The sequence below is a fragment of the Acromyrmex echinatior genome, unplaced genomic scaffold (genome assembly GCF_024713525.1).
Source record: "Acromyrmex echinatior isolate Ae372 unplaced genomic scaffold, ASM2471352v2 Scaffold20, whole genome shotgun sequence".
Classification (NCBI taxonomy): Eukaryota; Metazoa; Arthropoda; class Insecta; order Hymenoptera; family Formicidae; genus Acromyrmex; species Acromyrmex echinatior.
This window is the reverse complement of record NW_028259054.1, coordinates 1,394,021-1,614,885: the sequence shown is the minus strand read 5'-3', so window position 1 is coordinate 1,614,885 and position 220,865 is coordinate 1,394,021. Positions and strand designations below refer to the sequence as shown.

Below are 220,865 nucleotides of genomic sequence, written 5' to 3'. Positions count from 1 at the left end.
GTTTATGATATCTATGACGCTCTTGAGATACACGTCCACGCGTGAGCGGTTCGGCCGTCGAGCAGTTGTAAAGGAAAAGTAGGCAGCATTTTAGAAATCGGTTCGAAATGCGCAACTATTTCGAGCACATTGAAATACACGTATATAATGTCTGAAATTTTATAAAAAGTATATTTGGAATAATATGTTTATTAATAACGTTATTTATTAAATAAAAATTATGAAAAAAGGAAAAAGCAGAATCGAACATAAGATCTCCAATATTCTGATCTTGCACTCAACGCCCGAGACCACGCTGAGTTCTTGCAGATCATCTCGACGAACGCGATACATATAGTGCACGGAAAGTCGTAAACTATTGTATATCTCATCAATGTTTACGTTTTGAAATCATTTTTGCATTTGCATTTTTGCTACGTTAATGAGAAAGATATATGATTAATATAATTTAATAAAAAGAAAATGAAAGAATTTTAATTCACAAACACGGTTGCCAGCTCCCCGGATTTATTTTTGCCAGGCTTCGATTGCTTGGACTAATATTTAATACTCCAGACGACAAAAATTGGAGATTTTCACATCTGCTGGAATATTGAATATTAGTCCAAGAAACCAAAGTCTGTTAAAAAAAAAACGGAGAACTGGCAACCGTGTTCATGATTTAAAATTCTTTCAATTTCTGTTATTAATTTTGATAGAGCGAGACAGAGAAAAAACAAACGGATAGAAGCTCCGATTGTAATCGGTGAGTCTCCGCGCGGACACGCCGAACTGGGCTCGCTAGCAAAACAATGAGTCTGTCTCTGTCCTTCTCTCTGTGGTCGCTTTCTAGCGACCGAAAATATTTTCTCGACGATCTCGGCCGCTTGGCGTGTATCATAAGGAGGAAAGAGACAATACATAATTTTTATTAAATTATATTAATCCTTTGCCCTACGATTTAAGTTACGATGGCGCGTGCCATAATTAACAGCCTGGGACATATTGTTTATGTTTGATCCGACAGACATACCACGGCTCTCATCAATGATACTTATGTTTGGCCCGATTTCTTTACCACGAGTCTCACACGATATTAGTGAAAGAGTTAATCATATACCTTTCTCATTAATATATAATAGAAAAATGATTTCAAAACGTGATAGTTAACGAGATATAGTTTACGATTTTCCGTATATTTTATGTACCACGTTCATAGAGGCGGTCTGCAAAAACTCAACGTGGTCTCGGGCGTTAGGTGCGAGATCAGAATGTTGAGGATCCTATGTTCAATCCTGCTTTTTCCTTTTTTTCTTAATTTTTTTTTAAAACAAATAACGTTATTAATGAACATATTACTCCAAATATATTTTTATAAAATTATAGAAATTATATGTGTACTTCAGTGTGCTCAGTTACATTTCGAGCCAATTTCTGAAGTGCTACCTATTTTTCCTTTACAACCGCTCAACAGTCGACGGCTGAACCGCTGGATCGCGCGCGAACGTGCATCTCAGGAGCGTCACAGTATAAGAAACATGCTGCTATCATACCTTCCAACATGAAAATTATCATGACAACATTTTAGCATGAAAATTATCATAAAAATATTTTCCTTCTTACATAATTGTTATTTTCTTAATAATAGTGATTGAACATCATATTAATAAGTATATACATTTTACTAAATATTATGTACTTTTAAAATATTTACTTTAATATTTTTATACATTACATTGATACATTCGGTTTTCTTTCAAAGAGCTACTGACCACGCTTATGTGCCACAAAATGTATTAGGTGTTGGAATTAATTCGTAGCGTTTTACAAGTGATGGGAAGTACTTTCATTAATGTATTTTTTAATGCTCATGTGAAATAAATAACATTCTTTCATTAAAACGCTACGAATTAATTCCAACACCTAATAATATCTTTTAATATAGAATACTGATAATATCAATTTAAGACTAATAAGAGTCGATACAGAACGAGATGCGTAATTTTAAACTGGAATGATTCAACTTCAATAACTCCGTGATGTCTTCTTTATTCAACATGTGAATAAAGAAGGCATCACAGAAGACTAATGAAAGTAAAGGATTGATAATTTGCTAGAAGATACGGAGCATATTTCTTAGTGCAACGCTCCTGAGATACACATCCGCGCGCGATCCGGTGCAGCTCAGCCGTCGAGCATTGAGCGGCGGTGGCGAGAGGAAAGAAGGCGATGCTTCAAAAGTCGACTCAAAATTTAACATGTATTCCAATAACTATAGGAAAAATACCGAATCATTTAATAGATAAATAAAAATTATTTGTATATTGTAAAGGCACATATAAAGGCTTTTTGATTTGTTAATTATAAAATTATATTGACATCATCCTTATAATTATATTAATCATCCTTATAATTATATTAATCGCACTTTTGCGATTTGATTGATTATCAGAATTTTCATTCAAATGATAATTATAAAAAAAACATTTCACAGAAAGTTCTGATCGACGTAACATTATTACAGAAACATGATTTCTTTGGATTTTTTTCTAAAGGTAAATTAAAACTTTAAGAAATATACATATAATTTCAATAATTAAATAAAAATATATTTAGCCTATATAATATATGTTTGTTAACAATGTCACTTATTTAAAAAAAAAAATTATGAAAAAAGAAAAAAGGAATTGATCATGAGATCTCTAACATTCAGATCTCGCATCTTACGCGTGAGACCACGCCGAGATCTTGCAAATCATTTCTATGAACGTGGTATATAACGCTCATGGAAAATCATAGAAATATCAATATCTCGTAAATTATCGTGTTTTGAAATTATTTTTGCTATTATACATAAATTGGAGGGATATAGGATTAGCATAATTTATTAAAACTTATATTATATGTTATCTATAATGTTCCTTTTCCTCTTAATTATATACATTGAGCGGCCGAAATTTTCCATAAAGCATTTTCGGTCGTTAGAAACAAGCAACCATATAGAGAGAGAGAGAGAGAGAGAGAGAGAGAGAGAGAGAGAGAGAGAGAGAGAGAGAGAGAGAGACTCTGAATGATAGACTCTTTGTTTCGTTCGATAAGCCCAACTCGGCGTGCGGAGTCTCACCGATTACAATCGAGTTTCTATCCTTTTTTGTTTTTGCTCTGTCTCACTCTGTCGTACTTCTGTTTCAATAATTCGTTCTGCAATTCAAGAATATGATTTCTATCGATTCTGGCATCATCGTCGATGCAGCAAGGACGTATGATTCCTTTTCTAAACAACAATCCTGATATATATTTCTATGTATATAAAAATATATTATTATTATAGCGTTTCCAACCGATAATATATTGTTGGTTTATACAATGATTCAATCCATTTCTGTAACTGAAGCGGTACTTTGTATCGCTTATCGTTGCACGCGATAAGAGGAATGGCGCTTGTTACTAAGTCGACATTTCGACATCCGAATCGCATCAAAAATATGCTATATACAATAATTTCAGACCTTGCACGTTTAAAATAAATAGCTGGCGATTTACAGAAAACCTCAAAGAATAATACTGTGCTTGTAGAAATGAGTTATGAGCTTTAATATAAGAGCAATGAGTATTCAAAAATTCCATTTATATGCTACGTCTGCTACGAGATTGCCGCTTGTCGTTCCGACATCCGAGCAAAAGCTCAACCTCGGATGGAAGCTCAATCGAAACACATATCGCATTCCGAACCTTGATATATGCATGTGTAAATAATTCAGTAAATAAAGTTTAGACATGTGTTATATATATGTATACACACACACACACACGCGCGCGCGCGCGCGCCTGGATTTGTGGAAGAACAAAAATTGGCTTTTGCACCATGATAACGCCCCTGCTCACACATCGTTGCTTGTGCGCAAATTTTTGGCCAAAAATAACACACTAATGATGCCGCAGCCACCGTATTCCCCAGATCTGGCCCCTTGTGATTTTTTCTTGTTCCCGAAACTGAAGAAGCCCATGAAAGGACAATGCTACGCTACGATTGAAGAGATAAAGACGGCATCGAAGGAGGAGCTGAACAAGATCACAAAAAATGATTTTTTGAAGTGCTTCGAGAATTGGAAAAAACGTTGGCACAAGTGTATAATATCTGATGGGGATTACTTTGAAGGGGGGGAAAATAGATATTCATGAATAAATAAATAATTTTTGAAAAAACACAAAATTCGCGATAGTTTTTGAAGACCTATATGCATCAATAATTTACTAAATAAAATGTATGTAAAAGACAGAACAGTGTAATTAAAATAATTATCTTCATTTGTATTCATATGTAAATAATATGATATGTTTCTTGTTTAGGAAGAAATTATTTCAAAATTGAAATAACTAATATCATATTTATTTTATTATTTTTCCTCTCAAAAGAAAAAACTTTGACCAGGGCACGTTTATTGATATGGGCCTGAGTAAGTCGATAATTCAGATCATTTCTATGGTTCAGCGACGCACTTTTCATGACAGCGCCGCTGTCGGAATATCGCGGAACTAAAATACTGCTCAGTTTCATGGCTTCACGTCAATTTCACTCGTAATATACAAACGAAATTTTCGGATGCACCTTTCTCTTAAACTAAAACTCCTACGCGTTTCTAAAAGCATGGGATTGTTCGTTTAGGTTTTCCGCAATTCGCCAGCTACTTTTCATGAACGTGCAAGATCTGAAACTCTTATATACAACACATATTGTGATGTGTTGACTACAGAAACGGATAACAAAACTGTAAGTCTTTAATTTTCTTTCGTTTTTCGTATTCAAATGTAGCTGGCGATTTGCGTTGTTGTCGATACTTTATTTGAGAAAGATTTTTCAGTCCATAAACACAGTTATGAGAAAGGTGTTTTTAAAATTTAATGATAAAACAGGACACTCCAGCATCCCCTTAAAGTATTCTGGAACTACTGATCCTCTAGGCACTTTAATCCTTCCGTTGGAGGTTCTTTGGACTGAGGTCGGGGTTGGTGATGTCCAGGGAAGCTATGGAATTGACGGAAGGCATCCTGGGACTGTTGATCCTCTTGGCCTTGATTCCTCTACTAGGAATTTATTGGTGCTGAGGTCAACGTCGGTTCCTCCTAAGGAAGCTATACTGATACAACATAGCCATGAGTCGATGCCAGAAAGACCAAATGGCTCTTATGTGGCGAACATGGAATTGATGGAATTTGATAGGGCATTCTAGGATTGCTGACTCTCTTAGCACCTCCGCTGGGGCTTCTTTAGTGCTGGGGTTGGGGTCGGCTTTTTCTAAGAAGGCACACTAATACAGCATAGCCACAAGTCGGCGTCAGAATGGCCGATTGGCCAAATGGCCAAATGACTCTTATATGACGATCACAATTATTGTAGAATAGCCGGGCGTTTCAGCTCTGCTGTCACTACCCCCTTCCTTTTCTTCGGAGAGGAGGGCGGTAGCTGAAAGATCCCTCTGGGATCGATGTGGCTCGAATTAATTTCGAGCCTCGGCGGAATCAGGGTGCCTAACGCACGGATGATTTATTTTTCAGTTTACATCAAATACCGATGGATAAATGCTTAATGATAAGTGTTTCCAAATAATGGCGCTCAAAGATCAAAGTGTAGGAAGTCGTGTTTAGGGTCTACATGGCTGCAGAATGTAAATTGAACAGTCTCGAACGACGTTTCCAGGGGACCTGTCGCCCCTCTGGAGTAGTCAGACTTAATGGTTTATAGGTGGGTACGCCATTCGACTTTTTCTTTTTGCCAAGAAAAGTTATAATCATATGGAAGTAAAAAATAAGTAAGGCGAAATGTAAGTCAAAGCTGGGGAAATAGTTAAGATTAGCAAGGGTCGAAGTGTCAGGATAGTCCTGTGACGCTCGAAAAGAATTAATAAAGACAGTTAGCAAACTTCGCGCTCTTAAAATAACCCTGGGACAATATAATAATCTGGTGAAGCAATATGCACATCAACGAAAAGGGCAAGTGGCAAGAACAAACAAAAAGTACCATTGTGAAATCAGCATAGACAAAGATGTGATACGCAAAGATGCAAGACGTAAAGACAAGACACTCAAGTGACATCATCCTCCAGGTCCAAGTCAGTAAGAGTTAGGATACTGCAACTGAATACGGGGCGGTCAGCTGTGGTAACAAGTGAGGTGCGTCAGCTCGTTGTCGAAAAGCGACTTGACGTCCTGTTATTACAGGAACCATATGTCAGGAAGCAAGGTGAGAGTCACACCTTTTAAGGACTAAGAACGGGGATAAAAGTTGCTGCAGTGCGCTCGAAACGCCCATGGGTGTTGATAGCGGCAACCCCCGATTGCAGATGATATTTGTCTCGCAACTTAGCACGATCCACTGTGTGTGTGCGGAAGTACAGGCTCCTGGCCTATCAATATACATCGTGTCATGTTACTTTCAGTATAGCGACGAAATTGAGGCCCCCTCAGGCATCTCGAGAAGGTGTTCCATTCCCTGAGGTAAAAGAATCATAGTGGCGATAGATGCCAACATGCAATTGTCGCTCTGGCACTCCCATGAGATAAGAGAGGAAGGAAGTTCAAAATCTTCATTCGCGCGTTTGGCTTTAAGGTAATAAACGAAATCCATCAAGGGTCTTTCGAACCGAGAAGGGAATTATCTTTCATAGATGTGATCTTGGTATTCCCTTAAATAAGCCAACTCATCGGCATATGAGGCGAGAATGGATTGATGACCACAGTCCCATGAAGATCGGGCTGAGGATGTCAAGGACGGCGAATGATCGCACAACTGCAAACAATAGGTTTGACATACGACGGGCCGACTGAGAGCGATTTAGTGAGATCCTAAAAGATCTATCCGGATCGAAACTTGGAACCCTCGGAATCTGCGGAAGAAATAGAAAGAATAGTCGGAGAGTTACAGGATTTTGAAGGCTTGCGAAAAATCGATGCCGAGAAAAAGAGTTTTCAGAAAGTTAAATTCGTGGTGGACGGAAGAATTGGCAAAGCTGAAAAAAGAAGTGACCCGAAAGAGGAAAATGATTCAAGGATTAAGAGGATCAAGAAATCAAATGACTGAATCTGAAATTGGAACAATTAGTACCTTAAAACAAGAATACCGAAAATCCCTTCCTCCAGTATAACAGGACGATAAGAAGGATGAAGTATAAAAGCTGGCAAAAGTTTGTCACAGAATGCGGCAATGAAAAGCCATGGGATTTTATATATACAAACAGCAAGCGAATAAGCTGAGAATAGAAAAAGTCATAAGCACACTTAGAAGAGGTGAGCAAAAGACAAAGACTGTAGAGGAAACGGCACAAGAAGTCTAGTTTCGCCTTGTTCTTGTGGATGTTCGTGGCTCATTTGGTATATGTGTATTCAATAAGCATTATATTCTTCTAAGTGTGCTTATGACCAAGAATAGTGCTAGATACGGTAGATGATTTTTCACGGGGAAGAAATTCCATGCTATAGCGACCAAAACATTCAAGAACGATAAAGCTCCAGGCATTGATTTGAAGTCAAAGTATTAAAAATGTCGGTAAGAGAAATCTCTGAATAATTCCTAAGAGTATTTAATGGATGCCTTCAGTGGGGCGTCCTACGGTTTGAAAAAAGAGTTCATTACGAGTTCTTCTGAAGGGCGAAGACAATAATGAGAAGAATCCCAAAATCCTACAGGCCAATGTCTCCTCCCTGTAATAGGGAAACTCTTCAAGAAACTTCTCAAAATGCATTTAACAGACACGGCATTGACGACGGGAAGGATCTCCGATCGGCAGTTCGGATTTAAGTCGGCGGAGGAGTCGTGATCGAGCTGCGGCGAGCGGTCTCTGCCTTCAAAGGGAGGTACACTGTGGCATTGCTCTTTGACATCTTCGATACTTTTGACAATGTCTAGTGGCCCTTAGTCTTGCGAGGCTTGAAGTCGAGAGAATGTTCTAAGAATGTCTTCGAAGTTCTTCGAAGTTATTTCGAAAAAAAAGGCGAATAAGTATCTCGATAGGCGATACAAAAGTATCAAAGTGAGCAACAAGAGGATGTCCGCAGGGTTCGGTGCTTGGGCCGACTTGATTCTATGATAGAGGTTAAAAATCACTTTAGCATACGATTTTATTATATTGATAAGCCGTAACTTCCGAAGGGAAATAGAAGCTGAAAGCCAAATACTAGTAGACCGGATTGTTGAATAGTGTAAATCGACCAAACTTCAAATTTTCGAGCGAAAAACTGAGGTAATCTTGCTCAGAAGTGAGAAGTTAAAAAGAGCCCAAGTCGATAGATAGGGAGGAACACGCCAAGATAGAAGGCCAAAGAATAAAAAAAAAGAGTAGACTTTAAAAGTAGACTACTTATTGTTAAATTAGGTGAGTCAAAAATCAAATTCAAAGATTCGGTTAGGTATCTTGGTGTTCACTTGGATAGAGGTATGCGAGTCGAATCACATTGCAAGTACTTAAAGAATACAGTAGGGTCACTCTTCAATAAACTTGGCAAGCTGGCAAGATCCCAATGGGATCTTAAATGTAGAACGCTTTCTACAATCTATAAGGAAGTGTTCATCCAGTGATTGCATATGCGGTTGCAGGGTAGGCCGACCTGTATATTAAGAAGGATAGGAAAGTTTTTAGGGCTGTGCAGCGCGAAGTGCTCATAGCATATACAAGTGCATACTGCGTAGCGTCATGGGAGTCACTCTGCGTGGTAGCAGGATAAATTCTCTCAACCTACTCCTAGATGAGCGTAGAGCGTAGATATGAGGTAAGAAAAGGCAGGAATGCAGAGATAAATGGAACCATAATCGGAAAAGACGTAAAGAAAGGTTATACAATAATAAGGCGAGATATAATAAAGACGTAGTAAACTAGATGAGAAACCTCGACAAAGGGTCAACGTTCACCTTCTTCAGTAGCATATCAGAAAGGCTTCAGGCTGAATGGATTCAGCCCAACTACTGGTCTATGCAGACTCTAACTAGGTATGGGACTTTCCCTGCGAACTCTCAATAGTTAGAGCTTCTGAAAATAGTTCAGTAATGTGGAGCTAATAGACACGTTCTGGCACCTCTCTTAACTGTTCAAATTCTATCGCGTATTTTATTTCTGTAGACGATTAAAGCGAACAAACCTTTGTATTTTTTGCAAAATGTGAAAAAAAATGAGTTTCGTGCAGTGAAAATATCTCATAGGAAACGTCCGAAAGGAAGCAAAATCGAGTTTGGATAATTTCATAGCCATCTGCACCAGCGTTTTGCGACTATATACAAGTGGTGAATTAATTTTAAACGTGGTCGTACATTCACATGCGATGCACCTCGTTCGGGACGTCCAATTGAGGCTGCTACGCCAGAAATCATCGATAAAGTCCACGATATTGTTTTGACTGATCAACGAGTGAAAGTGCGCGAACTTGTTGAGGCCGCAGGCATATCACATTGCACAGAGATTTTAATTTTGCACGAACAATTGAGTATGAAAAAGCTATATCGACAAGATGAGTGCTGCGTTTGCTCTGTGAACGAACGCGACCGGGTGACGATTTCAAAACAATGTTTGGAGATGTTTCAATGTAATCCAGATGAATTTCTGCGTTATTAATGTGAACGAAACATGGATTCATTACTTCACATCCGAGATGAAGAAACAGTCAAAACAATGGACTTCATCAAGTGAACCAGCTCCGAAGAAGGCGAAGACCGTGAAGTCGGCCGGAAAAGTGATAGCCACAGTTTTTTGGGATGCACACGGTATAATTCATATCGATTATCTTCCGTCGAAGCAAACGATCAATGGCGATTACTGGCAGGCTTATTGGACCGTTTCAACATTTTAAAGAAAAAACGTCTCCATTTGGCGAAGAAGAAAGTGCTCTTCCATTAAGACAATGCACGGGTTCACATGTGCCCGGCACCGATGGCCAAATTCAACGAATTCCGCTACGAATTGTTTCCCCATCCAGCATATTTGCCAGATTTAGCCCTCTGCGACTATTTCCTGTTTCCAAATCTGAAGAAATGGTTCGGAAGAAAGAGATTCACTACCAGAGAGCAACTCATCGCCGAAACAGAGGCTTATTTTGAAAGGTTGGACAAATCATATTATTTGAACAAGTTGGAGAATCGTTCGATCAAGAGTATCGAACTGAAAGGAAACTATGTTGAGAAACAAAAATGAATCGATCAAAAAAAAATGTGTTAACTATGTTTTTCTAAAAACTTATTGACTTGCCTTCGTATATGCTATGGACTGTAATGACGGAATTTTCCCAATTTATGGTCTTTTTAGTCTTATTTTGTTGGCGCTCATGATAAAAGAAAAAAACGATATGATAATTTAAAAGTATCCGTTATGTTCAGTTTTTATTTTCCTAACAGTAACAGTAGTATTATACAATATTACTCTTGAATCTGAGGTTTTACGTAAGAAAAAATTTACACGTCTTTCAAGAGCATAATAAATTTTGAATCGTCTTCAGTTATGTATACTTTAGTAAAATTTTATGATAACGTACAATATATGTGCAATTCTAACAATATTGTAGTTAAAAAAGAAATAACAAAAAAATAAAATATAGTGATAGACGTATGTATCCAAAAATTATAGTAAAATTCAGTAAGTAAAATATTTTGTATTTTCGATTATTATTTAACATATATTAAGAAATTACATTATTATTATAGTAACACAATACATAACTTATATGAACTGTTGTATACAACGAAAACAGGAATGTCTTAACATCTGAAGTTGGATGCATGTCAGAGAAGGCATAGGCATGAGAAGAAATAAGATTTTCTGATATATGTGTAACTTTGGGTGTTAAGACATTTGTGTTCATATGTCTCTGTTCATATGTTACACAAATACGTATTATAAATAAGTTTACAATTCATATATTCATTTCATTGTATTTACATTATGTATATATCTAATGTTTTTCCTTTGATTGTAAGCTTCATTGGCGTTGTAAGAGGTTATCTACGATGAACAATAGCAGAGGTTGTAAGGATATAAGATACATCAAAAGTAAACTGATTTTCTAATATAATAGGATAAAGGAAAGTAAGTCCATAAACAATAAGAGAGTAAAACGTAGGAAATGGATTTCATCCATTCACTTACTGATTTATTTTACGCCCTATTACACAGAAAAATCAGTTTGCTCCTGATGTGTTTGCTCTTGATAGACTTAAGGCCGCAGCACAGACTCATGCTTAATGCATAACACAGAGAATCAACCAATCAAAGTTCTTCTTTTCTATTAACTGGAAGGAAAGGAAGGATTCAGATTGCTTGATTCTTTTATGCATTATGCATTATGCAAAAGCTTGTGACGAAATTCATAAGTTGTAGACATAATAACGCACGAACTATGGCATATGACGTGTAATTTATGTACATTACTATATCTTCTGATAGCGTGCTACCACGTGCTTTACATCATACGCCAAAGCTTGTGCGTTGCATGTCTACAACCTAAATCTGTCGTAAAGTGTTACGGCAATTCTTACGACCTATTGTAAGCATCATTGTCTATTATAGATTCTATTATAGATATAGGGTCATTTGCGATCCTATTGTAAAACAGGCTTTAAGCCTATTCTACAATAACCGTAAGTGCAATTATAAGTGATTGTAGTTGTGAGAATTGACTAATCACAGTTAAATATTCTTCTCACATTCGACTTGATTGGTCAATTCCTACAACTACAACTACTTACAACTATGCTTACGACTATTTTAGAATAGGCTTTAGGCCTGTTCAGTAGAGTGATAATTCGTAAGCTGTAAGAAATTAATCAATCATAATCAATTTTTGTCATATTCAATTGTGATTGGTCAATTTCTTACGATTTACGAATTGCGACTCTATTGTATAAAGCTTGTCGTACAATAGACTCGTAAGTCGTAAAAATTGGCCAATCATTATAGTTGAATATGAAAAGAATAATCGATTATGATTAGCTAACTTCTTAAGCCGGTTCTATATTAGCCAATATGAAGTGTTGATTTCAAAATCAAGCTTCAGATTGTTGCAAACTTACAATCGGCTTGCAATTAATGAAGAACCGGATTTATGACTTTCGACTTGCAACTCTATTGTAGAATAAGCATAATGTTTATTCTACAATAGATTTGTAAGTCATAAGAAATTGGCCAATCATAATAGAATATAAAATAATCGATTATGATTAGCTTTTTAGGGCTTACGACTTGCGACTCTATTGTAGAACAAGCCTAAGGAGTGTTACGTCATATATTGGTGCCATAAGCTGTAAGCCATAAAAATTGATCACAGTCGAATGTGAAAATACTCGACAATGTCCATTCTTACGCCCTCTAGCTCATGACACCGACGTATGATGTATTGTATAACAGGCATAAGGGGGCCCATACACACCTTCCGTAACCATAAAGGGCAGAATAGAAGGAAAACAGGGAACAGAGAATAAAAATTTCAACCTATCAGAAACTGTGTATACTAGAATGTATGGTTTCTGATTGGTTCAAATTGTTATTCTCTGTTCCCTGTCCTTTTTATTCTATGCTGCTCCTTACTGTAAGACGAAAGAATAAGCTAATTAGAATTAAGAGAATTCGAAAGAATTCTCGCCTATGACTGGTTAAACTCTTACGTCTTGGTACTATTAAATCCATTTACATTAGGACCACCGCACACAAAATTCCGTAACATAACGTAAGACGTGAATTGCAGATGAGCCAATCAGAAGATTGTTTTAAATTAATAATCTAACGTAAATGGAAACAACAGTAAACTTTCCTAACCTCCACATATGGCGAGTTTCAATTGGGTTGATGATGCGAGATTATGGATAAGTTTTTGTTAGTTCTATTTCCGTGAGATATGTAATCTAAAGTAATACATGCTTGGCTCATCAGCTAAGTTCACGGTTATGTTACGGGATTGTTTGCGGCGGGACCCAAAGCCTTTCTATCATGAACGTAACATAAGACCGTAGCCGTATCTGTAAGAATTGACTAATACACAGTCAAGTATTCCCTTTCTCCAAGAAATCGCTTATGATCGCTCGGTAGACGTAGCTAAGGCATTATAGGCTTCTTCTTCTTCTTCTTCTTCTTCTTCTGTATTTAATTGGCCCGGGTCTTCGTAAACGAGGTAAACGTGGCCAGACGTATCCAAACGTTCTCAGTTGGATAAAGTCGAAAAATAGTGATGCAATGCTCGCGAAAATGGCGTAGGATACTGGGCGTGTACGACGTCATCATGCCGCAAGAACGCGCGACAAGACGAACGAACAGATTGTGCAATTCGCGAGACAATCGAAAAAGGGAATACTTATGCACAGTCAAAGTCGGCAACATCGCAATATAAGTAGGAACAATAAGTCCACTTTGTGTCGGCATCTTTGATTTGACAAGGATTTCACAACTGTCCGGAACTGATTTGATTCTCCATGATGTCTCCAATATATTGTTAAACATGAAAATCTAAAAGCACGTAATTTTTTATACGTGCCCTAACTCATGTTTAAGGAATAAAACACCCCTTAAAGAAAAACGGTATTTTTCATTCGAAACGAACATCGTTCGAAATTTTTTTCTATCTTTTATATTTTCGATGATATTCGCCTCGAAAAATATCGTTTTTCTTCAAGGGATGTTTTACCCCTTAAACATGAGTTAGGGCACGTATCTAAAAGATACGTGTCTCTTAGATTTTCACGGAGAATCAAATCGGTTTCGAACAGTTGTGAAACTTTCCTTGTGAGTGCTAATTGATCGCCATATTGGCTGTGCGCACGGACTATAGTTTGAACATTATAAACGTTACCCCATGTTCATAACATATATAAATGCGCATTTTTATCTGAAATTCTATAGTAAACATAATATAATTTATAAATTAAAGAGATAAGGCTGCAATATTGTTGGCTGTGCGATTCGGTCATGCGCAAGGAACAACCATTAGCATCATTTTTGTCGGAGTGGACCTACTGTTCCTACTTATACTGTGTACACACTCTCAAAAATATACGATTAAGTAGTACTTAAACCGAAACACCGCGATTGAGTGATTCTCCAGAATTCTCCATTACCTCGAATCTACAATAGAGTTTTAAGCTTCAGTCGTAAGAAATTAACTAATTACAATCGAATTCGAGGAGAATAATCGACTATGTCCATTTCTTATAGCTTAAGGCTTAAAACTCTATCTGGAGTTAATAATATATGGTCTTCTACAATAAATCATAAGTCATAAATCAGAAGTCAGAAGCTAGAAATGTACCAATCACAGTCGTCAATTTTTAGTTTCCGACTTCTTATTTATGACTCAGGTATGGTTTATTGTAGAAGACCTATAACTCGCAAACATAATATTGGGTCATCTAAAAAGTATCCGCGGTTTTTTGTCACTAGATGTGTGTTGATGGTCATATATCTAGTGACAAAGTACCGCGGATACTTTTTAGATGACCCAATAGGTGTAATAAATCTTAAGCCTTAAGAAATTGATCAATCACAGTCGAATGTGAGAAGAAAAATCGATTATAATTGGCCAATTTCTTAAGGCTTAAGGCTTACTATTCTATTGTGTTTGCGGGCTTAGACGCAAAGATCGATCGCAAGCTTATTGCGATAGTCAATCTGAAGCATTGATTTCAAAATGCAAGCTTCAGATTGGATCGCAACAAACTTGCGATCTAAGAGTCTGAGCACAAGAATTGTCATAACACTTAGACTTAAATTGTAGACGTAAGTAACGCACAAGCTTATGATACAACTTATTGCCGTGTTTCTAAGAAGCAATAAATCGTACGTCATACGCCAAATTGTGCGTTACTTATGTTTACAATTCAAATTTAAGTAAATATTACGACAATTCTTGTGCTCAGATCCTAATGTAGAATGGGCTTTAGAGAAGGTGTGTGCGGGCTCCCTATGGCTTGTTTAGAGTATATCTACACAAATTTGCATAAATGCACAAACGTATGCATAAAGAAAATTATCTAATCGCGTTTCTCTTATAAAGACGTAAGATGTGATTAGATAACTTTCTTTACGCATATGTTTATGCGGTTACGCAAGTTTATGTGGATATACTATTACGCTCCAATTTATATTTTCATCAGGGGTGCACTCCATTATTGTAGCGAAAAATACCAAAAACACATGCGTATGTGATTATAGAGCAGGAAAATGTGACCGCAGTACATGCTTGCAATATTTCACAGCTGTGACAGATTTCCTAACCTCAATAGTCCTCAAATTTAACGCTTATCTCGGTTCTCAGAGCATTATTACGCATATTTTTACCAGAAATTTTTCATTTTATTTAAAAACGCGTCGAATGAGCCTAATTTTATTAATTTTTGAGATATTAAAGCTGTTCGAGAGCGAGTCAGAGCGAGAGCGCTGACGTGAAATTTTTAAAGTGATGCGGCGTTTGTCTAACAATATTCCTTGCGAATCACATTCGGCGGTTTTCTAGCGGAGGAGCGTCTCCTTGGCGGTGCACTAATAGCGATGCGTTAACTTAGAACGGCGAAAAACTAAGAGCGGCGGAAAACTAAGAAAGTCGGTGAACTAATAGTTGCGGAGAACTAAGAGTTGCGGAGAACTAAGAGTTGCGGAGAACTAAGAGTTGCGGAGAACTAAGAGTTTCGAAAAACTAAGAGAGCTATTGCTAATCGGTTTTGCCTTTTATGCTCTTTTGAGAACAAAGGTTTCCTTTTGCATTCGCTTATGAGATTTTTACACATTGAGATGATCCTTTGTGTCGTGTGGCGATTGGCCATTTCGCGCGCAACGGCCAAACGGCACGATATTGTCATGCGCGCCCATTAAATCTGGATTCTTGATTGGAATGAACGCATATTACGTGTTTTGCGTCACGCGATCGCGCGTGCGCGACGACCGATCCGAATTGGTTAACCGTTATAGCGGTTGAAGTTTGCGTACGTGCGACGTGCGGTTTGGCTTGTTGTTTTTTGACTTTATCGACGAGGTGATAGCCGAGTTTATGTTTTGGAAACTTCTAAGGACGCTTGAGATCCTTTTAGAAGCTTTCGATCCGTACGTCGCACGAACGCCAAATGAACGCCATATGGAAATTATGTACATGTTGGCCGTATCTCGAACATTCCGCCCGCCTTGTCACGCAGTGACGAAATTGATGATCACGCTTGGCAAGTGTGTCGCTAGTTCTGTGGTTGCTTGGGGGATCACGACGTTTCAGATGGCGCAGGCTGATGATGTGTGTGCGTTCCGTGCACGGTAACGGGAGCCTATACGTGCACCTGATCGGGTGCGCTCTGAGTTTAAATTAACAAAGGTATTTAGGAGATGCAATGACGCAGACGCGTCATGTAATTTAGCTACGCTATTGATCAAAGTTGATTAGCTGTCAATCGCGATTGCGAGACGAAGGTTGTGCAATGGTTGCGAAAATAGAACGTAGTCAGCATATTTTCGAAACAAAACGGCGAAAATGTAACAGAATGGTACATTGGATAGTACATTGCATCGACCGGTAAACATGCTATTTTTGAAAAGGAGAATAGGAAGATCCGCATCCTTGAAGAGTACGAAAAGTAAACAAAGTAAACGCGAGCGTTACAATGATTGCAGGCGCTTTAACCGACGCGAGTACATTGACGAAGATCGCGCGGTTCTTCACAATGTGCGGTATACTATTCTTGCGAATCCGCGTGTAGAGTTGGCGAGGCAGCAGGTCCAGGCAGCATCACTAATTTGACGATGGGTCGGATGAGCTCGGAAGATGCTGTGCGGACTGTTACCACTCGGGTCACCCCGTCCTCTCCTGGGTGCAGCTTGGTGATGCGAGCAAGAGGCCATTTACTCGGTGATGTCTCCGATGTAACAAGGCATAATGAGCCGATCTGAGGCGCGGTGCTGACCTTGCACTACTTCGGGCGGGAGGTTAAGGAATGCAAGTACTCTCGCGACCACCTTTCCCAAAAGTGGTTGCATTGCCTGCAGGTGCCGCCAACGAGAGAGTGAGCTCGTTGCCTTCTCTGCGAGCGACCGCTCTGGGATGGCTAGCAGCGGAGCTCCGATGAGTGTCCTGGCGTGAGCGCTGAGAGGTCGTCGGGATCGTCGGACAACGCTAGCAATGGCCGAGAGTTCAGGCAAGCTTCTACTTGAGCAAGAAGAGTACTCATCTCCTCAAAGGTGAGCGTAGTGTCGCCGATCACTCATCGAAGATGGTACTTTGTTGACTTCACCGCTGCCTCCCAGAGGCCACCGAAGTGAGGTGCGGAAGGTGGATTGAAGTGCCACCGGATTCCCTCTGGCCGCAGCATCCGCGATGTGGCTGCCGTTGGTGGAAGATTTGCGAACAAGCTCCCGTATCTGTCGGTCGGCGCCCACGAAGTTCGTGCCACAGTCGGAATAGATGTCCGAGCAGATTCCTTTCCTTGATGTGAACCGACGAAGCGCGGCCAGGAAAGCGTCCGTCGTGTAGTCGGACACGACCTCCAAATGCGTTGCCTTGGTACAGAGACACACGAAAATGGCGACAAAGGCTTTGTGGGACCGGTGCCCCCGTCCTCGGCTCGTGCGGATGAAGATCGGTCCGGCGTAGTCGACACCGGTTCTGAGGAATGGACGTGCAGGAGTTACGCGACCTTGAGGGAGGTTGTCCATCGGCGGCTGTGGCGTGACCCCTCTCCTAGTGCAAGTGACGCACCGATGCAACCAGTGTTTCGTTGTGGCTCGTCCTCGAGGGATCCAGTACCGCAGTCGCAGCAGTCCTAGAGTCAATTGCACCCCTCCATGGAGTGCTCGGCGGTGACACGAAATTATTAAGAGGCGTGCGAGGTGTGAGTGCGGCGGGATGATTGTTGGATGCCGCTCGTCCGGAGAGAGAATCGCGTGCTTTAGGCGACCACCGACTCTCAGCACTCCCTGCTTGTCGATGAACGGACTCAAGGTCCGCAACTGGCTTCGAGGTGGCATCGGGCGTTGATCCTCTACGGCAGCGACCTCGCGTAGATAATGCAGCGCCTGAACTTCTCGGATCCATCGTCCGAGTGCCGCGTCGATTTCGTCGGGTGTCAAGGTCGACCTCAGACTCTTCTTTGTTGCTGGCGGTCTCCTTTGATGCCGCCAACGCAAGCACCACGCAGTGACTCTCAGGAACCGGTGAAATGAAGAGAATCTGAGAAGGAGCTCCGGCTCCGTGACCACCCTTGACGTGATGATGTGAGCGTGGGTGCGTTGCTCTAGTACTTCCTCCGATGGAGTTTCAGGCCGAGCGTTAAGTCGAATCGTCCGTGAGCAGCCAAGGGGGGCCTGATCACCAGAGCGGGTGATCTAAGAGCTCTCCTGGTGTTATTCCCCGAGAAGCGCAGTCGGCAGGGTTGTCCTTCCCAGGAACATGACGCCATCGCCTTCTGGAAGCGCTTCTTGGATCATGGACACGTGGTTGGCCACGTACGTCTTCCATCGGGAGGCGTGACCCTGGATCCAGTAGAGTGTGACCTTCGAATCGGACCAAAGAGTGACTGGAGCTGTGGACAGGCTTAAAACGGTACGTGTGTGCGCGACCAATTTTGTGAGCAAGGTGGCGGCGCACAGCTCCAGTCGCGGTAAGGACACCGGCTTGATCGGAGCGACCTTACTCTTTGCTGCCAGCAAGAGAACTCTGACCTCGTTAGTGCTGATGACACGAAGGTACACCACGGCCGCGTACCCTCATTCGGATACGTCGGCGAATCCGTGCAGTTCGATCTGTGCGTTCTTGGCGCCTGTGTTCAATCAGCGGTTGATTCTGAGCTGGTCCAGCTTTGGGAATTCCCTCAAGAAACGGCTCCACTGGTAGGCGTCTGCTTGCGGGAGCGAGGCGTCCCAGTCCAGCTTCTGCAACCATGTTGATTGCAGCAAGATTTTTGCGCGAATTACCACTGGTGTCAACCACCCGAGCGGGTCGAACAAGAGAACTTTCCTCTTGGTGAAATTCTCAATGGTGCAGCCTTGAATTGAGAATGCGAAGGTATCGTCCACCGGGTGCCACTGCAAGCCCAGTGTTGCATGACCTCGTGTTCCCACGACCGCGAATCCGCGAGACAATGATCCGACGGAATGCCGACGAGGATTTCCGGATGATTGGCTGCCCATTTTCTCAGCGGAAATCCGCCCGCCATGCACAGCTGACGGAGCTCGGATTGCTTCGCGATCGCTTCTTCTCTCGTGTGTGCTCCGGTCACGATGTCGTCGACGTAGCAGTCGTGTCTCAATGCGGCGGAACCTCGCGGAAATCTTGCGTTTTCGTCATCGGCGAGCTGGCGAAGAGTACGGATAGAGAAACGGCGCGCACGACAGACCATCATGTCACCGTGTTCAATCGGTACTCGCGAACCGGATCGTTAAGTGAGTGACGCCATAGAATACGTTGATAGTCTCTATCTTCAGGTTCTACAAGGATTTGGCGGTACATTTTCTCGATGTCCGTCACGATCGCGTATCGGTGTCATCTCCATCGGGTTAGCACATCGGCGAGCGATGGCAACAAGTTCGCGCCGATCAATAGCTGAGAGTTTAGTGACTTACCGGATCTTGTACTCTGAGATCCGTTGAACACCACTCTGAGTTTGGTCGATGAACTCGATTCTCGGAGCACTCCATGGTGAGGCAGGTAACATCTTGCCTGAGCTTCCGATGACCTTGGTACTTCCTCCATGTGATGCAACTCCTCGTATTCCTTCAAAAAGGCGCGGTACAGACTTCCGAATCGAGCATTGCGGTCGCATCATCGCTCCATGGCGGTGAGCTGTCGCTCGGCTGATTGGCGGGTGTCGCCGAGCGCTGCCGGCGGCGTGGCAAATAGCAGTCGCACAATGTACCTCCCTGCGGCGGTGCGGCTGTGCGTCTGAGCAAAGAACTCCTCGCATCGTTGCTCGTCTGGCGTGATGGACACTAAGGCGGAAGGTTCTTTCTCTTGCTCCCAAAAAAGTTGCACGAGCGCGTTCAGCTCGTGGTCGGCGGTGCACTGGAAAGAGCGATGTGGAGTCGCTGGGAGATTCTCGCCGCAGCCTCCCGAGAGAATCCATCCGAGTAGAGTATGCTGAGCGACGGGAGTGTGCGGATCGCCTTTTCGCAGGCCCTCTTGCAGGATGATGGAGCACACTTCAGCGCCGAGCAGCATCTCGATGGGATCGGCGGCCGAGAATTGCGGATCGGCTAGCTGGAGACCTTCGATGTGAGGCCATGTAGTCCTGTATGTCGTTGCTGCTCCTTGACATAACGAGAGACGTGGCAGGATGAAAGCGACAGCGGTGACTCGAGCTCCATTGATTCTGGAGGTGAGATTGAGAGACACCTTCCCGCGACAGGAACCCGAGGATGAGCCGCCGATGCCGAAGATTGAGATTGCCGCGCGAGATCGCGGCAGGGACTAGCGCCTCGGAGATCAAGGACACTTCCGATCCTTGATCGATCAGGACTCTAACCGGGTGTGGATTCCCGTGACGATCGTCGACGGTGATTCTCGCGGTAGCAAGCAGGATGGCTTTGCACTCGTTGTCTTGGCGCACAGCGGTCAACACACTGGCGTCGGCGGGTTTCACAGCGACGTACGCTTCGTGCAAGAGTGTGTGATGTCTCGCCTTGCACGAAAAGCACATCTTCGTTGACTGGCATTTCGCGACAGGGTGCGAACCGAGGCAATTGTAGCACAGTCGATGTGTCTCGGCGACGGACTTTCGCTCGAGCGCGCATTTCGACTTAAATTGCTCGCACACCATTACGTTATGCCTCCTTTGCACAGGACGCAAGCGGGAGCGTCGGCCACTCGTTTGACGACGTGCGACTTCGCGGTTCGCAGTGGATCTCCAAGGACCTTAGAAACCCTTGGTTTGGCGGCCTTGAGAGTCAGCGTTCTCCTTGTGATGAAGTCCAGCAGCGTGTCGTGGTTTGGCAAGTCCGTGGAATCGCTCGTATGCGATTCCCACTCGAGACGCGTTTTCGAGTCGAAAAGCTCAATGACTAGGTGATTCAAAAGGTCGAATCCATGTGAGCCAATTGGTCTCCCAATACTTTCTTGACCGTTCACGACACTGATCGCGGCGTTGTAGATGCGGTTAAGTTCCTCGGCGATATCGCTTTTCATTTTTTGCACTGAGGTGAACATGCAAAAATTGGAGCGCCACAACTCCCGTTTATTCTCATAATGCTTGCAGAGCAGCGCCCACGCGCGCGAATAGTTGTCTCCGGTTACGGCCAGCGGGCGTATAAACGCCTCCGCGGGTCCTTCCAAGCAATGCTTTAAATGGTAAAATCTCTCTACATTTGAGATAGACGGATTGTTGCCAACGATAGACAAGAATACATCCCGAAACGATGGCCAGTCTTCAAACGCGCCCGAAAACGATCGGATTTTTAAGCGCGGCAGCGCCGACTTGGTAGAACAATCGGTTTCCGATTCACTTGGAGGAGCTGTACTTGATTTCTCAGCTTTGAGCTTTGTCCGGTAATCGTTCAGCAGGCTGCGCTGCTGCACGTACGTGATTTCGGCGGAATCGGCAAATTGAAACGTGTTGTACTCACTCTGATCGAAGGCTTCCTTGTAATGTGCTCGAATAAGCTCGTGTTGCTTTTCAAATTTCCACAGCTGGTCGAGAAGCGCCGAGCGGGTTTCGACAGCGTGGAGGGTGATGTTGGCCATCCCCATTTTCTTCAAATTGGTCACTGACTTGGCCATGCGACCATGGATGTCACTCTGGACGGTCAGCAAGGCGATTATTTCGTCACTCATGATTTCACTTGCGAATTCTTCTCTCTCTGATTTTCTGGATAATACGCGCACTGAACGCGATAATATTCCCGAACGAACAATAAATTCGGCGAAGGCGAATCCGGCTCGAAGGACCAACAATGTTTGAGAGCGAGTCAGAGCGAGAGCGCTGACGTGAAATTTTTAAAGTGATGCGGCGTTTGTCTAACAACATTCCTTGCGAATCACATTCGGCGGTTTTCTAGCGGCGGAGCGTCTCCTTGGCGGTGCATTAATAGCGATGCGTTAACTTAGAACGGCGAAAAACTAATAGCGGTGCAAAACTAAGAAAGTCGGTGAACTAATAGTTGCGGAGAACTAAGAGTTGCGGAGAACTAAGAGTTGCGGAGAACTAAGAGTTGCGGAGAACTAAGAGTTGCGGAGAACTAAGAGTTGCGGAGAACTAAGAGTTTCGAAAAACTAAGAGTTGCGGAGAACTAAGAATTTCGAAAAACTAAGAGAGCTATTGCTAATCGGTTTTGCCTTTTATACTCTTTTGAGAACAAAGGCTTCCTTTTGCATTCGCCTATGAGATTTTTACACATTGAAAATTTTGAGATGATCCTTTGTGTCGTGTGGCGATTGGCGATTTGGCGCGCAACGGCCAAGCGGCACGCTATTGTCATGCGCGCCCATTAAATCTGGATTCTTGATTGGAATGAACGCATATTACGCGTTTTGCGTCACGCGATCGCGCGTGCGCGACGACCGATCCGAATTGGTTAGCCGTTGAAGTTTGCGTACGTGCGATGTGTGGTTTGGCTTGTTGTTTTTTGACTTTATCGACGAGGTGATAGCCGAGTTTATGGTTTGGAAACTTCTAAGGACGCTTGAGATCCTTCTAGAAGCTTTCGATCCGTATGTCGCACGAACGCCAAATATGGAAATTATGTACATGTTGGCCGTATCTCGAACAAAAGCAAAACTGTAACAATTATCAAAAATGATAATTGTAGAAAGATAAATTGTTATTTTACGACAATATATAAGATATTATAACATCATTAACATTAATTTCATAACTACAGATGTTATTAAACCCGAGGGCTGTCGCACACAAATTCAAATAACAATAACCAGACGTAAACTTAAACCAATGAACTAATTATTATAGAATATTGCTTATTTAAATCTATGTGATCTAACGGAAATAGACATAGCAGTAAACTTATCCATAAGGCGAGTTTTAACCAGTTAAAATTCGCCTTATTGCGAGGTTATGGATAAATTTATTAACTGTTATTTCCATTTTCGTTACGTAACCTAAAGCAATATCCTGATTGCTCATCGCTTTAAGTTCACGTCTTACGGTCACTATTATGGAATTTTATGTTCGGTATCCCTTAACACTCATTTTTAGTGTCAAAACAAATTACGAGAGAAAAACTGACGAATATCAAGCGTCAAGTTTAATTATGTGACCTACTTTGGTGTTAAAAATCATCTATCGTCACCATGAAAATGGACTTTAAGGAGGTAAAATTACTAGGTAACATTACGGATTCATAAATTTTTCAAATTGGATATAGATTGTACATATTTTTTATACAATTCAAATATACGCAAAAAAAGATTCCTTACTGTCCAACAAGAAAATTAGAAATTAACAAAAAGAAGAATATAAAACCATAGCATAAGATATTCTTTGTGATATTTAACATATAATTATGTTAATGAATAATTTAGACGTTTCGGCCACAATTTGGTAATTTTACTGAAGATAGCTAAAATCCTCATTAGATATAAAATTATTTTGACAACTGTCAAAACACACAATGTCGTCAAAATGGTTAATTCATCGCTTAGAATTAGTTCGACGACGGTCGAATAGTTCATTGAACTATTCGATAGATTATTAAAATTTTGACGACGGTCGTCATCGAAGTAGTCGATTCATTTTAAAAATTGTCGTCATACTAGTCGATTGACATATATTGTATATATATATATATATATATATATATATATATATAATAATAATAATATATAATAATAATAATTAATAAATATTCTTTTAGTATAACTAGATCAAAATGCCTGCACTATAGCTTTATATAAATATATAAAGCTATATCAATCGTTTTCAGAGATCAGAAAATAAAGATAGCCTTAACCGCGATTGCTTTTGATTGCTATACCAGAAGCACGCCAAAAATCGCCTTATGATATCACTGTGTGGACATTTTGTGACATCGTTGATGTGAGACTCACATATGAATCACAGAGACACATCTTCATATTGGTCGCACTCGTGCAACCTCACGCGTGCGAGCAATATGAGTCTCATATGAGGACGCATCTGTGTGAATTCACACCGTGCGAATAATCCGCACGACGATATCATTGCACTATGATATCATTGTACGGACATTTTATTATCTGTGATTAGAATTATCTAATTTTTACTGTATATAAATCGTTTGTATTTATCATAACTTGATTAATAGGAAATATCTAAGGCGTGAAATAAATCTTGTGCTGGAAATTAACTACAAAAGTTAAGATTACCCGGATTACACGGAAAATGACTTATAAGGAAAATTGATCTAAGTTTAGGTCGAAATGCCCAGCAAAATTACGCTGAAAGTTAATGATTGGTTGGACCTTATTGAAAATCGCCTATGCTGCACAATCACATCAGTTATTTTCTCGACATTGATTATGAAGAAATAAAAAATCGCTTGTTCAAGCAAAACGCGTTTTTCTTTCTGTGTTGGATGTTGTCATCTCTAAAAGGTTAAAATTTTTAAAAGAGTGATTTTAAAAGCGTCTTTGACTGTACATAATTATAAGCTAGGCCAAGTTAACTTCATGAATGAGAACAGAGCAATTAAAAGTAGAAGAAGTTCATCACATTTTTTGAGAAAATCAAGATGTCGAGAATGAAATATAAACCATATCGTTTAACGACAAGTTATTATATACCGGAATTTTAAGAAAAATTTTGAAAAAGAGTGTAAATACAAAGCTCATACTACTCGAGATGTTGCCAGTACAAGTGCTACAGAACAAATAAACCACAAAATGTGAACGTCCACATAAATAATGCGCATAAATTTATATATTAACTTGTGAAAAATTTGAAATTCTGAATCTCATTCTTGAACAAGATGAGTTTGATAAAAGCGAAGAAAAAAATATTAAAAGACAAACTAATATTGTTAACCGAACTTCATCATTGGGCGATCTCACATTGGCTTCAGTTACTGATTTATTAAGATATTAAGAAGTCATATTATATGTTGGAACTGCTAAAAGGTAGAACACTTTTAAAAACTCTTAATGTAACAGAAATTACAGAGATGAGTAGAGGCAAATTTTGGTACAATAGAATTAGAAGCAATTTACTATCAGTATTTTCAAACCGTGATATTATACCAAGAACAATTAAATTACTTTTTAATATCGATGTTACCGTTCAACAGTATCAATTTTGGTCTATTTCATTTATCGTTGAAGATATGCATGAGCAACCAATGATTGCAGCGATCTATTATGGCGAAAACAAATCTCCACTTCAATTATACTTGAAACAATTTGTACATGAATTGAACGAAATTCTTGAAGATGGATTATTCATAAATGGACAGAAAGTACAATAACTGTCAACATAAAATGTTTTTTTTTATTTGTGATACACAAGCTAGAAGTTATTATATTAAAGGTATTATAAGTAATATTTGATGTGTGATATATTGATGCGTTTCATAAACTGAAATGTTTAATTTATTTGATGTGGCAATATAGGAACTCCTTGTAACGCTGAATATGAAAGTTGTATTAAATGTACAATTGTCAGTAAATGGGATAAAAAGGGAAGACACATAAACTATCCAAGATTTGATTGCCCTCAAAGAACTGATGAAAACTTTTTTGCAACAAAACGGACGAAGATCATCATAAAGAAAACACGTCTTTGACAGATTTGCCAATTGATATGGTGGAAGACTTTGTAGTCGCAGATTCCCTTCATCTATTCGATGTAGATATATATTAAATTGTTAACAGTCATACTTCTGTTTTATGTTTCATAACATAAATAAATAATTTTGTACAGGTATCATGCGTAGATATTTATATGGTTGGCGCAAAGGAAGTTATAGTTTTCGTACGAAGTTGTCGAATATTCAAGCTGATGAAATGTTACAGATGTTAAAATCTTGTAACGAAACCAATGGATTTCCAACAATGTATACGTAGTCTGAAACATTTTAAATTTTGGAAAGGTTCGGAATACCGAATTTTTTTGTTATACCTTGGTCCCGTAATCTTAAAAGATTTTTTGTCATCAGAAGTTTATGAGCATTTTCTACATCTTAGTACCGCAATTATAATACTTTCATGTAAATATTATTTACTTTCATGCGAAATATACAGGGTGTAGAAAAAGTTTCAGACCCCTCAAATATTTTGAAAAGTAATCATTTTTGAGAAAAATGTTTTATACAAAAGTTGTAGGGTTGAAAATTGATCTATTAACTGACCTTATCAATTTAATCTTAGATGGCGCTAACAAAGTCAAGTCAAGGTCAAATCGATTTTTTTAAACGAAACACCCTATTTTTGATTTTAGAATCTAATAGCTGAGGTTAAGAGCTTTCGAAAACACTATAATAAAGCATCTTTTTAATCAGTACTTTTCAAGTTATAAGAGTTGAAAATTGAAATGAACGGAACCGCCGGCATTTGCATTATCTAAGGTATTACGTAAAGATTGCCCGACTAGATTTATGAGTTATGTATGTGTCCGCGAATGTCTGTATCTCTATCTCCTCCTCCCTTCCACTCTTTCTTTCTCTGAAAAGTTCTGTGACATGTGCATAAGTGCTCCTACGATCATCTCATCCTCGCATCATTAAAAGGTAAATATACGGTCCTACTCAGAAAGCATTATAAAATATTTTAAATAAATACTTTATAAACAAAGATAATTACTTTATAAACAAAGATAACTATGTAGCAATCTCAGAACAGAGTATCACGAAAAAGTATACCTTCTCAATCGCTGGTCACAGAAACTTGACAGGAAAGATCTCTTATGTAATCTTCAGCTTTGTTGAAAGGGTGGCAAGGAGGGAGAGGGGATGGAAAAGAATAGGAGGGAAAGGGGGGAGGGAAGAGAAGGAAAGGGTAGGAGAGAGGATTAATTTATTTTCATCCCATTATTGTACACTAGATACTAAACTAACATTGTAGTGATTATTTCAATATCACAGTACAAGTATTTTATACATATGAGTAGAATAAAAGTAGGGATTCTAATTCGCTATGTGTTAGTGCGTATACGTATACGTGTATATGTGTGTGTGTAAGGGAGTCAGGGAGGAGGAAATGCCTCACAGATGTTGGGAAGGGGGAACTGCATCACCAGGATTCATAGTAGAGGAGGAAGGGTTTTCCTTTTCTCTGTCCAATCCGTTGCAGCCCTATATTTATCATAGTATTCGCGCTCTCTCTTCTTCCCGTATGTATTTTCTCTTACGTTCTCTTTTCTTCTTTCAATCGCACGCAATTTTATTAAATAGATATGGTACCTATTTTATATTTCTTTAATGATATGACTTAGCAATTAACTTTAATAATATTTTATATAATCATATAGACGAGCAATTGAGCACGCTATCTCTTACTATCTATACTTGTTACCTTTTCTCTCTCTTCCTCCCGTTGCGTTGTCTATCCAACTCTCACGTTTTGTCTCTTTTCTTGCACGCAAAGATTTAAGATTTTTATTCTACCGAATTAATGAGTGCAAATCGAACATTCAATGAGAGCGCGATGACACCGTTAGACGTTATGTTAACGTCGCGTGGTGTAACATGAAACAACAAGGAATGAGCGAAAGATGAACGAAAGAAAAGATAATAGGAAGGTAGTCGAATAATTCCATATCCCGGATATACAGTTCAAATATACATATATTTCAGCACAGTTTTTTACAAAACAGAATGAAAAATATTTATTAACTTATTTATTTCTATACATTGTGACGTGACGTTTTCCGTCCGTCACAAGGGTCGCATGGCCTGACCAAACAGTGCAGTATAGCGTCCTGAGTCCTCTTACATTTTGAGGGCGGACGCACTTGCGTTTTTCCCGCGACGTCGTTTGCGTACCTTACGTGTTCCGCGCTGTCGTTTTCGTTTTCCCGTTTCTGTGTGTTCCCGTACTGAGGATTACAGAGGCGACTGCCGCGACCTTGGCAGAGTGACGCCACCTCACCGAAGAGAACAGGAGGAAGAACGACCAGGATTGAGAGTCAAGAGACGACCGCTGATGACAGACCCCGGGTTGCACGTAGGTGATATCCTTCCTTCATTGTTATCCTTAATTCGTCCTTTTGATTATCGCAAAGCATTTTTTATCGCACCCTCTTCCAGGCGCAAAGCGGATTGAGAGTCGGTACGGCATGACGGGGAAGGCTGTCTACGCCCCAAGGACGGCGAGAACCCCGGATAGGCGCCTCGAGGCCACGAGGCGGCCTGAAAAAGACTCTCGCGATCTCTCGAATTTCGCGCGCCAGGACATGCGACGGGCATGACGCGGTTCCCGCGATTAGCGGAGCCGCAGGGCCACGCGCCAATCAGGCGCGATAAGGCCCCCTCGCGGGGATAACGAGCCCTGCGTGCACCCGGGAGGATTAGCGCCCGGTACTTGAGCTGTGGTCAGCTTGGCGAAAGCACGCGAGAGGACACAGGACGTCAGCGAATCTTTCAAGGAAACTTCGACTAGGACGAGCACCTGCGAGGGAGTTACGGTGAGACAAGCATCACCCCTGTAAAGTCGCCGGTTTCCGCGTCCGGGAGGCGTAGCTTATCGGATTTCTATCGGGCGTATAATAGTGAGTGCACGTGGCATTACCGTGCACCAGAGTTTCGCGGAATTCGAGTACGCGTGTCGCCTCCCGGAACGGCCCTTGTCATCGGGATAACTCTAAGGCGTCCGCCAAGGCCACAGCCTCGTCATTCGTTTCTTTTTATCGCGGATCATATGTTGCGTCGAAGTTCCGTGCTGTAGTATTGTTGCGTATCGTGTCGGCTTGAGCGTCTGTAGCGTAAGATTTGCATTTATTTGGTCTTCTGTGTCATAGCCATTAAAGTCAATTTATAATAGCAATTGATAAGTGTGCGTATTCTGTCGTATCGAGACTGCGTAGTGTTGAGTTTGCACGTATTCGAGCCTTCTCTGCATCTCAACTGAGCGGCGCGAGGTCCCGCGAGCGCACATGAGGTCACGCTGTGTCCACGCTACAATTGTTGCCGAATTCCTTAGCATTTGCGAGACGATGAAGTATGGTTCGTATAATTCGCGAGAGTATTCCCATGTGGCGTGAGCTCGTGTCGCGGGAATTTAACGAAGTTGATACGCCTAGCGTAAAACCTCGGGGACTATGTACATCAGTTATTGAGCTCAAGTAGAATTTATCGTCTCGATTGTATCGCCAGATGTAAATGTGAGTCGAAGACTCACTTAATATATTTGTTACTTTTGTTATTGTTAATTCGTATGTACTTTATTCTCGTCCCTATTCGCTTCTCCAAACGATCTGCTATCCTCGACCGCGAACCCCCTCTGCCATTTCCGAGGCTGAGCTACCGGTTGAGAGCTCGTTGACATTCGCAGCTCATTAAAGATGGCATAAAGAAAATCGCGTAATTTCTAGAAAGAGTGGCACGCTCGCTCGTGCCTGGCGTCCAACTATTGTTCTGTGATTATGTGCTGCCCTGAAGAGCAGCCGTGTGAAGACGCATTTCTGTCACGTTTCGTTTAACGCCACCCGTCCATCATCCGATCGCCTAACCTAAAACCTTAGCTCTTATTTTTGTCCAAATAATCTCAATTAATTATGCAACTCCTCATGAACTTGCCGCATTTGCAATGATTATTTAACTAACGTTTCAAGCGGTTCATTGGTTTCATAAACGTCTTCGAATGAGGAAACATGCGAATGATGCAAACATGCGTTCGTACGATAATTCGTATGGTTCAGGCGATGCATAAATGGAATTCAACGCATAATGTTCGATTCTTTTGTATATTACTTTTTAGATGACGAAGTTAATTGAAGCCATGAAGTATCCATCCAGAGATCATCATCATCATTATCATTTTTATCATCATGAACATCTTTATTATCTTCAGGTTTTCTTTTCTAATATTTTTATCCTTTACAAGTTGACTTCTTTCTTAATTGGTTGAGATTCATCATTAGCGGTGTTCTCAATCTGTTTTAGAGGTTCGACGATAGGCTTAAAGTGTTTCTCCAATGCTATATCTTCCTCTATTTTGCCGGTTTTTAAAGCGCGATACTTTTTACAAATCAAGTCGCAATTTGTTTCATTGTCCTCTCGAGATCCTTGAACTCTTTGTTGTTATCCATGTGGCATTCGAAAGGAAATGTTATATAGTTGATGTATTGACGACTAACCACGGTAAGATATCGCATACTCATTAAATCCTTTTCTGTATCGTTCTTTCGTAAGCGCACTGTCTTCATCTATGACTACGAATTCATACTTTTGTTGTCAATAGCAACGACACAGTTCACAGAAATTCTCGTAAGACATTCAGTGTTTACATTGTATACATGTTTCAGATTGGTACCGTCCTGTTTGAACAAGATCAACAAATTTGCATTATCGCGTATAAGTGCTTTGGTATCTTTGCGTACGTCTGACACAGATAGAAGCAGTCGATGTCCGCGTGTCGACCTATCACAAAGTACTCTTTGATCGCGTCTTGCTTGTCGCATACCACATCATCGAAGACAAAAATGTAATTTAGAAATGCCTCGTTCGATAGTACTACATCGTTATTATTGGAGAATGTAAAATAACCAATTTCTTCAATCAATGCTAATAAATTCTCCAAGTATCGGTATTTTGATTGTTGCGACGACTTCGAGTATACGTACACATTCTCGAAACATATGTGAATTTTCCAGCAAACTTATCAACACGTTTGTTTTCGCAGTTCGATGGACCGTAGATGATTCCGTGTATAAAAATCGGCAGCATGTTTCCATATTTGCATATTTCTTTTTCAGTTTATATTTATTGTCGACTTTGATCGTCATTAGTCAGTTTGATCGTCTGCGATCGTGCGTGTCGCACGAACTTCATATCTTCTCCCTTCACGACACTGTTAATATTGAAAAAAAAAACGACAGCGAATGTACTTATAGTAGCGCGCAAAGCGAAACCGCTCAATATTCAAAATGCTTCTTATCTTATCAGACAACTGTGATGTACATAATTTAACCGCCAAAGAGTTGGAATATATACCGAAAATTATTTTGCTATGAGAATTTAAGAATTACATAGATCAATTGTGGGACTGATTACCTGAGCATATAAAGGCTGATTCAGAGGTTCAGCACATTGTCGGTGCTTGAAATTATAATTTGCCCTGTCACCGATCGCATATTGGTCCATCGTCGTTTATAAGAAATTGTAGCAAATGTCAATAACAACAACAACCAAAGGCTGCGATTTTTTAAATCACGCGATAAACACACTTCCGATTGAGTTGCATATCCCCGGATATCAATTTTGTGATCCAGGTACGCATTTAGAAAAGTGATTGGCTAGAGGCAATCGAGGCATTAATCCGTTAGTCGCGAACACGACATAGCTTATTCGCAGAGTAAAGATCTCACGAAACAACACGTAGCTGACAAAATACTCGCTGAGGAGGCGCGGAAACGGATTACCGCAAAAGATTTTTGGAGAGAAAGCTGCTGCCACAGCTGTTTGAGCGGCTATGAAAGCCAAAACGAAAATTGGTATGGACATGAAAACGAAGAAGAAAAAACGAATATTATCGGTAGCAAAACGCGGTAGTATCTTATCTGTTCCGCTATTGGGAGTCTTCGGTTCGTTGGTCAGCGGCGGAGTCGCAAAAGTTATAAACGATAATAAAGCGCAACGTCAGTTGGAAGAACTGAAACGTCATAACCGCGTCATGGAAGATCATAGAGTTTATCTCACTCCATACAAGCGTGGACGAGGAGTCACAACGGAAAAAATAAAAAAGATTTAAAAAAACCCTAAACAGTTGCCAAAATTGTCGAAGTGTAACTATCAACGTACAACTGCAACAACTGGCAAAACGTATGCTTATTCCATATTTTAGATGTATTTTTATGCTTACCAACAGGGGGAGTGTATCAAAACGAGAGCAATATCGTAAATTTGGATAATGCTGATGAACTAGGTACACATTGGATGGTGTACGAGAAACGGGGACGGGGAGGGGGGGAGACCATGCTGTTTTCTTTGATAGTTTTGGCAAGCTTCAACCACCGAAGAAATTGGTGCAATATTTGGACGTAACACAAATCGAGTATAATCACACGCCTTGTCAACATTACGATCAAAGCAACTGTGTCTACAGTTTTTACAGACGGTTGACGATCAATTTAAGAATTGACATTGATTCTTTCAACTCAGTATTTATTTAAACATGTCACTGACATTTACGCTCACCGATAAGAGTAGCGCTCTCGTGGTCTGCTACTTTTTTTGTAGATTTGAGCGATGGCAATTATGAACTCGATATGACGGGCTTTGAAACCTACCATACGATATCTAATGTACATTCATTGAATAATAAGTTTTACTTTGACAAAGATGACAAAGAAATTGTCATTCCGGATCGTACGAAATACGTGACATAAACAAGTATCTAAGACAGTGCAATTCTACTAATTTTATTCTAATAATGTTGCGAGAAAGAAAACGCTTCGCAAAGAGGATGAACCCATTGACTATTCATGCCAATAACAATATAATGAAGAATGAGATCAAATGCGCTTATCAAGTAAATTTCATCAAACCTCACAATATTGGATTGTTGTTGGGATTTTCATCAAATCGAAATCTGGAGTCGCAACAGTAGCACGAATCAGATGTATCGATAAATATCATCAACGTAAATATCATTCGCATTGAATGGAACGTGACCACTGGCGCATACAGCAATGATAAGTCCGTTCACACGATACATGAATTTTCACCGAGCATATCACCAGGATATAAGATATCGGAAAAACGGACGCAGGTCATTTACTTTCCGATCATCGTACGGAGCATTACGGATTTGACGATGTTGTGGATCAAGACGAACGATTGCTCGATTTTCGCGGAGAAGAAAGCACTGTTAGATTGCATGTTTGGAGGCGACAGTGGTAAAGAAATACGATAACGTGAGATTTGCTTGTTCTGAACGAGCAGGCGATACAGACAGGGGACATAATTTTTGCCAGAGGGACGACAGCGATCAAAAATATTCGAGCGTCCAGTAGAAAGAAACTCACTGCATTGAACGTTAAATTTTTACAATTTTTCATTGGGTTTTGTTGTACGAAATATCTGAAATGGCTAATATCTTGAACATTGGAGTCGAACTAATCTTTGACGATCGCATCGTCAAGTTCGAGTTTCACACAATCCATACGTCAACACAATATTTGGACATAGCGATGCGTTAAGGATACTCATACAACAGGATTTATATACGTTACCGTGTGAAAGCATTCTCAACGTCGAAGGTAGATTGACTTCAAAGGAAAAAAATGTATAAAAGCAATCAAATCTTGGATGTAATTGTGTGGCGTTCATGTTCGATATGAACTCAATGATATAAAGATTGATCGCAGCAGAAACGTTGGAATAACTAGCCTTATGAAGGATTATACAACGTTTTCTAATGAAATCGCATATAATTTGCACAATGCTGAATTTATCGATTCTAATGATACCGCGAAAAGCTTAATGACAGACGAAGGATACTTTAATTTTTGTGTACCGTTCCACATTAACAACATTAATAGCGCCATATTGTTGGGCTTTTGCAAAGATTACAAACGTGTGGTAATTAACGCTCGTCACGAATTAATTTTGATATGAGCGCGCAACGGTAACAATTACATAGTGAGAAATCTAGCGATAGAGCCGACACTTGAATTATTCAAAGTACAGTGCCTCACATTGCATTGAACGAAGTTAATAAATCCATGCTGCGTGCTTTAGAAAGCGGATGATATCTGAGTATGAATTTTCGTGGGATTTGTATGAATATCCCCTATTGCTAAATACAACGAAGCATTCCTGGGCCATCAAGACTGCGACTCAGCTGGAAAAACCACAATACGTTATCTTTGGTCTACAGACTGATAAAAAAAATATTATAACAGCACGTAAAACTTGCTTCGACACCTGTAAATTAACCAATGTGAAACTTTATCTAAACTCTGAATTTTATCCGTATGATGATCTGAATCTAGACTTTGACAAACGCAGAGCCGCTATGTTGTATGATATGTATTTACGTTTCCGTACGTCTTACTACCCCTCGTAAAAGAAATGAACCATCATTCCGCCTCCTTGAAAATTCCTTTTTGAAAGGTTATACTCTAGTAACCATTGACTGTCATTGTTAGTCGGCCCCGACCCGCAATCGGAAGCGAACGTGCCACCTCACCCATTAAGGTATATGCCACAAACTACCATCCACCAGCTAGCGAAGCTGCCCTGAAAAAGGCGATGGAAAAACCCAGCAGCGCCTGCAGGGCATTTCTGCAGGAATGAGCAGTTTCGCCGCGAAACGTCTCGAGGCCTGGGGCCTCACGCCCACGGGGAACCATGGGGAGGCCCACTCATTTGCTTTTTGACCTTAGACGCATGCTCTGACTCTGTAAGAATGTTACTGTTAGTGGTGCGTTTGTCCTCGGTTGAATGTTAAATGAAAACCAAACAACCATACACAATTACGCATATCATGTTATTCCCACAACAAGCACACGCTTCCGATAAAGATGCAAAAACGCCGGATTGGTTGGTGTGGGGAAAGTAATCATTGACTGCTAACGACAAAACGAGTCTGTCAAGAGTGACACCGTAGATGTACGATTAGAATTTGAATTCAAAGAGAATGTACCTGCGAATTGCCTATTGCCTTATCATATACGACGCGTGATCGAATATAGCCCAATGTCAAATGTAGTACGCAAGATTACGTAAATTATTGTTACGTCCAAACCCTTGAAAATTTGGTCAAGGAGACAATGAGGGAGAATGGAGAGGGTATGAAGGACGGTTAGACTCAATCTCACAGGTATACGCGCGGAGGCGAACATCTGTGAGTCATACGCGCCTTTTTACTCCCGGAATGTGGGTCAACGTCCGAAGGAACGCTATGACATCTATTCCTCTGGACAGTGCGAACGTCGATCCTACTATTTGGGTCAAGGAATTTAATCCCTTTGACCCGGGACTGGACCTCGTGCGATCTCAGGTATTCGAGGGAAGTGAATGCGAGAGGTGATTTTAATAAATGACAGGGAAATATCTTATGTTACTTTATGTTTATTAACAATAAAAAGAAAATAGAAAAATGTTACATATAATAAACTTCTTCGATCCTTTTTTCATTATATAAAAATATAATTAACACCTTAAGGGTGTGTGTGTGTTGATGTATGCGTGTGTGTGTGTATAGGGGAGAAAGGGTTAGCGAGTATGGGCGGCGAGGAAAGTGTTGCAGGAGTACATCGGGATGAGGTGCTTATAAAGAACGGTGTAAGGTGTGAGATTTCCGGGGATATACACGGTGACTAGTCTGTCCCCTTCGTAGGAGGGGGACGTAAAAAATCGGAACATCCGATCCCAATCGATCGGCTCGGGATTCAGTTGAAATGAGAGGCGCGGGAGTTGATCCAAAGGAGGAAGAGGGAGTGGGAATCCTTCTTCGTGAGAAGGAGGGGGAGGGAATCGTTCCTCGAGAGGAGGAGGGGAATAACCGAGGATTTCTCGGATGGCGGGGTCGACAGGAGGAGAGGTGAGATCTAAGGGTTGTGTCTGTAATGTTGGTAAGAGATCTCGCTAAATTGCTCGTCAGTCGGTTGAGGCGGCGCGATTGTGAGTGGGACGGTTCTACCTACTCCTCCGGACATAGGGAGTTCTTCCGCGAATTTTTCGAATGGTACATATTACAAACCTACGAAGGGTTAAAATGACGTGCATGTATGTTCTTGAAAACGGACGCAAATGTATATAGGTACAGATATATGTGTTCCCATGCGGGAGGATCGACTGGAAGGAGTAGCGACTTACTGTTAGTTGCCCAAGATATCGGGTAGATTCCGGTTGATGACTTGTGGAAGGAAATCCGTCGTCTACGGAGAGCGTCAGAAAGGCAGTCGCAGTGGCATACGCTTAATGATTCCAGTGCCGATTTGCTCACAACTTCGCACTCGTATTGAACTGGCGTGATTAGCGCGGGTTTTAGTCATTTCCGCACTGCCCGCGACAATAGGTCAACTTGTGGACTGCACGTAAACTGACGCGAACCGAGTTAGTTTGATCTTTTTATTGACACTCTGCGCTTCCGCGGGAAACCTCTATTTATACCCCGAAAAAAAGGGCGTTGTGCCCTTTGTCTAGGATGTAAAAGTTAGTTGTAATGTCACGCGAGATTTACGATTTTTTTAAGTGCGATGTGGCGCCTGTTTTCTAAGATGAAATTGTTAGTCAGTCTCGGATGACAAAGCCTAGATTTTTACTATTGCGTGACTTCGGTGCATTTATAATGTCTTTTGCAATCTTGTCTCTTTTCGGACCTACATTAAGGTTGTTATTCTTTCCGTTAATTGGCATTTACGAATTTTCGCGGAGCCTGTCCGGTCCCTCTTTTCAATTCTGTCAGACCGTTATCAGAAGGCTTCGCTCGGGTCTCGCAGACGCCAACCATAGTCGCGACGTGGAGCCGAAGAAGAAACATCGTGGCGTCTGTGGGACATAACATTATCATCATCAAAAAAAGTACTCTCCCCTTCTTTTTAATATGAGATAAAATCCAAGATCCTTTGTAGTCAAGCACAGTCTCAAAAAGTCGTTCACCATGACTATTCCAAGTAGATCTGCAAGGATTTATCGTTGGAAAGAAATTTGTCATGAAGGAAGTGGCGCTGTTGAAAAAAAAGCTACTCTCTCACATTATATTTTACGTGTCCCATGTCATAGAACTTCTTGACAAAGTCAAGTCAGAAAAGTATTGCGCTTCCTGGCTGAGTGCTTATCATCATGGATTGCAATGGCAAGACGAGATGATCCCATACAGAATGGCAAAACGCCTGATTACAATGGCTGTAATTGGTACGGAAGAGAATGACGACAATAAGACTTTTATATACGTGAAAAACGTGAATGGCTGGCTGGTACACTCGATAGCGACGACTCGATAATTCGTCGAGAGACTCTGGATGCCGATTACGAAGATATAGATTCTTTACATAATCTAGATGTTACCAATACTGTACGATATAGAAAACATGTTAAGAATTGTGCGTTACAGAATGGATTTAAAATATACAACTAATTGTCGCAACGCTAGAAAAAAATACATCAAGTTTAAAAAATAAGGTATGAGATTTTTTTTAATGCATTTTAATTTCTTTCCCCTATAATTAAGAATCTATCAATAATGATAGTTGTTCAGTAGTATGTATATACAATAGTTTAATAAGTTCGATAGTTACTCAATAACAGTTTTAATAATGATTCGACAATTAGGAACGCTTGGCCACTTGTATTACTAAACATATTATCAGTTGCTCAATTAAAATTATTGCAGAGTATTAAAAAATCGTAAATACCATATCTATATAATAAAATCATGTGCAGAAGAAGAAAAGAAAAGAGAGCGCAGTGGAAGGAAGAGAAAACGCAAATAATATATAGGTATAGGATAATAAATAAGTATGGGACTGCAACAGGTGGAAGAGAGAGAACTGCATCTTACAATGAATAGGAGAGGGAGTGGACAATAATTTAAAGAGAGAACGCAATGGGTGAAAGAGAGAAGGAACAAATCCCCTCTTGCCCTCTAAACACGGACCTCGATGACTCGCTTCCCTCTCCCTCGAACCCAGCATCTATGACTTCGCTCTCCCCATCCGCGCGACACTAGAGCCATCTGCTGGTTGCTGTATCCGGGTTAGAATCGGTGCTTATATCCTTCTGTCATGTAATGCAGCATTTTCAATATATGCAACTCGTATTATAACAAGTTATACAATCAGAAAAAGTTTAATTTTTTGAATAGTTTATATTAGAAAAGAGCAATTGAAGATCAAATAAACAAAATGACACAATCATTACCGGATTTGTATTTTATAACTTGTAACACCAATGCAATTTGTCTGTATTTGCATTAAGAGCGACTCGATTAAGGTCCAGACGTTTGTGATAAATTGCACAGTTAATATTAGTATGTCAGTTATTTAACTTTGAACTGTAATGTTAAAAAATACATCAACGGTTACGTCGGTCTGACAGACCACTGTCATATTTTTGCTAATTTGTAAGTCCTTATAATGAAGAATGTACACTATGTGTAGTACGTACGTACGTACATACACACATACACATACACATTCATTTGTATATATATTCATACGTATACATATATACATACGTTCATACATATGTTTATATGTACATACGTACATACATGCATTCATGTTCATTCGTACATACGTTCATACATATAATACATATGTACATACATGCATATATATGTTCATTCATATATACATATCTGACCTATGATACATATCTGAACCGTTCGACGATTGCCTGTTCAAAGAAAAAGAAAAGCTCAGAAATACGAAAAGATCTCGATTTAACAAATTGAGATTGAGGTTTCTGAGAACCCAGTGTGTATAGTTAGGATTCAAAGTGGTTCGATAATGGTTCGATGTTTGACATTGATTCGAAAGATGTTTTTGACAATAATTCGATAGGTGTTCGATGATGGCTTGATATATGTTTGATAATTATCATAGATGTTTTGTGATTGTAATTCACTAATACTATCAACATGTGGGTATACTACATAATAGTAAAACATTTTTCTGTTGATGATTTAAGTTTAACAGATAAAAATGCATAAGTTCTTCTCGGTGAGACGTCGATGATTTAAGTTTAACAGATAAAAATGCATAAGTTCTTCTCGGTGAGACGTCGATGTATGGCAGTTGTGACGAAGGTCACGTTAGATATGATTTTGTATAAGTGTAATATAAAAATTTTTTTCTACGGAAATTCGACATGTCACAACATGTTTTGCGGTTAGATTACTCTATTGAATATGTAGAAATACAATTTTGCAGTTTCGCATAAGTCAAGAGTGCCGACTTCAGCAATATTTATCACCAATGATTATATAGTATGTAAGTTGTGCGGGACTGCACCGCGCGTAAAGATTAAAGTGAGAGGACGGCATACGGCTGATATAACGCACGAAAGTGAAAAGAATTTCGTTTCTTTGTAATTTGACTAAAGATTTACTTTAATTTTTACAACTAATTCAGTACAAATAAATGATTATCGCAAAATATTTGTTACAATCATCTTTTCCGAATTATCTTACTCAGTAGTAATAGAAAATCGTGGCGATTTTCTCGGCGGTTCTCGAAGGAATCTTCTTTACAGCGGTTTTACTTGGCGGTTTTTCACGGCAGTTTTCTACACAATATAATAGCGAGACTCTGAACACTAAGAGAGAGAGAGAGAGAGAGAGAGAGAGAGAGAGAGAGAGAGAGAGAGAGAGAGAGAAAAAGCGGCTACGATCGGCGGATATATTGCCTTCGTGGCCTGGGATTTCCTCTTGATAATGTCCAATAGAATTTTGCCACAATTGTCATTTTTGCGTGGCATTTGTTGTATATAAGATTGATTGGCGCCTCGGATTCTTTTCTAACGACTTTCGACGTAACAGTCATGCGCGATAGCAAATCCGCTCGTGGGATTGGTGGCCGCGCGTGACGTGTTTGTTGGAGCGCTGCGCTCACGCGCGTGATTGAATTGTTCTCGAACCTTCGATGGTTCGTTGCCGTTGTCTGTGTGTGTGTATAACGAATTAATTTGAAATGAAAAAAACGACAAATTGGTAGCTTTAGCGAGAATTAAGATCGTGCTAGAGATGAATTTACAGACTCATTTTATGCACACGTCCAACAACAATTAATATTAATTAAACGAAAGAATTATTACTTTTTTTTATGAATTAACGATCTCAAACAAAGTGAACATCCGTTTGATCAACAACTAGTGAACGAATTGTTTCTCAAGAGAACGTGTATGAACACATAATTATAATACATAATTTTATAATACTATTGTAGTTCCATCTATGATTGCGTTCAAGATTGAAAAGGACTTTATTGCGTAATTTACAGAATTGTACGTATATATATATATATATATATATATATATATATATATATATATAAATTCACACCGAAATATTTAACCAATAAGATCAGTTTTGATCGAATATAGGATTTCTTTTACTTAATTGATGGAATTAAAATTTATTTATCTAATTAGAGAAATTTTTGTGCGGTTTATAACGTATATATTACTCATATATATAAATGTGTGTGTGTGTGTGTATGTGTGTGTGTGTGTGTTATTTATAAACATATATATAACACGCGCGCGCGCACGTATATATTATGTGTACAAATAAGTTTCCGCCGTTTGACAAAAGACGGCGCCACTAGCAAGCTATGTGTGGCTATTGGATCACGTGCTACGCAATATGGCGCCGGTGATTGCCAACCACGGCGAAGGACGTATGGCGGGAAAACGTTAGGTTGAGAATGAGCGCTACGCACTGCTTCTGATTTTATGAGGCGTTTTAATACACACTTAATGTCTAATTAACTAAATACTAAATACAAATGTTGATTAGAAAGTAGAGACGTGATTGCGCGTGTAAAACGGCTCGGATACCGGCATCGTGTCGCGGAGTTACAATACTAGAACTATGAAAATACACTCTAAGAATTTATCTGACGACGCTAACAATTATCACAGACATGAACAGTGATCGGTATCGGTCTCGCGGAATACACAAAGTAATTCGGAACCTCAACTTCTGAGTTCTAACTTACTGACTATCGCAGAGACTTACACGAGGTCTGCACGCGGCACGCCATGACACCAGGGAGCGAATGGGAAAAGTAACGGAAAGAACGACCGTATCAGCGCCGCGACGGACGCATGCAGCGCCGCCACTGATGCTCGCAGCGCCGCAGCTAATGTTCGCAGCGCCGCAACTAACGCTCGCAACGCCGAGACTAACGCTCGCAACGCCACAGTACTCCCCTTCTAGTGTAAACGTTACAGAAAGAAATACTGGTTAAGATATCGCTAGAATGAGAATAACAAACATAAGAATAGATGAAACAAACAAAACTTGTACATATTGGTTTGCTTAGCGTACTATTGCGCGAATTACATCTTAAATCTAACAGTCTTTCGCTTTGCTGCTGGACTAGGATAAGTTTTTGGTTCACCTTGCACTGGAATGTCAGTTGAAGATACGGTGGACGGAATAGTTTCCGAGTCTTGGATTAGTACGTACGCGGACTTAAGTCTGTCGACCGTGACGTTGATGGATTTGCCGTCGATTTCAATGGCGAAGACTTGGTCCGAGATGCGCTCTAGTACTTTATGCGGTCCGGTATATGGTTGATCCAGAAGACGTCTGTTGCCTTCAACTTTGCAGAAAACGTGCGAGCAATTATATAATTCTTTGTGAAAAAATAACTTAGGTCTAATGTGATGAGAAGTTGGTCTAGGCCGCAACTTTTGCATAATTACGCGGAAATCTTCGACGAAAATTCGTGGGTCGCTCGGCATTTCTTCAGAGGAGAAAAATTCGCCTGGTACCTTGAGCGTGCCGTACACTAATTCCGCTACCGAAACGCCTAGATCTTCTTTGAGACAAGTTCTCAATCCTAGTAATACTATTGGCAGTGTGTCAGTCCATTGAGTTTCGCTGTGACACATTAATGCTGTTTTTAGGGAGCGATGCCATCGTTCGATGATGCCATTAGACTCCGGGTGGTATGCAGTTGTCTGACAACGTTTAGAGCCAATGAGTTTAGTTAATGTGTCGAACAGCTGCGCTTCAAATTGCGAGCCCTGATCGGTCGTGATCAAGCGTGGAGCTCCGAATCTGGCTACCCAGTGAGTGAAAAACATCTTCGCTACCGTGTTTGCTGTACAATCCTGTAATAGAATAGTTTCCGGCCAACGAGTAAATCGGTCAATCATTGTTAATAAATACTTGAAACTTTTGGATGGAGGTAGAGGACCGACGATGTCGATATATACATGCTCGAAACGAGTATCTGGTATTGGTATTTTGGTGGGTGTGGTGTAGTTATGACGATGAATTTTGGATTGTTGGCATGCTAGACAAGTGCGGGCCCACTCTTTAATGTCTTTAGACATGGAAGGCCATACAAATTTTTGTGCAATTTGCCGGTGAGTTGTTCTGCCGCTTGGATGCGACATTTGATGCACCATGTCGAAAACTCGCCTTCGTAGTGGTCCGGGAATGTAAGGTCTGATCTTTTGTTCTGAAGTGTCGCAGTAAATGCTGGATGCTGTTTCCGATAAGGTAAACTTTTTGAGCTTCAAAGACGTTGATGTGGATTGCTTCAATTGCTGCAATTCATCATCCGAGGCTTGAGCTTCTGCAATCTCCTGCATATCGAGACTAGTTGGCATCACGATAGTGTCGGCGCGAGATAATGCATCTGCTACGATGTTATCGGCGCCTGAAACGTAACGTACATCAGTTGTGAATTCTGAAATGAAGAGTAGATGACGAGTTTGTCTTGGCGACATTTGATCTAACTTCTTCTTGAATGCGTAAATGAGAGGTTTATGATCCGTGATAACGTGAAAATTTCGTCCCTCTAACATATATCGAAAATGTTTGATAGCCGCATAGATAGCTAATAGTTCTCTATCGTATGCACTATACTTAGTTTGTGTAGGCGTGAGTTTCCTTGAAAAGAAGCTGAGTGGTTGGAGAAATCCGTTGCTGTGCTGTTGCAATACCGCGCCGATTGCTTTGTCTGAGGCGTCTGTTTGCAACGAGAGTGTTGCATTGCTGTCTGGAAATGCGAGCGAGATGTTCCTTTACTCGTCGAAAGGATTGCTTGAGCTCAGGAGTCCACTCGATTTTCGCATTGTTGTTGCGTTTACGCCCAGAAATTATTTTTAGCAATGGTGCCTGTATACTTGCGATATCCTTAAAAATCGGTTGTAAAAATTGAGCATTTCCAGAAATCGTCGAAGTCCTTTTTCAGTGGCTGGTTCCTGGAAATCAACAATTGCTTGAACCTTTTCGGGCAAGGGCTTGATGCCTTCGGCGCTGATCACATGTCCAAGGAAGTTGACCTCTTCTGCCTGAACACGCATTTATTCGGATTGATCGCTATTCCATGCTGTTGCAGTCTACCGAACAGAATCCTTAGGTGCTCTTTGTGCTGAGTTTCGTTCTGCGAAGCGATTAGAATGTCGTCAATATAAGTAAAACAAAAATTGAGTCCTATGGTTACCCGATCCATGAATCGTTGAAAAGTTTGAGCTGCGTTACGAAGTCCGAAGGTCATGTACGGAAATTCGAAAAGCCTGAATGGTGTGATGATGGCAGTTTTCGGAATATCTGATTCGCGAACTGAAATCTGCTAATATGCGCGTACTAGATCGATCGTGGAAAATACTGTTTTACCATGAAGAAAGTGTGTGCTGTCTTGAAGAAACGGAATTGAGTAACGGTTCGGGACGGTTACCTCGTTGAGCTTGCGGTAATCCCCGCACGGACGCCAGTCGCTATTCTTCTTCTTGACCAGGTGCAGTGGGCTGGCCCAAGGGCTCTTGAAAGGCCTGCATAAACCCTGTTGCATCATATATTCGAACTCTTGCTTGGCTGCCTTAAATTTCTTCGGGCAGAGTCGTCTGGCTTTGCTTGACACCGGAGGACCTTTTGTTTCGATGACGTGTTCTACCGCATTTGCGGCTGGCTTGTGCGTAACCGATGTTCGAGTTATCTCTGGAAATTCCCTTAGTATTTCTTTGAAAGGGCAGTCGTCGGCGAAGGCTGTCAGCTTTGGTACTATCTTATAAACGAGCTGTGCGTTTACTTTGAAAAGCGTATCGCCATCGATATGCCTCTTATGCCGGATGTCAGACAGCAAATTGTAGCGCGCCAGGAAGTCCGAGCCGATTATACAGGTGTCCACTTCGGCGATGATGAAGGGCCACTGGAACACTCGGCGGAATCCCAGATCGAGCCGTAGTAGCTTCTGCCCGTACGTCGGGATGATCGTACCGTTCGCAGCATAGAGTACCTGCTTATCTAAGTGCGCAAAGTCGCGCCTTGAGGCGGGTACGGTCGAGACGTCAGCGCCCGTGTCCACCAGGAAATTGGTGCCGATGACGCGGTCTCGCACCATTAAACGGCGATTCACCGCCGCCGAACTTCCTGCCGTCGGGGATAGTTCGGCTGCTAGTTTTCCTTCTCTTTTGACGCCGTCGGCTTCCAGCTGCACGGTTGCGTACATTTGAACGCTCTGCCGCCGAAGCGTTGGTGATACCAGCACGGCTTGCTCGTGGGTTGAGACTTGGAGCGGCTTCTACGACGAGAATTATGCGAGGGCCGCGACCTGTCGCGCGATAAATGAGCTACTAGTTTAATTACTTGTTCAGTAAGCGCGGATATTTGCGAATCTCTGGTGTTAGTGTTCGTCGGCGCAACCGTTGCGACGGCTATGGCGCTGGGGCTAAGCACGTCCGTAATGCGGTCCGTAATTGCGCTAGTTCCTCCAGCTCGTGCTTGCTGGACGCTAATATCGCCTGTACCTGTTGCGGCAAGCGCTGCAGCCACAACGATTTCAGTACCTCTTCCGATGCGCCATTTTGCGCGAGATCCCGCATGCGGCGGAGCAATTGAGACGGGCGACGGTCGACCTCGTTTAACAGTTTGCGCAATTTTTTATCGGCGCTGTCCGCGAAGCTTCTCAATAACCTGTCTTTTAACACGGCGTATCTGTCCATCGCGGGCGGATTAAGTATAATATCACTAGCTTCGGTCAAGGAATCGTCATCGAGACATTGTATTACGTAATTATACCGCGTGTCGTCTACCGTTATGCCTGCGGTGAGGAATTGAGCTTCCATTTGCACGAACCAAAGATCTGGTTTTTTTTTCCAGAACGGTATGGACCTAATGCCGACTCGCGAAAGCGCGGGTATCTCGATAATACGCGATGGTACGCCGCCGTCCGGATTGCACGCCGGGGAATCGCTAGAGCCACCAGGCATGTCGGCGGTTTATTTAGATGCGCGCGTAAGGTCGAACACACGAGGTCACACACGCGCAAACAAAAACAAAAACGCCGCGCGATCACGTCGGGGTCACCAGTTTGTGGCTATTGGATCACGTGCTACGCAATATGGCGCCAGTGGTTGCCAACCACGGCGAAGGACGTATGGCGGGAAAACGTTAGGTTGAGAATGAGCGCTACGCACTGCTTCTGATTTTATGCCATGAGGCGTTTTAATACACACTTAATGCCTAATTAACTAAATACTAAATACAAATGTGATTAGAAAGTAGAGACGTGATTGCGCGTGTAAGACGGCTCGGATACCGGCATCGTGTCGCGGAGTTAATACTAGAACTATGAAAATACACTCTAAGAATTTATCTGACGACGCTAACAATTATCACAGACATGAATAGTGATCGGTATCGGTCTTGCGGAATACACAAAGTAATTCGGAACCTCAACTTCCGAGTTCTAACTTACTGACTATCGCAGAGACTTACACGAGGTCTGCACGCGGCACGCCATGACACCAGGGAGCGAATGGGAAGAGTAACGGAAAGAATGACCGTATCAGCGCCGCGACGGACGCATGCAGCGCCGCCACTGACGCTCGCAGCGCCGCAGCTAACGTTCGCAGCGCCGCAACTAACGCTCGCAGCGCCGCGACTAACGCTCGCAACGCCACATATGGTTAAAATTGTCTGATGTAAAACATTATATCGTAAGGTTGGACATCTGTCAACAACATAATCTTGAAATACTAGCGATTTTGTATCAACATCATATTTTTTTTTGTGCGAAAATGCCGAGTTTTGAGCCGAATAAGCGTCATTTGCGGGAACTTTTGATTTACTTCTTTAATTTGAAGAAATCTGCAGCTGAGGCTCATCGATTGCTTGTAGAAATATATGGTGAGGTTGCCTTAAGTGAGAGAAGTTGTCGTGAATGGTTTCAAAAATTTAAAAACTTGGTGAATTTGACGTCGAAGACAAAGAATGTAACGGAAGTGTACGAAGACGCGGAATTGGAAGCATTATTGAAGATTCGTGCCAAACGCAAAAAGAACTTGCACTTACATTTTGATTTACATCAATAAAACATTATGTATCGTTCTATCACAATAAATGCTTAATTTTTGATAAAAAACGGCGGAAATATTATTTGTACACTTAATATACAAGGTGCGTCCCAAAATTTTCCAAACTTTTTCAATAGGGATAGGTCGGGTGGCGCCATCCGTGTGTTCGATTGCGCGTTTGAAAGGTACATCCCTAGCTGACTTCCAGTAAAAATTTCATGACATTTGGTTCAGTGGAAACGAAGTTATGGCGTCTCAAGTGTCAGTATGTTGTATACATCGGTACGAGAATGAACTTCGAACAAAGAGCCAATATTAAGTTTTGTTTTAAACTTGGTAAAACATTTACCGAAACCCATAATTTGATGAAACAAGTTTATGGTGATAATTGTGTAGCCCGTGCCAGTGTTTATGAGTGGTATACGCGATTCAAGAACGGTCGTGAGGACATAAATGACGACGCACATACAGGTCGCCCAAAATCGACAATTAACGAAAATTCCATCGAAGTTTTTATGATTCCAAGGGTATTGTGCACAAAGAATTCGTTCCAGCAGGCCAAACAGTTAATGCTGTATTCTATGTAAGCGTTTTGAAGCGTTTGGTGCACCGCATTCGTCGTATTCGGCCAGAATATCGCGAAGGAGGAAGTTGGCGCTTGTTACATGATAATGCGCCATCTCACCGTTCGACACTTGTCACTGATTTTTTGACTAAAAATCACATTTTAACAATCAACCATTCCCCGTATTCGCCTGATATGGCACCTTGTGACTTCTACCTATTCGGCAAAATGCATTTGTCCATGAAAGGAAAGCGGTATGTGGACGTAGAAGACATCCAAAGGGCTTGTACCACTATTCTGAAGGACGTGCCTTTGAACGACATAAAACACTCATTTGAAATGCTTTTAGATCGTGCCAAACGTTGTATTGAGTCCGACGGGGACTACTTTGAATAAACAATTTGAATTTGAAAAAAAAAGTAAACCGTTGTTGTTTTATTTCAAAAGTTGGGAAAATTTTGGGACGCACCTTGTATATATATGTTATTTCTTGTTGAAGCTTTACTTATTAGCATTTTACATCAGAAACAAACATCTTTTATAAATAAAATTAACATTTCCTGTAATTAAATTAAGTAATTAATATTATAAGATAAATGTATAAGAAAAAAGGACTAAATTAATAATGTATAATTATATAAAATAAATTTAATTATAATTAATGTCACGAATTTACCATTGTGTCTGTAGAAAGTTTGTTATTGATCGCAATGAGACAGAACTATATTTTGCAGCAATTTAATTTTAATTCTATTGTAACAATAAATGATTGTTGTTATTAAACAATGATTTATATTATAACAATGAACGTAGACCGTGCAAGAGCGTTCAAAGAAATAATGTATTTATTTTTTAACTATTTAGGTTAACCAACAGTGTTGGTCTCTTATATCTTTAAAAAGAATTCATAATGTTTTTAACATTAAAATTACGAGTAATGAATTCTTCAAGATAATTTAGCTTCAGTAGCGAACGTTTGCACGGAAACATTGAAATATATTATTCGTTTTAGCATTTTATACTTATTCATGCATTTAGAATTACATTTTTTTTTATTACGATTTGAAGATGCATCATATCTGTAATATATTTGATGTGAAATTTATTAATTTTAAAATATAAACGTAACAAATTCTTCGGATTGAGTGAAAGAAACTCAGATCGCGATGAGAGATGTTATGATATAACCGTTTTTACATTCAATAATAAAAAATTACATCATAGCTTACGTATTTCTAAAGCATTAATTTAAAGAATCTTTAATGTAACAATATTGTAAGTAAATCTTCATTTTTTATCTATTTACATTCAGTAAACGTGACAATATTCAATAATAAAGGGATATGTGTGTCACCTCTGGAATCGATTTAAGATATCTTTGAAATATCATTAAATACAATGATATAAGGAAAATACGCTTTTTTAATACATATCTAATTTGATTGTTTGTACAAGGATTTATCATTGGAAGGAAATTTATCGTGAAGGAAATCGGTATTGAAAATTGGAGTCATTTTCTTATATTAGGTGTAGTAAAAAGAAATCCATTATTTTTCCAATAGATGGCTTTAGTAATCTGTATCTCGTCTACACGTGATACAGATTACTAAAGCCATCTCTATTGGAAAAATAATAGATTTCTTTTTACTATACATAATAACATTTTTACATATTCCATGCCATGGAATTTCTTGATAAAATCCGAAAAGGACTGCACTTCCTGGTTAAGTGATTATCATCATGGATTGTAATGGGAAGACTGGATGATCCCGTACAGCATGATGAACTGACGTCTGATTACAATGGCTGTAATTGGCGGAAGAGAATGACGACAATAAGATTCTTATATACGTGAAAAATGTAAATGGCTAGCTAGTATACTCGATAGCGACGACTCGACAATTAAGACTCTGGATGCTGATTACGAAGATATAGATATCTATATATAATCTAGAGAGATGTTACCAATACTGTACGATGTAGAAAACAGAATTGTGCATTTTAAGAATTGTGCATTACAGAATGGATTTAAAATATACAATTAATTGTCGCAACGCCAGAAAAAAATACATCAAGTTTAAAAAATAAGGTATGAGATTTTTTTAAATGCATTTTAATTTCTTTCCCCTTTCTTTGTAATTTGTAAAGAATCTATCAATAATGACCATTCAGTATTATTACGATATACTTAGTTCAATAAAGTGTTTGATATGTATTCAATAATAATAATGTGAGTGACTCATTTTCATAAGTGACTCATTTTCTTCATGTCAGGTAACTTGGAATTTCTTAAAAAGAAATGCATTCTTCGTTAACCTTTTTTAATAATGAAAGAAACGATAGACAAACAGAAAACAATATACTTATCATGATAGTCTAGATTTTTTTATTGCAAGCGTATATCCCTACTCTATATCCCCTAAATTCTAGACAGCAATAATTTTTTTTCGTTATCTCAGTAGACTCGAAGATTTCAGTCAAATCGTTTATAGTCTCTTTTAAATCAAACTCTATCAGTCGGTTAGACTATTGGTCTTGTGTACGATGAAGAATATACATAATTTCCCGAACGCTGTGAGTACATTACATGCGAAAGCTTTGATTCTTTTCAATAGAATCGGAGCATTATCAGTTACTGTGCAACGAATAAATCAGACGTTTACTAATACCATCCGGAACGCACTTGATTCATTGCAGATTAAAGTTCGCGTTGCTCAGGAACATCAGTTGTTAGGAACAATGTAAGTACAGGGTTGGCCATATTCGACGGAAAGATGTTTTTTTTTTCAATCATGGGAAACGTCGTTACTCGATCTAACATCTCTGTCAAAAGTTACAGTGTTGCCAGATCTTTCCGTCGAATATGGCCAACCCTGTACATATGTTAATGATCATAGACATTGACGTGGAGCATTGTGACTTCGCGTTAGGCTCGATATGATAGTCGGGGTGTAAGTATCAACGTGTATGAAGTTTCGTGCACTCATTTGCAGCGGTGCTCTGAGCGTGATCAAGTTCTTATTATTTTGCATGTGATAAATGCTCTATGTGCACATGAAATCTATTTTAATTTATGCTATGTATATCTTGCTATTGTATGTTCAGAGATTGTGCAGATGCTGCGATTATGCAAACAATCGATAGATGTCAATCGATAGAAGAATGTGAGAAGTATTTGAAGAGTCTGATGAACAATGCTATGGCAAATGTCGTATATTGAGCGAAAATAAGAAGGAAAATGACGATAATGGTGTAGAGAGATTTGGGATCTCGTGAAAGAATCATAAATTTATAATTGTATCATATATGTATAGAAATAAATAAGTTAATAAATATTTTTCATTCTGTTTTGTAAAAAACTGTGCTGAAATATATGTATATTTGAACTGTATATCCGGGATATGGAATTATTCGATTACCTTCCTATTATCTTTTCTTTCGTTCATCTTTCGCTCATTCCTTGGTGGTTTCATGTTACACGCGACGTTAGCATAACGTTTAACGGTGTCATCGCGCTCTCATTGAATGTTCGATTTGCACTCATTAATTCGGTAAAATAAAAATCTTAAATCTTTGCGTGCAAGAAAAGAGACAAAACGTGAGAATTGGATAGACAACGCAACGGGAGGAAGAGAGAGAAAAGGTAACAAGTATAGATAGTAAGAAATAGCGCGTTCGGTTGCTCGTCTATATTATTATATAAAATATTATTAAAATTAGTTGCTAAGTCATATCATTAAAGAAATATAAAATAGGTACCATATCTATTTAATAAAATCGTGTGCGATTGAAAGAAGAAAAGAGAACGTAAGAGAGAATACAACGGGAAGAGAGAGCGAATATTATGATAAGTATAGGGCAACTGGTGGGACAGAGAGAACTACATCCTACAACGGGAGAGAGAAGGAAAATCCTTCCCCCTTATGGTCTCCGGCGACGCGCTTTCCCCTTCCCAACGTCTGTGAGGCTTTTCCCTCTCCCTGACTTCCTCACACACACACACACACACACACACACACACACACACACACACACACACACACACACACACACACGCACACACACACACACACACACACACACACACACACACACACACACACACACACATGTACATCGTACACGTATACGCACTACATAGTGAGTTAGAATCCCTACTTTTATCCTCATATATGTATATTGATGTATATTGATGACACAGTAATGAATATTAAAATTATGATTGCATACTAAATTATATTATTGTTTGTTATTTCTTCTCCTTCTATATGAACGTTATTTTGTAATGGTAATTCTGCATTATCTGGGTCGATAGAATTTGGTACTTTATCAGATTCCTATTATAATATTAGGTGTACAAAAAAGTTCTGAGCTTTTTTTTGTAAAATTCAATCAAAACATCGTATGTAATCGTACGGAAATGGCTTGCTGCGTAACGCCAAGCTGTTCTGCAAGCTCCTTTTCAGTTTGCGCAGAGTTTATATCCAGCAGTGCTTGCAATTCGTCCGTTTCAATCTTTTCAGGGCGTCCAGCACGCGATTCATCTTTAAGACTGAAATCTCCTTTGCGAAACTTTTGATACCGTCTTTTACATGTAGCATGACTTACAGCGTTCTCTCCATATGCAGCACAAATCATTGCAGTGGCTTCAGTAGCATTTTTCTTCAGATGAAACGCGAAGTGGATGGAAAATCGAATATGCTCTTTTGTTATTGCCATCGTGAACACTACTGATTTTTGAGATTATGTGCATCAAACGCCAAATCGTATGACATTTTAGAAGGCCAAATGTTAACGCTTTAAAACCGCAAAAGGGCGGGAAGATATATAAAATTTAAATTGTTATTTCGGTTGTATCAAATCTAAAGCTCAGAACTTTTTTGTACATCTAATATTTATCGGCAAGTGGTTTTTTTCGTCTTTTTTAATGCTTCATTTATATGTTTTGCATGCTTTAAAATATGCATTTTGAACAAATTATCATTTTTAGTAGCATTCCAACATGTGTCTGCCAGTACAATACTATTTCTGTATAAAAATTAAGGATTCCGCAGCAAGAATAAAATGCTTTTTTCTTTTTTACTCCCGTGATTCTAGAGATTCCTGTTCTTGAAAAATTGGTCAATACCTCTTTCGTGAACAAAATAACTAACAAATTTCTGGCAACAGTTTTCCCTTCTTCGTTCCCTTCCCAGTGCCTCCAATTGTTTTAAAAGTATTGATAATACTTAACTAAATAAATTGTGTATATAAATTAATCATGAATATAAATTAAAACTTAATTTAATAATATGATTAGAAACAAAACCATTTATGTTAAATAACATTATTTAAAATACAAAGCGCTACTACAGTCTGAGTGTTGAGATGTTGAACTAATATATATTTATATAAATGAATTAATTTCAAAAATGATAATTACGTGCCGATATGGTTGTCGGACTTTCAATGCAATCAATCTGAAATATTAATAATTCCCCCAAATTTTCCAAATTAATCTTAAAAAACTGTAATAAACTTATTGCGAAAAATATTGCCTCAGTCAGAAGTCGAACCCGGATCTCTTACATTCCGTGCGAGCGTCCTGAGCCTTTAGACCACCGAGACCTTAGCAATATTCTTCGCAATAACCGATATGTATAGAGAATTACGCATTTTTTTCAGCGCGCGTGTATAAACAATAAGATTAGAAACAAGACCGTTTGTGTTAAATAACTTTACTTAAAATACGAAGCGCTACTACGGTCTGAGTGTATGTCCAACAACCATATCGGCACGTAATTATCATTTCTATGAAATTAATTCATTTATATGAATATATATTAGTTCAACATCTCAATACTGATAATATTTTTAAAATACTATAATAAAATATCATATTAATGACTATAATAAATAAAATTTAATATTAAGATAAATTAATATTTAATTGATACTTACTAGTATTCAGCAACACTTCCTCTTGATATTTTGAGATTGATACATTAGTATTGGATATATTACCGTCTAACTCTTGAACCAAGATTCTATTTTCATTTCGAAACGTTAGACTTATCTGTTTTCATCCGGTACTCGTTGATGGAACTTCATTTATGTTTATTTCGTGTTAATGATTATTTGTTGATTATTTAATTAAATAATGAATCAATATTTGTATCGGTTGTGTTAACCATTATTTTATTTCCATTGTCATTAATAGTCAAGTTGCTGGTTAATTAACAAGTTACAAAAGTCACAAATATAATAGATTATTTTTATAACACAACTTTTGTAATTACACGCGACATTCAACAAAAACGAATTTGTACAAGACTGATGGTAATTATTTAGAATACGCTTGTCACCGATTTTGTTGAAATTAGGCTTATTCGATGCGTTTTTAATAAAACGAAAGAATCTGTAAGAAAAAACGTTAGGACGGCTCCGCGAACCGAGATATTAAGCATTACAGTTGACGGCTATAGAGGTTAGAAAATTCGTCATATCGACGAGATGCAACAACATATACGAACATTTTAGTCACATGCGCATGCACTGTAACGCAACACTCCGCCAAATTTTTTGTGTTTGTATAGCAGAGAATTGTATACAAATTTGTAAAACAGAGAATTTATTTGTACAAGAGAATTGTTTGTCAAGCAGAGAATGTAATTGTGAATGAGTAATTGTGAATTATGATATTAAAGATAATTACTTTTTTACATGGATTGAAGTTTAGATCTAACATTTCTTTAAAATAGACATTATAACTGTATACATACAGCTAATGTTTGTATACTGCATGTTGTCACTGCATCTTATCGATATGACAGATTTTCCAACCTCTATAGTTGTCAACTTTAACGCTTAATATCTTGGTTGGCGGGGCCATTCTAACATTTTTTCTTACAAATTCTTTCATTTTGTGCAAAAACGTGTCGAATAAGTCTAATTTTATCAAAAACCGAGGGGACGAATTATTCTAAATAATTATCAGACTGATAATGGTGTTAAACATACGTTTCTTCAGATTCAGTGCAAGAAGCGTTTAAATACTCCTCTTCCCGCAGTTCGGCTTCTTCTTTTCCAACAATAAAATCTTTTTTTTTTACTTTGCATTTTTCTTCCACTCAGGTTCGGGAACACTCGAGGAATCATCTCTCAAAGTTAGACTGTTCTTAGATGGCCAAAATACAAATCCATCTTTCACTCACTGATGGAGGACGTACGCATATTCCATTTTTGTTGCAGTGCCTCTTTTCCTTATTATAAGAACAATTTTAAAATGATTTCCTATTTTATTATTCGCTGTTGTACAATAATTTCTCTCTGGTTTATAACAGGTTTATCTCTGGTAATAGGAACACAATCAATGTACGTTTATGTTGTGATATCGCAGATATTTTTCGATATATATCGATCCAGCGATCTCGACTTTGAAGTCAATCTAACTTAGAAATAGGAAAATTGAACTTATTATTAGTCAAAAAACTTATTATTAGTCAAAATGCCTTATTGATCGATAAGACGCCCTCAAAGTCAATGATTTGAAAATAAAAATGCCTTGATTAAGGAAATTTGGCCTTCACAATAAGGAAATTCGACCTACAAGTCGAAATTTAGAGAAAAATGTTAAGTCAGCCATCATTACGAGAACTATTCCGCCATAATATATTAAAACGCTTTCCAAAATTATTGTAAAATAAATTATACTGTATCTCTCAGAATGATTAAAAATTGAAAAACAATATCTATTTCATTACTTTTAACATAGATGCAAGATAAAAATATTTTTGTTGTATTAAAATATATTATTGTTAAATAATTAACCATTAATTAATAATTGTTTAAATTATTTATTTTTGAAGGCGTGTTAGTTTTGGTGAAGTAAAATATAAATGTATACAGAAATTTTCTTTCACACTTATATTTCTGTCATCACGCGATATTCAATTTCATTTCCGACGTGGAGATGGGACTTCGTTAATATTTTATTTAACTTCTATGGCTTGGAACCTTATCAAGCATGTTATGGCTGTAGCATGGTTACCCATCTAGGTAAAATTGATATGAATGTGTAACGCTGCCACCTCTAGATATCTCGACAAGCTGAATTGTCAAAAGGAAAAAGGTCACAAGTTAGTTAGAATTAGGTAGGCAAGATATTACCGGTATTTGACCTTCTGCTGTTTATTTGACCAAATCCGACTACGAATTACAGAGCGAAATGTCTTCCATTATTTAATTTCGACCATAAAATTATTTTAACTTTATTTCCTACTTACCTTCTTTCGACGTCGATTCGACGTAAATTGGGCATGGTAGAACAGATTTATCCTATCAGAAGGTCGAATAGATGTAATTTCGCCCTATTTTGCTGCTTGGGCTGGACCAATGTTGATACTAATTTCTAGAAATTTGTATCCTGTACGTGACAATGCGTATTTCCTGCTTAGCTGTATACGAACTGTACGATGCATGGGCACGCCATAAAAAGATATAAAAGAAACATTAAATAATTAATTAAATAATTAATTTGAAAAAGTATAAAAATGGGGAATTCTCAAACTTACTTGGCACATCTTTTCGTAAATGATAGAATTTCATCATAATTCTGAAGTGGAACGTAATAATTTTTTTTTTCGTGAGTTGCTTCTTACAGCGGAGTACATTGTTGCTGTTGATGTTGTTGTTGGACTTTTCGTACAAGCGACTAAAACTGAACGTGTAAAGACTGCGTACAACTCTAACCACAAACAAATTGCGAGGGAGAGGATAGTTTTTGCAGGAAAGTAGAATAGATAGGCGGGTTCTAAATAACTATGTTAGTGCGTATATGCAGTGTATGTGTGCGTGCATACATGTGTGCGTGCGGGCATGCAGGCGTGCGTGCGTGCATGCGTGCGTGCGTGCAGGGGGTGTCATACAGGGTCCGAGGAAGGGGAGCGCGTCACCGGGACTTGAGGTAGAGGGTTTTGTTCTTTCTCTCCCACCCGTTGCGCTCTCTCCCCATTTTCTTTTCGCACGCGATTTAATTAAATGGATGTGATATTTAATGGTATGGTTTAATAACTAATTATGATAATATTTTTTATGAATGTAATATAACATAGTAGCTAATTATGATAATATTTTTATTAATGTAATACAAATGGCTAAGCGCATTTTCTTATCGATTAATTCAATACTTATTAAATCGTACTACTATAATACTACTACTCAACAGCTAATATTAATTAATTGTTAACTACAAGGAAAGGAAAGGGGAAAGGAATTTAAAACATATTTTTAAAAAATCTCATATTTTATTTTAAATTTGATATATTTCTTTTTGGCTTTGCGACCATCAATTGTATATCTTAAATACATTATATGACGCACAATTCTTAACATGTTTTACACATCGCATAGTATTAGTAACATCTAGATTATTCAAAGAATCTATATCTTCGTAATCAGCATCCAGGGTCTCAATGGTCAAATTGTCGCTATCGAGTCTATCCAGTAACCATTCACGTTTTTCACTCCTTTAATACTATACTAGTATACTAGAGCCTTATTTTCATCATCTTCTTTCGCACCAATTACAGCCGTTTCACCAGCGTTTCACCATGCTGTACGAGATCATCCCGTCTTCCCATCCAATCCATGGTGATAAGCATTCAGTCAGGAAGCGTAATACTTATCGGATTTTGTCAAAAAATTCCATGACATAGGACATGTAAAAATGTAGTGAGAGAGAATGGTTTCTTTTTTCAGCACCAATATTTCCTTCACTATAAATTCTTTCCTACGATATCCTTCTTCCACCATTTCTTTCATGATAAATTTCTTTCCTTGCAGATCCACACACGTTGATACGATCATGACAAACGATTTTTTGAGACTGCGATCGATTTTGATAAATCGTATATTTTATAGCGTGTCGGACAACTTAGGTGATTTTGCGAACAACGTTGGTTAACGGATTATACTGAATCACGTGATCGTGTATGATGAGGCTGTAGTATTTACAAGCATATTCTCCTTGTAGTCAAATTCTATGTGTACATCTACGGTGGCGCTCGTGATGGATTCATTTTGTCGCGAGCAGTCAATGATCGCAAAAGGTCCTTTCTCGACAAACAAGAGCACGTTGAGTAGCATTTCAAAGCAGTCGATTCCGTAATATGCTTTACGAAAACGCCCGTACATATCAAACAGGATAGCGTATTTCTTTTTATTAAAATCCAAATTCAAATCATCGTATAGATAAAAATCTGAATTTAAATAGAGTTTCATAAATTACAAGCATCGAACACGCTTGCATCTTGAAATATGTTGTTCTTTCGACTGTCTGCAGAGTAAAGATAACGTATCGCGGCTTCTCGAGATGAGTAACCGTCTATGAATATTTTATAACAGAGGATATTTGTATAAATCCCACGAGCGAAAATTCATGCTCAGATAACGACCACTTTCCAATGCTCGTAGCATCGACTTATTTATCTCGCTCAATAACACGTGCGGCATTTGTCACTGCACTTCGAATAATTTAAGCGTCGGATCTGTCGTCAGATCTCCAATCAGACACTTATCAGACATCGTTGCGCGATCTTATCAATATCAACTCGTGGCATTGACGACCACGCGTAATCCTCGCAAAAGCTCAACAATATATTGAGCGGTACGCAAAAATGAAAGTGTCTTTCCTCTATTTCGGCTCTAGTGTTTCATCCATCGTTCAGCGCTATTAAAGATTTGTTGATACGTCAGCGACATGTAGTTCTTGATGGTACTGGTAACTCCAACGTTTCTGTTGCGATCAATCTCCACACTTTTGAGCTCGTATTGAATTTCATCAAACGCGACGCAATTATTTGCCGCGGTAGCATCTTGGACCTCTCAGTTCCTCGTCAGTTTTCCTTCATATAGAAAGCTTTCGCACGGCAACATGTATAAATCTTGTTGCTGTATGTATTCTTATCTCGTCGCTGTACTCAAATGTTGTGTTGGCAAACGGATTGTACGTTTGAGTATCAAACTTTACGATCCGATTGTCGAAGATCATTCTTGATGTTAGGATATCAGTCATCTCGAAAATTGTGTACCGTGAACCCCAAAGATTTAAAAAATTTAACGTTCGGATTAAGCTTCTTCTTCCTGATGCAGCTGGATGAGTGACTGTTGTCGAACGATGACGTTACCGATCTTGTAAAGAATGCGTTATCTCTCTGCGCTCCGTTCAATATGAGCATCTCACGCTTGCGCTGTCATCGCACGTGTAATCTGACAGTGATCTCTTCTCCTCAAAAATCGAGCAATCGTCCGTTTTGATTCTCAACGTTAGATCCGTAATGCTAATGCGATGATCGGCAAGTAAATGATGTGCGCTTTCCGATATCTTATATCCCGGCTCGGCGAAAATTCGTGTATTGCGTATAAATTTGCCGTTGTTGTACGCGCCCGCGGTCACGTTACACTCTGTGCGGATAATGTTTACGTTGATTATGTTGATCGACACGTCCGATTCGTATTACCTTATTAGCGTAGTATACGCTTTAACGAGAATCCTAGCAGCGATACGTCGCTGTTGAACTTGTCAAAGTTAATTCTGTAGGCGCATCTAATCTCGCATCTCATCGTGTTATAATTTGCGCGGAGCGTCGTGTATTCTCCACCCTCGCCATCGGTGTTATTGTTGCTATTGTCATTATGCACTACGTCAAATATGTCGCGATACGGACGTTTCCGTAAAATCGCACGTTTCAAAAATTCGTTTATGTCTTACATTTCATACGAGCCTTTGGAAATTGTAATTTCTGCGTCGTCTTTGCCGAAATAAAATTTATTGTTCGATTCGTTCATGTTCAATATCATGTCGCAAAGATCATCAGACCGAGCTCGTAGTCATCAAACAACTCTATAGCAGGAAAGTAATTTACCGTGAGGACACTTATGCTAAGTGACACAGGCATAAATCTACTGGACGCGGCGTGCCGAGAACACAACATTGCGTATTCTCTACTAATTGCACTCGGCTAATCGCTTCGTGTGCCTGGATCACAAAACTGGTAGCCCGGGATATGTATACTCGAAAGGAAACGCCTTTATCACTCGATTCAGATCGCCGCGCTACGCCGACATTCATTACAGTCCTTTATCTTCGATGCCGGACTATCGATGTGCGTCCGCTGCTACGACTGATTGTAATCTGCTCGTCGCAGCGACGATAGGTTCAAACCTCTGGATCCGTTTTCACGTGTTCTGGAAGCTTGTCCCACACACGGTCGATATAGTCACCGTACACGCGTAAGAATATGACCTTCGGTATATACTGCAATTGCTCAGCGCTCAAGTCCTGAATGTCGAAAAGATGATACAGCGCGAGATACGTTTTGTTATTGCGCGACTCGCAGATTCGCACGCCTTTAAATAGGCGGTTGAGGACGCACAACCCATAGCGTGAGCATGAAATTCGTATGGCAACCGCAGACGATACACGTCACGAATTGCGACGCAAAATCGTGAATGATGGGAGGCGGCGAGGAGAAGCGCAAACACGGCGAAATGTTGCCGAGTACTATATGTGCGATTATTTGCGGTCTATCGAATGTGGTAAAACCAACGTTCTCATAAGCTTGCTCGAGAGTCCGAATGACGTATGTTTCGAGAACGTGTACGTCTATTCGAAATCGCTGCAACAGCCAAAGTATCAATATCTTGAAATAGATATTATAAAATAGAATTTATTTACGTCTATCGACGAAATCGGCTACTTTACGTTCTCCAACAACAGCGACGTCGTTCCACCAAGCGAGGCGTACCGAAATTCTATTTTTATCTATGATGACATGGCATGTGACAAGCAGGATGCAGTGAGAAAATACTTCTCGATGAGTCGCCACGCGAACGTCGACTGTTTCTATCTCTGTCAGATGTATGCGAGGATATCTAAACATCTGATACGCGACAACGCGAACTTTTTGATTCTGTTCAAACAGGACCAACTTGAAACAGGTTTACAACGATCACGTGAATACCGATACGTCGTGCGATGAATTTTGCGTGTTGTGTCGCGACTGATTTGGTGCGTGATACAACAAAAATATGAATTCGTAGTTATAGGCAAAGATAGTTCGCTCATAAATAGATGAAAAGGATTTAACGAATTCGCAATGACCATAACGTGGTCAGTCGTTGTTGATACTTCGCTAGAGATGAACATGGCTGATGTATGCGAGCGTGAAAAAATCGCGATCGAGAAGACGAGCAAGTCGTTCCATAAAAAACATCGCGCTCTGAAGATCGATAGAATCGAGAAAGACATGGCGTTGGATAGATATTTTGAGCCTATTATCAAACCACTGTGATAGATCGTTCACAACCGGCGTATGCGTGATAAAGAGAGAGTTACGCTACAATGACGCATTGTCTGTCACTAAGCGCGAGAAGAAGGAGGAGGAGCAGGAAGAAGAAGAGAAGAATAAGAAAGATATCGTAACATTCGAACCCTCCGCGACTCTGCGTAAATTTGATGATCTGTCGCACGATCGTATACAGCCGATAACTTCCACACCGCGTACGAAGATCATACACCCGATAGAGTCGTTCAAGAACGTTTTCGAACTGACGGACGACTCGCTTCGAGCGATAAAGGTTCAAAATTGCTTGCAAACGTCGGAAGGCTGAGAGGCGTTGCGAGCCGGCTTGGATCCGCTGAGTCAAAAGTCGAGGCTATCCTGCGGGGAAAAGAGAGCGGTATAGATGACATGTATAGCGTTTATTTACACAAGGATGGACTGATGTTTGACAGTAAATCTTTCAACGTGGATGAGACGGACAATATAATTATCGATGGCGTACGATACGTTGATACACGTGGTCTTTACGAGTTGATTTTCAAGAGAATTTCCGACGATCTCCTCTATACACGGAAGACGATGTGCTCAAGAATATGCTGCTGGCGATTAACGCGCACAAGCATCATTTGCAGATCGAGTATTGAGCAAAAGGGACGATACACGTACAAACACGTAATCGCGCCGTAGATGTCGATCACGCTTAAGAAACAGAAGAAATTTGGAAAGGATTACTTCACACAATGAATGATGGGATTCTCTCAACAACTGAACGACAGCGCGATTGATTACGTGCACTAGGACGATCCCAACGAGCTAGTGGATCGTTTATAATTGCTCGACGATTGCTTCGTATCGAGCGGGCAATAACGCTCAACGACAACGAGATGCTGTCGATCATCGAGGAACTTCGCAAAGCCGGTCTCATTATAAATTTAAAAAATTTTCTTTGTTTCCTGTGTTGTACGTATCATGCGCCGAATCATGAAAAAGAAATCCGATGAAAAGAGAGAAAAATTAGTTACGTCGGCTCATTGAGCAATTGTGGCGAGAAGAAATTTTCAGCGAAGACGTGTAGCCCGGGGATATGATAATCTGTTGCAGTCTGATGACATCGTCGAGATGCATCTATACTCGCGTTTCAATAGAGTCTGTCATTATATACTTACGTCATCGATGTATTGAGGTAGTACGCGTGGGCCATACCGCTCAGGAGCGCAATCTGTCTTTGGAGTGTTCTATGAACATGAGTTACATCACGCGGCTTATCCGGACATGTATCTCGTGGAAAAAGTATTACTTTACTCTCCAAGAGAGGAAACGAGGTATATGTAAAAAGTTTAGGATTCGATGCGTCGCACAATTCTTGGATACATAAGGATAATATAGTTTAATTCATACAAAACTGTATTTAAAATAAATACATAAAAAATGTATTTATTTTAAATATAAAAATATATATAAAAAGTATAATCAATACATAAGATATATTGTATAAATACATATGATGTATAAAATATTTATTATTTATACCTATCTTTTTCAACTTAATATATAAAAAAATCTTTATATTTAATTATTTATAAATGTAATACAATATTTAATTAGGATTATACTTTCCGATAATATAATACATTTTAATAATACAGTTACATTACACGATCTTTTTTACAAAGGTATTCGATAATGTCCCTATACTAATGTTTTGATTGAATTCAGTATGACGTATCGTTTATCGTCGTACGGATTCAGAGCGATTTTTGTCTCAGATAAGAAAATCAGATCAAGAGGCTTTATGAGTTTTATGAGACGTGTGAGAGGGAAGAGTGACAACAGTGATAAAATTGACTTTGCAAAATTCAAAAGCTACAAGATAAATATGGCTTGTGTGATTATCTAATATCAGAAGTACCGGGTTATCATGAGTTGGTTTCACGTGGTTCTTAAAATGCTGCAACCAGTTTATATAGAGATGCTCATTGGTCCATCTATTTTTAGAACAATCATAAATTGCTCTTTTGAGTCCGTTTCTTTGAAACTAGGGAATCATGCGAGCTCTTGGATAAAGTAATATGGGTGGAATATAATATCCTGCAGCATTCACACAAAAAACTACAGTAATTGTTCGTCCTCTTTCTCCTGAAGCTCTTACTGCTTCGACTTTTTTAGTGCCCTTTTTTAGGCGATACCAGTTTCGTCCATGTTGTAAATTTAATTCGGTTTAAATTTAAATGTTTGAAAGACATTATTCAAGTTATTAAAGAACCGTATAACAGAATCTTTATTGAATGCAGTAATTCTATTAAGGTGCCCTCTGATTGTCTTAAATGCGTAGGTGTCGCTTGAGAAAAAGATAAAGCATTTCTTTCTCAACTAATTTTAACGTTGTATTAACAATATGGCTAATTTTATTAGCTTCTGCAAATTCGTAAGCAACTTTGCGAAGCTCAAGCGTGATTCCGTAATATAGCTTTGCGAGATTAATTATGTGATCTGCCAATTGTGCTTCTTCTTCAATCGTAAAAAGTAGGCTTACGTCTCAATGGTACATGTTTCAGTAAATTGGATTTCATTCGTTTTCGAAGCATAAACTCAAGGATACCATATTTACGGTCTAGCGTCTCTCTGATTTTGAGTTTATGACCGTGTGTTATTGATCTTATCGCTTCTTTTAATTGCTTCAGTCTAATTATTTTTATTCGTCTTTCTCTATTTACGAGGCATCTAAAATAATGCAAAGAAGAAACAAAAAAATTAGTATAATGAAATTATTTAACTTAATAAGTTAAAAGTTAAACGATTCCTTTAATTAATACACAATTATTTTTAGTTGTGTATAAAAAAAATTAGTGCTAGTCATAAGTTGCTTTCCGTTTACCTACACCGATTCTCAGATAATTCTCACTTGTGACGTCATAACTCAGTTGAATGTACATTTCTTTTGTTTTCTGACAAGTGAGATTTAACTTTTTACCTATAATCTGTACAAGATCGAAACTGTGTGCTTTAATGATTCTTGTAAAATCACTTCAAAGTGATGTTATGAACCTGTGTTGACATGTGATGAACTTTTTACAAAAGTAAGCAAGTAGTGACTCATAATCTGAGTGTAAAATAATCAGTTCAAACTCAGTTTCACTTGTGTACTGGAAAGCAATTATATAGTCTATGGAAGATGAGTAATTGTGCTCATTTCAAAACGCCTGCGCACAATTATCCATCTTCCATAGACTACAGTTGCCTGCCGCATCTGACTCGATATGAAATATGATTATTTCAACACTTCTTAATCAACTTAATAAAAAAACAGCTCGAAAGACACACATAATAATATACTTTAATAACGTATGTAACTTTAAACCAATAAATTAAAAATATGGACTTACCACCTTATTTTCTGAATGCTGAAATAACAAGAAAAAGTATGTTTTCATTTTTTTGTCTTTCACTGTTTATCAACTTACGTCATATCTTTTGTGGTTATAACCATGGTGGAAATAAGATATGCTATTGCGCAGATATTCTTGTATATTTTTGCTGGCCAATGAAAGAGCGACACTGAACTGAGCCATCTTGGGCAATTCAAATGCATATAATAAGGAAAGATTCATGCAAAGAAAGTGGAATGATAATTACAGTGAATAAATGTTACAAAAAAAGATATATTTTTTTAATTTCAGCAAGAACAGAGAATAACATAAAATAATTAATCAATAATAAAAACATTTAATGTAATAATAAATAATAAAAGAAATAATAAAAAGAAATTTACATTTAAAATATAGTAACTTTATGATTTGTAAATTTCGAAATTTTTTTATTGCGCTTTATTCTTTGGTTTTTTCTGCAGAAATTTGTTTATTGATGATTCTAAGTAGTTACGTATGTAAGTACATGTACGTACTAAACATAACAATACCTCTCGCGGAATCTGTATATTTTGTATTTTTTCCTGAGTCTTATTGACTACTGTTTTGAACATCCATGGATCTATTCGAATAAAAGTTCCATGAAATAACTAAAATTCGATATTCATCGCTTTCGCTACTTCCATATAAATGGGAAGAAGGACTAATTAATCGTCCTCTAGAAATGTAGTTAATCCAGTCATTTTTTGGATTAAGTAACATTTCAGTAGGCGTTCCTAAATTTTTATATTTATGCATAAATCTATATGCTACGTAACCGGCAATGTATTTCAGCCCTTCTTCTTCTATGACATCCACTGTATCAACTTAATGCAATAATGCCTGTTCTTGTAAGGAAGGAATATAATTCAAAGTATAGGTGGCTGTAGAAGAAAAATGAAACAGTATATATTAAAATAAAATATCTCAAGAATTTTTTTAGCGTCTTTTTCTTAGATTTTTGTATTTTTTTACATTTTTTATTCATACATTTTTAAAAATAATTTACATTTTTAATGCTAATAATAATAGTAATAACTATACCAAAATGTTTCATATACAATTATATATAATTATATAAAAATATGTATACATAAATTTGATATATTTTATATCAAATTATGTTATATATAGTTATATATAAAATATATCAATATATTAGGTGTTGGAATTAATTCGTAGCGTTTTACAAGTGATGGGAAGTACTTTCATTAATGTATTTTTTAATGCTCATGTGAAATAAATAACATTCTTTCATTAAAAAACGCTACGAATTAATTCCAACACCTAATATATATATAATAACATTTTTTTCCGAATATATGTATGTAATAAAAGCATGATCATTATTAAGAGAAAGAAACAACTTTATCAATATCTACATCTATTTCATGATTATCAAGTAACTTGTTTTGAAAATCATTAATATTGAGAATTTCACATTGAGAATTTCACTGCTTCTTGTGCAGTTTATCTTTCAAAGTCAGTCAGTTTAAAGGCTTTCGTTTCCAGACGTAAGGTTTTTGTTTTCAGAAGTAAGGCTGCATTTCTGTGTTGTAATTTCTGCATTTCCTGAGAGATATCTGCCTCAGCATAAAAGAAGAAATATATTATTAGGTGTACAAATAAGTTTCCGCCGTTTGACAAAAGACGGCACCACTAGCAAGCTATGGTTAAAATTGTCTGATGTAAAACATTATATCGTAAGGTTGGACATTTGTCAACAACATAATCTTGAAATACTAGCGATTTTGTATCAGCATCCTATATTTTTTTTGTGTGAAAATGCCGAGTTTTAAGCCGAATAAGCGTCATTTGCGGGAACTTTTGATTTACTTCTTTAATTTGAAGAAATCTGCAGCTGAGGCTCATCGATTGCTTGTAGAAGCATATGGTGAGGCTACCTTAAGTGAGAGAAGTTGTCGTGAATGGTTTCAAAAATTTAAGAACGGTGACGTCGAAGATAAAGAACGTAGCGAAAGACCGAAAGTGTACGAAGACGCGGAATTGGAAGCATTATTGAATGAAGATTCGTGCCAAACGCAAAAAGAACTTGCACTTACATTAGGAGCGATTCAACAAGCAATTTCACATCGTTTGAAATCATTGGGAATGATTCAAAAGCAAAGGAATTGGGTTCCATATGAACTGAAGTCGAGAAACGTTGAACGCCGATTTTCCATATGTGAAATGCTGCTCGTCAGGCATAAAGGGTTTTTTACATCGTATAGTCACTGGTGATGAAAAATGGATCCACTACGATAACCCAAAGAAGAGGAAATCATGGGGATCACCTGGCCATACTTCAACATCGACAGCTAAGCCGAATATTCATGGAAAAAAACTCATGTTGTGTATTTGGTGGGATCAGCTTGGTGTTGTGTATTATGAGTTGCTCAAACCGAACGAAACCGTTACTGAGGCTTTCTACCGAACACAATTAATGAGATTGAGCTGAGCACTCAAGGAAAAACGCGTCCACTACTACTCCAGGCATGACGAAATTATTCTCCTGCATGATAATGCTCGACATGTTACGGCACCGGTCAAAACCTACATGGAAACACTCAATTGTTCTACTCCACCCGCCGTATTCACCAGACATTGCCCTTCTGATTACCATCTATTTCGATCGATGGCGCATGGCCTGTCTGAGCAGCACTTCACATCATATGAAGATATCAAAAATTGGATCGATAATTGGGTAGCCTCAAAAGATGAAGCGTTCTTCCAACACGGTATCCGTATGCTACCAGAAAGATGGGAAAAAGTAGTGGCTGATGGACAATATTTTCAATAAAACATTATGTATCATTCTTTCACAATAAATGCTTAATTTTTGATTAAAAACAGCGGAAACTTATTTGTACACCTAATATTATAAAAAAGAAAAAGTTGAAGTTAATAAAAAATTGAAGTATTAATTATATTTGTTGTAAAAGCAAATTAAACAAATATATACATTTAGGCAAACTTTTTTTTAAACATTTATGTAAATAATAAGTAATTAAGAAACAGATGAAATACAATGACAGAACGTAGCAAAGTTAGGAATCATTGCAGTATTCAGTGCAGTTTGATCGCACAGCTCGATGTAGAGGTCGACACAATACATATCTGGATTAAACGAGCAATGATTGTGCAATAGGTTGTGCAACATCTGCTTCTGAAAATATATTTAATACATAAAAGAAAACAAAGTACAAGACAAGTATTGTTGGTATATATTATAAAAATTATCACTTGAAATGTTTAATGTTATAATAATTACTTTAAATGTTAAAAATGGACTATACCCCAATCTGCCAGTGGAACTGCATCACGTCTGAGTCTCGTACATTCCCAGATTTTCCAATTAAATCTTTTAATTGGAAAATATCCCACGATTGATCTTCAAATTGTACATGATGAAAATGTTCCGAACAGACACGAGCTAAACAAATCAATAATATACTTAATAAATCAATTTCAATTACATTTTATTAATTACAATATCGTGTGTGAACTATAATACAAATAATCTTACCAATGAATATACGTACCGATTTTAAGGTTAACATTTTCTTTGCACACAAGTTTCCATCTTTCGATTATTTCTGTTTTCTTTGGAAATATTAAAAAAACTAATTTTTTGTAACATTACAATCCGAAGCGCCACTACGGTCTAAGTATTAAGATGTTGAACTAATATATATATTATTCAAACGAATGAATTAATTTCAGAAATAATAATTACGTGTCGATATGGTTGTCGACATTAACGCAATTAATCTGAAATGTAATAATCCCCCCAAAATTCCCCAAATTAATCTTAAAAAACTGTAATAAACTTATTGCGAAAAAATATTGCCTCGGCCGGGAGTCGAACCCGGATCTCTTGCATTCCGTGCGAGAATGGGAGAATTCTCATCAGCTGTAATTGCAAGATGGCAGTTCTCACTGCGCAGAACGTGACGATTCTATTCTTCGAGTTAGGTTGGCCCTCGCCATTGATAATGGCGGCAACTAAAGCTGGATCGAAGATCAGAAACCTGAAACAGTCAAAAGGAACGCCCTCTGGAGGAAGGTGAGGGGATTAGACCCCCCGAATTTGCGAACAAAATACATGAAAATCACACTTTCAGATTCAGCGACTTCAGGTAGGCGTTGATCAGTCGACACAAGGGGGGAAGATCTTTCAATATATAATGGATAGGTGAGAATGGGAAGTACTTTTTGAGATAGGCTCGGAGTCTAACGGATCTACTTATGCATTCAACGCAGTAAAAAATAATATGATTAATGTCTTACCTATAATACCCGCAAAAACTGCGGGCGAATCTGTTATGCCCTTCCGATGCAAGCTATATGCAAGGTTATAATTAGATTAGAGCGTATAGAAATAACAACAATTTCTTCCCTTTTAAGCGATTTATTGAAAAACCATGGTTTAAACGAGTTGTTTCTGTAAAAGGAATCATATAGTTACCCCTCATAGAAGGAAAAGTGGTCAAGGTAAGCTTGGAGTTTAGTCTTCAACGAGTCGTTAGATAAGATCAGGAGATCTTGATAAGGCACTCTGAATTTGGGTCGACCATGAAGGGCAGCCTCTCTTGCCAAGCTATTGACTCCCTCATTGCCAGGAATACCCTTGTGTTCCGGGATCTATCAAGGTTGATAGTGAAATTGTGACGAGTGTGAGTCTGCATAGATCCTTGATCTCATAAATTAGGTTAGTTAGAGTTCTTGATGCGATGAGATGGCTCGTAGCACACTGAACGAATCCAAAAATATAGTGGTGGTGTCGCAACATCGATCTTCAATGAGGAGGATAGCTTGAAGTATCGCTCAAGCCTCCGCTGAAAAGACAGACGTTTCCGGGGGAGTTCGTCCTTAATATAGTAGTTAAGTTCCTTAGAATAGACGCTGGCGTCAACCGAAGCTCCATTTTCAGATTTAGAACCATCAGTGAATACCAGATCTTTTGAGATGTATGTGGAGGAAAGTTCCCGAAAGTGAGTCTGACATCTTGTTATTAAAGTATTTAGATAGAGATGTCATAGAGTCATCAAGTTGTACATAGGTAAAACTTTCTAGGCTAAAATTAAAAGCCAGAAGGCGATTTGAGCTTCGAATAATTTTGAGAACAAACTTTTGAGTGATGTAGTGTTTAAGAATAGGAATAGCGCCGAGGGTTTGTTGTCTTTTAGCCGATGTATACGTAACTTGTTCGATGTATTCGAAACTCTCAAAGATGGGGAAGCACCTCTCCTAGCCATAGCTCTGTAGATGTATTTGGACGACATGTATCCAACTCTTAGATCGAGTGGGTTCCTTTGCTTCAGCCATGAGGACGTTAATTGGCGTCGATCTCCTGTATCCTAAGGCAATGCGAATGTTCCTATTGATCAGCCGTCCTATTATAGCTTGAAATTCATTTTGATCACCTTTGAGTTTAAAAATTTGGTAACCGTATTCAATGGCTGATCTAAAAATTGCTCTGTATAGACAAAGAAGGAGTCTGGGGTGCGAGCCCTATTTCGTTCCGGCAAGAATGACAAAGATGTTGGTAAGGTTGCGTCCCTTTTCTACCAAAAATTTTAAATGTTCCTTACCTTTAAGTTTAGAATCTAGGGTAATTCCTAGAAAGGTAACAGAAGTTGTCCGGGGTATCTCTGAGTTATAGATCGATAGAGAGGGATGGTACGAACGTCGCAGACGCACGAGATACGAAGAATCGGATCTCTTCCTGGAGAATAGTACTCAGCGCGATTTCGAGGAGATCAAGTCCCCTGCTTCTTAAATATTCGTGAAGGTTATTCAGAGAGCGCTGAATCGAGAGCGTTTTCAACGTCACAATTTGTGCTGAAAATTACGATGTCATCTGCATATTGGAGAAGTAGCGTATCTTCGCGTAAATAATCATTAATGTTCGCACAATATACAATAGGTTAAACAGGAGGAGGCTAAGCATGGAGCCTTGTGGAGTGCTCTTGGAGGAAAGTCAGGGACCTCTCAATTCCTCATCACAGACGAACAAGATTTTCCTTTCAGCCACGAAGTTGTGCACAAATTTCCTAATTTTAGCTGGGATGCTAAAGAGCTGGAAAAAATCCTCCACAGGATTGAAGAAATTACGTTGTCAAAGGCTCCTTCAATATTTACGAAAGCGCAGACTATAAGTGCATTGTCGACGAATCCGCCTTGTATATAATTCGTGAGAATCACCAAGTTGTCCGTGCAGGAGCTCATAGGACGGAAATTGATTAGTTGGAAGCAAAGATCTGGATCAACATACCATTTCAATCTCCAATAGATAATCTTCTCCAAGACTTTGTATAGGCAGGATAACTCCCTTTCCGTTGGATTCGCGAATAAGCACAACTAGAGATTGCGACCAGTCCTCCGGGAAGATTCCTGATTCAAATATTCCGTTGTGAATATCCAAAAGTTATTTCAAATATTCCTGAGAAAGATTCCTGATAATAACGTAGTCGATTTGATCGAGCCCTGGGGCGGAGGTTTTTTTTATTGAGTTGATAGCAAGCGTTAATTCTTTCATTGTAATAGGTTTCTCTAAATTGAAGGCGATGCTTTGGTTGCAGTTAAGGTTTCTCACCTTTATTTCTGGAATTGACAAGAAATCAGGCGTGCGATAGGAGGAAGGACACAATTTGCTAATCGCCACATTTTGTGCATAACTCAGCACATGTGCATAACGCACATTCTCAGTAGATTGGGGAGACAAGGTTAATCGGCCTGTTTTTAAAGGCTTCGACAAGATTTCATAAATGAGTAGAAGGAGTCTTGCCACTGAAACTCTGACAGAATTTCCGTCACTTGCATTTTTTAGTCCTTCTCAAGATTCTTCTGCGCTCTGAGACTTCGCGTTTGTAAGCATCAAAGTTTTCTGAACTGGAAACGCGATATTACTTCCTATTAGGCTCCCTGCGTTTGTCTACTGCTTGTTGGCATTTTTGAGTTCACCACGGCGGAGGCACGTACTTATCCTTAGCAAGCTTGGAGGCCGGAAATTTTAAACCTGGTAGAAATAAAGAGTAAACAGCTTCTATAATATAAGTGATGAACCTTCCATACCTAAGTAGCACATCGCCTCTGTCGTGTAGAATAGTGTGCAGTGGCTTGTTCATGAGCTTATTGTAAAGTATGTTTTTTTGCTGAGCATCTAGTTTAATTTTGTAGCGGAACAGCATTCTGGGCTGAACTTTAGAATTTAGTCGTATTGTAATTAGGTAATGATCGCTAAGAGTGTCTGAACTAGTGATGCAGTTCAAAAGAGTGAATGCGTTAGGTGTTGCAATGACTAAATCCATGATCGAAGTGTTATCACTAAGAGGAATTAGAAGAGTAGGATTTCTATCATTACAGATAAGAAGATTGTGTTGGTCTAAAGCCTGAAAGAGACTTATGCCTACGACGTCCGTTGAGGAGCATCCCCATTCTGCGTTATGAGAGTTAAAATCGCAACCATGATAATAGCATTGGTAAGACTAGAAATATAACCAAAAAATTGTTGAAAGAATGTAGAAGGCGTATTCCTGCTAGAATGTCTATACAAGTTGATAATAGTAAATGGAGTATCATCGATATATATTCTTATCTCTATCAGTTCAACCGTGGAATGACTGAGAAAGGAAAGATCTAGAGAGTCATATTTTAGTATCTTCTTGATAGCTATGACGATGCCACTTTGTCCAGGAATGCTGATATCTTTTCTGACAAAATTATACATTTTAAAACATAAGGGCGTATTGCGATCTTGGATTCTTGGATGCACCAGATGTCGAAGATATTATCCGGAGAGTGAAATTCAGGAAGCTCCCTTATTACGAAGCCCCCTGCAGTTCCAAGAAACTATAGTGGAATCGCGATAATATTTTGTGAAGGAAGTCTTAATGGGTGCATTATTGTGTATTATTATGTAAGGGGGTATTATTATATTAATGTTTTATTGATGGTACCAGTTAGAACTTGGATAGTAAGTTTGTGGGCCTCCAAATGAGGAGTTTGAATAATTATGTGATGTATATGTGTGCTCTTGTCTTAGCATGTGGTTATCCCAGGAAGGTCTAACATTATTCTGCATAAAGTTAGTAAATTATCTAACGAAGTTGAAAGTATTAATTGGATGTTATCCATTACAGGATCAGGCTCACTTTCTCTGTTGTATTGCTCACTATTATAATAGTGATCGTTAGATGAGTTATTATTATTAAGTGCGACCCTATTATCTGAGAAAGATGGCAAACGTCCGTAGGGACGGACAAGATCTGATATCTATCATCCGGCCTGGCGACAGGGAGGTGTGTTGCTCTTGTTTCTGTGTTGGCTCATAGCAGGACTTGCATGACCAAAGCTTGAGCGCATGTGAGAGGTTGTCGATCTTTTACCTTGAGAGTCCATATTATCAGAGGAACCTCCAGAGACGAGGTCTGAATATCTTTGATAGAAGCGAAGCTGATCTAGACATTCGAATAGGTAGTTATTGAAGTTGGCATTACTCTCAGGGCTGCAAGTGTTGCTCTTACGAGGCAATAGCGGGAAATTGCGGAAATTATTGTTAAATGGGAAGTTATTTGAAAAGGAAGGAAATGCGGAAGAGTGTGCTTGATTATCCCCATAAAGTCTCCTTTTAGCCTCAATCATTGAAATGTTATCAGTGGCTGCGAGTGCTTGAATTTCTTTTTGTTTGATAAAATGTGGACAGGCAGGTGAAGTGGAGGAATGATCCCCAGCACAGTTAATGCACAGCGGGGATAAATCTTTGCGTTCACAAACTTTGTTTTTACCATGCGGATCCTTTCCACACAGCCTGCATCGGGAACAATGCAAAATTTGCTAATGTGTCTGATTCTAAAACATGAGAAACAAATTTTAACTCATAAATGAAGATATCACATGCACGTCAAAGTATAAAGTAACGTCTTGGTAATACTTGCCCAGAGAATTTAAGGTTAATGATCGTAGAGAGTGTGTATTCAACTACGCCATTTTTGACAGTGCGCCTATTCAATCATTTAAACTCAATAATTTTACTGGTGGAGCGTAAATCCGTCTTTAGTTCCGCATCCGATACCGAAGTGGGGACGTCTTTAATAATACCATATCGGAAGACTTTATGCGACGGAATATATGCCGTGTATCCGAGTTTAGCTACAGGGTGGGCCATCTATTGGTACGTTTTTGAATTTCGTCGTATGGCAACACCGAACGAGCTACAGACCCGAAATTTTGACAGTTTATTAGTCATACCGTCCGCGGCACGAAACAACATGTTTTCTCTTGAAGAGCGTTTTGAAATTTTAAAAACTTATTTTCAAAGTCAGTGCTGTGTCGCCGAAACTGTACGAATTTTGAAAAGAAATATGGGTCGTGATAGAGCACCCACCGAAGGAGCTATACGCAAATTGGTGAGGAAAGTTCGTGAGAAAGGGATGTTAGTGGATGACATTATATTACGACTGTTTTGAGTGAAATTGGCGCCGAGGTAGTCCAAAATGTCATTAATAATTGGGGTGACCGAATGGCATACTGTAAGGCCAGTAGAGGGAGCCATATGAACGAAATCGTTTTTCATTCTTGACGCGGATACTTTTAGCTTCACAACAAAAAAAAAATTAATAAAAAATATCAATGTATGCTCATTTGATCGCATTTTTAAAAACGTACCAATAGATGGCCCACCCTGTAGTTCAAGATGACTCACGAGGGAATTGGCGGATATCGCATTTCTATAGTTATCTTACCTTTACCAATTTTTCTCATACTGTTTATTAATGATTCTAGACACATGCTTTTTCAAGATAACCTCGTATGCCGGTTCAATAATATGGTCCTCTCCTACCTGCATGTGTAAACACAACAAAGGACGCAGAATCTAACGATCCGTATCTGTTGTTGAACGACTTAGAGGAAGCTGCATTTTTAACTTGCGAGCTGTGGCCATTTTTAGAAGATGATGCAATATTATCTCGAACGGCCCTCAAACTTTTTTGTTGTGGTGTGGATGAATCTTCCATGGAAGTGCTAGTGCGCTTTTTGGAGCCACGATCAAGAACTACGTCCATAGACATGGGCGATTCGCACGAATTCACGGAGACAACATTTTTGGGGCCACCCGTAGTCATGCTACTTACGAATGATTCGAAGTGGTCCATAGAAACAGTTTTAGTATCCGAGAGAGTTGAAAGGAAGGGAAGGGATCTGAGAGTCCTGTGAGCCGCTCCTCTCCCCCCCACGTCCGCGGGGCCGTTCATCGCCCTTAATCTACGTTAATCGTTACAAGTCACGCGCTTGAGATCGGGAATTACAGGGCAAGGATTATAAAGGAAGGACAGATACTCGGATAATCCGACCAAGGAGGAAGGCAATGTATGTCATACAAAGGATGGATGATGTAACAACATGACAATGAGAACACCCGACGTGGGAAACAATCACACGCGTCGCGATCTCAAACCGGACTCCAGAACGTGACGAAAATGCGTCCTAGGAACGAACATACATTGTTATTTTCATTATGGTTATAACTTAAGAAGATGACCTCCTACATAAAAATTTCACTACGGTGATGTCTCCATTTATTAGAAAAGTATCAAACCCTCTAGCATGAGCACAATTACCCGCTGCACATAGTTCCCCCACTTTCCCCTATTCGTGGTAAAATTCATACAAACAGACCTTCGATATATCGAGTATACACATTCCTACGTAGATCAGTTTGTTGAACTTTAATTCAAGTTTACGAATTTCTATTGCTATCAAATTTCTATTGCTATCAAATTTTCAGAAAATACATTTCTGCTGTGAAAATTCGGCTTCGCGATTATTGCTTCTGCGCCATATCATTCCATTGCCTTAATAATTTTACGTCGATGTGATTACGCACGTTATCCATGGTTTTGTCGAATACTGCATTATTCATTAATTTAAATAAATTTTTCTCAAAATCATTCTTCGCAAGCATTCTAAATTTTGTATTAAGTTCAATGTAATCGCGAAGCCATGTGATTGTGCGAATTGCAATACGCGATGAATCTTTGTTACATGAAGATCGTGACGCATGCACTGCTGTAAGTTGCGATAATGTATAACGTAATGTTTTTTGTCATACACAGTCGCTAAAAGTTTATTCTGTTGCTTGCTAGGTGGTTTATCATATGTTGGACAGAATGGCAGGTCAACGTGCTCATCGATGTGCAGACGCTCCGGATATTTTAAGTCGACCTCAAGAACATAACTTGTGAGTGAATACTGAGCAATTGCTAACGTCAAAGTCCGAGATGTTTTCAACTCATCAAAATTTAGCGTATGGTAACGATTGACACATCGCCCATCCGTATTAACATCGAAGTACATCAAGTATGTAGAAGGTTGCGACAGCTCGACTGTATATATTTGTTATTGGTTCGCGCGTACCTGCTAGAATATTGACTAAGACCGCCGCGTATAGCGCGCTCGATAAACATCCTTATCGATGTCAGTGAGCAGTTCGAAATTTATGCGTGTATGTTTCAGCATAGCGTCCCATAAAACCTGGTAAAGTATAATAATACGCAGAAATCGAGATCATAACTTTCAATACATTTATCGCGAAAATTTTTATATGTCGGCTAACAACAACACGTCCGTTTTTAAATATAGATCGCTGTATTCACCCAAGGTTTGAACAGAGAATTGTTACCAAATGTTCACAGCATACGCATAATCACTTTCGGATACCGTCACTGGATACTGTCACCGGTTAAGGAACTGTAGAATGATTCGCGCGGTGGTAAATGCGTATCCTGCAGCTTGTCAGCGCAATCAATGTATGGAAAAATCCCTTTTCATGTCAGTAACTCGAAGTTTTCTTCGGATTTTGAAATTTGCGTTGTAAAATTCGAAGTTTATTTTTATGCTATTATAATTTGTCAAGACTAGTACTTAAAAATTTATAAGAATCGATGAATCGTAATTTTATTTCGCGAATCTGATCTTTCAGTGGTATCTTTAACATTTTTTGTAAATGATATATATTTTTCTTTTAGTATTAGTAATAATTCTATACTGCCTTCATATGCTGTAGCTATTTCTTTGATAATAAAATGTGAATCATAAATTGTGGAAAACTATGGGAATAAAATATGAATTTTTATAATTTAAATTGCAATTTTTTGAATGTGCGAGACCTCTGTAATGACCGGTTAAATGACAATGATTGCTTACTCGATTATCGTCTAGCGCAAAAGACTTTTCGGACACATGACAATGCGTCGCGCTGCGTATTGTCTCTCACTCTTCGCTCGACAAAATTTCCATGGGAAACATTAGCTGCTAAAATTTTTTTTTACAATGTGCTAACTTCAGTTTTTCGACGAACCATAAAACGCGATCCGAATCGCGACAAAATTTTCAATATTTTGATGGTGAAGTCGTACGAATAGCGCACGTAGTATCCTATGCTAAATACTTGATGATGATGTTGATATGTGCGCGTAGGTGCTTTATGATCGCTATCAGTTTTTTTGAGAATGCATTCTAGATCAGCGTAAACGACAAATGAAATTCGTTCCTTCTTATTATATTTGTAAAAACTCAAGCACTCAAGATTTGTCGTCACTCGGTAGTCGGATAGCGCAATCGTTTATCCGTCGGCAATCTATGTGTGACTGCAATCTCTCGTTGGAATGAAAATAATGTAAACATTGCTACAAATAAAAATAAATAATGTTAATTTTTTTTTAAAGAAGAATTTACTTTTGTTAATCATATACTTACTGATTGCAAATGTACTTTTGACCATGATGTTTACTCAATTGCGAGCTCATGAGCCGCAGACAGATTCTTAATCCGTACGAAATGGCTAACATTAATTTAATTTTAATTTAATTTAGTTTATTGCAAAGCTATATGAAAAAGACATTTTATCAGAATAATAAACATAAAGTATGATATAATAGATCATAAATTAACATAAACATAAGTAAATAGACAATAGTAACTTGAAAATGGTTAGGTCAGTAGAATTGCTGTTACAAAGCCTACCAGTAACAAAACCAGAATAAGACAACAATGCAATAAGAGGTAAACTAATAGCTGAAATCATACACACACGCATAAAATTCACACACGCACATACACCCGCAAAGACATCAATTACATCAGTCTCGTTTAAATACTGTGAGTGATGCAATGAAACGCGAGGCAGCGGAACGAAAGGAGAATAGAGAAGGAGAGGTTTTTATTGAATCAGGAAGGGAATTAAAATATTTGACAGAGGTATAGGAGAAAGCGGCACGGAACTTAATGGACCGATATAGGGAAGGATAAGTAATCTTGGTCTGGTGGCAAGAGGATTAACAGAGGAATGATGCTCAGAGTTCAACTGAAAGAGATGTCGCAGATATAGAGAAGTATTGAAGTGAAGGAAAGAAAATATAAGACAGCACAGGTGGAGAATAAAACATTGCTTAAGCCAGCCGGATCTCTGGCAATATGGAGATATATGGTCATATTTGCAAACACAATAGGAGAAGCGGAGACAAGAATTTTGGATACACTGTACACGATTTAGCAGATGTTGGTTAAAAGCAGGAACGTAGATTACGACATCAGCGTAATCAAATAGAAAAATAACAAATAATTGAGAAGTGAAGAGTTTTTGAGAGCAGGAAAGGAAATGGTGAAGGGGATATTATTGTCTCGCGGATCTTGCAAATATAGTAAATCGAATCGTGTTTCTCCTTTCTATCGTCAGCAAGTCGTATCGAGAGAACGTTTAGCATTTTCTGTCCCTCAATACCGTATACATTAATGGACATATCATTGAAACATTAGAATTTCGTTATGTCTTTTAACATTATAGGGAATTTTATATTTTGGAAATTCAGCACCATCATATAGTGTGGGTAGGAAGATTCGCGTTTCTTTCGGCTGAGTACAGAGCGGCGATCACTGACTGAACATGTATCATCCATTGACGTTAATTACCGCTCTCTTTTTGTCTCATTGTCTCTCACGGCACTTCGAAGCGACATTTCACGCGCATTAAATTACACTTATTGATGTTTATTATAAGATTCATGATTCGCGACAACGCCCACCTATTGTCACGTTCTTGAAACTTCTCGAGAGAGAACCTAACCCATGCCAACATTCGATGACATGCCACTCGTACCACTCACCCAAGTTCGATGTTTGAAAGAGTTCATAGTTTTTAGTATTAATATTTTTATTGGCACGTTTAACACCCACGTCGCAAATTCGCCGTTAAATATCATATTCAATTTTATACAATTGTGTCTTTCTATTGTGTCTTGTATTCGCTCGAGCACTACACTGCTGATGTTTTTTAAAAATCATCGCAATTCGATATAGACCGCGTTAATTACCGCACCGTTAAAATTCGATCTTTAAACGCTGCATCGATCTCTCGCCAAACAAAAGATCTTTTTATGTTATTGTCATTGTTATTGCTAGTGCTCGCGTAATCACTACCAAAATATAGAAATCGTCTTTCTAATTGAGTCTTTGTACCCTCGTGCAATTGTAGCGATTAGAGATTGTCTGTATCCAGTGGAAAGCCGTGGACGCTTGACATGATTGCATTCTTCAAGCTGTTTAATAAATTCATTGCATTCTTCTATCCACGCGAAACACTCCTTCAAGGTAGTAATTTGATGGGATCGCTTCAACAAATCGCGCTCTGCTTGACTAAAATCTCGATCCATGTTTACAACGATTTATTAATAGTAAGACAAGTTCGCTCTCATAGATTTCAACGTATTATAATCTGGCATATTTTTAGACTGAATTTATTTTCGTCTGTAACTCCCTCTTTTCAGAATAGAGCATTATGCGCTCATTTTCAAAGTATGCTTAAAAAAACGCTCCACCCTCATAAAAATTTATGAAAATATCATTCTATTGAATTTCACTTTCATTTATACTTCTACTAATCTTGATATTGCAAAACATGCTCATGTTTCCTTCCAAAAAAGGATAAACATTCGAGGCTCTTTTATCAAGAGAGGGAGATTGTGTTTCAATATCATCGATTTCGATAATAACCAGATGTTGGCACTCAATCGATTAATTATGAAATTTGGTCGTATTTATTTAAAATATTTAATGTTGTTTCAAGAAAAATTACATTATGCTATTTTCGTTTTATGATCATTTTTTGTTTTATTTTTTGTTCATGATAATTTTCTCTTTTTTTAATGTTTTTTATTGTCTTGTACGTGACTACAGTCCCCAATATCTGTGATGTTTTACTGCCACTTCGCATGATGTCATAAATAAATAACAAAAAATAAACATTTAATAAACGTTATATAAACGTTTAAAAAATATTTTTTCAAACCATTATTTCAAATAAAAATAAATTCAAAATAAACATTAAATAAACGTTTACACAATGTTTTTTTAACCATTTATTTCAAATAAAAAATTATAATGTAAAATAAACATTTAATAAACATTAAATAAATATTAAATTAATGAATTTCGAAAATTAATTGTGAAAAATTAATGAGAAATAAACATTTAAAAATATTTAAAAATGTTGTTTGCTGATTGGGTCGGAGCGACGTTTTCGAACTCAACCAATATAAGAACGGATTGTGAATATCGGCCGATATAGCTATACTATAAGTAACTATACTATAAGTAATTACAGTTATTTATTTTATAGAATCAAACGATGTAGATAAGTAGAGTGTATAATAACACCTGAGCCGTAAGTAAACGCTGTATCGAGAAAAACATGAAGAAAGGTCTATGTCAAGAAATTAATTAAAGTTGCATGAAATTAAAGAAAAGGTTAGATAGCTCAATATATTTTCTTCTCATAAATTTTATAGTGACTAAATGAGAATCGTCTTTATTTTTAATCCTGTTTCTCGCACTTATTTATTCATTTAACTATTATTTAATTTTTCGTAACTAAAATGTAATTTATAAGTAGTAAATATTGAGCTATATAGATTCTTTTTTTAATTTCATGTGACTTGAAGCGTTCTTCTGGCTTTCTCAATATAAACTGTACTTCATATGCGTTCCGACATAGACCGGTCTTCATACTTCACGCAAAATAAACTGCTTTTCATTCATTTCTTGACATAGACCTTTCTTCATTTTCGTTTTTTTCGATATAGTACCTTTAACGATTCAGGCATCGATTAAAATTTTGTTCTTTTGTTGTTCAATCTTATAATATTTATGCTTCTTATTCGATTTTCACATAAAAGTATATATTACTGAGAAGGGAATTATATTAGGAAATATGACATTAAAAATTAGAAAGTTGTTCTAATACAATATATATATAGTTTACTGTTAGTTTTGAAATATTAGCTCTTGAAACTAATTCTAAAAATTTATTTTTTACAGTTAATTTTCAATTGGTTTGTTGATTATTGAGACAGCTATTATGTGTGTAAATATTCTACTTATACGTTTTTGTGTATAATCTGCTTTCTGCATGTGTGATGTACAACATTTCCAATATTGTGAATCTATTGCACAAATTATCAGAGTACAAGGTTAAGCTTTCTTGAAGCAATTGGAATACTAACGAAATTAATTATGATTACATTACTGATAAAACCACGCATAGTCATAAAGAATTACATAAGAATTAATAGTAAAAATATATAAGAATTGAAGATACATAGAATTAAAAATTTAAGAATTAAATTTAAGAATTAAAAATACATAACAAAAAAGAATTTATATGCCAAATATGTCTGTTAATGCCCCTACGATACAAAAGCTGCAGCAATATTGCTGCAACATGCAAATTCTGTGCTGCAAATTCTGTGCTGTATAGGTGATGTTGAGAACATGAAAATTATCTTTATTTAGGTGCAGACGCGACTGTTTCGAGGATTTGTTTCTCTCTGGACAAAAGAATAATTTTTTTGTTGTATTTTTCACGAAGGCTTTGAAACAGAAATAATTGGGTTTCATACTCTTTCTTGAGATCAGCGTTGAGTTGCATCGCTGCGTCCATTTTACTAATCATTGTGTTATGCCGATCACGTTCCTCAGAGATTTTCTTCTCCATGTTATCGACTTCAGCCTGCAATATATATCAAATATAAATTTAAAAGTACGTTCTAAAGCAAATAATACGTACTACCCGTAATAGTGCGTAATATCACAGTAATATCGCAGTAGTATTGCAATATATCACAAATATTATATATTATAGTATAATATCACAGAAATATTATAATATTGGGAGTACAAATTAGTTCGGTCCGTTTTCCAAAAGATGGCTCCGGCTGTTGTGAATGGTTCATAGTGACAGCTGATTTTGACATTTTCAGAGAGGTTAGACATCTGCTGATAATATTCAGTTTATATCGCTTTGAGTTTCATACAAAAACCTTGATTTTTACTGTGTTTGAAATGTCGAATTTTGTGTTAACCAAGCAGCATTTGCGGAAAGTTCTAATTTTCTGCTTTAATTGGAAGAAAAGTGCAGCTGAAGCCCATCGAATGCTTGTCGAAATTTATGGTGACACTGCTCCAACTGATAAATCATGTAGGGAATGGTTTCGATGTTTCAAGGATAGAGATTTCAGCGTTGAAGACAAGCCTCGCTCTGGACAGCCAAAAAAATTCGAAGACAAAGAAGTAGAGGCATTACTCGAAGAAGATCAGAGTCAAACGCAATAAGAGCTTGTAGAATCATTCGGAGTAACTCAACAAGCTGTTGCTGCACGATTGAGAGCCATGGGAATAATTTAAAAACAAGGAAATTGGGTGCTTTATGAACTGAAACCGAAAGATGTTGAGAGGCGATTTTTCACTTGCGAACAGCTGATTCAAAGACAACAAAGAAAAGATTTTTTGCATCGGATTGTGACTGGAGATGAGAAGTGGATATTCTACGACAACTCCAAGAAGAAAAAATACTACGCTAAGCCCGGTCAATCGTTGCCATCGACCTCAACATCAACACCAAAGCAGAACATTCATGGTTCGAAGATCATGCTCTGTATCTGGTGAGACCAAAAGGGTGTTGTTTACTATGAGCTGAAACCTGGCGATTCCATTACGGGCGATCGGTATCGGCTACAATTGATTCGTTTGAGCCATGCATTGCGAGAAAAACGATCAGAATACGAGCAAAAACATGATAAAGTTATTTTTCTTCATGACAACGCTCGGCCTCATGTCGCAAAAGTCGTAAAAAAATATTTGGGAACGCTCAAATGGGATGTTTTACCGCACCCGCCATATTCTCCGGACATTGCTCGTTCTGATTACTGGTTGTTCCGAAGGATGCAGCACGATTTGGCAAGTCACCGGTTCATTTCTCCAAAATTGGATCGCCTTTAAAGACGAGTCATTTTTTCGAGATGGGAAAAAGTAGTAGTGTCCAGCGATGGACAATACTTTAATTAATCTGTTCATTCATTTTGTTTTTAAAATAAATGCATTTTTGAACACAAAAAAACCGAACTAATTTGTACTCCCAATAATATTTTTATGATATGTCACAATAGCATTGCTGCAATTTATCATAGTAATGTGGCAATATAACATATTAAGGAACAGAATGACATATTATATATTACAATAATTAATAATGTTTCTACGATGTCTACTTAATGTCAAAGACGTTATTAAGACGTTAATTATTAAAATATCACAAAATTATACGTACACACATATGTAGGGTAAAGACAGCTATAAAATGTTAAAACAAATATTACTCCGATATAAAATGCATATTAAGACTTAATTGACACATGTACATTTATCATACATATATATTTGTAGTGGTATTTCTTGGGAGCAAAATATTTTGTGTATCACGTACACTTTGAGCTAGCACTTATTGACCTCATCCCCATAATCGACTCACCATTATAAATATGCCTCAGCACTCTACCACCAACATTCCTCGTGAATGCCCCCATAATCACTTGCCCATGTGGCTCTTAAGGCATGTTCACATTCTTTCCCTTTTATTAAAAGGCCAATACACTTATTATTTACAGCTTACAATACAAAATTCTTATATCTAGAATTCGGTTTAACAACTCGTTTTGATTTTGGATCTCGCACTTGTTCATTCGCTGTCTCTGACTTATCTATCTCGACATCATCACCTTCTTTTACTGAAATTTCTATTTTACTGAAATTTCTGTTCTTTATTATCATAAATTTCATCATAAACAATATAATATATTATAGGACTATATATATATATATATAGGACTATATATGTGTCATAACACAAACTGTAGACATCGAAGCCTTAAACGGAATATTTTTCGCAATAAGAATTAATTATTTACAGATTTTAATATGTCATTCAACATTATTAAGATCGTTTCAAAGATGCAAATAAGCATCAAAAGTTTGTTAAATTGCTAGTCAATTTAACTTATGATATTACTGCGGTAGTTTAGTAGAATTAGCATTTTAAGACCGAAAAATCATTTCGGCGTTCCTAGGGACTATATATGTTATATTGTTTCAATTGAAGATAATTAAATGTAATTGGAATTTAATATTTGTAACACTAGTAACACAAGAATTAAATATAATAAATATATCGACGATCATTATTATTTTCTATTTAAGGGGATACTGGAGTGACAGCCAAACTTAATCGATATCGATAGTACAGATTCTTTAAATTCAATCCAAATAAAAAAAGGTCGATAACAGTGACATCTTTATTCATTTCATTAACGTTCCGTCTTAGTCGAATGCATACACCTATCCTTATCTAAAATGTTGCAATCTCTCTCCCATCTCTTGCAAGATCAAACATCTACTGCTGGACACAAGTACTTCTTTTACCATTCCCGAATCTTCGCATTTGTATACACGTAATTTGCAGATCGATATGTATCTTTCTTTTTAAGCTTTCAATTTTAATTTAATAGACTCAGTATTGTTTGTGCACGTAAAACCCTGGGTACTGAACTGTCGTTTTATTTATATATGCTGTAAAACTTTTGTATTAAGGAAATATCTACGTCAGCTTATGAGTTGAAAAAAATGTAAGTTTTTAATTTTTCTTTCGATTTTAAATATAAAGCAGTATTTGGAGATATGGTAGTGACTCGGTGCTAAGTAAGATAGTACAACCCTTATAGGATAGTACTACTGAACTAGGAGGCACTGTACTACAGCACTACAGCATTATTGTACCATTACACTACTGTACAAAAGTGTTCAATAATTCTGAATAAGATAAGATATATGCTATATCCGCGTTTCGGCAAGATACAAAATATAGGAAACGAATATGCATCACAGAAACTAACTATTAAGAACTCTATTTAAAAAAAAGTGCTTTCAGAGATCTACGAGCACAGCTCTGATCGAGCTGAGCATAAGTGACGGATTTCATTTACATATGCCTCTTTATAGAGATCCGCGTTTTCTCTTTACAAAACGAGTTCATCTTGCGGCGGTACTGCGTATTACATCGCTTATTTGGCGGCGTCTATAGCGTACACATCTGCAAGCGCCATAAAATCCATACGCAATATGGATTCCGTTTTGAACTGCTATGTAGAGATAACATGTAAATCTCGTCTGGATAATAAGTTACTTGTTCAGAGTAAGAATAAGATATAAAACTATGTGAAGATCAGTACATTGTGTTGGAAAGAAGAATACCCTGAATTGTGATTTGGATTCACAATTAAATTTTCATCTGATCATTAACGAGACGATAACAAACTGCGCAATAGAAACTTTCACGCCGTCATAACTGATCCTTGCGTAACACACACATACAGATACCAAGATAAAATAGAAAATTTGAATTAAGACCATTCACAACTGCTTCCTGGAGAGTCAACTCTTGGATGTAGTGAATACAAAGGGTAAAGATCTAGTCGAATCTATTATTCTTTAAAATTTGGTAGAGATTTTACATAATTTAATTTAATTCATTCTATATTTATCTTTACCAATTTGTGGACGGAATATTAGTGTATTAAATATTTATGCAACTAAAGGCGACATATTTTCAATCTAATATTAATTATTAGTTTTTGCCAATTAATTGCTCAAATGGTAAAGTATTAGGTGTTGGAATTAATTCGTAGCGTTTTACAAGTGATGGGAAGTACTTTCATTAATGTATTTTTTAATGCTCATGTGAAATAAATAACATTCTTTCATTTAAAAACGCTACGAATTAATTCCAACACCTAATACTATACCAAAATATTCTATGTAAAATTTAATATTACCATAAAATTCACTTAGAAAATTTTCACGATTTAAAAAAAAACTTCTAAAAAAAGAAAATATATTTTTGTCATTAATTATATTATATATTGTATATAATGAATTTGCGGATGAATATAAAATTTGATGATACATATATATTTCTCGGATTAACTAATCTAAAATATTTAATTAATATTCGATATTTTTCTTTTAAAATAGTTTAATAAACACGGATAATAGGTTTGTAAAATATAATTGAGGATTGAAAACACCCAATTGATGAGAACATATAATAAATAAATTCTACAAATTTTATTTATCTTAAAATTGTTTATAGTTGTTCATGATATCATTAATTTATTTATTAATATGCTCATTTCATTATATTTATTAACTCATTTGTATATTTGAACGAAACAATTTAAATATAGATGATTTATATACAAATAAGTTAATAAATATAATAAAATGAGTATATTAATAAATAAATTAATGATATCATGAACAACTATAAACAATTCTAAGATCAATAAAATTTGTAGAATTTATCTATTATATGTTCTCACCAATTGAGTATTTTCAATCAAAAATTTTTTGATTAAATCAAAAGCTGCTTTGAATCAGATTAATGCAAGTAGCTGCTTTGAATCAGAGCGATATAAAATATTTGGGTTATTACTATTGTTGGATGAATCAATTTTGTTATAAATAACCTTTTTCTACAAATTTTAGATAAATATTACTTATTATATTACTTATAGAACTGCCATTTCAATACTAATTTATAAGTTATATTTACAAAATATAATGATTGTCATATATTATAATATATATAATTTAACAATACTGTCTATCTTAAATTATTATTTATTGAAATGTATATTTATGATAAGTAATTTATAATACATTAGATTAATAATTTTGACTAAATTAATTTTGTGATAGTAGAAAATAAATATTTAATGAATGGAGTTTAGTAGAATGGTTGATCTAGGAACTTGAAATCCAATAAGTTATCTAAAAATTTGGAAATTTCATTCTAACTTAATGTTCACAGAAGTTATTGATTATAAATCTGCCAAAGTCGAACTAAGTCAACACTGGGAAATGAAGATATTGTAAATTAACTTGACTTCGCACACCGACAGTTCTTTCTTCATAACAACCTATTTTTGTCCATAGAACCAATACATAACAGTATTTAAAGCTTTCAACATTTACTACAATTCATATTTGAATTTATATTTTTTCAGAAAAGTACTTAACAGCTTTTAATTTTTACTGGCACAATTTATATTCAAGTTTATATCTTTTCAGAAGAAGACATTGTTTTACTAATGACCTATTAAAATTTACTTATGTATATTAAACAATGCTTGTATTCATGTGTCTTGTGCATGATAATAAATGTATATAATTGATTTCTGTGTTTGTCGTTATTGTTTTTATATGTTACTAAATACCCAATATCTTTCGTTGTATAAAAGTTGATTAAATAAAAACAAATTATCCTTAATCTATTGGTACTAACATTCCTATCTCCTAGATTTATGTTTTTCCTTAATCATTTTTCTTTAATCATCACTATTCAGTTCAATTTAAATTTTATTTCTATCTCCTTGTGTCTAATTTTATTCTATATATTTATAACTATTAAACATAATACACATAACTTATGACTAACTAATTACACATTTAAATAACATATTTGTATTTTATATTGAATTTTGATACATTGAAAAACTTGTTAAATTAAATAATTAGATTATTTTGGACTAATAGTAGTAATTGATCAAACTTATACATATGAATAATAAAAAAAAAGTTAATTTATTATTTCAATTTTATAAAATACTAAATATTATCAATAAAGAGTAACTTGGTAAGAAAATATATACTTGTAATTTAAATACAAGTTGAAAAATTTATTAAACTTACACTGGTAATTATCTTTACAAATTATTTAAAGATTTACTTTAACAATTTTTATTTCTTTAATACAATTATATAAATCTTTACTCAAATTAATAACTTATTCTTCTCTATATTATTATATTAATGCCTTATAACTATTATTAACTTCTTTAACACTAATTATATAAATGTGGGATTTCAATTATATTTAATAAAATTAGTCTAATACTTATATTAACAACTTTAATATTTTATTCTAAAATCAGTAATCAATAATAGTCAATTTATATATAATTTCAATATAATCAGGTTTAATTAAAAATTTACAATTTACAATTTTATGAAAGTTCACAATTTAGAATTAATTGATAATTTAAACATTTAAAAATCAATTTTCCTTGTGATATATAATAAATAGTGTATAAAGAGATATAATATAAGTAAGAAAAACAATCTCAACAAAAGAGATAGCAAAGAAAGGGATGATATTTCTCCTCAACATAAAAAATTAAGAATGGAAAAGAAGGATTTTAGTGAAAAAGATTATGATATGGATTTATCTTAATTACATTCTACGGGACACAACACATCCGATAGATCTGTTCTTAGGAATTTTGACTTGGAAGAACTAGTCAAGATAGATATTTGTAATAGGTCAAAAAATGAGTGGAAATGAGCGATCCATAAATCAACAGAAAGATAGATTAAATAGGAAGTAAAGTGGCTTAATTAGTTCTAAATTTAGTGATATAAGGGAGAGGATGAGTGCTCCTAGGGATTCATTTCAAGCTGCAATGGCTTCTTCTTCCTTAGGTACAGGAAATAATATAAGTTCGAAGAGCTTCCTAAAGACCGACCTTAAACATAAATATATAGAAACTCAATTTGGCAATAGATATAGTGAGGAATCACATGCCCCTTTTCTAGTATATGTCGAGTCATTAGACCAATCAATAAATAATTTAAACTCTATGTCCATTGCGAAAAAAATTTGCTCAGTTACTAATAATATCAAAAAATCTTAAGGCTCCTGACTACTCAACCAAGAACTCTGCGTTGACGGTGACGATACAGAATCAGACGGCGATTTGGCGAAACGGTAGCCACACACTTAAGCATTCATACTCGTGTGCACGCCTGCGGCGCGCCGAGAGTGAACGAGACAGCGAGCTCCTTCTCACACTAGTTGCTTGTTTCAAGCGACCGAAAACGCTTTCTCGGCAATCTCAGCCGCTCGGCGGCCCAATAAGGGGCGAGGAGCATTCTAAATAATATATAAGTTTTAATAAATTGAAACTATTAAAGTAAGAATAGTATATCCCTCTCATTAATCCAGAATAGTATAAATCATATTAAAATGCAATAGTTTATGAGATATTTAATTGTTTATTTAATTTTTCATGCGCATTATATAGTATACTTTTCCTTCATAAATTCGAGTAGCAAGAATAGTTCAGAAGAAGTAGAATTTTACCGGAAAAAAATTATAACCAGCATTTCTCTTCACAAAAGTCTCGAAAGGCTCAGAAAAGAAATGCGTATGATTGAGACTCGAGACTTGTGAAGAAAATATGCGAAAAAAATCAAATAGTTGCAAAAAAACACGTTTTTCGCTTATAAAATGAAAGATATTGATTGTATGGAAAAAAAATCCATATAAAAAATGTACGTATTCGAAATACCTATAAAATGAGACATGGAAATATTAAAATTGATCTATTAGTTCAGTAGAAAAAAAATAAAAACACATCGAAAAAGGCCTTTTTTTTCACTCGCTTTGTGTTCATTGAGACTTAAACGCAAAGCTTTGAAATTCTCGTAAAATGTAGCCCTCGTAATGATGAACAAATTTCACTCTGAACAAGCCTGAAATGTTCATTAATTTTTTGCAAAAAGCTATTTGTTTACTAAAAACCTGTCTGCGGAAAACTTAATTTCTTCATCTTTGAGCAGTCGCACAGCAATTTACAGAGCCGATTTTTCTTTTTCAAGCGTTGTACTATCACTTAATAAAACGATTTTTTGCAGTTAAACTATTATAAAACGATTTTAAAAAGTGAGTATCTATTTCCATATAAAAAAATGGAAATAATTTCGTTAATATGTGTTCGAGAGCGAGTCAGAGCGAGAGCGATGACGTGAAATTTTTAAAGTGATGCGGCGTTTGTCAATATTCCTTGCGAATCACATTCGGCGGTTTTCTAGCGGCGGAGCGTCTCTTTGGCGGTGCACTAATAGCGATGCGTTAACTTAGAACGGCGGAAAACTGAGAGCGGCGGAAAACTAAGAAAGTCGGTGAACTAATGGTTGCGGAAAACTAAGAGTTACGGAGAACTAAGAGTTGCGGAAAACTAAGAGTTGCGGAGAACTAAGAGTTGCGGAGAACTAAGAGTTGCGGAGAACTAAGAGTTGCGGAGAACTAAGAGTTGCGGAGAACTAAGAGTTGCGAAGAACTAAGAGTTGCGGAGAACTAAGAGTTGCGGAGAACTAAGAGTTGCGGAGAACTAAGAGTTTCGAAAAACTAAGAGTTGCGGAGAACTAAGAGTTGCGGAGAACTAAGAGTTGCGGAGAACTAGCAGTTGCGGAGAACTAGGAGTTGCGGAGAACTAAGAGTTGCGGAGAACTAAGAGTTGCGGAGAACTAAGAGTTGCGGAGAACTAAGAGTTGCGGAGAACTAAGAGTTGCGAAGAACTAAGAGATGCGGAGAACTAGGAGTTTCGAAAAACTAAGAGAGGTATTGCTAATCGGTTTTGCCTTTTATACTCTTTGAGAACAAAGGCTTCCTTTTGCATTCGCCTATGAGATTTTTACACATTGAAAATTTTGAGATGATCCTCTGTGTCGGGTGACGATTGGCGATTTCGCGCGCAACGGCCAAGCGGCACGCTATTGTCATGCGCGCCCGTTAAATCTGGATTCTTGATTGGAATGAACGCAAATTACGCGTTTTGCGTCACGCGATCGCGCGTGCGCGACGACCGATCCGAATTGGTTAGCCGTTATAGCGGTTGAAGTTTGCGTACGTGCGACGTGCGGTTTGGCTTGTTGTTTTTTGACTTTATTGACGAGATGATAGCCGAGTTTATGTTTTGGAAACTTCTAAGGACGCTTGAGATCCTTCTAGAAGCTTTCGATCCGTATGTCGCACGAACGCCAAATATGGAAATTATGTACATGTTGGCCGTATCTCGAACAATATGCATCATATCAAAATAGCCGTGTGAAACATTCGAAATCTGACATTTTCATACGAATTTAAAAAAAAAAGATTATTCTTCGATTATTAGGAGCCGAGATAACAATTTTTTTTTCAAATTCTGTGTAAAATCTAGTTTTTAAGATTAAGAGTTCGGTATGGCACCAATTTGTCAAGGAAGAATTGAATTTTTGCTGTTAAAAAATTCTCGAAGTTTTTGCTACTGAAAAAGTTTGTTTAAAATCATTAAAAAGTTGAAGAACATAAGCGAGGCAGTGCGCCGGGCCGAATGAGGGAAGCAGGGTTGATAAAAAACGTGTTTAAAAAAAACACGTTTAAACTAAAAATGTTGCAAAAACTAAAAATTTCAATTACTTTGCGAAACATTTGGTTAAGCTATTTGTTTATATCTCGTCGAGCTATCTCAGATTTTTAAAAAATCAAGTTTTCACGTCAATTTATTGCTGAGAAAATATGAATTTAGCAAATTTTCACATGAAATCAAATACGTGCAAATCGCCGAGCGGCCTGATCTTAACCACTCGATTGCACGCCGGCTTTTCTCATTCCGCCTAGCATACTGCCTCAATCGCGTTTTTCAACTTTCCAATTTTTGCTACGAAAAAAAAGATACCCACTTTTTAAAGTCGTTTTATAATAGTTTAACTGCAAAAAATCGTTTTGTTATTAAGTATACGTGATAGTACAACTCTTGAAGAAGAAAAATCGCTCCTGTAAATTGCTGTGCGATTGCTCAAAGATGAAGAAATTAAGTTTTCAGCAGACAGGTTTTTAGTGAATGAATGGCTTTTTGCAAAATTTAATTAGGCATGTTTAGGACTAGATTTGTTCGTCATTACGAGGGTACATTTTATGAGAAAAAAAAAAAGCTTCGCGTTTTCAAAGCTTTGCGTTTAAATCTTGATGAACAGAGAACGAGTGAAAAAAAGGCCTTTTTCGTGTTTTTATTTTTTTTTTACTGAACTAATAGATAGATTTTAATGTTTCATGTCTCATTTTATTTCGAATACCAATATTTTTTCTACAGATTTTTTTTCATACAAATATTTCTTTTTATAAACGAAAAACGTGCTTTTTACACTATTTGATTTTTTTTGCATATTTTCTTCTCGAGTCTCAAATATACGCATTTCTTTCTGATGGTTTTTCGAAACATTCGTGAAAAGAAATGCTAGTTTATAATTTTCATTTCTCCTAATGAGGTCAGAATTTTCACAGATGGCTCGAGATAATATATGTTTCAGATAGTGACACTTACGTTGGTTGAGCTTTTCAGATCCCATCTATGGATTTCGGTCAGGGGTACTCTTTGAACTCATTATCTAGTTCTTTTACAGCAGAGGCCATTTTGGAATCGCTCAATTTTATATTACGAAATAACATTCCTTCCTGTAATATTGCAGAGTTGCTTAATCTATGCATCTTAATCCACATTATCCATGGGTAAAAATAACAAGTCTAAATTTTGCCATTTAATTCGAAATATACAAAATAAGTTATATTCAATTGAGAAAAACTTTTCTGATATACATGTTAGATTTATTTGGTGTCCTGCCCATATCGGGATCAAGAACAATAAAACTGTAGATCTCATGGCTAAGGAGGCTGTCAAATTGAATAATTCAATAAACAATAAAGTAGACTATAAACAATATATTTCAACCTTGGCTATTAATTATGAAAAACAACTGATTTTTACAATTCATTTGATCGGAAAGCTGGCAAATATTATATGGAATTAGCGAAATATATTGATATAAAATTTTTCAAAAATGTTAAAGTTAATAAAGAGGACTTTGACAGAGCTATAAGAATAGTTACTGAATATTGCTTTACTAATTCCTTCCTTTATAAAATTAAAACTAAGGATGATCCAAAATACGAGTGTTACGAGTTCCAAGATATTAACCATTTAGTATGGACATGTCCGAAATATATGAAAACAAAAGTAGGAAAAGATGTTAAGACATTTATAAAGTTAAAATTATACCTTCCTTTTACATCTTATTGCGGAGGCAAATATAAAAACAGTTAAATAGTATTTATAGTAAAGTTTTTATACTTTAATAACATACAAATATAAATTATAAATGCGATACCGTTTTAACGGTCTTTTGCCCGAGATGTATTATACTTCACCCTACAGCTTGGTGGCGACAACTGCGACTGGATCTTGGAGCTCCGATCTTTGTTAAACAAAGGAGTAACGTTGGCTCTGAGAAATATAGTGACGATATATAATTCCGCTCATCTCTGAGCGAAATTGGTGCGAGAGATCCTAACCTCATGATTGCGAGAGAAGGTGACTTTTGGGGACATCAATTTTTGAAATTTACAATAATGTAAAAGACCTCTAATCCCTCGCGGAAATTATCACAGGATTTGAGATCCAAACTCAACACATAATACTGTGACTCTTTCATTGGGTCGGAAAATCAACTAGGGACATAATAAGAAAAAGAAGAAGAAGTATCGCCATAAAATGGATTCGTTTTCCGTAAGCAGAAGACGCAGATTCTTATAAAAAGACATATGTAAATAAAATCACTTACTCTTAGTTCAATCAGAGTGTGCTCATAGAGTCTCGGAAAGCGGTTTTTTTAATAGAGTAATTAATAGTTAGTTTCTGTGATGCATATTCGTTTCCTGCATTTTGTTTCTTGCCGAAATCCGGATATATAGAAGATTTCAGCACTACTGAACACTTCTACACTAGTGCTGTAGTGCAGTAGTGCCTCAAAATACTCCTAAGATTCAGTAGTACTTTTCTACAAGGGAAACGCAGCGACACTGCCGTGGCTACTTTACGCAAGCCGGCGAGTTGTGAGGGATCGAGGGATCTTATTGGATCTCAATAAGGACTGAACCGATCAAGTTCTAAGTATGTTCAATCGATTGCATCCGCTCGGATTATGTAATGAAAGTGTTTTTATTTTTTCTCTACGTGCCCTACGAGCGGAGATATTGCGATGCAAAATCAAAATCTTTGATTTTTTTATCATTATTAATGTTGTTGACCAGAGTAGAAATGTACGGTTTATTTTTTGATAATAAAGCTTTTGATTTAACTAACAGATCAGCGTTGGCACTATTGACACACATAACGGTTATTGAGTTTAACCTGCTAGTTGTTAACTAATTGTAAGTTAGAATATAATATATAATAAAAAAGCGATTTATTGGTTATCGAAATCTATTTGTTTATAACTTATAATATTTAACAAAAGGAAATCAGATGACAACGAAATTATACACTGTTATTTGTTAACTAAGTTAAGAAATGATAATGAAAAAGCAATTTACCTCTAAATGTTTAAAATTATTATAATATTTAACTAAAGGAAATCAGATGACAACGAAATTATGGTATATGTATGCTGGTATTTGTTAACTAAGCTAGGAAATGATAATGACAAAGCAATTTATTCAATTACGATTTCCATTTGTTTATAATTTAATATTTAACAAAAGAAGATCGGATGAAATTATACGCTGATATTTGATAACTAAGCTAGGAAATGGTAATAAAAAAAGCGATTTATCTCTATTTGTTTATAATATTTAACAAAAGAAGATCGAAGGGAAATGAAATTACACACTGGTATTCGTTAACTAAGTTAAAAAATGATAACGACAAAGTAATTTAACCGATCTCGATTATTATTTGATTATAACTTATTATTTAATAAAAGGAGATCGAACAAAAACGAAATTATACACTACATTTGTTAAATAAGCCAGAAGATGATGACAAAGCGATTTATTCGACTTCAATCTCTATTTGTTTATAACTTAATATTCAACGAAAGAAGAAAAACGAAATTATATGCTGGTATTTGTTAACTAATAATATGCTAGGAAATGATAATAGCAAGGTAATTTATTCGATAACAATCTTCATTTGTTTATAACATAATATTTAACAAAAAGAGATCAGATGAAAATGAAATTATACGCTGATATTTGATAACTAAGCTAGAAAATTATAATAAAAAAAGCGATTTATCTCTATTCGTTTATAATTAATATTTAACAAAGGAGACCGGAGGAAAACGAAATTACACTTGTATTTGTTAATTAAGTTAGGAAATAATAATAACAAAGTAATTTATCTCGATTTCCATTTGTTTATAACTTCATATTTAACAAAAGGAGATCAGATAGAAACGAAATCACACACTAGTAATTGTTAACAAAGCTAAGAAATAGTAATGAAAAAGTGATTTATCTATATTTGTTTATAATTAACATTTAACAAAAGGATATCGAACGGAAATGTAATTATACACTGATATTTGTTTGCTAAGCTAAGAAATAATGACAAAGCAATTTATTCGTTTAACAAAAGAAGTACTTCTCGAATAAAACCTAAGTATTCAACCAAATTAATATAGTAATTTTAATTTTTTTTCAAGGATATTTTTATTAAAGGTCTTCTTATTTCAATTCAAGTAATGGTAACTTTAATTCTCTGTTAAAAATTATTACTTCGAAAAAAATTAATGCATCAAATCAAAAATTAAAACCCAGATGCTACAATTTTAATTAATCAAGTTAAATTCTATCAAATTAAAAAGTAAAATACAAATGGTACTGTTTCATGTTATTTATACAAACTTTTTAAAAAAAGATAAAAAAAGCATTAAGAGTGTGTACTTTTCGTAAAACATCATTTGAGCCGATTTCACCAACGCTAGTTACTTAATTGGTCGTGGAACTGATTAATCGTGCTGTTTAGTAGAACTTTATATAAAATTACCTTTTTAAACAAAGATAAAAAAAGCGCTAAGAGTGTGTATTTTTCGTAAAAAATCATTTAGGCCGGTTTCATCAACACCAATTACTTAATTGGCCGTGGAACTGACTAATTGCATTTGCTGTTTAGAATTGATCACTTTTGGTTGATAGATTAACGAAGTTAGTTTTGGTTAATTAATTTGGCTTAATCAAATTGGTGAAACTGATCCATATAATATTAAAAAATATAGCCAAGTTAAATTCTGTTAATGTTTTTTTGTTAATTTTTTACTATATAGTAAAGAATATGCAACAGTTTGCAGATGATCATCATCTTGATATTGATTTTGGTATTTTTATATTACTATTATAAGACAGAAGAGAGAAGAGTTTTATGTGCGATACTTGCATTTAAGCTCACACGGCCTCCATGGACGTGGGATTGGAATACGTCCGATCAATGCGTCACGGCTATGCCGAGATTCCCAGTGCGCTCGCGGGATGTGAGTCCCAACTCATTGGTTGCGAGGGACTATCCACGTTTTACCAGCTAAGCAGGTTCTCATGATACGCAGCTCACGTGTTGGGGCCAAAGGTCTCTAGCCAGCATGTAGCTATCAACCATTGCCACCGCGAATCCTACTCATGACTGGGTGCGGGCAATTGCCACAGCCCCGTAATACCAATCTAGATCATCGGTCGGATCGTCGTAGTAGCTACTCCCAGTTTGCGTCGCCTACACGCGCGACACTGATCGGCCAGCGCTTTAGGTGCCAACGGGACGCTTCCCGGGGACGCTCTACAAGAATCGCTCAGCAACTCGACCCCAGGCCTAGAAGCAGGGCGCCGAGCTTTCAACCTAATCGGTATCCTCCCTGGTAAGCTAAAAAGCTTATTGACTCATTCATAATTCTGAGACTATCAAGTGTTTAGATAGCCTCAAACCTTATAGAAACAAGCTGACATTATGTAGGGTGTCGCTAAAACTCGGAAAAATTCGTCGAACTCGGAACGGTAGATCGCGAATCGAAACGCACAGGGCATCAAATCACTGCCCAAAGCTATTATAAGACAATAGGAGTGATTTGAATTGATGGGATTTTTTAATTTAATTAATTGTAGTGATATATGTATCATTTTTATAAAAGATTTGACATCAACGATTGCCGCCAAATTAAATTCCATTTAAAAACAAGTTAAATGCAAAAGGGCTACAAGTCAACAACTTTGACCTATAAAAATTGGTAGATAAGTAAAAGTCTTAATATTATAAATTAATTATGAAATTTAATAACATGCCGGCTAACAACAACAACACGTTTTGACGTTTTGACAACACGATAGGATTATCAATGTTTACAAAATATGTCTAAACGATAAAAAAAAAAACATAAAGTCGATCAAAAATTAAACATGTACTTCGCATTGAATAACTATATAATTGTTGGTATCAATAAAATTAAGAAGGATCTTCTTGTTAGTTGAACAGAACAGTAACGCAAAAAAAATACATACAATAGAATCCGTCGGAAAAGTAAAAACTTATACTGTGTCGATGGCAAATAAAAATACACTTCTCAATGTCAAGACATCAAACTGTTGATATCAATAATTAAAGAATCTTCATCTTGTTAGAAAAATTGTACAGCAAAAGAACGTCGGTGATTATATATTAGTGTCCAGAACGAAAAATAATGCATTACAGCTATAATATTAATGTAAGATTATAAGAATGACAAAAATTTGATAAGAATAATACAAAATTGATATAAGTGAAAGTAAAAAAATGTACAAATCTATCAGTTCAATTAAAATTGAATAAGAAAAATACCTTTCATAATTGTAATTGAGAGTTCAGTCCAAAAAAATTAAAATATTAGGTGTTGGAATTAATTCGTAGCGTTTTTTAATGAAAGAATGTTATTTATTTCACATGAGCATTAAAAAATACATTAATGAAAGTACTTCCCATCACTTGTAAAACGCTACGAATTAATTCCAACACCTAATAATATAAATAAAGTGCAATAGACATTGCGATGAAAAATCAATGTCTCTTATCTTCGATGTTGTTAGACAAAATAAATAATTTAAAATGACTTTTAGAGAAGAGAAGTAAAGTTGATGTTAAAAAATAGTGGGAAATAAGAATAAAGAGAGAGGGATAGGTAGAAAGAACATAGAAAGGGGGGATATAGAGAAGAAGGAAAGATAATTATGAGGGAGAAAGGGATTGTATGATTTGTGAGTAAGATCCTGACAATGATTCAGTATCATTTTGTTTATTTACACCTCGTCTCTATCTTTTAATGTGAATCATTTCAGATATCAATCTTTCGTTATAAGAAGATTCACTGTCTAAAATCCTCACATCATTCCATTTAAAATTATGATTAAAATTAACGCGATGATCGGATATAATAGATGAAAAACCTGTTTTTTGTATTTTTGTTTTTTTGTTAATATCCGAAATGTATTCACGTAATCTAGTACTTAGTTTTCTCTTAGTTTAGCCAACATAGCTGACGTCATAATCATCACATGAGATCTTATATACAACATTTTGATTCGAAAGCAATTCCAACTTATCTTTATCTCTCTTAAAAATTTTTTAAAGTATTGGTTATGGTGAAAGCTAGTTTACAATAAAACATGTTAGACATATGTAGAAAACTTTCTTGAGATAGAATATACATAAGGAATTGTAAAATATTTTTCTTTGATTTGTAAATTATGTGTAGTATTCTTATTCAATGTATGAAATTTTAATCTTTGTTCTATTGTGGAAAAAATAAAGGAGAGAGGGTAACCATTTTCAAGAAAAGTGTGAATTGCGTCGATCAAATTTTTTTGTTGAAAGCGAGGATGTGCCAGATAGAATATTTTGTCTAAAAAACTGATAATTGTATCTCCTTTGTGACAGAGAGAGTAATTCAAATAGAAAATGAGAAACCTGTCAGAAAAGATAGCTTTGTGATATGCATAAAAAATGATTCTCTGATTGTCAATAATAATTGTTGTATCAAGAAAACACATTCTATCGTTAACACCATACTCCATAGTAAACTGTATTCTTGCGCGTAGAGAATTGAAAGTGTTCAATGTACTATTGATCATGTTAGATTGAAGTGCAAGAAGGATCAACATATTGGAAATAAAACAGTGGTGGTATTTGTAATTTTATGATCGCCATCTCTTCAAGATCTTGCATTACAATGTCTGCAATTGTGGATCATGACCTATCGGAGTGCCAAATACTTGTTTATAAATTTTTTGATTGAACGAAAAAAAGATTAAATTTAATATAAAATTGACTGCAATAATAAATTCTTCTTTAGAAATGTTTGTCTTCATAGAAATATGGTCCCATCTTTTATTAATCCAATGTGGAATGAAACATGTGAATTTGAAATATTTAATCCATATTTTGCTCTTATATTTTTAGTACAAGACGAAGATATGTTTGGCGACAGCAATTTCATAGGACAAGCTACTTATCCTATGGATATTAATCGTTATTTATAAAAACATTTGGTAAATATGCCGAATAGGAGAGACAGTTCCGATGACCTTGATTGACCTTGACATATGTTGTTAAGGTCCTGAGTGACCTCCATCAGCCGTCGCTCGTCATTTATTAAAAATTTATTAAAATAGTTTGAAAATTTTATTTTGTTGTTCTAACTACGTCGAAGATAAGAGACATTGATCTTTCTCTCATCGCGTTCTCTATTGCACTTTATTCATATTATTTAATTTTTTTGGATTGAACTCTCAACTACAATTATGAAAGGTATTTTTCTTATTCAATTTTAATTGAACTGATAGATTTATACATTTTTTACTTTCACTTATATCATATATTATTATTATATTATATATTTTGTATTGTTTTTATCAAATTTCTGTCATTCTTATAATCTTACATTATTGTTATAGCTGTAATGCGTTATTTTTTGTTCTGGATATATAATCATACATCGACGTTCTTTTGCTGTACAATTTTTCTAACAAGACGAAGATTCTTTAATTATTGATATCAACAGTTTTGATATTACGAAGTGTATTTTCATTTGCCATACACAGTATAAGTTTTTACTTCTCCGACGAATTCTATTATATGTATTCTTTTTGTGTTACTGTTTCGTTCAATTAACAAGACGAAGATCCTTCTTAATTTTATTGATACCAATACTTATATTATATTATTCAATATCAATATATATTATATTATTCAATAAGTTATTCAATGCGAAGTACATGTTTAATCTTGGATCGACTTTATATTACGTTTTTTACCGTTTAGACATATTTTGTAAACATTAATAATGATCCCATCGTGATCGAAACGTGTTGTTGTTGTTAGCCGGCATGTTATTAAATTTTATAATTAATTTATTAAGACTTTTACTTATCTATCAATTATTATAAGTCACAGTTGTTGGCTCGTAGCCCTTTTGCTTTTAACTTGTTTCCCATTTCTTCAGTAATATTTTCATCAATGGTCTCTTTATTCCAACCCAAATTATAATAGCTTTATTTCCCTTTAAAATTTATTACATAAAAATCATTATATCATAAAATTAGTTAAACTTAATGATATGTATCATTTGTGTAAAAGATGAGTATGATTCGTATAAAAGATTTGATATCAACAATTGGCGCCAAGTTATATTCTGTTAATTCATTGTCAAATTTTTATATACAGCAAAGAACATATGACCATTGTCTTGATATTTATTTTGATATTTTTATATCACTATTATAAGACGAAATGGTGGTGAGATATTTTAATTTAATTAATATTTTGATATTTTTACTATTAATATTGTAAATACTTTCTTTATATTCATAAATACTATAGTTCATTTTGTATCTTTACCATACCAAATTAAATAAATAATGAATATTAATCTAAAGATATGTATATAAGATATTGTACAAAAGATTTGATATCAACAACTATGACGTCAAGTTAAATTCTACTATATAATGTAAAAAGTATAAAAATAAAAAGTATAATCCATATGATATTACTTTATTATTTACTTAATTCAAATGATACTATCTTTAATTTTTATACAATGAAACCTAAGTATATGTATATTTTATTGAACGATTCCTATTCCAATCTAAATAGTTTAAATTCTTTTTAAATGAAATTATTATATCATAATTTGTTCGAAGACAAATTTTTTTTTCTCTTCCAACAAAGTAGTGGTTATTTAATTCTTCTCTTGAAAACATTATACAAAACATTATTATAAAATTGCGTTACCTTGCTCAATTTAAGTACCACAAAAAATTAAATAATTAAATTGTATAAAAAAATTTAATTTAAATATAAAAAATTTTCATGTAAAAACATTTGGCGCTGCTAGATCTCGATATATTTAGAAAAATAAGAATGTAACACTTAGAAAAATAACATAAATAAGAAGCGTATTTATAAGAAAAATTAGAAATATATTAAAAAACATAAATATTTAGGAAAATAAGAAAAATAAGAAGCATTCCCAATGAGAGTTAAAGTATTATATTATATAACAAGCGACACAAATGACACGGTGTAACCCAATGAGTCGTTACATCCTTGTTGTTTGCCAATGTTAAACAAAGGTGACATCCCTATGTCGCATCGTGTCGCTTGTTGGAAGGCACATAGTCACATCTAACGTGTGTATATATGCGATTGAGTTATAGAGTCGTGTAAATTATGAACGTGATGCTATTAAATTTAAGTCTAAGAAAAATAAATTTAGATTTGTAAGACATACATTATAAAAAAGAAATAAATAGTAAGCTTTATTATTATTTAATGTAAAGTTCAAATTAAATTTATTACGTTTATTATTTCTTTTAAATTATCTTTTATTCACAAACTATAGAAATCAAAGTCTTAAACAGTCTAGCTGAATCTTAAATGCTTGTATGATTCTTGTGTGAATTTATACACTACGTATATGTAGAAACGCGCGCCAAAATGATTTTTCGGTCTTGAAAACGCTAACTCTATTAAATTATCGCATCACGAGTTAAATTGATTAGCAATTTAACAAATTTTTGATTCGCATTTTCGAAACGATCTTAATAATGTTGAATGACATATTAAAATCTGTAAATAATTAATTCTTATTGCGAAAAATATTACCTCGGCCGGGAGTCGAACCCGAATCTCTTGCATTCCGTGCGTACGTCCTAAGCCTTTAGACTATCGAGGCCTTAGTAATATTCTTCGCAATAATTGACATATATATTGAAGGAACAACATCTCTTTAGGTGACGTAAATAAACAATATAGTATATTATAGGACCCTCAGGAATCAAAGCCTTAAGTTCTATAGTTTGTGTTCTATAGTTGTTTAAGTTCAGCGTCAATTATTGATATCAAATCTTTTATATAAATATCTAATAATTTACCTAATAATTGACCTCAAAAAATATATTTTCATTTTGTACGAAATTTGAAGAGAGCCAAAATTGATTAAAGTCTACTACAGCACCTCCCAATTTTTCGTTTACTTTAATCCTATAAAAGGATTTTTGTTTCCGTTCAGTAGATTCGGAGATTTATATCGATCTGCAATGTCCCGACAAATTGGACATTACAGTATCCATTTAATACGGAATAATTTTGAAAATAACATTAAAAATATCAATTTAATACATTTTTTAAATTCTTTAAAATGGTGTAATTTTTACTAATAACTATTAAATAATTATAAATAAAATTAAATTAAAGGACTCTTTCAAATAATAAAAATATCAAAAAAATAGAAGGACAAATTAGAGTCAAATTCAAACATAGACGTATGTAATAATTGTTTAAAGTTTTAACATTTTAATGAATCGATATGAAATATAAATTTGGTATGAACCTTACATACATTGTATTACATTGTATTACATGTTTCGGCATCGTAATTGTGTCATTATCAGATGTTATAAATTCAGTGAGCAAAAACGCAGTAAAAAAATCAGGTGTATTTTAAATATTAGGTGTTGGAATTAATTCGTAGCGTTTTTTAATGAAAGAATGTTATTTATTTCACATGAGCATTAAAAAATACATTAATGAAAGTACTTCCCATCACTTGTAAAACGCTACGAATTAATTCCAACACCTAATAGTTACAATTAAGTCATTAAACGGTATAAAAGACGCAGTGAAATATTCATATGAAAAATATATCCGTATCTTATGTGAATTCGATGTAACATCATAGGGTGAAAACGAAATTGCTCGCAATCGGTTGAACGACCGATTGATAGAGAATTTTCACGATGCTCTATTAAGATATAATCTAGGTACAGATCAGCAAACAATCTCATTACTCTATTGAATCTTACTGTTATCCCTTAGTAGAAAAATATTACTGAACACTACTACTGCTATAATACTTTTATATACTTTTCTACAATGGTATAATATGCGCGTTTCGACAAGATACAAATTCAGGAAACAAGTATGCATCACACAAATTAACTAATAATAACTCTAAGGTCTAAGGGCGCTCGTATGGAATACAAGAGATCCGGATTCAAGTCTCGGCCGAGGTAATATTTTCGCAATAAATTTATTAACATCTTTATAATATGATGCTTGATGGTAGCATCAAATTATTAAATTTAACTCGCGATTATTAGAGTAGTTTTAATTGCGTTTATAGTCCAGAAAAACAATTCAGCGTGTGCAGTTCTAAAAAGACTATAATAAAAATGATATATGTGCAAGTACATATATAGTGTATATTAGTAATTCAAGATTGAATTATTTAAAGCAATGAAGATCCAGCTTCGACCATAATAGGCATTTTTCTAGTATTAATTGTGTTTGTTACATATGTGGTCTAAAATAAAAATTCTTAACATTGTTTAATAATAACTCTATTTAAAAAAAAGCACTTTCGGAGACTCTATAAGCACACTCCGATCGAACTGAGAATAAGTGACGGATTTCATTTATATATGCCTCTTTATAGGGATCGGCGTCATTTTTTCCTTATGGAAATTCATCTTGTGACAGTACTGCATACTACGCTGCTTGATTGGCGTAGTGTACGTATGCTTATAGCGTACGTATACTCTGCCAGCAGCAAGAATCGTCTAGAATTATAATATATCCGCTCGATTTCATCTTTAATTATCGTCAAGAAGAGAATTCATAATCTCATGAAATAAGAAATGGAATCTCGAGTCCACTCAAATAATATGATCCTGGTAAAACTTCATGGTTTGCAGTTTCATACATCCTTCTATTACTGAGAAATTTAAACAATTTATTAGTAAATACTCTAAAGAGATTTCATAGCACCAATAAATTACAAAAATTTATCAAAGTCAAAAAGACCCTCGCTCCCGCTCTGCCAAGATGTTTACAAGATCAATTGCTTAGACTATGATATTACATATATGGGACAAACGAGTAGACAATTAAAAATGAGAATTGCCGAACATCGCAACCATATCAGGTGGAATACGTCTATCCACTCTGTGATAACCGAACACAGGTTGCAATAGAGACACGAATTTGATTGGGACATCATAATTCTAGACGAAGAACCGGCTATAATAAATGCCTAATCTCAGAAATGTTAAATATTAAAAACAGAAAAACAGCCTTAATTTGCAGATAGATATGGAAGAACTTCATAAAGCGTACCGATAATAAACAATTATGACTTTGCAGTGCTAAGATCATGTTTTATATATTGAAACATATTAGTATCAGACTGTCACAGCAATCACAATATAAATTTATACTTTAATCTTTAACTTTTTGACTAATAGTTTTATAAATTTATAATTATATTATTTTATATTAAAAATAATAAAAAGGCTCTGTACTTATAACAATAGGTAGTATAAAAGAAGGGCAAAGAGCCAATAACCCATAAATAGCCCATTATATAACCTATCATTGTTTCTGCATAACATCATTATAGATTCTATATCAGAGACTCCTAGTTTTATAAAAAATAGTTTTGACTTAATTTATGAACTTAAGAATGTTAAACTGGAACCAGATTATATGTTTCCTTGGATGTGGTATCTCTATTTACTAATATACCTATAGATTTGGCATCTGATAGTGTTGGAAGGTGGGATGCTATATCCAAGAAGATTAAAATTCCTTTGGACGAATTTTTGATTGCCTTTCGGATGATTTTAAATTCTACGGTTTTTATTTTTAATAAAAAAATATATAAGCAAATATTTGGGACTCCCATGAATTCACCCTAGTCATCTGTTGTTGCAAATATGGTTATGCAGGACTTTGAAAAAATGGCTATCAGAATGCTGCCTTGTCGACTGCTATTTTATTATCGATACGTTGATGATATTATCTTAGCTGCTCCGTCTGAGAGTGTTGATGATATTTTGGATATTTTTAATTCGTTGCACACTAGATTGCAGTTCACATGAAGATTGGCCTTGATGGAAAAATAAGTTTTTTAGATACGATGTTGATTATTGAAGAACGGAATCTTATTTTTGATATATATCGTAAAGCAACTTTTTTCGGTAGATTTCTTAATTTCCATTCACACCATCCACTTTGTCATAAAAGAGGTGTAATTTATGAAGTTGTGGATAAGATTTTTTTACAGAATGGGTATTCGTTACGTTTTATTTTTTCGACTATTCATAATAGAATCAAATATCATATTAATAAGATTAATAATTTGAATAAGAATAAGGATGACACTGAAAGATTTTTTACGATTCCATATATTAATATCCGATATCCGAAAGATTTATACCTATTGTTAATATGTTTAATTGTAAATTGGCTTTTACTATTCCTAACACATTAAAAAGTTTCATAAAGAGAGGAAAGGATGATTTAGAACACGTTCAGAATCAAAATGTGGTCTACAGAATATCTTGTGACTGTGATGTCAGTTATGTTGGCCAAACTAAAAGACAATTAAAGACCAGATTACATGAACATGTTTCTGATATCAATATAAGTTCAAAATCTCCATCAGTGATTTCCAACCATCGTATTAAGGAGAATAATAACTTTAAATGGGATAAAGTGGAAATATTAGATGTAAAGCCTTCATATAATAAAAGGTTGATATCTGAAATGGTCCACATTAAAAAACAGAAGCATGGGATAAATAAACAAAATGATACGGAGTCTTTGCCGGAATTGTATTCTGACATTATATTGGGTCATCTAAAAAGTGTCCGCGGTACTTTGTCACTAGATATATGACCATCAACACACATCTAGTGACAAAAAACTGCGGATACTTTTTAGATGACTCAATACATTCTCTTTCTCCTTCCTAACATCTTCTCTCTTTTTTTCCCCTATTTTTCCGTTTTTCATTCTCAATAATGTTTTTCTGCTTGACATTTCGTTATTTGACATCATGTAAGTCAGATACTTGTTACCTTTGCGAATTGCTTATAAAATAAATAACTTATAAAATAAAAAGATTATTATATTGTACTACGAAATGGACTACAGTCTATATTTTTTTCTCGTTGTGTATTATTGGACTCTTAACAGATTTACTAAAGTACATTATCATATTACTAATTTTTATGTAATTAATATTAATTCTTTTTGTTCATGGTTACTTTTCCAGAATTTTCTTATGACTTTGTTAATTCTTGATAAAAATGACTCGCAACGTATTACTCAGAAAGAAAAAATTTTATATTAAGGAATTGTAAGACCATGTACGGATTTTTAATTTAGAACGATGTTTATATTATTGTAAGATTGCATTGAAAATGACTCGATTGGAGTCGAAACGTTTGTTTATTTTAATTGTTTTGTATTAATTTTGCTTATTTAAATTAAAATTCTTTGTACGTTATTGGCTCTTTGCCCTTCTTTTATACTACCTATTATATTATTTTAATTTTTAACTAATAGTTTTAATAATTTCATATAAGTAGTATATGGGCAGCCATGGGGCGTCAAAACAAACTCCCTCCCTCCGGCGCCGTGAGCGTGGCCTAGACCGGTCTGTCTGGAAAAAAGGCGCGCTCTGATTGGTCAAGGAGTGAAATGTGGGAGTAATAGAATAATTAAATGGTGTGTTCTAATTGATTCGCCTTATACTTGATAAAGATCTGATTGGTTCGCACCGTACCTACTCACGAAGTGATTGGAGAAGGGAGTGGTAGAGGACATCTGACAAAATGGCGGGTAAAGTCAGAAAAAATGGTGAGTAGAGATTAAGACTGTAACGTTTTTTTTTTATGATGGCAAAGTACGAACATCGGGCATGAATAGCGAACGGTTTTATCACGATCATTTTTTTTTATTGGCGCGACACAATGTCTTCGACATGTTGGCGTTATAGTGAGTATTTTTTACTTATAAGATCTTTTAAAAATTTTCGATTCTAGGAGGACTCTTACTTTTATTCGGAAGAAAAGGAGGAGATAAAACAGGGACGAACATATTCAACTGGCGCGACGTTTTCGAGTATTACTCTAAAAAAATTCTTTCTATATTTTATGTATTTAATGCAATTATCTAAGTCTGCAATATGAGAAAAAATATATTTATTATAAATAAGGATGGAGATAGGAGCAAGAAACAAGCAAGTTTACAAGTTTACAAGCATTTACAAGTTTAAAATGTTTATTTAAAAAAGATATTACATGAAATAGTTATTTTACTTTCTTAAAAGAGTACTCGTTTGAATATAACGAAATACAGCATGAGAATTTATGAATTTATGTTTACAATAAAGAAAAATTTTATGAAGTACGATTGGTCATTTCGCTTACAATCAGAGGTAAACAGAAGAAACTGGTTAAGATTATAGCTGCTATACATAAAATGTAGAAATACACAGAAAATATACAGCAGTATTGTGCACAAGTTTGAGAAAGTATTCCTTGTAGTGTTATCGTATTCCAGCAATACATGGAGTTTTGTCGAAGTCGTAAAAGGAATCTTGGATCTAAGGGCAGCAAGCTATCGAAATACGATCCTATTTCGTGTTTGTCGATGTAGAAGGCCAGTGTTGGCTAGGTCGATCGTAATTGTCTGTGTTATCAACCGACAATAGCAGTCAACCTCGTCCACACTCTCGACAGTCGATCGGCAGACCTTCGCATGTCGGATATTGAGATGATGTAATGCGTTTAAAACTTTCAGCGAATTCATTTCTCGTCATCGGAGAGCGTGAGAGGTTTTGTGTAAATTCAAAATGCTCTTTTGCCGGCGTGTGCGATATGGAATTCCCAAAAATGCTCGACGTTTGTGAGACGTTAGTGTTAGCTTTATTTCTATCAGTTGACGAGTCGAATTTTGGAAGACCTTTTTTCTCTTCGTCTGTCGCTTTGTCCTCACTCTGGTTCGCCTTTTCTGTCACGACATTTTTCTTCCACTTTAATGTTGCGGATGATACCATGTTTCTGATTTTTAAATTGAATTGAAAAATTCTCGCTGTCTGTTTTTTCGCTCTCGACGTTACTCTTGCTCCAATTTTCTGAGGGAAGGTTATCGTAACTTGAATTGCTGCTATTTCGTGTAGTTAGCCAACGTTTCAATTTGTAAGCGTTGCGTAAGGCGCAATGTGATTCGACGTTGATTCGAAATCCGTGATGTGTGCAGTATTGTCCACGATCTTCGAAATCTGATAGATTTTTGAAAGTCGGAGAAATTTCTTCCAGATTATATACGTTTTTGAAGAGTAGATAACGTACTTAGATAACGTTCTCTTATCCTCTAGTATAGGATGCGTATTGTGTAATGTCTCGCAAATGTATCATAAAATTTTTAAGATTGATATCTCCGTCGAACTGTAATTCGATTCTGTGATAATTTCGTGTAAGCCAGTTGTTTTCTCATCTTACTCTCTCGGGTAAATCGTCAAATGAATAAGGTGTCATAATCCAGTGTCCGGTGATTGTTGCATTAATCGCTAGAACCGTAACTTCTTTCTCGGAATAAAATTTTTTTCGACATTGCGAAAATATATGTCAATGACTATATCCATCATGATATTCGAATTTTCGCTACTCTTTTTACGTCATGTTGACGTCGGAGCAAGACTGAAGTTTTTTCGTCATCTTCTTCAATTAGATGAGAAAAAAAATGTGTAGTGGGGGAAAATAATTTTCTCGCGGAAGCCAAAGGACTAATCGGACAAGTCGACAATGACTTGATGCGAAGAGTCAAAACGTTATCAAACTCGACATAGACGATATAATTAATAATTACGGAAAGCTTTTTCGAATCTCACTTCTAATCGTAAGCTTCCGTGTTTCATGAGATTCCAATGTCCTGCGCAATTAGCGGATAGATCTGGAGTAAGATCAAAAGCGAGTGTGTAGCAGCGAAGAGTGTAGCCGTTGGCGTAATCGTCTCTACTGATAGAATTATAATACCTCCGTTCAGAAAGTGAATGCCGGTTCCCAAGAATAATGTGTGACACGCTTCAAGTCAGAGCGACTCGTCTTTCGAAAAATTTGGCTGTAACGGACTACTGGAAATTTGCATGCCATCGACATACAGCAAAAAGAAATTTATTCCATAATTTTTTAAATTAAACGGATTCAATTTTCTATTGCCATTAAACACCTTGTGTTGACAAAGCTGATATATGACTATTATTCGTTTCGGTCGCTGTCCGAAGCGAATGTTGCATTATCGACCCACGAAGCCGGCATGTATCGTTAATGTTTTAACTTCGACTCTCATAAGAGGATACATAGCGATAGTTTTATTCAGCATTCTAACGTGTGCGATTAGCACACGCGGGTTTGTTTTTACTCTTCTTACGAGTAGATTGACGTCAAGAATGCGTGTTTTTGATATCATTTTACTCTTTATAAGGCAAAATGAATCTTTCGAGCGTACGATTGTCATTCTAACTTTCACTCCGTTAATTAAAAATTTATTTTGATTAAAAACGTCGCAGTGAAGGTGACCAATGAGATCTAGCTCATGATTTCCTTGAATGTATTGCGCGTGTCTTTCGAGCGCTGTATTTGGATTTGAATCTAACGTGTCGTCCATTGGGGATATCCGCGTCCCATAAGCAAAAAATTAGGTGAAAAGTTTTTGCGGGTGAAGCATAATTTAATAACGCCTCGATGTACGCACGGTACGCATAAGTGTTGTTCAGTGGCAATATGAGCTTTTGATTGAAATATACATCGATTTGGTTGAATATGGAATGCAGTAAATGATTTATGGGTCCTACTTTTGCCACTTCGTCGGTCTTTGCGACCGATATGCTCTCCTCGCTTCTACGCATATGCGAAAGCTCAACATGGTGTGAGGTCCAGATAGTCTTCTCCATGTCCGGGTATGACCAATTCTGTGGACGAGTCGTCCACGAGCAAAGTTGCAAGTTTGTAATAAATTCATTGCGAACTCTTAATACTGATTTGTGTAGGAGGCAGAGAGAAGAGATCGAGTTCGCTCTTTATATTAGGTGTTGGAATTAATTCGTAGCGTTTTACAAGTGATGGGAAGTACTTTCATTAATGTATTTTTTAATGCTCATGTGAAATAAATAACATTCTTTCATTAAAAACGCTACGAATTAATTCCAACACCTAATACATTCGCTTGAATGGGTATGAAGATAGGACATGCTTTTTTTCCAGTCACGAATTCCTATCTCAATTAAAAGAATATATCGGATACATCGCGTTTCTTGACTCGATACGGATGGTTTTTTAGTTTTTCTTCCTGCAGCACGAATTTTCTTTTTATTCTTTGTCACTTTTTTGCTCTTCTTCCCTGTGGTACTTCTCGATAATTTTCTTTTGTCCGCCCGATGTTGCTTACAATGCACGTTATGTCTATCTCGACCACAAAGTGGAAACTGAAGCGCCGCGGATTTTGCGGATGTTTTATATCCTAATCTCCTTATCAGGAAACTTATTTTTTCTTTGATTTTTCTTTTCAGATTACCCCTCGATTCCGCGAGCCGACTTTTGACCGCTTCCTTTAACGGCATATTATTTTTGACATCTTCTATCACGTTAATTTCTGTGCGTAAAGCTTCTTTTCCAACAGCACACGCACCTTTATTTAAGTAAGATAATATTTTTCTAAATAGTCCGCCGAGAAAGCTTCCGATTCTATGTTCGCGTTAATAGAGTGAACCGATGAAAACACGAGTGGAATTCCACTTCGGCTATCAGTGTCGCGCGCGTCAAATAAAATACTCCTCATATTCTATCGCGAGTTTCTAACTATAGACTGGCACTATCGACACACTCGCGTACACGAAAGAAAGTTATTGCTTACGTTTAAAGTGCAGTGTCACTGTTAGCGTACCGAATTCGAATGGAATTTTATTTATTGAGATGATCTCTTATATCTATTTCGATCGTTCTGAAATTCGTTCGTTGCAATAGAATATAATTTGGAAATGAGAAATGCTTCACCAAATTTGCACCAAATGCGTAATTATGACTGCGTATCTCGATCAGTACTATTCTGAGAAGAAGAGTACACACATAACCTGTTATATAAAGTGCACAAATATCACAATATACGAACATTTTATCGGGGATAGCTCGCCACAAACTATATGGTTCGCTATTTCAGTAATCGACTGTATATCATTATCCCGTCTTCTTATTGAATCCGTGAATAAGAAAAGTTTTCTCTTCAGTTTCATTGGAATTAGGTTTACGTATCATAAACTTGAAATAAAATTAATGCTTACTGGAAATTGCTACTGAGAAACCTAGTATTCGTAGAAGATTATCGGAAAAGTTTATATCTATGAATTTGTCTGCTAAATCTCGCAGTTTGTACACGTAAAGATTTCGCCAATCGAGAACACGGTAAATTTGTTGAAATATTTCCTCGTTCCGCTTAGCCTCGTAACTTTTCTTGAAAGCACCTTTCACTCTATTGATATGAACAAGATCTTCGGCGCGATATTTAATCTTTCCCTTCCGTTTCTTTAACATTTCGTCTTTCCAACGACGTGCTATATTTTCACGAACGATACGTGCGTTACTACCGCAGGCTGCATTCTCGTGGACGAATGACGCGTATAAGCGCGTACAATGTGCTCTAAAACATCGATGTAGCGTCGCGTATTTTTATGTATGAAATAACGCTACATTCGCTCCTTCAGTGTTCTGTTGAAGCGCTCGATGATAACGGCTTTAATGTCTGGATTGCGCGTTACTCGAAAACGAATGTCGTTTTCTTTAAGAAATTTCTGCATTAGTTGCGCGACAAATTCTTTACCCTTATCCATTTGTAAGTATACGGGTACTCGTCCTTCGCTTTTCATAAGTACACATTGAAAAGTTTTTATTACGCTATTACTCGTTTTTTGTCACATAATGGTAAAACATAATTTCTACCCAGACGTACTTTTACTTAGTACATCGATAATTACTAACAGATAAGAATAGCCGTCATTGTAACTTTTTAGATTTCGAAGTTCGATCAAATCTGCCTCCCACACATCATCAATGTTTGTTATGCTGTAATGCAATCGAAATGCGAAAATTTTCTGTGCAATGGCCAGTGCAATGTGTACGCGATTTTGCGAACCAGTGTATGACTTCTGCCCATGAGAAATTCGGTTTAACTGCACGAGTTAGATTATCCACCGCCAAATAGTCCGCATAATGCGACGGATCATAGTGTAGTTTTTCAAACATCAATGTTATCTTAGTTTTTTCAACCGAATAACCGATTTTTTTCCTTTTTTAAAAATATAACAGTTTTTTGTGTACAAGAAAAAAATCAACGAATTTTCCTCGTCTAATTCTTGTTCGTAATTTTTACGTTTTTCTCTTTCGTGCTCTCGATATAATCGACGCGAAACTCACACGAGATCGAAGTTTTACAGTAACACCGTGCGTGGACAATAATCTTTTATTTCTTACCAGTGCAGAAGGTATATTTAACTTACGAATAATCGTGCAAACTGATTTCTACCCACTGCTTTCACAGTTTTTCTCTCGTGCATCGCATCATTTATTAAGTGATATTCGAATCTTTCACGTTACCATCTATAATCACAATTTCATGTTCATCCGAACTAATTCTATCAGGCACAGCTTTTCAAAATAAATGTTTCAAAGTGTGAATGCTTTCGATACGCTTTCCATTATTTCTTCAATACTTTTCATCATATGATTATGCTCGCTCGAAATTTCGAAATTTTTCGTAATAATATTGGTGTTACTCATGAAATGTGGTAATGATAGTATATCGGATGTTTGCGTAAGAGCGTGAAAAACGCCATCGTTCGTTATCATCGGAGGCATCTCGTGTCAGCATTGTCTTCTGCATTTTTGTTTTCGTTACGTACGTCTTTCTGCCTTCGCGTTTCTTGGATAAATCGCAGGTATCGCCATAATGCCTCTCGGTACATGTTCCACCTCTCACTTTCGTCACGCAGCCAGACGGAATTAAGAATACGACTCATCTCCGCATCGAGTCGTATTAGATGAGTTCCGGTGGTTTGCGTTGTATTAGGTGTAGTAAAAAGAAATCCATTATTTTTTCAATAGATGGCTTTAGTAATCTGTATCACGCGTAGACAAGATACAAATTACTAAAGCCATCTATTGGAAAAATAATGGATTTCTTTTTACTACACCTAATATTATTAGTGCTCGCGGTGTTATCCGAATTTTCCGGTACTGCGATTTCTTTTGATTCTATGTCAACGAATGATGTCGGATTCTGACGTAGCTGATGATGCATTCTCTCTAGATTTTTTCCATCAAAATTAAAACCATTTTTTTAGCCCTTTCCATAGTATTTTATCCCTTCTATTTCGTTCCTTCGATAATTAGTGATAATAAAGTCAATAATATATATCCGATAATATAAGGTAAAAATCCACCTCGCTGCACCAATAGTTTTCTTTTATCCTTCCAATTACTACTACTTACTACTTTTGCAACGACGCGACGCAGAGCCTTTTTGTATTTGGTTAACCAACTTTTTTTACACCGTTCGAGCGAGACGTTACCTTTGAGTGTATTAAAAACATACAACGAACTAGTTTTTCGTCAGCGTTACGTAAAAAGGTTGTGTGTTGATTTTTGTTTAAATGATAAAGCGCTGTGAGGAGACAGGCGTTTCTCGAATGTGTGATGATTTACGTCTCTCTGTGCGATTTCTTGTCACCCACCTTCATCGCAAGAAAAATCTACGACTGACATGTGCAATTATCCGTACTCAACTTTTATACGAATCCATTGGAAAATGATCTACCCGGGACGTATACGTAATGGATTGTATCCTCAAAAAATACACGCTCGAAATCGATACTCGTCCGAGGTTGATTGTATCAGATCGAGCAACAAACATCCGTAAGGCCTCGATGTGGCGTCATAGTTTGCTTCTTCTAAGAATTTTGGATCGTCGGGATAGACTTCACGCGCTAAATGATGAATTTGAATGCAACGTCGATTTTTGAAAACGACGATATAATTCGCGTTAAGTGATATATCATACTGACCACGTTCCTGATGGAAGAGGTTTTGCGAGATAAGAATAAGATTCTTGTAATGACTGCCTTTGATAAAAAGATCCACGATCGCATCGCATGACGACGATTTTCTCATAAGATCGTAGATCTTATCACTAATTTCAGGGAAAGTGGATCGTTCGAATAATCTTCCGGACGGGATAATCTCTCGAAATTCAATTATGTTCTTCTTCGTTTTAATATTGCTGCATTTCCAACACTGTTCTTCAAGTTCTTTTACACATGTGTCGTATTGTAATTGACGATAGGCTTCTTGCCATTCCGCATAATAAAACAAAATTATCTCGAAACACACATCGGACATGAGAGATAAATGCCAGAGAAAAGCCTTCACAAAGATCGTCTTTCCGCAACCGGCCGGTCCGCAGATGATCGACTAGGAATGTTTCCAGCGCATGTTCATTTTATGAAATGAATGATCGATCTTCGTGCGCGACTTCAAAAGCAAAAAGAAAAAACGTCACTTAATTTTTAGGATACGCGAAAGGAAATAATTTTAGAAGGGATAAGCTGACCAACGCGACGGTAGGGCCCCTCCACGCGGCGCACGAGCGCTCGCGTCAACGTAGCGTGAGCTTGTCAGCGAAGAGTACCACGGCTAGCGAAAAGCTGGTCTCACCGCGGTATGACGCACATAAGTTTATTTTCGCGCGTCAAAAAAAGCTCGATCAATGTATATTTCTATCGTTAAGCGAACGCGTGGCACCGCCGCCGATAAACTTACTGATGCGACTATTGCGATACCACAGTGAGGGAAAAGAAATTTTGCAGAAATCGGAAAGATTAGTTAGAATTATATAATAAATTATATAATATATTATATATAATATATAATATACAATATAATAAAGAATTATATAAAAAAATCACCTTTTCTTGTTTTCTTCAAAATATTTTTTATTCTTTTATTAAATTATATATACTTACTTTTTTTAAAAAAAGAGGAAGAGAGGAAAGAAAAATAATACAGGGTCTCAGACCACCTGTCCATCCTTTTTATCTCCACAGGATAAGATCCAATCAAAAATATGTTCAAACCAAAGTTGTGAGGTTTAAAAAGATCTATGTATTGATCATATCAGTTTGACCTTGGGTGGCTTAGTCAAGGTCAGAGTAAGGTTACCGGACCAAGATTAGGTCAGATCGAGGGCAACCTCCACTCGGTACACCTTGGGTTATGCTAATGCCGGCAGTACTGTAACTTTTAATCTTCATAACTCGAAATTTATTTAATCAAAAAATACTTTATTATAGGATTTTGGAAAGCATTTAAAATCGGCTATTAGATTCTAGGATAAAAAGTAGGATGTTTTATTTCAAAAAATCGTTGTGACCTTGATCTGACCTTGGCAAAGCCACCCAAGGTCAAACTGATATGATCAATAAATAGATCTAATCCCACAACTTTGGTTTGAACATATTTTTGATTGGATCTTATCCTATGGAGATAAAAAATGTGGACGGATGGTCTAAGAGATACCCTGTACAATTTTAATTTTTTTATAGTTGATTATATTTTTGCTAATTCTTATATAAAAAATTCAATTATTCAGAAATAATATTTACATTTTTATATTACAATTAAATATTTACATTTTTATATTTTTACATGTTTACATTAAGAGGATATTCTACTATGTCGGATCAAAAAAATCGATTTTTTTTATCGCATTTTTGGAAAATTGATAGTCTTGAAAATATATTACTAAAGCTGTTCACAGAAATAATATACAATAACTGAGTTATTCATTCTTTACTAAAATGATCGATTAATAATGAAATCGACATCGAATACAGTATTTTTCAATCGCGTTAACATAATATCACGGAAACTAAGCGTCTGATCAACTTGAATTTTTGCATGTCCATTTAATACCTGTTCTTTTATTACTGGAACTACGAAATTTAATTTACGATTATTCCATTTTATTATAAAAAAAAACGAAACACATTTATAGGCGAGAATCAATACCATTTTACAAAACATTATCATTTCAACAATTTTCAATTTATTTCTTATATTTTAGTTCCAGTAATAGTGTAACTCTTACAATTTAATAATTTCTTTGGTTTTTTTATTTCAGGCTACTGAACTAACGGAATGATGTCAAAAAAAAATTTTTCATACTTTTTGCAAAAAAAAATTTTTATTAGAATTGTATTAAATGATTTAAGGGGATATTCTACTTTGTAAGAATAAAAATTACATGTTATTTACATCTTGCGTATTTTTTTGTATGATACATATGGACACAAAAAAATAATTTTTAAGTACCTATTTTATACAAATAAAATTCCAAAAAGTTTCATATTAATATATTAATTCATTTCTTTTAAAAAAATTCCTAAATAACATGTAATTTTTATCCTTACAAAGTAGAATATCCCCTTAAATCATTTAATACAATTCGAATAAAAATTTTTTTTTGCAAAAGATATTTATATTTTATTATTTACAAAAAACTTTAAATTCAAATTTTTTTTTCATAATACTTAAATACTATGCAAATAGGTGGAAAACTCGCGAACTTAAAATAAGTGAGAGAAAGCCGAGAAAAAGAAGAAGTCGTTATTCTCTTCTGAAACCATACGAAAGGGAATAACGATTATTAATAAATTTGCGTTTTACCAATACCGGTTCGCACGTCTTTGTTTCGTTTCGCATTACGATTTTGTGAAACGCGGTGCGAAACGGATTGTGCTAAAATACAAATTTATCGTTGCCATTTCTTCTTCTTCTTCTTCTTCTTTTTCATCTTGCCTTTCTCATTATCCATTATTAATTTTCTAATACTATTAAAATTTATAATTTGAGAGTTCTTATAATTTAATGTTATTCCTTTAACTTTACAAATCTCATGCCGATGACCTTCCGGTGTACAAACGATGTAGAATTTCGGGCTTCCGGACACAAATGACTTGATAAAACTGTTCCGTCCGTAATTTTTGAGTTTGTCCGTCAAATTTCCCGTACGCGACTCGTACTCGTTCGGTTCGCCTCTGCTTACGTAAATACACGAGTCTGTATCGCAATAAAACGCGACTACCTAATTTCTCTATATATTCATTTAATATCATTCGCGCTTGTGACATCGTCTATGCCGCGATTACAGAGTTGGTTTGCGAAGAAGGCGCAACCGTCTTTTTGCGTAGTCGCCACAAAACATATGTTATCTCGTCGTTGACAGACAATATATTGGTTATTTTGTGCTCTGAATTCTTGAGCAACATTGCCAAACGTTCATATTTTTTGATGATCTCTGTATTAGGCAAATTGGTTCTCTGTGGAAATTGGTCTGTGGAATTTGGTCAAATTTATCCCCCCAGAAAGAATTCAAGCAGAGCTTCGCGACCGAAAACCAGGATTTCGGATGATATTATTTCTATCGAGAACGATACAGTTTCTTCATATTCCCGAAGGTATCGTTCCTTTCTCTCGTCATTTAGGCATTCGCTCGGACATCCACTTCCTGCTTTAATTTTAAAAAACTGTTGATGTATCATCAAATAAACCATCTTATCGTACAAAGAAGTATCGAACCATGTGACTTTAAATTGCCATATTTTGCTCACACTCGTCATGAGATAACCTTTTTCAAGAGCTTTGCGCAATTCGCAGGATACTTGCACCCATGAATTCACAATCGAGAGCGTAAGTGTACTCGGCCTGCGAGAACGTTTCGCAGCAACTACGACACAGTCCGAACAACAATTTGCCTTGTATGTAGTACGGGAGTACAGGCTGAAAAAGATCGCGCAGAGGAAATACTATGCACCGAATGATACTCTTGACATTAAATCGAAATCAAAATTCGGAGCTACACCAATTAGCTCCGAACACTGTTCTCTGATATACATGTAAATCGTAAGTTGGCCTAATGGAAAAGTAGCCGTTTTCAATACGTACGGATACAGAGAACATACGTCCATATAACGTATTTTCTCCGTACCCGTAACTTCGTATCGGGTTGCGATATTTTCCGTGCGATCACCAAAGAATGCCTCGTGAGGATCAAGAGGAGGGTTGATTAGTATCGGATAGTTTTCAAGGAAATTGTGCATCTCGCGATTCTCGCGCTTTTCTCGTGCGAATTCACACTTCCTCCCTATATCACCCTATATCACCTATATCTACATTATCGAAGATGCCATGTCATTCCGAAGGTTCGTTCGTATCGGGCGTCAATTGTATCTTCGCATGATGCCTCGGACGGAAGTTTCCTTTCACAATTGATTTGGTAACAGTTGGGACAACCATGCCAAAAATAACCGTGAAATTGTAACACATAACGTAACGTCTCGTTCACCGATTCAATTTCATAATATCCGTCGACGGGCGTATCGGTAGTTCGATATTTGGCCTCAACCTGCATGGATTATAGAATGTCCGAGCTCATGCCCCATCCACACTAACCACTGTAGTGCTTTGTGTGAGTGATTATCTTTATATACGAGGACAAATCAATAAGTACCCGTGTTTCAAGACAGACGACGTTGCTGATGCAAGTTGGCATTACCATCGTGTACTATCATCTTTTAAACGACGCCATACAAAATTTCAGAGTGATTCATGCAATAGTCTTGATTTGACAGCAATTCATAGTGAGCGTGTTTGATGTTTTTCGATACAATGGAAAAAGAGCAATATCGATCCGTGATTCATTTCTTATTTTTGGATGAAAAAACGTGCGAAGAAATAAAAACGAAGTTGGATGCCATCTATGGGAACTCTTCACCATCTATAACAACCGTCAGATATTGGTTCAACGAATTCAAACGTGGTCGTTCGTCTGTTTTTGATGAGGAGCGCCCAGGCGCCTGGCAGACGTGGTTACTGAGGAAATTGTTGAAAAAGTTCACGATATGATTCTCGCTGATCGTCGAACGAAAGTGCATGAAGTAGCAGAGACCGTAGGCGTGTCATACGGAACGGCATTCAATATTGTATGATAACTTGAATGAAAAAGCCGCGATTGCTCACGGTGGACAACAAGCGGATGCGGTTATCAATTTCAAAGCAATATTTGGAGCTGTTCAAGCGCAATTCGAACGAGTTTTTGCGTCGAGTCATAACCGTTGATGAAACATGGATTCATTGCTACACACCGGAGACCAAGCAATAGTCAAAACAGTGGACCTTACCCGGCGAACGTGTTCCGAAGAAGATTAAGACGATCCCATTGACCGGAAAAGTGATGTTTTTTGGAATGCGCAAGGCGTAATCTTCATCGATTACATAAGGAAAGGAAAAACTATCATGGGGGCAATACTGCATGTTGACTTATTGAGCCGATTCGATGTTGAATTGAAGAAAAAACGTCCCCATTTGGCGAAAAAAAAAGTGTTGTTCCATCAGGACAATGCTCACTCCTCCGCAGTCGCCAGAACCAAATTGATCGAATTGCGCTACGAATTGCTGCCGCATCCGTATTCTTCGGATTTAGCTCCCTGTGACTTCTTGTTTCCAAACTTGAAAAAATAGCTCGGTGGAAAGAAATTTACGTCGAATGAGGAGATCATCGCCGAAACAGAGGCCTATTTTGCAGAATTCGACAAATCATATTTTTCTGAGGGGTTAAAAAAATGGCAGAAGTGTTGAGAAAAGTGTATCCTCCTAAAAAGGGATTACGTTGAAAAATAAAAAAAATTTTTGTAAAAAGCTTGCGTCTTCATTACTAACGGGTACTTATTGATTTGCCCTCGTATGTATAATAATAAAAATAACTTCTGCTTAAGTATCCCAACAAACAAATTTAAAGTAAAAAGTAAAAATATTATTACCTTCACTTTCAAGAGGTGCGTAATATCTATTTTTTTCTTCTTCCTCTATTGCTTCCTGAGTTACTTCTTCCTCGTCACGTATTTCCTCCTCCTCTTCATTATCGTTATTGTCATCAACGTTATCCAACATTTGCGTTGTCCTCCTCCTCATTATCAGCAACATTATCATTGGCATTATTATCATCATCATTGACACCATCATCGACATTGTCATTGTCAATGTTTTCATTGTCCTCCTCCTCCTCCTCTTTTTCTCCTGACTCCACTTCTTCTTCCTGCGTTAGTCCCTCCTGCTCTTCTTCGATTTCCTACGCTAAAAAATAATTTTTGTTATTATTAATATTTTTGAACTCTGTATATAACTAATTGTCTATATTGACTAGATTTTTTTTTTTTAAGAATTTACACGTTATGGAAAGACCAGTGCTTGAATCAAATCAAATGGTCTCAAATCACCGTTTCAATAATCGTTGTCAATAATAAAATTGATTTTATCACGTTACATCTATATTATATGAACTAGATTTCTCGGTTATTTATAAAATACTTACCAATTACAATGACAGGAACGTCACGCGGAGACGAAACATTATTTTCCTCCTGTTCAATTCGTGCTCTTCCTAGAAAAAAAATGAAATATTTTAATAATCAAGATTTCTATAAACGTTTAATTAATATTTATTTCCCCTAAAACTTACTGATACTTCTTCCCCTTCTTCTTTCACGAGATGATGTCACTTTAAACTAAGTCGTCTTACTACTGGACGCCACCTGCGATACAGTATCACATGTTCTATAATACAATCCGATTCTATGTAATAAATATTATAATTTAATTATAAAATAAACTTTTAATGTGCTAATATATATTCGATTTTATTTTAGAAATTATTACTGCTTACCTCTTAGTCTAGTTTCACTTAAAGTCAGTTATGTGACCTCCCGAGTCCTCCTTATGACCAAAACACTCGCGTATTTATAGATGACGAGCGATTATATTTTTCAGTCTCTCATCATCACAGCAATGTCCCAGTTTGTGTATAATACACACTAATGTAAAGCATTCACCCATGACATTTCCGAAAATTGAATAATTTTTTTCATCATTATCTGACAACATTGCCAACAACTAAATTTTTATTCAAGTTGTTAGCAACGACAAAAAATTTGGTGAGTAACTTGCGAAGTTTCATTTTTTAAATATGAAATTAAAAACGACTCGTCAATAGTCAACATAAAATTAATCCACTTCAGAGTCTGAACGCAGGACTAAATTTTAGCTTAATCAATGCGTGCTATTTATACTTGTAGCGATATTCATAAAATTCCTCTCCAAAAAGAATCAGTAAAAATTTCTTCTCTTTTTCCCTTCATTGGCTGATATATTTTAACAATTTTGGTAATTGGCCGCATTCTTTATTCGAAGTGATTTTCTCGTAAAATTTTAGAGAAGTAGAAGATGACAAAAATTTTCTAATTATGACCAACTTCATATCTGATCTAACTCCGTTTCTCTCTCATAAAAATTATCTCGAAAAATCTTCTTATTTATCCTAATAAAACCTTTAGTTCTCGTTTTCATTATTATCAGAAATGTTTTTGTCATACTATAAAATTTTCATTATTACGGTGAATCTCACGTTTTAAATTTTTCTTCTGTTTTTTTTTGTATCTTCTTACTTGAAAGGATTCTCACGCAATATTAGTCTACGACTGATAAACAATAAATCTTTCAACAAAAAAAAAATACAATTTTAATGGAAATTCCTATATCTCGCTTAATCAACAATATCATTTCGTTTTTGTTAGTTTTCCCTTTTTCAGGATTTGCTTCGTCATGAGGAAGACATTGATGAATTTTCTAAAAAAAAAGTAATAAACCCAATCGTAAATTTATTTTAAATCGAAGACGCTTCATAAATTTCTTCTTGTACTATTTCTTATTTAGTAGAAACTACTCCCAAGCTAAAGCAATTCTTTTTCCTTATGGTTTATTGCGAAAAAATTTTCTCTTTTCAGCTGGTCAAATTCATTCCACTGTCATTTTATAAAAAAAAGCAGAAGAGGAATCATAAAACATTCCTTTTCGTTCTCGTTTTATCTCATTTCTCTTCCTTCCTGACTTCTGTGGTGTATAGATTATTTTAAATTTTTAAGAAAAATTAAGAGAAAGTTTGTTTTTTCATTTTTTCATCTGTGCGCGTAATAATTTTATTACGTAGCGTCGAACAGGGAAGCGATGTCGACGATACTATCGAAAATCCGTTTCATTCGAGTCTCGTCTTCCGCAGCTTCGTTAACAAGCAAGTATGTGCTTCTTATGTTTTTGATTGCCATCAATCATCTGAATTTGGTATTACTGTGGTGTGAGAACAATGACTAGTCCAAAAAATACTAATAATTCGGACATAAGAATGTATTCTATCCTCGATTCTTTCAAGATACGTAACGACGAGAGAAGAAAGTCGATTTCATATACTGTTAACAATAACGTATGGTCTTAACAATTCTTATACATAGACGATTCATGTAGGATTGCAAGGAACAAACGAAGGAATCTTCATACCTCTTGTAAAATTGAGCGGACACAATGCGGACTTATTTCGACATCGACTGCTGGTAACAGTTTCAAGATCACATCATTCATGAACGAGTATTTAAGCAGCGATAACAGAGTAAAACTAACTTTGTTGTCATAAAAAATATCACCATCACTTTACCACATCTTACGGGACAAAATCAATATTACTAGCGTATAAAGAAGACGAGAAAAATTTTAATGGAAATCTTCAAAAAGGAGAGGACGCGCACGATTCAACTCCACGAAGAAACAAATAACCTACGCAGTGGCAATTGTAATGCAGAAAACTACCTTCCTCGAACAAAAGTAAAGCATTGTAAAATGCATCGATGCACGTTTAAAACAATTAAAATCTTTATCTGATAATGTTAACAAGTGTGCGCTATATTTAATTCAAGAAATCGAATTGAAACTATCTACAATTTTATCAATCAGGAAATTATAAAATTAATGTTGCAAGATAATTACGAAGATATGCAGCGTAATGTACGTACACAAATTAACGGCTTAATTTTTCTTGATATGTATTTCAATATAATAATTTTGGAATTAACTTCATTAAAATATAACAAAGTTTTTCATATAATTCTCTCGAAGTGAGAATCTTTCGTTTAATTTTTCTAAAAACTTTTTTAGTTTATTCTCATGCTACGTATTTCTTCTTCTTTGAAAAAAGAATTTGTTTCAATAAATACATTTTTGTATAACATAAACCTCGTTTCTTAATCATTCATACCCTGCAATAACCAATTTCTTTTTCTACATATTTACATATTATAGGTATAACATAGACTTTTAAGTAAAGCACAAGAAATACAATATTGTTAAAATCTTTGTTATACATCATAAAAATCATATTCTCACTCGAATCGAGTCATCACACCGGAGACAACGCGTCGCGTCAGTTGAACATGTTTGTTCCTGTTTTACCTCCCATTTTTCCTAGCAAAAGTAAGACTCTCCTAGACTCTCAAATCTCATCTCTCATAAATAAAAAACATTCACTAAAACGCCAACACGTCGGAGACATTGTGTCACGCCAACAAAAGAATGATAAAACCGTCATAAAATTCCGCTATTCATGCCCGATGTACTTTGCCATCACGACAAAAAATGTTACAGTCCCAATTTCTATTCACCATTTTTTCTGATTTTACCCTCCATTTTGTCAGAAGTTCTCTACTACCTCCTTCTCCAATCATCTCGTGGGTAATACGATGCGAACCAATCAAATCTTTGTCAAGTATAGGACGAATCAATCAGAATACATCATTTAATTACCATATTACTCACCCTTCTACCAATCAGAATGCGCCTTTTTTTCAGACCCATCTAAGCCATGCCTACGGCGCCGGAGGAAGACATGAAGGAAATTTATTTTGACTCATGGCTGCTCATATACTACTCATATACAGAGTGTCTCTTAAGATGGGTCGGGGCCACATTGGGGACGGAGAATGGATCAAAGGAAACAAAAAATTCTTATATCATTTTGAGATACTCGCTGTAGTTTTTGAATTAAAAAAAAAAATGTCTAAGCTAATATAAGCCGCGCCGCGCGAATTCGTAGGATGGCCCACACTCGAGCGGCGACGAAGCGCTTTTTCCCTCTCTTTGCGCGCCGCTGCTGCTGCCGCTCGAGTGTGGGCCGTCCTACGAATTCGCGCGGCGCGGCTTAACTGCATATTGGCTTAGACATTTCCTTTTTTAATTCGAAAACTACAGCGAGTATTTCAAAATGGTATAAGAATTTTTTGTTCCCTTTGATCCATTCTCCACCCCCAATGTGGCCCCGATCCATCTTAAGAGATACCCTGTATATTTATTGACCTCATAATCATAGTGACTGATATAAGCAACTTGACACTCATCTTTACTCAGTAAACGCGAAGTATAGCTACGACATAATCTCGAAATAACACGTAATATAACAGAATGTCATATTGTTGTAATATTAATGTAACATATTCTTATATAGTTACGAAATAATTATTATATAACTGTTGCATTATTTTGATATGTATTTGTTACAGTAAAGTAACGGCAATATAATTTTAATGTAACACATTTATACAACAGATGTTATATTGAAGGTAGCTAATCGTTATATTATGTATATATTATGTATATTTATAAAGTTTATATATTATTATTATATTCGCATTATATAACAGTTGCGCTCGGCATTTATTTGTAATTAGGCAATAACAAATTTAATACTTATATGAAAACATGCATTTTATACAAAGTACACAGTTTCTGATAGATTGAAATTTCTTATTCTCTATTCCTATTGCCTGTATTTTTCAAGTAAGCGATCAGTTTCCGGATAGAAAATGTTTTGTAGCAGCGTTTAGTTTTGTTTAACAATTCATGGATCTAACATTCCTGCAAAGAATAACGGTATGTAAGAATAAAAGTATTCTACAATTTCAAAGGTATTCTGGAGACACTGATAGTTTCTTGGCACTAAGCATGCTTCCTTTACGCGAACCGACGAGTTGCGTCAGATCGATTATCGATTCTCAATAACGGCTGTCCTGATCGAGTCTTTAAGTACACTTAATCGATAGCTTACACTCCGTATCCGATCGTATTATACGTGGTTTTATTTTTTCTGTATGTGCCCTACAAGCGGAGATATTACGCAAAGTTCCGAACTGTCACTTTTCAGATTAAGATATGTCGTCGTCATTATCGTCGACCGCATTCCACACATTCCTTTCGTGTCCTCCTGACATTTTTTACGCAAAGAGCGCTAATGATACATATGATCAGCGAGCGTTGCGATCTGGAGACAGGATAGTGTCTCGGCGCTAAGCATAACGTGAGTCTGTATTATGATAGTGACTCGGTTTTTTTCAAAACAACAAGATCGATAAAGTAATAATAAAACACGCTAATAATTGCTAAAAACTAGGAAATGATAATGAAAAAGAGATTTATTCGATCTGGATCTCCATTTGTTTATAACTTAATATTTAACAAAAGGAAATCAGATGAAAACGAAATTATACGCTGGTATTTATTAACTAAGCTAGGAAATCATAATAAAAACTAAAGTATTTTTCAAACTATTCAACTTTTAAATGTTTGAAGGTGGCTCAAAAATACAAAATATAAATAATAGGGAGCATACAGTCACAACGATAGATGTTAAAACGAAAGTCATATATTTAAATTTATCATATAAAAGCATAGTTTCGATCAAGATTTGGCCATCATCAGTACATCAAGATAATAAAGAAATACAAAAAATTAATTAATTAAGCAAAAATCGCTAGTCAAAAAGATAGTAAAACAAATATCAAGATGACAAATAAAAAAAATATATAAAATTAAAACAATGATCGCTAGTGAATAAGATCAACTTTTATTATAGTATCAATGATATATATTTCGAAAGAAAGAATCGCTTTTCTTCAAAAAAGTATTGCATTCCCTAAAAGTGCTATTGTAAAAAAAATACATGATTATTTGTTTTTGTTTAGAAATAGTACCTCATCATTTTGTCATATTATTTACATATGTTATTTATATATATTTATATGAATATTTATATGAATATTTATATATATTTATATGAATATTTATCATATTCAAATTGTCTTTATTTATTTATAAATGGTATGTAATAAAAATTAACGTGTCACTTCTTGTTTCTAACGTCATAATTCAATATGGCTGTGGTGACTACTCAGGAATCTTAAATCAAATATAATTTTATTATGTTTGATTTAAGACTCCTGAATAGTCACCAGCCATAATGAATTATGACGTTAGAAGCGAGAAATGACACATTAATTTTTATTACGTACCATTTATAAATAAAGACAATTTGGATTTAACAAAATGATGATATTGCTTTAAAACATTTGTAAAAATGGACAAAAACTATGCTTATCTCCCCTGACAGTCAATAATTAATTGTAAAAAGTGATAAGAAGCACGTGTAAGTGAAAATAAACTACACATGTGCATTGAATAAAAGCGCTTCATGTACCTTTTATCACATTTTAGGATTATTTATTGACTGTCAGAGAGGACAAGCATAGTTTTCGTCCATTTTTACAAATATTTTAAAGTAATCTCATCACTTTGTGTTATCCAAATTGTCTTTATTTATAAATGGCACGTAATCAGAAGCGAGAAATCTACATTTTTCGCTTCTGATGTCACGATCAATATGGCTGTGATGATTACTCAGGAGCCTCAAACGAATACCAAAGCTATCGCGTATATATAATTAAAAGCGACGACATAAAAAATAATAAACTTCTTCTAATTATAATCAGTGTGGCATATATATATATATATATATATATATATATATATATATATGTATGTCAAAAATATATAATAAGCAACATATATAAACTTACTTTTTAAAAAAGGCAAAAAAAGGCGCTAAGCATATGTGTTTCTCGAGAACCTAAGTATTCAACCCAATTAATATAGTAGTTTTAATTTTTCTTCAAGGATATTCTTATTAAAGGTCTTTTTATTTCAATCCAAGTAATATCAATTTTAATTCTCTATCAAAAATTATTACTCTTCGAAAAAAAATAATGACTAATCGTGTTTGCTGTTTAATAGAATTGACCAATTATAATTGACAGTTCATCGATTCGGCTTAATCGAGTTGATGAAACCGGTACTTTGTATATAATACTAAATATCCAACCCAATTAATAATAGTTTTAATTTTTCTTCAAGGATGTTCTTATTCTCTATTAAAAATTATTACTCTTCGATAAAAATTAATGTATCAAATGAAAAATTAAAACTCAGATGCTACAATCTTAACCAATCAAGTTAAATTCTAGATATCAAATTAACAAGTAAAATACAAATAGTACTGTCTTGTTTTTATTTAACTCTGATAATATGTATCATTTATATAAAAGATTTTATATCAACAAAATTGGTGTCAGATTAAATTCCTCAAAATTTTATTCGTAAAAGTATTATTCGTAAAAAAGATTTGATATCAACAATTAAATAAAACAATTTGATATCGCCAAGTTAAATTCCACGTAATTCGAATATCAAATTGGGGAAATTAGTGCATTCCGTTTTCCAAAAGATGGCTCCGGCTGTTATGAATAGTTCATAGCGACAGCTGATTTTGGCGTTTTTAGAGAGGTTAGACATCTGCTAATAATATTTTTATTACACAATTACACAATTACAATGCCAAAACATATTATGTAATACGACATAATGCAATGTATATAAAGTATTCATATCAAATTTATATTTCATATCGATTTATTAGAATGTTAATTAAAACTTTAAATGATTATTATATATATCTATATTTGAATTTGATTCTAATTTGTCCTTCTATTTTCTTGATAAATATAAATATTATATAAATGTCACAAAAATATTTCAAAATATTATACTGATATTTCTCTGATATATCTGAGTAATATTCCTGTAATTCATTTTCGCAAACATTGTAATATTACTATAACATCTCGATAATACTTCAGCGGTATTTCTGCTCATTATAATATTGCAATGGAAAATGATATTGCTGTGGTATTATTATGATATTACGTGCTATATGAGTATTAATGATGATTTAACGTTAGTAAAAAGCATTTTAAAAGCGTTTTCTGAACAAAACAAATGAATTGGAAGAAATTAATTCAGAATTCAATTTGTAGGAATATAAAATTCTAAATTTCGAAATTAATTCTGAAGTTGCTTCGCAAAGAATTCCTTCTTATTTTTAAAAAAATCAGAGAGCTTGAGGAAAAAAATCAAAGAAATAAATGTAGAAATGATGCACTCTTTTCTTCTAGTAAAATCTTATTTTTCAAATAAACTTCAAATCAATTCCAAAGTTTCTTCACAAATTATTTATTCTTAAAAAGCTAGAAGAGAGCTTAAAAAAAGAAATGATGAATGCAAAATTTCTTTAAAAATCTTGTTTGTGAGGTATCTTGTAACTCGTAAATACGAAAAGAAAATAAGATCGTCGACTCACTTGCAACTGTTTCACCTCTATGTTGCGGATTTCCAATAGATCCCGCGTGACCGATATTACTTCCTTTAATGAGGCCACTTGATTGTTCAGCGCGTTGATTTGATTTTCCTGATTCGCTATCACGCGATTACGTTCTTCGTACATCAATGCCGGCTGTATCATTTGTTCACGCAACTGCTCTTCCGATTGTTGTAGGGTATCCTTGTCATTGCTATGATTCATTATCGCAGTATAATACGCTTGCAAGGCGGCCAACTTTGTCTTCGCATCTTCAAACTTCTTCTGGTAACTGTCGCGCTCTTTTGTTCTTTTCTATCGATCATAAGGATTTTAGATCATCCATCAATATAAGATATATATGAGAGATGGCAAGACTCTACAAAATCAACTTTTAATTTTTTACAGAAAATTGTACACGAAAAAAAAACGGTTCTGCTGAAATATACAAAAATTTAGTTACATACAAAATAATTTTGTTGTACTATTAAGTAATAGACGCTCAAGTATCCATTATAATTATTTGGTTGCTAAGAACTCTTAAAACTCTTTAGCAGTGTTATCATCATTGAGCATTTTAGTTATTTTGATCTAACGTAATTATATATTTTCAGATCTGTATCTAGCTAAATTTTCAGATACTTGAGCAAAGTTATTCTTTCCGTGTAAAGGATTTTTTTAAATCAATAACATACACACATGAAATATAATAATTATAAATGGAAGATCATTGATATGCATGTATGTTTTAACAGTAAACATGTGAAAAGAGATAAGCAAAGAAGCGAAATCAATTTTTTAAAAATTGATTTTTTACTGAAAACATAGAAATATAACTTCGAGTCGAAATGATTTGATTCTATCAGAACAATCCGCATTTCCACAGAATTTTCTCACCCGCACTTCTGCTTCCAATCTGGATATGTATGCCGCAATGTTATCTCTTGCATTCTGCTTTGATGTATCGACCTAGGTACCACATAAGAATTGATAAATAATAATTGCAAAAATAACAAAAAAATCAGTTATTTATTATCTCTCTTATTATCTCTCGTTTTCACCTTTTCTTCGTTGATAAATTTCGGCTGTAACACTTCTTCACTTTCAGCATAGTTTTGCGCTTTGACTTGTGTTACATTCACATCCTTCACAGATACATGAGCAGGTACATGAGTGATTATATCAGTAGTCTCTTTAATATATATATCTGGATTATCGATTTCTTTTTCTCCAAGTACATTTGTGTCAATTTTCGCTTCTATTAAATACTTGTTTTCAAACTGCGCATTTAATACTTCTTTTGCAACTTCCACAGGTGCAAGAGGATCTTCCCACATTACATTGGTACTTTTCACTGCGATAATTATGGCTGTATTGTCAGCACAATCGGTCCTTATCATTTCCATAGGAGGTGCATCTTTTTCGGCTGTGAGATCTGAATTCTCTGTTTTAGACATCTCTTATTTTCTCTTTCTCTACAAGAATGACGAAAATTGTAACTTTAATCAATAATGATCAAATAACGAAGAGAACGGAACATAACTAAGACCATTGACCTTTTGAAAAAAAAAAACAGAATATTGATACTTTTCTTTTGTTCACATTATGTTTTTCGATTCCAACGAATATAGAATATCACGTCTTAAATTCTTTCTAATATAAATATTCTTTTTAATATTTTTGCGTAAATGAACTTTCAACATGTATGTCACACATATATCACAAATCATTAGAACTATAATGAAATATGTTAAAGATATTTCTAATAATTAATTCTTTTTACAATTCCTTAACAAAATTATCGTGTTAATTATGAACAATTTGCAATATGCTAAGGATGATTTACCTTAAAAAAGATACGTATATATATTTGATATTTTTCAATTGAAATAAACTAATTTCATCGAAACGCGAACGTTTCCAAACGTTAACCACTCGGACATCCGACGACTAAGTAGAAACGTAAAGTATTTTTGGCTGTTCGACGTTCGTTCTATTTCGAGCTGTGTCTCAGTTGCACTTTAATAATAGTGGTATATAAAATTACATAACAGGAACAGTTTGTTTATGGAAACTAAATTAATTCATTGTTCATTAGTTCATTGAAATGGAATTAGTTTACATTTGTTTAACAAACATGGTATACACACACATATATATATATATATATATATATAAATGATGATATATAAATCGTGATTTAATATTACAAAATAAAATACAACATTATAAAGTGATGTTAAATTTAATGTAAACAATTTATAATATAAAAAATTTAATAATCTTAAGACTAGAAGCGTGCAAAATGCCAACTTCAGGCTCAGGCTCGGTTGAAAAATTAGAAGTTCGAACTCTGTCAGGCTAGAGCTTTTAAGTGGGGAGCACAGACTTTTTCATAATGCATGATACATATAAGGCATAAGAAATTCAACCAATTAGAGTTCATTATTTCATAGAAAAAAAGGAAACGAAGAAATTTGAATGTACATTTTCTTATGTTTTACGGAGCTTTTCGAACTCAAATTTCTGAAGCTCGATGTAGCTTAAAATGTTTTGAATCGAAACAGTCAGTGCTGCGTATTACAGTACGCGCGTTATATAAAAGCTCTGATTAGAGAACTTTTAATAAAGTGTTTTTTAAAATATTGTAAAAAAATAATAATTGTAAATAAAAAGAATATATTCATTATATATAATAATAATAAAATAATATTTGTTACTAGTACTGCATAATAAAAACAAAATTATAGTTATTTATAATTATTTAGTTCAAAATTTATTAGTACAAATTAACAATCAAAATAATACACATATTAAAAAAAAAAGTCTTTCTAATATCATAAATATATCATAAGCATCTTCTAGACAGGCATTATTTTTGTATTTATTACATTTAAATGCGATGTTTAAAATAATCTACAATTTTTTCATATTTTTTTCACTTTTAAGAGTATGTAATACATTTTTTAATACTTTTCCAGTTTGTCTTTTTGTTGAATGATCACAATTATACAAATTTCTTACGTTGTAAAAGTATCTCAGTTTCTTTTCTTTTCAATAATTTCTGCATTTTCGTATATTTATCTAATAATAGTTAGATGTACAATCTTATTTTATTACTTGAAATTGGAAATTGCTAAAAGATGGAAATAGAAAGATGAATTTAAAAAAGTTTACTATAATGAATAACGAATAATATTTTAAAATTCAAAATATACAATACTTTTTGTATAAAAAATCGGTTCGTTTTTCAATTTTATTATTTTTGAAAATATTTATATTTTTAAATAAGATTATCTTAATTTTCAAATACAAAATTGTTTAGTTATCTAGCATACATCAAAATACTTTGAGACAATAGAAGAAAATTACAAACCGCATCAGTACTTTTAATTGCTGATTAACATGAAGATTCATGAAAGAGCAATTGAAGAAAGTTCTTTTAAAAATCGGTTCTTTGTCTTTTTCGTCTATTGTATTTTTATATATTGTACTTTTAAAGAAATATATTAAATTTTTCTTAATTGTTTGTTACATGTGAACATCATGTCTTTTCCGTTTTTCTTCAATAAAATGTTTTCAACAGCAAAAATGCTTTTTCATATACACATCATAGAAAATTCAAGAAGAATTTAGAAAAAAAATACTATTTCATCTTGTTTCGGGATCCTTTTGTTCCAGGATCCTTTTGCGCTTTGTAGAAAGTAATCGAGGACGTTTTTCCTATATTAAATAATTTTCGTTTTGTTTATGAAATATTTTCAGATAATATAAATAATATATTAGATAAGGTATAATTTAAAAGGGCTTTTTCCATATTAGTTTCTTGAGATCAGTTATACAATATTACTCTATTAACTCTACTTCAGACTAATTCAATTTTTGTTAATTGCTCTTGCATATCTAATAAAATATGTTAATCAGTAATATTTGTGTAATATCAAGAAATTATGTCGTAGAATTTACATTGTCTTCAGTTCCCAATTAAATTCAAATACAACTTGCTATAAATAAATAATGCTATAAATAAATAATAATATGATAATAATAATAATAATAGTAATAATAATAAAAGATATATAAAAAGTAAGAGCATAAAAAACCACAGCACAAGTTACAGTTTGTGATATTTAATTATTATTACATTCATTAAAACATTAAACGTTTCGGCCACAATCTGGTCATCTTCAGTAATTCAATAATATTCTTAAAACGCAGAGTTACATCTAGTTGACATTAAATTCAACAGTCGAGAGTTGTAATTAAATAAACATGTTCTTTTGTATGTGAAGATGCTTCATGCAGTAATGTTACACGGTCAATTGTCATATCAAGAAAAGTGTAGAACAAGAATTTCCTGATTCTAAATGAAATTATATATATTAAAATCTTCTAGTCAGAATATAAAGAAAAAGAATCATTACCTGTTTTACAGCAAAAAAACCAAACGATGAATCTCGAATATTTCTTTTACACAGTTAGAATTTTGTCGTGACATTATGTGTTGTTATTTGTCCTATCATATATTTTACCACTGTTTATATATATAATAATAATAAAAGACTATTAATCTTTGCACACATGTGTCTCAAGATGGACATAACATTCCAAATTTTTATAATATTGTTACGTCCGTATCGGTAAGAATAGGAAATAGCAATCAGAACGGCGTGACACGTGCGAATAGGGTCACAAAACTGGCGTAGAGGAAGATAAAGATTGGAGAGTATTTCTTTGGATAAAGAAGATACGAGCAGTCAAAGGCGCGTCTCAGATCGAACAGCAAATCAAAAGACGACTGCCCATACTCAAATTCTCAACTAGCATTATTAACTCGAATTAACAGAATTTTAGAGAAAATTAATTTATTAGTTATTTTTTATGGCAAGAGAAAAACAATAAAGATGAAGTTGTTGGATGTATTAGTGAATTGTGTTTAATCCTTAAAAAATTGGATCCGTTTTGTAAAGTAAACACCACACCTAGAATGGCATACTTAAGTCAATTTTGATTGCTCAGAATGAGTTAGAATATATTAGAACATACATAAAAATGAACATATTTTAATAAATTTTTTTTCAATCGAAACACCAGACAGGAATATAACGGTAGTAAGCAAATGTGCGTATCCTTAAAGGTACATTCTAATGTAAAATTTTCAAAAAATCGATATTTTTGTATATTTCGATTGTACAACATTTTAAGAACACACTATCAAAATTTCAAAAAGAAATTCAAAGAATTAAGGATTGTACAGCCAAAAGTCTATTTATTTTTTGTCTTCAAAATTTTAGAAAAAAATTCGAAAAATTAACGATCAAAAGTGCTTTTCCTACAACCAAAAGTTCTTTTGCCAAATGTTTGAGGTAATTACTTTATGGATCAGGAATCGCTAATTAACGGTTAAATAGTTTAATTATTATTTGATTTTTAAAAAATCAACTTAAAATAAACTTTAAACGTATTTTTCTTAAAACGTTGTTTTTTTGGACGGTTGATACAATTTCGGAAAAGCTAATCAACCAATTTAAAAATTTCTTACGACGTTGTATTCGTAGATTAACTGCCGCGTAAACTAGAATAAACCGGTTTCACTAAAAATTAAATTTTTTATTCAACTTTTTGAGCGAAAAAAAAATTTTTTCACATCACTTTCTAAAAACACGTGTCAACTCGCAAATTTTCAATACTTCTAGTTTACGCGATAGCCACGCAAATAAACTTTAAGAAAAAATTTTGTTTTTTTGTTTCTGACAATTGGTTCTCGAGATGTAGTGTCAACCATTTGATCACCTTATTTTTTGCGCTTCTCAACTAATTTCTTGGAATTTTAGAATGAAAATAATGCTGTAAAAATTTTTTTCATATATTGACATGTGTATTAATAAATATGTGAAAAGTAGAACCGTATGTCTTATAGTTTTCTTTAAGAAAAATTAATTAAAAAAGCCTTATTTTTAGTGTGGTTACATGAGAATAAATCCTTAATAAAAAAAAGTTATAATTTATATAATAAACGAGTTTTGAAAAATAACACATTTTATTTTAAAAACTCTTACTTTTCGAAGTATTTGCGAATTATGTTTTGGAACATTGTCTTGATAAAATTTGAAACTACCTTGTATATTCATTATATTATTAACACTTTTTATTGAATTGTCTTTCAGAATACTTAAATATTTATTTTTATCCAAAATTCCGTCAATGGAAATCTAATTCACCCACCCCTTTATTTGAAATACAAGCTCAAACCATTAAATTTCACTGCCGTGTGTCATAGTTGGCTTCAAATTTTTCAGTTTGAATTCTTTGTTTGCTTTTCGCCATATCATTTTTCGTCCATCAGATCGAAAAATGTTAAATTTGCTCTCATTAGCGAATATTACATCATTCTATCATATTTGATCTTTAGATATAAATTCCTTGGCGAAAATTAATCTTTTCTTCCGATTTATTTCATTTATGAACTTCTTACGAGCAACTCTACCGTTATAATCACTTTCTTTTAATGCTCGACTATCAGAATGTACCTTCTAGCTAGTCTCTTCGCATAATTCTAAGGTCAATTTTGTAGTATTTAATTTAGGATTTACTTTTATTTTCCTAATAATTTTACGTTTATTCCGTAAATCAAATAATTTTGAACGTTCTTTCTGAGGTATTGATTCAATGCGATCTTTTTATAATATTTGCTACCGTAATACTATTACTTAAATTTATTAATTTACTGATTTTTCGATATGATTTGCCCTTTTTATAAAGAAAAATAACAAGGCGATTATCAAATGAATTATTTTTGCCTTTATGTCCCATTTTCACTAAGTTGTATGTGATCTTGGGGAAATTAGATTAACTCAATTCACATGAAATAAGTGACATATTTTGTATGACTTACTTCACGGTAAACAAGTAAGAAATAAACTAACTCGATTTCCGAAGGTCAATAAATATAAAATATATTGAGTGTTCGAATATTTTTGCGATTCTAAAATTAAGGATTAACTTATTCAATATTTTTTATATTGAAAACTACATTAGTTAAATAAAGAAAATTAATGTCTTTTTACATCTACAATGAGTATTTACAATGATTAAAAAACCGTAAATTTCTTAATCCTATAAAAACTATATTTCAAAAATAGTTTCTCTATTATTATGATGTCTGAATATTAATCGAGTCATTGTATATATATATATATATATATATATATATATATATATATATATATATACATACATACGAGGGCAAGTCAATAAATTTTTAGAAAAATATAGTAAAACACATTTTTTTGATCGATTCATTTCTATTTCTCAACATAGTCTCCTTTCAGCTCGATACATTTGATCAAACGATTCTCTTTTTTCAAGCCGTCTAATAATATGATTTGTGCAACCCTTCAAAATAAGCCTCTGTTTCGGCGATAAGTTGCTCTCTGATGGTAAATCTCTTTCCTCCGAACCATTTCTTTAGGTTTGGAAACAGGAAATAGTCGCAGGGGGCTAAATCTGGCGAATATGCTAGATGAGGAAGTAATTCGTAGCGGAATTCGTTGAATTTGGCCATCGGTGCCGGGCACGTGTGAATTGTCTTGATGGAAGAGTACTTTCTTTTTCGCCAAATGGGGACATTTTTTCTTTAAAATGTTGTTAAAACGGTCCAATAAGGCTGCGTAGTAATCGCCATTTGCTTCGACGGAAGGTAATCAATGAATTATATTGTGTGCATCCCAAAAAACTGTGGCTATCACTTTTCCGGCCGATTTCATGGTCTTCCCCTTCTTCGGAGCTGGTTCACTCGGTGAAGTCCATTGTTTTGACTACTCTTTCGTCTCGGATGTGAAGATCCATGTTTCGTCCACATTAATGAATCGACGCAGAAATTCATCTGGATTACATTGAAACTTCTCCAAATATTGTTTTGAAATTGTCACACGATCGCGCTTATGGTCCACAGTGAGAAAACGCAGCACCCATCTTGCCGATAGCTTTTTCATATCCAATTGTTTATGCAAAATTGAAATCACTGTGCCATGTGATATGCGTGTGGCCTTAACAAGCTCACGCACTTTCATTCGTCGATCAGTCAAAACTATATCAAGAACTTTATCGATGATTTCTGGCGCAGCAGCCTCAATTAGACGTCCCGAACGAGGTGCATCACATATAGATGTACGACGTTTAAATTCATTCACCCAATTGTATACAGTCGCAAACGCTGGTGCAGATGTACTATGAATATTATTCAACTCGGCTTTGATTTCTTTCGGCGTTAAACCTTTTATATGTAGACATTTGATCACTGCACGAAACTCGTTTTTTTCCATTTTGCAAAAAATACAAAGATTGTTCGTTTTAATCGTCTATAGAAATAAAATCACGCGATGAATTTCGCTCAAAATTTGACGGTAATCAGCTGAAAGATACTACTTGTCAAAAAATAATATGACACTGCGAATGCCCTCTGACAGATTTCCTAAGAACTTATTGACTTGCCCTCATATATATATATATATATATATATATATATATATATGTATATATATACATATATACAGAGTGTCTCTCTCTCTCTCTCTCTTTCAGACCACCCATCCACCCTTTTTATTTCCGCAGGATAAAATCCAGTCAAAAATATATTCAGACCAAAGTTGTGGGATTTAAAAAAATCTATTTATTGATCTTTTAGTTTGACCTTGGCTTTACTCAGATCAAAGTCGATTTTTTTAAATAAAATATCCTACTTTTATTATAGAATCTAATAGCCAATGTCAAGAGCTTTCCAAAACTCTATAATAAAGTATTAGGTGTTGGAATTAATTCGTAGCGTTTTTTAATGAAAGAATGTTATTTATTTCACATGAGCATTAAAAAATACATTAATGAAAGTACTTCCCATCACTTGTAAAACGCTACGAATTAATTCCAACACCTAATATTTTTTGATTAAGTAAATCTCGAGTTATGAAGATTAAAAGTTACAGTACCGCCGGCATTATCATTACCCAGATGTACCGCGTGGAGGATACCCAGTCGGATTTACATCTTTTGTATTTGTATGTGTGTGTGTGTGTGTACAATGGTATCCATGTACAATGCTCCCACGGTAACGTCTCCGTCAAATCCGGTACGACGTATCGTTTGTCATCGTATGGACTCAGAGCGACTTTCGATTCGGACATCATGTACACTTCGTGTAATTTAGATCATATACACGATTGACAGCGAATCATTTTGTTCTCTTCATTCAAACAACGCACGTAATTATCGTTTGCGCTGCGACGTTACTCTTTACACTTTTTACACCTTTTTAGTGTCCATCTTGCCGTCCACTCTCACCGCGTACATCTTCGCTCTGAGTCCAACGAATTCTGTCATTATAGCACCGTTGTTTTCGTCCTTCATCCGGGTACTTTTTTATTCGCGAGAGGCATACCGTACGCGTTGTTCACCGAATAATCACTCATATCAAATCTAGCGATATTGCATTTCATCGCATCATACGCATATTGTAAATCAAGCTGTCTGTATCGGTGTACATAATTTTGCACTTGTCGCGATACATCAGTGACATGTACTTGTGGTGAAATTCGTACAAGCAAACTTTCGATACGTTGAGTATGCACATAAAAATACCTACATAAATCGGCTTGTTAAACTTCACCTCGAGTTTGCGCAATTCGACGGCGATCAAATTTTCCGCAAAGACGCTACGGCCGTGGAAATTCGGTTTCGCGATCATTGCCTCCGCGCCGTACCGTCCGTCCTATTTTGTTACTAATTTTGCATCGACGTGATTTCGAACATTTTCCATAGTTTTACCGAATACTGCATTGTTCATTAATTTGTATAAATTTTTTCGAAATCGTTTTTTGAGTGCGTTCTAAACTGTGTATTAAGTTCAAGGTACTCGCGAAGCTAGGCGGATTGAGCAAATTATAGCACTCGATGAATCTTTGTTGCGCGAAGATCGTGACGAGTACATTGCTGCAAGTTTCGGTAGTGGATGATGTAACGCTGCTTATCGTACAGCGTCGCTAGAAGTTTATACTCGCGCTTGCCGGGCGGCTTATCGTGCGTTGGGTAGAAAGGCAGGTTAGTGTGTCGATCGCGCAGATGTTGTGAATACTCGAGATCGACTTCGAGAATGTAACCGGTGAGCGAATCCGGAACGATTACGCTCACGTCAAAGTTCGCAACGTCTTTGACTCTTCGAAATTCGGTATATGGCAATGGTTGACACATCGCCCACCCGTATAAATTGTTAACGTCGTAGTACATCAACTATGACAACAATTTCGATGAGTCGTACGAACGCATATACTTGTTATTAGCCTGCGCGTATCTACCGAAATATTGATTGAGGTTACCGCGTATACCGCGCTCGATGAACATGACCATATCAATATCAATGAGCAACTCAAATCTCATGCGCGTATGTTTTAGCATTGCGTCCCACGTGAAACTAGGTAATGTGTAGTAATGCGCGGGATCGAGACCGTAACTCGCGACACAATTATTGCGGAAATTTTCGAAAATGTTGGCCAATAACAAGACATTGGTTTTCAAGTACAGATCACTGTATTCACCGAGCGTTCGAATAGAGAATCACTTTCAGACATTCGCGTGAGCGTAATCGCTCTCGGATACGATATCGCCTGTCAGCGAGCTATAAAATAATTCGCGAGGTGGCAAGCATCGTTTATCCAATTTTTCAACGCAGTTAACGTACTCATACGGAAAGACACCCTTTCGTATAAAAAAATCGAAATCCTCCACGCTGAGCTTGCAAAATTCGGAACGTACAATTTTTAATTTATCTTTGCCAAGATATGACGCCAATTTATCGAGACTGTACTTAGAAACTTGTACGAATCCTAATTTGAAGCAATTTCGAGATTCTTTTTCGGTGGTATCTTGAACATGTTTCATAAACGAAATGTATTTTTCCTTAGTTATAGGAAGATCTACGTGTCTATCATATGCTGTAGTGATTTCTTTAATTATAAAATGCGCGTTGTAACCGATAAATTATGAAATACAATCGGATTTAAAACGAAATTTTATAATTTAAGTTACAATTCTAATGTGCTGAACCACGGTATCTACCGATGAGATGACAATGACTCGCGTATCATCCGGCGTAAATGGTTTCTCGCTGATGTGACAACGCGTCGCGCTACGATACGCCTCCCATTGCTGTTTAGACAACTTCCATGGGCACGTTGGCGAATACGATATTTTTCATGCGATGCGCCAAATCGTTGAGTTATCGCGCGAACCACGCTATCGTCTTCATCGCGATGGAAATAATACGACAATAACGCATCGTCGTATGCGCATCGCACGTAATAGTCTATGCTAAACGCTTCATGCCGCTGATACGCGCACGACGACGCGTCTTCCTTATCAGATTCCGTCTTTTGCAGGACGTACTCCAAGTCGGCGTAGACGATGAACGGTACTCGTTCCCGGCTATTGTAAATAGTAAGACAAGGCGGGTTCTAACCCAGGAGATACGAAGAGGAGTGAAGGGGGGGAGACTTACGGCGCAGGTCCGTGGAGAGGGGAGGAGGATGACGTCATAGGAGGTAGCGGCCCTAAGCGAGGGGGTGACGTCACAGGAGGGGGGATAACGTCACAGGGAGGGATGATATCACAGGAGGTGACGTCACTAAGCGAGGGGATAACGCCATAGAGGGAGGAGGAGAAGGAAAATGACGTCATAGTGGGTGATGACGGTGCGGAGGACGATATCCCGAGTACGGGAAATTACGTAGCCGGAAATTACGTAACGGGAAATTATGTAGCGGAAACTTGCGTCCGCGTCGTGCGGAGTCAATGGCCGGACACGGTCCGCCGTCGGTCTCCGCCACTTCCTCCAGACGCAATCCCCATCGCGAGCTAAATTTACCATTACTTATCATACATAATACTTACCATTTTTCCTCTTATGTGTCGTCATCCTCTTCTTGCACGCGGAATATTTTATTTATTTATTATGTTATATTATATATTTTATTTTATTTTATTTTATCTTATATAATTATTCGCACTGCATGATGGTATGGTCGCGCGCGATAGTGTCACGTGTGATGACGCGCGCGTAATACGATACCGTTGAAATAGAAACGATTAATTGCAGATACAGATATTTTTATTTTAAACATTTATATTTCATCTAATGCATTATATACAATATTATCCACAGTATGTAATATCAATTCGCATTCAATATATAAATTTTTGTCGTAAATCCTAGGCAAAATATCTATAGCATCATTATTGTTATTTATACAGTTTTGACGTAAATGAGTCACAAAATATTTAAATTATCGCTTATAATATTAGTATATTGACACAAATCGAGATATATGTGCTCGACACATTGTTCGAGTTCAAGCATAAAAAGTATAGTCGACGGTTTCATATATTTTTCATATATAAACACTTTTCACTTAAAGATAATTTCACATTGTCACGTATTTTAACAAGTGTAATGACAAGTCCATTATAATTTCTTTCGATGGCGTAGATGACTACACCAATGGCTGGATGTTTACCCGTTTTTCGATGAACGCCATCCACGTAGCATACGGTCGATGATGCGATTGCCTTGGATATCGCAATTTCTACATGAGAGATTGGCGCCACGATGATTCCAATCTTCAAAAATTTGTAAACCGTCGGTATCAATGCTTAATAGTCTTGTCAAAATGGTATGAGAAGACGCGTTGTAATGGAGAAGAACAAAAAAATAAGCAATATCAAAATAGCAATAGCAAAAAAATCTTTACAAATATAATTGAAATACTTACTTGCTTGACCTATGTTGAACGTACGAATCCATAGCGCTGGAGATCACTGCAAAATGAATCTGTCTGAGCGACTAATGCAGTATCATTGCTCCAATCTTTAGTTAAATCTTATCCCCTCCAACAATTTTTTGTAACAAAAGATTTTTAGAGAAATCCGGCGATGACATTAATATAATGTGACACCGCAAATTGCAATATCGGCAAATTTGCAAGTTTCATGACCTTGTCAGCATAATATAAAAAATTTTTTCAAGGACAATTAACATGTTTCGCAATGACTAATGTAATATGATACAAATGCGACGTTGCCAAATAGTGCCAATATCAGCGATATACAACTGCTCTGTCAGCGTAATATAAAAAATTTTTTAAAGGACATTAACATGTTTTGGTGATGACATCATCATCAATGTATAATAATTTGATACAACATCTGCAAAAATGCAACATTTGCAATTTCATCAAACTATAGCTGCTTTGTTAGTGTAACTTAAGATTTTTCAAGGCATGAGATGTCTCATTAATAAAAATAGCTCACATAATGATATAAAAATGACAAGATTTAGTCAAATAACATCATTAATCAATTCGACAACGCAAGTGACAACATGAGTATGATTTGGTTGAGCAAGCTACCTTGCTTAATATAAAAGATGAGTACAGCGCGTGGAAACAGCGATGCGACGAATTTATAAAATCATTGGAGGAACAGAGCCGTATCAAACGCCCGTGATTATCAATCAATAATAGACAATCACTGATCGTATGTATCGCGCGGTTCGAGAGTTTGAAGGAATCTGTGCGTGGAAGATTCGTGCATGTGAGCGCCGGATACGGATTCCGTTGGCGCGTCATCGAAATGGTATTCGAAAGCCGTATTCTGACGGGCGCAGTGATAACTTTAAACATGTTGAACCTCACCGATTCCTCGAAGACGCGAGTGAAATTATGTTCGAGCATGTGCATAGTGTAATGCAGCGATATGACTCTACAAAAATAAACACTGTTTTTAATGTCGAGTTCGTGGCAGGTGATAAACGCGCGAACAAAAGTATCGCCATCCGGAACTATGAACTATATCAATGCACCGATATGCGCGAGTGGTACGTGTCGCGCGTCGTCAAGCCTACCTTATCATCGCTGGAAGAATTTCAGGAACGCTAACAAGCATAATTCTCTGCGCGCGGGATGTTATATCAAACTCCCGCGAAAAATTATGATAAAGAGAACGGTAATTAACGTGCAAACTGCAACAATACGTGTTTCGCATGGTCTGTTGTTGCCGCTCTACACCTGGCTCAAAAACATGGAACGGGAATCCTCATTATACATCGGTTCTAAATCTCGCGGGCATCGAATTTCCAATGATGTTAAGTCAAATTAAGAAATTCGAAACTTTGAATGACATTTCCATCAACATCTATACCAATGAAAAAGGGATTGTACCGATACGACTCGCCGATCGAAATAGGAGCAAGCACGTAAACCTCTTATATGTAGAAGATGACAACGCAATACTTTGCGCTCAAGAATCTATCTCGCTTAGTCAGCTCACCAGAAAAAAGAACAGAAAATATTTCTGCGATAAGTATGTAATAATAATAATAATAATAATAATAAATGCGCGGTTTTTTCAGATGCCTCCACTACTTTAGCTCAAGCACTAAACTGGAGATCCGCAGCGAGGACTGTGGAAAACTAAACGATTGCCCGATCAGACTACCGAGCGAGGATGATAAATAGCTGAGTTTCGACAATCACTGCAGGAAGGAACGCGTCCCGTTCGTTCTTTACGCCGACATGCATTGGAAAAGACGAATGGGAATCCTGAATCAGCTACATACACGTATTATCATTACAACGTGTTTAGTATTGGATACTACATGCACTGTTCGACAGCTCATCGAGCTATCGTTTTCGCCGTGATAAGGATTGTATAGCATGGTTCACGAAAGAACTCAGAAATTTGGCGCATAGTGTACAGTCTATAATTTCGGCCAACGTATCCATGGCGAATTTCACGTGAGCAAAAATATAACAACGCCACACACTGCTACGTATGCGAGAAACCGTTTGCACCAGACGATACACGCGATCACTGCCACATAACCGGACGATACAGAGGCCCCGCGCACTCAAATTGTAATTATAAGGATAATTATAGGGATTCGCATAACATACCCGTAGTTTTCCATAACTTATCAGGCTAGACGCGTATTTCGTCATCAAGGAAATTGCCACCACGTACGAAGGACGTATGATACATTGATCTTTTATCGATAACTAAAGAAAAATATATCTCGTATACAAAACATATCGATAGTACCTTTGTAAGTTGATAAAAAAAATTATGTAAAATTACGATTTGTAGATTCACAGATTTCTCGCTTCTAGTTTAAATAAAGTGGCGTCTTTTCTCAGTGTTTGAGATCGGTAATTCGAAAGGAAAGCAAGAATTCTTTCAGTCGATCGACATTAATTGTCATTGAACGCATGCACAAATTGAGCTCGTGATTTCATCTCAAACATGATTTTAATCCTCGTTAAAATCATCAAATTCGTTCTTTGTTCTTTTTAAAAACAATTCGTTACACGCAAACAAGTTGTCGTTACCGGCAACGGACAATCGAAGGTTCTAGAACAATTCAATTCGCGCACGCGAGCGCCGCGCTCCGACGAATACGTCACGCGCTGTCACCAATCCCACGCACGGATCTTCTGTCGCGCATGACTGTTACGTTGAACGTCGCTAGAAAAGAATCCAAAGCGCCAATCAATTTTGTACACCTAATGCCACGTAATAATTACGATTGTGGCAAATTTTTATTGGATTTTTCCCAAAAGGGAAAGCTCAGGCCGAAAGCAATAAATGCTTCGATCTCGCCGTCCTCTTTCTTACTTCCAAAAAAGTTCTTAGAGTTCTTAGAGTCATAATCTCGCTTCGTAAAATCGCCGTGCTAACCGTTTAGTGAAATCGCTATAAACCGAAACTTTCGAGAAGCGTCGAGAAAAATCGCCGAGATTTTCCATCACCGCGATTCCAAACTCAATTTGGAAAAGGTGACCGCATTTAATATTCTGTTAATCTAATCTTTAATTAATTATATCTTTTGACTTTGTAACTGAATATATTAAAGAAATTCTTTTGTTAAATTTCAAAGAAACTGAGTTGATTTTACTGTCGTGCATCATACCAGCCGTGCGCCGAACTCTCACTCGAATTTTTCCGCGCGGTGCGCTCTCGCACATTTTCTGGTCCTTCGAGCCGGATTCTCGCCGGCATCCGCAGTGTCGAGTGCATCGCGTTCAGTTTGCTAGTGCTGAAAAGAAAGAGTGAGTGATGGGTAAGAAACTGCAGAATTTGCTGACGAAGCAAGACGACCTTCACGATCGCATGGCTCAGTCAGTATCAGATCTGGAGGAGCTCGGCGCAGCGAACATTACGCTGGCAGCCGCCGAGACAGTCGTCGGTCTTCTGGATGGATTGTGGGCGAAATTTGAGGCTCAGCATGAACTCATCATAGAGTATCTTGAAGATGCATTCGCGGAGAGCGAATACAACTCGACCAGAGTCGCTAACTCAGCGAGAGTGACGTACATCACGCAACGAAGTCTCCTTCTCGACCATGTTCGGAAACTCAAGGTGAAGGAACCGAGCTCAGCTTCCAAAACAGAAGGTAATGAGTCTTCCGGAAAACCGTCGCTGCCTCGCCTCAAGATTAGTTCTTTCTCTGGCGCATTCGAAGACTGGCCTACCTTCCGAGATCTCTTCCAATCCATTGTCGGAAACAATTCATCAATCTCAGCAATTGAGAAATTTCATTACCTGAAAACTTGTCTGGAGGGTCCTGCTGAGGAACTGATTCGACCGTTAGCAATGACCGAAGACAACTATCCACGCGCATGGGAGCTGCTAAGCGAGCGGTACGAAAATAAGAGAGAGTTATCTCGCTCCAATTTCTCCAAGTTTACCGCCGTGGCTAAGATGAAGAGCGAAAGTGCGGAGGAGCTCAACCGCGTCTTCAACGCCTTGACCAGGGTAGTCAACGGCCAGGAGAACATTGATAGGCCTATCAACTCTCATGGCTTCGATCTACTAACTCATCTTGCCGTCGAGCTCTTCGATCCAAGAACTCGCCTGGAGTGGGAGTCACTCTCACGCGCCTCGAGCGACATGCCCACTCTTAAAGAGCTAATGAACTTCATAAACCAAAGAGCACTTACTCTCACAGCCGCCAAACCACAATCGCTCAAGGTCTCCGACAACCCGTCGCGATCCGCCAAGTCGCATCACGTCAAGAAACACACCGAGTCTTCTCAATGCGTTCTATGCAAGAGTAAGCACCACGTGATGGCGTGTGAAGAATTCAAGAAGAAATCCGCGGCCGACCGCAAGGCTGTCGCCGAAACTCACAGGCTGTGCTTCAACTGTCTCGGCTCTCATACATTCGCGAAGTGCCAGTCGACAAGGACGTGTGCTACGTGTAAGTCTCGTCACCACTCAATGTTACACGACGCGTACGTTTCACCGAAATCTCAAGAGGTCAGCTCACTGTCGGCAGTGCGACGCGACAACAACCACAAGGCCATTTTGCTCGCAACGGCGCGAGTTTCCATCGCTGATCGTCACGGCAATCAGCACACCACACGCGTGCTCATCGACCAAGGTTCGGAAATTTCTCTAATTTCCGAGGCTCTGGTCCAACGCCTACGCTTGCCACGCTCTCGATCCTCAATCGAGGTCATCGGCATCAGCGGCAAGAGCTCCGGGCCCAGCCGGGGAAAGGTGACTCTCAAGGTGACCTCGGTAACAACAGGGACCGACTTCACCGTCGGAGCCTTTGTTCTGCCACGTCTGTCGCTTTATCAAGGCTCTCACGCAAGGATCAGAATGGAGTGGCCACATCTGAAGGGGCTCCAATTGGCAGATCCCGACTACGCAGCAAACGACGCTATTGAGTTGCTTTTTGGAGCGGAAATATGCTCAATCATTCTCCAGGATGGTCTCCGCAAGGGAGGCCCCCAAGCGCCTATCGCTCAAAAGACGCTGCTCGGTTGGATCTTATCGGGAGGTTGCGACCGAGTAAACAACTCAGCACAACGCCACTAGCTTCAGTGCACAGCAGATCACGAGTTGGCCGACCTTGTGCACCGTTTCTGGGAGCAGGAGCGAGAAGTGCCCGCTCCCGTCGCTCTCACGCCAAAGGAGCAGCAATGCGAGGACATCTTCGCGCTGCAGCACCAACGCACTGCCGAAGGAAGATACATAGTGCGACTACCTTTTGCATCTCCACCGACGACGCTAGCTGAGACGCGAAGACCTGCGCAACGACTCTTAGTCGCCATGGAGCGACGCTGCGAGAGAGACGCACGATTCGGCGATCTCTACCGAGCCTTCCTGAGGGACTATGAAGACCAAGGTCACATGGAGTTGGCGCCAGAACCTCCGAATTCCAATGAAGATCGGTGCTACCTTCCACATCACGGCGTCCTTCGTGAGTCCAGCACCACGACTAAGCTGAGAGTCGTTTTTAACGGATCGCAGCGTGCAAGGTCAGGTGAGTCACTTAACAATCATCTGCTGGTGGGGGCTAACCTGCTGCCACCCCTCGCGAACGTGCTTTTGCGGTGGCGGTGGCACCGATACGCGCTAGTGGCCGACATCGAGAAGATGTATCGGCAAATTCTTGTGCATCCCGACGACCATAGACATCAGTGCATCCTGTGGCGACACCGCGTTGATGAGCCTGTACGCGAGTTCACATTAAAAACGGTTACTTACGGTCTCGCTTGCGCGCCATTTCTCGCCATTCGCACGCTGCGTCAGCTCGCCGATGACGACGGACCGCGTTTCCCTCGAGGCGCGAGTGCTTTACGACACGACTGCTACGTCGACGATATCGTAACCGGAGCGCACGATAAAGACGACGCTATCGCGCTCCAAGTCGAGCTACGCAACCTCTGCATGGCGGGCGGGTTCCCTCTCCGAAAGTGGGCCGCCAACTGTCAGGAACTTCTTCGCGACATTCCGCCTGAGTACTGTCTCACCAGAGACTCGCGGTCGTGGGACCTAGAGAACCACTCCACGCTGGGATTGCGCTGGTATCCAACCAGGGACGAATTCGCCTTCTCTGTTCCTCGTCGCACCGTCGTCACGTTCACCAAGAGAAGTCTGCTGTCGGAGACCGCTCGACTCTTCGACCCGCTCGGATGGCTCCAGTAACCATTCAAGCTAAAATTCTGATTCAGTCGGCCTGGCTACAGCAGCTAGAGTGGGACACACCATTGCCGTCAACCATCGCTGGAAAGTGGAAGCGGCTCTGGGAAGAACTTCCACTGCTTGAGAAGATCAGAGTCGGCCGCTGGCTCGGCACCGGCGACACGAGCTCTCAACTCGAACTGCACGGCTTCGCAGACGCGTCCGAAAGAGGTTACGCCGCCGTGGTGTACCTCCGTATCACCGCAAACAACCAAACGAAGACTCTGTTGTTGACCGCCAAAAGCAAGGTCGCGCCGATCAAGCTCGTTTCTCTCCCGCGACTCGAACTCTGCGCCGCCGCCTTGCTTACAAGCGTGCTCGTGCACACGCGCTCTGTGCTAAACCTGGCGACAACGCCAGTGATCCTGTGGTCCGACTCCAAGGTCACGCTCCACTGGATTCGAGGTCACGCCTCGCGCTGGAAAACGTACGTGGCCAACAGGGTGACACGAATCCAGCAGCAGCTTCCAGAGGCTCAATGGCGTCACGTCCCGGGCAAGGACAACCCTGCCGACTGCGCCTCCCGGGGACTGACACCAAGTGAGCTCCTCAGCCATTCCTTATGGTGGACGGGCCCCGCCTGGTTGAGCGGGAATTCGTCGCTATGGCCAAGCGTCAACCTCGAGCCCATCAAGGACGTACCAGAGCGGCGGGCCGCAACACTCGCAGCAGTCGTCAGGAGCAACCTCGAGCCGGAAGAACTGCTCAGATTCTCGTCGCTTCACCAGCTGCTCAGAGCGACTTCCTGGTGCGTGCGTTGGCGTCACCGCGGTCGCGCGGTCGGCTCTGTGAACGGTCAGCACAACGGGTCGGCGCTTCTCCCAGCTGAACTCGACGCGGCGCTCATCAGGTGGATACGCATAGAGCAGTCACGGCATTACCAAGAGGAGAGAGCAGCTCTCGAAGACAAGCGCGACCTTGCCAGATCCAGCCATCTGCGAACCCTCAACCCGTGCATGGACGAGCACGGAATTCTGCGAGTTGGAGGGCGTCTCAAGCACGCAGCGCTGTCGTTCGACGAGCGACATCCGATCATCGTGCCTCCAGGGTCATGGCTCACTCGCCTGCTGGTGGAAGCCTACCATCGCCGTACTCTCCACGGAGGAGTCCAGATGACCCTGGGATTGCTACGCCTCCGATTCTGGATTCCACAAGGTCGAGCTGTAGTCAAGCGATGGCTGCATCAATGCGTGACGTGCACTCGGTGGAGGGCTGCCACTCCGCAACCAAAAATGGGGAACCTTCCTCCAGGGAGAGTGACTCCTGCACGCCCATTTCTTCACGTGGGCATCGACTACGCCGGGCCTATTTTCATCAGGACGAGCAAAGGGCGGGGGCACAGCGCTCACAAAGCATTCATCGCAGTTTTTGTCTGTTTTAGCTCCAAAGCCGTTCACCTTGAGGCTGTTTCAGCTTACACCACCGACGCCTTCCTGGCTGCTCTCCGTCGATTCACATCTCGCCGAGGACTGTGCTCGGACATATATTCGGATTGCGGCACCAATTTTTTGGGCGCCGACCGGCAACTTCGCGAGATGCTTCGAGCCTCCTCGGCAGAAGGACAAAGGATCGCACACGTAGCTACATCGGAGGGGATCCATTGGCATTTCAATCCCCCGTCGGGACCTCATTTTGGTGGACTCTGGGAGGCGGCCGTGAAATCGGCTAAGTATCACCTGCGCCGAACCATCGGCGAAACCAGGCTCACCTTCGAGGAAATGAGCACCCTGCTCGCACAAGTGGAAGCATGCCTGAACTCAAGGCCCATGTATGCACTCTCAGACGACTCCGACGACCTCACGGCTCTGACACCAGGTCACCTGCTCATTGGGGCACCACTGCTGGCCATTCCGGAGCCGTCCTTGTCGGACAAGAAGGAAAATTTTCTTTCCAGGTGGCAACTTATTCAGCGAATGCGAGACCACTTCTGGCAGAGATGGTCACGCGAGTACTTACACACTCTGGCTACCAGACCGAAATGGACCAAGGACGCTTTGCCACCACGCCTTGGATCGCTATGCATCATTCGCTCCGAGCTCTCACCACCAAATAAGTGGCCTCTGGCGCGAATCACGCAGCTACATCCTGGAGACGACGGCGTAGTGCGAGTGGTCACAGTCAAAACCGCCTCATCCGAATTAACCCGTCCTTTGGTCAAATTAGTTTTATTGCCAGACGAGGCTAACGCGTTTATCTCGCACGCTAATGCATCAAATGTAAAGAAGAGCTTGAATTGATCGCTTGTATTTTCGTGAATCATTTTTTCAATGTTATCTGTCATACAACTCTCGTTTACGGTTCAAGTTCTTCCACGAATTCATTGTATTGTATCGCTTGTCTTATTTACAGTTTTTGTAATCTCAACGAGCTCGAGGTAACGTCAATACATACATCGTCACGGAGATGACGAGGCGGGCGAGAATGTTTGAGATCGGTAATTCGAAAGGAAAGCAAGAATTCTTTCAGTCGATCGACATTAATTGTCATTGAACGCATGCACAAATTGAGCTCGTGATTTCATCTCAAACATGATTTTAATCCTCGTTAAAATCATCAAATTCGTCGTTCTTTGTTCTTTTTAAAAACAATTCGTTACACGCAAACAAGTTGTCGTTACCGGCAACGGACAATCGAAGGTTCTAGAACAATTCAATTCGCGCACGCGAGCGCCGCGCTCCGACGAATACGTCACGCGCTGTCACCAATCCCACGCACGGATCTTCTGTCGCGCATGACTGTTACGTTGAACGTCGCTAGAAAAGAATCCAAAGCGCCAATCAATTTTGTACACCTAATGCCACGTAATAATTACGATTGTGGCAAATTTTTATTGGATTTTTCCTAAAAGGGAAAGCTCAGGCCGAAAGCAATAAATGCTTCGATCTCGCCGTCCTCTTTCTTACTTCCAAAAAAGTTCTTAGAGTTCTTAGAGTCATAATCTCGCTTCGTAAAATCGCCGTGCTAACCGTTTAGTGAAATCGCTATAAACCGAAACTTTCGAGAAGCGTCGAGAAAAATCGCCGAGATTTTCCATCACCGCGATTCCAAACTCAATTTGGAAAAGGTGACCGCATTTAATGTTCTGTTAATCTAATCTTTAATTAATTATATCTTTTGACTTTGTAACTGAATATATTAAAGAAATTCTTTTGTTAAATTACAAAGAAACTGAGTTGATTTTACTGTCGTGCATCATACCAGCCGTGCGCCGAACTCTCACTCGAATTTTTCCGCGCGGTGCGCTCTCGCACACTCAGTAAAGATAAGCTACGAATACTACAACACATAAATTGGAATTTTTCAATTTATCAGAAGAAAATTTTAATCTTTTGACACGAAAGGACGTCTTTCCGTATGAGTACATTGACTATGTGGAAAAGTTGGATGAGCTGTGTTTACTGCCTCGCGAGTCGTTTTACAGTTCATTGACAGACGACATTGTATCTGAGGATGCTTACGCGCACGCTGTCAGCGGTTCTCCATCCGGACTCGGTGAATATAGCGACTTATATTTGAAAACGGACATATTGCCGTTGGCTAACATTTGAAAATTTCCGCGACAATTGCGTCGCGAGTTATGGGCTCGACTCCACGTATTATTAGACCTTACCGGGCTTCATGTGGGACGCCATGTTCAAGCGCACGTGTGTAAAATTTGAACTGCTCACAGACATTGACATGCTCATCGAGCGCGGTATACGCGGTGGTCTTAGTCAGTGTTCGAACGCGCGAGCCAACAATAAATACATGTCGTACGATCCATCGAAACCGTACTTGATGTAAATACTATGACGTTAACAATCTGTACGGCTGGACAATGTGTCAACCATTGCCTTACGTCGATTTTTGATGGGTCGACGACGTACAGAATTTTGACTTTACGACCATCGTGTTAGATTCGACAACAGGCTATATTCTCGAGGTAGACCCGAAGAGTACGCAACATCTTCGCACACTGCCACACTGACCATTCTGTACAACGCGTGAAAAACCACCCGACAAGCGCGATGGCAAGCTCCTCTCAACATTATGCGATAAACAGGATTATGTTATATGTTATCGTAACCTGCAGCAGTATACTCGTCACAGTCTCCGTATTACAAAGATTCACCGTATACTGCAATTCACTCAATCTCCATGGCTACGCGATTATATAGAACTAAATACAAAATTTAGAACTTTGGTCAAAAATAATTTTGAAAAAAATTTATATACAAACTTGTGAATAACACGGTATTTGGCAAAATCATGAAAAACATATGCGATCGTGTCGACGTAAAGTTATTAACACAATGGGAAGGTAGATATGGTGCTGAAGTAATGATTGTGCGAAACCAAATTTTCAGCCGTAGCATCTTTTCGAAGAATCTGGTCGCAATAGAACTGCGTCAGCTCGCGTCAGCGAGGTGAAGTTTGACAAATACGTGGGTATGTGCATCCTCGATATATCCACGTGTTTGTAGGAATTTCACCACGAGTACATGGCACCGCTGTTTCGCGAAAAATGCAAAATGTATACCGATACTAATAGTCTCGTATACCATAGAATGTGACAACATCATGAAACGCGATATAAGTAGATTTTACACGAGCGACAACGCGTACGGCATTCCGGTCGCGTATAAAAAAGTTCCTGGCTTTATGAAAGACGAGAACAACGGTGCCATCATAACCGAATTCGTTCGGACTTAGAGCGAAAATGTATGCCTTGCGTGTAGAAGAAAAGAAGGATACGAAAAAGGCAAAGGGCGTCAAGAACAACGTTGTAGCGAGGTCTATAAAATTCGAGGATTACACGTGATGCTTGAATGACACAATCGAAATAACGCGTAGATAGTCATGCATAAGATCCAAATTGCACGAGGTGTACATGATATCAGAAATAAAAATCGCTCTAAATCCGCACGACGATATATCGTGCCAAATTCCACCGACACGCTGCCATGGGGGCATTACCGATGTAAATAAAACACATTTGTATAGTATGATTAATATGTATTAATATGTAACATGTAAAATATGTATAATATGTATATAGTTTGTATAATATGTAAAAAATACAATATGTATATTATATTTATAATATGTATAATACGTATTTATATTTTTATAATAAATATAAGTTTTACAACACATTGTCTTTATGTATCCACGAATTGTGCGAATTGTCAAATCCCAATCATGTAAACCTTGTTCCCCCTCTTGCGCAACACCCTTTCAACGAGATATACGTCGGAGTTAGCGACGCTATGCAATTCGTATTCGTAGAATCCTCCAGCAATACATTCTCGGCGAGAATTTTCCAGAAGATACGTCACTGGATTAGTTTGTTTCACTTTGATAATTTTAAACACCTCTATGCTTTAATTCAGCGTGTAACCTTTATCAAAGACTGTCTTGAATTTGCTTACGCGTACCGAATCACCAACTTTGTATAGGGTGCTGCAATCTTTACGGGATAGTAAACCGTAGTTAAGAGCCTGTCGGCGATCGTGGGAATAACATCGACGGGATACATACACCAATAGTTCGATGCTTGGACGCGTTGTAATTTGATATGAGACGCGGCAGAATATCGATCCATTTCCATTATGCGTAAATTGTTTCCACATGTCGTTCTTCAACGATTGAACAGTTCGACGACCGAGGCCTTCATTACAGAATACGTAGAATAATTATTAATATTGTACTTCTTCAAGAGTTTCTGCACATCTGAATTGTAAAATTCCTTTTCTCTGACAGTATGCAAATTTTTTGGACATCTTCCATCGTTTCGGATTATCTTTGCGATCGCCTTCATCATCTCGTTCCCACTCTTGGCTTTGCACATTATTTTGTAAGGCAATCTTCCTCTCGATTTCATTCAGATCTTTCAAATCTTGAACACTTTGTTGCACGTATCGTTTGTTTGCTGCATCCGCATCATCCACGGGTAGCACTACTCACCGAATCTTGCGCGACTTTGTGTCAAATCGGCACGACTATGCAAAGAGCATTAACACAATTTCTGAGCAATCCACGCCACTGATAATGCGATTCGCTTCTTCCTTCTCCAAGCGATAGTCCAAACTTGTTGATCGGCATTGCGATATCAACTGAACGACGTGTGTAGAACGAAGTTAATTTATAATCAGATTGGCTTTGCGAAGTTCTTCCATAATCGACAGGATCTCATTGTTGCGATCATTGTGACCCGTCTGGCGCGAGGCCTCGAGCAATCGCAGACGATCCACAATTTCGTTGGAATCATACCAATGGATATAGTCGATCTTGTTATCGTTTAGCTTCATCATACGCGATAAATCCACTCTTTTGTTTATTCCTGTTCCAACTTTTTTACCCGACACCAATGACGCTATTATGTTCTTATACTTGTATGCCTTACTATCCATTACTTGATTACTCGAGCTATGACCGCGCCGGTGAGCATTTGTCATCAGCAGAATGCTCCTGTAGGTCTGTACGTCATCATCCGTACAGATACTTTCGTTGGAAAATTTCATGAAAATTAACTTCGCCCGGTGTTCCATCGTATCTTTTCTCATCTATAATTATATCAACGTTTTTGTGCAAGGTGATACGTTTGTCATCAAGCATCGTTCTCTCGCTGAAGTATACTCCATACACAACGTCTATGTTGACGGCTTTCTTACCGCTTTCAGATATTTCTGTCCCAACGGACCATAATTTACATGCAGCTTTTCTTGTCCCTCGGATGTTTGAAGGTGTCGAATAGATGGTTCATCGGAAATCTTGAAAATTTCTTCGATGGTGGGAGCGTAATCATATGATAAATCGCGCGGTTGTATTATTTCAGCCACTTCATTCAAAGTGGATGGTACGGTTTTCGATTGACCCAACATTGATTTCACAGGCGTGCCTGTATAGGATTGTCGTACAAAGCACTCGATCGTTTTCTTTTGGGTTTTGGTTCTTCGTCTTCTCCAGAAAAGAATGTTTCAGTCATAATAGGATCCTTGGAGGATTCAACAGTATTTTCAACAATCTGTTTCAACGGGTCGATAATAGATTTAAAGCCTCTCCAAAGCGATATCCTCCTCCATTTTACCAGTCTTCAACGCGCGGTACTTTTTGCGAATCGAATCTCTCGTTTTTTTCAATCTCTTTAACTATCTTTGTTGTCGTTCATGTCAACGTATCGAGGTCAACTGATCACATCACGGTATTGCAAAGTCATTAGATCCTTTTTTGTATCACCCATCGGTAAGCACACTATCGGACATATCGTGATCGTTGTATACGCGTTTCAGATTACCACCCTGTTTGAATAGGATCAACAGATTTGCATTGTCGCGTATAAGGTGCTTTGGTATCTTTGCATATGTTTGACAGAGATAAAAGCAATTGACGTCTGCGTGTCGTCCCATTGCAAAGTACTCTCTTATCGCGTTTTGCTTGTCGCATGCCACATCGTCAAAGATAAAGATGAAATTCAGAAGTTCGGAATGACGTCGCTGTTATTAGAGAATGTAAAATAACCGATTTCCTCGATCGGTGCTAACAAATTCGCTAGGTAGATATTTCGATTGTTGCAGCGATTTCGACTATGCATACACGTTTTCGAATCGTACGCCGTGCGTATGATAGGTTTATCAACATGTTCGTCTTGCCACAATTTGATGGTCCGCAAATGACAGCACGTATAGATGCCGGTAGCATGTCGCCATGTTTGCGCGTCTCTTTATCGATTTGCACTTTGCCGTCAAAATTCATCACTTTGATCGTCCGTGACTGACGCACGAACCGCACATTTTCTCTTTCTATAAAATACTGAAAACGATATCGCGAGCGGGCCTATTTATAGAATTGCGTAGAGTGAAATCGATCAGTAATCAAAATATTTCTCGTCGTGTCGGATGATCTGCACAGTTTAACCTCAAAGGAACTGGAATACATATCGAAAATTGTACTGCTGTGGGATATCTATATATTCAAACTATATATTCCGGAATATCAGTTTCGTCCGGAAACGCGATTGGAAAAGCGATTTTCTAGAGATGATCAAGGAATTAATTCATTGGATGCTGCGTGTTGCGAGCACGACATAGCGCATTCGCACAGCAACAACCTCTCTGAACGACATGCGGCTAACAATATAGTCGGCGAGAAAGCGCGGAAACGCATTATTGCGAAGGATTAGACTCTTAGAGAGAGAGAGCCGCAGCCACAGCAGTTTGGACAGCTATGAAGGCCAAAACAAAGATTGGTATGGGTTTGAAAACAAAAAAGAAGAAAAAGAGCAAGCAGATCCTTCCGATAGTGAAACGCGGCTGCATCCTGCCAGTTCTACGTTGCTCGGCATTCTCGGATCATTATCGGTAGCGCGGTGGAAATCGCCAAGGCAGTAAACGATAATAAAGCGGTGCAGCGTCAGCTGGAAGATATAATCACGCCATAGAAGGCCGCGGCGTTTTATCTCCCTACAAGCGCGGACAAGGTATCGCGCAGAGAAAAAAAAATCGATGAACCGTTAAAAATGCCGAAGGGAATAACTATCGATGTGCAATTGCAAATCGTATGCGCATTCCATATTTTAGAGGCATCTTTATGCATATTACATTACCGATTGAAAGAGTACATCAAAACGAGAGCGGTATCATAAATTTGGACAATGCCGAGGGATCTGGTACGCATTGGATAGCGTATGTGAAAAGAGGGAATCGCATCATGTATTTTAACAGACAATCTTCGATCGCCGAAGGAATTTGAACGGTATCTGGTAAACAGTGTAATCGAATACAATCGCACGTCTCATCAACGTTACAGTCAGAACAATTGTGGGCAGCTTTGTCTACAGTTTCTATGAACAGTTTCTATGACAAGCAATTTAAGGACCAACATTGCATCGTTTAACTCAGTGCTCTTTTGAAACATATCGCTAATGTTTATGCTGACCAGCAGCGTTCTCGCCGTGAGCTACTTTCTAGTGGTAGATTGGGTGATGGCGATTACGAGCTCGGTCTGACGGACTTTGAAACGTACTTTAGCCAATGTAAATTCAAATAACAAGTTTTACTATGGCGGCTAGGAAATTGTCATTCCCGAAGAATCGTACTAACTGCGTGATATAGAGCGGTATCTGAAGCGTGAAATTTTACGTTCTCGCGATGCGAAGGACGAGGAAGATTTCCCGCTGGTTATCGCTAACAACAATATGATGAGAAGTGAGATCAAATGCGCCTATAGGATAAATTTTGCAAAACCTCACAATATTGGCTCGCTACTGGAATTTTCGTCGAATCGCATGCTGGAGCCGCGACAGTGGCACGAGTCGGACGTGCCAATAAAGATCATTAATGTGAATATCATACGTATCGAGTGCAACGTGACCACGGGTGCGTACAGCAACAATAGGTGCGTGCACACGATACACGAATTTTCGCCGAGCATGCCGCCGGGATATCAGGAAGGCCGATGCAGATCATTTATCTTCCGATTGTACAGAGCATTACGGATCTGACGATTCACGTGGTGGACCAAGACGGTCGATTGCTTGATTTTCGCGGAAAAGAGATCATAGTTAGGTTGCAGGTTATGGCGGTGCTAACGTGAAATGCTTATGTTGAACGTACAGCCGAAACAGACGAAAGATACATCTTTTATTGGAAATACTACACTTGGAAAGAAACTTACTGCGTCTAACGTTGCATTCTTAAAGTCGTTGGGTTTCATCGTACGAAATGGCTGATATCTTGAATTACCGGTGAGCCGATCTTTGACGACTGCATCCTCAAGATTGAGATTCACACATACAATCCGTATGTCAACACTACGTTTGGGTATAGCGACAAGATACGGATACCCATATAACAGCAGAATTTCTATACATTGCCGTTCGACAGTTATCTCTATATATAAGGAAGATTGACGGTGAAGAAGAAAAACAATCAAATGTCAGAACTTTAAAAGGGAGAGAAAAACTAGGGTGAAGCATAGTCTTGAAGAATTGCTCATCTTGGTCATAGCAACGTTTGTGGATCTGCAAGGATTCGTCGTTAACAAAAAATTTATCGTCAAAGAAGTAGTGGTGCTGAAACAGGGGACTGTTCTCACACATTACATTTTTACAAGTCCCGTACCATGAAAATTTTTGACAAGATCCGACAGGTCTTGCGTTTCCTGGTTGAGTGTTTCACTATGGATATATTACTATAGGAGGATGGGATGATCCGTACAACGAGGCGAAACCTCGTCTGATCATGGCGACTGTATTTAAAGATGATATCGTGTACATTAAGGAATGCGAGAAACGAACATGGCTGTGGAATTTGCTTCTGGACGATGAGCGAGAACGCATGTACATCGAAATCTTGGATGTTTACGAAGACATGGAATCTTTAACTAATCGGGATGATTGTAACACTACGATGGTAGACACTTGATCTAATTATAACTGATAAAAATGCTGAATTATTCTTGAGATCGTTCGATCGTGTGATATACTTTTCGGCTGAGGTGTAAATTTTTATCAAGGCATTGTTCTTTTCTCGGAATGATATCGTGTTCTACGAATATCTTTACTATAATATATAATATCTCACATAGTCCCGCAGACAATCAGTCTGTCATTCAGTCTATGCGAGATTTTTATAATGGCAAATATTAATAACGTGATTCAGTGTGCAAATGTGAAGAATGCCCATATGCGCTTCTTAGTGCAAAAGACCGAGGTCTTAGCCGAGCTCCTGAAGATCTTACAAAGGACTTCTACAATCGAAATACCTGGCGGCTTTACTGAAATTTGGATATCAGCGCTGACAATCCGTTGTTGGGACAAATGTAAGTATTTTATTCTTAATACATTAATTAATTAACCCCTTACCCTATGATTTAAGTTCTGATGGTGCGTGTCAATTTGGCTTGAACGACGTATCACGGTTCTCACCTGTGATACTCATGTTTCATGTGATATTATTGGGTATAGGAATAAGTTCCGCCCTTTTTAAATGAAAAAGATGTGTTTATTTAAACAAATCTATATAAGTAAGTTTATTCAAAGTATGCTCCTTCGGAAGCGACAACTTTCTCCCACCTTTCCGGTAATAAACGGATTCCTCGAATGAAAAAATCTGGTTCTTTTGAAGCGATGCATTCATCAAGCCATTTTTTAATACCTTCATAAGAATTGAATCGTTCTCCAGAAAGGGCCGACTGCATGGATCGGAACAAAATCTGCATGGATCGGAAATCTGAAGGGGCAATGTCCGATGAATACGGCGGGTGGGGCAGAATTTCCCACTTTACTCCTTCCAAGTATTTCTTGACCGGTTTTGCACGTGTGGCCATATTATTTATTATATTCATGTAACAGAATCAGCTGTTGTGCCTATTGTCCCATTCCGGTCGTTTTTCTTTCAAAGCTTAATTTAAACGTATCAGTTGTAGCCGATAACGATCGCCAGTGATGGTTTCGGACGGTTTGAGCAGCTCATAATATATAATACCTCTTTGGTCCCACCAGATGCACAACATAATCTTCGAAGCATGGATATTTTGTTTTGGCATTGATGGACCTGGTTCACCCATGCCTTCAAGCGTTTAGAGTTATCGTAGTAGATCTATTTTTCATCGCCAGTTACGATACGATGAATGAAAACCCTTCCTTTGTTGTCATTGACGAAGCATCTCGCAGATGACCAAACGTCTTTCCATGTCTCTCTCTTTCAATTTGTATGGCACCCAATTTTCTTCTTTTTGCACCATTCCCGTGTAGACGTTTTCTAACAGTGGATCTATCAACATTTAACTCTTTTGTCAACCTATCGAGCGATAAACACGAATCTTCTTCGAGTAATGCTTGCAATTCTGCATCTTCAAATTTTTTCGGTGCACCTTCGCGTTCTTTGTCACGCACGTCAAAATCACCACTGTTGAATCGCCATTCTTTACAACTAGTTTTCGATGGAGCATGCTCACCGTAAATATCTATGAGCAAACGATGCGTTTCCGCAGCACTTTTTTTAAAAATAAAATAATGGAGTAAAACTTCCCGCAAATGTTGCTTTTTTGGAATAAATTCCGACATCTTCAACGCAAAAAAAGTTACTCTTTGTTACGCTTCGAACGAATGCCATCTATTGGGCTCAAAAGTTTGGACACATATCTTTCAAAAACATGTCTTGCCGTTCTCAATCAAACACAATGCTACTAACGACATCTTTCTGCAATGGGCGGAAACTTATTCCCATACCCAATATGTTCTATTAATTTAAACTATCATTTCATATTTTTATTTTTCTATTCCAGACATAGTACTGCGGACGTCATCGCGCAGTTGAATGGAGCATTTGATGAATTAATAGAGAACACCCGATAAATGGAGGAGGAGATGAGCCGCATTCGCCGACGGTTGAAACGAAAAAGGAGGGCAAACCGCGATAATGACGACATTACAATTATAATGGAGCGGAGGAGAAGGAAAATTATTGTAGTCAAAAGATGACGACATCGCGTTTGTATTGGAACGGAGAGAAAAATATGCAATATAATATAAACATAAATATATATGTAAATAAAATGAAATAAATATACATATACGGGTTAATTCATTGTTCACATTTATTTACTTTTTTTCTTCATTCCTTCCTTCTTTCCTTTATTTTTGCCGTGTCGCATTATGCTCGATTGTACCGTAGCGCTCGATAAATCGCACTCTTATTATTCGCAGTGCGAATAATTATTAAAGAATCTCAATAAAAATAAAATAAGATAAAATAAAATACATAAATAAATAAAATATTCCGCGTGCGAGAAAAGGATGGCAACACATAAGAGGAAAAATATAAGTATTAATAGTAAGTATACATGGTAAATACAGGGTGCGTCACCAAAATCCGGACAAATTTCAATTCAAATTTTCCGCTATACTGTGCCTCCGCCAGAGATTGTTATTGGCGTCCAAGAAAGCCTGATGCTTCTAATAAACAGTCATATTCTCAAAATGGCCACGATGTTTAAACCAAGTGCGGAGTATAATCGAAAAGCCGCGATCATCGAAGACCTTCACGCCGAGCGCTCAGCAACGGAAATAATTCGGTTCTTTGGATACCCGAGATCCACTGTTTATGACGTTGTGGCAAAATATACGGCTTTAGAACAGTCCAACGAAGGTTCCAGTATGCCAGCGAGGAAGAGTCACTCGAAAGAACGCACCGCGAGGATCCCTGCAGTCGTTGAAAGGGCTTAAACGCTGATTTCGGATGACCCAAGGCAATCGTTGCAAAAATTAGCATCGATTGTTGGTGTAAGCGAGCCAACAATGCGTCGAATTGCCGAGGAGGACCTTCGATACAAATAGTACACATTAAAGAGGCTCTCTGAGGTTGCCACAACAAGAAATTGTTCGATTTGTCCGGATTTTGGTGATTTAGACGCACCCTGTATAATGCGTGGTGGTAACCGCATCCAGAGGCGGCGGCGCGGTTCGACGATGACGGCGGCGGACCGTGCCCGGAGGCCATTCAACCTGCGCCACGTCTTTACCGCGACGCGGACGCAAGTTTCCGCTGCATAATTTTCCGCTACGTAATTTCCAGCTACGTAATTTCCCGCACCCGGGACATTCTTGTCCTCCACACTGCCATCCCCGCGACGTCATCCACTTGTCTAGTGACGTCATCTACTCCCCCTCCTGTGACGTAATCCTCCTCGCTTACTGACGTCACCTCCTGTAACATCATTCAGAGATTCTATGAACTCGTTGTTCCCGTCATGCGACGTACTCTTCTCTGGTATTCAGCTGGGTCACTTGCTGTATCAAATCGCGCTCCATGTCGCTTGCGTTGATTAATGACGCGGTGCGTCTAAATCTTCTCATTTTATACCATTTACTTGGTCACGTGACATTCGTATTACATTACATTGATGATGATATCACCGCTCGAACATGTTGTGACATGTACCATGTCGAATGTTCGTGAAAAATCTGGTCACGTGACATGTACACTATTTGGCAACGTCGCATTTATATCAAATCGCATTGATGACGTCATCGCGAAACATGCCGTGACATGTTGTAACTTATTGCGGTATGTCCTTAAAAAATCTTTGATTATGCTAAATCTAATAAAGCTATCGATGCTTGCGAAATTGCAAACATCGCATTTTTGTTATATTAAATTACATTGATGTCATCGCAAGACGCATCAAATAATAAATACGATGCGGCAAACACCTAGCGTTTATAATAAAAGTTTACATATTAAATGTGAATTATTAGTTACACATTATTAGTTACATATTAAATGTGAATTATTAGTTCCTATGGATAATACTATATATAGCATATAAAAAATAAATGAATATTTAAACTGTATGTCTCAGAGTTTGAAACTATTCATTTCTTCCGTCTTTGCGATATTTATTCGTTCTTTTCTTTTCTATCTTCGTGGTATCATATTACATGTACCGGCAGCATCATCGCGATCGATGATATCATCGCGTCTGAATATCGCTGCGTTCGCTTTAAAAGCATTATTAGAATAAGTACAATAGAATTAATCGAATAAGTATAATAGAAATAAAAATATTAAGTGTAGTAAAAAGAAATCCATTATTTTTCCAATAGATGGCTTTAGTAATCTGTAGACGAGACACGCGTAGACGAGATTGCCATAGATAAATCCTGAGTCTCGCTACAACGAAGAATGCTTTTCAGCGTCAGTCTTGCCTACGTCTTGTCCGTGAGCGGATTCATACTATATAAAACAAAAATTCTCTGTTTTAAAATAAATTTCCTGCTTAAAAAGGTTGTTAACAGTGAAGCAGAAAAAAAGTTCTGCTATATAAAACAAAAATTCTCTGCTTTAAAATAAATTTCCTGCTTCACGTCTTGTCTGCGCACAGATTCATCAGTTGTATGTATTTAAACGGTGTGTGTGTGTAAAATGAAATTCAGAGAGCCCTAAATTTGAAAAAAATGATGAAGGGGAGGAGAATATCCCCCTCACGGAAACCGGCGAATTTGAGGAGAAGGATGTCTCTATCTGCGAGGGTCTCCCACCGAAGAGAAGGAGGAAGATGTCGACTATTAACGAGAGCCTCCCGATTATTAATTTCGCATCTTGTACGAGTGAATTGATCGAGTTCATGCTCGACATCTTCGATTTAACTAATGAGAAGGAATTACTACACTTTTGTGTAATATACGAGGGCAAGTCAATAAGTTCTTAGAAAATCTGTCAGAGGACTCGCAGTGTCATATCACATTACTTTTTGACAAGTAGCATCTTTCAGTTGATTACTGTCAAATTTTAAGCGGAATTCATCGCATGGTTTTATTTCTATAGACAATTAAAGCGAACAACTTTGTATTTTTGCAAAATGAAAAAAAACGAGTTTCGTGCAGTGATCAAACATTTACGTATGAAAGGATCAAACATTTAACGCTGAAAGAAATCAAAGCCGAGTTGGATAATATTCATAGCACATCTGAACCAGCGTTTGAAACTGTATACAATTGGGTGAATGAATTTAAACATAGTCATACATCCACATGTGATGCACCTTATTTGGGACGTCCAATTGAGGCTGCTACGTCAGAAATCATCGATAAAGTTCACGATATTGTTTTGACTGATCGACGAGTGAAAGTGCGCGAGCTTGTTGAGGTTTGCATAGTCATATCACATGGCACAGTGATTTCAATTTTGCATGAACAATTGGGTATGAAAAAGCTATCGGCAAGATGGGTGCCGCGTTTGCTCACTGTGGACCATAAGCGCGATCGTGTGACGATTTCAAAACAATGTTTGGAGATGTTTCAACGTAATCCAGATGAATTTCTGCGTCGATTCATTACTGTGGACGAAACATGGATCTATTCACACCCGAGACCAAGGAACAGTCAAAACAATGGACTTCACCGAGTGAACCATCTCCGAAGAAGAGAAAGATCATGAAATCGGCCGAAAAGGTGATGGCCACAGTTTTTTGGGATGCACACAGTATAATTTATATTGATTACCTTCTGTCAAAGCAAATCAATAACGATTACAGCCGCCTTATTGGACCGTTTCAACAACATTTTAAAGAAAAAACATCCCCATTTGGCAAAGAAGAAAGTACTCTTCCATCAAGATAATGTACGGGTTTACACGTGCCCGGCACTGATGGCCAAATTCAACGAATTCCGCTACGAATTGCTTCCCCAGCATATTCGCCAGATTTAGCCCCCTGCGACTATTTCTTGTTTCCAAATCTAAAGAAATGGTTTGGAGGAGATTTACCACCAGAGAGCAGCTTATCGCCGAAACAGAGGCTTATTTTGAAGGGATGAACAAATCATATTATTCGGACGGCTTGAAAAAGTTGAAGAATTGTTGGATCAAGTGTATCGAGTTGAAAGGAGACTATGTTGAAAAAAAAAATGTATTTTACTATGTTTTTCTAAAAACTTATTGACTTGCCCTCGTACTTTGCTGCGGTGGTGGCAGAAACTGAAGAGGAGGCAGAGGCAGCAGAGATTGCCGCTTGGGCCGAAGAAACTGCGTGAATGGAGGAAGTGGATCAGGAAGAGGACGATTAGATGGTGGAGGTGGCGGCTGCGGAGGAGGTAACGGAGGAGGGGGGTATCAGGTAAACATTTTTACTTCTTTTCTCTACGCAGCATTATTATTTACATCTCTACACTCTCCCTCATACAACTCCCGCCTTCCTTTCTCCTCCAACAAGTTCCTCTTGTGAGACGCCAACGCAGCCTGGTAGCAGCCAGGCGCATGTATCCGTGGTCCAGAACCCTCCCATATACTAGTATATTACTGACAGCAAAGCCGCGCGACGTCAGCTCGAAAAGCTGTAACGGTACAATCATGCGATGGAACAAGACCGGTATCTCGCTCCGTACAAATACGGACGCGGACTGTATCTTTATCCGTACAAACGTGGACAGCGTGTAGCAACGAAGAAAAAAAAACGTCAAAGTGACGATAAAAATGCCTTCGGGCGTAACTACCAACGTGTAATTAATCAAGCTCATGAGACGTATGCGTGTATCATATTTGAGAAGTATTTTCATGCATAACGCGTTATCGACGAGCGACACGTGCCAAAATGAAAGCGGTATCGTGAATCTGGACGATGCGACGGGATCTGATACTAACTGGGTAGCGTACGCGAGAAGGAACAGCTGCGTCGTGTACTTTGATAGTTTTGGCAATCTTCGATTGCCCAAGGAATATCAAGAACGGTATTACGACGCTAAAGTACAATCACACGTCGTATCAGACGTACGATCAGAGCTTCTGCGGACAGATATGGTTTCTACAAACGGTCGACGCGCGTGAATTGAAAAAAACTTGATAAGAAATTTATTTATTTATCGTGAAATCTCAATATCGGTCGAACGTTTTTTCTGTCACGTCGTTGACGCTTGCGCTGAGCGGGAAGAGCACCGTTCTCGCGACAAACTATTGGGTCATCTAAAAAGTATCCGCGATTTTTTGTCACTAGATGGTGTTGATGGTCAATACATCTAGTGACAAAAAATTGCGGATACTTTTTAGATGACCCAATACTTTCCCGCCATAGATTTGAGTGACGGCGATTACGAGCTCGGCCTGACAATTTTTGAGACTTACCACACGATACGTGAACGAATCGAAGAACAAATTTTATTTCGCCAAAGATGACGCGGAAATTACAATTCTCAAGGATTCGTATGCGATTTCGAAGTGCGAAATACAAATGAGTAGTAATACTATGGCGATTCTAACTCAGATCTTCTGAGGGGGTACTCGTAGACGCGAGGATATTCGTGACGCGGAGAAGGAGAGGAAGGCGTGGGGAAGGTCCCGGCGCTATCGATGTTTACGTAAACAAAGAACCCCGGTCGAGTGATTATGTAAACATGATATTCCGCTATGCGTTTCGTATTTTTTTCGTTACCTGCCGTCGCTTCCGCCGCCCGTCATCGCCACCCTCCCCAAAAATGCATCGGTAACAAAGGCATACACTTACCATCCGCATATACGTACCATCTCTCTTCCTCTTATATTTCGTCATTTTACCCGCCGCGTTGTCGCTCTTGTTGTATCTTCTTCTCGCACGCAAAAATATTTTATCATACGTTTTTATTTAATGATTTAAATAGAGAGAACGCTTAATATGGTTGTGACAGTCTATCACAGTACCGTTGAGCGTAAAGATACTGGCACGTAATATGATAGCACTACAATAATAAGAAAGGAAAAAATAATACATCCAGATATATAATTTAAATATGCGTTTACTTTTATATATAACGTAATTTTACAATATATAGTTCTTTCTTATTATATAGTTCTTACAATATTTATAAGCAGAAACTTAATTTAATTATTTTAATTTAATTAATTTTAAATCGAATTTTAAGCATCTGCTTCCGATTAGTAATAAAATGTACATTTACTTTTCACTGTTTACATTATTATCTAAAGCATAAACTATTAACTCATACTCTATATTTGATTTTTTATTATAAATTTTGCGCAAAATATCTACAGCATCACATTTATCGATGTAATTTTTTCACTTAAAAGTGTTACAAAATATTTAAATTTTTCATTGACGATACGCATATACTGGCACAGCTCAAAGTATACGTTCTCAACGCAATGTTTGAGTTCGAACATGAAGAGCACGGTTGATGGCTTCATATACAGACATGTTTCGCGCAATGTTAATTTGACCACATTCACACGCATTTTTATGATTTCTATTAGATCTTAGATCGCTCAATATCCAAGAAGTCTTTCGATGAAAACCTGTCACGAGGCAAGATTATGTTGTTACCTTAGTTGTCGCCAATTGCAATTTTCACAAAAGACATATGTCCCACGATGATTCCGGCATCTAGGTATTTGTAAGCTGTAAGAATCAGCGTAAATCTTCTTCCCAATATACAAGATGTATGACGGAGTTTATTACAAGAAGATGCTCTGCAGAAGAAAATATTTTATATATACTATATATATATATATACATATATATATATGTATATATACCTTTATATATATATATATATATAGGTATATATACTATATATATATATACATATATATATATGTATATATACCTTTATATATATATATATATATATATATATATATATATATAACAGAGAAAAAAGGAAAACAGATAAATAAACTGTAGAGAAAAGATATTTAAAAAATTTATAAAATAAAAACTTACTGTTTATAAAACTCATTTCAAAATTACGTGACAAGCAGATGATGTCATAAAAGGGAGCAACAAAAATATTTTAGGATTGTGAAAAAAACTCAGAAAAAAATAGAGATTAGAATTATAATTTCTTATTATTCAATTTTTATTTTAATAATTACTTATTTGAGGAAAAATTGTATTTTTCCTCAAATAAGTTTTTTATCATATATAATTCTAAACTGCCGAATAGAGACAGGGAAAAAGGAGACTGAAAATAATTTTAAAAATTCAGTAATATATTTAAATGTCATATCATACATTTTTATAAAACATTAATTTATTTCTTATTTTAAATGTAACGCAGTGTATATAATTTCATCTGAAGCGCATATTACTAATTCACACTCCATGATTGAAGTTTCATCATAAACTTCACGTAATCTTTTGATATCATATTGACTGTTAATACAATTTTGATGTATAGTAGTCACAAATTGTTGATATATATTCTCTCGCACGCGATTTTATTTTAAAAAATGTGGTATTCATTTTATGATGCGATTTTACAATAGAATGATACGAGCAATTTTAATATTTTAATGATATAATAAGTCGATTATCCGGACGCGCTTTCTTATTAAATAATTTATTATCATGAAGAAGAAATGATGAAGAGATTAAGGAAAAGATAAATTTTCAAAGAAATATGTACATTTTTTAATATAGATTTATTTATCTAATATTTAATGCAGCATGTATAATATAATTTAAACTATAGACCACTAGTTCACATTTTATAATAGAATTATTATCATAAATTTTGTGCAAAGTTTTGCAGCATCGCATTTGCTAGTAATACAATTTTGTCTTAAAAATGATACAAAATATTTGAATTTTTCACTAATACCGTGCGTATATTGACTTAGTTTATAGTACGCATATTCGACACATTGCTCGAGCTCAAATAAGAAAAGTACGATTATTGGTTTCATGTACAATCATGTATCATGCAATGACAATTTTATTTGTCTTGTTTTTCGTATCACATATTTTAATAAGTTCTACATTCAGATCTTGAATCAGTGATGATGATGATGATAGGACAGTTGACTGTATTAATCAATATCTGCACGTCTCTCGATGGATGCCTTCCACGTAGCATGAGGAAGGATTATACAGTTGCCTCGATTATCGCTAATCGCAATTTCTACATGAGATGTAGGTTCCACGACGATCTCGATGTCCAAAAACTTATACGCTATCAATGTCAATACATATCTCCTCATCAAGATATGAAGTATGTAGCGAGTAACAGCGAGTAATTTTAGACACAGAACAATCATTAGTAAAAAGAAGAATTTCTGAGATGATATATATAAAAAGCCAAATAAGTAATATCAATCAATAAACAAAGTGACATTGAAGGTTTAGCCCGATGTTTATCTGCCTTTTCTAAAAAAAGATCTCTCTCACTTAAAAATAATTCTAGAATAATCTAAACTTTTGACACACATATAAATAGCGGACACATATGAAGATAGGGACAATTAATAATACACAATGTCACGACGAATTTCCATCTGCGTCAGGAAAGTTAGCTTAAGATTCATCATTTTGTCTGTAAAACAGATAACGAATTGGTAATCCTTATCAAATTGACTAGAAGATATTAACGACAATATAATTTTTTAAATTAGAATCTGGAAATTCTTGTTCTACATAATTTGCAATATGATAATTGGCGCTGCAATCACGATGTACTCTTACAAGAGAAAAGAATGCGTTTATATATATTTATATTTTTGACTATTGAATTTGATGTTATATTTATGTAAATTCTGTGTTTTATGGATATTTGTAATTTTACTGAAGATGGCTGGATTGTGGCCGAACTGTCTAAATTATTTATTAATCTAATTATATATTAAATATCACAAAGAATATCTTGTGCTGTGGTTTTGTACTCTTCTTTTTATTAAATTTTGAGTTATAAACGTTTATTATAATTATATTGTATATATTAATAGTATTAACTATAATAGTATAATAGTATATTATAGTGAACTATAATAGTATTAATAGTATTATAAAATGTTATATTATAATTTTGTGTTCATATTTGTCCCCTTGAAAAACAATGTTCACTCACCAGTTGTTAGCTTTCAATATTATTTAAAGCGAACTATTCACATTCTATTGAGTCATCTAAAAAGTATCCGCGGTACTTTGTCACTAGATATATGACCATCAACACACATCTAGTGACAAAAAATTGCGGATACTTTTTAGATGACCCAATATAATAAAAGCTTTATCATAAATTTTGTGAAAAGTACTTACAACACTGAATTTACTGATAATACAACTTTTGCCGTAAAAAATTATTTAATTTCTTCACTCAAACCATTTACATATTGACACAGTTCAAAGTATACGTGCTCCACGCAATTTTTCAGTTCAAACATAAAAAATACAGTTGACGGCTTCATGTACAGACATGTACCAAGTTATGACAATTTTGCATTATATATAACGCGTTGTAACAAGTTCTACAATCAGAAAGATTTCAAAGATCCACGTGACAAAGCAATTGCAAGAATCAAATAAACAAAATGACATACAATCATTGCCGGATTCATATCTTATAGTTTGTAACATCATAATTTGTCTGTATTTGTATTGAAAGTGACCCGATAAAAGTCCAGATGTTCGTAATGGATTGCTCAATTGTTATTAATATTAATTATTTAACTTTTGATCGGTAATGTTAAACAAATTCATATATACGTACTTAATGTACATATTTAATTTAATTTAATTTTTAATTTAATTTATTTGTTTGCATTATTTACAAAATAACAAAAAATATGACGACTATAGAATTGAACGAGAAAAAATTAATTGTACAAAATGGTGAGGCACTAGCAAAGTTTGCTGTTCTAATTCCTACCAGAAAATGAGAGTAAAGAATTACAGTGTAAAAAGCGTTAAAGCGATCATAAAACATAAATTTACAATATAGTACGAAAGTTGGATTATAGAATAAAAAAAACGTAACATGACGTAGCATAAATTTAAGCCACATTAATATTGAAAATTGAATACAAGATTGAATACAATAGTAATGGACAAGTAATAAATCAGTAGCATACAATAGCGCGGGAAGACTGAGAGACGACGCAGATGCGCGAGTTTGCGACCATAAGAGATTTAGCGCTCCGTAATAAATACGCAATATTGAATATACGTATGTATGGTACGTTCATACATACGTTTATATATACGTACAAACGTTCATATGTACGTTTATACGTACGTACGTTCAAATGTACATTTATACATACGTATAAATCACGTACGTACAAACGTACTTATGTATAAACGTATAAATGAACATATGTACGTATAAATGTATTTATGAACGTACGTAATATGTATGTATAAACGTATGTTTGAACATATATATGTATAAACGTACGTATGAACATACGTATGTATAAACATATTCAATATAGTATATCTCAGTCTTGTATTCAATTTTCAATATAGTATACTTCCCCTTCATAAACTCGAGTAGCAAGAATAGTTCAATAGAAGTAGAATTTTACCAGAAAAAAATTATAAATCAGCATTTCTTTTCACGAAAGTCCATCAGAAAAGAAATGCATATGTTCGAAACTCGAGACTTGTGAAGAAAATATGTGAAAAAGAATCGAATAATTGCAAAAAACATGTTTTTCGCTTATAAAACGAAAGATATTGATTGTATGAAAAAAAATCGGTGTAAAAAAATGTAGGTATTTGAAATACAAAATGTAAAAAAATGCGTTACTTTCTATACATATTGGTTATTACGAAGAATTATTGCTAAGGTCTCGGCTTGCTAAGTCTAAAGGCTCAGGACGCTCGCACGGAATGCAAGAGATCCAGGTTCGACTCCCAGCCGAGGCAATATTTTTTGCAATAAGTTTATTACAGTTTTTTAAGATTAATTTGGGAAATTTGGGGGGATTATTAATATTTCAGATCAATTGCGTTTAATGCCGACAACCATATCGGCACGTAATTATCATTTCTGAAATTAATTCATTTGTTTGAAAATATATTATATATTAGGTGTAGTAAAAAGAAATCTATTATTTTTCCAATAGACAGCTTTAGTAATTTGTATCTCGTCTACGCGTGATACAGATTACTAAAGCCATCTATTGGAAAAATAATGGATTTCTTTTTACTACACCTAATATATTAGTTCAACATCTCAATACTCAGACTATAGTGGCGCTTCGGATTTTAAAATGTTTTATATGTAACAGCTTTAGAAAAAAATCATGTTTAAAACAAAAAAAACATCTTTTAAACATATATAATATTTATTATATTTTATTATAACGCATTTTTACTTTCAAGTATTTTGAAACGTTTCTGAGGTACATTTTAGGATTTAATTATACTTCCTCATTTTTCTTAAATTTGAGCGTATTATAACATAAATATATGTATATTTGAATATGTTGTTTGCTATTTAACATTTTATTTGACTGTACATATTTTAAGTTATGAAAATTTAAATAATAACATGACATTTTGCTAATGTGGTCTTATGCGTATTGATTATTTACAGCTTTTTTTTGAGATTTTTATTTCAAAATAATTATTCTTGAATTAATTATAGTTCTAATATTAATCTATAATTTACATTATTATAGATTTTTATAGGCTGCTGAGCTGCTTACATACAGAGTGTTTGGAAAATAATGATAAATTTCACATAGAGGCAGAATGAATTGAACTAAGAAGGAAAGTATTCTACCATTTTGCAATTTTCATAATAGTTAACAAGATATTAATTGCTAAAAATTGACAAAAACTGGTCTTCAATAATTTTTATTCAAATACTATCAACTTTACAGAAAAACTGCAAAAGACAAAAATTGTTTATTTTCTTTTCATAAAACTCTACGAATTTTTTCAGAATTTTTTTATCATTTTTTTAATAAATTGCATTGCATTTTCTCATTTTTACCAATATAAGAAAATACGATATTAAAACATTCTGAAAAAATTCTAAAGAAAAATTCTTAGAGCTCTATAAAAAGAAAGTTAACAATTATTGTCTTGCAGTTTTTTGTAAAATTGATAGTATTCGAGTAAAAAATTATTAAAGATCAATTTTCGACAAATTTTAGCAATTAATATCTTGTTAATTATTGCGAAAATTACAAAGTGATAGAGGATTTTTCTTCTCAGTTTAGTCCATTCTGCTCCTATGCGAAAGATTTATCATTATTTTCCAAATACCCTGTATACATAAAGTTATATGTATACATGTGTATGTATATATATTTGTATACTTGCATATATTCTTCAATACACTCTACTATTTTGTTAATTTTATAACCAAACTATTGTTTTCTAAACAAAACTTTTTAAGACTATTTTTATGGAAGGCCACATTGTCATCCATATTTCTCTTCGATTCGCCATTATGCAATGTTATCACATTTTTATTAATAATGTCCTAAATAATAAATATTTCGTAATTTTGAATCCAGAATCGATTCAACAACATTTTAATGAATGTAATTGTCAAGTTTTAAACTTAAATATTCATTATTAACCAAGTAAACCAAGTTATCGTGTAAAATGTAACTGGAGTATCACTTTCTTCTTTACTAAATAGTATTAAAAAAAATAATGTTTTAAACATTTATTTTAAATTGTTTTAAAAAAAAAGCATATTTAATTTAATCTGATGTTTAAAACATATTTTAAATAATAATAAATAGAAACATGTTTTAAACATTTGTTAAAAAAAAAAGTTTTAAACAAAACAACCCTGGAGGGAAGCCAGCGCGCAGTCGGATGTGGAAGATCAGTCCGCTCATCAATCCGCGGCGATTCGCACGTATTTGATTTCGTGCATTAAAATTTGCTAAATTTACATTTTCTCAGCAATAAATTGACGTGGAAACCTGTTTTTTTTAAATCTAAGGTAGCTCGACGAAATATAAACAAATAACTTAACCAAATGTTTCGCAAAGTAATTATAACCATAAAATTTTTAGTTTCTTGTTTCTTCTCAATTTTATTCTTCTTTTATTTTTTTCGGTTTATTATTAAAAAATCATGTTTGAGTATGGAGTGCATATCTGATTAATAAATTTAAGTCACATTAGCTATGTTTCTTTATGTAACATGCTGTAAAAAGTGTCCAATTAGACAATTAAATGTACAGAATTATCAATACAAAATTGTTTTTGTGAATTTAATTGCAGATGCAAATATGATATATGTAAACAAATAATGAATAATTTGCCAAATGTTAATGTAACTATCGGTTACATACCGATAAAATCCTCTTATTCTTTATAGATATTCTTCATAGATATACAATTTATACTTTACTTTTATCGCTAGATTTCCCTATTTTATCTTTATTTCGAAACCGGAAATTCCGTTTCTCTTTTATAAGAGGGTATATTCAGTTCCTTTATTTAAACATTCAAACTAACAGATAGATCATGTTATGTACTTTTATCATAAAAATTATCTACAGATTATTCTAGAAAGAATGTCTAAGAATATCACACGATCTTTCTCAAAGAAGCCCTCCTATAAAATAACAAATATAAAAGCGTACATTAACATTAATAATAATGTATATTATATTAGCATTTAACGATTAAGTAATTAAGTTCAACGATTAGCAGTAAAATAGAAATCTTCCTGAATGCGAGAACGAATATTTTTTTCCCCTTTTTCTTTTTCTAATAAAATTAAATTAATTTTAAACATATGAATGTAGTGAATTCGCCTCGCATAAAGGATATTAAGGAAAACCGAATTTTTATTACAACAAATGGTTAAAACTCAACTTATTAAGAATAAACTTGTAGAGTGGGGAATAGGGCTTACGCGGAGCCTTGCTGCCTTATCTCAAGGAAAGCGCGAGTATAGGTTCTACCAAATTTTGAGGAGTGTCGATTGGTTCTGAAAGGACACTCCCACACTCATTTTCAGAATATAAAAGGAGCTGTCAAAGACAGAATCTCACTGCACTGCACTTCTTTTCCTATCCTCGATCAATTCATCAGTCACCCAGCCAGTCAGTCAGTCGGTTAGTTATACTAAGGTGAGAACTATCCTTGTGCTTCATCAGAATCTCACTTTTGTCTTACTTATAGCATTTACCTTTTTTTAATAAACGATAATATTAAATCGAATCTATCGACGGAACCTCTAAATTTCTAATCTCTAAATCTATTACATACAAGTACATATACATATATGAATATCTGAGGGATTGTTACGACTGTCGCTGCCAATAGCGTGGCTCCTGTTTACGTGGCTCCCGGTTCTCCGGAACATTATAATTTTTTTTTTTTGCATTACCTCCATGCCTACCAAAGGCGGACGAAGACAAAGAGAAAAGAGATTGAGGTTCCAAATTAAATCGGCCCTTATTTCAAATCATCCTTATTTCAATCCTTTCCCCTATTTCCAAAAACTTGCGCAATTGCTAGACCAAGACTCCCCGCGAACCTGCCTACACTCTAAGTAAATTAGAGGTCAACCTCATGTTTCCTAATTACAAAACCATTCCAAAGTCCGATCCACGTAGATTCGCCTATAAACTTCGCGATCTTTTTGGCACCGGATTCAAGATTACCCTTTCTTTAAATTATCCAGTATTTCCCGCAGTGAACCGCATCCTTAACCGCACAACTTAATCTCCGGTCCCCGAGTAAATTATTTAAATACATTGACTCAAAAACGGAGAAAAATCTCAACAACATTAGACGTAACACGAATATAGTTACAAAATATATTTTTCAAGTAACACTAATTTACTTTTATATTTCCGAAAGTTAGTGTTATATCTTTAATAGTTACGCTAACATTCGGTAAATTACTTATTAATTATTTGTTTACATGTCATATTTACATTTGCAATTAAATTCACAAAAATAATTTTATACTGATAATCCTGTACATTTAATTCTCCAATTGCACCACTTTTTACAGCATACATACATAGTTTCTTCATTTAATATGCTAATGTGACTTAAATTTGGTGACTTTTTTTTTATTTGTGGTGACTTTTTTTTTATTTGTGACTTAAATAAATAATTACTTAATTGGCCGTGGAACTGACTAGTTGTGTTTGTGTTTGCTGTTTAGTAGAATTGATCACTTATGGTTGACAGTTAATCACCGATTCGGCTTAATCGAGTTGATGAAACCGGCTCTTTGTATATAATACTAAGTATCCAATCCAATTAATAGCGCAAAGTTAAATTCCATTTCTTTACCATGCCAAATTAAATAAATAATGAATATTAATCTAATGATATGTATCATTTGTATAAAAGAATTGATATCAACAACTGTGGCGCCAAGTTAAATTCTAATATCAAAATCAAAAATAAAACCCAAGTGATACTATTTTTATTATTTACTTAATCCAAATCTACTATCTTTAATTTTTATGAAATGAAATCTAAGTATACGTATATCTTATTGAAGGAACTTTCTTCCAAATTCAAATAGTTTAAATTCCTCTTAAATGAAATTATTATATCACAATTCATTCAAAAACATTTTCTCTTCCAACTAAAGTGATTATTTAATTCTCCTTCAAAATATTATACAAAACATTATCACAAAATTGCGTTTCCTTGTTCAAATTAAATATTATCACAAAAAAAATCTATTACATTCAATATTGTTTAACACAATGTTAGTGTATGATATATTTAAATTTTTGATATTTATTCGTACTGTCATTCTGTTTATTTGTATTACTTTTTTTATTTTGTAAAATGTCTAGAAATTCTGATAAAAATGTTCTGTTATCTTCGTTATAATTTCCAGAAGAAACATTCTTTAAATATTGGGAAATACTAATAAGTTTTATTATTTTTAAATTGTAAACAATTTGGTATTTTGTTTTTTGATCTAACTATACTAAACACATTTTCCAGACAATCTTGAATAAATCTCGATCCAAAATGAACTTAAAATTTCGTTCATTTAATAAATATTCCAATATATATTTCGAGAAATGACGAAGTCGATATCACGATGGATGTCTGAAATGACTTCCATTGATTTTGTTTACTTATCAAGGAAATGCTTATCAAGGAAAACAATTGTATATCTTTTAGATGTGCTATTGCATTTTCGTAGCGTTCAATTTTTTTTTCCGTAATCCAAACGCTGGATGATGTGCAATCATTATTATAAAGGCTTAACAATATTGTTTGGCAAATTGAATTTTTTTACAAAAATATCAGGAATTCTAATAATTTTATTCGTCAAGAAATCACTTTTAATATTTTTAAAAGCATGGAGTACCAAAGAACCATAATCTTTGATTTTCATCGCAAAGATATTTACATGAATTACGTACTATAAATCTATTCACTGCAGTATTGAATGAACTCCACATACTCTGATTCGATGCGCCCGTATCGGATGTTATTGAATGAACTCGTAAACCTATTTCTTCGCACCTTTTAATAATATCGACTATAATTGGTTTATATGCTTTTCCGCACGTTTTTTTATTTGTTAAATAGTATGCTCTGTTTTCATCGACTACATAAACCTGCTATTAAAAAAACTAATACTTGATTAGCCTCGCCACTATGATTAGATAAACTTACATGATTTAGCATTTCTTTTGTAGAATTATCATATACTTTTCCAGAAGTAATACTCATCTCTAATACTAATATACAGTCTTTGTCTGTTTCATTTTCGAATTGTGACACTTTAATATGCAAAAAAAATTTCATTAATTAAATCACTTCTAAATTTTAAATTTTCCAGTTTTCTGGTTAACGTTCGAAGAGAAGGTAATACTTTTAAAAGTTCTGTATAACCTGAAGTGTCACATGTAAATTTCAGTTTGAATGATTTTATTAAAATATCATTGCACCATTTAGCTACTTTGTTACTTCTGTTTATTAAAAATTTTACTTGATTATTATTACACATTTTAGATACAACTTTTGTAAGATTATTCGTTTTACATACTTTGTTTTGAAGTCGTTGTAGTCTTATTCTCATTTCTTTATTAGATTTTTTGTGTTTTGTCTTCATCTGCTTTATGATTCTATTTTTCTTGTATAATTGTCTCTTTAATTGTTGAATTCTTTCTAAACTTTTCTTAGCTTGATCTATTATTGTTATATTTGGATTTTTTTATATTGTCATGAGATGAATCAACTAGCACATTATTGTCATGAGATAAATCAGTCACCACGTTATTGTCATGAGATAAATCAACCACCACAATGTCATTATTAAGAGATGAATCAGCCATCACAACGTCATTATCAAGAGATGAATCAGCCATCGCAACGTCATTATGAGATGAATTAGCTGCCACAATGTCATTTTCTTTTATTATCATATTTATGACTTCTACGTCATTTATTTCAATCACTTGCTTGCTCAATCGATATTTTTTTCCGATAGCTTTTTTAATGTAACATTATTCTCTTTTTAAAATATTGTCTATTAAATGTATTTTTGGTTTTTGTAGTACCTAAAAAAATAGATGCATACATATGCAAACTATTATGAAAAAATATCTACTATTTGTAGACGATGCATCCCATTGACCATGTCATAGTCATTCACAGCTATGCCTAAAGTTTTTCCATTGTTCAAGTGCTGACTGATGATCAATCGAAATGAGTGCCACTCATTCATAAACTTTTTAAACCGACATGTTAAGTTTGTATTTACTTCAGGAGGAAGCTTGCTACTTTTACTTTTTTTTTTTAGATTAACGATAGAATAGTTAGATGCAATATAAACTCTTACGTTAAATCCTATTATGCAAAGCTGTCAATATATATGCTATTAAAACTGTTTAATAACTAAAATAATAGATTAAATTTACTATCTTGTAACATTTCCATATGCAATTTTTTAATAAAATTGGTACAGCATTTGGTTTTAATTTCTGTTTTTTCCAAATATTTTTTCATTTTCTCACATATCATCATTAAAATGTTCCTGAAAAAATTACGTTGAGTATAATACGAGGGGTATCCAGAAAATAAGTTCCGTTTTTTTTTTTACAAATAAAGTTTTTATTGAAAAAATCTAAAATTTACATGGATAATACTTGACAACTTCTAGTCTTTTTCTACATAATTCCCGTCAATCTCAATACATTTTGTATATCTGGAAACAAGCTTCGAAATCCCTTCTGCATAGAAACTTCCCGCCAGTTCTTTAGTCCAGTTAGTTACAGCTGTCTGAACTTCCTCGTCGCTTTGGAAGCGTTTTCCGGCCAAGGACTCCTTCAGTTTCGTAAAAAGATGGTAGTCCGATGGTGCTAGATCCGGGCTATACGGTGGGTGGGTCAAAACATCCCAACTAAACTGATTCAAAAGTGCAGTTGTTGAAGCAGCGACGTGCGGCCGAGCATTGTCGTGAAGAAGGGACACACCAAAGGGATTTAAAATCTTGAGCAAAAAGAAACTGAATGATGCCGCGCAAAACAACTCGAGAAGGAATCGGAATGGAGGTGGCGGGACGCGAAGTGGAGGACTCCATTTTGATAACCTCTCCTGACCGTGTTTCACGAGCTACTGACGCCGAACACCGCTCATTCTATTCGGTAGCTTCCCCTCTTCAATGCTGTGTTGCCAGCTCGCTCATACATCGACTTTACTAAACGTATAATACAAACGGAACTTATTTTCTGGATACCCCTCGTATGTATAAAAATAAATAAATAATAAAAACCAAGACTCGCAGCACGGAATGTTTAAACGAACAGAACAAGTACTACTATAAGCGAGAGAGAAGACTGCTTAGCGGGCAAATAAGCCTGAGTCTTATAATCCAGGCAGCACATAATATTTATGATAAATATTTATTAATATTCATTTTTTGAAATGTTATATAGATATTTTATACATATTTAATATAAAGCTTTATCCGACATATTATTAAAATATAGAAATATTTTATATAATATTTATGATAAATATAAATAAATATTTCTAATAAGCATTTTTTACTTGGATTATACAAACTACGAATTGTCATAAGATCAGTATTAACGTCTTCTTTTTAATATATAATACTTACTTTTATACATTCGTTTCATAAAATTTGAACTCAAATGATATCGTGGGATATTTTCAGACAAAGCAACTTTTCGAAGCACGGAAGAGTCTCTCTAATGGCGGCGACCAATCCGCAGCTTGTACACGCGTTGTCTCATCCCTTACTAGAGGATCCCTAGCTCGAACATGCTCCAATTATGCTCCTATCATATCTCCTACTCACTCCAATGTTCTCATTAGAGTAGAAACTATGTCAGGAACATGTTGGAGCATGTTGGAACATGCGACAAACCTCTTATTTAACATTCGATGAATAAGGATAAATGATGCATCATGCGCATCATGTGTAAAACGGAATGCACTCCTTGGCCTTTATTTTTGATACGATATTAGGTGCATTCGGCAATGTAAATCTGAAATGCGAGCTAGCAGATGGCGAACTTGATCACGTGATCTTCGAGCAATCCGAGTGTCAAGAATTAATTCCGAACGCTACAGAGCTGTAAAATTGTCCTTTAAGGTTAAATTATGAAATGAAATTGTTTATTTTTATGAATAAATAAAAAATACCCTATTAATTGAAAATGTTTTTTGCTTTAATAGAAACTGATTATTCTTATATATTGGGTCATCTAAAAAGTATCCGCGGTTTTTTGTCACTAGATATATGACCATCAACACCATCTAGTGACAAAAAACCGCGGATATTTTTTAGATGACCAAATATATATATATATATATATATACTAAAAATAAATCGTTATACATGAATGTAGCAGACGCATATGCAAGAAGATATGTTTTCTTAAAAGAAAATACTACATTGCAAAATAAATTTCAGCAATTTATAAATTATATCACGTGATTTATATTCGTTAGAATCTTTAATATATTAATAATACAGTTTGATTTTATTTCATTCTATATGTGTAACATAAGCTAAAAATTAACTAGCAAATTTTTTGTTTTCGAATACGTAATTTCAGATTCATAAAGAGGAAAAGAATTAAAAACTTACTTTCCTCGTTAAATATTATATATAAAGTACTCCATCAATTTCTATTGATAGCATTTGTTTAAGCGTTTATAGACTTTTTATTTGTAAAATAAAAGTATTAAAAGAGATGAATGTACGTGTTAACGAATCAGTTGGATACCTTATAAATATACAGGTGGATTTAGGCGCGAAAATCTGCATTAGCTCTGGGATTCTACTCTTGAAAAGAAACGTATATGAATGTTAGGAAATACTATAGTAACGTATACTGTAACATTTCCTTAGACTGCGTGCTCGGTCTTTGAATCCGGATCGAGTAGTTCGATTGGCTCTAGAAATGTTAATACTGAACGCAAATGAGATGACATGTAGCAGGAAGATGTGAGTTGCCGAACAATTTTCAAGGTAAAAGAACAAATGGACGCCTCTGATTTGCAATGCCGAACGTACCTATTCTAGGAAATTCTATAGTATACATAACGTATACTGTAGTATTTCCTTAGATTTTCGTATACGTTTCTTTTCAAGAATGGGCTTTTTATCTGCATACCCAGCAAATGAGAATGGATTGAAATGGATTTAGATTTTCAGAAATACGGATTCATGAATGTTAAAATTAATCCTTTTCAATCCTGAATGCATTTTTATTCATTTATAGCAATTGCATAAAGCAAATGTCTATGCCTTTTCAATCCTGAATGCATTTTTATTCATTTATAGGAATTGCATAGAGCATATTTCTATGCCTTTCAATCCAAAAATAATATTAGCATTTTCTATGCATCGTGAATACTACTCAATTCAGAATTGTGAAAGTAGGTTTTTTAATTCAGTTAAATTCAAAAATAATATCAGCAATTTCTGTGCAACTGTGAATGCTGCTCAATTCAATATTCTAAATAAATGAAATGCAGTTTTCAATCTAATTAAATAAAAAAAGTTTTATTTAAAAATGGATCATAAATGCTACTTAAATTATTTAAAATTGTTGGGTCATCTAAAAACCGCGGATACTTTTTAGATGACCCAATATAAATAGGAAATTTTTCGTTTTAATTCAACTAAGTTTAAAAAAATTGTAACGTAAAAATAATTGAGCTATGTTCATTTGTTTCTCTTTGATTAGAAGTAAAATGAATGATCGATGTAAACATTCGCAAATGAAGTCGAACAAACCCCAATATTAGACTAATCACGGCGCGCGACATCGGCCAAGCGAGATTAAATTATCCTATACTTACAATGTTGTCTCATAATAATGTAAATTGTTTATACTTTATTATATCTGTTAAATGATGATATTTTTATTATGTCTATATAATTTCGTTACTAGTTTAGTTGGTTGTAATTGAAGTAGAGAATGAATAACACATTTATTAATTGAAGAAGTGATGTAGCGGGTAACGTAGAAGATTCATAATCCAGAGATCCCAAGTTCTCAAATTCTACCAAGATTTTTAATATCAATTTGAAGTAATTAATTTCAGATATTTATAATTATTATAAATATCTTAGGAATAAAATTTGTAATCCTTAAAGATGAATGTTTTTTTTTTCGAATATTAAACTAGTGTCAGCTCGGATCCAATCTATTTCAATCCATTCAATCCATTTTCATGGATTTAAAGTATTAAAAAATTTTTAATCCATTTTAATCTATTCTCGTTTGCTCTACATTCTCGTTTGGATACATTTTTATATTTATAACAATATACAAATTTTATGATCGACCTTAAGCCTCCTGATATTAATCTAAAATGTTGAAATTTGTAAACCTGTATAATTTTCCACTAAAAAGATACGTCACCGGTCACATCATAGTGGCCTAGTTTACATCGTGCACTTGATACACGTACTAACTAGTAACTTTCTATTAAATTATTTTAATTTTAACAATGTATTTAAAAAATAATGTACTAAATTGGACAATATATATCATGATTAATTAAATATATATATTGGGTCATCTAAAAAGTATCCGCGGTACTTTGTCACTAGATATATGACCATCAACACACATCTAGTGACAAAAAAACGCGGATATTTTTTAGATGATCCAATACATTGATAAAATTAAAATAATTTAATAGTTACTAGTTAGTACGTATATCAAGTGCACGATGTAAACTAGGTTATTATCATATGAAATTTGAATTATAAACAAACATCAATAAATAAAATAAATAAATCCATATAAATAAGTCGCAACACACAAAACTCATTCGCATTCGCATTCGCGACACCCAATCAAAAGCTGTTGTTAATACCATTGCCGCTTACGATTGGCTGTCGCAAATGCGAATGCGAATGCGAATACGAATGCAGTTGGCGTGCCGTGACTTATTTAGGCTGGGTGATTTTTCATTTCATGACACAAATCGACACAAGCATTTATCTTTGTCACTCTTTAGTCTAGTTTACACCGAGGGTTCAAACTGTCAGAATTTAAGAACCAATCAATTGCAGTCGAGCCCCTGTTACAATCGAATGATAAGGGAATGCTCGATTGCAGTTGATTGAATTCTTACATACCGACTCGAATCGAACTCTCGATGTAAACTAGGCCTCTGAATGTCAAGAAAGATGTTTATGGCTACTTGTGTCATCAAATGGAAAACACCCATTGTGTTAAAACATTCACAACACTCGCGAGCATTATTTATCCTTATTTAACATTTGATAAACGACAAGAATGAAATAATTTCACAAATGTTGTGAGCATTATGTGGAACGTAGCCTATATTGGAATGCTAAATCTTGTATCCACTGATGCTAAGTCCGAATCTACAGGTGTTTTAAGTCTTAAGCCGTAAGAAATTGACCAACTAAAGTCGAATATGAGGAGAATAATTGATTATGATTCGTCCATTCCTTATGGCTTAAAGCTTTAAAAATCTATTGTAGATCCGGAGGTAATCGATTCAAGATCTTGGATGAAGAAAAAATTAACCAATCATATTAGTCATGTCAGTTATGTGATCGAAGTGTTTAAACATAATTCGTTAATTCTTTTTCTGTCCGAGATCTCAGACTGATTTCTAGATACAAGATTTTATGAATTTACAGAAATTTGAATTTTAATTGATTTTTGTTTTAAATTTTAAGCTGTAAGAAACGCTTTAAATGGTGTAGTAAACTTTTTACTCACTATGGGGCTCCTCACAATAAAAGAAAGAGGGAACAAAGAATAGAGAATAAGATTTTCAACCTATCAGAAATCATAAGTTTGTTTTCTATTCCTGCACGAGGATTACACTAGAACTGAACTGAGAATCGATTCTGTATTTTGAAACGAAATGAAAATTAAAAGTGAGCGAATTTTCTAGAATACTGATAATTTCATTGGTCAACGCTTAACTAATTTGCTACTTTTGTAATTTTCATCTTGTTTGAAAATATAGAATCGACACTCTAAACTAGTGCAATCCAGAACTGATGAGTATAAGCGTGCAGGCAAGGAATAAAAACCGTTTTTAGTGTAAAATAAAAATGGCGTCCCATATTGTTTACATGGAAGTATTATGCCCGTATTCATAGTCAGGCCTTATATTTAAGGCTTCCTTAAATTTATCTTTAGATGCTCTATTATTTCATTGGCTGCTAAGCATCTAAAGATAAATTTAAGAAAGCCTTAAGTATAAGGTCTGACTATGAATACGGGCATTAGATTCATGTGATGAAAATGAATGCAATTCCATTTAAAAAAATTCTTAATTAAAGATAATGATGACACAAAATGTTTTTATACGTAGGCTGCTTATTTATATATATTTATCATTTTATTACTCAACATGTGTATTCCACATATACAATACATAATTTCTGATAAATTGAAATTCTTATTTTCTGTTCTCTGTTCCCTGTTCCTTTTATTGTGCGGAGCCCCTAATGTGTATTGGTAATACTACTGACAATGGCCTAATTTTCACCGAGGATTTAGAATGCCGTCCCATGTACACGGAATCGGAACGATGGAACAGATTTCTTACTAAAAATCAATTCACTAGCATTCCGTTCCATAAGAAGTTTCTCTACTGTATCAGAATCACTGGAATCGTGGCCGGAATGGTATAGAAACGATACGGAATCAACAGAATGTCATGTCGATTGCAGACTATGTTGATTTGGCTATTGTTGATGATTGAGAATTTGACAACTTCGAAAAAGAAAATTAATAATAATTTTTATTTTTCAATATGACATATTCTTGTTTTATATACCAGGTGTATGCATAAGTTTTTTCCGGTTTAACTAAGAGATGGCGCCAGCGAAAAGTACGCAGCGTATTAATTTGACACATACGCCATTTTGTTCGTCTGACATTTAACTACAAACACACACAAGTTAAGTCCGCCAAAAACTAGCGTCTTTGTTTTATCGTTCAGTGATCATGTCGAGTTTTGTGCCTGAAAAAGAACATTTGCGGCACGCATTGCTTTTTTTATTTAATCAAAAGAAAAAGGCTGTTGAAAATCATCGTTTGCTGGTAGAAACATATGGTGAACACGCTCCATCGATTAGAACATGTGAGACATGGTTTTGACAATTTAAAAATAGTGATTTCAATGTGAAAGACAGTGAGCTCTGGTAGACCACAAAAATGCGAAGACGAGCAATTGCAGGAGTTATTGGATGAAGACCCAACTCAAACTCAACGGCAATTAGCAGAAGCATTACAGCTAATGAAGCCAATATTTTGAATAAAAAAAAATTAATTTCCCTTGAAAATTACGTGTTCTTTTTTTACCAAAAAACCGGAAAAAACTTATACATACACCTGGTATACATAGTCCAACTATAATGCCAGTAATTTTTTAAATAATTCTGATGTCATTCTGAAATAATTGAAGAATTTCTCATGATAGGTCGTTTGCATCTTAAGGATTAAATTGTCATTTGCGTTCTGGTGCGCCGCCTCATTCTTTGTGTAAATATTGACTGTATTCAGAATTTTCGTTTTCTTGTATATTTCTGCTGTTGCAATAAAACGTTATAAGCAAAATAAAATTTTCGCATACTCTTAAATATTGGAATAGCACGCCAACATTTCTTGCCTTTTGCAATAATTTTAACATTAGTAATAACACTACTTCTTCATCCATTGCTGTAGATTTATAAAAAATGTTTTTGAATATTCGTTTCAATTTTTAGATTCAACCAACTCAGTTGAATATGCCATTCTGTTCCATAAAAATTTTCTCTACCCGTCGCCGGAACACAATGGAATTTTAGTAACAAAATATATTTCACTCTTATAATTAAATATTTTTTGAATATTCAAAGTAATGTTATAGCCCAGCAAACGAGAATGAATTGAAATGAATTGAAATGGATTCAGATTGTCAGAAATATTGATTCACGAATGTTAAAATGAATGCTTTTCAATCCTGAATGCATTTTTATTCATTTATAGGAATTGGAGCATATCCCTATGCCTTTCAATCTAAAAGTAATATTAGTTTTTTCTGTGCACAACACACACATTGTGAATACTGTTCAATTCAAAATTTTGAATAGGAAATGCAGTTTCTCAATCCAATTGCAACCAATTGAATCTAATTGAATCCAATTGAATTTAATTAAATCCAAAAAAAGTATTCGCTATTTAAAATACGCATTCAGATAGAAAAAAATTTTAAACTATTTTAATCCATACTCGTTTGCTAGGATAATTGTAAGATAATTGCACGAATTAAACATATTACTGTTTTAGTTGCATTAAAATAACGAAATATCAATTAAATTAAGCAAATTAGCTTGCGACCGAGGTAACATTCCGTCTGTTTCCATTCCGTTCCGTCTACATGGGACGGGTAAAGAAATTTCTTACGGAACGGAATTGTAATGAATTCAATTTTTTTTAATAAGAAATCCGTTCCGTCGTTCCGATTCCGTGTATGTGGGACAGTATCCTTAAACCGGATCAGAATGGTTGCATTCAGCAGAACGTTTATTTTGCAACTGTTGGAAGTTTTCTTCGCGCTGATTGGATTATATTTTTAGATCTAGAAGAATGATCCTATCTCAGCAGACAATTATAAAACGGTTGTAAAACTGTGTTCTGCTGAACGCAGCCAATGTAAGAACCAACCAACTACAATCGAGTATTCCCTTGTTACAGTCGAACGACAGGAGAATGCTCGACTGTAGTTGGTTCTTACATTCATATACAGATCCGGTTTAAACCTTCGATGGAAACTAAGCCAGTGAGTAATAGCCAGTGGGTGCATTCAGAACAACCGCTCACTGAGCACTCAGTAAGCTCTTTCATCTGATTGGTCTATATTTTAGAATCTAAGGGAATATATCAATCTGAACGTTCAGTGAGTGGTTGTCGTTTGCATTCAGTAAATACCGAACGCAGTTACGATTGTGAATATCTACGATATTCAATTAAAAAAATCGGCCTCTAAAAATATTAGCCAAAAATAACATTTTGACAAAAAAAAATCGATTGTATCGATAAATCGGTAAAAATCGCGCATTCCTAACTATCGCGCCAACTTCTGCCACGCGGCAAGCGTTGCCGCGTTTTATGTGCAGAAGCCATAACCGTCTACGCGAGTCTATTCTTACTAATGTCTATAAGTTTGATATAGAGAGTGCCAGCGAAGAGAACAGCAAAACACAATTCGAAAATACACTACGACGGTAATGGCGGACGAGGAGCTACCAGCAGGATGGGAGAAACGCCTCAGCAGATCGACTGGTACGTCGAAACCGAAGATTTTTGCAGTTGCAACCCCATGAACGGCAATCTTGTTAAGGCGCGAGTCTCAACACGAGGCATCGTGGAATCCACGATTTCATAGTCGCGCTTTGCTCTCGGAGCGAGATTACGGGCCTCTCAACATATAATATTTCACTGATATTTCGCTGATGCTAATCAATTCGCAGTGGTCAAGACAAGTGTCCGATACTCCTCGATGTTCCCTCGACAAGTTTTTGTATTACGTATGTAGTCGATCGTAATTGATGCGAATCTTTTATCGGGTTCTACAAAAGTCTGTAATCAGAAGTTTCATTAACCAGTTGAGTTAATTCTACAATGAGTCTGTAGTTAGAGATTTTAAGTTTTATTCAGTCTTAACCTAAATAGATAACTATTAATGAATTTAACACACAGACTCTGTTCTGATGCTGCCTTAACATGAGGCCTGTTCTTTTTGGCTGAACTTTTGTACTAATTCATTTTTCTTCCTCTTCTTTCCTCCTAGAGAGAAAAGGAAGAAAGATGAACTGGTGCAAAAATTAGTCAAAAAGAACAGGTCTATGGTGTAAGTGTCGAACCACTGGTACTATGCCAAACTGCACTGTCAGAAACGTCAGTGCAATATTTTTTGAACTTGTTCAATTCATTTGGTTAGTCCAAATATAAATTTACTACACTGAGTCAGTTTTTATTTGCCGAATATGACAATATATACAATCCAAATGCACTGATATAATGCGCATAAGCCGAATGTGCGGCACTGAAAAAGCACTCAATACCTACTAGTGTAGTTTGCGAATTCACTATATGATTTTTCACATCTATAAGTTGTTAATTATATAGCAAATCATTAATTATATAGCAATCGTTTAGTTCGACTAATAGAAAGGAATAAAATTGAATTTGACTAACGACCGGTCCATCTTTTGATAAATTTTACCTGTTGAGTAAGTAGCAATATTATCCAATCACACGCGCGGATTACCAGATTTACCTCACTGGTAAAATTTACCAAAAGGTAGAACAACTGGCTCTATGTCTTAAGAAAATTGGTAGTCTCAGTTGTATAAGTTGACTGTTGGCCAACTTCACCGGTAATACTCACTGATAAGATTTAAACCCGTATCAGACTATCGATTTTACAGGCTGACTTCCAATTCTGACTGCAGATCAATAATGGACCAATTACAGTAAGACTGATTCAATATATTTGATCAGAATTAGCAATCTTATCATCCTGAAGAGTCTGATGAGATCGATAGTCTGATACGAACTGTAGGACTACAGACTACCAATTCATTGTAGAATCATCTTACAATTAGTCGTACAAGTTGGCTATTGGCCAAGTACCGTTTAAAATTCAGGACCGCTTTTGGACTTATTGTAGAATATTATCGACTTATTATAGAATCTCGGTTAGAGACGAAAGATCGAATAGTGTACTGAGTGCTGGAGATGATTGGATTTTGCTGAAAAACGACTAGAAAATATCCCGCACTCATTATCAATTGATTTTTATTAACATTGTCTATCGGTTTGTTGATTTCAACTTCAGCGAATTGATTGCTTTATTAATCATGTATAAACTTTTTAAAAATTCAGTACACAATTGCTTTTATTGTTTCTGCATCAATTTACTCCGGGTCATAAAAGTTTGAAAAATTTTTTTTAGATTATTATCTATAATAAGATGTTCTTTTAGCAATAATTCTTCAGAGTCAACAATAGTTATTGGATCTAAAGAATTATTATTATAGAAACATAACATACATTGGTATGAATATATAAATATTAAGTAATCTCAAAATTTTTAAAGTGTTTCCAATTTTTTGGATGAGAATGTATAATGGAAGAAAATAGTTCTAGTTTAATCTAGTTACTTCTATTTCTAATCTAAGGCTTCCTTTAAAAATTGCAATTGATCCTCGGTTTTCTTGAACATGATCATAATATTCACTGAATTTAAAATGTTTGATATTAAGTTTTGCTTTATGTGAAATATCATAGAGCTGATAAAGCATAGTGATAAAAATAGTGATAAAAAAAAACCTACTTAAGTTTATTAATATTAGTATTTTAGTTTCTGAAATGAATAAAATTATTATAGGTCAACACTATTATTTAAACATTTATACCAAGGAAAGTCAGTGGGATAGACCAGATAAACCTGCCGATCCATCTGGCAATGGCAAAACAGATGGACCTGAAGAAGTGCAATGTTCTCATTTACTTGTAAAACATTCAGGCTCTCGACGACCTTCTTCCTGGCGAGAGGAGAATATTACTAGGTCAAAAGAAGAAGCTCTCGATTTGGTCAAATGTATGTCTACTGCTTGAATTTTACGCGATAACTTACGCTATAACACTGAAATATTTAATACCTTTTAGTAACCTTTTGTAATTACTATAAAAATATCTTTTTAACAGCTTATAGAGAACAAATTGCATCTGGTAAAGCGACGTTCGCTGAACTTGCCTCCAAATACAGTGATTGTAGTTCGGCAAAGCGCGGCGGTGATCTCGGACCTTTCAGTCGGGGTGCAATGCAGAAACCCTTCGAACAGGCAGCATTCGCGCTGAAAGTTGGCGAGCTGTCATCACCTGTGCATACAGATAGCGGAATTCACATCATCCAACGAACTGCATAAGCCAATTCTGTCTGAAACGGATTGTCAATATTTTGCAAGAAGTCTCTTTCTCTTTCCATATCTGTTTTCTCTCTCTCTCTCTCTCTCTCTCTCTCTCTCTCTCTCTCTCTCTGTCTTATTGTTTATAAATTCATGCCAATGATGTTCTTCCAACATTTTATATATTGGCTATTGTGCTATTTTTATTTAAAGCAGAACTGTTGAATTTTATTGAATTTATTTGAAATCACAATATCTAAATCTATTTCTTTAGACATATTTTTATCTTAGTTTTCATTAACTCCGTTTTGTAATAAAATAATAAATTAACGGTCCAATCGAGGAAACTTCAAGGCATCATTAGCATTTTAAATTGCATATTATAATATCACATAAGAAGATATTATATACACCTTCATTATTAGAAAAGTAATAATATTTGAGTGTGAGCAAGCGCGCGCGCGCGCGTGTGTATGTGTGTGCGTGTGCGTGTGCGTGTGGGACTCCTTGATGAAATTTGTTATCTTACCATAAGACGTAGCAACTTATAATTGTGTTAATATATTAAATGTCTTCCCCGATCTAATGTGGAAGTTAAAACACTAGCTACATGATGAGATTACTGCTCAATAATTCTGTTTGCCACATTGTAATTGAGATTATTAAATTATTAAACTTTTAATATGGTATGGTTTTTAAATAATTATACTGTAATAATGTATTGATTATACATTGATTGGCCAATTCTTAATCTAATAGTAAAGCGTTTTATTATACATATTTTGTACTGACTCTGATTTGTGTTCAAGCAAATGATAAAGATTAATTTGGTTGTAATAAAGTTAATTTATAAAATATTTTATTCCATGAATATGTGGAGAAAAATTGTGATTAGACTAAAACTAAATTTCGTTTTTGCGTAAACTTTTAAATGCATTGACAAACAGTATCAATATTATATAATATGAAAAATTATTTTTCATCCTTTAACTTGAAATAAATTGTGAATTATGAAACGTGATAATTGGCTTTTTTTATTACTATGTAATTCTTTACGCATTTATAGTGTGATACATACTTCAATAAGCATTTTCATTAATTTGCTTCGCTTAGGGAATCGTAGATATGTATTTTCGTATAATGTTGGGAGAAGAGAAATCACGAGCGGCTGAATTAAAAGTATTTTATTTAATTCGAATTTATTACGAATTAAAATAATGTAAATCATGTATTGGATGTTTCTGAGAAACATCTAATATCTTCCAATCAAAAATTGATCATAAGTTTTGCCATTAAGGGGGTATCCTACTTCATAGATTAAAAAAAAATCGATTTTTTTTTCATGAATCGATAGTACAACTCTTCAAGAGAGAATATATTCCTAAAATTTTAGAGCAAAATTCTTTGGTATAAATGCTTGTATATATGGATGTACGGCGTGCAGATATAGATGAATTTCCAGACAGGAACGCCGACGACTTGTAAAGGAACCGTCGGAACTGATTCTCACCGATTTTAATGAGCTTTGGATATGTGTAGAGTATGAAAAAATATTAGATCCATATTTTTTTTTGTACTTATTTCGAGGTTTAGAGGATGAAATAGAAAAAAATCCCCCTCGAAAAAAATCGGTTTTTTTTCTTTTAAAGCGAATATCGAAAGACTATAACAGATGGAAAAAATTTTCCAGAATGAAAATTGAATGACTTCAAGAATACTTTAGAACTGTAATAAAACAAATTTTTATTATAAATAAATAATTTTTAATAAGAATTAAAAAAAATTTTGTTATAGTTCTAAAGCAAAGCTGGAATTTAGTTGCACATTTTGGCCGATTTTCAGTTTACTGCCGATCAGCATTTAGGTGCGAATTGGATGAAGTAAGAAGCAGGAACCAAGCTAAGCAACTAAATCCCAGCTTTGTTCCAAAGTACTTTTTGAAGCTATTCAATTTTCATTTTGGAAAATTTTTTCTTTCTCTTATAATTTTAATGATATTCGCTTCGAAAGAAAAAAAATCAATCTTTTTCAAGGAAGTATTTCATCCCCTAAACCTCGAGATAAAAAAATATAGGTCTATTATATTTTTTTATGCTCTACAACATATCGAAAGCTCATTAAAATCGGTGATGATCAATTCCAATGATTCTCTTGCTAGTATCATGAGAGAGGTCCAAGTAGCTCGTAGAATAACTCAAATCAAATTGCTCAAAATGAATTCCATGCGAAAGCTGAAAGATTATTGTCCCTGGAATAGCAGATTAGCCTCCGAGCATTGTGAGGTTCAAGAACTAAACCAAAAACTTTAAAACGTTTTTCTCGAAATCTGTTTTTTGCATTTTTTTCAATTTTGTGTACACGATTGAGAAAAAAATTACTTGATCAATCAGCTTTTTATAGGGCTCATTAATTGATTAATAGTCAGCTATCTTCGATGACTTAAAAATTAAATAAAAATTATCAACATTAACAATTTTTTTTACATAAAGGAACAGCTGCTACTTAATAAAAATTGTAACTTTTTTCAAACATACATAAAATTTTAATTTGTTATGTATATATATATATTTTTAAATTTTTTAAATATTTATTTAGAATAAAATTCTGTAAAAATTAAAAATATTTCTTAATTTTTTATTTGCAAGAATTACAATCGCTAAGATGACATCATAAAACATCATGTGGCGAGGCATCAAATTAAATGTTTACATTTTTATTATTTATAATACTTTTTTTCACAATTTGTATACAATTTGTATTTTACAATAGTTATTAAAATGTGCAAAAAGTTTTAAAACGATAAATATTAGGCGCTTCCTTGAAAAAAAATCATTTTTTTTTATCTTCTAAAGTAATACACCCTCTTAATATGGTATATCGCGGGATCAAAGGCTCACTTTCTTTAAATCAATGTTTTAAAATATTTCATCTACACGTATATTTCTACATTCTGAGAGACATAGATTTTTTGGAGATCATGAATTTTAAAGATAGATAATTCATATGTAATCCTGTTACATGTAACTTGTAATGTCATTATGAAAGAACATAATTTACATTCGCAATGTAAAATATGTGAGATTAGCACAAGAGATAAATCAATATAGTGCGATTTCAGAAAATCAATTTTAGCTTTCTTGCATAAAATATAAATTAATATATTATGTATTTTATCATATGTATCATTATGATTTTACAAGGTAATTTATGCTTAAATGAACATAAATATATATGTATCAGAGAAATAATGTATATGTTAAGTTCTCACTCCAGGAAGACTTTGATTGTAATTCTGAGATTGGCTTGTAACTTAACGTGTTAAACTGCGATAGTTAGATTTATTCCAATGTTCTCTCTGTTTTATCTTTTCCCTTGATTTCTAGTAATTTTTAAAACAGAATATTGTTTTATTAAGTCCTATATAAAATACAAGTTATGAAAAAATATTTGTATCTTCTTTTCGGAACATAGATTTAAGATAAGATTTTCATGCTCAATTAAAATTGCTGGAGTATTTACAAATGGAATTGATTATGAAATATTTTAATTCTAAAAAGATCAAGAATATGCGTATGTATATATATATATATATATATACACACACACACATACATACATACAGATTGTTTGGAAAGTAATGATAAATCTTTCGCATAGAGACAGAATGGACTGAACTGAAAAGAAAAGTCCTCTATTCCATAAGTCCATTTTGCAATTCTCGCAATAGTTTAAGATATTAATTGCTAAAAATTGCCGAAAATTGGTCTTCAATAATTTTTTATTCAAATACTATCAACTTTACAGAAAAATTGCAAGAGACAAAAATTGTTTATTTTCTTCTCATAGAGCTCGAATTTTTTAAGAATTTTTTAATACCATATTTTAATTTCTCTGTTGGTAAAAATGAAAATGCAGTACTAAAAAGTTGATAAAAAATTCTGAAAAAATTCGTAAAGTTCTATGAGAAGAAAATAAACTATGTTACTATTGCAAAAATTGCAAAATGATAGAGGACTTTTCGTCTTAGTTTAGTTCATTCTGCTCCTATGCGGAAGATTTATTCCAAACACCCTGTATATACGCGCGCGCGCGATACATACACACACACACACACACACACACACACACACACACACACATGCATTTTCTTGTATGTATGTGTGTATGTATATTACAGTTCATTTAATTAGAAATTATATAAAGTAATTATATGTCATATACAATTTTCTTCTAATTTTTTGCTCCTATTTTTTACATTTGTTGAACAAGATATATAAATTTAATTAAAAAATGATATATGATTGCTCGAATCTAATAGAAGAGCGGTTTGTTAGCGAAATTTTAAGGAATTTTGAATTATTTTAGCTGTTTTGGCGTTGTGGAACGTTATTGATGATCATAAAAAGAAATACAAAAAAATCAATGATTAGAATTAAAATCAGTTACAATATTATCACAAAATCGACACATGAACGACTATTATGATTATAACTCACGATTATGTTTAATGAAATCATTTATGTTTTCTTGTAGGAAATCAATTATCATTGATGTATTAAAATATTATTTAACGACGTATGGATAATTATAGTACTATTGTTAAGCATCAATAATTACTAATTACACATCTTTGAATTTTATTGTAGGTAATGAATTGTGATTTGAATAATGAAAAATATGTCGCTAAATAAAATGATATTTAAAGATGAGTTAATTATTATTTATCAATTTTGCTTCCATTAAAGAAAAATTATACATATTTAATACTGAAATGTTCTATGTATATTTTCTGTTTAATTCTTATAAGATGATTTATTGCTTTAAAGTTTTTTTTAAAAATATCTTTTGTTTGTACTATAAAAAAATTATAAAATAATTTCTTTTACATATAGCACATAAAAAAATATATTAACCAGCATTAGTTAATAGAGATTTATAATTGAAAATAATTTTGTTAATTCAGATAATATTAATGAAATAAATATACCTTACTCTTGTTTAAATAAAATGTTATTTGTTTAATTCTGTGTCATTGAATTAACAAGATTTCCAATTAAACTGCTGTTTTAATCGGAACATTAATGCTAATACATACAGTTTTTCCGTGCAGTTTTCTGAAAAAAAGTTAGATTAAAGTTTTGCATATAACTATGTCGAGATAATAAAATTTTTAGCGTTTTAACAGCTCAATGCGAATCCTTAAGAATTTTTTTTTAAAGAAATGAACATAATTGTGATGATAGAGGCTATCATTGTAATTTATCACAGTACCACCCAAAATACATTTCTCAACAGTTTGTTTCTCTCAATTCATGATCGCGTTACTTATGCTTTTTACCAATATAATTCAATTTTAATCTCGGTTCAACTAACTTTTTATTTTTTTCTAATTTAAGAGTTAAAAAAAGATGAAGAGTAAGTTGAACAAAGATTAAAGTTAATGTAAGGAACGAACATTAATTTCTCACATTTTATTCCGCATTTTTTTAACTTTGAAAAGTGAAAAGTCAAGATTTAACAATTAGAAAGGTCAAAACACGATTAGATCTTCAAAAATAAACCAGTTTATTACAATATATGTTAGATAGATACAATATATGCTAGATTTTATCTATAAATTAATCGGTTTCGACTATACTAACAACTATAAGTCTTCTTCAGGTCATATACGAAAAATAATTAAAAATTGGAAAGAAAGATATAATATATCAAAAATATAAAGTCATAAAGTCATCACAGGTTGAACAATAAAAACATTACAAATAAAATTATATAAAATTGATAAATCTTTAACGTCATCTTGTTGTCAAATGAGTTTAACTATTTCATTATTGCAGGACGAGAAAAAGCAGAGTTCAAAGTTAAAATTTTATTATTAAAATCATCTTCAGAAAATTGAAATTGTGAAAATCTAAGTAAAAAAATTGAATAAATATAAAGATCTTGATAAGCTATAAATATGTGCTCAAGTATTGAAGACTTCATGCAATGTCTAACGCAGACAGACAAATGAAAAGATTGCGTATAAATATACACTAGAAGTGCGAAATGAAATATTGTACAATCCTCATGGCGTGTTTGTTTGTAAACAATATTCGTATAATGAATGATATTTTGTTACAACTTAAATGAACGGTTTAAATTTGCGTAGTATTTTGTATTAAAATATATACAAAATAATTGTTTGTAAGATTTGCCGTTATCTCAAACGTTTATTTGAATACTGAAAATTTTATATCTACTAATTGTTGAATAATTATTTTGATTCTTAATCATATGTATTGTTAACTTAATGAGATGATGTAATTATGTATGACATTTAAAAATAATATGTCAATTTGATGACAGTTTACTATTTAGATCATAAGTTATTTTAATAAATGGTATTTTTTTAAATGTGTGCTCCACTAATTTCAATTATACATACGTTTAAATATTTCTTTCTTTGAATTCATAAGAAGGCAATTTGGTTTGTATAATTGTAGATTATTAAAGAAATCCATTAAAATTAAACTAAGTTAAACATCAATTTAAGAATTAGAACACAATTCCGTTTTATACTGAAGATGATCAGATAGATGGTCGAAAACGTTTTATAGATATATTACTTTTGAAATAAAGAATAATTAGGCAAAAATATCTAACACGAGGTTTATATGCTCATATTTACGATGTTTATTGTTTATAACGAAAGCTTTTGTTGATCATATTATAAATAACAAAAATCTCAATTTTTAAATATAAGTACATAATATATTCAAGATTATTTATATATAATAGTTACATTGTAATGCATGAACTAGTTGTCTAGTAAATAAATAAAATATTTATCTGTTTTATACCTTTGTAATTAATCAGTGAATCGCAATGAAACTTTGCACAAGTTACTCTGAATATTTAAAGAATTTATACAAAAAAATTTAGATTTTTGTTATTAATTTAAAAATTTTAATTTTTAACAATAAAAATAATTAATAAAATGAATAAACGATAAAAAAGTGTTATTAAATAAAAATATAATCTTATTCACACAACTTTCATATGTATATAGTTTATTTGAAGGGATTATGCGTGTGATACATCTTTAAGATCGCATTCGTCATTTCCACGCTAAGTTAAATCGGATTGAAGTTACACATGTGCTTTTTTTATTAAAAATAATTAAATCATACGAATGAATGTTGGTAATGCGAATGTTGGTAATGCCGTGAGTGGAATGTAGCGAAAACCACCATGTTTTGCTCGCACTGATACACGTTGTTCAGTCTCATAGACGTAAATATTTTTATCACTCTGCTTTTTTCGTGTTTTTGTTCATAAAAAAGTGAACGTTTCACATACAGTGCATCGGGAGTGCCGAATGAAACGTCAAGTAGTTGATATGTCGTTAATTATCACATGCGTTCGTAAACTACATTTTCATGATTTTATATATGTCGAGTATTATCCGATAAAGTGATAAAAATAAAATAGCAGCATTTGAACTGATGAGGATATGCTTAATGGTACTTATATTACTTAGATAAATAAGTAAATAGATCCAATCATCATATATAAAATCTAATTATTAATTAATTGTATTGTGTAATTAAATGTTATATATAGTTACAGAATTTAGTTTACAGAAATATCCCACTTGTTATCATTCAAATTATTATCATTATTTTACCTTATCATTATTATTACCTTATACAGTCTTGATTTTTAAGATTCATTAGATTTAAGAAAGAATACAAAAATTGTGGGATATCTTTTGTAAATATATTTTGTAAGAATTTGTCTTCGATCTCCCGACATTTCAACAATTTACTACTTTAATAAGTATTTTTCTCACGACCTGAATCTTTCATTAAAATGATCACGAATACCTTATAAAATGACTCTCATTAGGACACGAAAAGGTTAAAGTAATCACACTACTTCAATCGACAGTAATGCGCGATACACTGATAACTTAAGTGATTCTCTAGTGTATATATAATACGTAGTACGCATATAATAACGCTATATAAGCACGATCGCACCGATGAAGTTCGCGTTTTTTTTCACAGAACCAGAAAATGCAATTGTATTATAACGTTGTATTATTATTCAATACACCAGTTCAACAATCCAGTATCCGAAAAGAGATTAAAATAGATTGAAAATTTTTAATTATGGGACATTTCATGTGAAAGTGAACCCATTTTCAAAAACGTTCCGAATTTTAATGAAATTTACTGATGTTGGGTTTGAGAATGCAATCTGTTGTGCAAAGTCTTAGACTTTTAGTCCCGTTAGTTTATTTTTTAATAGCTGCAAAAGAAAAAAATTTTGCAATTTTTCATTATTCATATATCTTTCTAGATTTTTTCGGAAAATAGAATTAATAAAATGAAGTGCCGTTTCCTACAGAAAAAAGTCTGCTCTTTTACGTGGTGATGTCCTATTTTGAGTAACTTTCCATTATCATTCAAGTTCAAGTGTTTGAAATCTTTAAAATCGCGCTGTAATCAGGGGCCAGTATCGATATTTGTTCTTAATAGATATTTGTTCTCTAAATATAGTACTATTTATTATTTACTAGAGACTTTAATAATATTTAATAATGTTAAATAACAATTAATATAATTTACTAGAGACTTAAAGTACGAAGCTGCATTTTAGAAGGCCCAGCCGTTTTCGAGATAGAATTTCAGAAAGACAGCGATACATGATAAAGTCTGTATCCGTCTACTTGATTACGCGCATTGCGCCGCATCAGCGTTTTTTAACAATTCCAAGCGTAATAACAACAGCGTAAAACAAACAATTTCATCACAGCGAAGAATTTAAAGTTTTGCCATCGCTGAGGCACGGAAATCCGTCTTAAACTTCGCTACGATCTTGTCTCATGTATTATGCTTGGTTAGTGCTGGATTAGCTAATGTTTCATACGGTCAACAAAGCAATCACATAAAATTGTGGAATCCTTGTTGAAGCATTTAAATGAGTATTTTTCCCTATTGTTTTGTTCTGTTTGGAAAATTACCCATTTAATTTCTTCTGATATTTTTTATTTACGTAGGTATTGTTTCCTAATTGTACTGCGTATAACTTTTTAATCTCGTTATGAGGAGAAATTAAATGGGTAATAATAAAAATCATAAAACGATTAGATGCATCGTATTACATCGCGTAACTATAATTTTAGAATCTAACCGTTTCATAATTTTTATTAATTTTACATTTAATTTTTCTACATTGTATACACTGAGGATGACCTGACGATCGAAACGTCAAAAATTTAAATATATTGAAATCTGGCTCACAATCCTTATTGTTATTAATGTTTATTTATTATTATTGAGCCATTATAATATTATCTTTATTTAAATTGTATCCAAACATAAAACAATAGGAAAGAATACTCACTTAAATGCTTCAACAAGGACTTCACAATTTTATGTAATTGTTTTTGTTACCATATTGCTACCGAAACACTAGCTAATCCAGTATTGACCAAGCATGACACGTGAAACAAGATCGTAGCGAAGTTTAAGACCGATTTACGCAATGTCGTGTCTCAGTAATATCAATTCAGTAAACACAATGTGTACATGTAACGTACTTTTTAGTAACGTGTTATATTACAGTTATTTTGTTGAGCTGACATTGCAATCAAAAAGTACGTTACATGTAACATTTGTTTACTGGGAAATGAGACTTTAAATTCTCCGCTGAGATGAAATTGTTTGTTGATATACAATATTATGCTTGAAAATATTGAAAAACGCTGGTGCGGCGCCATACGCGTAACCGAGTAGTTGGATACACACTTTGTCATGTACCGCTATCTTTCTGAAATTATATCTTGAAAACGGCTAGGCCTGCCAGAATGCGGCTTCGTACAATTAAAATTGCTATATAGTACTATTTAGAGCTATTAAGAACAAAAATCTCCTAATTATGGCGCGATTTTAAAGATTTTAAATACTTGAACAGGAATAATAATGAAAAGTTATTTAAAATAGGACATTATCACGTGAAAGAGCAGACTTTTTTTCTGTAGGAAACGGCACTAATTTTATTTTATTAATTCTACTTTCTATCTGAAAAAAATCTAGAAAGATATATGAACAATGAAAAATCGCAAAATTTCTACTTTTTGCTATTAAACTAGCTGGATTAAAAGTCTAAGACTTTGCACAACACGGATTGCATCCTCAAACGCATCAACATCAATAAGTTCGTTAAAATTCAGAACGTTTTTGAAAATGGGTAGTTCACTTTCACATGAAATGCCCCTTATTCAAAAAATAATATTAAAATAAAGCCGGGCAAATGAGAGCTATTACACGATTACTGTTTGTATATTACTATATCGATTCTTATTTATTCTTAATATATAATCATACACATATATAATCATATACATCGACATTTCAATTGTTTTTTCAGCCATCTTCAAAATAATCAAACAAATATAAAAAATATATAAAAATTAAATTACGTTCTATTTTTCGAATGTAGGCGCATTCCAGTAAATCTTAAGTAATTCTCTATTGCATTGTGTGAACGTCTCTTCTTAATCAGTTTTATGGCTGATAAGTTTTGAATGTAATAATTTATTTCCATAACAAGTAGCTGTTTTATATTATCAGTTGAATTTTTAAAAACTGATTTAACTGAGAAAGTGCACCTCTATCCTATTATAAGCATCTTCAGCGCAAATTATAAAATAATAAAAATTGTCGACATGTATCTTAGTCCATGTCTAGAGATTGTGTACATAATGATATGTAAATACAAGGTGACGTGATTGAGTTAAAATAAACACACTGGTTAAAAATTAATTTAACAAACATAGAATAAATCTATTTTTATAAATATAAGATATATCTGTTTCGAAAACATATTTCCAAACAACATGAAGTCGATTAAAAATCGACTATAAGTTGACTGGAGAAGTCAAGAGTTTATTTCAAAGTCAACCCGAATGTTGACTAATAGTTGACTAATAGTCGATTAATACTTGAATGTCTCAAAAAAAGTCGACTAAAAGTCGATTGTATGTCGACTGACACTCGACTGTAAGTCGATTGAAAGTTAAGTGTAAGTCGACTGAAAGTCGATTATAAATAGACTGGAAAAGTCAAGAGTCGACTTTTTTTAATCAAATTTGAAATAATAGTCGACTAATAATCTATTATTAATTCAGTTAACTAAAATTGACAAATCATCGAATAATCAACTTCAGTATGGTTAATGTTCCATTTCTTTGTTAAGTTATTGGACATTGATGACTGAAAGATATCTAATAGTTATCAGTGCTCAATAAGTTAACACAGAAGTGGAAACATTAACTATCCAGAAAACGACTATTCGGTAACGATTGCATCTTCAAACTTATTATCAATTTTGGTTAGCTGGAAGGTCTTATTATAATAAATTTTATTTTCCGGAGAAGCATATACTCATGTAAACTCTTATTGTCATATAAAGCAACATAATCAGTTATATTGGAATGAACATTTTGAAAAAATTTATATAAATATTTTAATATAATTGTTAGCGATAATATTGTTCTATAATAAATTGTTCTATAATAAGCACGTTTTTGGAAATATTCATGCAAATAAAATAGAATTATTACACGCAGGTAAAATAAAATAGACAGGATATGGATGCGACAGGAATGCGATGATGCAATACAAAATACATTTTCCTATATACATATATTTTCTCATTTAAGTACAAGAAGTTGTTATAAGCAATCAAAATTAGATGTTGGGATAAATATTTCTATTTTTTTATATATTCCATATAACATATTTTATTTCGTAACGTTTGAAATGATGATAATCTCACAAATTAATTTTTGATCGTTAATTTGCTATTAGCATCTTATGTATCAAATGTAAAAAACTTATTGCGACAAATATTACCTCAGCCAGGGTCAATCCAGATTTCTCGATCTCTGGTCGAGTATGCTTAATCTTTTAACTACTGAAGAATATTATTCGCATTAATCGATATATATACAGTGTGTCTCATAACAATTAATTAATATTTCAGGGAGTGAAAGAGAATGAAATTTTGAATTAAAAGTTCTGTTGCTAATTTTGGCTCAGATAATTTACCGAGTTATTAACGATTAAAGTTGATCGCAATCAGATAGCACGCAAACGAAGTATGCAAGAGCATACTATGGGTATGCTATGGGACTCCTCGCACTTGCTATGCATTATTGAAACTTATTCTAATTAATTGAAAATTATTCTAATTTATCATATTAACAAATAAATCAATCAATCAATCAATCAATCAATCAATAAAGTCTGAGCCAAAATTGGCAAAGGAACTTTTAGTTCAAAATTTTATTCTCGTTCACTCTCTAAAATATTAATTAATTGTTATGGAATATACCCTGTATAGAGGGGGGGAGAGAGGGGAGAAGGAAGGCAGAGGGGAGGGAGGGAGGGAGGGAGGGAATGGAGGGAGGGAGAGAGAGAGAGAGAGAGAGAGAGAGAGAGAGAGAGAGAGAGAGAGAGAGAGAGAGAGAGAGAGCAAGCGTATGCATTAATGCATAGCAGTGTCTATAAAAATATTTGTTTATGTTCAGATAATTATATCTATAATTATACCAGATAATTATAACTATATTCTTAATCTATTAGATTGATGCAAAAATAATGTCGGTTTTTAGTCTTCAGCTTTAAATAATATTTCAGCTCGTAACATACTTTATTAACCGAAATAAAAACTGTTAGTGACATAAATAAGTAGAGCGGAATCTGCGAATATTAAAATAATATTTATTAAGTAAAGAGGAAAAAGGGCTACGAGCCTAAAACATAAATTGACAAACTGTATAAATAGTTAAAAAAATTGAAATAAAACTATGTCTTAAAATTAAAAACGTAAAATATAATTTGACAATCAGAAAGTTGAACAAAACAAACGTTTCGATCCTAGTTGGATCATTTTCAATGTGACAAATAAATTAGTGTGACAAATAAATTAACAACGGTAATTAACAATAGAGTTATAACGTAGATAAAAATATAAGAAATTAAGTAAAATTCGCATTCGGACGCAAATTAACTATAAAGCTCGCTCCAAATTGAGAGGAAATCAAACAACGGTTATAGTTAACAAAAATGTGCTCCTCCGAACCGTATATGTGTATAAGGACGAACATGTTCTGTTAGCAAGTATAAATTGTAATAATAAATTAACGGTAGAAGTAAATAAAAATAATAAGAAAAGTACAAATCGAGTCGCAAACAATAAAAGAAAAGTACAAAATAAGTCGTAAATAATAAGTCAAAATTAAAAGAAAGAGGCAAAAATTATCTTTGATATTATAAGACAAGTACATAAGAAAAAAAAAAAAGAGTAAACCGCCGACATGCATTTTATATGTGTGATGAGTTTAGAACAAATAAATTTATAATAAAATACCTTATGTGTGTGTCGAAATGATGTATTATCGATTAGGCAATGCGATTGGAATCGAAATTGATCGTCTCTCTAAGAAGCTAAGATATAAAGTACGACATATAAAGACAAGAAGGTTGAAATGGAAAACTAGAAAGGGAAGGGGGGAAAAATAATAAGAAGGAAAGAATAAAGTGGAAGGAAGAGAAAGTAGGGAGAGAAGAGAAGGATAGGGAAGGGAAAGCAGTCAAGAAGGAGAAAGAGATTGAATGATCTGTGAAGTATCGGGTAAAGATTCGGTATCATTTTGTCTATTAAGGTCTTGTTTCTGTCTTTTAATATGAATCATTTCAGACACCAATCTCTTATTGTAAGAAGACTCGCAGTCCAAAATTCTCACATCATTCCATTTGAAATTATGGTCAGAATTGATTCGATGATCAGTTATGACAGTAGGAGAACCTGTATTCTTTTTGATGTCAGAGATATGTTCGTGTAGTCTCGTGCTCAATTTTCTCTTTGTCTGACCAACATAACTCGCCTCACAATCATCACATGAGATCTTGTAGACAACATTCTGATTGGATAGGAAATTAAGCTCGTCTTTTCCTCTCTTTATGAAGCTTTTTAAAGTGTTAGGAATAGAAAAGGCCAATTTACAATGAAACATACTAGAGATTGGAAGAAAACTTTCGGAAATAGATTTAACATAAGGAATCGTAAAATATTTGTCTTTATTGCGTGAATAGTGTGTAGTATCTTTGTTATATTTATGAAACTTTAATCTGCGTTCTATTGTAGAGAAAATAAAGAGAAGAGGATAACAATTATTTAAGAAAATATGAATAGCATCTATCAAATTTTTTTGTTGGAATCGTGGATGTGATAATAAGATAATTTTGTCAATAAAACTGATGATGGTACCTTTTTTATGGCACAGAGGATGATTTGAATGGAAATTAAGGAACCTTCCAGAAAATGTCTTTTTATGGTAGACGTCAAATATAATTTTCTGATTATCTATAATCAGTATTATATCGAGAAAACTCAATCTGCCATCTGCACCAACCTCCAAGGTAAACTGTAATCTTGTGTGTAAGGAATTAAAAATGTTCGAAGTATCATTGACAATGTCAGATGGAAGCGCGAGCAAAATATATCATCAACATATCTAAAATAGAACAAGGGTTGTGCTGACAATTTTTTTAGTGCTATTTCTTCTAGATCTTGCATTACAATGTCCGCGATTATTGGAGATAACGATGAACCCATTGGAGTGCCGAACACCTGTCTGTAAGTTCTATTGTTAAAAGTAAAAAAGGTAGAGTTTAAAATGAATCTGACAGCAATAATGAACTCATTTTTTGATATGTTTGTCTTCGCCGAGATGTAAACCCATCTCCTGTCGATGTTATTTAATGCTAGTTCTACAGGAATGTTAGTAAAAAGGGATATTACATCCAACGAAGCCAAAACATAATTAGGATCAAACACAGAACCATTTAACTGCTCAACTAAATGGAAACTGTCTTTAATGTAGCTGGGAGCTTTTGGAATACTGTCACTAATTAAATTGTGTAAAAAGAGTGAAAAGTTATATAATGGACTGTTTATATAAGAAACAATCACTCTCAATGGGTAACCTTCCTTATGTATCTTAGTTAGGCCGTAAGCCCTAGGTATAACACCGTCAGATGTAAGCAGTCTACGGTATGTTAGCTCGTCAATGAATTGATCACGCCTCCATCTTACTAAAAAAGCGCATAAGTCTCGTGTTAATTTCTTGCTAGGATCTAACTAAGGCGTAAGTACTCGTGTCCGAGAGAATCTCCTCCATCCTCGACACGTAGGCGTCTCTGTCTAGAGCAACAGTGACGTTACCCTTATCGGCGTTAGTAAGTATTAGGTGTTGGAATTAATTCGTAGCGTTTTACAAGTGATGGGAAGTACTTTCATTAATGTATTTTTTAATGCTCATGTGAAATAAATAACATTCTTTCATTAAAAAACGCTACGAATTAATTCCAACACCTAATAGTATATTAGGGTGGTCATTGATAAACCTCTTGGTAATGCGCAACCAGTTCAAAATTAATTTGTCGGTGGATGTAGGAGAAGGAAAATTATTTTGGAATCTATTAAGGATTGGAAGGGAATTGTGTCTGACAAAATTAATAATGTTATTGGGACGACCAGTGATATTATTTTCTATATATTTAATAAATTCGATTAAGGTACTGTCTTTGTTGTATTTGTTAATAAGAAGTCCGAATTTTTCGCCAAGTTGCAAGAGGTAACGAACCTCTAAGGGAACGTCAATGTCGTTCAAATTGACAAACCATTTTTCCCGTAACGAGTCTAAAGGAGAAGCCCCATCAAAACCGTCGGGAGCAATATCAATTCTCTCGAAATTGGATTGGCTATTGTACGAGCACTCATCAACAACAAGTTGAATACTAGGAGGATAATTAGTGTCTTTGGAAACATCGTAAGAGATTGGTTTAATATTTAAGTTTAATAATTTTAATTTTTTCTGTCGTAGCCAATTTATTTTTTTATTTATTCTAAACATTTGTTTTGAATAATGGAAACTATTAATTAATATGGACACAAATATAACTTAAGTTACTCTACATTTATAATAGAATAAAGCATTAAAGTTTAAAACAGAAAAAACTGACATGATTTTTGCATCAATCTATATATTATATATTATCATATATATTACATCTATATTATAAAATTTATTTTTTACTTTACATTGCTCTTATTCTATCACCGATCCGTCACACCCACTTTAGCATTTGTAATGCTTTTTGTTTTGATAATCGATTCTAGAAAAGGATGATAAAATAATGAAATGGATAGAGATGAACGAACGGAATGAATATAGGTATAATACTGAATAATACTTTGTTCAAGTATCCGTCTTTCTTCCTCTTCTTTCCTCCTGAAGAGAAGAAAAGCCTGATATGTTTACTAAATGTCATTTCTTGCAACTTACTTTGACGAATTAGCTAGTTGTTCTTTAAACGTTGAATTCTTTGCAAAAAAAAGACTATGCATTTGATTGCCGAAATTTCGAAATTTCGAGCCTTGAACGGTTCAGATCTTCGGAATCGAAAATCTCGGTATGCACGCACGCACGCACGCACGCACGCACGCACGCACGCACGCACGCACGCACGCACGCACGCACGCACGCACGCACGCACGCACGCACGCACGCACGCACGCACGCACGCACGCACGCACGCACGCACGCACGCACGCACGCACGCACGCACGCACGCACGCACGCACGCACGCACGCACGCACGCACGCACGCACGCACGCACGCACGCACGCACGCACGCACGCACGCACGCACGCACGCACGCACGCACGCACGCACGCACGCACGCACGCACGCACGCACGCACGCACGCACGCACGCACGCACGCACGCACGCACGCACGCACGCACGCATGCTCCTCCAATCGTACGACCTTCTCGTGGTATACTTTGGATAATTCTAACGCTGACGGTATTTTTTAAAACTTATTCGTACTGACACTTGGTAAAGATTAGCGTAGTGTCGATGCACTGGAAATTTATTTTTCAACGTTAATTAAACTTTACTGTTCATTTTTTTACATTAAAATTAAGCAATATTACATTTTTTTTGTATGTTTCATATCATAAAAAAGTAGCCACTATGAAAGAGATCTCATAGCTATTCAAAAAATCGTGAAGAATAAATTTTTATTGATCGACACTTTTTTCCTGATTAAAAATAAAAAAGGGAAAAGTTGCTAATTTTTACGATATCTTTAATCATTTTTTATCATTTACGTGTTTCTTAAAACATGGGATAATCACATCATTATAAATAGAGCAAAGTTCCAGCTTCAAGAATGTTTTTTTAAAGTTGCGATAATTTTTAATGGAATTATGAACAATCAAAGTCAAAGTGCTCACTTTTTACTCGATGTGCGATAATTCAGTAACGAAAAATCATAGAAACGTTTTTAAAAAGTGATTTTGTAAGGAAAACTTCAAGCTTTTACATAAGAAAGTCGAAAAGTGTTGCAGATTTTTTGTTACGTGACAAGCCCATAAAGTGAACTAAAAATTTCTTATTTAGTTGAACTTGTAATTTTCTATGTATAAAAATTACTAAACTCACAGAAAATAAAAAAAAAACGGTGACCTTCCGAAAATAGAGACTTCAAGCTTTAAAATTCTTTTCTTAAATTCAAATTTCGTTTTATTTTTGACGAAGTTACAGCTGTCTAAATTTTGTCTATATTTTATAAAAAATTAAGTGTCCTTTAATTTTTGTGAGTAATGTATATATATATATATATATATATATATATATATATATATATATATATATATATATATATACATAGAAAGTGTGTTTCATTTTAATCGTCCCAGACAAATATCTCGAAAAATATGAAAGATACAAAAAAATGTTTCAGACAAAAATTGTATGGTTTCGAGGGGGGACATAAGATGGAATCAGTTTGACCTTGGGTGATGTTTTTAAGGTCAGACAAAGGTCATATTAAATTTTTTAAATGGAATTCTCCATTTTTTATTACATATTTTTGTAGCTTACCTTGAGAGCTCTCCAAAACACTGTAATAAAATATTTTTTCATTAAGCGCTTTTCGTGTTATGAGACTTGAAAGTCGTAGTATGTGCCAGCATTAGCATTAGGTGTACCGGTCAATGAAGGCAAGACCCGAGGTGGATGAATGTGATTGGCATGTAAAATTCTACATACAGTTACAGAAGACACATTTAATTCACGACTAATTTGATGTTAACTAATGTGCGGATTCATTATTACCATTCCTAGTATGGTTACGATAATAACATCGTTATTTAATGATTTTTTAGAAAGTTTGCGTTTCATCAAACCCGTACACGTTCTAGTTGTTAAACATAAAATTGCTTTACAATCGGGACGTTGTCTATGCGGATATCTATCTCAATACTAACGATAGCTTCTCTAGCATTATTATTAGCGGCATAAAAAATACTAATCACATATATAATATCATGCGAGCACCGAATTCTTGAACAATTAATAGAATTTAAGCCTCGTCGTCATCGGAATGAGTTTATTATATTTATTTATATATTCATTTTATTTTTTTACGGTTAGCAACAAATTGGAATCTTATCTTTCGAATATATATACATATAAAATCTATATCTCTCATTTTAGATGTGAATACTTTTAAAAATATGTGTACCACAATGTGTATCATCTCTAAATATCTCTCGTATACGATGATATAGTGTTTAATACATGTTGAAATATTTGAATTAACGCTATATTTGAATTTTTTGGCTCTATTTTGAAGCATAAATTAGCATTAAAATTCCTATGTATTTATTTTTTGTGTATGTGCATTGTATATATATATATTTTTTTTTTATAGGGGGTGGAGTTTGTTATTAGCTGGACTCGATTTTTTTTATTATTGCTAAACGGTTTGAGCACTAAAATTCGGAATAAGGCTAAATTAGCACCTATTAAGCACTAAACTTTTGACTTATTCCGAACTTGATTTTCGATGGTGAGAAGACCAACTTAATAGACGTCTACGAGAAGTATTGTCAAGGATGTTAGAGTTTGTTGATGAAAATACAGTTCAACGTATGTGATTGCAACAGGACGGTGCATCACCACATTATGCCCGCCCTGTAAGGGATTTTTTAAATTTAACTTATCAGCGTTGTTGGATTGGAAGAGGTGGTCATATATGGTTTCCCAGATCATCAAATCTAATATCACCAGATTTTTTCTTATGGCTATTTGAAAAACATTGGTTACTAGACCGCACTTCACAGCTGATTTACCACAACTGAACTAAAATACTGCATCAGACGGGCATGTACAAGTATATTAGCCGATGTTCTCAAAAAAACAATCGATGCATTCGAAAAACAGTTGCAACTATGTATCCAATAGAATGGTGACATATTTGAGCATTTGCTGTATACCAAACATAAACACTCTTAAAAATTAAGACAATGACTTATTTCGAGCTTTAATTAAATTAACTTTGAATTAATATAATTAACAAACGTTTCGGCTCACAAAGCTTTCTTCAGTGCTACAATGCAGAAATACAATCTTAAATTAATGCACAAAGAGATACGATGAAAATTTAAAAACTATTAATAGTGAAGTGTCAAAATATAAAAAATATAAAAATATATAAAAAAAAATTTCGATAAGTATCCCGTCAGATGATAATAAGGTAGGAATATTTGGATACTTCAGCCAACAGTAGATTAATTATGTTTATCGATAAAGATAGATTTGCCAAATTCCTCGGTCGAGAATCCAATTTATCACAGACTTGTATCATATGATTTGAGAATTCTTTAGTTATGAATATTTTATGATATTCTGTAAAACAAACAGATTTATTAAGATAATATATTATTAGTGAGAATAAGAGATGCAGAATCAAATAATAACTTACGATAATTTATGTAAAATACTGTAATCTAAACTCTCAATCAAAGATTCAATTAAGTACATTAAAGATACTGATTGTTGCTCGTTTGAAAATTAATTGATGTGAAGTAGTAGGAGTAGGTCAAATAAAAGTAAGTCAATAAAAATGTAAAAACAAGTCTGTTCAAAACTGTGAACATTTATGTTCTCGTATATCGTTAAGTTGTTAAAATAAAAGTTATCCAATAACTCAGTATCTTTCATTAAATTTAAACCTTTTTTTTGTTCTTTAATATGTATCATTTCAGAAATATTTCTTTTACGATAATTCTTTTCGAAATCAAGAATACTAACTTTTTTCCAATCAAAGTTATAATTAGTTTCCGTGATATGTTTCTAAATTACTGAGTATTTGGACTGGTCTAATTTTATATTACTACGATGTTCTTTAATTCTTGTCTGCAATTGTCTCTTCGTTTGGCCAACATACGATGCATTGCAGTTATTATAATTTACTTTATATGTGATATTATTATTTTTGTCATGTCGATTTTTATCTTTATGAACTTTGATAAATTTATTGAACATGTTTAAGCACTTATAGCCAATCATGTTTTTGGATTTATTAATAGACTTAGTAATTTTATTAGAAATAGATCTTATATATGGGAAAATCATTATCTCTTTCAAAACTTCAACATTATCTGAGCTGGTGTTATTAACCATCATGGATTTTCTACAAGTCAGACTTTGGATCCTTTTGTTAATATAATAAAAAATCGTTCCTAAAGAATAATCATTATCCTTTAAATTTTCTATTATAAATTCTATGTTCTTATTATAGAATGTAAAATTTGATAATAAAATTGTTCTATCAACTAAACTATATGATCCTTATCTTATGACATGCGGGATGATTCGAATGAAACGATAAATACCTGCCCGAGAACGTCTTTTTATGGCACCAATCTAAAATGTTAGTATTGTCTTTATTGATGACCGATAGATCCTAAAAATTCAGACAATGATCTTCCTCATATTCAATAGTGAATTTAAGTCTATTATGTTGTTCATTAAATGAATTTAAAATTTGAGTGACCTTATCTTAAGTGCAATCATAAAGACATCATCAATATATCTAAAGTATGCAGAAACCTGAAATTGTAAAGAATTTAACACTCTCTCTTCCAAATCATCGATGAATGTCAGAAATGATAGGGGATATACTTCACATCAATTAATTTTCAAATGAGCAACAATCAATATCTTTAATGTACTTAACTGAATCTTTGATTGAGAGTTTAGATTACAGTATTTTATATAAATTATCGTAAGTTATTATTTGATTCTGTACCTCTTACTCTCACTAATAATATATTATCTTAATAAATTTATTTGTTCTACAGAATATCATAAAATACTCGTAACTAAAGAATTCTCAAATCGTATGATACAAGTCTGTGATAAACTGGATTCTCGATCTCAACCGAGGAATTTGGCAAATCTATCTTTATAAACATAATTAATCTACTATTGACTGAAGTATCCAAATGTTTCTACCTTATTGTCATCTGGAGGGACATTTATTGATGTTTGAAATTTTTTTTATATTTTTAAAATATTTTTATATATTTTTTTATATCTTGACACTTCATCATTGATGGTTTTTAAATTTTCATTGTATCCTTTATTCTTTATTAATTTAAGATTGTATTTCTGCGTTGTAGCACAGGAAGCACTTTGTAAGCCGAAACATTTGTTAATTATATTGATTCAAAGTTAATTTAATTAAAGCTCAAAATAAGCCATGATATTGTGTTAATTTTTAAAAAAATATATGAGCATTTTTTACTACATTATAAACACTCTTCTTGTCTTCCGACCGGATCCATCTCGGGTCTTATCTTCACCAGCCGGATTCACCTCAGGTCTTGCCAGTACACCTTAGTTAATGTTAATGCCGGCACATACTATGACTTTTAAGCCTCATAACTCAAAAAATACTTAATGAAAAAAAAATTTATTACAATGTTTTCCAAAGCTCTCAATATGGTATGCGTGCATGGTGTGCGTGCGTGCGTGGGTGGTACGAGCGTGCGTGAAGAATAAAGTTTTGTCATCTTTAAGTCAATTTACAGTGGACTAAAATATAGTCGACTAATAGTCAGCAAATAGTCAACTTATAGTTGACTCATAGTCGGCATATAGTCTGGATGGCATCTAGACTGGAAAAAGACTATAAGTCGACAAACAGTCATTCATGTTTTGTGTGGGTTATTACAAATCTGATTAAGGATCGATACATAGCGATAATGAAAGAGTCTGATTCAGCGACAGTCTGTTGATTAACCGCGTTCATTTGTAATTTTATCTGTATCATTTCTATGCTAGTTTTTTTTCTAAATACCTCTTTCTATCTAACACTTTTACATTCTCCCAATCAATTTGATGATTTTGACGCAACCCATGCTCAGCGATAGCTGATTTGTGTTGTTTCTATATATAATTGGTTTTTATATTTTGAGATTCTCGTATTTAATTTTCTTTTTGTCTGCCCCACATAGGTTGCATCATTTTTACATGATATTTTGTAAACAACATTTTTATTGTTCATTAACGGGCTAATTAATTTGTAATTTATATATTTTTTTAAATATATAAATTATCTTGATTATCTTGAAGATGACTGAAAAAAGTAACTAAAATGTTGATATTATATATTAAAAATAAATAAGAATTGATATAATAAATTTGTCATCAAAATGTAAAAGAACTATTTCTTTTATATTTCATTGTTCCAATTTTTGCCTCCTAGAAATTTCGTTTACGCTTCTGTTACTGTCCCATTATATTTGACTTATGCTCTGATTTTTATTTTCATCAGAGCTATCGCCAGTTTATTTCCAAAAATACGAAATTATCTTTGTTGAAATAAGAAAAACTTTGTTCCAATCCTGTGTAATGAATTAAAATGAATTCACGACCTAAACAATTCTTTTTTATTGAAAAGAATAAGACTTACTTTTTTTTCAATCTCGTATTATGAACAAAAATGGATTTGAAATTCTCAAATTTGCATTGAAAGAATAAGCATTATGTCATTTTCCTATGTCATGGATTAAAATGAATTGCATGGCTTATTTTTTCTGTAAAACTTTTTTTCGATTGAAAGGAATAGAAATTCCGTAATTTCAATCCCGCGTCATAGATTAAAATGGATTCAAACATTGCTTATATTTGAATTAGATTGAAATGGATTTAAAAAAATCAAGAATTTGGATTCAGCAATGACTAAACGAATTTATTTCAATCCTTTTCCGAATATTGAGTGGTTAATACCAAAGATTTGTTATTCAAAACTAAATTGATTCCTTAGAAATATCAAAATAACAATTAAATGATTCTCAAACGATGACTTATTAAAAAGAAGATATTCGATGACATTCTTCGTATATTTTTTAGGGATTATTATGTTAATTCTGTATATTTATTTTTTTAATTATTAAAACTAAGTCAAACAGACATAATTAAAAAAAATTATTATCTATATATATATATATATATATATATTCGTTACATAGAAAATAGTTTTTGCTGTTAAGTTTCCAAAATAGTGAAAACCTGACAGCAAAAATTCCTTAAAGAGGCTGAATTAATCCGATGATTGATACGTTATCATTATGTGAAACTATGAACACGACCGACATATCGCCGTATATTATGTCAATTGCGTTCCCAGATTGCTCGAGTGTGTGTTACGCGCGATTATGTAATAATTTGGAGCGAATTTCGCAGTGTTCTCAGCTGAGGGGCCTGTGAATTGCGGATTTCCTCCGACTATGGGGGACATAGTTAAATAACGTGCCAGGCGTGCAGTGCGTCCATTAATAATCAATTCGATATGTGTGACCTTAAAAAAGTTCATTTATTAAAATGAAGAAACAAGTTTAGTTTACGTGATAGAATGGCTCGCCTAATTGAAAGCCAACCTTTAAATAATTAAATGCTCTACACTTATTGCAGTTTAAATATTTCCGTAATTTCATACTGTTTATTCGCTCTGACGACCTGCATAATTTACAAGACAATCCCAATTTTATTTTCCGAAGTTTATAATACGTCAACCGAAACGTTTCGTTATACTTATCTCTATAATTCGTCTTCCTTTTCATCTTCACGTAAATACGAACGCGCAGCATATGTAAATTAGTGAAGTGTGAATTGAATTATTGAAGGGCACAGTGGAAGAAATAATATATATAATAATAAATAAAAAATAATTCGAAGTAATAAGAAATAATACAGGGTGTTCCATAAGTTTTTGTAAAGCTCTTTTGTGTAGATAGAGCGGACTAAACTGCATTGAAATGCAGACACAAATCGACTAATGTTTCTATGGGGTTATGTTGAAAGATGCCCAAGTTTATTGTATGACGTCTATGATCTATTTATTTCGACCATCACTTACCTAAAGCCATCTATAGGAAAACGGCGGAAGCAAAGTTGTACACCTAATATTTCCACGACTTTTTATAACAATTAATGTTCTACAAAATTGATAATGTTCTTTTCGTTATCAATATGTTGTAATATGTTGAAAACTGTGTGAAACACTTAAAAAACTGAAGTTAAAAAGGTGCCATATATGTGGGACACTGCCGCAAAGAGTTAAGTACAAAAATTCGTGAATTCGTACATAATACAATCACTGTACTATTACTAATATATTGAGAAATAGCAACTGTACGCTTACAATTTGAAGAACTGACTAAGACTGCGCGATCAAAATTTGTAAATACAAATGATAACCACCAAAGCAAATGTACAATATAATCATGTCGAATAGTACATTAGTGTTTCCACAAGATCATTGCTGTAAAAACAAAAAAATGAGAATCGCTTCGCGTGGAAGTCGTGCGCTCCCAAGCAGGGGGAGAGGGTGGGGATGAGAGTCGCTTTGCCTAGGAGTCGTGCGGCTCCAAGCAGGGAGGAGAGTAAATTGGAACATTTTTCAGAAATACTTAAAAATATTTGAAAAGTTTAATATGTAATAACTTAACTTCTCATTCTTGTATTTTTCATACAAATAATTGTATAAAATGTTCCTTTTCAATAGTTATTCAGTCAGATGATTTATAAAATAAGAACTATGGAAAGATTTTTAATTATAGAAATTTAAACTTTGGGTGGCCTGTTTATCAGTTAAATATATCGAATAACTAGACCAATAATTCATAAGGCATATGAAATTAAATTTGAAGAAATCTTAAATTTAAAGAAGCTTTAAGATCTAGCTATGAGTACAGACATAATTTACAGTTAGAATTATCTTTCGGTAACTTTTACTTAATTTTATTCCTTTTTTTAATCTGTAATTGTTACTTAACTTAAATCTGCAACACGATACTTGTTTTCCTGCTACATTTCTAGCTGAATTTGCATTTTGACTATGGTATTAGCAGTGCCAGTACCGCAGTTAATACGCAAATCACACAGTTGTTAATAGTTATTTTCTCGTTTTTTCTTGTCGTTAAAGTAATACCATGATCCTGAATGACATTTGCAGGTTTTACTCGTACGTTTTTTTTTACTTATACGTTAAAAAATTATTAAAAACTAAGACAACTGAGCTCCGATAACGTATTTTATTAAAGTCATAATCTCGACATTTACAAGAATTTATTTATCGCTCATTGAACGAAGTTCAATGTTTAATATGCAATATGGTATTTAAGTACGATGGTGATAATCTTGATGTACATTGTGATCTTTGAAAAGTTTCAGTATTTACTCGTTTATCGTTAAAAAGTTATTAAAAGCAAAATGGACAATTCAACATCGATGATTTTCACTTTCACATACGTTATGGAGGTTATAACACTGAACAACTTTCGAAAAGTTTTAGTAGTCACTTGCCGAACGTTAAAATGTCATTAAAAATGAAATACAGAATTCAACTCCGATGACCTTGACTATGACGTATATTGTCAAGATTATTACCCCGAGAGCCTTTCAAAGGATTTTGGCAGTTACTTGTTGATCGTTAAAAAGTTAGAAAGTGAAAGTAAAATGGACAGCTCAACTCCGATGATCTCGATCTTGACATACGTTGTGAAGGTCATAACTCCGAATAACATTTAGCTACCGCGAGATTTTAGCTACTGCTCAGTATACGAAAATATTCATATGAGACTCATCTTCGATGACGTATATTGTTGATGTCATGACCCTAAGTGACTTTTGAAGAATTTTAGTAGTCGCTTGTTGATCGTTAAAAGATTATTAAAACGAACAACTCAGCTCCAACAATCAGGATCTTTACATACGTTTTGAAGGTCATGACCTCGAATGATCTTAGAAAGGTTTTAGCCATAGACTTATATAAATGCGAGGATGATAAACCAGATTTATTTTTTTTTAATTTATTGAAACACTATAAAAATAAACGTATAAAGTTATTTCTATTATACATAATCTCTGGACTTAGAAACACATTTTTCCCAACAAATAGGTAGTTTTTTATTCCGCTATCGTAAAATAAAGGTGGTTGTGACACTAGTCGATTCCGCAAGAACGCTTCGACAGTAACATCGTTATCAAATCTTCAAGTACTTCTTTTAGTGATTCAAACAAATGATAATCGCAAGGCGACAAGTGGAAGGTGTTCCAGTGTAACAAATTCTCAATTTTTTGTTTGGGCAGCTGTATAGGGCTGGGCATTATCGTACAATAGGATAACATCTCGTATTGGAATTTCGCGTCTTTTCCGACAATATGCAAGATTTATTTCGTCCAAAAGTTTGCAGTAGTATGCGGCATGTCAAAATTTTGACAAGGCTTAAAATAGTTTTACGCCCTCTGTAAGAAACTTGATAATAAACCCGTTGCGCAACAGAGGGGTACTCTTGTTCTGACGTGTACTGATTAAAGGAGCAGTAGTGTGGGGTCATCTACGGGGGAAGCGGGGGGGGGGGGAATCTCCTTCAGGCATCCCTGCTTAGAAGCCCTCTTAGCATCCCTCTTTGTTCACCTCATGGCACGTACAAAAATAAATCCGGTTTATATTTGATTCACTCTCGTAGACTGCTGATATCTTAAAAAGAAATTAACCTGATTTCGAGCTGTCCTTATTTTAATTCCTATATACGTATGTATGCGTTCTGTTTGTGAGTATCGTGTGAATTTATGTGAAAACACTAATGTTATCATTTGCGTGATTTCTCTAGAGAAATGAGAGTGAGTGAATACAAATATAGTGTTGCCTAGTGCTGTCTTCAAACATGGAGGCAAAATCGGCAATTTATTTGTAGAAGTCTGTGGTTTTAGCAATCAGTCGTCGCACGTTATTATAAACAAAATAAGAAATTCAAATCCGATAACCTTGACCTTGATGTATATTGTCAAGGTTATGACGAGCCTAGTGAAAATTTTTCTCATAATTTTTATATGAATAGGAACATTTTTCAGAAATACAAAAATATTCGGAAAGTTTACATCTTTTCTCAGAATTTTTCATACAAGTGAATTCTGAAATATTCTGAAATTTCTCATTCCATAATTTTTAAAAAATATTTTTTAGATTTTATAATATTTTAACAGAAATTATAAACTTACAAAAAATCTTCGAAATCTTACGATATTTCATAATTAACATATATAAAAAATTCTAAGAAAAGGTATAGCTTTTCTGAGAAGTATTTCAATTCATACAAAAAATTTAAGAGTTACAACATAATATAGAAATTCTGAAAAATTATATAGAAATTCTAAAAAATTGTATGAAACATTTTGAAAAAAAATTTTCACCAGTACATCAAAAAGTTTTGGCAGTCGCTCGTTGATTATTAAAAAGTTACAAAAATTAAAATGGACAGTTCACCTCCGATGAATCATCCTTCACGTTATGACATCGAGTAACCTTCGGAAGGTAGCAGTCACACCCGTCATACGTTAAAACATTATTAGAAATGAAATAGGGAATTCAATTCCGATGATGATGATGACCTTGATATATATTGTCATTATCATGATCCTGAATGATCATCGGTCAGTTTTAGCAATTGATCGTTGTTTGTTAAAGAGTTATTAAATAAAAAAGAAGGTTCTGGTTGCCATCTGTCGACTGAAATTCAAAAGGGAGCGTCCCACATTTGACTATATTTCATTTGATCATCGTCCCAATTGACCACGTTGCGATTGACCACATTGCAATTGGTCACGTTGCAAATAGCCACGTTGCAATTAATCACGTGTTGCAAATGACCACGTTGTAATTGACTATTGCGATTGATTACGAGTTACAAATGACCATGTTGCGCGATCATTTGCAGTCTGATTGCGCGGGCTCTACGCAAAGCGATCAGAAAGGCCAAGGCATGGGAGGAATTAATCTCCTCCCTGGACAAAGATCCTTGAGGGCATCCATACAGGATTGTCCTAAACAAAATGCGATCCTGGACACCCCCGATCACAGAATGCATTGACCCCCAGTTGGAGACAGTGGTGGGGACCCTCTTTCCCCATAGAGAGAAGGAGATCCCCCGGACACTGATCCGACCGAGAGGAACTGGAGGTGACCTGGGAGAAGATGGCCCTGGCTTTCAAAAGACTGAAGGGCCGCCTAAGGGCCCCGGGACCAAACGGGGTCCATGGGAAGATTTGGGCCTTGGCCTCCGAAGAGATAGGAGAGCCCCTAAGACAACTATACAATAGTTGTCTCAAATAGGGGCGATTCCCCTCAATTTGGAAAAGGCGATCCTGATCCTCCTGCGCAAGAAGAGAACCCGGAATCCTCGGCTTATCGGTCGATTTGCTTGCTTGAGTCTCATATTTTTTCCGGCAAAATTTTCGAGTGAATACTTGCCGGCCGAATCATCGAGTACCTGATTCGAAAGGGGCTGAACTTAAGTTCCGGCCAATACGGGTTCTGCAGGAGTCTCGATAATCAATGTGATTCGTCAAGTAAGGGCCCTGATTGTGAGATCCATAGTGGATAAGGGGGAGGGTGATAGTTGCAGTGTCGTTAGACATAACCAACGCGTTCAACACCCTCTCCTGGGGACAGATAGTGGGGACGCTGGAGTATCACCAAGTGCTTCCCTATCTGATCTGCACGGTCGTGGATTACTTCCGGAGAAGGATATTGGAGTTCGGTGATAAGAATGGACTCCGCTGTAGCACGGGGAAGTCATGTAGACACAGGGATCCGTATTGAGTTCTGATTATGGAAATAGTCTATAGGTTCCATACTCCGCATCACTCTTCCTCGGGTGCCACGTCATATATTACGCCGACGATATACTTATATCAGCCGAGGGAACAAACTGGAGAGATACGATCGCCATCGCGAACATCGCGGTGGCTTGCGCGGTGCGTAATATAGAGAGGATCGGGCTCAGGGTAGTGCCCCAGAAGATAGAGTGCGTGTACATGCACGACGGAACGCACGGGGCGTCTCTCAGAGCCCAGATCAGAATGGGCTCCTTCCGAGTGGAGGTAAGGTCCAAGTTAAAATACTTGGGCCTTTTGCTGGATGGTCAGTGGGGATTCAGGAAACACTTTATGTCCCTGTCTCCCAAGGTATGCAAGCAGGTTAACTCTTTGGGAGGCCTGATGCCAAATTTGAAGCCGCGGCGCGTTGTCTGTACATGCGTGTAGTGCTGGTGGGGCTCCTGTAGAGCCCTGATCTGGAAACACAGGACGAGGGCCGATCTGTGTATCCGTCAACTGTTATACAGGGCGCAGTGGAAACTGGTTCTGAGTCGCCTGTACGTACAGGACGACATTGACACGCTTGTCCTCGTGGGGTCCTGCCGGCAGACATATTGGCTTGGGGCTGGATTGAGTCATACACTTGGCTGAAATAGATCCGGATCCGTGGCATTACTCCCGATCCCCGCGTGATAAAAGCGAAGAAGAAAAAGATGCGGTTGAGGTTGACAGAGAGATGACAGGAATACCTGCTGCATAGGCGTCCCCTGGGACTCCTCGCGGCTGTGTTGGTAACAGGGAACTCTCTGGAGGCGACAACGTCGTCCAAGGACGTTTGCATCTCCCTCACAGGCCGTTTGCAACGCAGGAAGAAGAGCCGGGAGCCTCCCCTCTCCTCCCCGCAGAAGTCATCGCCGTAGTCGTACGAGATCAATTCATCCCGGGAACTCCCGACCTACCGGGCGTCCAACCGCGTCCCGCCCCTCGTCAGCAGCAAGCGTGCGCGGTGATAGTAGTGCGGGGCAGGGAATTGCTAAGCACCCTTCGCTTCGCGATCTCGGCGGGAGAGAAAGTCATCATGAAATTCGTGACGACTTAAAGGAGTCCCGCGGTGATTTCATAGACTTATCACGGGACGTGGGGGTTTCTGGATCGAGCAGGAACTCAGTCCGGGCTTTGCACCTCCTTCCCCCCCCTCACAAGTCATTGAGAGGAGCAGGGTTGAAGGAGCGATATTTCCCACCTCTTCCCTCCACTCGGACCAAGAGGTCGGCTTAAGTTATATGGACACCCGGCAAGTCCCAGCTAAAAGTGATTCCCCGGGAGTTGCCTGCGGGCAGCGGGCTCGGGGAGACACTGGAAGAATGCTGCACGCGTGCCCAATATCTTCTCGGTTAAGAGCCAAAGAAAGACACCGGCGAGGGTTTTAATAGGTGCAAGTCCCACAAAATCTTCGATTCCGTTCCTGAGGACCGAGAGTATGCGTAGGCATTTCCCCCTTACAAAAAAAAAGAGTTAGGTTATTATATGTATACCCATAGTACATGGTTATCTGATACATTAGGGTTATTATTCCCTCCAGGGTGTGCCTTGACGTGGTGAGAGGACTCTACTCGGACGATGTCACCCACATACCGAGTCCTTCGCTGGAGCTCTTTGGAGTTTCGGCGCCTGAACCGGGCGAGTATTCTCGTCTCGGGTAGCCAAGGGTATACCCGCGAGTAGATTACCTGCGGTGTCACTGGATACAGTAAACACTCCGGTCTGCCTCAGTCAGAGGCGCCATCGGGTTCCGTTGAAAAGAGAACGTACACTAGAACATTGGGCTCATCGCGTTCCGTTGGGCGTATGAAAGTAGGGGATAGGTGGGAAAATTGCTCCCTCGGGAGACAATAGGAGATGCGGTTGAGCTATTCGTGCGCACAAAGGGGAAGGGACGTCGGCGTGGGTAAGCACTTTCGTGTCGTGATCGGGTAGACGAAGGATGAAGGAAACGGATTCATTCCCGAACCTCACTATTCTATCAACAGGATTGCTTTCCTCCTTTGTATAAAAACCTATAGGCATTATAACGGGTAAGTCAAATGGAGCATGGAAGGAGATGCAGCGAAGGAGATGCGACATCTCCCAAGTCCGACATACTACTGACAGGGAATGCACATCACCCTTATATAAAAACACGGACATGTGACACGAGTAGACCAAATAGTCAGGGATGCGTCATCTCCCTGCAAAAACACGGAGGATGAATTCGGGTAGGCCAAATGGCCAGGGTTCGCCCCCCCGCCCCTGTAAAAACACGGAGGATGGTCACATAGGGGAGAAGATTGTGCGGAGGTAGGCGCAGCGCGGCAGCGTAAGGTGTGGTAAAAGGCAAAAGTCTTTTCCGAGGTTGACGCCATCCAAAACATGGATCTGCCTCTCCATAGCTCTCGAAGTGAACCGGAGGCAGGAACACAGATAAAGCTGCCACGGCGGAAAAAGGGGATTTACCTCCTCCTTGCGGATTTATCCTAGATATGTCCGCAAAATCGGAGACAGAGACATGGGCAGAGGCCACCACTATGATGGTCGAACAGGAGTCTTCTCCTGGCTCGAGCTTAGTAGCCAGGAGAAATGCCTACGCTGTAAAACCGAAGGCAGGGATATGGATAGGACTACTTGGATGCGAGGATCTGAAATCACCATCTCTGGCCAAAGGGAGGTCTGCCTTCCTCCTTCCATGTTAAAAAAACTCGAAAGCGGGAAAACGGGTAGTGCGATTGGCAGGCGGACCCGGTAGGACAAATTCCACAGAAGCAAGAATCACCCTTTCCCTGTTTTTATTTTCTATTTAACCGAAGGGTGACGCGCTGAGGAGGCGCAACCTCCGAAGGTCACACCGCCATAGACTTGTCGAGTGACCGCTATCACTCTCATTATTCTAAAATAGATCTCCACGATGTGAGGCAGGGCGAGTAGACCGGGCCCTGGGTTGCAGTCACTCAGGTCTGTACCTTCGGGCATAGGAGGTATGTGCCAACAATCCCTCTCCATTTCTCTCCTTCAACTCCGCGCCGCGATCGGACTAGGAGAAGGCGTTGGACACGGGCCCAAAGTCCCCGAACAGGGATCTGCCTCCCTCTGTATAACAATGGCGAAAGTGGGGACACGGATAGGTGGAGGTGGATAGTCATCGATCCTGCCGTGAGCTACATATCTATCTTCATATCAAATTTATGGAAAATATATTTAAGTTTTATCACCAAAAATTAACAGTCGATAATAACTATACTTTGTTGTATGTGAAATTTTTTATTAAATGCCGATTTTGATCATTCAAAAAGGGTTCCTAATACGAGATAGAAGGGTTTCCTATGAGATAGTATCCCATAACAGGAAACTAAGGAAAAGAAAAAGAGCTTTTCATACACATTTTTATTATATTACATAAAAAGAACAAAAAATTTAAATGTTATATGTAATAATTATGTAATTTTTTGATGTGTGCATGTAAGTATATGTGTGAGAAATCTCAACAATAATAGAATCATTTTTAACATATCATTCGATAGTATGCTTTGGGATATTGAATTATTTAGATGCTCTCATATTATCTAGGAATACCCTGAGTATCTCATATTACAACTTATACGCCTTGCGGATGATTACCAAATCTAATCTTTACAGTTAAACAAATCATTATATCACGTGTTTTCCTATCAATATGATCTTACTCTATCATGCAAACTTTATTACCTAATATTTATTTTTAAATAATAAAATGAGATTTAAAGTGTGTCTAATCTCACTAAAATTTGACAACATCCAATTTCACAAATTTTTTTTCCAACGACTACACGCATGATTTGATAATGAATTTTCTACTAAACAGGTTTTACACTAAGAAT

At 35.7% G+C, this 220,865-nt stretch overlaps 5 protein-coding genes, 3 long non-coding RNA genes and 4 pseudogenes across 16 annotated transcripts; 3 read left to right on the top strand and 9 right to left on the bottom strand.

The window, feature by feature from the left end:
* Positions 1–44,382: 44,382 nt before the first annotated feature.
* On the bottom strand, positions 44,383–46,793 carry LOC147906611 (uncharacterized). The gene has a single exon (XM_087416318.1). The coding sequence runs from the start codon at positions 44,946–44,948 to the stop codon at positions 44,394–44,396; it is 555 nt and encodes a 184-aa protein (XP_087272444.1). The 5' UTR covers positions 44,949–46,793; the 3' UTR covers positions 44,383–44,393.
* Positions 46,794–47,813: 1,020 nt separating this feature from the next.
* On the top strand, positions 47,814–50,669 carry LOC147906610 (uncharacterized). Its single transcript, XR_015548344.1, has 2 exons — positions 47,814–49,173; positions 49,297–50,669. It is a non-coding gene; the product is annotated as an uncharacterized LOC147906610 (long non-coding RNA).
* A 13,614-nt stretch (positions 50,670–64,283) lies between these two features.
* Positions 64,284–79,534, bottom strand: LOC147906609 (uncharacterized; annotated as a pseudogene).
* Positions 79,535–79,672: 138 nt separating this feature from the next.
* On the bottom strand, positions 79,673–129,197 carry LOC105146162 (uncharacterized). Of its 3 annotated transcripts, XM_087416340.1 has the most exons (6): positions 129,071–129,197; positions 128,286–128,699; positions 128,122–128,193; positions 127,228–127,539; positions 90,913–91,043; positions 80,283–80,390 (listed from the first exon to the last, which is right to left on the bottom strand). In XM_087416340.1, the coding sequence occupies exons 2-5, from the start codon at positions 128,679–128,681 to the stop codon at positions 90,951–90,953; spliced, it is 873 nt and encodes a 290-aa protein (XP_087272466.1). In that variant the 5' UTR covers positions 128,682–128,699; positions 129,071–129,197; the 3' UTR covers positions 80,283–80,390; positions 90,913–90,950. The 3 variants fall into 3 exon arrangements, with proteins under 3 accessions (XP_011054550.2, XP_087272466.1, XP_087272465.1); XM_011056248.2 differs by lacking the exon at positions 90,913–91,043 and having other exon boundaries at positions 79,673–80,390; positions 129,071–129,196; XM_087416339.1 differs by lacking the exons at positions 80,283–80,390; positions 90,913–91,043 and adding an exon at positions 126,086–126,386.
* LOC147906605 (uncharacterized) lies at positions 95,099–178,122 on the top strand. Of its 6 annotated transcripts, none has more exons than XR_015548349.1 (3): positions 95,099–95,269; positions 105,487–105,582; positions 105,768–108,462. XR_015548349.1 is itself a non-coding variant. In XM_087416329.1 (2 exons), the coding sequence occupies exon 2, from the start codon at positions 143,380–143,382 to the stop codon at positions 145,147–145,149; it is 1,770 nt and encodes a 589-aa protein (XP_087272455.1). In that variant the 5' UTR covers positions 95,099–95,269; positions 138,651–143,379; the 3' UTR covers positions 145,150–145,486. The 6 variants fall into 6 exon arrangements, 1 of the variants encoding a protein (XP_087272455.1); XR_015548348.1 differs by having other exon boundaries at positions 105,312–105,582; XR_015548350.1 differs by lacking the exons at positions 105,487–105,582; positions 105,768–108,462 and adding an exon at positions 177,637–178,122.
* Positions 109,087–113,270, bottom strand: LOC147906608 (uncharacterized; annotated as a pseudogene).
* Positions 115,287–122,723, bottom strand: LOC105146161 (uncharacterized). The gene is made up of 4 exons (XR_015548353.1): positions 119,347–122,723; positions 119,200–119,268; positions 118,649–118,961; positions 115,287–117,234 (listed from the first exon to the last, which is right to left on the bottom strand). It is a non-coding gene; the product is annotated as an uncharacterized LOC105146161 (long non-coding RNA).
* Positions 131,343–134,078, bottom strand: LOC147906607 (uncharacterized). The gene is made up of 2 exons (XR_015548357.1): positions 131,649–134,078; positions 131,343–131,587 (listed from the first exon to the last, which is right to left on the bottom strand). It is a non-coding gene; the product is annotated as an uncharacterized LOC147906607 (long non-coding RNA).
* On the bottom strand, positions 152,320–153,371 carry LOC147906606 (uncharacterized; annotated as a pseudogene).
* On the bottom strand, positions 164,701–181,178 carry LOC147906604 (uncharacterized; annotated as a pseudogene).
* A 3,699-nt stretch (positions 181,179–184,877) lies between these two features.
* On the top strand, positions 184,878–192,602 carry LOC105146160 (putative peptidyl-prolyl cis-trans isomerase dodo). Of its 2 annotated transcripts, none has more exons than XM_011056246.2 (3): positions 184,878–185,263; positions 187,374–187,586; positions 187,694–192,602. In XM_011056246.2, exons 1-3 carry the CDS (start codon positions 185,209–185,211, stop codon positions 187,912–187,914), a joined length of 489 nt encoding a protein of 162 aa, XP_011054548.1. In that variant the 5' UTR covers positions 184,878–185,208; the 3' UTR covers positions 187,915–192,602. The 2 variants fall into 2 exon arrangements, with proteins under 2 accessions (XP_011054548.1, XP_011054549.1); XM_011056247.2 differs by lacking the exon at positions 184,878–185,263 and adding an exon at positions 185,275–185,508.
* Positions 192,603–201,085: 8,483 nt separating this feature from the next.
* On the bottom strand, positions 201,086–212,243 carry LOC147906603 (uncharacterized). The gene is given in 4 exon segments (XM_087416357.1): positions 201,086–202,450; positions 202,453–203,091; positions 203,597–203,769; positions 212,234–212,243. Coding segments are annotated over 4 exon segments (1,731 nt in total). The 3' UTR covers positions 201,086–201,541.
* Positions 212,244–220,865: the final 8,622 nt, after the last annotated feature.

Excerpts from the sequence above, each read along its gene's own strand:
- LOC147906611 (XM_087416318.1), bottom strand. The coding sequence starts at position 44,948 with ATGCCTGGTGGCTCTAGCGATTCCCCGGCGTGCAATCCGGACGGCGGC.
- LOC147906605 (XM_087416329.1), top strand. The coding sequence starts at position 143,380 with ATGGGTAAGAAACTGCAGAATTTGCTGACGAAGCAAGACGACCTTCAC.
- LOC105146162 (XM_011056248.2), bottom strand. The coding sequence starts at position 128,681 with ATGTCTAAAACAGAGAATTCAGATCTCACAGCCGAAAAAGATGCACCT. Across the intron at positions 128,194-128,285 it reads AATTTATCAACGAAGAAAAG|GTCGATACATCAAAGCAGAA; the intron begins GTGAAAACGAGA and ends TGTGGTACCTAG. Across the intron at positions 127,540-128,121 it reads GATTGGAAGCAGAAGTGCGG|AAAAGAACAAAAGAGCGCGA; the intron begins GTGAGAAAATTC and ends TATGATCGATAG.
- LOC105146160 (XM_011056246.2), top strand. The coding sequence starts at position 185,209 with ATGGCGGACGAGGAGCTACCAGCAGGATGGGAGAAACGCCTCAGCAGA. Across the intron at positions 185,264-187,373 it reads ACGCCTCAGCAGATCGACTG|GTCAACACTATTATTTAAAC; the intron begins GTACGTCGAAAC and ends AAATTATTATAG. Across the intron at positions 187,587-187,693 it reads AGCTCTCGATTTGGTCAAAT|CTTATAGAGAACAAATTGCA; the intron begins GTATGTCTACTG and ends TCTTTTTAACAG.